This window comes from Sinohyriopsis cumingii, chromosome 7 (assembly GCF_028554795.1).
Source record: "Sinohyriopsis cumingii isolate HCF-2022 chromosome 7, ASM2855479v2, whole genome shotgun sequence".
NCBI classification, from domain to species: Eukaryota; Metazoa; Mollusca; class Bivalvia; order Unionida; family Unionidae; genus Sinohyriopsis; species Sinohyriopsis cumingii.
This window is the reverse complement of record NC_142967.1, coordinates 61,466,302-61,752,134: the sequence shown is the minus strand read 5'-3', so window position 1 is coordinate 61,752,134 and position 285,833 is coordinate 61,466,302. Positions and strand designations below refer to the sequence as shown.

Below are 285,833 nucleotides of genomic sequence, written 5' to 3'. Positions count from 1 at the left end.
GATAGCCCGTTTCTTATGGAGAGTTTATTAATCTATATGATCATATATACTTGGCAAAATATCTGGAATGAAATCTCAACAAACAAGCTTTCAAACACCCAACCTACTACTGGAGAGCGTTATCATACGGAGGAGGATCTGAATATGGGGATACCCTGTAATCTATGGGACTTTTATGTTAAATATGGGAGGTTGTACCCTGGGGTCTATGTGAGTTTAACATGGGTGGGATACTCAAGGATCGACGGGAATTTAACATAGGGAATGTATGGCGACAATATATTGGGATTGTATAGGGACAAGGGGAATTTAACATAGTGACAAGGGATTGGGACTGTTTAGGGTCTATGGAAATCCCAGTCAAAAAGTTCGTGAAGCTGTTTAGGGTCTATGGGAAATTTAACATGGGGCAAAACCTTGGAGTTATACAGGGTCAATGGAAGTCCCAGTGAAAAGGGTGTCCCGACACTATGGGGTCTATGGTAATTTAACATGGTTGGGCATGTATAAGGACAATGGGAATTTAACATGGAAATGGCACCTGAGAAATTGAACATGGGTGACTTTATGGTATTTATAGGATCAAAACTATTTATAGGGTGAAATGCATTTATAAGGACAAAGGTTGATAGGGACAAACATAGACATACAGAAACAAACAAATACACATTCAAACCAAAAAATGGAACAGACAGAAAAGAGGACATAAATGTTCTAAAGAAAGACTCACAGATATAATAGAGACTCGAAAAACAAAAGTCTGTTGTATGGGTATAAAACATTTGTTCAAGTATATACATGGGCTGTCTGGCCTGTGCTTTGGTCTAAGCACTATCCATTTAATACATAAACATTTGGACATGAAACGAACCTATTACGAGTTATTTAGTTCTTGGTTCTAGTAAACTACTTTTGAGAGTGTGGAAGCTGTTGTTTTCCTGACTCGCGATCCTACTCGAAGTCTAGCATTTTCACCAGCAACATTCATCAATGTCCCAAGGGTATTGTGTTCCATCGGTCTTGAGTAATACCTTGAAATAAGCACGGATATTCATTTTTAAGTCGCTGTGTTTCACGAGTTTCCAAGTACGGTATAAAAGAATGAATAAAAGTGAACCGTTTACTGGAAGCAGAACACGCTCATGCACCTGATGATTGATACATTGTATCAAAGGTTAGTATGACGCGTTCTCTCTCTCTCTCTCTCTCTTAATTTTATGTTTCTTGGATGTAGACCTATTTATTATTTTTTATTTAATTTTGGTGTTGGCTACATTAGAATTTTTAAAATCTAAATTTGGACGAGAACTATATCTAGCCATCTCTCTCTCTCTCTCTCTCTCTCTCTCTCTCTCTCTATTCACGTTCCATAACGATAGCTGAACATTTTTTCACACATCGCTTCATCGCCACTTCATGGTGTTGTGCTTTTTCTGAATATTTAAATGTAACTGTTCTGGACTCATCTCGAGTAAACCGTTGAAAAAGTCAAAGTTTTGACGCAGTCAAAATTCGTTGTCATTTTTAATTCGACGTAGACAAAAATAGTTCTTCGAACGCGGGCGCGTTATAAGCATATAATGAAGCGGTGAATATTTTTACTTAACTCCGGTCAATACCACTGGGTATTGACCTGTAGCAACAATGTTAAACTAATGGGACTATTGATGAAGTATATCATTATTCGACGAATAAATCTGCTGACGTTATAAATGCCCTGTGTGAGAAATATCGCGTTGGAGCGTTTATTTCGCGACGAGTAAATACGATTTATCTTGTTAATCTCAGCGTGCTCCAGTAGAATGTCGTCAAACACGATAATCGTATGCTCGCTGTAGTCTAGCTCGCGCACTGGAATGACATTATTAGGCTCGCTAATAACAAAAGTGTCATCGTCGGCAACAACTGCGCTGTTTTTGAAAATGGATCCGCCATTTTTTACAGCCAGATTTGTAAGCTCATCGTTGTGTTCGGCAAGTAGCACGTATTTATCCTGCTGTGGACTTACTGTGATTATTGTGAATCAGGTTCATCAACAAATATGTTTTGCCAGATCCTATTCGGCCAAAAATAAGATAATGGCAATTTGGCGGGTTTTTATTATGCTAATGCCGCAGAACGTATCAAAGTTAATTATTGATGAAGAGTTGCTTCCTCTGTTATACTAGGAATTCATACTAAATTTTATGTCGCACTAGAGTATACGATGAGTTAGTTTACAAAATTTGGAACTTACATTGGAGTGTCGATGGCGTTTCATCACAGCCAAATGAACTTGCCAATTACGTCAACAACAACAACAAAAAACAGGCGACTCATTGGCCGGTAATCTTAACACGCAGAACTTTAAAAATAACTGGGCTGTCAAGTAATTGCACAGCCTCAGTGGATTACTCGCAGGCGTCTACCGTTGGCATGATAATAAGCTAGCTTGGATCTTAGGTAGAAAAAGCCGGCGACACGCTGACAGGCGACCTTAAAATAAGCGAACATAAGATAATAAATCTTGACATAACGTATACGCTTCCAAGTGGAAATCCAATACAGGCAGCATGTTTACATCAGCTAAATACCCTAAAATTACTAAGGGGAGTAAAACCGGCGACACAATCAGCGGCCAGCTTATGTTTACAAACGGCGCTAAAATAACTGATCTTCCTACCAATTACTCGTCGTTGTCAACTGACGCTATTTTAGTCAGCTTGACGTGGCGTTGTCAAGCAACGTCCCAAGAGGTGGCGTTACGATGCAGGGCAGCAACAGCATAGGCAACTCGTATATGATAACCAAGACTTATCACATAGTAGGTATAGTTTTCCTATGGTATGTGCAGTTTCATATTTGTGATATTTCCACATGTTAAAATATCATTCTGTGATTCTGATTGGTCCAAAAAAGGCCATGAAATTATTGTGCAGTATCCTCTTTACTCATTGGCTGATATCGTGGGAAAACGTTTTTAACCCCGCCTTCTTGAATGTTTGGTTTTGAATGAACATTTTTGGCGGCCATTTTTGAACTAGACTAGCGAAAGGAAATTGAGGAAAAATTACCTCCGCTGTCTGAATATGGATATGTTACCCTAACAGGGGTTTGTTATGTCATGTATAACAATATCATAATGAGAAACATGGTGTAAAACTACAAGACATGTACAGCAATATGAACTAAAACTAAGGATATTGCTTATTTGATGGCGGGGTGGGGAGAGGGAGCGGTATATCTGTAACATATATATAGAATCAACCCTATATACAAGCGTGGTTTAAACGTTAACTTACAGAAGTAAATAAACTCACCTCTGTTCACAGAAGAATTTGGACATATATGGGTTTCCTAACTGACAGAACTTTATCCACCCACAGCATCTTTACGCAGTATATATGGGATGCTAATCCGACTCAAAAAGAAATTTGTTTATGTCTTCTGTACAGTCTTTTGTTCCAGTCAAATACTGTAAATAACCGGTCACAAACGCATTGCAGTAAATGTGGGAATTTCTGCATCCAGTAATCCTATTTCACATAAAAATCGCAACAATGTAACGTTTAGTTCTGCAAGTGACATTTAGGGTGAACATGTACTCAAGGCCTACAGTTTACCGTATCAATGTGGCATCACATCGCATTAATCATTCTGTTTTGAAAAATGATTTTGTCGTTATAAAATGTTCTGTTTATTCGGATTGAAGCTTTTTCTTTTGATTTATAGTTTATAAAAATGTACAATCTACTTTTACTAGTTCAACTTTGTTTGGGACTATATTTTATGCACAACAAATGAAAAGTGCACCGTCTGAAACAAAAACTATGTGATAAAAAGAATCTCAAATGGGTAATGATTTAATATTAAATTTATGAAACTCGTTGAATAATGTCCAGCTTTTGTTCGCCAAGGCTCGCAAAAGTTGGACATTATTCAACTCGTGTTATAAATTCAATATTAAATCGTAAACCATTTGAGATCCTCTATTTAATATCGGGTCAATAGCGCTGAGCGACGACAGCAACGATACTCCAGTGAAGCTGAGAAAAGACAATATTGTTAATAATGACAGGGACACAATGTCAGGCGCACTTGATATGATCGCCAACAATATTACATCAAAATTACCTCCGACAGGTGTAAACGATCTCACAAATAACGTAAATGTTGATGCTGCTGCATCAACAACAGCGGCAACAAACGCAGTATCAGCTGCGGTTACAGCAGCGGCAAACATGGCGGTGTTAAGCAAGCGAGTAAACAACAAACTGGGGGTTTATTCCACATTTAGTTGACGCTGTCAATAACAACCTTGGTTTCGTGGCGACGGCCTCATCGTCGTATCTCAGCAACCCGCCAAATCAGGCTTTCTGTTGCAACAGCATTGATACCTACCACAGGTGGAGCTGAGTAGACGGCAATCGGAGTAAACACAGATTTCGGGATAAAGATCCAGCTGCCTGTAGCAATCTCAGCATGGACATTTCAGATGCGTTGAAGATTATCAGGGGTAGAGCGATTATACAGTTGGCGATTCGAGGGTCCGACTGATAACACAATGTTTAGATCGCTGTACAACGCTGTTGAAATTTGTATAGGATCAACACTACGAGAGTTTACCATCAGCGTAAGTGAAACGTACTCGAAGTAGAAATGGTTCATACTTTACTGTACTAACGACGAGGGTGTCAATCCCGGGTTAACCACGTATCAGATTTTCTCACTCAACTATTTAATGTAATTTTAATACGTAATGGCAAGCGTAGTGTAGGTCGCCAAAGATTTTTACAAGTCGGCTAAAATGAATCCGATGGTTCTGCCGGCCGACCCAAAGCAGGCTGACCAATTCAAACAAAAAGAATAGGCTGTCGACAACATTATAAGGTATAAGCCGCTGCACCATGCATCTGCGAAAACAGAAAAGAGTGCAATTTTGTTTCAGTGTCAGCTATGCCCGCTGAGCAATTTAGAAAGATTTGGGGGGACTATGACACTGTTGTAAAATATTGCTCGCGAAAAACGCAGCGTGAGATGGAACAAACTATCGAGCGTATACTGCACAACACATTTTTGTATTTTAGTAGGGAAAACGTGTTAATGTTGGAGCGCAGTAATTTGATCAAATTGCGAGGTCACTGTAATGTTAAGGAGGAACGTGAGGCTCAAAGAATAGCTTTATATTGCGTGGACATGATGGCAAGAGAGAAAAGAACATTTCTTGATAGGCACGTTCAGCTTCGTGAACAATTTGAAAAAATGAGACTAGTTAAGGAAGTTGATGTCGAAACGGTGCTGCGAGTAGCAAGAGGAATACCAGATGCTCAGGCGCTAGTAACTGCCTACGGCGTCCTCGTTGAAAGCTTTGACAGCAGCCCGAACTTTTCCTTATTGTAAATCAACGCTGCTGTTGACACAGTTGAAAAAACTGAGCGCCAACCAGTAGGGCCTGAAGGAGGTCGCCTGTACAAAGAAATTGCTGCCTTAAAAGAAGAAGATAAACGATAGTAACAACAAAGTACGCAAACTCTTCAAAAAACAAACACAGAATAAGATCTAAGGCGTACAGAACGATAGCCGAGCAAATACGGACAAATAAAAAATTCGAAAACATAAAGAGACATCATCGCGGGGTACTACGTAATACATACCGATCAAGCAAGCGCAGAACAAAATACCGGGTTAAGTTTTTGGTTGAGTGAAGAGGGTGTTAAACAAATCAGGCCAATAAACTACGTGTTGGTGTAATATCTCATTTACTACTACCACAATACGGAATATCCAGCTGATGAGGTGATAGGTATAATATCAGCAGCTGTGGATTTTATCAACGAAAACAGAGCAGAGCTAGCAGACTTAGCAAATGCTTACGACGAAATAGCAAAAACCAATAATTCTTATAATGTTCCTTTAGATCGTCGTGATGTTAATGTTGAAGCTTTTAATAAGAAACTAAAGGATCATTTTAACCGTGATGTCTATGGTTTTATGCCCAGACGCCGAAGCGGAAATAAAAATTAAGGATCCATGTGGTGATGACGGGCCTATGGTTGTCAAATTACAAAAAAGGTAAATTTATAAAGGCAGTAAAATAAAATGAAGCAGAGAAAACTAACGAAGGGTGTAATTGACTAGTCATTTATCAAACAATATTCCAGAGCGCGATTTCAAGGAGATGATTTCTACTACTACCATAAAAAAGCCTACAGCACGAATAAGGCTTACAGGTACTATGGAAGGATACTGCGGCTGATAGCTTATCTTCCTATGGCGTTACCGGCATGCGGTGTGGTATCAGCAGGTGGGACTGATAATCCTTTTCTTCTGATTATTTCCGATGTTGGTATTGCTCTTATTGCCGCAGGAAAATAAACTGAGCCATATGACGAAAATAAAAAGGCAGCCTGCTTATTGGTGCTGTCGGCGTACAATAAGATTTTAAATCAGCTTCGAACTTATCTGCGAGGCGAGCATTATAATTTGCTGGATTTAATCCAGGAGTTTAGAGTTAAAGACGATATGCTGACAGTTTAGTCGATAAGAAAAAGTTCGCTTCAGAATACAACGACTTTAAGGACAAGCCAAAAATTAAGAGCTATCCAACATCTCCAAGTCTGACAGGCAAATTTGCTGAAAAGGAAATCATTATTCCAGTACGAGTATGACAATTTTATATCAAAACAAAGTATAATGGACAGCGAAATAACTATTGATGACACATCAGAACTTTTTTTTAAGTTATTATACGGTGGCATGCTTATCAGTAAAATTCGTCGATGAAAAGTGTGGAGCTTTATCTAGGCGAGAAAACTAAAGCTTACTCTATTTATGTCAGAAAAATCAGATTATTTTGACTTCCTCAACGAGTGAACAGAAACGTTATCGGATATCATTGACAACTTTTTCTGATCCTGTATCTCACAGTAAATACTCTAAGATCAATATTGATAGTACTACTGCAGAATGCAGAAGAAAAAAAATATCCTAATTATTCCACGATCGATGTTTATTTCGCTGGTCAAGGCTGGAATGTTAATAAGCGGACAATTAAGATTATACATCTCTTTGCACATGATGGGGTCAGCTATCTTATTGCTAAAGCTGTTCGCCTTAGGGCTAAGCCAAAGAATGTTGAGTTGGAGATTTAATATTTTTTTTTAAAATAATGGCATCCGACGATAAATATGTTAATATACACGATCATAGTTTTTTGTATTTTATGCTCACACTACATTGCAGTTAAATCTATTGCAGATGCTGGTCGAATAAAGTAGTGTAGCGACCGTAAAACACTAACACCATCGTATTTAGAAAAAAACACGAAGCTACTGTTTTGTAGATATGTACGCGATATGTCCAATATGCAAAAAAATAAACGCGCTAGGGTAGTAAATGGCGATAAGATTTTGTATTAATATAGTCGGCGGAAATTTAGTATCAACACATCAATATAACGCAGTAGTAGGACAAACTGGGGCATCCCCAAAGATTTAGCTATGTGTAAAGGCTAGGTTGTAAATCAACATGGCCCTCGCCACTTCGGGCCAAGGGTGGTTTTTGTAACCTGACACTATATTTGGTTCAAGGTGGGGGTAGGTCCTCTTGACCTCTTGCCAGGATCCCCACATTGTCCTACTACTTCTACCACCCAACCGCCTAAAGCGCTTAAATTCAACCACCAAAACGAAGGGCAGCCTTTGGGTTATCATATGCTCAGTGCAGCAGCCACAGCGGGCAGTTGGCTGACACACTTAACGCTTTGGTCGTCGTCGCCCTGCTAGATCACCTCGACATACTGATGGCAAAAGAGCCGCCCGGCCAGTGTACGTTTAAATCGCCCCACAATGTCCTGCGCCCGATTAAGGTCGCCCTCACCAAAGCAAATGCGAACCTTCTGTGCAACCAATAGCCACGACACTTCGCTCATAAATGTCCGCTTAGAGTCGATGTGCATCGACTGGGCCACTTGAGCATAATGGGGTGTCCCGCAGGCCTTCAATAAGGTAAGCTCGTCACTGATTTTTTTTCAACGGTTTGATTAAAAACCGCGCATGATTAGTCCCTATGGCCAGACCGCTTTCGCGTGATGCTGATTGACTGCTTGGGCAACGGCAAGGACAAAATGGCCAAGAACGAAATCCAAACAAAAGCGCAGATGGTACAGTCTGTCCTATCAATTCACCAGGCGACAAAAAACGGCGCTGATCGCTCAAACGCCATGGACGCGCAGGAAGCAAAGTGAGGCCGAGCTGCAGTTATACCGTGAGATGCTACCAAAGGGCGTCTCGGCGTCCATATCGCGGCATAGCGTTCGCATGGCAAAATACGGATTCAATCAGGATCAAGACAGAATGGTGACGGACAGGTCGGACTGCAAAGATCCTACCTTTTTCAGCTACTTGTATTCATCAAAATCAAGACTTCCAGCCGGTTAGGCAAAATATCGGTATTTCATCCCACTCGACATTAGATACGCCGGCACGTCATATGAGGCCACCGACACGAAGATAGGCTCTGTTTTAATAAATCTTGGCTCAAATTTATTTTCCGTTATTTGTCAACGTTAAGCTTTCCAGCTGGTTGGCTGAGATCATATGTGACGTGATGCAAGACCTGTCTTTTGCATTTATTTTATTTATTTTTCACAAAGGAGCAAGAGTACCGTGAATACCACATTATACGACCGCGCTGTGTTTTAAAATGCTCTCTGCAGTAAAGTCAATAACTACATTTTTTGTGCCACTTTTCTTTGTTCAAAGTGACCTTGACGTTTGATCTTCTGCCCCTAAAAAAAAACTTATTCCTTATTTTAATTGCAAGCCATTCAAACGTTTGATCTGGGTCTGTGACTTCGAACTAACGCTTTGGTGCAGAAGCCATTTTTTATCTTTCAATTACAACGACAGTGACATTGGATTTTTTACTACACATTGAATGGACTTCTTCCTTAACCCAAGTGCTACCCATCTACAACGTTTGGCTGAGGTTTGTGATTAAAAACTTGTATTATTGAGCAGTTGCAATTCTATGCTTTCAGAAAGTGGTCTTGAGCTTTGTCCCCAAATTAATGTTTCGCCACCCAAAGTGGAAGCCATCCAGAACGTCTGGAATCGTGGATGACGCAGACCTAAGTAATTGTGTGGAAGTCATTTTCTTTTCTTTCAGTCATGGTAATACTTTGAACTTTGACCTTTTGAACCCGAGATAATCAGGTTCTTCCTTAACCACAATTGCAAGCTTCAAAAAAGTTTAGTAACTGTTACGATGATAAAGAACTTATTATGAGGCCACCATTTTTCTGTCTTGCGTTATAGTGACATTGACCTTGAAACCTTTTGAGCACAAACTCAATGGGGTTCTTCTTTACTCTAATTGCAAGCTATCAACAACGTTTAGACACTGTAGATGATGAAGAACTTGAGTCACTGTGTGGAAACCATTTACTTCTTACAGTCAGAATGACCTTGACCTTTGCAGATTTTTAGCCTTAAATCATGGGATTCTTCCTTACTTGAAGTGTGCCCCTTCGACAAGGTTTGGTAACTGGTGATAGTGGACAACTAGAGTTATTTTTCAGAAACCAGATTGGTGAAACCAGATGGATTGAGAGACATAACGATGAACACCATTACAGCATCATACGCTCCATAATGGCGGGCGTATTACAATGTATTAACCTTTAAAACACAATAAATGTTGCATCCATTTTGCTTTCAGAAGTCACAAATATCAAAGTATTCAGCTGAAAACATATTTATTTTTATATGACAACGTTGTAGTCACTTGACGAGTTTCTTTTGTAAATTCCAGCAAATATTATTTCATGAACAAAACTCAAAGTAAAGATTTTTACAACTAAATACAAGACATCAAATATTTACATAAAGATTGATCGTCTGCAAAACAAGAGAAAATGTACATGTATACTATAAATCGAAACAAAGAAAAGAAGAAAAAAATTGAAGAAAAAACAGCTAATAGTTCACTTCATTATTTGATAAATCTCAAACGTGAATTGTCATTTATCCTTGTGATAAATATTATATGTATAAAACTTGTATTAAAATGAAATATATTAAAAAAGGATCATCTACAAATGACATGTAAACATCTCTTGCTCACGGTCATGCAATGAAATGAGAATTGGTGAATGTATTCTTGAGGCGGGCGGTGGAAATTGTGTTGCATTAGTGGTAGGGATCATATATGCCAATTAGAAAATACTTTTATTTACAACTGCCATATCTGAGGCATTTTCACGAGATATTAAAATGTGTAAGGTGAAACCACTCCACTAATGAAGCAAAGCTTCTCGTGGGTCGATAGTTCTTCCCAGGGTTTTCCAGGGTTCTTCCTCCACCAGTTATACTGGCCGCCATGTATAGCCTATCTTGTGCTGAAAAATGGATTTAAACCCTACAACAACAACAACAATTTGAAGCAGAGGGAACTCACGTCTGAGGAAGAAAGCTTTCTCACATATACACGTCTCGAACTCAGGCGGACAATGTGTACGTGATCTGTAAATGCGAGCGCTTTAGACCATTTGTCCTCCCGGGGCCCCTCCTTATGAAAAAAGAGAAATACTAAGTCATAATCGTTCTCACCACAGTATAACTATTTACTGTTGGTTTGTCGACTTTTGCACTATTCGTTTCTCACCGTTATATACTTGCTTGTGGACTTCCCTTTGCCACTAATACCAACAAACCATATTATTTGGTAGTTGATGCAAATTTTGATAATCGTGTCAATGCACATTAAATGAGAAATTGTAGTGTAAATTTAATTATAATGGACGAAAGGACAGAACAGTTATTAGAAATTCTACCTATCGCCATGGTGTTCAAAGTATTTGCAGAGAATAACTTTCATACATATTCAGTATAACATACGAAATCTTTTAGCATATCTCTTCGGTTCGAGTATTTAATAGATTCTTGTTAATGTATCATTCATTAAAACTTATATGAAAACTGAATAGGATGAATAGGAAATAAAACAACTGTGCAATGTTAAGTGGAATCCAAATTAAGTGGACTAACCTATAGATAAAGTCGACATAGCACTTTTACCTTGAAATTGATGTAACAGAATTATAAAATCATTCTTGTTACATTTCTTAGTTGAAACTGCCTTGAACAACCTTATGAAAATCTTCTTGACAGAAAATAAATCAAGATTGTCAAGCAAAGGTCACACCAATCTGAGTAAGAATTGTTTGTACAAGGTCTTTTAGCACGTACGCGCAATCATGGATATATAGTGCCGATCTAACACATAGAGTTCTCAACATAAGAAAAATTTCGAAAATAAATTAGGAACCTAACTTCTTTTAAATATATATGAATATGTAAGGCAAAGATCTTAATAGGCTTGTAAAAATATCAAGGTTAAAAATTGCTAAAATCTGATGAAATGCAATCCCTTAGAAATAAAATGAAATACGGTATCTTACAAGATAAAATAGAAAAGGTAAATTATAAAAGGTATCTTTAAAACACCTCCTCTGCGATTTCGTTCTATAAAAAATGAGACCACCCTCCATTGCTAGTCGATATGTTTAAAATTTGTTGGTGGAGTTTTCATTTCACATATTTTTCCTTGTATAAATAAACGTATAGACTGATAAATTCTCCATATGGGATCAGAAATTGGAGATCACATCGAAGCCATATTTTCATTTACCTGTTCTCATAGCCTTTAATACTGATGTAACAATTGCCAACAATACTTATGCTTTGTCCAGGAAAAAAATTAAAACAAAGTATACAAACAGTAACAAGTATGACTCTTGAAACCAGATAGAATTAGTAATAGACAATTCATATTATAACGTATTCGCCTGCTCATTGTAAGGATAATAAAGGAAAGTAATCGAACGGTGTTAAAAGCAATGCAATGTTTTAGCCATTAAGTATCTTTAAAAGATGCATATTTCATTATAAAAACCATCTACCTTCTGAATATAACTGCTTTCACTGATTCTGCCACGCATTAGGGCGTAGTAAATTGATCTAAAAATGGTATGCATATCCGATTTTGTTTTTAAAACAAGTTCAAATATGCAGTGTAGTACGTATAAGTATAGTATAAGTCATATAAGTCACGTGGACGTTCAGAATCGACCATTTCAATAATGTGGTGATTCTTTTAGAATTTTATTGAACATACATTTTAATAGCAATTATTCACTTTTTGTGGATCCACATACATCCACATTCCATTTGCAAGATTATTATTCACACGCCTCAAGAAATACATACGTGCAAAATCAATGTTAAATTTGGTGAATATTTTTGGGCGAGGTCAACCTAAAGGTTTGATCAAGTACAAACCGGAATGAATGTCGCGCGCAGTGATCTCACAAGGAGTGTAGCGCGTGTTGAAAACGAATTTGTACAACCCTGTTATTCGTTATGATAGACCTGACGTTTTCTTTTCTTTACCTAGTTTAATAACTAGCCAGAGTAGTAAAAGTCCACAGCGATCAATAATTTTCGTCTGGAAGGTTTTTGATGTCATTTAAGGTGCAAAGCATTCAACAATTAGAATTAAATTTGTCTAAACTATTTTGGTCTCACATTTTGAAACAACAATTAATATTTAATTTAATTTGAATAAATGGGCCTATATGACCATACTGACATACATTTTAAATTCTTGAGTCTGCCTCCGCTCCATTATGAATTGTACTGCACCCTCTATCTTCGAAAGTATTTATCTGGTACAGCCAAAATCTAGCTAACGACTGTTTTATAACTTCATACCTTACAAATTTTAAAGCAAAGCTTGTTCTGTCAGTGCAAACTTTTGCAATTTGGAAAAATAACGTCAACGGCAAGCTCGGTGTTATGGAAACGATATTTCAGTAAACGGAGCAGCCTAGTGTGCAATGTTAAGTTCATGGTTATCACTGAATTCAACTGCATTAAACTGGAATGTGCGGTCTATAGTTTAAAAAAATATGATGAAGTCTGTATTCTACTTGCATTACATTTTATGATTCAGAGACCTTGTTGACTGTAGTTTTATCCCTTTTATTTTCATTTTACCCGTTAGGTACAGTCTCTTATTGTCATCTACGCAAGCATTCGCGTCGTAACTACGCACTTTACGATGTATTTTAGGCTGCTCCGTCTACTAAAACAATAACGCATAACAAATAAATCATTTCTTCAACACTGCACTCGCCATTAATATTTGCAGAGATTTTCGACAACGGGATAAGGTTTGGTACAGGTGAAATGAATGAATTAAATAATCATCAGTTAGACTGTAACTGTGCCTGGTATATACTGTAGCGGAAATCATTCGGCTCCATTACCCTAAGTCTTGCTATCTCAGGTATTTTAGTATAGGTATTTATATCGGAGTGATACCCCTATGTATATGTCTGATGACAGGCGCTCCAGTGTGTGATAAATTTCTACCCACGCGGGATACTGTCGTATTCATGGATTCTTATTGCCGATTGGTCGCCAACTTGATCGTCGACTGGTCTGTCTTCCGGATCGCAGACTGATTCTTATAGATCGACGACGGAGTCGTCTCTTCGGGATCGCCGACCAGGTTGTAAGCATCGTCCACTGAGTTGTGGTCGCATCTGTCCCTCAGGATTGACAGAGAGAGACGAATAGGAACGATATAATGAGAACAGAGATCTTCAGTTACTATCTGTATTCTTGCAAGGTAGTGATAACAAGATTCCCGTCCTTCTTGAAAAAGCCTTGTAGGACCTCTATTCTGGTCTACGAATGACCTAATTCTTATCCTTTTGAAATTCCCTGGTCTTGCCTTTTCCTGTTCAGCAAACTACGGCCAAACGTGCCTACTCCGGCTGAGTGATTTATACTGCTTCACTTGAAACGAATATCTTCACACCATATTGCATCATACCTCGTCACCATTGCAACCGCATCTGGCCCATATATATATATATATATATATATATATATATATATATATATATATATATATATATATATATAAATAAACAGGCGGAATCACATGACCCAAAACTACGACGCTAGATGGTGCTACAAATACAAAACCCGCTAACATTTTAAATCAAAGCATAAACTTTAACGAAACGAAAATTACTGTCCATGTGGCTCCTCATTACAATACATTCGAAGACAGGATGTAATGTAAGGTTCATAATGGACTGGACGCAAACTTTATAGTTGTTACATAACAGCGATTAATTGTAGTAATGTCACATATAACACCAGATAATATTTTCGTTTGATTCAGTACATATAAAGTCGTACAGTGCACGTAAACTATAATCGCATATTATTTACATAGCAGGTACAGTCTGTTTCTTAACAATGGGTCTAGGGCTTCTTCACTGTACGACGTCCAAATTCAAAATATAAGCCCGCTGATTACAGACGTTTGCAATGTTCTGTTGTATTAGTATAATTAAGTAGGTGGGAGTCTTGAAAGCTACATTATCACAAGAAAGCGAGTTAAAAATCTTGAAATAAAGGCATGACACGATTCTGTATATCTTCAAATGTACGCGAACCACCTCGCTTGGCTAGCGGAAATGAATGCTTGCTAAATACATAAACCCACAGGATTTCTTGTACAAAAGAAAAAACATTTACATGAAATCATCATTACCGTTACAAAATGATAAGTACATACCATAATGAGATTAAATGCGCTTACCACTGGATCCCACAGTATTCTTACAGAATGGCACACATATAATTATGCAAGATCAAGAGTTATTGTTCGTTCCAAGCAAACCCATTCCGTAAGAAACGGAACTTATCACCCAGCTCTGGGTAAAGATTTATAATTTGTTCGTCCACTATTGGGAGTCTAATTCGTTCCAAGCAAAACCATTCCGTAAGAAACGGTACTTATCACCTAGTTCACGATAAAGATTTATAATTTGTTCGTCCACTATTGGGAGTCTAACCCTGATCACCTTCCCTGCACATACCAACCACCATACCTTCTCAATTATACCAACATCCCCCAAACGTAGTGGAATCAAGTCGTATCAAGGTATTCACGAGTAGCAGATACACTCGTTAGACGACAGAACAGTTCCTACAGATGTGTGTTGAATGGATAAAAATTTGTACTAGTTCATTGTAGCTATAATTGTTTCAACTGAGTGTGACAAACGATAAAATATACCAATGCAAAGCATGTGGTTTTTGGTTCTACAGAGCTGGATCATATTTTGTAAGTCATTTATATTCATGGTTTCCTTATCTGGCAAAACCTCAACTCAAAATCAGGATAAGAACTGTTGAAATCGTGTGCCAATCTAATAAGCTCAAACTTGGCAATATGTGATTTAATTGAAACTGTTGGCACAAAATGCTTCTGTAGTGTGTGAAATAGTAGATCAGCTTGTCTATCTGAGAATCCTACGACCTTAAAAATCTTGAATAGTTCCTTAGTGTTGCGGTCCAGAAATTTCCTTTCAACGCTGAATCCGTTATCTTTCTCAGCAAGAATAGCATGTGATTTTAATGACTCGCACAACACATCGACCATCTTTTGTCTTTCCTGGGACTTTACCTTAAGAGCTTCATAGAAATCTTTCTTCTGTACTAAACGTTGTTCATGCGATACCAATTCGTTAAATGGTTTTCCTCCTTTTGTATCATCAAGGAAGGCATATACATATACAATCTTCCTCTTTAAAAACAAGTCCAAGAACTCCTCTTTGGAACACTTCCGTTTTTCCAAGTCCTCCTTCAGTTTTAACCTTGTTTGATCCTTTTCTTTGTAGTTTATTATTTGTTCGTACCATTTGCCGAGGATAATTTCCATTTGGTTTGTTTCCCTTGCTTTGCTTATCAAACTAGCAGATATTCGTATCTGTGAGACGGCATCTCTGGTTTTCTGTCCAACACCTTCCTTCACGTGATAAAGATAAATTTTATCTTTTGTGATCTTCAAAATATCAAACAGTTCTACATTTTCTACCAACATTTTGTCTCCATGCAGAAATGTCGGAAATTTATTGTCAGGATCAACACCCAAATCTTTATTCAATGAGTTATTTGGGTTTGCTTCAAGAAACTGATTTAAGAGTATATAATACATTTGGTTGTACTTTGCTTCATCTCTCGACGTGAGGCATTTCAAGCAGAGTTTAGATTCAACTTCTCCTATAACTTTAGGTAACTGGCTCTTTACCGCAGACACGTCGATTTTTCTCCTCTTTTCTCTTCGACTAGTACTGTGCCTTTTCCCTTTATGTACTGAATTGCCATCATCATCGTCGTGGTGGTCAACACCATCACCGTCATTTGATTGTGTATATTCATTTTCTCCAACTAGATCATAAGAGGCAGGAAGCGAGCGTTCATTTTCTGCCTCAGTGACGGCGCCATTATTTCCAGCCGAAAGACTCTCTCTCATTTCTTCATCGTCTTGCAACGAGAGTAATTGCCCATGCCCTGATTTCCGATAACTTGTGAGAAAAATATCTTTAATCTTTGTTCTATCCTCCTCAGACAAATCTTTCTGTAACACATCTTTGCAGAATGTAATGCAGCGATCGGCATTAATTCGTTCGTCTGAATACTTTTCACTGCACCAAGGTAATGGCAGATAACCTTCATCTTTCTCCAAGAGAAGCTTCTCTTTAACCAGTTTAAAGAACGAGTGGTCCATTCTTCGAATATATTCAACATCTACTTTAAACCAATCCTTGCCAATGTGGAAGTAATATTTCCTTTTATAAAGAACATGCCCATGGATGTAGTTAATAAATTTGTCCGATCGCCATTTCCCCTTTGATTTATACCTAATCTGTAAGGAGGACCAATCTCGGTGCTCTTCAACCAATGCATCAAACATATCTGAAATATCTGGTCGACCTTCCCATGCTTTTATCTCGACATTACCATGCTTTGTCTTCAACGACAGCTGAACTTCTTCACATTTAACCCATTCTTCATAGTTTTTATGGCATACAAAGAATCCGTTCAGGTTAACTTTACTCGCCTCCAAAAAATATCTTTGGAGATGGTGGTCCAATTTCGTTCTGAGATCACTGCTTTTCACTGGTTTAACATAGTTTAAAAACTCAAATTCTTCTGCTTCTTTATAATCGTTGGACAGACGTACATGCAATAGCTCCTTCAGAAGACAAAGCATGTCGCCTAGAAAGAAGGATTTCACAATTTTCAAGCTAACCCTTGTCACTTTAATCGACGAACGTAAACTTGAAAGAAAAGCTAAACCTAAATCAGGCAAAGCTTTGATTTGGGCCTGGAATCCTTCGACGATAAAGAAACTATCGTTGGCAACAGTGGGAAGATGTGAGCCCCTTCTATCCTTATGAAACAACTTGTCAATGCGTATTGTTTGGCCATCCAGAAATCTGCATTTCAACTGAGCTACACTCTTTGGGTCAAGAATTTTTTGGGAAACAGAATAGGCAAATGTTGCATCGACATATGGTAGTACTTTGCGATATCCCGTACCTGTGCAAATGGCAAAAGCACCCTTCCAAGTCTCGTCGCAGTTCACAGCTATAAGAATAAATATTTCTCTTGTGTAAGTTTTTACGTAGTCGTCATTGTTTCTAATATAGCTTTTCATGACATGAACCAAATTACACTTTGACTCTTTTGCTATGGTAAAGAGTTGTACATCAAATCCATATTCATGCGGGTTCCAATTTAATTCAATCTCTTCAAATTTTTCATTTAAATACTTTTTCAGTTTTTGTAATCGGTCCCATCTAAGCCTGTATATACTAGTGGAACAAAGTTTTATCTCTTTTTCCTTCAAATCTTTAGTCGATGCTTCGCCAGCCGTTGTTGAAAACAATTTTTCTTTTGCCTCTGAACAAGTGACCTCACCTAGTTCTGACATTTGTCTGTCGTAACATTAACCTCTGCCTTTAAACTTCATTAAATTTAACCACATTCTGTAAGCATTTCTATCACTACGTCAACTATACAAAATACATTTTTTACCAAAGTAATTTCGATCTTTCTTTTGCATTCGTTCGCTAAGTGCGTCTTTTCCCGCAATAAATTTACTTATCCTTTTCCTTTTTGGTCTTTTCCTTCAGCTACAAAGAAAAAAGGTATATTTACTAGACATAGTGTTACATGTATATTTATTGTATATATTGTTACAGGTAAAAACAAAATCATACAATCAATGATATGCTACAAATATATAGGTTTATCACGTAATTGAATTGTCTTATAACCCAGTACGTATTTAATCAACAAATATTGGAAATCATCCATGAAATGAAATGATGAATGGAGACAGATACTCGTTTCAAATGGGGTTTTTTCGTTGCTTTTATTAGAATTAACCCGGCAGATTTCTTCAGAGAACATTTTAAGTATCAATTATTTCAAAGGAAATGTTTCGATCGACGATGTTATTAAAGTTATTGAAGTTAATGTAACACCTGGTGCACCATTAAACAATTATGAAAAGGAAAACTGGTATTCAAAGGACGAAGGGAAAGGTTGATCCGATAAAAAGATAAAGAAACGCTATCCCTAAATGTTTCATGTTTACAACCATACATGTATATATGCATGTAATTCTCTATCTCTCTCTCTCTCTCGATATATATATATATATATATATATATATATATATATATATATATATATATATATATATATAAGGTAAATGCATGCATATTCAATAAATGTATTGTTACATGTATAATCAAAATATTCCATGATTGATATTCTTCAAAGATATATGTCCTCAAATTGTGCCAAATTTCAAAAGGTTGATCATGTAATAGCGTTGCCTCGTAACCCAGAATGTCTTTAATCAGCAAAGATTGCAAATCATGGATGAAATGATGAATGGAGACAGATACTCGTTGAAAATATTTCTTTTCTTTTAGTTTCCTTTCCAACAATTAAGCAGGCATATTTATTCAGTTGTTATTTCAAATATCAATTTATTCAAACGAAATATTTTGATGCTTGATATAACTGAATGTTTTATAAGTTAATGCATCCACTGTGCACATCATTAAACAATTATAAAATGGAATGTCGGTATTCAAAAACGCGAACGGCTAGGTTCATCTAACAAAACGATAAAGAATATATTAGAAGCTTAGATACCTAAAAAATGATAGGATAAAAGCAAAAGCCGTCGGAAGAGTTCCCACCACTATCCTGCACCCACTGGACCCAAATATAACATACGAAAGCTATCCCATAATGTTTCATTTGTAACACATGTTGGGGTGCTATCTCAAAGCGCATTACCTATTGGAAAGTTGGGATTCGCCTGAACCACTCGGTGTACTTCCGGGCCTAGCAAACTAAAACGACCTTACATCTAGACTTACCCGCATGAATTAAATACTAATATTTATTATCTTCTTTGAAATTTCTAGTATAACATTTGTCACATATTTATGTCGTTGACAGACGAGACGAAGCTAGTATCATCGTGACAGGGGTTTGAGATTTCCTATTCCCAATCCCTAAACCCCTTCACATGACTTTTCCCCACTGAGGATTTTTGCTCACGCGTGCCTTTGTTGGTTCTAAACCGTGTGAACACCGCAAGCAAAGTTAGCGCGAGAAACCTTAGTGAGCTCGTAAGCCGATCAATATACGCTGGCAAAAATTTACTCTACTTTTATTGTATCAGTTACCGATGTTGGGTCGCCAGCGCTCCGCTTCCGTGTTTGTAAGCGAAAACGTCGGTGGTTTGTAAGCCATATCGATACTGAATGTTACCGACATGACCTCGTGTACAAAGCATCAAATTATATCCGTCAACGTGAAGACGTCGAGTTCATCCATGATATGAATGCAATTGATACGACATTCGGGGAATAAATCGCCAATGGATCAGAAAACATGGCTAAAGCTGCACTTGGCGGTTCTTAAGATCCGTTCTTGGCCATGAGTGGCGAAGCCCCCCTCCCCCACCAGCACTTCACTCTTTGGAGTCAAATCATACTATAAAAAATATGATTTACAAGCAGACTATGCCCGTGATATACCACAGTCAGCGTGGGTAATGGAAAGGTGAAACTGCCATTAAAATTTACCGAACGTGGCAATAGTTACTCACGGGGTAGCTTAAGAGTTGTTTGCCAAACAAACGTTTGTTGCAGATTTACCTACCCACACCAAGGAAAATTTCCTGTTGATGATTTGATGCGAAAACGCCCAACGAAGTTCATCAAGCTGAACATTTGTTTCTTCCACATGACTGGGTACGCGGATGCGAACGCGGACTTTAAAATACATATAAATATGCACTAACCGTCATAAATACTAGGAATCTGAATCGTTGACGTCCGCGATTCAACCTGTGTGGCATACGCGTTCAAACATATATATGCGCGCGGATCGCTAGCATGGCCGTTGCTGCTGAAGGTGGACCGGGGCAAAGAATTTCTTGTAGTTGTTGCTTTGTGGTTGACGAAACATCATGTGCTGTTTCGTCGTAGACATGTCATCATACATTGCGAGCAAGTCATTCTGGAACGATTCAAACGTACACTTTCGGAACGATTATTAGGGCATCAGTACGCTCAAGAACTGTCGATTCAAAATCGGTCTAGCCAGCTGATGACACTGCTTCGGTCGCTCATGGCGGCGTTGAATAATGAAACAAAATGCGTGAACCAACTACAGCGTGCACAAGCGATTCAGCAGAAAACTCAAGAGAAATATCAAAATTATTTCTCTTGGAAAATCCACTAATTCACAAATTAGCATAAATGAACTTTTTATCATTATGCCAGCAGCTTATTTTATTTTTCCAATGGCAAGTCAATTATAACAGAAAAGTTGGGTCAGATTTCAATGCAATTCAATTATGACAAACGTTTAGTCAGGGTTCAAAGTACAGTACTAAGTTATTGTGTGTAACTCTAAATAGACAGATGTTGAATATGAGGAGGTATTTTATCGCGATATGAACTCATTTGTGGAACAGGGATTGAATACATAATTGTCTGAACTAGTTTGATATTAATCTAGTTCAGGAAGGTCACTTATATATTCAATGTATCATTAAAGTAACTGGTTTAACTGCACTTGAATATACAATAACACGCGCCTTAACATAAATTTTAAATTATCGAGAACACGTGATAAAATGCACAGCTTTTAATAAACTTTGCCTGAGTAATGGAGAATGGCTAAAGTTTAAGCTACCTAAGGACAGTCTGAATATTACAAATATGATTACATCATTTTCTTTTATAGTGCTTTTAGTGTGAATCGCTTCATGTCAAATATAAGAGAAAAATGAGTCAAAAATTGTAAAACCGATGTACTTATTGCTTATTCGACATTTCAAATCAAAGAGAGAAAAATGAACGCAAAGTTAATTTTTTGAAAATTTATGCAATATAGCCCCTGTAAGTTGTGAAATCAATTTACGCATGACTTAATAAAATTACTACACTGTACAACGATAAAAACTAATTTATCCAGTGTTTAAATGCCATACATAAAACAACAAAAATAACTAGTTATCACAAGTACAAACAAATGTCATCAAATCACCAATAATATGTACTTTACTTGTACGAATAAGTGTCAACTTTTTCCCTATACGTGGCCTATTCGACACACCGTACAATCCAATATATACATGAATAATGTCATATTCACCGTTTTTAAACATGTTGCGCTCTACTTAGTTTAACATTCACGATTAGTGACAATCGTGACATCAAAAAGAACTGAATGAAGCACCATCCTGTAAAGTATACCTCACATGTTCAGTTTGTAATTTTGTTAGAATGTATATTTTTCTGAATTTGATTCACTTTCTTCTTGTTCTCAAGTAGTGCCTTCTCACACACTAGTGGAAACGTATACCGCAACTAGAATAGTTCTAATACTTCTCATCAAATTCAGTACACATCCCATTTATGCATATATATAAGGTCTATTTAGGATTAAAGAAACTAATAGCAAGTACTTTTCTTTAGCTTTAGATGGGTATTAGGGGCCCCGAGTGGCCGAGTGGTCTAAAGCGCTCTTCGTTACGGATCACTGCCATCTCACCTCTGTCTGCGGCGGTTCGAGTCTAAGATTCAGCCAATGTGGGCATGTGAGAAAGCCTGCCAGTAGCTTCTCGTGGGTCGGTGGTTCTTTCCGGGGTTTTCCGGGTTCTTCCTCCACCATTAATACTGGCCGCCATGTATAGCCTATCGTGCTGAAAAATGGCGTTAAACCCCACAACAACAACAACAACAACAGATGGGTATTAAGCACGAAAGACTGATGAAACCTGAAGATAAAAATTTTGGCGGATTAATATTTAGAGAAGTACATACGGTGATAGATGAGATGAAACGAAGAAAATGTAAACAATCAAATAAGTCGTTTTATAGTATGTATTTCAGGAATGTTTCGCAATTCTCTTTGATATGATCAGTACCGAATACAACCTTACTTTCAATATGGGTTACAGGTATGTGTGTAATACGACTGTCAATCAAGGGACCTGGTTAACTGGCTGAAGACCAATATGGCAGCCCCCATTACCTGGCATCGTGATGTTTGCCACGTGCATTGTGCGGAAGGCTCAATGTATCTGAAATATATAACGCTCGTTGCATCTTGATTTGTCTTCATGAAACAATATATTACAATGTAAAAACTCAATACTATTTCAATGCCTGAATTCTACTGCGCGCAAAATACAGTATAAAAAGTGTCTATTTTAGCTCATATAAATACATTCTACGTAGAACAGATTACCCCTGAACATTTAAATGACAGTCACCACACCCACCCGGTCGTTAAGCCAATTCGTATAACCCTTAAGAACAAATGGCTGATGATGCCAGAAGATATAAACTTTGGCGTTATCAATATTTATAGAACTGCATGCGGTGAAAGAAGAGATGAAAAAGATGTAAAATGAAAACAAGCAAATTGGTCATTTTATAATACGTATTCCATGAATGTTTCTGAGCTCTCTTCGCTATTATCTGTACCGACCACAACCGTACTTTCAATATGGAAAGTTTGACAGCCATCAGTTACAAGTATGCGTGTAATATGACTGCCAGTAAAGGGACCGGGTTAAACAGAAGAAGACCAATATGACAGCCCCATTACATGCTGTCGTGGTGTTTGCTACGTAAATTGTACGCAAGGCTCAATGTATACGAAAAATGCAAAGCTCGATACATCTAGTTCATGCAATAAGACAATTACAATGCAATAGCTCAAGACTATCTCAATGCCGTGATCTACTGTGTAAAATGCAATATCAAATTGCCTATTTTAGCTTGTATACATTAACTGCAAAATAGATTGTCCCTGAACAGTTTCTTAAATTAGTCATTTACAAACTGTCACTTATTAGGTAATATACGTAATATTTGGCTATACCACACCCACCCACAATGTTGATTATATTCGTATTGCCAATATCCCTTAACTGTAGTACGTACCTGAACCTACCGGTTTACTTGCACGATCGGGTTGTTGTTGTTGTTGTGGGTTTAACCCATTTTTCAGCACACGATAAGCTATTTATGGCGTCAAGTATTACTGGACGAGAATTGAAGAACCCGGGAAAACCCTGTAAGAAACACCGACCCACGGAACGCTACTGGCAAGCTTTCTCAAATACCTACATTGGCTGAACCCAAGACTAGCCCAGGCGGACAGAGGTAAGATGACAATGATCGGTAAAGGCGAACGCTTAGGTCATCAGCCACCCGCCCTCCCAATTGGTGGATTGAATTATTATAAAATTAAAACCATTAAACGTCAGATTTTCGGAAAACTTCGCTTATTATTATACCTATCTACAGATTCGGCGGCCTAATTGTTAAAGCGTCCGCCACGGATGCGGTAGGTCGCGGATTTGAACCCCAGCAAGTCTGGGATGGTTGACCTGGTGTCAGGATAATGAGACTGGGTAGGACATGATGCTACTTGTCTGCGGCATGATGCCCCAGTGCTAGACGTCACTGTAAACTGCCAAACTGCAGACATCGTAGCTATATCACTGAATTATTTTTTTTAAAGCTACGTAAAAGAAAAAAAATCCAAATCCGAATAAGCATCAGTTATTTTGCTATTTATAGCTCATGCACGTCGTGTGCCTTACGGTCTGAGAGCAACGTTTAAAAATCATGCCAGGGGAAGGTCAGAGAAAACTGAATCTCTCTCTCTCTCTCTCTCTCTCTCTCTCTCTCTCTCTATATATATATATATATATATATATATATATATATATATATATATATATATATATATGTGTGTGTGTGTGTGTGTGTGTGTTAACAAATTCCTTTACAAAGCAAACTATCGAAAACATGTAAGACTTTTCCATAAAAAAGCAAATCGTTTGACTGTGACTAACATACAAGGGGACTGAAAACATCCTACCATGCCCACTAGATATCACCCGTTCTCTATTGTTATGCAGATTATGCTATTGATGGTACATTTTTTCTCCTGTTTTCTGTCAATGAACATAACAACAACGTATCCGTCTGTTAATAAAAAAAAAAACTATAATAATGCATAGGTGTACATGGACAGCTATGCAAAAGTTTTAGAAAAATAGGTTAAAATATGATTTTTAAATTTGTATAAAAAATTTGCATTATGGCTTTTTGCAAACAACTTTGCAAAACTGTATACAAGATACATTTTTAAAAAATTGCTTTTAAATTATCCGTTCTCGGTACAATGAAAAATGCATCACTACTACTTTTAATTCAATAATGGATTTTATTTCAAAATGTTGCAACATGACAATTGAAAATCAATGATTAAATGAAAAATTATAAATCTTCTCACTGACATTATCTTGGTCACTATCATAAAATTGCAACAAAGGAAAAATATATTAGAATGGAAGGGATGGGTTAGGAGGACTGGAGGAGGAGTGATACTGGTATCAACAAAATATTTAATCTTGATTTTAAAAAAGGAATGGTATAAATAATATAAATTTATTTCTCAGCAGAATATCATTACAGCTAAATTCAAATTGTCGCCCTGGTAAGCACAGATGGGTTTCTAGCCTGTTGGCAAATTCACCATTGCTACATCTTTGCTCTTACTGCTTAAAGGAGACCAGAAACCAATGGAAATATAGAATAATAATAAAAGTACTATAGAAGAAAACCTTATTCTGAAGTATCATCTGCGACTGTAATGCCAATATTTAAATATTGGCCTATCTTCTAGGAGCTGAATTTCCGTGACCTCGTATGCAAAATTTCCGCGCCTATTCGGTTACTTTCGGGATGTGACGTCATAGTAGCGACTCCAGCAACCCAAGTGGGAGTTGCCAGAGTAAAAGACAATACCGTTTTGCGTTGCTTACGGATGTAATAGAACATTAAGAAAAGCCTGTGAACATATTTTTTTTTCTTTTCCGAAAGATAAAGGCATCATGAAAGAATGGGTACATTATTACAAACGAGTCGATTTCAAAGCAACACCATACAGTACTATGTGCACGTTACATTTCTCAAAGGAATGTTACGAGAGGGATCATGAAAAAATAGCAGCTCAAAGATACGCAAATGCTAGGCCTAGACTAAAAGTTGGCGCTGTTCCAGACATACCTTTGAACATTTTAAATCCTGGGAAAAGCGTTAAACGTGTGAGTTACGAAAATGGGCAGAAGGACGAGTAAGTGACCACAAAATGCAACAATCAATCCACATATCTTTTATCTGAAACAGCAGTGCTAAAAACAAATCTGATAGCCCGACACCCTGGGCCCCTTCTGGTTTTAGTTCCGGCCCATCCTGTATTCAAAGTGAGGTGCCCGTCAGGCTTGTCGAAACAAAAAGTGTTTGCCTGAGGAAACTTTGATCGCGCTGGTGAAATGAGTAAATGTATTTTCAAGATGTTGACATACATGCCTTAACACGGCACAATCTAAATCAAATCACCACTGTCGTAGGTGAAATTTAGATTTGATTTTAATCAAATCGAAGCTTTGCTAAAAATAAGATTCTAAACCTGTCGTGTTTCAAGAAAACACAATTTTCAGTAATCTTATAAAAATTAAATTTTAAAAAAAATGCATTGTATACATGTAGTATGCATAAACGGTAATCTGTATTAATTGGAACTGATATAAAACTATTCCTTGGGCAGTTTAAAAAGGAGCGATTAAAAAAAAAGGTCAAAGTTTCACATTAACTGTCTGACAATAGAACGGGGGAGGGACTATTGACCCCCCCCCCCTTGCCCCAATGTGCGACCGCCCATTTGACTTGCCTTTTCTCGCTGTGATACGCCTTATTATTCCCCCATGACAAGCCCCTTTTTGCATACTCTGGTCAGTTCTGGCTAAATTGCAAAATAGCTAAAGTTTTGATTTAAGTACGCAAACAATAAAGCCTGTGTGACTAATGAACAGTATCCTTTTCCTTACATTGATCTTGTGAAAAGGACTGCCCTTCGGACATACTTCCAAGAAACCATGTTCGACAGTGTGTGTATGTATAAGCACCAGCAACTGATTACCAAATAAACGATGCCTATTTTGTTGTTACTTACGATGCCATGGACTTCATTTTAACAGTTCAAATCTGCAGTCACAAGTTACCGTACATCTGGCAACTGTTTTTCTCAAGTTTTATGCCCCACCTTATTTTCTTAGGTTTAAGTCTTAATGCATGTAACACTGTTTGCTGATTAAAATATTTATTCAGAATTAGTTCTTTCGGGCCACATATACTGCATGGTATATTTTGTTTTATTCCTTGTAATTTAATCATGGTAATTAAACTTTTCATATACGGTAGAGGAATGTCAGGTGTTAACTGGCCGAGTTTCTTTGGCGGAAATGGAGATGCGATTTTGTTTGCAGAGAAAATTTCAACGTGATCATTCATGTAAGCTAATTGGTGACAATTTTATTCTTTTAATTATTTTCTTTTACTATAGTACTGTTGTAGTTGTTTAAAAAATCTGAAATTTACTTGAATAATGTTTAATCTTCACGTTCTATTTACTGAAGAAGAAAAAAAAAAAAGAAAAAAACTGTTGTATGATATTAATTATTTCGTCCAGTGCCGGGTTTAGACGTGTGTGCGTGTGATTTGAATTTTTAACGTAGCTTTAACAATTTTTCAGTCATATCGCTACGATGTCAGCAGTGTGGCAGTTTAGACTATGGATGCATACCTTATATTTAAAAATGGTTTGGGGTTGGGTTTTTTCTTCTGACAAATGAAAATTGACAGACATAATGTAATAATCGGGACTTCGCTGCGCAAAATTGAGAGATATTACGAGATCGGGATGTAGATGAGGAAATACCCCCAAAATCGGGAGGTTTTTCTCCCGGCTTGAGAGTTGACAGGTATGAACTGTCCGGGCTTGTGGAATTTCATTCAGGACTTTAGTTTATTTAAGTCACCAGCCCGGGGCCTGTGCCTAACAAATTTCTTTTAGTACTTATCAGTACAGTACATAAACTATTATATCAGACTGCAGATTCAACTTTTGAATGTGCAACCCACATGTGGTCTCCTGTCTGCCTCGTTCGCCAATGTTTATGTTTGTATTCGAGGACTCGCTAGTATAGCGTCACGGTACCACGTGATCTGTCGTCTCATTAAAACTCGGAAAAACTCGGCAATTTACGGAATCGTGGTATCTTCCACGCAATATAATCACTACCCGCTTACGATATCTCATTTATAAACATTGCAGTCGAATTAAAATCTGTAGAGAATTACATACGTAAAAGGAAAATTTTGATTTCTAGTCTCCTTTAAACGACAACTGGGAACCTCATTTGCATTGCAGAGTGAATCATGAATGAGAGAGATCTGGAAAGTTGGGTGACGTTTTAAAATCACATTGTCATATACTGCCCCTGCATTTCATATGTGCACTTTTGTAACAAAACTAAAATAATTTCTTTAATATCAATGTTCAAAAAAGGGATACAATTTCATATTATATATTTACAAGGCTTATGTATACCGATTTTTCAAACCTGATACAATACACACTATCCTTATCGGTCTGTTTTACCATAGTACATGGGCGTACGCAGAATTATTTTTTTTGGGGGGGGGGAGGACGAACATGAAATGGTTAGCTATTAAGTTTTACGGATGTAAGCCAAAACATGTTTAGAGGTGAAATCCGAGAAGGGAAGGGATGCCATAGTAGAGGACTTATTGTAATTTTATTGTCGTAATGTCAAAATAGGAACAATACTTTTATTATCGTAATGTCAAAGTAGGAAAAAGGTTTTACTTTAACCACACTTCTTACGTTAAAGAGATTTTTTAAGAAACAAAAGGAAGAAACATTTATGTTTACTCACCTATTTGTTGATAAATTATAAACAGGCTGAACTGTATCATTCTGCTTTTCTGCCTAAATGATCCATGCCCTATCCACGGTGTCATTATTCCATGTTATTGTCACCACTCACACGATAGATATGTAACACTTTTGCACATTTCTGCCTTACATATTTTATACTGCATTTAAATGCTACGTGTCATAAAATTATAGCTGATCCATCTGTAGGAAACACATTTACTGCAAACTTACCAATGCTAGCATAGAACGTCTCGCCGGTTCATACCACGTGTTGTAAGCAGTGGCATAAGGATACTTGATTCGTCATTTATCATAGTACCATTTTTTTTTCTCCAAAAGGACACTTATATTAAGGTTTGGTGAAATAAACATACCTTCTAATCCATCTTTAGGATGAGTGTCATACACTGTCATAGAGAGCAGTGTTAGAATGCCAATTTAAATATGGTAGGGCCATGTACTACAGTACATTTAAGAGAGATAACTCTGCTGGAATTTGAAACGGTGGGAATGCTCCAGTCACAACGGATACATTAGCAGGAATCGAGGTATTAATACTGCTCCCTTTATAAACCTAAGGAAACATCGTGATATTCAAAATTCAGCTACTTTAAATGTATGAATACTCATGATCAAACCTATATTTATCAGTATAGACATATCCTCTGTATAGAAAACCATACGAGCCGCGACATTTTCTGTATGAATGAGTGAGTGATTTGGATATTTAACGTAGTTCTTTTTAAAATTCAGCCATACCGCTATGATGTCTGCAGTGTTGAAGTTTATACTGATGTCTATCACTGGGGAATCATGCCGCAGACATGTAGCATTATGTCCCACCAAGTCTTATTATCCTGACACCAGGCCGACAAGTCCTAACACTAACCTCCTAATGCTTAGTGCCTATTGAGGTAGCTGTTAGTACCATTTTTTATATAAGTCTTTGGTATGACTCAGCCGAGGTTCAAACCCGCGACCTCCCGTATCCGAGGCGGAAGATCTAACCACTGGAGCGGTCTGCGCCATATTCTGGATCTACAGTTGTATAAAATATCATAAAAATACAAAACATATTACATATTTGAATTAATATAAAATATTATCTAGATATGAATTAACATAATCTCACGTGTTGCCAAGTGACTCAACGTATTTTAACCCAGTCAGAAGATGCAACCCTTATATAATGCACCAGTCACAACTATTTTTGTAGTTTATTTATGAAGACAACGTTCTCTTCACTTTTTACCCATCCACCCCCAACTCGCCCACCACTCGGTGTTGTTCATTTGGTACCGTTATACTTGCTGGGACAATCTTGGAGGATTGGGATCAGTCTAGTAGTTGCATCGACCCAGAAATGCATCATTGCATATAGACACGTCTACTGAACCTATTACTGCATCTGCATGTATTAACACATACATTACAATGCATATATAGGAAAAATACGGGAAAGTACCATGGAATTTAAAAACAAATTGTTTGCTAAATTGCGATATCGTGTCAAATTTTTCCGCGTATGCAGTTTGCGTATGCAGAATACTTTGCTGACTTAAAGTGTAAATTCAGTTCTTTCTTAAAATGAGACATATCTGGTTATTCATTATTAAATCTACAGTAATACATATACGATTTCAACTGTAATATAAATAAGTTAATCACATCACCAGATTTTTTTCATGTGTCATGCCAAGCAGAAATTCCCTCTACACTCACTCTGTATCTACTTTATGAACCTGGTCAAGACTAATCTGTTTTTGGACATTCCCATAGAAGCTGTGCTAAAACGTAAACAGTTTTTGGACATTCCCATAGAAGCTGTGCTAAAACGTAAACAGTTTTTGGACATTCCCATAGAAGCTGTGCTAAAACGTAAACAGTTTTTGGACATTCCCATAGAAGCTGTGCTAAAACGTAAACAGTTTTTGGACATTCCCATAGAAGCTGTGCTAAAACGTAAACAGTTTTTGGACATTCCCATAGAAGCTGTGCTAAAACGTAAACAGTTTTTGGACATTCCCATAGAAGCTGTGCTAAAACGTAAACAGTTTTTGGACATTCTCATAGAAGCTGTGCTAAAACGTAAACAGTTTTTGGACATTCTCATAGAAGCTGTGCTAAAACGTAAACAGTTTTTGGACATTCCCATAGAAGCTGTGCTAAAACGTAAACAGTTTTTGGACATTCTCATAGAAGCTGTGCTAAAACGTAAACAGTTTTTGCACAGAGAGAGCACAGATTACTTAAAAATGTTCAAAAATTCGTCTTAGAAAATTATTTTTTACCAAATTTATGTGTACAATCATTGCTTGAAACCATTTAAGTTTAGGAATTCTGACTACCTTGTGATGCAAAATGAAAAAAACTTCTTCCAATCATTCTCTTTAAATTGTCAAATTATGTTCCATTATGCAATTGAAGCTAACTCATGATTATTGTAAATGATTGTTTTGGTAAATTCTTGTACAGCCCTTTTTATCCAATATTATATTTCATGATAGATGGGAGCATACAATGGTATTGTATGTTAGAATTGACACTTACATCAAATTTACTTCTGTAGATTTTGAATGTACCTAAAAGCCAGTAAAATTCAAGGAAATTTACATGAAATCCAAACGTATTACCAAACTAATTAAGATTGATCCACAAACCATCTTCAGTTACAAAGTTATACCTATAGAAGATTCCTTTTTCAATCCAGTATTTGTACATTACAGTAGAATTTCAAATAATGCTATTAGGATGCATCTATATTTGTGTTTGAAGTTCTTCTTTGTTTTCAAATAGTAATCTTGTAGTAGAATTTTATGTAAGCTGAAAATACAGCTGTCCAAAGTACATTCAGCATTCCTAAGAAAAGCTTTTCCAAACAGAAATTTTTTTCTATGTTGTGGAGAAGAGCAAACAAATGGGGGGGGGGGGGGCTGGGTAATTTATTCTTGTTTCTTATTGTTGTCGTTTGGTTGGGTTGGGGGGGGTGTTTTTCATTTGGGCTCAAGAGAGTAACCATTTTTGATCCATACTATTTTAATAGAATCAACAAACATTGATATCAGCCATCTTAAGGAGGTCATCACGATAGTCTTTCATAATTACCTTTCTTTTAATTACATGTCCTGTCCCACTTGAAAAAAACCTATTAAAGAGAGAATACAGTTCCTGAAGTGCATAATGGGTCGGGGTTGGGGGCAGGTAAACTCATTAGCAGATGAGTAAGTTTTGATGATGCGAAACTTTTAATAACTGTAATTTTACCAAAACAGGGGTGCGTGGCCTGGGCCTGACGTCCCGCTTGCCAAAGGAAAGTGAAGCGTCTCTCATAGCCTCTCCTTCCCAGGTGTAGTGATCGCCGCAGGACCACTGTCTCGCTCTGCGGGGCAGGAGGTTACTTGCTTATGGCGTCTCCTACACTATTGTGTCCACAGCAGCACCTTCACGCGGTGCCCCCTGTTTTAACAGAGCCTGCTGTGTGGCGCGACCGAGTACCCGGCGGTATAACTGGGTGGGCAGACTGGGCTCATTAGCCTTGGCAGGCAACCAGTCTAAGAGAAGGGAAACTCTGACCCCAAACCCGGGCAGATGAAGCTCGTTAGCCTTGTCAGGCAGTTCATCTAGGAGAAGGAAACTCTGATTCAAAACCAACCAAGTCCCATCCATTGGATTATGGCTCCACTGCCTTGTGGATATCTTCGGGAGAAGGAAAGGCTACGGGAGTAAACCCAGACAGAAAATCAGGAGTGGAGCCCCTAAGGCGGCTGGTGGTCGACTACGGCCTCCTTCCGGCAGCTCCTGCATCCAAACTGGTGCCAAATGTCATGCTCAGCATTCCTTTGGACCCCACCAGCAAGGACGAGAGGGGGATCCTGACGTCTGGGCAGCCCAGGATCTCCATACTCCACGCCCAGGCTTGCGCCCTGGAAAGGACACTCCAGTCTCGCTACTGAGTGAGGAAACAACACGGAAGCTGACAGTTTACGGGTTATAAGTCCCACCCGATTGGCGTAGGGAAGGGGCGCCACGGGTCAGCTTTGACGGTGGGAGGGATCATCGTGTCCCACTGGCCAACTATCGCCCGCCTCAAGCCGGGCAGCCCCCGGTCAATAAGGTGTTGACCCGCCATCGTCTGCCTGCTCCAGTGGGTGTCTGGAGCTCAGTGTGTTGTTCAGCATGACAAGCAGACGGTAATTCCACACCAGACAAAAGAAACAAGAAACCAATAAAGAAGACTCCAGCTCTTCGATTTGCAAGCTGGAATGTGCGCACCATGTGTACAGGTTTCTCCGACGACCTCAGAGAAGTAGACGACACCAGAAAGACGGCCATCATCGACAGAGAACTCACCAGACTAAATATCAGCATAGCTGCCCTCCAGGAAACCAGGCTCGCCTCTAGTGGCTCCCTCAGAGAGGAAAACTACACCATCTTCTGGAAGGGTCGAGAACCTGAGGAGCCCCGTCAGCACGGAGTGGGCTTTGCCATCAAAAACAATCTCTTGGCCTCGGTTGAACCTCCCACAGGGGGCACTGAGCGTCTCTTGTCCATCCGCCTCACCACTGCTTCAGGTCCTGTCAACATCATCAGTGTCTACGCCCCAACCCTCACGTCATCAGAAGACGTGAAGGATCAGTTCTATGGGCAGCTGGACGAACAGATCAAAGGATGCCCCAAAAATGAACCACTATTCCTCCTCGGCGACTTTAATGCCAGAGTAGGTGCGGACCACGAGTCATGGCCTACCTGCCTCGGATATCATGGCACTGGAAAGACCAACGAATACGGCCAGAGACTGCTGGAGCTATGCACCTACCATGGCCTGTGCATCACAAACACCTTCTTCAAGTGTAAGCCACAACACAAAGTGTCATGGAAACACCCCAGATCTCATCACTGGCACCAACTCGACTTGGTCATCACCAGGCGCTCTGCCCTTAACAGCGTCCTCTCCACCAGAACCTACCACAGTGCAGACTGTGACTCCGACCATGCCCTTGTGAGCAGCAGAGTGCGACTACAGCCACACACGCTACACCGCTCAAAACCAAAATGACGTCCTCGCATAAACACTGCGCAGATGTCAGTCCCTGCCAAGGTGGAGGAGTATGTGTCTGCCCTGAACAAGGCTCTCCAGGACCTGCCTGAGTACGACGCTACAGCCAAGTGGAACGCCATGAAGGGTACCATCTACAGTACAGCTATGTCAACGTTTGGCAAGAAGGAACGACCCAGCCAGGACTGGTTCAATGCACACCTATCAAGGATGGAACCACAAATCGAGGAGAAACGAAAAGCCTTCATAGCTTACAAAAAATGCCCTAATGAACGGACGCTTGCTGCTCTCAGAAGTGCCCGAAGTAACACCCAACGCATTGCTAGACATTGTGCGAACGAGTACTGGCAACAACTGTGTGAAGGGATCCAGCGCAGTGCCGAGTCCGGACACATCCAAGGTATGTACAGTGGCATCAAGAAGGCTTTAGGCCCTACAGTGAAAGGGGTCGCTCCCCTGAAATCCCTGACGGGAGAGAAGATCACAGACCGTGGGCAACAGATGGCCAGATGGTTGGAGCACTACTCAGAACTATACTCCCGAGAAACGTCAGTCACTGATGCAGCCCTCAGCAGCATAAAGAATCTGCCCACCATGGAAGAGCTCGACAAAGTGCCAACCTTAGAGGAGCTCAGCAAAGCAATCGACTGCCTTCCAAACGACAAAGCACCAGGTAGTGACAGCATCCCGCCCGAAGCTATCAAATGTGGAAAACCAGCATTGATTAAACCACTGCACGAGCTACTTTGCCGCTGCTGGGAGGAAGGAGTAGTCCCCCAAGACATGCGTGATGCGACAATTGTGACCCTTTACAAAAACAAGGGCGACCGCAGTGACTGTAATAATTACAGAGGGATCTCGCTCTTGAGTATTGTTGGTAAAGTGTACGCCCGCATCATGCTCAACAGGCTGCAGTTGCTGGCATACCGTGTGTACCCGGAATCACAGTGCGGCTTCAGAGCAGGCAGGTCGACGACAGACATGATCTTCTCCCTACGACAACTCCAAGAGAAGAGCAGAGAGCAAGGTCAACCACTCTACATGATGTTCATCGACCTCACCAAGGCCTTTGACTTGGTCAGCAGGAAGGGCCTTTTTGAACTTCTGAGTAAGATCGGTTGCCCCCCAAAACTCCTCAGCATGATAATCTCTTTCCATGCAGATATGAAGGGAACAGTCCTGTATGATGGATCCTCCTCAACCTCCTTCCCAATTAACAGTGGTGTGAAGCAGGGCTGCGTGCTGGCACCAACACTTTTTGGGATCTTCTTCTCCCTGCTCCTGTCCTACGCCTTCGACACGTCCACGGATGGCATATATCTACACACCAGGTCCGACGGGAGGCTGTTCAACCTGGCACGACTGCGCTCAAAGACAAAAGTGAGAGCTGTGCTCATCAGGGAGATGCTTTTTGCAGATGACGCAACTCTTGTGGCCCACACCGAGGAAGCCCTCCAGAGACTGGGAGACCGTTTTGCTGTTGCCTGCACGCAGTTTGGTCTCACCATCAGTTTGGAAAAAACAAATGTCAGCGTGCAAGATACCACCATTGTACCTTCAATCAAAATCAACGGTGTCACCCTGGAAGCAGTCAACAACTTTACCTACCTAGGGTCAACCATCAGCAACACTCTCTCGATTGATATGGAGCTGGACAGAAGGCTTGGAAAGGCAAATACCATCATGGCTCGATTAACGAAGAGGGTGTGGGAAAACAACGCGCTGACAGAGCACACCAAGGTCCGAGTCTACCAGGCCAGAGTTCTGAGCACCCTTCTATATGGAAGTGAGACCTGGAGTACCTACATGAGGCAAGAACGCCGGCTCAACTCCTTCCATATACGGTGCCTAAAACGCATCCTGAAAATCAGCTGGCAAGATCGTGTTCCACACAGCGAGATCCTGCAGCGTGCAAGTACCCCCAGCATGTACTCCCTGCTAATTAAACGCCGCCTTCGATGGCTGGGTCACGTCCGACGCATGGAGGATGGAAGGCTGCCAAAGGACATCTTATATGGACAGCTGGCCACTGGCATGAGAAGAGTCGGACGCCCCTCACTTCGTTTCAAAGATGTGTGCAAGAGGGACATGAAGGCATGCAACATTTCACCCGATGGCTGGGAAGAGCTGGCCGAGGACCGAGGCACCTGGAGACTGATGGTAAACAATGGCATATCAGTCGCTGATGCGAGGAGAGGCCAGTTGGCGGCAGAGAAACGTAAGAGAAAGAAGAACGCAGCAGCAACCACAGTAATGCAGACTTCCCAGTATGTCTGCACCAACTGCAGTAGGGACTGTCACTCACGTATAGGCCTGCACAGCCACAGCAGACGATGCCAACAGAGACAGACAACACCCCAAGGGCGCTATTCGCATGGTCTTTCGAGACCGAGTCGCCAATGATGATGATACCAAAACAGGTAAGTGGTTTAATGACTGCTGTACAATTAAAATTTTAATTTCCCTGATTTTGTTATCATAGTTTCATTTAACCGTATTATTTAACTCTGTTTGGAAAACTGTATGCCAAGATTAATACATTCAGATGTATCCCAATCTAAACGGTATTCTAAGCAAAATTTACCTCTTCTACTTCCAGAACCGACTGCTTTTGTTTTTTTTTTTTTTTGCATATTTATGCTAAGGCCTGAAAATTTAAAATATTGATGAATGAAAAATCGTGCTGTTCTCAGCGACTTTTTAGAGTCACCAAGAGTGAGTGCAGTGTCATCTGCATACTGTATAATACTGTATAATAAAATATTCCATATGATTTATTTCTATTCCTTTAACATTTGGATTCTTTTAAATCACGTGGGCTAATATCTCTCTACACATACAAGGAAACTACAAGGAGAGGGGATCGCCTTGTCTGCAGTCCTTCCTAATGTCAGATCCCGATGAACATTGTCCATTTATAATAATTTATAATAATTCGTGATTTAATATTTTTTGTAAAACAGCTTTATCCAATATATGAAGTCTCCTCCGAAATTTTAAATGTCTAGTACTTTATCAATGAAAGACCATGCAACAGAATCAGATGCATTTTCAAAGTCAGCTATGGTAAAAGTTCCAAGTATATTATATTTTTTGTATTTAAAAAAAAATGAGATCATATACGGTACGAATATTTCCCCTATATATCTTCCCTCGGTGAACCAGTTTGATCATTATTTATAATTGCTGGAAGAAGCTGCTTTGTCTATTTGTAACACATGTTGATGTAATTTTGTAACCTACATTAAATAACGAGATAGGTTTCCAGATCTTAAAATTCTGTTTTGGTTGGCCCCTTTCTGGAAGTTAAGTTATTACACCATCCATTTCAGTGGAAGATGCTTGCCCACAATCATACGAACAATAATTACCATTACATAAAATGGAGTAATATGTTTCTATAAGAACTTGAAAGCGTAACAGAAAGCACATCTGATCCTGCTTGTTGTTTTATTTGGCATGCATTTCAGGCTGCAGTTCAAATAACAGAGAGGGTCATTCAAAGATTCTTTCTGTGCAATATCTTGCTTACTGGATAAGAACAAAGCTTCTGATAATATAATTTTGATTCTTTCACATTTTCTAAGTGATTAACGGTATATGTTCCATTCAGTTCTAATAGATTAGGTATCATTATACTTATGTAGTTTCTATTTTCCACGTTGCATAAATTTGTTCATACCGTTCTAATTCTTCAATACATTTAGCCGTTGATCTTCTTCTCACATCTTATATTTTCCCTATGAATTTCTACCAGTAATTCTTTTTGTTCTCTAAAATTTGAAATTTATTAGTTACATTAGTTTGTTCCAAATAATTTATTTCATTAATAGGCTGTCCATTCTTTAAAGTATGAGCAAGAGATGGGTTTCCAGCTAATTTCCAAATGTATCATTCTTTTTTTTAATAAATGATCATTTATGGCAACAACTACATCTGAAGCTGGATTTTGCTCAAAATTCGATATTTGATTTGAGCAAATATATTCCTTTTTACAATGATGACTTGCATATTAACACGGGAAATGGAATCCAGATCATTTAATAATGAGTTATTGAATTTCCAAAACATTTTTGTTTTTATCAGTTTTTCTAAAAACAGTTATGTACCGCTGTAAAAAGAAAATTCTGAAAATGGAAAAAAGCCCTCCCTGGCTTGCTTAATTGTTTTACTTTTACTGCAAGTGTATCTTTTTGTAATAATATTTCTCCTTTGCAAAATGTCCGCCAAACTATGTTCCCTACAAATAAGAAGAATCACCTATCTTGTCACGTAATTGTTCAGAATATTATAAACTCAGGTATCAATTTCTAGATCCATTACTAAATTTAAATCGTAGTCAATAATCACTGCTAAAGGCTATTGTATCGTTCTTGATTTCTGAATAGAACTATGGATTGCCACGGTTCTTAAGGTATATATTACTCAGAGTAAATCTATAATTTTGTGTTCATATATCTTGGATTGTTTTATTACCAGAATGGTGTTTCTATGGATATTATCTGATACAGTCGAGATAACTTGGAGATTTTGTAATGTATATTAAAGGATATCATTACTTTATAATCTTCTTGGCAATTAGTTAAAAACGGAGGCTAATATGAACGTGGTTTAATCCCTTTTTGGGAAATTTCACTTCATTGCAACTTGCATGAGTGTGGCCTGGCATAGCAAATGAAGAAAACTTCCTATGTGCACATGTACATATTTGTACAACCACAATTTGCCTATTTCAATATCGGTTGTCTGTCTTTTAATGCTCTCCAGTTAACAAAGTAGTTCCCAAGATGAAACCTATATAGGTTCCGTTCGGTTCTTCGGCAGTTCTTTGTCTTAACACAAAGCAATAAGAAGGCGCTCTTTTTATTCTTTCTCCTTCGCCCGCCGTTTTTTATTTTATATTAAATTTGTTACCACGTGATTTCCAAGACCCCGCTCACCTACACAATGAACGGAAATAACGTAGCTGATTATGTTGTCACGTGATGTTTCCGGAGTCGTTCATGACTTTGGAGTTTCTAATAATGAGAGAGAGAGAGAGACAGAGAGAGACACTGAGAGACAGAGAGAGACACAGAGAGAGATTAACATTAGAAAATTAACATTATACTGTAGTGAGTGAGATAGATCGGGGATGGTAAAAGACAATAATGAATAAAGTAGGGCACCATTTTTGGTCTTTTATTTAACAGCATTATAGGAGAAGGAGAAATGAACATTTGGTTACCCTACTGAAAACAAGTATAAATTCTGTTCGAAATGTTCGCTGGCATTTTTTTAATTTATCATTTTTTTATATATAAAAAAGTAGTGATATATTAAATCTTGAATGACTGCAGTAACATTAGTTGTATTCCCACCCCACCCACCCCAGTTTGAGATGTTTTGCTGAACACGCCTTGCGACTACAAACAAAGAACAGTAATAAAATCTGAGTTGTTATGTCGGTAGTGTTAAATCAACTGACTGAAAATAGGGCAATCATTGTCACAATTTTACTGATCCCCAAACGGATGTTTTGGCTCCGGAATGCGAGTGATGAATAGGACGGGTTATACTCAAGTTAATTGTACACTGTAGAACTAACTATTTGGGATTTTGTTTTAGTTGTTGTTTGTTTTCTTGTTTTGTTATTTGTTTTGTTTTGGGTTTTATTGGGGGGGGGGTTCTTTCTCGGAAAACGGTAAATCTAATATTAGTAATTTTCTTCGTTATACAATGCAGTGCCAAAAAAGGACTACCCGTACATAAGACTAAGGTATCTGACATGTACAACCACACATAAACTCAACTGAGATTACAAAATATCAGAGCACTTACGTTTCGTATGGTATATTTCCCTTATGAAATTTGAAAACCACGCATCTCATTTAAAATACCACATCGATGGGGAAAATCCACTTTATATGTAAAATATCACACCATTAAATTGGAGACAGTCGAAGCTATTGTAGTACTAAATATTATTAGCCAATGACATCACATATAATCGGTGATGAAGTGTTTTCTTCTAGGCTCAGGACAGGCAATGTGGCAAAAAATGCCTATGATTGAGCTTTTTATGACTGCAGTGCAGACAGATTATAGTGAATTAGCAATCATTTTAACAATTAATGCACTTGAATTAAGAAAGAAGACATTTGATTTTGGTCAAACAATTTCCAAAGTTAAGGTCCCTTTACTGAATGAAGAAAAATCAGTATATGCATAATAACTTTATTTCTAGATCTCGGACCTTGACCAAAGTTTATGAAGGGCTGTGCAAACCCTGTGGACGGTGTGGAAGGGTCGACTGATTTTGAGGTAAAGCCATCAAAGATGTCAAGGACCAAGTAGCTCCCAGAAAAATAGATTTTGTAAAATAATTTGCATTCTATAATAATTCCATTGACTAACCTTTATGGATGGCTTGCACTTACATTCATGCATTACCGTTGTATTCTGGGATTCAGAGGTCAGAGGTCACAGACATGGTAAGCCTTTTGCGACAAATATGTTTTCAGCACAGCAAGTTTAGTTGAAGATCGCATACCTTGACCAAAGATCAATGTGACAGAGATCAACCATGCTCTAGTAGTTCCGACAAAGAGGATTTTAAACACTAGGTGGGCACTATAATGTACCATTTATGGTATCGATGTGTGTAGTGAATGCATTCGTTCTTGCTTAATAAAGTCCAATATGGCACTGAGGTTGCATGATGAAGTTTGAAATTCTTCGCTGCTCGTGTGCTCATTTTATAGTACGTGATTATTAGTCTGATACAAGTACCTTTAGAAGCTGAGAAAGGCCCGGGCCGCTTTGAGAGTTTGAGGCCCTTGGGCCCTAGTTATATTGAAATTTGGAATGCCAAAACAAGCCCATATAATTTACTTTATCACATAGTAGGTATAGTTTTCCTAAAGTATGTGCAGTTTCATATTTTTGATATTACCACACGTTAAAATATCACTTTACCTGGTTCTGATTGGTCCAAATAAGCCCATGAAATTATTCTGCAGTATTCTCTTTACTGATTGGCTGCGATCGTGGGAAAACTTTTGTAACCCTGCCTTCTGGAAGCTTTCGTTTTCAATGAACATTTTTGACCTGCATGTTTCGAATCGACTCGCGAAAGGGAATTGTGAAACAGTGGTCTCGTCTGTTTTAATATAGCGAATTTACCCCCAGCAGGGGTTTGTTATGTCATGTATAACATATCATAACATGAAAAATGGATAAAACAACAAGAGAAAAACAATAACAACAACAAGCAGAACTACTGATATTGTTTGTGTGTGGTGGGGGTTGAGGGAGGCGGTATATTTGTAGCATGGAATCCACCCTATGTACAAGCGTTGTTTAAATGTTAACTTTACAGAAGTAAATAAATTCACCTTTGTTCACAGAATTGTATCCAACCACTGCATATTTACGCGTAAATATGTGATGCAATTCCGACTCAAAATGGTATTCGTCTACGTATTCTGTAGTCTGCTGTTCCAAGTCAAATACTGCAAATATCCGGTCACAAATACATAACAGCAAATATGGGAATGTATGCATCCAGTTAACCTTCTTTCGTATGAATATTGCAACAATGTAATGTTTAGTTTTGAAAGTGACATGTTAGGTTAAGTAACCATGGATCGTCCTCTACAGTCCTCCCTCTCCCCCACCCCCCTTCCAATTGGGCCTGGTCTGATTGTTATGTATATTTGATTTAATTTATATTTGATTTTATTTAATTATTTATTTGTTACTTTTAATTTTTTAATTCCATTACATGTTATAGTAATATAATTTGGTTTACTGGAATTTGACATCTTCCAGAAATTAGTTTGACCCGACTGTTTTTTCGTAAACACCTCTTATTTGAACGTTGTTTCTTAATGCTGACCTAGTTTATTCATTCTTAATGTGTGATTATCAGAGTGTGATTATCAGAGTGAAATCGAGGCTGTGCTGGGAGTACATGGTGTAAAGCTTCTATCTGGTTCTAGACAGTGATCACGTGACCCTCATACGGAAATCTGTTTTGCGTCTTAAATTAGTGTATAACCTTTTTCTGTAGAGAATTTAGAGTTATGCTTTTAAACACATCGACGTCAAGGTGGTGTTTTTCTGTTGTGACCAGTTGAAGTTAAATTTTGAATTTTCTTCAAATTATTTGGATTCTAAGAGATTGGGGGTTTTTTCCCCTGTGAATATTTAAGTGCTCATACAGAATTCCTGGACAAAAACATTTATTGAAATTTTATTCGGAATTCAAAACTGGAATATGATTGTCTGTGGTTCAACTAAGAATTGTAGACACAACAGTACTATATTGGCTATAGTATACGTCATCGCCTTCCATTTTGGATTTTCGTGGGGACTAGAACTCGTTAGAACATTTTATTATTAGGACTTCTAATTTTTCATTCTTTAATTATTTTTGGATTCGATTCATAAAATCGTAAGTTCTCTTTCTTATTTTTATCTTGTTTTTCTTGGGTTAAAATTATTTGTTAAATTTTACAAAGCTTGTTGTCTTCACTTTTTTCTTGTTACTGTTTATGAGAGCCTAAACACGTAACATGATATACAATTTAAAATAATGCCTGAAATTTAAAAATTGACAGAACCATGTATTATTAATTTTTTTAAGTAAAATGGGCAAGGAAAGATTGGAACATATCAATACTATAGAAGATTGCCGCTTCCGATATGCAAAGAAATGGACTTAAATACACATCAACATTGCTGTAAATAATATTTGTGCACTAAAAGATGGGAATAGACTGTATTCATTAATTCAAATCACAATGAAATAAAACAAACCATTGATTACTAAGCAACAGCGACAAGGTAATATCCGCCATGGGTGATAGCGACAAGGAGACAAAATTTCATCATACGAGTATATATATTAGAGTGGAGCAAACTATCAGATTTTAAAACATAATTAGCTGCAGACTCTGAGATGATTGAATTAAGCTCAAAATTATCATTATGAGGTGCATTTCTATAGAACACATACACGGACAAACAGTTGGTATGATTTTGTTTTGAAAGACTTTAAAGAACCACAAAGTACTTTAAAATTTAAACCATTTACCAATTCATCCTCCCAGCCGTTAAAGGGCATACAGAACTAATTGTATGGAAAAACGGGAACCAATCTGGAAATGGGTGGACATAAAATAGAGTATATATGGGTTTGGTTGGACAGGATTGGTTGATAATGAAAAAGAAACTTTTGAGAGTTTATCCTAGTAGTAACTTTAAAAAATAGAGAGACTGTTTTATTGATGGAATTTCAGTCCTTTAACAATCATGAATTTGGAACACTCATTACTGAAATTAGCACCCGATTCTTTGGTGCGGTATTCAAAGCACATGTTTCAAACACATGTAGGTCCAGAAATGCCGCGGCTCATATCAATTTCTCTACACAGAGGCTGTCATCCAGGTTTCATCTATACTGATAAATATAGGTTTGATCATGAGCACACAGAAATGTAATGTAATTGTGGTATTTCCATAGGATTACTATGGGAACTGAATTAGTACCGTGAGTCCTAAACGTGATCAGAAGTTAAAGAGAGCTTTTGCTGTCTGCTCGTGTCACGTGTATCACTAATTTCGGCCCCTTCTTCACACGAATTTATCCGTTTTTGTTGGTAAAAACATTACATATAGTTTGAAAATTATTTAATCGTTGAGTGTGATCGAGATGTTTAAGGCGCTGGCTGATCTGTCTCAAGTGCTAGACATGGAATTAGACAATAAAGAGGAGTTCGACTTCATAGACCACGTTGTGGCTGTAAACAAAAACAGTAAACTAAAGTCTGCTTTAGATGGATGTCTCGAAAAAGTCCTAAAAACAGCAAAGAAGATCTAAAGGGTTTCTTTCTATGCCCTGAACATTACAAAAATAGCATATATGTGAAAACGTTCAGTTGCATCAGCAAAAAAGAAAGGAAGAAATACCCTTGAAAAAATTAAGTCATCCCCCAGATATACTGAAGGTACCTTATTTGCTGAAAGACAAAGTAATTTCAAATATCAGGATGAGGTACATCAGGATGAGGTACAAAATAGACGAATATTGGTGTCGCTGTGAAAAGGTCTTCAAATGTTTTCAAGGGCGCGTACTTCATGAGCGGGAATACTATTTTCATAGGGGAAAAAGATGGAACACTATGCATGTAGACTATGTCAGAAAGATGGATGAAGGATTCTTTCAGCTACTGAAGGACAAGCTTTAATGTAAGCTGAGTGACGGCACTTTATCAATACCTTGGTTTAGTCAGAAGGAAGTCAGACTTATAAAGAAAGCTTACGTTGATCAATACATCCAGTTTTGCTAGAACCTGCGTGGTACAAAGTTATCAGTCTTGCAAACAAGAACAAATGATCAGAGAAACGTTTCCTTTAGATGCTTTGTTTGTAGACCAAAACACAACCATCTCTCGACAAAAATAATTTTGTAGCTGGGTCCTGGAGCTAGCAGATGAACTTCCAGAGTTACGTCAAGTGATAACTCGAATGAAGAAGAGGACCTGTCATGTTCTGGTGATATAGCAGATGAAAGAACTGTTACGAATTATGAAAATGATAATCGTCAGATTCATTCGAAAATTAAAAAAATGCACTACAAGCATGGGAACTCCAAGAGTTACACAAAGTGAAAACTCAAATAAAGAACAAGAACTATCAGGTTCTGATAATATATCTGATGAAAGAACTACTACGGATGATGAAAATGACAATAATGGACAGAGTAGTTGGAACGGAAAGAAATCTCAACGAGCAAAGGAAAGAAAAGAATGAGCGGCAGCTTATATATATATATATATATATATATATATATATATATATATATATATATATATCTGATTCACCCAAGAAAAAACAAAAACTTTTGTCCAGTGTTGAAGAAGACGTGGAATGCAAGCTTTATGCAAAATGTTTCATAGAAATAGATGAAGACAATAGTCTACTACATTTACCTCAACCAGCTGTACTTAAGTATCCGGAATGAGATTTATGTACTGATCTAGGTGTAGATCCAGAATGTAAATTTGCTTCGAGGCAAATAAAACATTGGAACTATTCGATAGTTTCAAAATTACAAGAGATAAATTGTATCTATATCATGTGAAGCCAAAGTTTTGTCAGAAAACGAGAGTGTTTGCAAGAAATAAAACAATATTTCAGGAATGGTTTGACACTGCCATAAATTACCCGCGTAAAGACGAGACAAGAATCAAGTTTAGTCAGCACTTAAAGAACGTGGAAGACAAACGTTTATTGATCTCATCATGGAGAAAAAGATTGTCTATGTATATGCACTTTCAGATGAAGCCAAGAAAAGAAAATCGATTACCTACGTAGTTTTCAATGGCCAATTACTGATGCTTTAAAATAGACATAAATGCGATGTACTTGGTGTCAAACAAGTTAATGATAAGGTTGAGTGTTTGTGTAATGTCTTAATATCCGATCAAATTATTAATACTAGTAGTAGAATGTTCAAAGTGGAGAAAGATTTTCGTAATCTTTCAAAGTAGGAACACTTCCAGATTCCATGTCAAAAAGTTTTTCCATTTTCTGACAACCGTTTTACTTAGGTCCTGCATAGGAAAGTTTGAACTTCTAAGGTTGGACCATGGCTTTAAAGCTCGTTATCCCCAGTTTGAGTTATTATTTTGCTAAATAAAGAAACCTTTGGATAAAAACCTCATAAATGGAAAACGTTGTGCCTGGTGACATCTCAGAGTACTCATATCAATCTAATGCGTCTACAAACTGGGCAGGGGCCCCGAATGGCCGAGTGGTCTAAAGCGCTCTTCGTTACGGATCACTGCCATCTCACCTCTGTCGAGTCTAAGATCCAGCCAATGTGGGCATGTGAGAAAGCTTGCAGTAGCTTCTCGTGGGTCGGTGGTTCTTTCCGGGGTTTTCCGGGTTCTTCCTCCACCATTAATACTGGCCGCCATGTATAGCCTATCGTGCTGAAAAATGGCGTTAAACCCCACAACAACAACAACAAACTGGGCATAGCTGTACTGTTTTTGTCGCATCATTGTACATGTACGCTGACAATAAGAGCATCATTCCTATTTATACCAAAGCCTCCCTTTCACCACATCGTATACTTGGGAGTCGGGCTTTGGTAACGTTTGCTGTTGGACTTTCTTATGAAAACATTACCGTTATGCTAGTTAGTTTGAATATCTATCATAGCTTCCTGATCATGAAATTGTGTTTATAGTCTCGAAAACTGCATTTAATGTCTCGAAATTCTGAACTTTGTAATAAATTCAAAATAATAGCAGCCTTGAATTACATCATTGCTGTTGTTTGCCTGAACAGTATTTGAAAAATTCAAAATGAATTATCGATCAGGATTCGTAGGATTTTAGTAAAGTCAAGAATTAACTCTTTGTGCGTGCGTGTGTGCGTGCGTGTGTGTGTGTGTGTGTGTGTGTGTGTGTGTGTGTGTGTGTGTGTGTGATTGCTCAGTGGTTAGTGAACCGGATTCGTGGCCAAAAAGGTGTGGGATCGAATCCTACCAACGGTTCAACCCTAGTCGGCTAATGTGATGCGTTTTGGGACAAGTCACTTTATTCCAATCGCATCAGTACTAAATAGCCCAATTGTATTGCTATCCCATAAAACACCAAACCAAACCAGTTTATTTATACGATAGTAAGACCGTGAATTTCGAACAAAATATACTGAAACAAGTGTCATCAAAACAGCCAAGGAAATATGTCTACCTCGCACATCGGATTCATTTACTTATATTAATTCTTCACCTTTGCTACTGAAGGCAATACGTTATTACAAATTTTGGATTAAATGTTTCTACATGCAAAACGGAAAACAGCTTAGTTTCACATGTTCTGTTTTAATCACGGAAAACTATACTATACCGGAGTTGACCGAATTTCGGATATCCTGTTTACTATGAGTGATTCCAGATGAAATGTTATCTTGTCTTTCTCTTCGATCGTGTTGTGTGCCGGGGAGACGTTCAATGCAAATACATGCTGCAGTAAATGTGTTTCTCCAGCTGGGTCAGATATAATTATGTGACGCTGGATTTAAAAGTAGTCTATACAAATGTGGGACATGTATCTACTTCAAATTGTTATATATCTAACGTACTGGGCATAACTATGACATGGAATATGCATTATGTGAACAGGACGAACTTTAAGCAGTTCAGACATTTATCAACAAAGAGGTGAGCACACATAAAGATTCAATTTGTTTGTGTTAAAATGGTTCCTGAAACATAAGAAGGTAGGTTGAAATAAAACCTTGTCTGAAGTTTTGAAATTATGACAGTGAAGTTAAAAACGCCGTCTGGAAAAATCTTCTCGTAAAGAGGCTGTGTCAAGGCCTAGCGAAAATCGGTATACACAAACCTTGTAAAGTTTTCATTTGAAATGGTATGTCTTTTTGGAACATTGATATTAAAGTAATTATCTCATTTGGTTCAAAAAGTGTTTAATACGATAGTCAAAAGCAGGGAAAGTTTATACCACAGGGATTAGAAATCCCAGATATAACCTCTTCAATTTTGAAATGCAACTGAGGTCCCCAGCTGCCTGTTCATCAGTAAGATCAAATAGGTGTAAGTGGTGAATTTGAAAACAGGCTAGACACCTACCTGTGCTTTCTAACAGTTTGAAGTTACCTGTAGCAGTGTCCTGTTGGAAAATGAATTATTCTGTTACATCTTTCATTTATGAAATCTAGATGAAACGTGTCACTGCAAAAGGAATAAGAATCATCTTGTTGTTGAACATCTCTTCAAGGTAGTAACCCACAAATCGATTTGCGTACAGATATATGCGGGCAACCAATAAAAACACTACTTACAAATATGAAACTGGAAAGTAAATATATATATATATATATATATATATATATATATATATATATATATATATATATATATATATATATGTATACATATATATATATATATGCTTTTGAATTTACCGTTTCTGGCATCTATAGCTCTTAAAGGGCAAGAAGACCACCATGCTTTCTCCGAAATATAGAATATATTTGAATAACATCATCACTTATGAACAATGTGTACGAATGTATTATTTGGCTTCAATAAGACTTAAAGTTTTAGATTCAATTAATCTGACTCTCTTTTCCTTAGAACCAAATAATTTCTAATTTATTATTTTTTGGAATAATAAACAACCAGTTAGATCAAAAGAAGATCCCGATCTTGAGTCAACACATTCAATAAAATTACAAGACAGGAATATAAACAGATGTTAGTTCGTGTCCATGAAAAATAGAGATTCAATAGACACAAATCTGAAATAAAGATGCAGTACAAAAAATGGTGTCGTCTTCTTCGAGACGTCAATACCTTACGTATGCTTTGCAGTTTTCCCCATCGCGGTATTTAACACTTTGAAACAGGTCTTTCCATAAATAATTTTAGTTAATTGTGTGTGTCCGAAACACCAAATAACAATAAAATGTCAGTTTGTGAGTCGGTTTGACAAATCATTCTGTAGCAAACTGAAGCATAAACCATAGCTAACGTTATCCACAAAATTCCATCAAACATTGAATACATTTAGATCAATTGTTTGTACTCACAAACTTTAACGAAATACTTTATTATTGTGAAAGAAAAATTCAAAATGGGCAAACCTGTACAAAAATGTTTGGCTTTTCATAAAGGCATGTATGACAGATGCCGGACTCGGTAGAATGTTCCTCAGGAAATCAGGAGGGCCTGCTTTTCTTATACGAATAAAATTGGATTTAACCGGGGCTCGCGTACAGGGACGTCGGGGGGGGGGGGGGCATTTTCCTGAATTTACATGTGCTGTAATATTGCTGTAGCCTATATACGAAAATTAACAAGCCCGTCAAGTCCCCCCCCCCCCGAAAAAATTGAAATTACGTCCCTGCTATTACTATCTCTCTAATCTGTTATTCAGCCTGAGCCAGCGCGTTGATATTTGCATGAATCAAGTTTGCCCCCCCCCCCGGAAAAAAGTTGAAATGACGTCCCCACTAACGTATATGGTTTACAGGTTGTAAAGATGGGTCTTTTTGTTGGTCTTAATGCCGTTTTTCAGCATATAATAGGCTATACAAGGCGGCCAGCATATTTAGTTAGCGAAGAACTCGAGGGTTTCTCCGGTAAGAACCACTGATCCACGGTACTCTACTGGGAAGCTTTCTCACATACCCACATTGGCTGAATTGAGACTGGAACCTACACGGATAGATGCGAAATGTCAGTGATCTATATAGGCGAGCGCCTTTGACCACTCGGTCACTCGAGGTGCATACATTGTTTTCAGATTAATAATGGGTAAAGGATACCTCTGTGGGTTTTTGTAATTTTCTAAACTGCCCTGGTGACTCATATATCCGTTAAACAAGGAAATCAGATCCTCAAATGTACCGCTAGAACCATATGAGAAAGAAAGGATAGAAAGAAATTAAATCACTGCCCAATGCCCCTACGTAGTCATAGCATCTAAACAACTTTTGCTTTATATGAAAAATGGCAAGACAAGTCATTTTACAAAGAAATAGTATGAAAGTCTTTCTATAAAGTGTGTTTGAATACCTCCAACATGTGAAAGTACAAACTCTGTTTCAGGTGTGTGGACTGTTAACAATAAATTCATATACTTATATAGCTGATCCATACACATATAAGACATGAATCTTTCCGAAATGAAGAACTGTCTTATCTATATTAGGGACAATCCATTTAATTTTCCCGGGAGTTGGGTGGGGAAGATTTTTAAAACTTTCCGCCACCCATATAATCTGAAGAAAATATTCTTCCGCTAAATTTTATAAAATGTATTTATTATATCCATTATAAACGTTGCAAAGAAAGTAATTTTCTTGAGATTAACGAAAATAAATAATCTCGTTCGGAGAAAAAAAAAATTCCAGCTCCTAACGATCCAAACAAATTCAGTGGTCAGTCGCTTATTTGAAGAAATTTCTTGCGGTAACTCTCATTCATTTTTCAACCATAAATGTTTTCAAAATTTTTTAAAAAGTTTGTACTTGCTAAATAAATAAATGACAAATCCTGTGCCATAATAGTTTTAAAAGCCTTGTGAATGAGTAAAGGATAACTTATATCAGACTGAGAAGTATAATAAAAAATTTCCTGAGAGAACATAGTGAAAAATTCATATAAAACAATATATTATCACCATCAAACTCTACGTTTCGAACAAAATTCAACATGTTCTGAGGAAACAGTAATGGAAAACACAGAATATCAAATTATATCCGTTGAGAACTCTGTGAAAATCTAAAATAAATACAGCAAAGATGAAGCCATCAAAATGGATTTTGAAAAAGAACTACATTTTCAAAGGAATCAGCCATGTAAAACAATATATTATATGGTTCCCTCGGAGAATTCTGTGAAATACTCATGTCAAGCTGCCTATATTGCATATAAAAATTCCACTTTGCAAAAATTGGCTTTATTTCTGGTGAACCTCGTCCAGAGTGCATACCTACCTGTCACCACTCACAGTGGAACATCTTTTTAAATGCATTGATTCCTATCTCACTGAGACATTAGGGTATTTTTTATATGAACTCGATAACGGACTATTTTGATCGTGTATAGCCAGACATAATCTTGGACGTTTTGTGGTAATGTAATTTATATAACAATTGTTGACCCTAAATTGTAAGGATTTTATATTCATTTTTCACCTTCATCTTTTATTGTATATGCATTTTACAGAATTACTTAATCTTTATCTTGTGTCTTTGATCATTAATCTTATGGGACTTTTCATGTTTTTGTTTCTTTTATAATGTTTGTCTTCCTAAACGTTTTGCAATTTACCTTTTCTTTTATAAAACACAACCTTCAGTCTGCACTGAATAGCCAGGATTGTGATGTCGGCTTGTCGCTAACACACACACACACACACGCGCGCATACATACATACATACATACATACATACGTTTTGGATAAATCTACGAACTGGGGTATATTACGAATTATTTAATACTTGTTTTCTTGTTTAAATTTTAGACTATTTTACATGATAACATGTAATGATTTCAAATAGTCGCCTGTTATCGGAAATGGTTTACAGTTATAGAAATATGTGTGACTTAGATGCTGGTATTTGTCAAAGCGAAAACTACTATTTGAACTACAATTGCATGTATGTACCAATTATCATTTGATAGGCTTTTAGTTCGGTTATATATCAACCAAGTAATGTAATCACAGTTTAATTATTCAAGTAAAATTATTTTACATGGCTATGCATAAAATGTTATAAGCCGATACAGTTATAATCTTTATTTACGTGTTCGTGTTGTGTAATAATCAAGGTTCAAAGGTTATGAGCCCTTAACCTAGAAAATATTCAAGACAGAGTGATGTTCTCGCTTATACAGTCACATGTACTGTGTCTAATGTAATCGTAAAATCATTATTTGTTGTAGAACTGATCGCTCAACGACAAGAAGATTGCTTTATGTCTTCAAAATTAAATGTATGATCACTGGAGCATGCAGGTCCGTCCGCACATGTCTCCCATACTAAACCGTTGGTATCCTTGTTTCTCTGACCTACTCTACAACAAGGATCACATTACGCCAACAATAAACGGTCGAGTGTGCGCAACAATGTATTGTGAATAAACGTAACATTTTTTAATTTTATGTTAAACAATTTGCATTTAACTTCTCTACATTGTAATTTCAGTCATATAAAAAGTAACTTCCAATTATAAGATTTGCATTTCTTAAAATTCTTCGATTAAAAATTTCAATTATTAGTTCAGAATGTCTTATTTCAAATGATTATTCACGGCTTATGTTATCTTTATGGTAAGTAAAGCAAAACTGATACAACCATATTAGGAGGTACCTATTTTATTTCTGAACGTAATTTAATTTTTGACGTGATCAATAACTGTATCTAACTAAGGACTTCAATACATATTTTATTTTCTTCCTGGCAAAAAGGTTACATGGCAAAATTTTAAATGTCCTTACTGCTTGTACGCTCATTTTGTACCAACTTAGCAATAGTCTGAGAGACAGTTTAAAATAATGCTCAGAATTATAAAACAGAGCAATGTTCTTTCATTTTTGCAGGAACAAATGAACCGTGACGATTCAAATATACCAGTAGGATGGACGATTCCTTGTTCCAAGATATGAAGAACGAGATTTAGAAACACGTCCCAATTACTATCTCTCTCTCATCGACGTTTTCTCAATAAGATTCTGGCTCTCTAAAACCATAGAAACGTCTTTATTCACGAAGGTACACCACAATGACGTGATACAAGGGACACTAACCGACAACGGCAAGATTAGTGTGTCACGGTTGGTTGGTTTTAACGGTACTTTTAACACATTATTGGCTGTATCATGTCGAAAAAATGGAAACTAAGTGCCTTTCTCAAGGACACGCAGAGGCGGCCAACCCAGGCCAATATGGATGATAAAAAGAATGAAAAGAAAAGAAAATTTCGTCCTACAAGTATATACAAAATAGATTGGAGTAAAGTACCAGATTTTCAAACGTACTTAGCTGGTAATTTTGAGGATATTAAATTAAACCGGGAAAAGGATAGCTATGAATTTGAGATACGATTCTATTCAAGGCAGACAGAATCAAGTAGTTGGCTTGTTAGTGTCATGGGCTACTTCATAGAAGACAGAGACGAGTATATTAAAACTTATACCAAAGATCTATTTATTCTCACCGCCGTGAATAAGAATCAGAAACTAAAAAGCGCTTTTGCTATCTGTACGGGTCAGGTGTATCGCAAAATACTGCCGTACGTTGATATGAGTTTCTCTTTTTCTGCTGGTAAGAAAATTTGTAATCCCAAAAAGGTAAGGCAAACAAGATCGAGATTTCTTCACGGCAGTACAGTATACACTGACAAATCGTTCCATGCCGATAGAAAGGGTCGAAATCTACCTTCTATCACAAGTGACATTTTCTTTTCTATCGACGAATTCCAGGCCCAGGTTGCTAATCGTCTTAAAGGTGATTTATTTTCGCAAATAAAATCCGCGTCAATTGTGGTAAAAAGACATAGTCTCAAAATTATGAAATCTATTTGTCTAAACGACATTTTTAAAGTTTTGGCTGATCTTTCTTGTGTGTATGACAAGGGATTGTGTGATAAGAAAGATTTCGACTTCCTAAACCAAGTCGTGCAAGTAAAAGACAGAAAACAGAAAAGGAAATAGATGAGTATCTTGAAAAGTATTTAAGCAACAGTAGAGAAGATGATCTAGAAGGTTTCTTTCTATGCCCAGAAAACTACGAAGAATGGTAAAAATGCGAAAAGGTTCGCTTGTATGAGCAAAAGCGTAAAGAAAACAAAACCTTGCACGAATGGTTTGATCCACCATCCATATTAAACGTAGTTGAGTTGCTTCAAAATAAAAGTATTCCCAATATCAGGATGAGCTATAAAATAAGCGGACACTGGCGTTTTGGTGGAAAGATATTGAATTCCATTCAAGGACACGTGCTTCGTAATAGGAAATACTACTTTCATTTAGGAAAAGAGTGGTACACTGTTCATGTCGAATACATCAGAAAGATGGAAAAAGAATTCTTTCTGCTACTGAAGGACAAGCTTATAACGAAGCTACAAGATGGCACATTACCATTACCATGGTGCAATGAGAGCGACAACAGACTTACACAGAAAGATCACGTTGACCAATACATCCAGTTTTGCAAAGGAGTGCTACGTAAAAAGTTATTAGTTGAGCAATTACAAGAGATTAGACAAACGTTTCCGTCAGGAACTGTCATGTCCGCATATCAAAACACCACCACTACAGACAGAAAGAGCGTAACAAATGTTACATCTAACTTGGGATTTGAAACCAGCAGAGGACCGTCAACTGATGACAATAATGGTTACTGTAGTTCAGAAGGAAATACATCCACTACAAGCACAGGAAAAAAGAGAAGAAATGTCGGCACAGATATGCCTGCTTCTCCAGCAAAAAAAATAAAACTAATGTCCAGTATAGAAGAAAAAGTGGAATACAAGCTTTATGCAGAATGTTTCAAGGAAACAGATGAAAACGAGTACAACGAAGCCTACTACCTTTTGCTCAACCAACTTTTTCACAAGAATCCAAACTGTGATTTAAGCACACATCTACGTGTAGATTCAGAAAGCAAATTTCCAACCTTTCTGCTTGGAGACAGAATCCTGGTTCAAAATCACACAGTGGAATTATTCGATCTTTTGAAAATTACAAAAAGTAAATTGTATCTCTACCATGTAAAGGCAACATTTGGTCAGATGACAAGAGATGCTGTTTCTCAAATACGCGACTCGGCAAGCCTCTTATATAAAGCAGTGTTGGGAAGAGATAAAAAAATTCTTGGGGAATGGTATGATACTGTGGTAAATTATCATCAGACCAAGAAGATAAAAATTAAACTTAGACGTGACATGATGGAGTGTGACAGACGAGACTTTATAAATCTCTTCCTGGAGAAAAAGATTGTTTATGTATACGCTTTCCTAGAGGGGTCCAAGCAAAGGAAATCATTTGCTGATTTAGTTTCCAATGGCCAACGGTTGTTGCTTACAAAGAATCATATACGTCACGCACTTGGTGTGGAAAAAGGAAAGGAAATGGTAAAGGCACTGTGTGATCTCTTGAAATCCAATCACATTATTTCTGATACAGATGGCGGATTCAAAGTAGAAAAGGAATTTGAGAATTATAAAAGAAAGGATCTCTTGCAGATCCTACGTCATAGAGATAAATTCTTCGAAGAACGGTTTGAGTCAATTTTCGAGACTCTTCAGAAGCATTTTGTGCCAACTGTTTTAATTAGATCCCACATCGCAAAGTTTGAACTCCTACGATTGGCTCATGACTTTAAAAATGAATTTCCGCTGTTTGAGTTGAAGTTGTGCCAAATAAAGAAACCTTGGGAAGAAATTACTTTATAAATAAACAATATTATTTCCAGTGAAATCACCTAACATAAAAAGAAGACTGTGTCCATATTAACACATTTACAAGTATCTACATCGTTGAACTATGTAATCAAAGCATCCCTTACAATGTATATTGACTAGTTGGGCTGTGTGGATGTGTGGCACTGGAGTTTGTTCTGTCAAACACTTGTTTCCTGTTAGTTAGTTTGAATCTTTAGTGCAGTTTTATTCTCATTATATCTACATATTCATCTAAGGTGTAGAAACCATGAACTTACTCACAAATTCGAAATTTCGTCTTGGTCCTTGTTTTTCGTCTAATTAACCATATAAAATTCATTCCATGAGATGGTCATGCAAGTAACAGATAGCAATGTGTTTAAAGAAATGAACTTGATACATATAAAACAAAACTGGAGAGCACTGAAAAGTTATTACGTTGAGGCTTCCATTAGTACGTATTTTACACCTAAACAAATGTGTGTGCTGTCTAACTTCAGTTTATTGGCATCCTTGTTAGACCGGTTGAGTTTTGGGTCCCAGATTGGATACTATATCTATGTAAATAGATAGTTTTCTTGTAAACTGTATAATATATCCTTGCATTGCGGACCTCTTTTAGGGAAATCAAACTTGACAGGATATTTCTTTTTAAAAACTGGACAATCAATCTCTTAGAAAGTATTTCAAACTACATTTCTCAAGGAGCAGGGAAGAGGGACGGCCAAAATATGATGATCATGATGTTCAAATGGTGGCAATTTGGACTTGACATTTATATTCCATTACTGTCTAACCAACACGTGCTAATATTTTTCACAATGCATTTGCCTTGCTTTTGTAAATATAAAAGGGTTGGGAAGTGGTCACTTGAGTACAATAGGTACATACTGAATCATGCCGACGCATCGTTTTGTGAATGTGCTAGTATGTTTTCCAGCATAAGTAGTCACCTCTGCTTCCCCTATTTAACCATCTATATTAAATATGATGAGTATCAAGCATACGGGTTTTCCGCTTAATTTAGACATAATAACACATTCAGCTGCGTTAGGAATAGATGAGACAACTGCAATTTAGTATTAGCAAAGTATCTCCAAACCTTTTTAAAGGTATGGTGGTAAAGCTGTCTAAACCTTTTTAAAGGTATGGTGGTAAAGCTGTCGAAACCATTTTAAAGGTATGGTGGTAATGCTGTCGAAACCATTTTAAAGGTATGGTGGTAAAGCTGTCGAAACCATTTTAAAGGTATGGTGGTAAAGTTGTCGAAACCATTTTAAAGGTATGGTGGTAATGCTGTCGAAACCATTTTAAAGGTATGGTGGTAATGCTGTCGAAACCATTTTAAAGGTATGGTGGTAAAGCTGTCGAAACCTTTTTAAAGGTATGGTGGTAAAGCTGTCGAAACCATTTTAAAGGTATGGTGGTAATGCTGTCGAAACCATTTTAAAGGTATGGTGGTAAAGCTGTCGAAACCATTTTAAAGGTATGGTGGTAAAGTTGTCTAAACCTTTTTAAAGGTATGGTGGTAATGCTGTCGAAACCATTTTAAAGGTATGGTGATAAAGCTGTCTAAACTCTTGGAAATATAATGTTGAAACTACTAAATGGTGACACTTGTAGTTTGGACCACCATCTTCAAAACTTTAATAAGTATGACGAAACGCACCAAAACAAAGATGTTTGCACATTTAAAACGGTATTTAATAGGGACCATCTCCTGATGTACCACAATGACTCAATCCAATGTTTTTGAATGTTGTTCACAATAATGCCAAACAACGTCAATATCTTGAGTTCACTGAGTAATATGTAATTCCAATGAATGACGTAAATAAATAATTCCTCTCCAATTATATCTGAACACAGATTGGTCTTAAAAAAACAGGAATTAATTATTTGTTTATCAAGCATATATATACATGTGTGTGTGTATATATATATATATATATATATATATATATATATATATATATATATATATATATTCACTCGACCTATATGTGAGAAGTTCCCAAGTTTTTTTCTAGAACATTCTAAGCTAAAAAAAATCCATTTTATAACCTACAATCGACCTCATAAAAATGAGTTATGTAAATATGTTGTTTACAACTGACCATTATCCGAAGGTACCATCTACATTCACGGACAAAAGTTAAGCAACAGAAAGAGATAACTTTAAGGTCAGTGAGAAGACTCCTCAAATAAATAAAAAAGTTGTAGGTATATGTACCCCTCACAATGAACCCTTTCAAACGAAATTACTTTAACTGTACTTCAACTGGTGTGACGCTTAAGCACAACTCTATTTTATGACTTCTAAAATGTAGTTTTATGTTTAGAGTTCGATAATATGAATGCTACTTCTTCAAAGTTGGCCACAAGTTCAATAAATTTAAGATTTTTCATATAAATTTGCCTGAAATCCGAAACCCATGGTGATACTAATTTTTTCGATACAGTTTAAAATTTTCTTCTTAGCTCACCTGGCCATAATGTTAAAAGTCATCGTACATCCGCAGTTAGCAATTATTTTGTTGTTGTTTTTTTATTATAAGGAAAATATACCATAGAAATTGTCAGTGCCTTGATATTTAAAGTAGGAATAAAATCCTCTCTCTCTCCGTCGTAACCGTAATGTAAATTCTCTCTCTCTCTCTCTCTCACACACACACAGACACACACACTTAAGTTTCTTATAAAATGATTTAGATTGAACTTATAATAGCCTCTCTTTCCGTTTTAAGATACATCTCCGAAAATTTGGCTTTAGTAACAATGATTACGAGAAATGATACTTAGTTCTGAAAATCTTTTTCAAAATCTTACATCCCTAAAAAAAAAAATTGAAGAAAACTATTTTTCTTCAGTTGGTAAATTCATGGATTATATCAAATCTTGTATGATTGTACTCGTGCATGTCAGATGTCTTAGCTTTGTCTATGCGTAGTCCTATTTTGGCACTGCAGTGTGTCATGAGAAGCTTTTCGTATATTAGATTGCCATTTTTCGAAGATAAACAACAACAAAAATAAATAAAACACTCATCTTTACAGCGTACGAATAATTGTGTATGACCCGTCCTATTCTGCACTCTCGTTGCAATGCCAAACGTACGTTCAGAGAAAAAATTAAGCAAAAATGTGACAGTGTATGCCCTATTTAAAGCCGATAGAACAAATGTTCTCTTGTCTATGGTTTAGGGACTTCTGTACAAAACATTTGTATCCACAAGGCAAAACATGGTATGTTTTAAATTGGAAAAGGGGGAGTGGGAATATAGCAAATGTTACTGCAATCTCTCGACAATAAATATAACACTACGTTTTCAAAACTGGCGAATGAAAATATTGCCAATGGATATTTCTAACATAGAATTTACCTTTGTCTGCAGAAATTCATAAAATGGTGTAACCTAATATTCCTTGTCCTATATTGCCGCCGCAAAATAATAGAACCAAACAATAAATGGCGTCCTACTTTTCTGTCTTGTATCAGGCCCTCCCTCTCTCTCTCTCTCTCTTTCTCTCTCTCTCCGCTATAACGTTAGTTCTCTGTCGCTCATTTGCGGTGTAATGTTAATTCTCTCTCTCTCTCTCTCTCCCTCTCTCTCAACAGTCATTCACTACAGAGTAGCGATTTCATACTTTATGTATGTCAAAATGCTTTGCTAAACCGATCGTCGCCCGAAACATAAACAAAATTACATACGAGTAAAACCACCAATTTTCCGGAACCCTTGATTCCAAAGCCTTGCCACATTAACAGTTTTGTCAGACCAACCGAGGTCACGCATCGCCAATATAATGCAGTTTCATCTGCATTGTACACCTGCTCAGGACTAAGGTGCTCATCAACTACAAGCTTCTGAAATTCGTCCACATACTCGGCAGCTCCTTCGTGGTCTGCAGACCGTTTTTTTCCCACACACTTTATGCATGGAAATTCTTAACGTTTCTTGAACCTTTGAAACCATCCTTCACTATAGTCACACTCTTGTCCATTACCATCCTGCCCTACAAGTCCACTCCATCACTCCGACGTTGTCGAAACCATTCCATCATCACTCGGTCGTGCTCAGTACTCTTACCATATTTCATATTTTTTCTAATGTTCATTCGCTTCTTGGAATCACTGTCTGAATAGAATTTCAATAGTTGATGAACCAATGCCATATGTGTCTCAGCTTTCTCACGGAAACACCATGGTCCAGTGTTTTCAACAGTTCTACTTTATCTTGCATCGATATTGACTGGTGTTTACGCTTGACACCACCAGTGACACTTACATCTTTCTTAGAAGCCATAGCTAGGGTTAAATGTAAGTAAAATAAGCTAAGAATCGCACAAAATACAAGTATCACCACCAACAACTGCAGTGTAAACCAAGTGAGTGTGCGCACAGTAAACTAATTTGTCGGTGTCGGGAATTTCAAGTGCCCTCTCGTAATTTTGTCCCGAGAGGGCGGAAAGAAAGAGTTTGTAACGTTATATAAATGTCAAGGCCGTTCCTACACCTTACCAAACGAGTTCTTTCTTCCGATTCGGAACAATGCACTTATGTGGTTTTGTATTTATTACATATCCCTTTTTATTCACATATTCTATTACTTTAATTTAATCTATACTTAAAAAAAATACATAGGCACTTTGGCGTTTTATGAAAGATATTGTACAACTCTGATGTTCTTAACCGGGGCTAGAAATAGATATGTCTTGTTCAGCTGCAACATCTGTCTGTCCGCATTGCAGATATGGATGTACTATTTAGCTTTTCATTTTAACAAATGTTGTATGGAATATATGAATGGATTTAATCTGCAGTCGCAGGAAAGTTGATTTTTCCCTTACTTCTTAAATGGAATATAGGTTTTGGGACAGTAGGTGACCCTTTTTCTTACATTCTATTTACTGACAAAACACTCTACTGCAACGCAAACTTCAGGGCAATTTTCACAGACTAGCATTAATTAAATAAATTAAATTTTATACAGAAAGCTCATTAATTCACAGTATATTAAAACTTTTCCATTTTTATTAATTTTTATTTAATGCAAAAAATTAGTGATGCATTGAACTTAAAGTAATTTAATCAAATATTTTTAAGAAATCGAAGATATCGGTCTCTTTCAACATGCGGACTAGATTATTAATATTAATTTCGATATGTTTTAACAAGAAATCCTGAACAATATTGCAATATTGTTATGTTTTCATCTCTTTTTTTTCTAACTGAACAGTCGCTAGAATTCAAGATGTCAGTTACCTTCATGTGACCCAATGAAAAATCTCCATAACATTGTAACGACATGTAATTCTTCTAAATTTGCGTCACAATCAAAGCAAGCTGTTGCTTTGTGATAAGTCTAGGTTGCAAATGTTTGGGTTTTTTTTATTTCGCACACAATATTCTTGTAAATGAAGCTGAAATGGATTCTTATTAAGTTTGGTATTTAATGCGATTTACATTGTGGAATGTCACCTGGGAATTCAACATGCAGTAAAGTTGTCTCCAAACGTGGGGCATTTCTAACCATGCCTGACAGGACTCCATGGGTGTTTCTAACTTTGTCTGGACTTAAAGAAAAGGTCAATACTTGATTTCAATGACAAAGTATTTGCTCTCTCTCTCTCTCTCTCTCTCTCTTCAGACACACACACACACACACGCACACACGCTTGTTGTCACTTTACACACCAGCTTCATCTGAGAACTCGTTGTCAAACGTCCTTTGTCCTTCTCAACTAACTCATTTCTCGGCCTAGATACCATGAAATGTAAATCAATTTCTCATCGCAACATACGGTATTCTCCCATTATCCTCTGCGGCAAAAGCAGCCACTTCCACCCAATAAGACTTAATTTCTTCAAATTACAAACGTGACTTTTTTATCAATTTAAAATATATAGCAATAAATCATTCTCCTTATTTTAGAAGTGGACTATTATTGAATATTTCAAGTCGTAAAAGTTCGGTGTGCGATACGAAATCACAGACTGAACATCTGTATCGAACGTTAGATCAGCCATGTAAGACTGAATGGGTGTGTAATAAAGCAGCACTTTCACACTTCATGAATAGTGAAGCCCCAATGCCGCGGTTTATCATAAATTTCACCATTCTTCCAATCGAACTTAAGTTTGGAAGGATGGAGATTATTTCTTTAAAAAGGTTGACATCAACAGTTCTTTGAAATAATCAAAATGCTAGGTTTAAATGACGTTCATATATTCAGTTTAGAATTAGAGACATAACTCCTTAATTCAGTATACGAAGTCGCTCATAATTCTGTTCTTTGTCGGGTATGCTCCAAAGATAGTGACGTGATACATTCGACAAATTCCGTTAGAGACTGATATAGGAAAAATAACATTCGCAAGTGGCGCACAATTTGGTTAGAGAGTGAATGAAGAGAGGCAGGCCTGCTTGTTTAAAGCGGATCTGAGAAGAAAAGGCTTGTATTAAATACAAGTAAGACTCCGTTGAATATTGGTGATCAACTGTGGCATGTTGAAACGCGAAATTGGGCTGAGGACAATCGAACACAGCCTGGTGTTGACTACTGATGTTTACAACGGCGACGTCATCAAATCTAGTGTTCCAGCTTTTGACTGAAATACGTTGACTCACGGATGTCGCCGATCAACATCTGATTAATTGGTATGCGTGTGGAAAAATGGCATGGTTTCTCAGTTCGAGGGAGAAATTACATGGCTCATAATGTGATGAAACGTCAACGTCATCTTATCTTAATGGATCCCAACGATGGTTAGGACCAATATCTTTCAGGATTCAGTATTATTCAGATGATTTGGCATATACGACATTTTGCACGTAACAGCGGCATTGGAGCTTTAAAGGGGACCAACATGCAAAACTGAAATTCGCGCAAACTTCATAAATAATTTTCTATATGTATAAGGTTCATTTTCTGAAAATTTGTACCTTTTATTCTTACTCGTTACGAAGAAATTTATGAAAAACCGATCTTCTTTCCCGATCCGTCTTGAATAGAACAAAGCGCTTCCCTCCCCCTGTAAAAATAGCGGGTGTGACTTCATTTGAGACACTGTGTAAACAATGGCATTGTTGATAATGAATTATGGAGAACTCGCCCTGGTTGTTAAGGCTTTATTTATTGTTGTTTTTCTTCAACTAAATAACTTATTAAATCTATAAAATTTACAACTTTTCAACTTTTCCATTTGATCAGCTCCGCTTCTGTACTTAAAGAAAAGAAGTGGTATCTATCCCTTTTGCTCTGCTCTTCAAATCATTAAATGCATTTTAATTGGAAAAATAGAGCGGGTGTAAGCATGATGTGACATCTGCAATTTTATACATGAAAGGGCTCCAACCTAATAACTAAAGTTATCCTGAGACGACTTTATGACATGGACTTCTATAACCCGAAATCGACTGAATTCTTGCCGTCATTAGTCCAAAGGGTTATAATATTATCTCTCTAACTGAACAATTTAATCTGATTTTTCATTGAGATTTGCTAAACATTGACGAATGGTACTTGAACTCGATAAAAACCATCACTGACGCCTACTCAGGAAATCCGGTCGCTATTGAGTTCAACATCATGGCTAATGCACAGAATTCGGACAGTTTCTGAAAGCTATCATGTACTACGCCCATTATTTAGTTTATTTCTTCTTTTTTGTCAATGTTCGTAATTTATTATTTCTCAGTAAAACAAACTATTTAATGTTGAACGAGAAGTTTAAAAAATATTTCACTACTAAATTATCGATGCAAAATAAACATGATTACGTTATTTTATTATAAATAACAATACCATGATCACGCGTACTAACGGGATTTTGTTACTTTAAATGCATATTTGAACTGTTCAACGTACTTGGGATATAATGAGAAGATCATCTTTAAAAACAAATTTAAATGCCACATTTAAATCCTGGACTAAACTGAATAACATTTCACATGGTCCGAATCAGCTTGGAAGTTTGGAGAATCAGCCAGATATATGGGCCGAATTTGTACCGAATCAGCCTGGTCCGAGTTTGAGAGTAATTACCACATTAATTAATGTTACTGTAATAGATTTATCAATCAAGAAAGTTAACAGTAACATTTGTTTAAAAAATTGTATCGTGGTGTTCCGGTGTGTGTAGTTATAAGAAATCTAATGAGTTTATATGAACACACAGACTTTCAATTATAAGTGATTTATTTTTCTGTTATCGACATTACACAGTCAAGATGAATGCAGAATGGGAAGGCGGGGTTTATTATATAAAGGGTGGAAAACAGTATTGAACGTAAGTGTGGAAGAAAAATGCATATTCATCCGATGCAGTTACATACAAAATCAAACGTGCTTAATAAATTGATGTTGGAAACATTGAATGAAAAAGCGTAAACATTTCTTTAAAGTTATTTTATTTGGTAGATAATTTCTTACTTTTCAAAGATGGGGAAAAAAGAGTAAAATAATTGAGGAACGTTCCAAAACTGCTATTATTCACGCAATTTAGAGCTGCGCATTGAATCATCTTGTTTCTACTTGACACTTCGCTGCACAAATTGAATGCAACTCTTATATGTTAATCGTCTCAAATGACGTCACATCCTGTTTGTATGGACGGGAGCTAACAAATTCGGGGCAGGTTCTTTCCGTTTGATCTCAGAATACAGGACAATATTTTGTATGAAATGTTTGTGCAAATACAATAGATGCAAATAAAAAAATAGTCGGGATAGATTATATACACAAACTACTAAATATCCTTCTATTTACAATAAAATTGTGCAGGTCGGGGTTTTTGTCCCCTTTAAGCTGTCTGAGTGAGAGGAAAGAAAATTGTCAATTTCAAACCGCGAACCGATAATATTACAGTTCAATCTTTAGCGTTACGTGGAAAAAAAAAATTACATTATTATGTGCTCATTTTTTTTCTCCGATAGCTTTACATTGTCGGAATTGTGCAGTATGTTTACACACATCACGGCTTCATATTGCACGACACGTGTGGCTAAAATTAATATCGTGTATTAGGAACTACTTTGGTTCTAGACAATGTACGCTTGTGTAACAGGCTTTAGCTTTTGGTTGACTATATTTGTTTGTGCATAAACTAAACCAGATGTTCGTCCATTTGAAGGTAGACATGATAAAGTTACCAATGTGGACTTTCAAACAAGCAAAGCGAATGATATTCGCAATGCCGCAACAAATGTGAGAGTCGCAGTATCGAAAATACCATTCTGATCATTTAAACAGTTAATGAGGAGAAATGTTCCTAGCTTTTCGCAAATAGAATGGTTCAGACTATGACCAGTGTTCTTTAGGGTCTAGAAAATATCATAGAAAAGCATATTGAGGAAAATGGCTATGGCATATCTATCAGATTAGTACCATTTTACAAGTTAGTCAAAAATGCTAAATTCAAGGAAAAATAGACATGAAGGTTTTGGTAGAAAACTAAGGATCTCGGAGCCTGTAAGCCAAGACGACGAAGGGGTCTTATTTCCGCTAGCTGTCACACAGTAGCTGTTTTGCAAATTTCACACAGTAGTTGTTTTGCAAATTTCCCCGTTTAAGCTTTTGGATACAATGTTTTTGGATGTTTGGATGTAGGCTAGCACACAGAAGTCACACAGGTCATGTACCTAGCTGGGGTCTCTCCAACAGACAGCATACAAGTGACGGGGCATAAACATGTCTTCTTTAGCTGGTAATAAGAATGTCAATAAAGATATTTACATTTTTTCATCCTGAATTTCCGCCAAATGTACTTTTTTAGTTATATCCAAAAATCCTAATTACATGACCCATGTCACTTGTTCCAAAACTTGATTCACATTGCAAAAACTGTACTGTAATTTCGACTATATTTACAACAGAAATCACATTCTCAATTTCAGTTGAAACAGTTAATATGTTTCGCACATTATGATTCCAAACAAACAATGACAGAATAGAAACAGAGGAGCGGTTGATTCAAGGCCAGTCCACGGCTCAAATCATAAGTTCATTGTATAGAATTTACTCGGCTATTTAAAAATAATCGAGTCCATCACAAGTAGAAAAGCAAAATTGAGTTGGATCAACAGAGAAACAAAATCCATCCATTCCAGACCAACTGGAAAAGTTGTTTCAATGCTTATTCATTTACAATATGACTCTAAATTTCAATTTTATGTAGACCAAAACAAGATGTTTTTAAAATTAATGTCGATCGCGCAACGAAGTTCAAAGGTCGCTAAAGTGCTATGTGCGCATTAATAGCGTTACTGTGTAATAACGGATCTACGGTTGTGCATCTATTTTGGAATACAGCATAAATTAAATTACTTTCTTTCTCGTACTGTGTTCTTCTTATTATTAAGCCTTTGGTAGAAGAAAAATATGAGTATATAATAAAAAGGCTACTGCATTTGTATGGAAAAATATAAACTCTTTTCGGACTAATACTTCAATCAAAAGGTCGTGCAGTATTACTCAGAAAAACTCGTCAATATTGTCCCATACAAATGCAGTAATCTAAAAGTAACACAAAAAAAATCTTTAGCTTCATAATACATGGTAATGGCTTGCACTGACTTGGGAGAAAACAAAACTATTTTAAAAAGTCAGTCAAAATAGACGATTCTTTTGGCTAATGTTACGACTTTATGGTTTTAACCTAAGTAACAGAAGGGGGAAAAAAACGAAAACCAACAAGTTTTGTAAAAATTCTGCCAATAATTTATTTCCCTAAAATACAAAGTGAAAATTTAAAAGGAACTTACAGGGCTCCGTTGGCCTAAGTGGTTACAACGTCCGCCTAGGATGCGGGGGGTCGCGGGTTCGAACCCAGGCAGAGTCATACCAAAGGTTTATAAGAATGTTTCTAACAGTTGCCTCGTTTGGTACTCAGCATTAGGGGATCAGTATTAGAACTGGACGACCTGCTGTCAAGATATTGTGACCGTGTAGGACATGATGCTATATGTTTGCTGCATGATACCCCAGTGCTAGACATCACTATAAACTGTCACAATGCAGACATCGCAACGACATGACCGAAAATGTCAAAGCTACGTTAAAATAACCAAAAACACACAAACACACAGTATTGTGAGTCGTGAATAGTCCAAAAATTTATATCACAAGTCCAGAAGTATACAATGTTCCAAATAAATTCCATTGGCGTTCCGATTGAATTCGAATATTGAATTTGCTGATGTGCTAGTAGTCTAGAATATGCTAATGTGCCAACAGTCTTGATGTATTACAATGATATAATCCAAAATGTCATTGAATGAATTCACAATAATTTAAAAAGTCAAAGCACTTTGTAATTCCATGAATAATTTAAATAAATAAATGTAATTCTCTCAACTGAACACAACTATAATTGATAAAGACTGATGTTAAGATTAGGAATAATAATTCTGAAGTTAACAACTTTATATACCTCCCCAACAGACCTAGGTCGCAATAACCACTCTCTGAAGAAGAAAAAAATCCGTCCATGTTAAAGGAATTTCCCATCAAATTCATACACAAAGTCAGGTCTGTTTCCATAAATTTACAGACAAGATTTAGCTATGGAGTATGTATATTGTCAACAAAATACAAGACATTAGTCAGGTAGGCCCAAACTCCTACTCCCAACTGCAGACAAACCTCAATCACAGAAAACATATTAAATATTCAACGATATATATATATATATATATATATATATATATATATATATATATATATATATATATATATATATATATATATATATATATATATATATATATATATATATATATATATATATTGGAAACTGATGAATGATACAAAAATTGTCAATAAATATTTATAGCAGAGAATGTACCATTGTCTTCAGAAACTCATAAAGAAGATAACCTAATGTAATTCTCCTTGTCCCAGAATACCGCAAAATAATATAAAAAGGTGTCCCCTCTCTCTCTCTCTCATGTAATGTTAATTTCCAGTATCTGCCTATAGCGTAATGTGTATTCCATCACTCAAAATCTCTCTCGCTATGATTATATAATAACAATAATAATAATAATAATAATCATCATCATCATCATCATCATCATCTTTGTATGGTCTGTAGCCACCTTTTCTTAAGAAACTGTTAAAAGGTTATCCTCTCTATTTGAACCAAGCCAAAGGTTTTGGAACACTTTTTGCTGCATTTATTTGACAATATTTCATTGTATGCACTCTTTGCTCACAGTAGCTAATGATGATGTTCATGTGGCTAAGTCGGTCAGTAAGAAACGACCTTTGCGTTGAACAGTAAACTTTAGCCACTACCGCTTTTAGAACGTAAATTTGTTGAAATTAATGTTTATTATTGTGATGCTAATTTCTGTGCACCGTGCTCGCAGTACAAGGTCAATAAAGTCCACGAGCCCGGATAAGGTCAATAGAAAAGTGGTTTTGTGAACATTACAGTTATCTATAGTTTTTAACTCAGAAACGGTTAGAGCGTCAGCCTTGGATGCGGTAGGTCGCGGGTCCGAAACCCGGCAGAGTCATACCAAAGACTTATAAAAATGGTACTAACAACCGCCTCGCATGGTGTTCAGCATTAAGAGGTTAATATTAGGAATTGTCGACCTGGTGTCAGGATAATGTGACTGGTTGGGACGTCGTGTTACATGTCTGCGGCATGATGTCCCAGTGCTAGAAATCGTTATAAACTGCCACACTGCAGACATCATAGCGATATGACTGAAACTTGTTTTAAAGCTACGTTAAAAATCCAAATTACACACACAGTTCGCATCGACGGCAAATGACACTGTACTAAATGACTGGAGCGCTGATCTTACCCTAGAACGTTGTCAACCTTGAATCATTGCCAAGTTTGGTATGTGTTTATACCTTAATGTCTATTTTTAAAACCGAAACTTAAAACTCTTTACTCCTCTCTTAACTGTGATTGTATAATATGTCTGTGTGAGGGTTTTAGTAATGTGCCTATAAACAGTCCTACCCATTTTGTTGGAGTTCAGGTGTATTTATTTGGGTTGTAATCAAAAAGATGATCCTGGATTTTTGGGGGGGTTGGATACTAATCAAAACGTGGGTGCTGGTTAGCGTGTTTGGTGTGTTGGAATTGTAACAAAAAAAGCGAAAGGTGGATAGTGTATATGGTATGTTGGTTTGTAATTAAAGCAAAGAATTTTAACATTACATTTCTCGTACGTCCCCATAAGATTTTCATCATCGAAACTGCCTATAAAAATCACAAAGTTAACATTACAATTTCCCTTGTCCCTATTAGACAACTCCCATATTGCACATGGACAAAATGAGGTCAAGCACTTCCAACAATGTTACCGTGTACCCCTAACCAAAGCGTCGCTCCTATGTTAACCTACGGGTACCTTTATTATTATCATCTGAGGCCCAATCGGAACATACAACAATTCCTTTTTATCCTTATCAATTTTAAAAGCTAATCGACATGCGGCAAGCATTGGCTCATGGCCTGCTCATAAAGATAGCTGGGATCTGAGTACGCGATAGATGACCTTCACCTTGTAACATTTTGTAAAACATAAAATTGATATGCCCATTGAAGAACTTCCTTTGAGAAACTCTTCTGATTAGAAATCGATTAGCTCTTGCACGTTGTCAAGCTTTTCGGTTTCGAGAACAAGTAGTTCTTTCATGTAGGGTGCAGTCCTACAATGCCTAAATAGAAGTGATCGGTCCTGAAAAACACCTGAATTTTTTCAGTTTCAGTTTTCAGTCTAAAATAAACCGGACGTTCTGTAAATCCTTTATTACAGAACCTCATTTATAACTGTACAAAATGTAAGAGTATGGGAAAATACATGTACGTGTTATGTTCATTCATTTGAATGTGGACGTGCTAATTATAGCAAACATACTGGTGTGTGTGGAGGTATAAAACGTAATTATATGTATCAAATCGTAATGATTACGTCAACAATGTAGTGTTTAGTAACTTTGTATCTGTTGTTGCCATTACCTACAGAGCGCGAACTGTATTATATTAATACTTAGAGAAAACAGGAACGTGTCGTAGTTTGACTCGAAGCGGCTCTTCCACCATTTGTTCATCATTTTCATTACCACACTCGTAACTCACGACACGATGTGGTTTCACCTCAGCTACAAAACTAAAGGAAGTCATGGACAATTAGTCATCTCGGACGGAAACCATGTAGAAAATCAAAAGACGATGATAGAGGAACTAATACTTTATGTACCGTACAGTACCTAGTGGCATAGACATCCATCAGCTAAACTTAACGTTATTTCACTACGCAGACACATGATCTGTTTCTAAAATACGTCAAAAATTGGAATGAGTAAACGTTTTCCATAAAATTAAAATAATAATAATAATAATAATGACGACTTTGTATAGCGCCTAATCTTTAGAAGCTCTAAGCGCTTTACAACATTTGACAACACCTAAACAAAATATATAAAAAAAAACTTACATAAACTTATGTGACGTTTCTGAGAAATCTGTACATGCCTTTCACTTGCTGTTTATTCCCTGCCAACTGGTTCGGAGTAAACCGAAAGTAAGTGTATTACAGGGCAACACCTACAGAACCAAAAGATGACATCATACCTGTTCTTACATAAAAAGTGTATCACCTTTAAATTTTTTGAATGTGAATGATAAGACAGTCTACTCGTTGGTTCATTTTGTCTCTGACCAGATGAGTCTGTACATGATAAGATTTCATAGCCTAAAATGCATCATGTTAATGAGCGAAAAAAGTCATGAAGAAAATTGCTACTAATTTTATTTCGCTTCTGAAAGAAAAGGAAGAGGGTATCTAAATTTTTCAGTAGGTACCACGGGAATATTTCAAGAGTAAAGTGGAGACGTTGTATTCTCGTGACAATACAATATAAAATGTTTCCATTTAGGAGTAAGATGATTTCTTTATATCTACTCAAAAAACGTAGATTTTCTTATTATTATGTATATTTAAAGGCAAAAACCCATCGATTTGCATGTTTTATTTCGCGCTGTTATGTGGCAATGAGATTAACATCTGCGTTATTAAATCGATAAAAAGAAGCTTGTAAATTTTACAATAATTTTGGGACAACGACTTCTTACAAATTTAGCTTGTAATTACTTCAAATTGTGAATTCAGTTAAAAACAATTACTGTATTCGTGCGAAAATGAAGATATTTTTATTTTTAATTTTATTCACACTTTTTCATGCGCGGATAGATATTGTTGGGGTGGGGTAATGGAAAACATCATAGAGCGGTTGCATCTGACATATTTCAGACGTCAATACGTCAATCGTTTTCAAAAACGATTGCTATGCGGGTTAAAATTACAACTTTAAAAATTGTAATCACTGCATTTTTTCTAAATAAAATGTATACTGTTTGTCATATATACAATATTGTATGCATGACACATAGCAAGTTCATTAAGCTTCCATTGTTCATTTAGAAAACTAATTACAAAAAAGTTAATACTTGAAATCTGATTTTTGCTGTTTGGAGTTCGTTTTTAGGTATTTCCAGATGTCACTTCACTGATTGCATATATATGCAATAGAGAGTCCTCATCGAACACATTTTAAGGTCTGTACAACCTGGTATGGAAGGAGGGAGAGAGAGAGAGCAAGAGAGGGAGATGGAGAATTAGCAAAAGAATAAGAAAAATTATATAAGCCAAAAATGAAAATGCAGGTTTGAATAACATACATAAGGCCATATGAATTTCCTAAATAGGAAAAATGTAGTCAAAAACGTGATATCGGCACTGTCGCGACAAAAGTGGTATCGTTAATGTGTCGATATCATTTATCTCTCAGTAATAGATTTCAGTATCTCACTGTGAGATGTATAATAATGTGTTTTATTAACCGTATTGATTTATTTCATGGTTTAATTTTTCTAAGACGACACGCAAATTGCTTGTGTCTAGAACACTCATCTATCCACAAATCTTCTACGCTTTTATACCCAATAGCAATGCCGGTTACGCCAAGGTCGGAACAGCGACGTCGTCACGCGACCAAACTATGCCGCCCCTAACGGTCAACCAAAGATCAAAGTGAAGTATGTCTGTGGTCAGAGCATTGCCATAAGTCACCTGAAAAAGATGGGCGTGTCATTACTGCAGAGTAAGAGAAAACTAAGAAAATCCACATTGACGTTGAAATTAGTAACTCCAATTTGCCTAAATTAGTCAGGAAACAGTAATATTTATTATTGAAATGTATAATTAACATAGCAGATATCATTTGAATAAAATTTTCTTCAATAATTTTATTCAGGATCAGTTCATTATCTGAATATCTATTATTTGGATTCTTGTCAGAATATGTTAAAACCATCATTACGTTGCCATCTTTAACATGTTTTTAATGTACGGAGCGTGTTTTACTATTTTATTTTATTGAAGGATGAAAGTCGCATGGTGTGTACGTTTGTTTATGTGGGTGGCAGTGGCGTAGCAAGAAATATGCCGCGCCACCACCCACCCGGCAAAATGCTTAATGCCCACTAATGCATCGGAACTCTGAACCCCCAATGGGCACACCTTGATCCCACCCCACCCACCCCAAGCCCCGCTCGCACCGCAGTTGCTATGATTGCTTCATCAATTTCTGCGACACTGCAAGAAAATTAGTGCATGTGCGAAGGCAATCAATGTGTTTGACGAGGAGTTTAAGTCTCACTGGACAGTTTATCTGGTGAATTTTCATCCAACAATGACCTATTGCAGAAAAATGAGAATAATTTTACACTGGAGATACAAATAAAAACAAACTAATGATTTTTGTAGAAAGAATACATGTGAGATTTTGGCTGCAACAATCAGGTTAATTCCTGATGCATCTGGTGGTTTTTATACTGAACCAACACTGCCACCAACCCCTAAATTTTGCATTCATTTTTGACAGAAAATAGCTATTTTGAATATTTTCCTGTGATAAAGCAGATAAAAGAATCAGTACGTGCCTTATGCATGAATCAAGTTCACTAGTACTATAACAAATTAGCATACTTTTCATCACCCCTCAACCATCTAGATTTTTAGATAGGGACTTCTGTAGCAGACACACGTAAATGCGTAAGCCATGTCGGCTGCTCATTTGCAGCCCAAGTTATGCATTTGATCTCCAATGCTCATCTAACTGTGACAGGCAGTCACCAACAAGCCAACCCATTTCCAAAACCTAACTCAAAGTAAATCTCAACCACATTACAGATTTAGCTTATGTGTGAATTTATAAATGCTAGGCTTGTCATAATTAGGCTCATGCTTTCTACCTTTAAAATTAGGGTGTCAAATTATTAAACTATCCAGTGAGACCTTAGCAGTTTCGAAATTATAAGAGTTGTTTCCCTTTGTCCACATATATATTACGTATAGTACATGAGAACTTAGAAGTGAATTAATAATGGTGCGCTTTGGACCTGGTCGAATGGAACATTTTCTAGTTCGAGATATCTATTATTTCGTTTTCTAAAGTTTTAAAATAATATTGTGAATTACCACCTTTTGTTTTGAAGAAAAATCTATTTTAGTAATAGTTTATATCTTATATTCAAGAAATCACTTAACATGTTCATCAATAAATACTTTTGGAGTTTAATACATATGATGATACCGAGATGATATTTTAATTTACTGGTATGCCTTTAAACACTATGTAACTAATAAACATCTTGTTTTATTATGAACGCTACTTGTATTACACTATGTAACTAGTAAACATCTTGTTTTATTATGAACGCTACTTGTATTACACTATGTAACTAGTAAACATCTTGTTTTATTATGAATGCTACTTGTATTACACTATGTAACTAGTAAACATCTTGTTTTATTATGAATGCTACTTGTATTACACTATGTAACTAGTAAACATCTTGTTTTATTATGAACGCTACTTGCATTACACTATGTAACTAGTAGACATCTTGTTTTATTATGAATGCTACTTGTATTACACTATGTAACTAGTAAACATCTTGTTTTATTATGAACGCTACTTGTATTGTTCATTAATAAATGTAAGAGTATCGAATATAGTTAAAAATATTGTGAGATCCACACGATGATACTGGTGGTTTCTTCCAGTCTAGCTCTATGTGTGTGTGTGTGTGTGTGTGTGTGTGTGTGTGTGTGTGTGTAAAAATATTGAATTCATAGTACATAAAACATTGTGGGTGGGGTGTCAATAAATTAACATTGGATATTAATATCCAATGTTGAAGGTTACCATTGATAAAATGCATGGACCGAATAAAGATTCTCTTGTTTGTTGTGGAGTTTTTTATTATTGTTTTTCGGGGGGGGGGGGGAGGCGGGGATTGGGGTTATTTGGAAGTGTTAACGATGATAGTGATGATTTACAAAACTAATATGGTATTGATAGAGGGTATTTTAATCCTGTAATGGATAATTATAATAATGCTAACAATACCAAAACAAGAGATAACGTTCTAGATGCGTGTCATACGTTTATTCTGATTGACAATTTGATAGAGCTTAATATAGCTGTAAATAGATGAACCTGAAAGAAACCAAATCCAGTAAAACAAGGCAGGTTATGATTGTTATTACTGAAAATGTCTTTTCTAGCATGAAAGAGGCTAATATTGAGCCAAATTATTGACCACAATTCATTTATTAATATTTTGCCTATAAATATAAATTTCATGGAGGAAAATACATTTTGGAAATTTAACAATTCTAAGATATATACACAGTTAGTTTTTTTTAAATAAAATCTATTTTAAAAGCAAAGGACAGATAAATAATTCAGCCCCAAAATATGCACCATCTATAAACCAACGTAGAGATTAAATTACATAAATCATCAATTCATTTATTTTCTCGCTTCAAAGATAAGGAAACAGTCTTAAGAATGAACAGAGAAATGAACAAGACATTCCGAAACAAGGCACAGCTAGGAAAATGTGAAGGAGAAAGAAGAACGATTGAAACGACAACGAAAAATGTTCCATTATGTGTGTGTGATTTGGATTTTTAACGTAGCTTTTAAAAAATATTCAGTCATATCGCTACGATGTCTGCAGTGTAGCAGTTTATAGTGATTTCTAGCACTGGGGCATCATGCCGCAGACACGTAGCATGATGTCCCACCCAGTCACATTATCCTGACACCAGGCCAACCAGTCCTAACACTGACCTCTTAATGCTGAGGGCCAAGCGAGGTGGCTGTTAGTACCATTTTGTGAGTCTTTGGTATGACTCGGCGGCCGGGGTTCGAACCCACGATCTCCCGCTTCCGAGGCGGACACTCTAACACTAGGTCACCGGCGCGGTGAAAAATGTTTCAAAGCTTATTAAACAACACATCCTAGTGTCTGAAGACTTCCCATAAACAGTACGTCGGAAACGAGCAGCTCTCCGTTCTTCCTTCATTCAGGCTCTCGGGGCTGGTAACACCAGTCTTCTTGAAAAATAACAAACTGGTGAGAAATAGAACTGAATATGTGTTTGATGTTGCACTGCAGGATATTGTTGGTAAAACAATAAATAGAGGTCTGACCGAGGCGAATATTAGTATGTTATACATAACGTACAGGGGATTAGTGAAATTAAGTTCTTTATCTGGAATATTTCAAGTTTAACAAGAAAACTGTCTAGTTTACAGTCTAATACGGATTGTAGTGATTCGATCAGTTTCATTCTTAATTGTTATATTTTTGCACTGGTTAAGGTTTTGTCTCATGATAAAATCGATATAAATGGTTTTTCGAGCTACACAAATGTCAGAGATAAAGAACTTAGCAAAACGTTGTTTTCAAGGTATTACTAGGTAAAAGAACATGTTAAGCACCACTCAGATACCTATCAACTTGAGAGTAGATCATTGGCGTACGAAGGGCATTCAGAATTATAGAGCAATTAACTTTTACCAATTCTCAATAAAATATTTACTTCAACTTTCAATGAAAGACTCTATCTCGGTCAAAGAAAAAAGATATTCTCAGTGAATAAAGAACTGGTTTTAAAAGCGGGTATTCCGGTGTAGTTAATATACTTACCCTAAATATACTTACCCTAAGCACCATGATAAGTAAATGTCTGAGGAAACAATTTGGTAAGTTTTATGCTAAATTATGAATAAGCGTTTGACCGTATAGATTGAAGCTTACCTTATCATCAATGAGTGAATGAAAATATTAGCAGTAAAATACAAATGTACTTATTATACTGAAAGCAATATGTGCAAATGTCAAGGCTCGTATGAAAACGCCAAAATGGCTTAACAGAAACAATTAACTGACCTGCTGGGGTAAGACAAAGTTGTGTTTTATCACCTACATTATTTTCATTATTTTTAGATGACTGAAATACACACATTCTGACCAGAACAGATGTGTAACCTTGGAATCTGCTCGGTTGTTTAGAGTTATATGCAGATGACTTATTGTTTTTGTTGTTGTTGTGGTCTGGTTGTTTTTTTTTTTTGGGGGGGGGTGTTTCTTTTTGTCGAAACTGCCATTCAGATTCAAAGAATGTTAAATAAACCAACACTACTGCAGCATCTGGAAACTAAAGATGAACATTGGGTAAAAAAAACTTAATTTATCGAAAAGAGGAGGATATAAAATGTGGTATTGTGTCGGTAGCCTTATTATAAATAGTATAGTCTGAAGGCATGACTTGATCGTTTTGGTAAAGTGTCAACAAAAACTCTATCCTAAATATTTTATACTAAAATAATACCAATTTGTAATTATGGGTCAGACGTTTGGGTTTTTGCAAACCAAATCACACTGAAGTTGTACATAAGTCATTTTGCATCGATATTGTTTGCATTATGAAACACACTCCAAACGATTCTATGTATGAGTTAAGTAGAATGGTAATGCAAGTAGTAAGATATAGTGTAATTATTAAGTAATGGTTCAAATTATTCAAGATTACTGATGATAGGTTCACAAAACAAAGCTATAATCCACGCTTAAAATGGACCGAACACTATGATTGTTGGGTAAATAAAGATACGAATCTACTGTTTTCTTACGGAATGGGAAAGGTTTGGGTTAGTCAACGGGTAGGTGACGAGAACCTCTTTTTCATTATAATTATTTTTCTACAATAACAAAATGGAGATTTGAATTCAGTGGATAGATTACGATTCTGTAATAAGATTACAAACGAATTATCAATACAATATAGAGTTTAAACTCTTCGCACAGTGTTCGCTTATTATGTATGTTCAGAAATGCATCTTTTCCAATAATGGTAAGTATACGGTAGGTACGTTTAAAAATATCCCCCATGGTGAACACTGTGCCAGTTTTGCACAGATTTAGAAGATGAGTTTCACGTTGCTGTTAAATGTCCCATGTATGATAATATGATAAATGCCTAAGTACCTTCATGCGTTCGTTATAATGCAGATCACGTGGCGTTTTATTCAGCGAATCAGATTTAATATTAATATCCTTAATAATTTTGCTCTTTATCTAGAATCTATAAAAGTTAAAGATTCAGTGCGATAATCCTATAATTCTTATGTTTCGTAGTTGTACCAAAGTTTTTTCATACATGTATGTTATCTGGGCTGGAGGCCGATACTACAAGATGAATAAAAGAATAAAGTCGATTTCATGCGAATTTCATGTTTAAAGGGCCGAACTTCTCGACTGTAGGAAAAACGAGTTAGTACGAGTTATGATATGTTCTAGAGTCATATGGAAATAGGAACGGAAAAGGGTCTGACATTAGTTTTGCAAATTAAAAATCGTAATTATATACGTGAATATATGCTTATATTAAAGCGAGAGGATGACACGGGAATATTCGCCCCAACGGAGATTATACAGGAAACAAAATCATTTTATGAACAATATGAAGATACACCCAAATTAACTGATTTTGTAAAAGACTGTATAGAAGAAAGAATTTCTTTAAACGAAACAGCAAAACATTTGTAGCTACCTTCAACTTAAAAATTCCAAGCTCAGATAGACTTTCAATTAAATTTTACCAATTATTTCTGGAAAGAGTTGGAATACTTTCTTATTAGATCAAAAATATTTTGATATAGTACTGGCGAACTATCATCAATACAGAGAGATAGACTGATTACATGTATGCCAAAAGCATAAACGGTACACCAGCTAAATAATAATAATAAATAATAAATGCTGTCATTTGATTGTCGAAATATTAAATGATGTTTTTGTACTGTAGAAATAGTAAATGGTGTCATTTGATTGTCAAAATACTAAATGCTGTTTTTTGACTGTCGGAACACTAAATGCTCGTCTTTTGACTGTTGAGAAAATAAACGCTGTATTTCGAATGTCGAAACACTAAATGTTCGTCTTTTGACTAAATAGTTTGAGACTATTTGATGCTCCTGACAGTCACTATAGAAACGTGCTTATATAAAGAAAAATGTCTTATTCTTAGAGTTTTAAGAAAAATATTGTCTGCTAGATTTGATTTTATCTATATTTGACAAATTAAGGCACACACCCACCCACCCACCCCCATTCTGTCCTCAATAATTAGACACTAAAATATGAGCTATAACTGCCACTGAAATTGCGATAATACGGTTGTATCGGTGAATGTGTAATTATAGAATAGTGGCACGACCTGTTAGCACAGACGTATTGAAATACAGACACACACAAAAAATCATTATTTGTACATATGTAGGGAACCAGAAATAGATATTATCGATTCTGCCTTGACTTCATGATATATTGTTCATTGTTCTTTAACAGTAGACTAGTTAATTTGGAAGGTGAAAGAATCGCCTTTATTTAAAAGAACGCTTACATCTATTTAAATAAATAAATACTACATACGCATCATTTTTCCTAGACTTGTTTATAGTATATCCCGCTCTGTGGTCAATTGCATGGTCTAAAACCTAATAATAGCACAAGGAATAATGGCCGAATCTTTCACCGAACATCATTTTGACACGTTTCCCTTGCACATTAGTGTTAATGTTTTAGTCCATGTTTAAAGTTTTCAAATGAAAAACGGTTGCAAAATCTTAAAGCTGTTACGATTTGAATTTGCATAGTGGCAGACGGTTTGTCACGGACACATCGCCTGAATCTGAAAAGCATTGGGTAGCCTGTAATTAACGTGATGCCTCACACCTTTGCCAGTGACAGTAATGGTCGGTGGTCCATACATAGGTATTGGCACGTGTTAGGGTTTGAGTGACATACAGTAGTAGAAATAGAAGCGTAGCTCTCTCTCTCTCTCTCTCTCTCATGTCATAGCTTTGGATTTTATCTTTTAACACGAGCAGATTGTTTTTAATCAGGCATACAGAGCCTTGTATGAATGTGTACAGAGAGATATGTGTACAGAGAGAGAGAGAGAGAGAGAGAGAGAGAGAGAGAGAGAGATAGAGAGAGAGAGAGATGAGTACAGAGAGAGATGTGTACAGAGAGAGACAAATGTGTACAGAGACAGATGTGTACAGAGAGAGAGACAGAGATGTATACAGAGACAGAGATGTGTACAGAGAGAGATGTGTACAGAAAGAGAGAGACAGAGATGTGTACAGGGAGGGGGGCACAGTATAGGTTTCTGAACTAATGAAAAATAGTTCTGATAAGAGGGAAGGCTAATGCCACTTCTGGTTAAAATTCTAACGGATCTGAACGAGCCCCATCGCGTGAGGCTTTACTGTCAATCGATTATGCTCGAATCTATCAAAAATCTGTCTCCGTTTAGTGATACATCACGTGATGCTTTACTGTCAATGTATTATGCTCGAATCTATCAACAAATCTCTCTCTCCATTTAGAAATCCATCAGAAGCAAGTAATTTCAATATTCTGCTACAAAAGGAAACCAGAATATAGTTTTGTAAGAAGATATAAAATTCCATTATAGACAAATCAGGCTCAACTATATTTAGATCTCACTTAATTTTACCTACGGTATAGCTGGCTCGGTTTAATATCATTTATGCAGAATCTGCCCCTGCTAACGTAACGATATCAGTGACTTACTACAGCGTGTGTGTGTGTGTGTGTGTGTGTGTGTGTTATTAGACCTGGAATATGTCGTTAATAGTGGTCTGATGAGCATTCTTAACTGTCCCTTATCAAATATCGCGTAACTGTCCTTAACAAATATCACAAACTTTTTCAGACGGCCCTGTTAATACATGTACGTCAGCAAACCGCGGGAAGGTTAACTTTTGTTGTTGATTCCAAGCTCAGAAACAGGTCCGGACAAGATCTGCAGCCCAGGTATAATAAAGTAGGCGAGTCGATAGGTCTTAGCAATGTACGAGTCCCATTGCTCACAAGGGATAGTTTATCGTTATGAGTGAGGCGTGAAAGCAAAAAGCGGAAAGGTTTTGTTTTTTATTCACGTGTAAAGCTGGAAAGAATTACAGGACAGTATACATTTCCAGTCGTTATTCCACGGACGACTTCATTTCCGGGATTTTTAACCCTGAAATGCAAGAAGGGAATTAAATGACACATTGAAATGTTTATTTCTTATCACGTTACCTGTACTTCGGGTAACGGACGATGAGCGTTCAATAGACACTAGTCTAAAGAGATATTTGAGTGTTGAATGTTTATCTATCTGCTTGTATGCAAAAGGACCGCAGTAAACTTAATCTGGTGACAAGGAATATCAATACATTTCTGTTTGCATGAGCCTGATAGTATCGAAATTATTTTAAACCTGTATGAAGGAATTTTACGACTAAGATCAAGAGAAACAGTGCTGAAGAAATATAAGTGGTCTAATCACACGTGGACTTATTAAAGAGAGAGTTTTTGAAAATGGATTTCTCAAAATTTCGACAAACGGGTGAATTGTCCGATATCACCGTTACAGTGAACGGAACGGAATTTAAACTTCACAAATTTCCTTTATACGCAAAGTCCGATTTCTTCTGCAGTCTTGCGAAGAACCCTGCGACAGACAGTTCTAGGATTGAATTAAAAGACTTTCCAGGTGGCGCTGACATCTTCAGTCAAGTAGCTGACTTCTGCTACAGCATGAAACTGGAAATAACTAAAACAAATGTCGTGGGCCTGCGTTGTGCAGCGGAAACCCTTCAAATGATAGGCTCCGGAAACCTAGCGGAAGTAACTGACAAGTGCTTCCATGACACAATTACATCGGCGAAAATGAGTCGGTCCACGTCTGCAGTAGCTTCGCTTTTGCTCTCATGTGTACCAGTAGGCCAGGTTGCTGAAAAGACTAATATGATAAGTTTATGTTCAGACGCGTTGGTAGAATGTTGGCTGAAACCGCCCACCAAATTTAGTATGCCATCAACTCCAGTGCATCATGGAAATGATAAAGCAGACGACAAAACAATGAAAATTTTGGTAAATCTTCCCGTGGACTGGTTTGTGAAAATTATAATCCTCGCCAGAGATAAGAGTGTGAAGTTGTCTCAGATTGCAGAGATGGTCATGAGATACGTCACAAATTTCCTTGACAGGGAAGAAGGAATAGACAAAGGTGGTCAAGTGGTTGACCAAAAGAAAGCTGATTCAAGCGACACCAGAAAGGGTGCGCGTACTGCACACGAATTTGAAGCATTAAAGGAATCGAAATTAAATGCTAAATCTAAGAAAAAGACAGATACTGGCAAAATATTGGACACTATTTTGTTGGAACTGCCAGAGGGAACATTCACGGAAGAAACTCTCACCACAGAGTGGATAACAAGGGTTTTGAAATTTGCTACGCTTCATGGTTGTAATTGCAGACGCATTCTTGTAAAGACAGCAGGTGATATGCTTTACAAACTCTCTCCTGAGGAACTTTGTATTGTCTCCCCTTCTGTGCTCCATGACATCCTTGTAGAGTCTACTTCAAACAATAATGAGCAAGGACAGAAAGCTTGCCGGCTTGTGGAGGTATATCTCACAGTGATGGCTCGAAAGGGAGTGCTCACAGCAGAGACCTACAGTGCTCTAATTTCGTCTTCTCCATCTGAACACTGGAAGTCCCACGATTCTCTGTATGGAGTACTGGAGTACGTCATCACTTCAGGTAATTTGCATCCTCATTTTATTAATATGTCTTTCAGGATCAAATACTAAAGTCGTTTCGATGTTTATCAATGTCCGTATAAAAATTATAAAACACAGAAGAAATTTTAAGTATTCTGAGGTTAAAGCTAACTGGAAGCTATACTACTTGGTGTGAAAAGATCTATTGATAGCTGTGGTTTACTTGTCAGTAGTAAAGGGGGATACATTAGCGACAATGGGAATTAGCATTACAGACCCCCCTGGGACAGATTAGCGACAAGGGAAATTTAACATGGAGAAAAATCGTGGGTCAGATTAGCGACAAGGGAAATTAACATGGGAATAAATCGTGGGTCACTCTAGCGACAAGGGGAATTTAACATGGAACTATAGTGTGGGTCTGTCTAGCGACAAGGGGAAATTAACATGGGAATAGGGGACTGTATAGCGTCAAAGGAATTTAAACAGGGTGGGTCTGTCTAGCGACAAGGGGAAATTAACATGGGGAATATAGTTTGGGCTTTTGGGATTTTTTTTTTAAATTTAAATTTAAATTTAAATTTAAAAAAAGGGGTAGGCAATGGAAAGGCTATCTCTTTTCGAGAAATATGGGGGCCCTGAAAAGGGCCTTTGGATTTATGTTAATATGCCCTTAACATAAAGGGCATCTGTGGCATCTTCTTGTCCTCAAGCTGCGTCTTACAGCAGGGCCATACATCAGAGTCCTCTTGAGGCAACCTTGTCTCTCTATGTAGACTCTTCGTATCCACAAACTGCTGGTGGTCCTGTGGACAACGGTCCACTTGGATCGGACATACATGAGCATGTCCGTCCTGAACATCATTGAAGACACGAAGGTGGAAGATTCAACGTCAGTCCACATCTTGCGGCTACGAGAATAGCTGAGTGAGTGATTGCACTGAACTGCGCTTATTTATAGGTACAGGTAGGATTGAAACGGATTGAGTTCATTCACCAATCCAAACACGCGTTACAAAATTCAGTCAGCCCGCATCCAATCCGAAGAGAGCAGTCTGTGACGTCACGTAGTCTATATAGATTTGCTAGCGCTTGTGTGCAGTCAATCTATGCGACAGTGATTCAACATGACGGAAACTCAGAAAACGATCCATTGGGGTGCACCAGCAGGGGAGACTGCCCAAGGGAACCCGGACTTACTTTCAGAAGAGGTACATTGGGATTTTGTGGATTTTCTTACCTCGCAAGAATTTGTTCCGGAACCTTCGTTACCATCTTCATTACCGCAAGTGGAGAATTTTAGACAGAGACAGAAAGAAGAATTGGAGAAATTTATGCAACGACAAAAGGAAGCGGAACAAGCTTTTCTCCTACAGCAACAGCAACAGCAACAAGAAGAGGTAAGAAAAAAACAACAGCAACAACAGCAAGAAGAAGTAGCAGCAAAGAAACAAGAGGGTGAAAATCAAACGGCTACGGTACTGTTGGACATTTTAGCGGAGTTAAGAAGTCTGAAACAAATGTATCAGACTTCTTTATCACGACCGAAGAGAATACGACCTTCCCGAGCTAAACACGCCAACCCTGTGACTAAGCCTATCGTACCACCCTTAGTGATTTCAACCCAATCATCAGAAGTAGGCCTTGGCCGTGGCAAAGGCTTAAGGCAGTTAAAGTTGATTGGTTAAACTTACCCCTACACCAAAATAAAAAGGCCCTTTTCAGGGCCACCCACATTTCTCGAAAAGAAATACAATTTCAATTTGCCAATCACTCAAAAATAAACCCCACCCATTTTACCTTATAGTACGTGTCTGTGTATGAGTGCGTGAGTGTAGCTTCTTATTTTAAAATCAAAACTCAAAGACACTTACCTTATATCATTCATGTATTCTTTTATCCATTTTTTTACAATCCAATTCACAATTCACCACAGAACACTTTAATTAAAAGTTCATTGACTTCTTCTTTCTCCTTGTTTAGTCTCTCTGTTTTTTGAATTTCTTCACTGTTTTTCCTCATTTTCTTCCCTTCTTCTTTTCTTCTCCTGTTTCTTTGCTTCTTTTAAATAGAATTGTCTTCTTTCTTCCTCTTCTTCCTCTGAAGAATCCCTCTCTTCTTTTGAAGAATCTCTCTCTTCTTCTGAAGAATCCTTCTTTTCTTCTGACTCCTCTTGTTTCTTTTTTGGGCAATCTGGAGACCAATGTCCTTTTTCTTGACAATAATAACAGGTATCTTGACTTTTGTTTTTTTTAGCCCCTGTTTTTTTTTCTTTTTTGACGGTCTGGACACTCTGAAGACCAATGCCCTTTCTTCTGACAGATATAGCAAGTATCTTGACTTTTATCTCGAAAGGAAGGAGAGTAGTCCGTCGGCTGGTCTGAAGAGAATTTTCTAATGACCCCTCGCAAAGCTCTGACGAAACGTTCCATCTGGGTAGTCTCTTCCATCGTTGTGCTCGGCTTGAGAGTGAAATGAATAGTGAAAGGACAAGACACACACCCTTTTTATATACGCTGGTTTGCCAAGACTATAAATTAGTCTATGGTGTTTAAACTTGAGTCATTTGACGTTTTGCACTCAAGATGAAACGATCCCATTCATTCGAGAAGAAAGAAGAAGAAGAAGAAAGTAAGAGGCAGAAACGTGATCTATCTCCTCGTACCAGGGCTGAAATCTTGGCACAAATTCATGCCAGTGATTTTGAAGAGGACATGAGTGAACCAGAATCCGAACCCTCTAAACCAAGTTCACCACCCTTAGTCAACCCTGAAAAGTACTATTCCATTCGAGAGACGGAAAAGCGCTCCTCTAGAAAATTTAGAACCACGGCTTACACCTACACGGTGAAGTTTAAAGATTTCAAGGCCGACGTACCCTTGGAGAAAGCAGAAGGGTTTATCACCGAGATGTGGGATTCTTTGCTCACCGCACTCAAGCGACAATGTCAAGCCAAAGAAGACGATCGCTTGACACTATCGATAGATCACGACGGTTTGAAATCCCCTGTTTGGATCGAGTTTAGCAGACCCGCAGAACTGACCCCTTCCAAAGTCATGGACAAGATTCAACACGTACAACAATCTAATGACCAGTTTGACATCACCGATGGTAAATCCACACTGAAAATGGCCCACGTCTCTCCTCCTCAAGGAACTGGATGCAAAAAGATGTTATTGGTGGACGACCTTCGCAACACCAAAAAGAGTCTCGTCCGAATTAACAACCCTCAAGACCAGATGTGTTTAGCCCGTGCCATCGTGGTGGGACGAACCTATGCCAACAAGAACGACACGGTAGAATGGAAAAGAACCTGGAAAACTATTCAACGATGCGATCGAGCCAAACAACGAAATGAAGCAGAACTCCTGTTGCAACAAGCCGGACTGTCCAAAGACACACCCTGTGGCATTCCTGAGATGCAAAAATTGCAAGATGCCCTAGCTCCACGCTACACCTTGAAAGTTCACCCTCAAGAAATGCGCGGGTCTCTGTTGTTTCGAGGCTAAGACTTTAAGGACGGAAAATACATTCATGTCTATCATCACGATGACCATTTCGATACCATTACCAGTATCACTGGATTCCTGGGATACGGTTATTACTGTGAGAAATGTGACCATGGTTATAACAATCGAGAGCAACACGTGCATTGTGGATTGAAATGTTCAGGATGTTTGGCCTCTTCACCCTGTCTGAGCGAAGAACCAGTGCCTTGTTCAACTTGTCTGCGCACATTTGTCAGCCCTACCTGTTACCAACAACATCTGAAAACGCAAGGTTCACAGAAGAAATGTGCTTGTCAACTCCTGAGATTGTGCTCTACGTGTGAACAAGTCATACGTACCAATAATACCAAGGCACACGTATGTTCAGGAAAGAAAAAATGTCACATTTGTCACCACATCGTGGACTTGGAACACCAATGCTACGTGCAAAAATACCAACCCCCACCAGAGAAAGAGGACGGTCACAAGAAGAAAGGCAATTTCATCTTTTTCGATTTCGAATGCATGCAAGAGACTGGCATTCACATTCCTAATTTCTGCGTGGCTCATCGAGCGTGCGAGAAGTGTATTCAAGAACCTATCTTCAGTCATTGCCCTCACTGCAGCAAGATTCCTGGAGGACGTGAAAAAATCTTTCGGGGACCAAACACGTTAGCCGATTTTGCCCAATGGGTCTTAGACCCCATCGACAAGACGTGGAGCCAAGAGGACATCGAACGTTACGGAGATTGTCATCGTCATGCCACGGTGATGGCTCACAATTTCTCCGGATACGATGGACAGTTTCTTCTCAGATACTATACGGAACAAGGCACCGAACGTCCTAAAGTGACTTTGAACGGAGCCAAAATCATTTTCATGCAAGTGGGACAAGTACAGTTTAAAGATTCGATGAGTTACTTGGCCATGCCTTTGAGCCGAATGCCTAAAACGTTTGGAATGACAGAAATGGCTAAAGGGTACTTTCCACACTTTTTCAATACGGAAGCCAATCAACACGCCGTTCTACCCCATTTGCCTGAGGCTCACTATTACGACCCCGACAACATGCGTACCGAACAACGAGAAGCTTTCTACGCTTGGTACCAGGCTCACGCCTCGGACCCTTTCGACTTTCAGGAAGAAATGCTAAAGTATTGTCGTTCCGACGTGGACATTTTACGGCGTTGCTGTGGAAAATTTCGAGAACTGTTCATGGAACACGGAGGGGTCGATCCTTTGAAAGAAGCTTGCACCATTGCCAAAGCGTGTTCCTTAGTGTACCGCCAACGATTCATGCCTGAAAACACCGTGGCTGTCATCAGTCCTCAAACGACCCACTATGTCAAGCGTCAATACTCGGTCAAAGCCCTACGTTGGTTACATTACTTGTGCGACAAGGAAGACAAATGGATTCAGCATGCCCGCAACGGAGGAGGCGAAAAGACCATCGGAACGTATTCGGTCGATGGCTGGGACTTAGAAAACCCCAAGATCGTGTACGAGTTTAACGGTTGCTTATTTCACGGATGTCCCGTCTGCTACCCTGACCGTGACACTAAAAATCAGTTTTTGCAACGAACCATGGAAGACTTGTACCAGGACACTTGTCAGCGACGCCTAAAGTTAGAACAGCAAGGATACCAAGTGGTGGAAATGTGGGAACACGAGTACGATCACCGTTTGAAAACCGATCCCGAGTTTAAACGCCTCGTGGAAAGTTACCAGTTCATGGACCCGCTGAACCCGAGGGATAGTTTGTACGGAGGAAGGACCAATGCCACCTGTTTGCTGTACCAAGCCAACGAAGAGAAAGGAGAAGAAATCAAATACTTGGACGTGTGTTCGCTGTATCCCTACGTGTGCAAATATTGTCGCTTTCCTGTAGGGCACCCGCAATTGTTGACGGAACACATCGACCTGAAAAACATTCGACAATACGAAGGCTTGATCAAGTGCAAAGTTTTGCCTCCCACGAACCTATACCATCCCGTCTTACCTCACCATTGTCAAGGCAAACTGATGTTTCCCTTGTGCCGTACTTGTGCCGAAACGTGCAACCAGGACCAACCTTGCCATCACAGCCAGGAAGAACGTGCCTTGACGGGAACCTGGGTCAGCGTGGAATTATTCAAAGCTCTGGACATGGGATACCAACTGTTAGAAGTGTACGAAATTTGCCACTTTCCCAAGACACAACAGTACCACAAGGGTGACCCTACTCAGAAAGGCATTTTCGCCGACTACGTGGATGCCTTTTTGAAACTGAAGCAAGAAGCCAGCGGCTATCCTTCCTGGTGTCACACTCCCGAAGACCAAATACAATTCAAAGAGAAATACTATGCACAAGAAGGCATCTCTTTAGACCACATCGAAAAAAACGAAGGCAGGCGATCGTTTGCCAAAGTGATGTTAAATTGCTTGTGGGGTAAAATGGCACAACGACCGTGTTTACCCAAGACGGAATATTTGACAGAACCTTCCCGCTACTTCCAGATGATTCACGACAAAACCAAATACATGAAACACGTGGACGTCGTTCGAGAGGATTTGATCTTGGTCAATTACGAAGAAGATCCGGACTTTGTACAAGACGACCCTTTTGGAAATGTCATCATTGCGGCTTACGTGACAGCTCATGCTCGCTTAAAATTGTACGAAGCTTTAGAACTGTTAGAAGAACGCGTCCTGTACTTTGACACGGACAGTTGCATTTACATCCATCACCCGATTCAACAGCACCCTGACATCGAAGGAGACCGTTTAGGAGCCTGGACAGACGAGCATCCCGACGACAAGATTCTAAGTTTCGTCAGTGGCGGTCCCAAAAATTACGGCTACGAATACCGGGACAAACAAGGAGAAGTGCACACGATGTGCAAAGTGAAAGGACTGACTCTGAATCATCGTACCAGTCGAGTGGTCAACTTTGGGGTATTGAAAGAAGCCTTGCAATCGGGAGAGGATGGAAACTTTAAAGTGACCACCTATCAACCAAACAAGATTGTACGTTTACCCACTCACCACATCGTCAGTCGACCCTTGGAAAAAGTCTATCAAATTGTATACCAGAAGCGAGTGCGACTTCCCAATCACTTCACCTTACCGTACGGTCACGTCGGTATTGGTCTGTATATGAAAAGGAACCCTAGGCAAGATCGATAGTTCATTGTTCATTGAAGTAACTTACCATGTCGTTGACGAAGAAGAAACCAGATTGGTTAGGAGTCAAATGTTGGACATCACCGAGACCAGGGTTTTGAGGCTTGGACACAAGAGGTGGCTCAGTATGCACGAGAGTTATTCAAGGAAAAAGTTACTTTTCAACCTGTGTTAGTGACGGTGCCAGAAGAACCCGTCACCCAGGACAGGACTGTCGTGGACAGGCCTGAAAGACCCTTTCGGGAGGACACTTGTGTGACCTTACCCCTACTGTAGAACTGGTTAGAACTTTACCCAAAACATGTTGTACAGACACTTGTGTTTATTCCACGTTCATGGTTATCATGTGCCTTTTATTCTTGTACTTAAGCCTTTGGCTTTTATGCATTTTTGTCTTTCGTATTCATGTTTGAAAAAAAAATTCAATAAACGTATTCTGAAAAAGTATATAAACTCTTGTCTTGTTTGTTTTTTTCGTGTCACAAGTGACATTTCTCACACCATGGCTACCTCTGCTGTCTCTGCTCCCTCTTCCTCTACTGTCAAAGTCATCGACGAACACTTAGATCGTGCCAGTTGGGAGGCTTTGTATCTTCGCCATCCCTTTAACATGCTCATTGCTGGACCTAGCGGTTCAGGCAAAACCGAATTCGTCAAACGTTTGATCGAACATAAACATCATTTGATCGATCTACCCCCTCAACGAATCGTGTGGTGTTACAAAGAGTGGCAATCGGCGTACAGCCTCTTGCGAGAAAGTCAAGGCGATTCCATCGTGTTTGTGGAAGGCATTCCTAAAGAAGACGACGGCATCGTCTCTGACTCCCGTCTAACCCATTTGGTCATTTTCGACGACATGTTAGGAGAAGACGAAGAAGAAATTAAACTGTGGTTCACGCGCAAAGGGCATCACCGTAATGCCAGTGTCGTTTACATCACCCAAAATTTGTTTCAACAAAGTAAAGCCCATCGCACCATCAGTCTCAATGCGCATTACGTGGTCTTGTTTAAAAGCCCTCGAGATAAATCGCAAGTGCAAGTCTTAGCCAAACAGTTAGGAACGCCTTGGCTGACTCAGGCGTACGACGATGCCACTCAAACACCTCACGCCTATTTACTCGTCGATTTGAAACCTACGACCCCCGAGGATTTGCGATTTCGTACCCACTTGTTTCACCACTGGTGCCAAGACGGAGGGCCTGTCCTGTACACGTCTCCGTCCTCGACTTCATTTCACTCCCCATAAAAAAATCTATAAAAACCTCAGACCCTTTTTCGTCTGTCTCACTCTCAGTGCGAACATGACGTCCCTTCAGTCGCATCTTCCCGTCAAATTGATTCGTGCCTTGTATGGCATCAGTCGAGAAAAAGATCCACAAACACGAGCTCGTGTCTTAGAAGCTAGTCTCAAAGAAGTCTTACGATGGTTCACGGTGACGGCACGTCAATTACTCCAAGGAATCATTCAGATTCCTCATCAAACCCAACGCTTTTTCGATCGAAACAAAGTTGCTTTGGTCCAACTGGCCGATCCCCGCATCGACACTCAAACCAAAAAACAAATCATTTTGAAACCTGGAGGGAGCGGTACTCTAGGAGGGGTCATCATTCGCTCACTTTTAAGATGGGATCCTAATGCCCCCTAAGTTATCCCCAAGACAAAAGTCCAAGGAAGCCCCAAGAAGAAAAAGAAAAAGACCAGGTCCCCAAGAAGAATAACTTCTCCAGTGGCAGGACCCTCCTCTGACCAGACACCACCACCCCGGAAAAAGAAAAGAAGCCCCCAGAAAAAGAAACAGAGAAAAAGTCCCCAGAAAAAGAAAAGTCCACAGAAGAAAACTAGTCGCAAGAGAGGCACCTCGGCCAGGACGCAACCTTACACTCGCAAACCACGACCTGCCACAGCGGTGACTGCGTCTCCGGCATCCTCACGTTTGTCCACTTCTCCGTTAATGACACCAGGAACTGAAGAGTACTTGGAGACGTTGATCACACCAAGAACTTCTCCGTTGATGACCCCCAAAAGAACTTCCCCAGTGGCAGGACCCTCCCATTTAGCGGCAGTGGCTGCTGCTCACAAAGTACCTTCTCCCAAAATCAAAGTCCATGAAAGATCGGGCATGTTACAAAGTTTACTGGATTTGTCCAAACAAGAACTTGCTCGATTTAGTCCGTTGCGTACCCCTGCACGACGTGTCATGCCTGTCCTCAAACTAATACGACGTCAAGACAATCAGTGGCGACGCGTTCCAGTATAAAAAAGACCTGTGACCAAGTCGGATATCAGTGTTTTTTGGTGCTCCTGAAGACTCAAAGATGTCACCCTCCAGAAAACCCCAAGGAAAGAAAAGGAAAGGATTGCCACCACGTTTAGCCAAACATGGGGACATGTTATCTGTCCTGTCCAAAGCTTCTCCACCCCTACGAAAAAAACTCATTCAAACGGCCTCCAAAGAGGTCATCGATACCGTGTGCGAATGTTGTTTGAACGTTTTGAAAGGCACGATCCCTTTGTCCAAACACCAGAAACAATGCTTAAGCAAGCATCGTCACGTTCTTCGCCAAATGGTTCGAAAGAAAATTCCCATTCGTCAAAAAAAGAAGATGTTAGTGCAACGTGGAGGTATTTTACCTCTCTTGTTAGGCCCCATACTGAAAGGAGTCTTGGGAACCATGTTGGGAGGACTAGTGGGAGCAAGATAAAAAGGCCTCGGAAGTTCCAAGATCTCAGAATCGACCCCTGACAACCCCATGGAAGGACGAAAACTAGCTTTAGTACCTTACAAACGATGGATGGAATACCATCGGTGGCAAGAACAACACACCCCGCATTTACCTCCCAATCCCCATTTGAGCGAGATGTCCCAGTTACAACACGAATTGCAGTCCTTGATGGATCGCCAAGATTTGTCCGAAACAGAAAAATCGCAAAAGTACGGTCAACTCTTGCAACGACTGCAACTCTTTCACCAGAAAGCTTTAGACGAAACAGCTCTACCCACTCTGAAAGATTTTAAGACCTTGATGAAAAGTCCAGCACCATCACCAGTACCAGTACCAGTACCAGTACCACCAGTACCCGTGACCAAGACAGAAATAGGAGAAGAAGAGGAAGGGTTTCAAACTCCACCAGAAAAAGTACGCAAGTTAACAACACCACCTACCTCCAGAATTGGATGGATTAAAAAGATGATGGCCACCCCTTCTTCCTCACAAGAGAAAAAGAAAGTGAAGACAGAAGTGAAGACAGAAGTGAAACAAGAACCGATATCCCCCGCTCAGACATCCTTCTCCTCTTCGACACCTATTGCTGGCCGCACACGCAAAGCATTACAATCCAAGAAAATACCCCAAGAGAAAAAGAGTAGCATCCTCCAAGAGTGGGTGTCTTATTAACACACCAACCAACACAAAAAAATGGAAAAAGTCTTAGCCAGCATTTACTACGATCCCTCCCATCCTGCAGGTTACGCAGGAGTTCAAAAATTGTATCGTGCTGCCAAAACGCGACTGAAAAGTCTCCGTTTACCTCAAGTGCAACGATGGTTACAAGAACAAGCTACCTACACTTTACACAAACCCATTCGACGCAAGTTTGCCAGAAGTCGCACCCGAGTGGAAGGCATCGATCATCAATGGCAAGCCGATTTAGCCGACGTCTCTCATTTGGCCAGCTACAATCGTGGCTACAAATATTTGTTTTGTGTCATCGACGTCTTCTCCAAATTTGCCTGGGTCGTGCCCTTGACTTCCAAATCGAGCAGCGAGTTAGTGCGAGCCCTGCAACGGGTGTTGAAACAAAGCGGTCGTCACCCTCTTCGATGGCAAACGGACAAAGGCACCGAATTTCTGAACCAAGCTTTCCAAAAAGAATTAAAGAAACGTGACATTCATTTTTTTACCACCGAGAATCCCGAAACCAAAGCCAGCATCGTGGAACGTTTTCAACGCACTTTGAAAGAACGCATGTGGAAATATTTTACGCATCACCACACTCTGAAGTACATCGACATCTTACCGCACCTGGTGCAAGCGTACAACCAATCTTACCATCGAAGCATCGGACGTGCCCCGCAAGACGTGACTCCCGACAACGAAGTGCTGGTGTTTGAGCGCCTGTTTGGTACGTCCCCGACGAGGGCTGTCCCCAAGAAAAGTGGAGAGTTGGCCGTAGGAGATTGGGTGCGCATTGGCAAAACCAAACGCACTTTCGACAAAGGTTACTTACCTAACTGGACGACCGAATTGTTTCGCGTCACTGGACGAGTGCATGGCCGTCATCCTGCCGTCTATAAATTGGAAGACATGAACGGAGAAGTGCTCAAAGGAACGTTCTATTTGCCCGAGTTACAACGTGTCACCAAAAAAGAAGACGACGTGTACGACATCGAAAGCATTCTCGAACGCAGAACCCGTAAAGTGGGCAAACGACGTGTCAAAGAAGTCAAAGTACGTTGGAAAGGATATCCACCCAGTTTCGATTCTTGGATCGACGCTTCGCAAGTCATCGACTATAAAAAGAAGTGACCATCATGCCCTTTCACACAGCAGACGCAGCTACGTCGACCACTCCTCCTTCACCATGTTCTTCTGTGCAAGATTTACAAAAACAACCCTTGTGGGTGTGGTGTGGAGAACGTGTGCCTAAAACGCAAATCGTCTTTTTCTGCCAAATCTTCGTGGTGTATTGTGTCATCGGGGCAGCCATTGCCAATTTGAGTTTGCAACAAGGAGACAAACAATTGTGGACCATTTTATTGAGCAGTTGCATCGGTTACCTGCTTCCTAATCCCTCTCTGAAATTCACCTCGAACGGGAACCCCGGGAACCTTGTGTCCAGTGCCAGTGCCAGTCACCACTTCAATCACAACCAGAACCCCATTTTGGGCGGAGACACGCCTCTGACGTCCACTAACCCCTCGGACAGCCACAGAACTCTGGAATTATGAGTCACCAAAACCAATTTTACTTAACCTTACCCAGTGACAGTTCCATGGAGGTGTTTCCCAAGAACACGTTGTGCTGTTACACGGCCAAATTACCTCAAGCCATCCAGTTAGATCACGAAGCCCATTGGGAAGTGGCTTTAGTAGAAATGATTCACCCGACCCAAGTCCTCAATGTCCTTCCCAATCAAAATTTTTTTGATGTGGAAGTTCATGACGAGCAAATGCAACAGTGGATGGATAGCAATGTCAAATATGACAAGAAAACCCGTACACAAAAGTACACCACCTATCACTTGTTCATTCCCCCAGGCTATTATTTTAGTGGTCAACATTTGGTCAGCACCATAACCTCCAGGTTTAATGTCGTGTTTCTGAAAGCTTTGGAGCATGTCAACAAAAATGTCACCATGGAGTACCACAAAGCAGCTCGTCGCTTCTTGATGAAATTTGAACGGAGTAAAATCCTGTCCATTTTATTTTGTCCTGAATTGTATGACATGTTGGGCGGAGACATGGACATGAGAAAGACCATGATCAAGAAAAACGAATTACCCATCGTTTACGACAACGAGTCTTTTAGCAAGTTATTTCGTGCCCCGGTAGAACTGAACCAAGGACTGAATTTGATGTTCGTGTATTCCGATGTGGTGGAGTACAACGTGGTGGGACACACCTCCGTACCGTTACTGCGTGTCATTCCTTTCAAAGTGGATTCTGCCACGAACACTGACGAGGAAGGTGGAAACACTTACCACGTCCACCGCGAATTTGTCCATCCTCACTATTTGCCTGTCAGTAAGTCGTATTTGGACACGGTCAACATTGCTATAAAAGGAGATCTGGGACAAAATATTCCATTCACCAAAGGAAAAGTCACGGTGAAACTCCATTTTCGAAAACGGTTCTCTCACGACTCTTAAGTCATGTATCCAGTGTACCGAGGGGTTGCTCGACAGCGAGGACACGGTTTAGGAGACATGTTAAAATCGGCCTTTCGTTCGGTGGCCCCGGTGTTGAAACCGATGGTGACACGCGGATTGCACGCCTTGAAAGATGTGGCACTGACGCAAGGCAAAGAATTTCTCCAAAATGTCATCATCGACAAACAAAACCCTAAAGAAGCCTTCATGAGGGCAGGCAAAAATGTCTTGCTGCAAACGGGAAAAGACATTTTAGGCCAACGAGAAACACCTATAAATGCCCTGCACGCTACCGAGTCAGGCATTCAGCAAGGACAAGGCAGAAAGAGACGACGAAGAAAACACCCTTTCACCAGACTTCAAGCGAGAAAGGCCAAGAAAAGAAGAACCGTTCGAGACTTAGACGTTTTCGATTATTGAGAAAAGAGACAAAAAAAAATGATGCACCGAGAATCTTGCGCTTGTTCCAAGACGGAACTGGATCTGTTTGCCATGCCCCCCACGATGATGACGATGCAAGAATCCCAGTGGGTGGAATTTCACCCCGTCTCCTCACTGACCGATTCCGCTCCCATCGAGTTTGAAATCAAAGGACAGCCCGAAGATTACATCGATCTGAATAGCAGTTACTTGTACCTGAAAGTCAAAATTCTAGATAAGACTGGAGGTGCTATAGACGATGAAGCAGTAGCTCCCGTCAACAATTTCATGCATTCCTTGTTCAGTGGAGTGGACTTGTACTTGAATAACAAACTGGTCAGTAGCAGCATGGATACTTACCCTTATCGTGCCTACCTGGAAAATCTCTTGACGTACGGAATAGATGCCAAGAACACTCATCTCAATGCCTGTGTGGTATGGGAAGCTGACGAACCTACCAAGTTTGAAATATTGGAAACTGATGAAAAGAAAGACAACAATGATGGATTTGTAGAACGAAGAAAGAGAATCACGGGAGCCGACACAAGTTTAGAACTGATGGATCGTTTGCATTTGGACATGTGGTTGCAAGAAAAGTATTTGCTGAACGGGGTGGCTGTCCGCCTGAGACTGAATCGTAGCAGTGCCGCTTTCCATTTGATGGCTGATAGTGACGGTTACAAAACCAAAATCCTAGAAGCCAGACTCTACGTACGCCGTGTGGAAGTGTTACCTAAAGTGGGAAACGACATCAGTCAGACGTTGAGCAGAACGACTGCCAAGTATCCCATACGACGCGTGGAAGTGAAAACCTTCACCATTCCCAAGGGACAGCGATCCATGATCGAAGATCATCTGTTCCAAGGACAGTTACCCAAACGTTTGATCGTTGGTATCGTCGAGAATACAGCCTTCAACGGAGCTGCCGAAAAAAATCCTTTCTACTTTCAACACTTTGGCGTGTCCAAAATCGAAGTCAGTCGCGATGGCAAGACCTTGTGTACCCGACCTTTCGAACCTGACTTTACCAAGAATTACTTGAGATCGTACTTGTCCCTGTACGAAGGCACCGGACAGTTAGGAACCAATACCAGTCACGGTATTACGTACGAGGATTATGCAGGAGGCTACGCTTTGTGGGCTTTCGATTTCACTCCAGACCAAGGCAGCGACGAGGGACATTTCCACCCTATAAAATCCGGCCAGATTCGTGTGGAAATTCAGTTTAAAGACCGAGACCCTGATGAAACGGTGAACGTCATCCTGTATGCAGAATTCGATAATACCATAGAAATCAACAGTTTGAGAGAAGTCATCCTAGATTACTAGAAACCATGGAAGACTGTTATCCCTCTTTACCTAGTGGAGAAACGTTTAGTGTTGGATTATTGTTAAAAAATGTTAGAGTTCTTGTTGTTTAGTGTTAAGTGATTTTTGAATAAAAAAATGTTGTGTTTTGAAAAAAATTGTTTGATGTTATATTGTTGGATTATTGTTAAAAATGTTAGAGTTGTTGTTTAGTGTTAAGTGATTTTTGAATAAAAAATGTTGTGTTTTGAAAAAAATGCCTTTGTCTTTTGTTTAGCTATAAGAATGTTGGATTGATGCTCTTTCATTTCTTACTATCCCTCTCATGACACTCACTAAACGTTGCGACTCAAAAACCGTATGGGGGATGTTTTCCTTCACGTCCGCGCTTTGACTTTAAGAACCGGGTTGTTTCCAGTCTAACCATCCATTGTCGACTCATCCTCCTAAGAAGATGTGCTCCAAGCTAGCTAAACTCAACGAAGCCTACGTAAATTTGCATAGGGTCAGACACAGTCTGATACCGAAGCCAGAAGAAATAGAGAATGTGAGAATGTTAAAAATCACTGAAGACCTGATAGAAGAGCTCTTCAGAGAAGAAATGAACAGGGAAAAAGAAGAATGGACAGAGAAGTACAGACTTCAGAGACAGCAGCAACAACAACAACAACAAGAGCAGCAGCAGCAGCAACCTGAACCTGACAGAGGCTTTGTCGATTGCCGTATCGACACCAAAGAGTTCTTCTTTTCTTTCCGAAGAAGACGACCTATCGCCAGAAAGTCTATCCTCAGAGGCCATCGCATTCTTAGAAACTAAAAAAAGAATGCCATAGCAAACAAAAAAAAAACAGCCCTTTTCAGGGCTACCCCAATACTCTAGAAAAGAAATAACGATCGATTTGCCAATGTGTGTAGGTAGAATAGTGTGAAAATAAACACTAACTCTTTTTTAAAAAATGTGAGGGTATGTGTTTGTGTGTTAGTAAGTGCTTAAGTAAGTTGGTATGAATAGTAGATTAAAATCATGTTTTTTTTTTGGTGTTTGAGGTGTATATTTGGAGTTAGATTGAATTGCTTTGCGTATGTGGATAGTCTAATGAAGTGATTTATAAAAAAATTTTAAAATAGTGATGGGTAGCATAAAAAAGTGAGTGAGTGTTTCTTTTAGGTCCGCGCGTTGTTGTTTTTGGTCATGATGTAGGTAACATCAATTTTATGTTTTTTAGGGGGATGTTTTCCTTCACGTCCGCGCTTTCACTATAAATTGAAACTCGCTGGGCAGTCTAGCTACCCTTGTTGATTGATCAACACCAAAAATGAACACGAGACTGTCTAAACTGTTGGAACTTCATGTGCATCTGGAATATGCCAGGCGCCTGTTGAATGAACTGGCCGCGGAAGCCATTGTGGAGGAGGGAAGGATAAGAGAGGAGGAGGAAAGAAGAAAAAAAGAAGAGGAGGAGAGAAGATATAAAGAAGAAGAAGAGGAAAGAAGATACAAAGAGGAGGAGAGAAGAAAAAAAGAAGAGGAGGAGGAGGAGAAGGAAAAGAAGAGAAGAAGAATAAATTTCAGAATCCCAGAGAGCGAAAATTGGGATTCTGAAGCGACATATCCTGCCTCTGCTCTCTCCCCCAAAAAAGTAAAAAGTAACTGGGGGATAAGATGTGTATGTGGCGCCAGGCCTGGAAGGTGCCACCATTAACCAGGTGTCCATGAAGTTCCAAAAAAACAGCCCTTTTCAGGGCTACCCAATACTCTAGAAAAGAAATAACGATCGATTTGCCAATGTGTAGGTAGAGTAGTGTGAATATAAACACTAACTCTTTTCTAAGATAGTGTGAAGGTATGTGTTTGTGTGTTGGTGCTTGTAAGAGCTCAGGTATGTTTGTGTGAATAGTAGATTATGGGTTTCTTTATTGTTTCTTAGCGTATGTGGAGAGTATAGTTTGGGTTTTGTAAGCGCTCACGTACGATTGTGAGGATAGTAGATTATGGATTTTGTTTATTGTTTCTTAGCGTATGTGTTTGTGTGTTTGTGTTTGTGTGTTTGTGTTTGTACCCGCTCACGTAAGATTGTGTGGATAGTAGATTATGGATTTGTTTATTGTTTCTTAGCGTATGTGTTTGTGTGTTTGTGTTTGTGTGTTTGTGTTTGTACCCGCTCACGTACGATTGTGTGGATAGTAGATTATGGATTTTGTTTATTGTTTCTTAGCGTATGTGGAGAGTATAGTTTGGGTTTTGTAACCGCTCACGTACGATTGTGAGGATAGTAGATTATGGATTTTGTTTATTGTTTCTTAGCGTATGTGTTTGTGTGTTTGTGTTTGTGTGTTTGTGTTTGTACCCGCTCACGTACGATTGTGTGGATAGTAGATTATGGATTTGTTTATTGTTTCTTAGCGTATGTGGAGAGTATAGTTTGGGTTTTATTATATGAAATGAAAAAGTAGGGGATGTTTTCCTTCACGTCCGCGCGTTGTTTGGTCATGATCTAGGTAAGATCAATTTTACGTTTTAGGGGGATGTTTTCCTTCACGTACGCGCTTTAAGTATAAGAACCCACAGTATTCGTCGTTCAAACCATTCTGCAAAGAATAAAAAAAGAAGATGGCTTCTAACCAAATGGACAAAATACAAACATTACAAGACGTTTTAGACAACTTAGGAATGATGGAGCAGATGTTGATAAGACTGGTTGAAGACCATTATTCCTATAGTCCCCATCGTGTAAAGATGGAAATTAATAACTTAAAAAAGGTAAAGGACAAGATTAGTGGTGTCATGAAAGAGATAAAGGAGGAGAAGGAGGATGAAGAGGAAAGAATAAGAATAAGCAAATGGAACGAAAAGATTGAAAAAGAAGAAGAAAATGAGAAGAGGAAGAAAGAAGAGGAGGAAGAGAAGAAGAAAGAAGAGCAGGAGAAAAAGAAAGAGAAGAAGAGAAAGGGTGTTGGAGATAAAATAAGAACTTGGTGGAGAAAAAGAAGAAATTAGAAGCAGAAGAAGAAGAAGAAAACCCAAAGGCCCTTTTCAGGGCCAGCCATATTTCTCGAAAAGAGATAGCCTTTCCATTGCCTACCCCTTTTTTAAATTTAAATTTAAATTTAAATTTAAAAAAAAAATCCCAAAAGCCCAAACTCTATTCCCCATGTTAATTTCCCCTTGTCGCTAGACAGACCCACCCTGTTTAAATTCCTTTGACGCTATACAGTCCCCTATTCCCATGTTAATTTCCTCTTGTCGCTAGACAGACCCACACTATAGTTCCATGTTAAATTCCCCTTGTCGCTAGAGTGACCCACGATTTATTCCCATGTTAATTTCCCTTGTCGCTAATCTGACCCACGATTTTTCTCCATGTTAAATTTCCCTTGTCGCTAATCTGTCCCAGGGGGGTCTGTAATGCTAATTCCCATTGTCGCTAATGTATCCCCCTTTACTACTCTTGTCGAAAAGGAAAAGTGGATCATAATACTGAAAGAATCATCAAATGCCAAAGACTCAGTTTGGAAATCTACATTGAAAACATTACAAATCCACAGCTGATCTCACAAGTCAGAGAATAAAATCAACTCTTGTAATCTGGAGAAAAATCTTTATTTATATATGGTACACGTGTCCCGTATTTACACTGTCTAATCACGTGAACATCATATTAATAACAAAATGCCGTAACTTCACTTACTTAAAGTGAAATTAGAATTGTATATACTTTAGGATTATTGTTGAGCAGTACCATCATGTCGGCCAATACTGCGCGTCGGGTAATTCTGCGCAACGATACGTCATTTCTCTAAACATTTGATCACGTGTTATTTTGGGTCAAAAATCCACTTTGTATCAAGAAAGAACGATAAGAAAAGTGATATTCATAAAATGTACAAGAAATATCCCACATTTCGATTCGAAATGCACATGAAAATGTGATTTTTAAATGTCAAAATGAAGACCCGTTCCATGACCTTCTTGAACCTGTAACCCAGAAAATCCTATTTGCTCTGTATCTTTTAGAATCATACAAATAAATAACTTATTTAAAAAATGGAAATGTTTGCCTTAAAAGAAATCTGCATCTTAATCCAAGTTTCCAATATTGCATAAAGTTGTTCCACATGTACAAAACCGTCTGCTACCCAACGTGGCAACTTGCCGCTAGAATGGAATTCTCAAGAAATTGCACTGCGTATAGTCTCTTTCTAAATTCTTTAGTAATTTTTCTCCATAAACAAGACGTAAACACATTACATCCTATTCACTGTTGTTTCTCTTCCACATACTAGCTCATTTTTTCTAAAATGTTGAACGTTACTAAAAAAATTTATAAGATCGGTTTAGTTTGCTTAATATCTCTTGCCATTTATTGACATTGTTTCGTTGAATTTAGTAAACCTAGCTATAAACCTGACCTACTTATTACTCGAATGAACTGCTGACAGAAACAGTCCAAAGTAACGTTGCTCTAGCCCGATTGATCAGCATTACATCTTTTCAGAGCTGTGTGGGGAATAGGCTGACATATCGCGAGTCACGAAAACACCGGGGTGGTATCCCGTGCACCCAAAATTTATATTATTTTGAACAGAATATTCTGGAGACAATTGCCTCTTTTCAAATGGTAAGCATTGCAGTATTTTATTTTCGTCAATCGGTCGCATTCAGTATGTGTTTTGCATCATTATTGGTGACGGAAACCTTAGGTGCGCAGAAATGCCCAACTTCATTGTATGTCTCTTTAAAAGTTCTCGAATTTCAGCGATATCAGGAGTCGAAATATGGTTTCTAATTTTTGGAGTTTCGTGCGCGACTTGATTTTCTTTGCTCAGAAGGTTTAGTTGACAATTGAGCCCATTCTTTTCTATTAATGTTTTACATAACAAGAACTACGAAAGAGCAAATAAAGGTAGATATGCTAGACAAATTCCACCCTCGGGTTAAAAGGCTAGAAAAACTCCACCCTCGGGTTAAAAAGGCTAGAAAAACTATACCCTTGGGTTAAAAAGGGTAGAAAAACTACACCCTTGGGTTAAAAGGGCTAAAACAACTCCACCCTCGGGTTAAAAGGGCTAGAAAACTCCACCCTCGGGTTAAAAAGGCAATAAAAACTCCATTCTCGGGTTAAAAAGGCTAGAAAAATGAAACACTCTGTTCAACAGTTTTCGTATGACACGAAGCATTTGCTGAGTGTCAGACGCACAAGTACGGGTCCGAGGGTGGGATTCTCCTTTACAACACCGATGTATAATGAAACATTCAGTTTAGTAGATTCCTGATGTTGGTATGCCTGCTGACGCTGTAACTACTGACAAATTAAAAATTAAAGAGTTTGTAATAAATACATGCCCCTTCGCACCATCAAAGTAAACAGAAGTAATTTTACACCCGAAAGGGAAAATGTTGTGGAATCAATACACACGTAGTTGTTTACCAGGCCAGCGTGATTTTATGTCTTGCATCGCATTTTATCACGCCAAAATCTCGACTGTTTTAAAACCTACGCCAGTAGAGCTGGGTGCCACGAAAAATAAAATTCTGAATAGACTGCGATAAGTACAACGGTGTACCGCGATTATATTATGGACCAATAATTCAATGCTTTGAGGCAGCAGGGGCCATGACACTTTTTGTAACAACAAAATAACTCAATATTGTACGTTTAAAACTTAAGATAAAAGAAAAGAAAATATGTCAGCTGAAAAGAAAATTGCAGCTCCACTTCATCCAACCTCGAAAATTAAGTGGTTAATACCTATAGTATATGAATTTACTGTGTATGTTAATTGTTTGTACGAGTTGTAATTTAAAAACTAACTAAAGTACGACGATCAAGCTTACACTACAGCTTAGGGGTCTCAAACACGCGGCCCGGGGGCCGCATACGTCCCGCCATACCGTATCGTGTAGCGCGCAAAATGATTGGAGTCGCAAGGTGTCATGAGAGATAAAGGTGATGCGGCCATTGGGTCATCGAAAATGTCCTCATGCGGCCCCCATGGTGGTTTGAGTTTGAGTTCCCTGCTATAGCTGACACATTTTGAAATGCGTCTTGCTGACATAAGAGAGTTTGTTGATAAAAACAGAAATACACCGAAACCTATAATTTACTAGCATTACTATTGACTTAATAAGCAGGGACGCTTTGAGTGGGAAGCCAACACCTGGGTAGGATATTCATGATGGTGGTCAGTAAACACAAAATTCAACAAACGATAAAATATTCAATGGACTTGAGAAATTATGTAAAATTCAGTCACTGTTTTGTTCTTTAATCCGTTTTGGCCACCACGTTGACATACGTGGAACGAGTCAAACATACGTGGCACGAGTCAAACATACGATTAATTAAATGATCATAAGTAGAATTATATCTGTAATATTCAAAATTAGTGACAAATACAACTGTTTTGTAAAAAGCAAAAATTCAAAATTTGAATTACCGTTAAATTCGTAACAAGATTACTGGGAATTTTCGTACATTCCTTACTGACGACAAATACTTAAGTACCAGTACACTGAAAAATTTCCCAGTCGGAGCAGTTGATATTCATATTCTGAACTACTTTTATTCATATGGAACAATATGACGGTGTAAGAAGACAAAGTCACAATCAGAATAATCTCGTCCTTTGCTGTTGTAACATACATATATGTTGCGCATTTAGCCAGAGGCGAATCACCAAACACATCAAACTGGTGTGCATTCTTACAACTACCTCCGATATTATTTCATGACATGACGGAAATGGGCGAGCGATATTCCGATCGCAAAAGTACCGTGGTATGTACCACCGGATATAAATATCGCGGTAAACCGGTAATACCGGGCACCTCTATAGGAACAGGGTACTAATGATCAGGGGCGGAGTTAGGAGTACGCAGGGCCTAGTGCCGACCATGACCGCGCGGGGCCAGAGTATCGGTATCTCGATTGGTCAGAGCTTTGTTACCATCATCATCACTTTTATAGTTGTCAGTCTTCGTTGCACTGTCCACACATGCAACGCTAGAATCCAGAACAAAATCAAAATCCTCTTGCTGTTTAACTACCTCTTTTGGAAAGTACTTATCCAATGCTCCTTTTTGAGTTTTATCAAATTCTTCTCTTAACTTGCGTTTCTTAGCTTTTGCTGCACCTGATTCATACTTGCGAAATCTATCTCGGTTCCTTCCACTCATGGCGTCGACGGCGAAATGGCGAAACCACTTTGAACCACTATTAATAAATGTTGCCGCGCACACCACTATTAAGACACTAGTTGAATGCAGTGTTTCAAGTAGCAGACTGAACTAAATTGATGTGGTATCTATAGGCTATCCGGGTACCTGGACAGGAATTACCATAGACTAGAGATAGACGAGACATGTCCGCCTAGCCCAACGGCTCCCGCGCAACCATGCGAAAATTTAAAAAACTGAAATCCAAGTTATCGGACAGTCGTTGCCCGCTCGTGGCGTTGAGAAAATGGCTGCATATGTCTGCATCTGTGCTGCCACCTGTTAATTGCGTTCGCAACTTTGCAAGCATTACGTGCGGCCTGTATCAGCGTTTCCAATTTACCGGAGAATATAGTTTGACAAACTCATAAGGACTACTGTGGGGTTTGGTAGGGTTGGGGTGGTGTGCTCCCAATATATTATTTAAATTACTATGGAAGTCCCACCCATGATCGATGTTGTAGGAAGTGAAATTAGCGATAGAGAGAGGTAAAGCTCCTAGCCCCCTGCCAGCAATGCCGACAGTTAAATTATTGAGAAAACAAAGTTGAAATTCAAAAGAATAACAATTTAATACAATTCAATATTCAAATGATAATAATTTCCCAAACACTCTTCTCCCTCTCGACCAAGTGATTGCCTATTGCATCCTGTAATTTATAGTGTGAGATCGCTTTTCCACCTGTCCTTGTTTTCTACTCATCTGTATCTCTCTTATCCCGCCAATTCCTTCTCTCGTTCCGACTTCTCTCCTAACTCCTTCTCCTTGACTGCTCCAATTTCTCCTCATCGACTCATTTTCCTCCTCCTCCTCCTTGACTCTGCTATCCGACTATCCTTCGATTCCCAATCGACTTCACCACTAGTCACTATTCCGTCTCTCTCCTAAAGACTCGGGACTAACCACACGGGAAGTCTGTCCCTTAAAAGCTTCCTTTACGAAGCTCTCTTTTCCTTAGAATTTCCTAAGTTTTCCCGCCAATTCACAAATGGCTTCTCGGAGTTATTGCTACAACTTCTCAGCACGATGTTTCACAATGACTGGGGGTTTCTAGTCTACCGTATTCAGTTAAATTCGGGTTGAAATGGTGACCACACCCTCTCTCAACTCCGATTGGATATCCATTCTACCCTGTTCTGTTCAACTTAGCAGACAATGCCCCGGCCGTCTGTCAACGTGGTGAGATTTACGATACCAATAAGGGTCCTTTGTTCTTGAACAAAGCTTTCAACGTCCTCTTGTGATATTTGACACCCAACAGGCTGGGCTCTCGTAACAATTCCGAACAGGACCACTATAGCCGTGGGGTCTAACATATACACATGGCTTCTAACCAATTCCTTTGTTCTTGACTTACGTAATCGCGGCCAGGCAACGTGACAACGACCTAAGGCATGAAGCGCGTGGCCCCTCAAGAGCGGGGCCTGGGGCGGTCGCCCCACTTGCCACCCCCAAACGCCGTTTATGCTAAGGATATGGAAAAACATAAAATAGAGTATATATGGGTTTGGCTGACCAGGATTTGTTAATAATGTAAGTTTTGTTTTAGGAAAAAGAATCTTTTGAGAGCTTATTCTAGTTGTAAGTGAAAACAAAACAGAGACACTGTTTTATTGACGGAATTTCAGTCCTTTAACAGTCTTGAGTTTGGAACACTCATTACTAAAATTAGCACCTGACTCTTTGGTGCGGAATTGAAAGCACGCGTTTCATACACATGCAGGACCAGAAAATGCCGTGGCTCGCATCCTTTCCTGTACACAGAAGCTGACAGCCAGGTTTCGTCTATACTGATAAATACAGGTTTGATCATGAGCACTAAAAAATTTGAAGTTATTGATTTTGTAATATCATGGCGTTTGCATAGGTTTACTATGGGAACTGAATTAGTACCGTGAGTCCTATACACAAGGGATGCGATGAATATGTATATGCATGGTGTAAACAATTAGAAAGCAGTCGCAGTTTTGGCCGTATATTTCCTAGAGTGACACCACACATCAACCATGCAGATACAATCATTGCAGGCTGCATTTTCTTTTAACCTCCATCGTTGAACAAGTGCAAAACTTTCATACTTTCACCCATCATATTCAGCGCCAAATGTGAAGCTACAACTTGTCACTGATTTATTAAATAATCGGTTGACAGGGATTTAACTAGATAACCGTCTTTGCTATTGGCTTGCCAACTTTAGACCGAGTACAAGCAAAAAAGCTGTACAAATAACTTGGTCGTCGGTGCAAAACATCCTGCTTATGGGACAGTCATTTCTGTAGCTGTATATTTTTTGTAAATGTGTTGGAATTCATTATTAATGTGAAAGAATGCTTTGGTGATGATTTTTTTTTTGTGCCAGTTTTTGTTCACTATTATTGTGGTAGATGCATCAGTCACGTGATTTCCTATCGTTCTGCTCTGGAAAATACATCATGCGTGCGTTGGTTGGTCTGTTCTGATGAAAATGAAATGGTTATTTTGAGCTTAATCATCGATTACATTGCATGCACATCCAAGCAATACAATAATGTCTCTGTCTACCGTGGAAAGTACTTTCTCAAAGGTATATTAATAAATGTATTACTTTAAACAATATATATATATATATATATATATATATATATATATATATATATATATATATATATATATATATATATATATATAAAATCCAGATTTGTTCAACTGATGTTACAAATCAGTTATCAAGAAATAGGACACAAGCGCAAAGCATTATTTTATCTCTCTCTCTCCCCTACAAAGAAAACCGAACTAAATTAACAATATGTTATATGTATTATATATACAAAGGCTTGTCGGAAGCTTGAAAGCTGTATTTCACTCTAAAAATATCTAAACTTGATAAAAGGGCACGACATGATTTTGCGGCTCTCACAGTTTAATAGTAGTATGGAAAACATTTGAACCAAGAGGTACACCGAGTCAAGAAAACAATGAATCTGAGCCGGAATCTAAAATGCCGGCCAGACGAAATAGCACTTTTCTAAGGTGGAGTGTTTTTAAATATGTTTCTGTCACGCACTCGTATTAGGATTTTAACAAACAAGCGATGAGGTCACCGTGAGTCATGCAACCGTACACAGACAAGTTTTGTTGATTCGAATGGTGGAAAAGCAAAGTTTTGAGAACACGTACTATTACTGACCACGTGTAGCGATAAGACAAGCCAAGATCGTCCTGTACTTAATTTGTATTTATGTCGTTTATCGACAGTTACTGAGATGAACACCGAGAGTCCGACATGAAACCTTGTCTTTTAAAGGTGTAATAAACCAAATCAATAATCAATACAATCTTCGGCACACGTCATGCTTACAACTGACCAATCTCCAGAGCAGTTACAACGCCTACTCATCAGCTAACTGTGCCATACAAATTTGTTTCGCTGGACTTTTACAGTAGAATGAACTAGTATGAGCGCTAAGTGTATACTGCGCATTTGATAAAAGTGGTTAAAATTTTGTCCATTATGATATGTCCATTTAAATTTGTATATGTTATAGGTCAAGCCGGTTAGGTGACGGACCAGAATACCAGTCAATCTTACCATTGTGCCTGTGATGACTTCACGCATACTACCTTCTCTAATGATTGTACTGGTCATCAGCCGGGTATCTGCACGTGTGTGACATTGACATGCAGCGAGATGTTAATTTAGGGAAAAGTTGGTTTTGTGATCAAAGCCCGAGCGATACTAAGTGTAAATAATTCCACGACACGATGGTTTATTTCCGATTTAAAAAAAAAAATCTTAAAGCCAAACTGGACGATTGAGCTGGATTCCAGCGTTTAGGATCATCGTTGTGTTAGGCACTACAAATACCTCGCTCGTAATATTATTTAAAACTCAGTTTGGGGAAGGAATGCAGCTGTGAGTCATGAGTGCTATGGTAAATTAAAATAATGTTCGCAATAATGTTCGCAAGAAATAACAGTACTCTGCAACACCTCCGCTAAGTAAGCGCCTCTGCTGTCTGGTGATTTCATATGCACTTTTGAACATTATCCCTACACTGGCCAGCTCGGCGGATACGTAATGTTGAGAGTCAGACAAAGTAGTTGCAAACACTTGACCCCTTTACGTTTATTTTGTTCTTCTGATTTTCTAAGGTCAATGTACTATATACCTTTGGGTGCAATTTGAAGTTACTAAAATTCTTTGCGAAAACGTATTTTTATAAAACGTAAAATTCTCCATGCTCATTGCAGCATTAGCTCGTCAAATCTTCAGTGTCGGGAGGTGCATACTTTTCACGCGTTGTCAAACCCTTGATTTTCGGAGTTGTGAGGAATATACTTTGTTTTTTTAATCTATCTATTTATTAACTTGTTAGCTGGGGTGAGAAGACTGGAAACAATTATGGAAGTTTTAAATTCCGTAAAATATAGAGAGGTAACATTGTAAAAACAATGATAAAGTAGAAATAAACAGCGCCAACTCTATTTCACTTGTTTTTGAACGTGCTACATCATTAGTGATATTGTTCCACCAAAAACAGAAATATTTCGCAATTGAAATATGTTTTGGTTGTACTAATTAAGTAGTCAAATATGACTGTCCATAGCTTTGTTGAAGCATTTTTTGACAGTTATATTCTTTCAGTAACTTATGCGTCTTTTTCTCAAACTAATGACGCTCCCTATATCATTAATACGCCTATATGTCAGGTGTACAATATCTAAGTCATATTAGGCAGACTTTCCGAAAGACCTGACTAGTTCCAGGTGAATTTATAACGATTACATCTTTAAACACGTGATGTAGTAATGTTGTCAACACAAATTACATGTGCAAAAAAATGTAAATTTATAAAATGTTTCGTTTTGACGCTAAGCTTGTCGTCTGTCGTCCTACTTCCAAAGTCTAATTTTATCTGCACACACACACACACACACACACACACACACACAGAGCCGGCAGTGTGTTAAAAAAATTCACAATGATGTATATTTACCATCCATTGGTCTGGAGAAGACTAGCACGTAAGAGACACAAGACATGTTTGTGTAACTAAGTATGAACAATTTCCATTCAAGTAAATAATAGGGGAAGTATTTGTATTGCCACCCTGGCTCGACTTATATGTACTGACCTTTTGGACGGTAAACTGAAAGGAAGACATAAATAAATGACAGAATTCCCCATGTGCACAAACGCAGACAGCGCCTACTTTACTTTCAGTTTGGTGCGTATGAAGCCAATATGCACACGGAAAAGTTAATATTGTAAATATAAAAGGCAAAACACACCGCCCACATATTTTATGGGTGCGTTTCCTATTACTCTTTTCAATATATATATATATATATATATATATATATATATATATATATATATATATATATATATATATATATATATATATATATATATATATAAATGACGATATAATTTCTTTTCTTTCTCATATATGCCTGTAGAATTAACTCTCTGAAATAATGATGTGTATGTGTCCATACATTACATTCAAATCTGTTTCGTTCAGCCTACTCCATTACTATACAAATTTATTATATACCTAATCATGAAATATAGACTTATTGGCGAGATAATTTTCGTATTTTTTTCCTCATGCCTCTAGTTTCGCGTATGGAAAATGTATCCTTATATTTTCACATATGAAAAATGTATCCTTATATTTTCACAGGTGAAAATATACGATTTCCCATCATGCCATGCGATGTTTGATTGGGTGTGCCTACATAGGTTGTACCGGCAAAAAAAAAAAACGAGTACTTTGTGAGCTAAAACAAATAAATAGAAACTACCTTGCATCTGAGACATGGAAATTAATCTTAAAAAAAGAAATTTGTCCAGACGCCGTTCGCGTCTCTCAAAAGTTATTTCCCTTCACTTCCTTGACAATAATGACAAATCCGCTGTTGTGCATTGACGAATCGGACTTTGTTTTCAGACAGGGTCAAATAGTTTACACATGACAAAAATGTAATTTACTTTGACACATCAGTTCAGACAAATCCTTCCGCTTTCTTAAGTCATGTATATTAAAATCTCCTGTTTTTGGTACCACACGATGAAATATATCCGGTATTAATGTAGGAAAAGAAAAAATCCTTTCTATATGCGATTTTTAGGCGTGGGAACCGACTGATGACCATTTGTAGTGTTTCCCCCATCTTAAGTTCAGATTTGTTGGATGGCAACTTCATGTTTTGATTTTACATGTATTTTTTTTTTCTCGAATAGATGAATGTCTTTGACGCGTACGAAAGAAAGAAAAAACTAACATCTTTTCAAAAAGGCAGGATATAGATGAGAAGGAATATAAAAATAAAACAACTAAAATAAAAGAGAACTAGTTCAACCCCGAAACATGTCTACCTTTGTTGGCAATTTTAAATGACTCAGTACGTGTTCGTGTTACATTCATTTTTATACTCACCTAAATAAGGTATAAAATAACTGAGGCAAAATGTTCACATCAACAGAAATGCTACATCTAAGAACTGTTATAATTTTTATCATCGTTACGGTTATGTTGTTTACAAAAGACTTGAAACTTAACATGAAATCCCCACATTTCCAATGCTTGCTTTCCAATATGAATTCACGTTAAACATTTAATTGTAGCGCCTAATTATTGAAATATTGACAGACTGTAAAACTATGGTATTTTGCATACGAGATGGCCACCCACCATTGTAAAAGATACCGTATATGCTGTGTATAAAGTTAAATTTCGAGTACAGTGTTCAAAATATTATCTTTGATTTACCGTTAGTGCTAGCTTATAAAGTCGGGTTCAACCGCAAACAACATATACCCTGATATGCCGTCGCAAAAATAATGTGCGCAGGCAGATTATGATTTGTGTAGTTTGTTCTGTTGGGTACTCCCGAGATACTGCATAGACCTAGATCTGCCGGTGCATTATGCAATTTACAGCTGGCTCCGACCTAGGCAGTTAAGAAACCAACAATACATGTACATTGTATTTGGTTACATTAAAATTTACGAGTGCGTCATTGGCCGTTGGCTTCGCGCTAACATCAACAAATCTAATCGCATAAACAATCAAGTGTACGTTTAAAATCTAATTAATTCATTAATTTCTTAACTTTCAAACCTTTCACTACAATACGGGATTACCTATTGGGCGGGTGCCTTGGATCAGCTGTCTTTTAATTTATAAATTTCCAAATTTATATTAATAATTAAATGTTTATATTTTTTTTGGAGAAAAATATATATTGTGTAAATAAAGTACCATTACGATAAAAACAAATTGCATGGTAAGGAAAACATAACGATACGATATTGTTTTTCATATTTTTTAAAACCAGTTTTCTAGTGCCGCCACTTAATGGTTTTAAAGAATGTTAGTGAGTTGGGTAACTAATGCAATGGTACAAGCACTTTTGTTGCTAAAGGATGTGATCTTTGTACAGTAACTGTATTTCTATTCAGTCGACACGTGTAAAGCCACACGCACAAACCAAAAATGCATATATTTTGTATATATATATATATATATATATATATATATATATATATATATATATATATATATATATATATATTAATAGTTGGCATTTTTCCAGTCTTATTCAAATCGAGATAACCTACTTAGCGGAGATCTGACCAACACCGATGCAAGATTATTTTCCGTTAGACTGACCAATCAAATTAGAGCTTTCACATTCCTGTAAGTGTTAAACTTATTCAGAATACTAACATATCATTTCCAACGATAACTCCTCATAACATGAAATGCAGCCCTTTACCTGATAAGTTACAAAAACTAATTGGACTGTAAATTCTAAAGGTTGACAGAACTTGAACCTTTATCGGTGTCTGTCAGATCTACTTACTAGAGTTAGATCTCAATTTGAGTCAGATTGATTTTCCTCACTGGCGACAGCAATGCCTGTTAGGCTTTAAAATTGCACGTCATTTGGACAATGTTGACATAGCATAACATACAAGCAAGTGATTTAGAGTGCGCCTAAACCTTAATATTTTTGCCGATTGGTGATTCGTGGAAGTTCTGTGTCACTAATATGCTAACATTAAATATTTGACAAAATGAAATTATGCATATCCCTTTTGTTCGTCCAATAACTGTAAAGTCCTTCAAGACTTTCATAACTGTATAGTCCCTCAAGATTTTGATAACATGTTTGAGATGAATGCTTTGGCCTTCGTGTTCCTCTCAGTTATGGTCGACAGGTATACATGTATTTACTCCGGAGAACAGCTGATTCATTGACTTGCGCCCAGTTGTGTATTCAACAAATCATTGTATACAATAGATACACATACCCATTCATTCATTCAAAAGATACATTGTTGACCTAGTCCTTTGCCTTGAATTATCTTATTTCATTGGATGTATTTATTTCTTTTAAACAGTATCTTTAACTCAGTCCAAGGTTACATGAATTTGATATACCCGATCACTGGAAATTGGAGCTTCGTGCTACCTGCCGATATTGTACTGAAGTCTTTGTGCTGCGTATTAACCGACACATATTTATTACGATCACGCTATACGTTTACGGCCTTGTTTCAAAACCTAGATAGGCAAAACGAAGACCAGCGAGTTTTTAATTTTCATTTTTGGTCATCGTGAACAAATCTGATATTTCGGAGGACGACATTTTGACCGATGGTGATAATTTTATTACTTTCAGTTACAATGATTTTAAGTATGTTTTGTAAAGTAGGAAACATCAGGAATATGGCCTATGCACAGATTTCATTCAAGAAACTAGAAATTTGATATCAGTCTGTTTTGTGTTGTTTTGGGAGATTCATGGGGTCTCTAGACTGAGCTTGTGAGAATATTCAGTCTAAGAACTGGTACACCCAAACTGTATTTGTTTAGTTACAAACGCACGATCTCTCTCTCTCTCTCTCTCTCTCGATCTCTCTCTCTCTCATCAAGAATGGAACAGGGAAGGCTATTAGTCGTCACCGGAATCGACCATCTCGCATAAGAAAAGCCTGAATTCGTCGATGTCATCTTCACCATTTCGTGACAGATATGCCTTCCTACGTCCAATCACCTTAACAAAACACTTAAAGGTAACCTTCCAGACAACACCCTTCCCGTCACTATGCACGTTTGTTCATTATACACCAAACATCTCACTCGAGGTGGGAATCAAAACCTACAAGGAAGAAAAAAATGGGGGTGGGGCAAGTGGTATCAACATACCCATCAGAGAAACTTATTTTGATTGGGAGGATACCCAGGATTAATTTTTGCAGGGGAGGGGAGTACGAATTTCATGCTACGCTACTGTAACAAACGAAGCTAGATTCCTCGTTAGCAGCAGAAACAACCCCTTTGTAGTTAGTTACTTCCCAGTTTCCCCAGACTTAAAACAGATCATTCGGAAGCACTGAAACTAGAATGAATCTTCTGAACCTCTGAAGGGAGGAAATTCATAACTTCTCTTACTGTATACCTAGAAATCTCAAGGACGATCTGGTGCGTGTCATCCTGACCTAGGACAGAACTATATATGCAGGCACATACATTTGCAAAGACAGTTACTGTCTCATCCACAAGCATATGTATTGAGACCAAATCTGTCTCATCCGCAAGTATATGTACGAGGCCAAATCTGTCTCATCCGCAAGCATATCGACGAGACCAAATCGTTTCTAAGTTCGGTTACAAGAGTTAGCTTTACTATCAGTCACAGGTTAGGATGTCAATCCAGAACTGTAATCCATCTCCTGACATGCAAAATCCGTGCGTTTAGTATCTTGGCGACACCGCTGATTTTAGAAATTGTAAGAATGATCACAAAAGTCAAATTAAGCTGCTACCGACTGATCCATGGTGGACCAACATAGAACACACATGTGAAGTGCCATATCAGACGCTGTAACTGTGAACTTAATGCGAGTTTAATCTAAATATAAAAGCTAACCTTCCCGATGCAATATTGTCAAAATTTCTAACGGACACCTTTGCAACAATATTTTCCTAAGTAAATATTCCTGAACTCTTTACATGATTTCTTTGTCATCATCATCGTCGTCGTCTTCTTCTTCTTCTTCTTGTACATCTTCTTTTCAGTATCTTGCTACAACGTTCTCGCGACACATTTCCCATACTACATCCTTTCCTGATCATATGTTTTCGGGTAATTATGGTTTAGTACATATTGTAAAATCTGCTCATAGATGGCGTTGATTTTCGCAACGTATGGTTTCATCCTTTGTTTTCAGCCCTGTTTGGTTTGATGCGTTTATCGTCATTTTTCAGAACTTGATAGGCTATGCATGGCGGCAAGTATAATTGGCAGAGGTATAACCCGGGGAAGAACCACTAGCCCAAGTGGTTGCTACTGGCAAGCTTTCTCGCATACCCATGTTGACCGAGCCGAAACGCGAACCCACATGTCAAAGCGAGCACCTTAGACAAATAGGGCAGCATGGAATTAGCTAGTACTAATATTAGTACCCTTACTCCTACCTAGTTTACAGGGTATTAACATGAGCATATGTCATTCACAACCGGCGCTCTTTTAGCCTAATGTCAACATTTTGAACATATTACTGGAACATAATCCAATAAATTGAGTAGTCCTCTTATTTAATACCGGAAGTATCGATAATCATTGTAGAAATAGTTGCAAAATCTCGTTTACCTTTTTTATCCGATATTTTCGTTGAGATCGTCCGCCATATTAGTTCAAATAATGATTACTTCCATTCTCAGCCTCATTTGTTGGGTGCCATATAAGGACATTGAGGCCTTGCTTTGAAACGTAAACAAATTGTAGTAAAAATTTGGCATGGTTTGAGTCAGAAATTCTGCTCATTAAAAGTAAATACAGTTTATCGGCAACTTTGAAATTCCACCAAGAAGCCATTATTCGCCACTTGATTGATAATAACATAGCGTAGAATATCTAAATATGGTCTGGCAAGCCTTGCATAGAAAAGGGGTCAGGGCGAGAGTCTCGCGTTATCTGTCATGGCGGACAAGGTGAGGTTAGTAACCATTCCAATTTATTTTATCGTGTAAGGGATTAATAAATTCAAAATAAGCCAAACTTCTTTCACAACATGATTATACTTATGAAGTAGATTTCTACACTGTTTGTTTTTCTGATTTCAGTGATGTTTATTTTTTGGGGTTTTTTTTGTTCCATTACATGATATGGGATCAGTTCGTAGCCTCAATCACAACAAATCAAGTTGAGGCTACGACATCGTAGCTAGGAATTAGGTCAGAGCTATTCCCTACGATAAACAAGCAGTTACACAAATAAACCCATCTTTGTTTATTATAGATATAAAAGAAATTATGAGCCAATAACTAAAAAATAAACATATAGCTTACTCATTTTAGGACCGTTTTTCATCAATTTTTTCCGGGGGGGGGGGGGGTCTTTATTATTGAATCTCTGTTTGAATACTACTCCACTCCTTTCATTCAAACATGTAGAAATTCGGATTTACAGTCGTCCTTTGTATTGAATGTTTGTTTTATTCATGTAACTTGTTTCTTCCCCTGACGAAGAGCTTGATTTCTTCCGAACGCTGTAAAAGGGTTTTCTTACTGCGCCGTTGTCAAGCAAGCACGTGTGTGTGTGTGTGTGTGTGTGTGTGTTCCTGAAAGAGAAAATTACAAGCAAATTATATGTAGCTGGTTTATCCAACTGACGAAGAGCAAGGGCTAGTAGTATAACCTCTGGTATACCGCCCATTTCCTAAAACCAATGATATTTAGGACATGATATTTAGGACATGACATAGAGTGGTAAGTTTGATGCATGACCATAAAAGCATTTTAAGTTCACATTATTGTCTAACTTTTCCAAAAGTGCACAATCGAAAGCCTCTAAATGACAGTGGTTTCTTCTTTTTTTTAAAAATATTCATACGATATGCGAAGGAACCCCCGTGTGTTGTTTGGTAATTATTTTCTATTTAAGAATCGGTATTTCTTCCTCCAAAAAGTGTCCAAAAATATGAAGAAAAATGACATATTTCGTGTTTAGTCAGTTTCTTTTGGTGGTTTTGGATCTGTTTTAAATAAATTCGGAGATCAATTTTTCGAAATATTAGTATCCGTATCTTTTGTTCTCTTTGGTGCGGCAATGAATCCGAAAATACTATAAAACACATTTTAATTTAAATAATTTGATTGGATACACAAAATCAACAGAAATATCAAGACATCACACTGAGAAACGTTGCCTAATGAAAGGTAGTTACCAAGTTTTCACGCTAATTTCTACTACTTAAACATATTCTTTTCAATTTAATGGGGTGTCTTTTTGGAACCGTAGGTTGCAAATGCCTATCTAAAATACCACCACCTCCAATTTTCCCACCCCCGTGTATTATAACTCATCTATTGAGTAATCCGTATTACATCGTACTGATACACTTATTAGGAGACAACATCGATGATCTCGTGCCGGTTTTAAGTTTTGCAATGGCTAGTTGACACTTTCGTTCTCTCCAATCCACTTCACAGATTACTTGGTGTAAACTTCTGTCTAAGCAATATCTGTGCATAAAGTTTACATTATTATTAATGGACCACCTGCATAGATAAAACACTATACTTATAAATGACATTAATACGTTGAGGGTACGTGCAATCCTTGAACGGCCTCCAGATAAAATACATGTAAATATCGATTTATAGTGTTCGGATTCCACGCTATGTTTCATCAAATTATAATTAATGTTTCTGTTGCATTATATATACCAGTGTCTCTATTGTCATGTCCTATTGCTAAGCTCGATCGGTCTGATAAATTATGTTTATCCACGATTTGATAGCGAATTAAAATGTCAGATGGAAAAATATATATTTATAGACTGTACAAGAGTTCAAATCCATAGCGTGTTTACCTATATAGGCACACCTGGGTTACTAATGAGCTTGCCGCGTCGTGTAAATTTGTAAGCAGCTCGGGTGACACACTGTTCCATAACATGGGTAAAAGCAAATATTTCTCATCAAGGAACAATGATTGTAAACAAAATGTAAATTGAAAATTTCACTGAGTAACGAACACCAATCTAATAAAGTTTTATTCTTGACTGATCTGAGCGATGTGTACAAGTGCACCTCAAAATTGCCGCGTAATATATTTTGAATATCTATCGAGCTGACTATCCCATTTCTGTGCCAGTAACACAAGTATTTACATTGGTGCAGAAATAGCGCGTGTTTTTAAAAAGCCCATGGTTTTCAAGATCATTCGTTCCACATAATGAAGGGCAACGAAGAAAGATGTAAAACTTAATGCACGAAATTTACATGGCAGATCCGTCTGAACCCTTGACCTCTCCATCAAACCGTGATCTAATAACTGAGCAATAAATAGATAAATCTTGGTCTCCTACAAAATTCATATACATAGTAGCCGCATTCGTTTATGTTGTAGGGCAAACATAATGTACTGGGGCAAATCGGTAATTAATTTTGTAATTGTTGGTGAAAGGGTACATTTTGCTATTATCTGGTCGAAGAGTTTATATTTATGGATCAGTGCAAGAAGAGAGTATTCGGTATACGTCGCGAGGCGGTAGTGTTTACATTAAAATATTCACGCTGGTCGTCCCTTTCCCTAATATTTAAGGACAAATGAAATAACTGTACAGTGTGCTCCAAACCTTCACTGCATTTGCATGGCAACTGCACAGAAATTTTTACATTTAATGTATGGTCAGAGAATATACCTAATATACATATAGCAGCCACTTTATCGGCTTTCCATAATAAGACCCCCTCCCCGCAGATAACGACGGATTAATGACGATAGCAATATATATAATACTATAGTTGAGATCTTGCAAATGTTCTTTTTCAGTGGACACCAAACAACATTTCAGATGCGTCCAGATAACAGAACACACTCACGAAGGATTTTGTTTTTAGCCCATATTGTGTATGGCCTATTGTTTGCTTGTTTTGTTTTTTAAATTTATATCTATCTTATCCTGTGATGATTGGTATTCATTCGTTTCATTATGATTCCCAGTGGCAATAATTATTGTAATGAATGCTTTATATTTACTTTACAGAAAAGGACAAATTAACCGCAGAACAACGTCAAGGTTTGATAGATACGATCAACTTCAGCCTTCTAGGGGAGGAAACCCTTAGAAGGGCATTTGAAGGGCAAATTGTGCCTCCCACTTGCGTTGCTAAGGGTGCTCTTGCACTCTGCTCGAGATTAAGGACGGAGCTTGAGTCGGCTAAAAGCACCGTTTGTAAACAGGAGGAGGAGCTTCAGCGCTTGAGGAGGAGTAGACAGGTCACGCCCAACGTAACGTCTACCCCGATACGAGATTCCAAAGATTCAAGTAAGTTTATGATCGTCTACACTTATCTACACTTTAGTGATAGTGCTTATCGTCTATTTAACGCCCATTATCGTAAAATTTCATCTCTCGATAACATATCGTTATTAATTAGGATTGCAACAAGAATGAATTTCCATTGGGGGAAGAGACAGATTTTAGAAAGGAAGAGTCTGTTTCCTAGATAGGATTACTTTTTGCACTCTCGATCAACCAGTTACAGGCCAGATTGGGACATATTAGTAAGGAGATGGAGTATACACTGGCGGCTCGATGGATGACGAAGAGGCTGCAGCAGACTTCATTAGTGAAATTCACATCATAATATATTGCCCTGAAACATATCGAAATCAAACATATTTTAACTCCATCATATTGTCCAATTCACCATCAGTACTTCAGTCACTATACAAGAAGTAGTTGGAAACCCATTACTGAACAATATTCTCATCAACATACCGACCTGTGTACCTCTTACAGCATTGTTAGTTTCCCAGCCATGTAGCTATTAAAGGCAATGCAAAAGCAGACCGCCTAGCTAAAATAGCCCTCTCTCTACAAGCATCTGATTTTAAATACCAGTGATTTTAAACTTCATATAAAATGTAAGTGGCAAGCATCGTGGAATGATGATGTGAATAACAAATTCCTTCTGATGAAAAACCTAGTCCTACATGTAAGACCTCGAAGCTGATATTTATGTTTTTGGCTACACTAAAACATAAATAACATGTGATACGTCTTACATGTAGGACTAATGAAACACCAACCTTAGGCGAATCCGCGAATGATCTACTTTTTACAGAACCATCGGTATGGACGAGGTGGTCGTTGCAAAATTAGAATTAGTCATATTTATATAACCCACTTATACATATTAATGGACGAAGACCCACCTGAGTGCGTTGCTTGCAGTGAACCCTTCACTGTGAAGCACATTATGATGGATTGTTTCGATCTCCAACCCACACACGATCGTTACTACAATGTTCAGCACATTAAGGAACTAACTACTCGATACGGTAAATGTGTCTTATATTTTTAATTTCTTGAAGGAAGCTAACATTTTCTTTTACAAAAATTAGCGTGCGTGCATTCCTATTTCTTTTGAGTATTTTAACTAACATTCGTACAGTTAATCATCCCAATTTATTTTTTATTATCTTGTTACTCTTTACAAAGAACATTTACATTTCCCGTTGATTGGGAACCTGATATATTCCACCATATCGTGTTACTCAATTTTTATCGCTCTCTAATAAACGTTTTTCATTATCATTTTCATGATATTGCCTTTTTGTGGCGCTATATAGCCTTATAGTGTCACGCTTATGACCTTGACAAGATCACGTGATCTGTCTTTATATTAAATCAAGCTTTTCAGTGAAAACTTGTGGTGTATCGGATCGAGATTGAAATAGTTGTGTGAAATGGATGAAATTAAGGATTTAATTATAGTAATTTTGCCAAACAGAGTAATTTTTGGAGATGAGATAGTTTGCCGTTTGTCAATTATGTCAGCTCATTCCAGCTGTTCGTAACAAACACTGGCTTAAACAATTAGGCCATCTTGATACTATTATCATTAATGCCAATCAGGGCCGTCTCAAATTTGTGCTGAAAAAATAAAACGCGCACAGCAACCTCCAAATTGAAGCCCACTGGCTTAGCGCTCCTTATGGTTGCAAGTTAGGTCCGCTCCTTACGACGACCCTATTGTTTTAGTTGTGTGGATTCTATATACTGATATATGTGCGTGTGTGTGTGTGATCTGAATTTTTAACGTAGCTTTAACAATTTTTCAGTCATATCGCTACGATGTCTGTAGTGTGACAGTTTATAGTGATGTCTAGCATTGGGGCATCATGCCACAGACACGTAGCATTATGTCCCACCCAGTTACATTATCCTGACACCAGGCCGACCAGTCCTAATACTAACTTCTTAATGCTGAGCGCCAAGCGAGGCAGCTGTTAGTACCATTTTTGTAAGTCTTTGGTATGACTCTGCCGGGGATTGAACCCACGACCTACCGCATCCGAGGCGGACGCTCTAACCACTAGGCCACCGGAGCGGTCTACAGTATCATTCCTTTGAAGTAACTCCGACTCGCTATATATGTGTCAAGTACTTCGGTTGAGTTTTTGTAAAATGAGGAGGCGAAACTTCGTTGTCAGATACCACTCACGAGGAAAGCTCCTCTTTGTTCGATTTTCGCGCTTTTCTTATTCTTTCAAGAATATTCTTACATTTATTTATTATTATTTTTTCGTTTTTTTGTTGTTTTCTGTGCATTTTATTCCATTCTGCTAGATTATATTTCCACTATTCATGACCAGATGGCGAAAGGTCCAAATAACCAGGTTTACTTAGGGGACCAAAAATTTCATTTTCGGGGATTGGAGGGTTGGAATTTTTTTTAAATGCAAATTTAATTGTGATTGGAAGTATATATAAAAAAATATCCCCTGTTGTATGCATTCTATTATATAAAAAAAATGTATTTCGTTTTAAGGTAAAACAAAAAAAATATATCCTTGCTCCCAACACAAATTCCAAGCACCACCCCACCCTACCCCTCAACCGGAAAATTTAACATTCTTATATGTGCATATCTTAAAGTGAGATCACCAAATATTCATTTCTGTTTTTCAGGTTTTTCTGATGTACCTGTGCGAGACAGGAGTTCACCGCCAATACTTCTAGAAACCGATGATATTCATTCGCCCAGGACGCAAGATATTTTGGTGGCCGCCAGAAATAAGCTGTCCAATTCAGCTGCCTCGGCCACCTCAGTGTACAATACCTTTCGACCTGTTACTGCCGACAGTGACCAAAGTTTTGACGATGATTTTGATTATCGATACGAACGAAACTACCGTTCCCTTGACAACACCAGAACCAAACCAAGAAGTTATAGAAACTCGTACCTTTATTCACACAGAACGTAAAACAGTTATTGGTCCTCAACTATATTTTGACCTACTTTTACTAACACGGATGAGTTAATAATACGGATGAGTTAATAACACGGATGAGTTAATATCAAGAAGGATATTGACGCCGATTGGTTGTGGAGACCAAAATGGAAGCTTACGGTGTTTAAGTGTTGCTACATGTGTTAAGTAAGCTTTCCTTAACCTTTAGATTTCAACTGACCACATTACGAGCTTCCGATTGTGCCAAAATAGCGATTTGATAAAACGTTTGTTTACATAGATCAGCAAGAGCGACGAATTCATCCATGTACCGCCTAACTACTCGGTAGCATTCGTATATAAATTGTACAGAAGCCATCTCAAACCGAGGTCAATTCACGAGTCTATACATCTCTGCTAGTCAAGGATTTGACGTGTTAACCCCATCTACACCTTGGCGGATCAATCAGATATTTCGGTGCTTGAGTCTGTGAATTTAATTTTATGTGGTGGCAAGCCATCACATCAAATCAAAATCAGGTTGTTCAAAAATTTGAACACTGTTCCTACAAAATCGAGACAAGGGGAACACACATTTGGAATGGACTCATAAACTTGCAATTTTCCACTGGTGGTCCGTATTTTTACAAATAAATCCTTTTCCTCAAATACACTTGTAATGATTTTTCTCCTTTATATAATCAAACTTTTGTTGATAAATTTACAAAGAATCCATTTGAAATCAAATGCCTCCACCATTTTCGGCCGACGTACAATGCACCACAGTTACATGCTATTTATTGACTAGTTGGCATTACATACTAAGGAAGACAACTCACTGTCACTAGAACAAAGCACTAAAATAATCTGAACGATCCGTCAAGGTGTAGATCGGGTTAACACAACATCAAAACCTTGGCTAGAGAAGTTGGAATTCATATTAACCAGTCGAATTTTTATAACATTATCTTGTCGCAAATCAGTGTCTGTTCTTGTGTCTTTTACGTAACTCGGCTGGAAATATAGTTTTTTTAGTTCCTTCTTTATTCATTGCCATCAATATTCAATATTTGGCGAAAATCAAATTGTTATTCCTCCCACGCTTGCCAAATTTGTTTAAATAAGATTTTTGTATGGGTTAGATTGAGATAAATTAGTATGTATGTATTGGGTTTAATGACGCATCAAAACAACCCTTCCTATATACAGTGCCCGTTAAAGATTTAATAATAAAATATAAAATCAAAAATGCATAAAACTGTAGGAAGAAAATATATAGTCATTTATCATAAAATGTAGCGATTTTACAAATGTTGTAAAAAAAAGTGTGATGGTTAACAATTTATAAAGCTGCATGGAAGATAACCCCTTTCAAATAGAGGGGATATATTAGAAAATACACATAATAACAATAATTGTAAAGAAAATTGTATAAAATCAGTTGATACGACTGAAACTCGGAATCTGATCATCTCACATTTCTAAGCATGGTAATAATCTTTTCTCAGGCAGCTACGGTGACTTTAAAGGCTTTTGTTTTAATATTTAAATTAAAGCCATGTACTGGGTGTGGGAGGGATGAGCAAAGTTTTGGATTTTGTTTCTTGCTGTTCAGTTTTAGCCAGAGTGATGGTCAAATGTACAAATAACACATCTGACACCAGAAGGGTACTCGCATAAAAGACGATTCGTTCAAAGCAATAAATTGTTATAGACCTGCTGATTAGGTAAATAAATTTTGATTTGAATAAAGCTATTTATAAAAAAAAAGTAAAAAGTAGTTCTTTAAAAGATATAAACGTACTTACTAAAGGTTTGTACAGAATATGGGCCTATTTAAAATTACATTTTTCAAGTAATTATAACTGAAATATCGAATTGAAGTAGTCACGCATGGCAAAAACCCATGTCTGAATGTAAATTTCATGGTGATGCACAAATTATATATGAGATCTTGCAAACACAACAAATATTCCCGTCCTAGTCAACCCATTTCCCCGCTGAGGGTTAACCTACAGTAGTGAGGGGTGTACTCTCAGTCACTATACAAGAATAAAGCTGGGATAAACTTCTCCCTTAAGAATCGCGGGCGCGCCCGGGGAGCCTGTAGCATTAACCTAGAGCAGTGGCTCCCAACATTTTGGCCTTGGACCCCTGGGGGAACCGTGGATTAGTCCAAGGATATGTGTGTATTTTCTCAGTTAACGTAGCTTAAAAGTACAAATAATATCGCGTGGAGTGAGCGACATTTTTTAGAAGGTGTCCTCGTTCTTGAAACTATTGGGAACCACTGACCTAAAGTAATGGTTCTCATACTTTTGCACCCGCGGACCACTTTCGTGTATTCTGTGTATGATTAATATATTACGTACAGCAAGCCCGGGACCCATAGTTTGGGAACCTGTGGCCTAGAGGAGTGACAAATTAAATACAGTAGCATTTAGATAACTCCAACGTCAATCACTCAAATACTTGGCATTAGTCGAATGACTTCCTTTCTCGGTGAAAAAATACATGATGAACCTAGTTTGAGTTTAAAATTCTCACAGGGCTAAGGGCTCGATTTTGTTTATACCGAAACGGAGCCAGTAATTCAAGTGAAGTGAAGTATCTGATTGACTTTTTCTTTACTTATCGAAATAATACCTTATTTACAGAATGTTTGAACGGTTTACGTCGGAAATAATCTTGATGCTGTTGATGTACTCATTTTTTTTTTTAATGATGCATTGTAATTGGTGGGTAGTGGTAGCTGCAATCAAAAGATGGATTTTCACGATAGAGTAGTTTTATAATAATGGGAGACTACTACGATTGAATGCTGTGAAACCCTCAATGTAGTTATGATATTTTCATAGAGAATGATTTTCATGTTCATGTTTTTGAAAAAGAAAACTCGTAAATATATTTATTGACTGTGATATACTTAGGTAGCTTTGTATTTACAAATGTAGTTGAAAAAAATAACTAATTTACGAATTGACATTACAAATGATATGTGAATTCATTTTTTCTTCTTTCTAACGTTTCTTTATATCTTATACCCAGAGACAGAAAAAAAGAGAGAGTTAAGCCAACTGTCAGGCATTATATAAGAGTCTAGGAATTTTTGTTTTTATTTTAATAAAGTATAACACAATTTAAAGTATCTTCATATGAACGACCACTTACAGTAATAATAAAAAACGTTTGAAATAATATCAGAGAGTATTATTGGCTTACGGTAGACAATTATTTTAAAAAAACAAGTGTGTAAATTACATTACTATCCCGGACATTGTAGGTATACGTATGCCTCTCTCTCTCTCTCTCTCTCTCTCTCTCTCCGCTCCGGTGGTCTAGTGGTTGGAGCGTCCATCTCGGAAGCGGGAGGTTGTGGGTTCGATCCCGGCCGAGTCATACCAAAGACTTACAAAAATGGTACTAACAGCTGCCTTGCTTGGCGCTCAGCATTAAGAGATTAGTGTTAGGACTGGTCGGCCTGGTATCAGGATAATGTGACTTGGTGGGACATCATGCTACATGTCTGCGTCATGATGCCCCAGTGCTGGACATCATTATAAACTGCCACACTGCATATATCGTAGCGATATGACTGAAGAATTGTTAAAGCTACGTTAAAAATCATAAGCACATACTCTCTTTCTCTCTCTCTCTCTCTCTCTCTCTCTCTCTCTCTCTCTCTCTCTCTCTTTGGTCAAATCCCTCGTCTTCACAGACCACTCTCATTTCATCTCTGTGTTGGTTAGAGTCCTAGCTCGTTCAATGTGGATATGTGAGAAAGCTTTCCTGTGTGACGGTTGTTTTATTTTCCGGGTTCCTCCGGAGTTCTCACCCAACCAAATATATTGGCATCATGTATCATGTTCTGAAATATGACATTTGTCCCCACAAAACCAAACACATATTCGTCTGTCTGTCAGTCTATCTGTCTATTGTGATTTAATGATCTAAAAGGGCAGTCTAAATATATGTTAGGAAACGGACATAACAACATCAATCATGATCATGGGTTGACTTGTATAAAAGTTGTGCTTGATAATTCAGATCCAAATTCGACCGAATGAGGAATTTTAAGCTCATTTAAAATGTGTCTTGAACAAACACAAAAATATTTGTATTACAAAACGAATTATCTTCAAAATAAAGATATAGAAGAAGAATAAATCATCATGTGAAAGGTTCTTGCACTTGTCTTCTCCTCTATAATGTTCCGACAAAATGATCAAGACTTTCTTGATGCATATTCAGTCTCCATAATAGATGGTCATATCAACCTGATGTTTTCATGAATAGACTTCCGATGACTTGTAAATGATACTAAACGAAAATGGTGCTGATCTGACATCCACCATGGTAGTCATGGTGGACATCTTTAAAATTTGTATCGCCACTTCTCCTGAATGAATGATTACATCGACATGGCTTTTACTAAAATACCTTTTTAGGACATGTAAGTAACGTATACGTGACAAAGAAGGATCGGTCATCTTTTTTTTTTCTCTCCATTTTTAAATTCCTTATAGGATACGAAAACATGCAAATTATAAATTTTTATACCAGTTCTATTTCATTCAAGTTATTAAAAGGCGCATATATTTGTGTTTCAAAATTAAAATAAAATATAATTTGTTTTCAAAAAATTACTGAATCAGTAAAAATATGAAAACAATTAGTGAACGGCACGACCGAAGTACAACAGTACATTGTGTCATTGTTTTGTACACAGCAAGGCTACAGTGTATTGTATTCAACAGTTTTCACAAAGATTATAAGTAGTGAAGGGGGGCTCTTTACGGTCAATGGGAATTAGCATTACAAGACCCCTTGGGCAAGATTACCGTCAAGGGAAAATTAACATGGAGAAAAATCGTGGGTAAGATTACCGTCAAGGGAAATTAACATGGAGAAAGAAAAAATCGTGGGGCACTTTAGCGTCAAAGGAAATTAAACAGGGTGGGCCTTTATAGCGTCAAGGGCTTTCACTAAAGTGGGCCTTTATAGCGTCAAGGGAAATTGAACATGGGATTTTTTTTATATTTTTTTAAAAAAAAAATAAAAAAGGGGTAGGCAATGGAAAGACTATCTCTTTTCGAGAAATATGGGGCCCTGAAAAGGGCCTTTGGGTTTTCTTCTTCTAATTTCTTCTTTTTCTCCACCAAGTTCTTATTTTATCTCCTACACATCTTCTTCCCTTTCTTTTTTTTCTTCTCCTCCTCTTCTTTCTTCTTCTCTTCCTCCTCATCTTTCTTCCTCGTTTCATTTTCTTCTTCTTTTTCAATTTTTTCGTTCCATTTGCGTATTCTTATTCTTTCCTCTTCATCCTCCTTCTCCTCCTTTATCTCTTTCATGACACCACTAATCTTGTCCTTTGCTTTTCTTAAGTTATTAATTTCCATCTTTACACGATGGGGACTATAGGAATAATGGTCTTCAACGAGTCTTATTAGCATCTGTTCCATTATTCCTAAGTTGTCTAAAACGTCTTGCAAGGTTTGTAATTTGTCCATTTGGTTTGACGCCATCTTCTTTTTATTCTTTGCAGAATGGTTTGAACAACGAACACTGTGGGTTCTTATAGTGAAAGCGCGGACGTGAAGGAAAACATCCCCTAAAACATAAAATGGATCTTACCTAGTACATGACCAAACAACGCGCTGACGTGAAGGAAAACATCCCCCTACTTTTTCATTTCATATAATATAACCCAAACTATACTCTCCACATTTGCTAAGAAACAATAAAGAAACCCATAATCTACTATTCTCACAAACATACCTTTACTCTTACAAACACAAACACACAAACACATACTCTCACATTTTTTAAAAAAGAGTTAGTGTTTATATACACACTACTCTACCTACGCACATTGGCAAATCGATCGTTATTTCTTTTCTAGAGTATTGGGTAGCCCTGAAAAGGGCTGTTGGTTTGTTTTTTTTTTTAACTCCTGATGCACCTATCTAATGGTTGCACCGTCCTGGCCTGGCGCCACACACGCATCTTCTTCCCCAGTCTTCTTTCACCTTTCTTCTGGGGAGCGCAGAGGGAGGATGATTCGCTTCAACACCCCAATCCTCCGTCTCGGGAATATTGAACGACATCCTCTCTTCTCTTTTCTTTTCCTCTTCTTCCCTCTCTCTTCTCTCCTCCTCTTCTTTCTTCATTCTTGCTTCTTCTACGATAGCCTCCGCTGATAGTTCGTTTACTATGCGCCTGGCATATTCCAGGTGCATCTGGAGTTCTAACAGTTTCACTATTCTGCTATTCATTCTTCTGGCTGTGTTGATCAATCAACAAGGGTAGCTAGACTGCCCAGTGAGTTTCAATTTATAGTGAAAGCGCGGACGTGATGGAAAACATCCCCCTAATAACATAAAATTGATCTTACCTAGATCATGACCCAAAACAACGCGCGGACCTAAAAGAAACACTCACTCACTTTTTTATGCTACCCATCACTATTGTAAAATTTTTATCAATCACTTCAATAGACTATCCACATACGCAAAGCAATCCAATCTAACCCAAAATATACACCTCTAACAGCCAAAAAAACAAACATCATTTTAATCTACTATCCATACCAACTTACTTAACCACTTACTAACACAAACACACAAACACATACACTTCCACTATTAATAAAGAGTTAGTGTTTATTTTCACACTACTCTACCTACACATTGGCAAATCGATAGTTATTTCTTTTCTAGAGTATTGGGTAGCCCTGAAAAGGGCTGTTTTTTTGTTTGCTATGGCATTCTTTTTTTAGTTTCTAAGAATGCGATGTCCTCTGAGGATAGACTTTCTGGCGATAGGTCTGCTTCTTCGAAAAGAGAAGAAGAACTCTTTAGTGTCGATACGGCAATCGACAAAGCCTCTGTCAGCTTCAGGTTGCTGCTGCTGTTGCTGCTGTCTCTGAAGTCTGTACTTCTCTGTCCATTCTTCTTTTTCCCTGTTCATTTCTTCTCTGAAGAGCTCTTCTATCAGGTCTTCAGTGATTTTTAACATTCTCACATTCTCTATTTCTTCTGGCTTCGGTATCAGACTGTGTCTGACCCTATGCAAATTCACGTAGGCTTCGTTGAGTTTAGCTAGTTTGGAGCACATCTTCGTAGGAGGATGAGTCGACAATGGATGGTCAGACTGGAAACAACCCCGGTTCTTAAAGTCAAAGCGCGGACGTGAAGGAAAACATCCCCCACGGTTTTCGAGCCGCAACGTTCAGTGAGTGTCATGAGAGGGATAGTAAGAAATGAAAGAGCATCAATTCAACATTCTTATAGCTAAACAAACCACAAAGGCATTTTTTTCAAAACACAACATTTTTTATTCAAAAATCACTTAACACTAAACAACAACAACTCTAACATTTTTTAACAATAATCCAACACTATAACATCAAACAATTTTTTCAAATCACAAACATTTTTTTCTCAATAGACAATCTACTTTAAACAGGGCTGACAACGTTGTGAATGAAATTGTGATTTCCACTGTTGGAAATCATTAGGCCATTGATGGACACTACGTTTCCTAGCTTGAGACAAAAGATAAGCATAATGGTCACAAAACCATCGATCTACTTTCACATCGTTTCTAGCAGAAGAACGAGGATCAAAATGAGTCACTAAATGTTCTAAGGAATAGCCCAGGCTGCGATGATGCAGAAAATACACACAGTACTGTCCACACACCAAGGAATCTGTGCCTTGTAATTTCACATTATTGAATCGGGTGGTCTGAGCATTTCTTCTCATAAAGTCAATGATATCGTCTTCCAAAGGGGGCAATCCGTACGAATCGAAATATTCCACACATCCTTCTTGAGGAAAGTAAACGGCTACCCAGTGGGTTCCTGGGAGATGACTGTCGTCCGTGTTGATCACGTAAGCTTGATGGTCTTTAGGTTTGCGATGAGGGAGTTCATCTTTAGCACAGACGACAGGATTCCAAGAAGACGTATACGAACTGTGGTTCAAAAGGTAATAAAGTTCCCAGGTATCCATTTGTGTGGTTTTCTTCTTCTTCTTCTTCTTCACAGGTAATAATAAATCGTCAATTCGATCCTGACTTTTTGCTTGAAAATGTCTGACGAATAAACGGTTATTCGTTCTGTTTCCTCACTCTGATTCAGGAGAGCTTCGATACGATGGATCTCTTGAGTGGTTAATGGTGGACAAGAATGTTCACGCAAGTCTTTATACCACTGGTGCAACACGTCTTTGTTCGAGATAAGACTCCAAGCTTCGTCCAGATACTCGTCCAATTTTTCTTCTTGACTTAACATCAGGCATTTATCGTGTTGAATTTGACTGGGATGATCGTTTTGACATCCATAACAATTTTTCTTGATCAATTCCGTCATTTTGTCGACCAAGTGTTTGGCAAAACAGGAGACTAAATGCGCTTCTTGTTCTGGCCATCGGGACTTCATCATGATCACTTCTTCTTCTTTTTCCACGGTCTCCTTACATTCCATGTCCAAAGTTTCTCCACTAGGTAAAGAGGGATAACAGTCTTCCATGGCTTCTAGTAATCTAGAATGACTTCTCTCAAACTATTGATTTCTATGGTATTATCAAATTCGGCATACAGGATGACGTTCACCGTTACATCAGGGTCTCGGTTTGCAAACTGAATTTCCACACGAATTTGGCCGGATTTTATAGGGTGGAAATGTCCCTCGTCGCTGCCTTGGTCTGGAGTGAAATCGAAAGCCCACAAAGCATAACCTCCTGCGTAATCCTCGTACGTAATGCCGTGACTGGTGTTGGTTCCTAACTGGCCGGTAGCTTCGTACAGGGACAAGTACGATCTCAAGTAATTCTTCTTCTCAAAGTCAGGTTCGAAAGGTCGGGTACACAAGGTCTTGCCATCGCGACTAACTTCGATCTTGGACACGCCAAAGTGTTGAAAGTAGAAAGGATTTTTTTCGACAGCTCCGTTGAAGGCTGTATTCTCGACGATACCAACGATTAAACGTTTGGGTAGCTGTCCTTGGAACAGATGATCTTCAATCATGGATCGCTGTCCCTTGGGAATGGTGAACGTTTTCACTTCCACGCGTCGTATGGGATACTTGGCGGTCGTTCTGCTCAACGTCTGACTGATGTCGTTTCCCACTTTAGGTAACACTTCCACACGGCGTACGAAGAGCCTGGCTTCCTCGATGACAGTTTTGCAAACAGTAGTACCTATCAAATGGAAAGCGGCACTGCTGCGATTCAGTCTCAGGCGAACATTCACCCCGTTTAGCAAATATTTCTCTTGCAACCACATGTCCAGATGTAAACGATCCATCAGTTCTAAACTTTGTCCGTTTTTGATTTTGTCTCTTCGTTCTACAAATCCGTCATTGTTTGGTGTTTTGCTTGCATCAGTTTCGAATCTTTCAAACTGGCCTGCTTCGTCAGCTTCCCATAGCACACAGGCATTGACATGAGTGTTCTTGGCATCTATTCCGTACGTCAAGAGATTTTCCAGGTACGCTCGATAAGGGTAAGTATCCATGCTGCTGCTGACCAGTTTGTTGTTCAAGTACAAGTCCACTCCGCTAAACAAGGAATGCATGAAATTGTTGACGGGAGCTATTACCTCATCGCCATCTAGGGTCGAATTGTCCTCATCGACAACTTTGACTTTCAAGTACAAGTAACTGCTATTCAGATCGATGTAATCTTCGGGCTGTCCTTTGATTTCAAACTCGATGGGAGCTGAGGCTGTCAATAAGGAGACGGGGTGAAATTCCACCCACTGGGATTCTTGCATGGTCATCATGGTGGGGGGCATGGCAAACAGATCCAGTTCTGTCTTGGAACAGGCGCATGGCTCTCGGTGCATCATTTTTTTGTTCTGTTCTTTCTCAATAATCGAAAACGTCTCAGTCTCGAACGGTTCTTCTTTTCTTGGCCTTTCTCGCTTGAAGTCTGGTGAAAGGGTGTTTTCTTCGTCGTCTCTTTCTGCCTTGTCCTTGCTGAATGCCTGACTCGGTAGCGTGCAGGGCATTTATAGGTGTGTCTCGTCGGCCTAAAATGTCTTTGCCCGTTTGCAGCAAGACATTTTTGCCTGCCCTCATGAAGGCTTCTTTAGGGTTTTGTTTGTCGATGATAACATTTTGGAGAAATTCTTTGCCTTGTGTCAGTGCCGCATCTTTCAAGGCGTGCAATCCGCGTGTCACCATCGGTTTCAACACCGGAGCCACCGAACGAAAGGCCGATTTTAACATGTCTCCTAAACCGTGTCCTCGCTGTCGAGCAACCCCTCGGTACACTGGATACATGACTTACTTACGAGTCGTGAGAAAACCGTTTTCGAAAATGGAGTTTCACCGTGACTTTTCCTTTGGTGAATGGAATATTTTGTCCCAAATCTCCTTTTATAGTAATGTTGACCGTGTCCAAATACGACTTGCTGACAGGCAAACAGTGAGGATGGACAAATTCGCGGTGGACGTGGTAAGTGTTTCCACCTTCCTCGTCAGCGTTTGCGGCAGAATCCACTTTGAAAGGAATGACACGCAGTAACGGCACGGAGGTGTGTCCCACCACGTTGTATTCCACCACATCAGAGTACACAAACATCAAATTCAGTCCTTGGTTCAGTTCTACCGGGGTACGAAAATACTTGGCAAAAGAATCGTTGTCGTAAATGACTGGTAATTCGGGTTGTGTTTTTTGTTCTACTTTCTTCCTCAGCTCCATGTCACCGCCCAATATGTCAAACAATTCAGGACAAAATAAGAAAGACATGATTTTGGGCCCCTCAGGAAATTTTATCAGGAAGCGACGAGCTGTTTTGTGGTACTCCAGGGTGACACTTTTTTTGACACTTTCCAAAGCTTTCAGAAACACACCATTAAACCTGGTGGCTATGGTGTTGACCAAATGTTGACCACTAAAATAATAGCCTGGGGGAATGAACAAGTGATAGGTGGTCCACTTTAGATTTGGTGTACGGGTTTTCTTGTCATATTTGCTATGGGTATCCATCCACTGTTGCATTTGCTCGTCATGAACTTCCACATCAAATTTATTTTGATTGGGAAGGACATTGAGGACTTGGGTCGGGTGAATCATTTCTACTAAAGCAACTTCCCAATGGGCTTCGTGATCTAACTGGATGGCCTGAGGTAATTTAGCCGTGTAACAGCACAACGTGTTGTGGGGAAACACCTCCATGGAACTGTCACTGGGTAAGGTTAAGTAAAATTGGTTTTCGTGACTCATAATTCCAGAGTTCTGTGGCTGTCCGAGGGGATATTACTGGACGTCAGAGGCGTGTCTCCGTCTAGAATGGGGTTCTGGTTGTGGTTGGAGTGGTGACTGGCACTGGCACTGGACACAACGTTCCCGTTCGAGGAGAATTTCAGGGAGGGATTGGGAAGCAGGTAACCGATGCAACTGCTCAATAAAATGGTCCACAATTGTTTGTCTCCTTGTTGCAAACTCAAATTGGCAATGGCTGCCCCGATGACACAATACACCACGAAGATTTGGCAGAAAAAGACGATTTGCGTTTTAGGCGCACGTTCTCCACACCACACCCACAAGGGTTGTTTTTGTAAATCTTGCACAGAAGAACTAGGTGAAGAAGGAGTGGTCGACGTAGCTGCGTCTGTTGTGTGAAAGGTCATGATGGTCACTTCTTTTTATAGTCGATGACTTGCGAAGCGTCGATCCAAGAATCGAAACTGGGTGGATATCCTTTCCAACGTACTTTGACTTCTTTGACACGTCGTTTGCCCACTTTACGGGTTCTGCGTTCGAGAATGCTTTCGATGTCGTACACGTCGTCTTCTTTTTTGGTGACACGTTGTAACTCGGGCAAATAAAACGTTCCTTTGAGCACTTCTCCGTTCATGTCTTCCAATTTATAGACGGTAGGATGACGGCCATGCACTCGTCCAGTGACACGAAACAATTCGGTCGTCCAGTTAGGTAAGTAACCTTTGTCGAAAGTGCGTTTGGTTTTGCCAATGCGCACCCAATCTCCTACGGCCAACTCTTCACTTTTCTTGGGGACAGCCCTCGTCGGGGACGTACCGAACAGACGCTCAAACACCAACACTTCGTTCTCGGGAGTCACGTCTTGCGGGGCACGTCCGATGCTTCGATGGTAAGATTGGTTGTACGCTTGCACCAGGTGCGGTAAGATGTCGATGTACTTCAGAGTGTGGTGATGCGTAAAATATTTCCACATGCGTTCTTTCAAAGTGCGTTGAAAACGTTCCACGATGCTGGCTTTGGTTTCGGGATTCTCGGTGGTAAAAAAATGAATGTCACGTTTCTTTAATTCTTTTTGGAAAGCTTGGTTCAGAAATTCGGTACCTTTGTCCGTTTGCCATCGAAGAGGGTGACGACCGCTTTGTTTCAACACCCGTTGTAAGGCTCGCACTAACTCGCTGCTCGATTTGGAAGTCAAGGGCACGACCCAGGCAAATTTGGAAAAGACGTCGATGACACAAAACAAATATTTGTAGCCACGATTGTAGCTGACCAAATGAGAGACATCGGCTAAATGGGCTTGCCATTGATGATCGATGCCTTCCACTCGGGTGCGACTTCTGGCAAACTTGCGTCGAATGGGTTTGTGTAAAGTGTAGGTAGCTTGTTCTTGTAACCATCGTTGTACTTGAGGTAAACGGAGACTTTTCAGTCGAGTTTTGGCAGCACGATACAATTTTTGAACTCCTGCGTAACCTGCAGGATGCGAGGGATCGTAGTAAATGCTGGCTAAGACTTTTTCCATTTTTTGTGTTTGTGTGTTAATAAGGCACCCACTCTTGGAAGAGGCTACTCTTTTTCTCTTGGGGTATTTTCTTGGATTGCAATGCTTTGCGTGTGCGGCCAGCAATAGGTGTCGAAGAGGAGAAGGATGTCTGTGCGGGGGATATCGGTTCTTGTTTCACTTCTGTCTTCACTTCTGTCTTCACTTTCTTTTTCTCTTGTGAGGAAGAAGGGGTGGCCATCATCTTTTTAATCCATCCAATTCTGGAGGTAGGTGGTGTTGTTAACTTGCGTACTTTTTCTGGTGGAGTTTGAAACCCTTCCTCTTCTTCTCCTTTTTCTGTCTTGGTCACGGGTACTGGTGGTACTGGTACTGGTACTGGTACTGGTGATGGTGCTGGACTTTTCATCAAGGTCTTAAAATCTTTCAGAGTGGGTAGAGCTGTTTCGTCTAAAGCTTTCTGGTGAAAGAGTTGCAGTCGTTGCAAGAGTTGGCCGTACTTTTGCGATTTTTCTGTTTCGGACAAATCTTGGCGATCCATCAAGGACTGCAATTCGTGTTGTAACTGGGACATCTCGCTCAAATGGGGATTGGGAGGTAAATGCGGGGTGCGTTGTTCTTGCCACCGATGGTATTCCATCCATCGTTTGTAAGGCACTAAAGCTAGTTTTCGTCCTTCCATAGGGTTGTCAGGGGTCAATTCTGAGATCTTGGGACTTCCGAGGGCCTTTTTATCTTGCTCCCACCAGTCCTCCCAACATGGTTCCCAAGACTCCTTTCAGTATGGGGCCTAACAAGAGAGGCAAAATGCCTCCACGTTGCACTAACATCTTTTTTTGACGAATGGGAATTTTCTTTCGAACCATTTGGCGAAGAACGTGACGATGTTTGCTTAAGCATTGTTTCTGGTGTTTGGACAAAGGGATCGTGCCTTTCAAAACGTTCAAACAACATTCGCACACGGTATCGATGACCTCTTTGGAGGCCGTTTGAATGAGTTTTTTTCGTAGGGGTGGAGAAGCTTTGGACAGGACAGATAACAGGTCCCCGTGTTTGGCTAAACGTGGTGGCAGTCCTTTCCTTTTCTTTCCTTGGGGTTTTCTGGAGGGTGACATCTTTGAGTCTTCAGGAGCACCTAAAAACACTGATACCCTACTCGGTCACAGGCCTTTTTTATACTGGAACGCGTCGCCACTGATTGTCTTTACGGCGTATCAGTTTGAGGACAGGCATGACACGTCGTGCAGGGGTACGTAACGGACTAAATCGAGCCAGTTCTTGCTTGGACAAATCCAGTAAACTTTGTAACATGCCCGATCTTTCATGGACTTTGATTTTGGGAGAAGGTACTTTGTGAGCAGCAGCCACTGCCACTAAATTGGAGGGTCCTGCCACTGGGGAAGTTCTTTTGGGGGTCATCAACGGAGAAGTTCTTGGTGTGATCAACGTCTCCAAGTACTCTTCAGTTCCTGGTGACATCAACGGAGAAGTGGATAAACGTGAGGCTGCCGGAGACGCAGTTACCGCTGTGGCAGTTCGTGGTTTGCGAGTGTAAGGTTGTGTCCTGGCCGAAGTGCCTCTCTTGCGACTAGTTTTCTTCTGTGGACTTTTCTTTTTCTGAGGACTTTTTCTCTGTTTCTTTTTCTGGGGGCTTCTTTTCTTTTTCCGGGGTGGTGGTGTCTGGTAAGAGGAGGGTCCTGCCACTGGAGAAGTTATTCTTCTTGGGGACCTGGTCTTTTTCTTTTTCTTCTTGGGGCATCGTTGGACTTTTGTCTTGGGGATAACTTTGGGGGCATTAGGATCCCATCTTAAGAGTGAGCGAATGATGACCCCTCCTAAAGTACCGCTCCCTCCAGGTTTCAAAATGATTTGTTTTTTGGTTTGAGTGTCGATGTGGGGATCAGCCAGTTGGACCAAAGCGACTTTGTTTCGATCGAAAAAGCGTTTGGTTTGATGAGGAATCTGAATGATTCCTTGGAGTAATTGATGTGCCGTCACCGTGAACCATCGTAAGACTTCTTTGAGACTAGCTTCTAAGACACGAGCTCGTGTTTGTGGATCTTTTTCTCGACTGATGCCATACAAGGCACGAATCAATTTGACGGGAAGATGCGACTGAAGGGACGTCATGTTCACACTGTGTGAGGCAAACGAGAAAGGGTCTGAGGTTTTTATAGATTTTTTTATGTGGAGTGAAATGAAGTCGAGGACGGAGACGTGTACAGGACAGGCCCTCCGTCTTGGCACCAGTGGTGAAACAAGTGGGTACGAAATCGCAAATCCTCGGGAGTCGTAGGTTTCAAATCGACGAGTAAATAGGCGTGTGGCGTTTGAGTGGCATCGTCGTACACCTGAGTCAGCCAAGGCGTTCCTAACTGTTTGGCTAAGACTTGCACTTGCGATTTATCTCGAGGGCTTTTAAACAAGACCACGTAATGCGCATTGAGACTGATGGTGCGATGGGCTTTACTTTGTTGAAACAAATTTTGGGTGATGTAAATGACACTGGCATTACGGTGATGCCCTTTGCGCGTGAACCACAGTTTAATTTCTTCTTCGTCTTCTCCTAACATGTCGTCGAAAATGACCAAATGGGTTTGACGGGAGTCAGAGACGATGCCGTCGTCTTCTTTAGGAATGCCTTCCACAAACACGATGGAATCGCCTTGACTTTCTCGCAAGAGGTTGTACGCCGATTGCCACTCTTTGTAACACCACACGATCCGTTGAGGTGGTCGATCGATCAAATGATGTTTATGTTCGATCAAACGTTTGACGAATTCGGTTTTGCCTGAACCGCTAGGTCCAGCAATGAGCATGTTAAAGGGATGGCGAAGATACAAAGCCTCCCAACTGGCATGATCTAAGTGTTCGTCGATGACTTTGACAGTAGAGGAAGAGGGAGTAGAGACAGCAGAGGTAGCCATGGTGTGAGAAATGTCACTTGTGACACGAAAACAAACAAGACAAGAGTTTATATACTTTTTCAGAACACGTTTATTGAATGTTTCAAATATGAACACGAAAGACAAAAATACATAAAAGCCAAAGGCTTAAGTACAAGGATAAAAGGCACATGATAACTATGAACGTGGAATAAACACAAGTGTCTGTACAACATGTTTTGGGTAATGTTCTAACCAGTTCTATAGTAGGGGGTAAGGTCACACAAGTGTCCTCCCGAAAGGGTCTTTCAGGTCTGTCCACGACAGTCCTGTCCTGGGTGACGGGTTCTTCTGGCACCGTCACTAACACGGGTTGAAAAGTAACTTTTTTCCTTGAACAACTCTCGTGCATACTGGGCCTCAAAACCCCATTCTTTCCAGGCACGGACATCTGTCCAATGGGGATGTAAGTCACAAGCTACACACACATCGTCATACACGTCTTGGGTAGCTAAAAGTTAACGAATCTTTTTTTCCTGTTGAGGTCGAGAAGTATCCAGATGAAACCGCAAGGCTTTGAGCAAAAGGAGTTTTTCGTGACCATTTAAGGCCATTGAGGTGGTAAGTACTGATCGTAAAGAGTCCACAAAGAATCGGCTGGTAAACGAAATCCCAGAAAACAAGTCACTAAGACACACACCACTTGTCGTCCCAAATTGAATGGATACAGTTCTTGTAATAATTCATGGTAATGATCCACGGTTTGAATATGGTCATTGAGTTCCTTCCACGGAATCTGTTCAATGACATGTGACATAAACCGTGGCATGGCAGCCTGTTTTTATATTCTCTTTTTTTCGGATGCAATACACGTACTTTCTAGCCAGAGATCTTCGTTCTCCAGTAGGGAATCTAAATCTTGCATACTGTAACCGAAACGTCAGAGTTCGTTTAGAAGTTTCCTCTTCCGCTAAGTAGATTCCACGTAACAAATGTTGGTAATCCTTTAACTTGTCTTCCTCAATGCGTTGCACTAGGTGAATCTCGAAGTAACCATAATCATGAACATGTCGGTCATTAGCGACCTCAAAGTTTTGAACAATGTCTGACCATTGAAAGAATTTCTGACGAATCAGTTCTCTTATACCATTCAGGTACCAGTGGTTAAAGATCTGGTGACGTATCGGATGCAATTGTTCTTTACGTTTCACTTGTATTTTGACCAGCTCTCAGTAAATCCTTTCTCTCAACTCCACAGGCAAAGCACGAATGTTCTCTTGTAAAGTATTCATGAATAGGTCAGTCCGTACAATTCACAAAAGTAATCCACATAGTAAGTAATTTCTGACCACTGCCATTCAGGGTAACGTCCAAGAATGTCACTGAACTCTTTTGATGTAAACGGTCTAAAGAGATACAATAGGAGGAATGCACCCTTGACCCAAAGAAATCTAACACACTGGTTGACTTTTTTCACTTTCCTCTTACGAATTTCTCGACACAAAAGTTCTACAGTGACCCATTGAGATTTCACTCTGGCAAACCCCTGCCAAACTTCCTTGTAAATCTTCTCTTGTAGTTCTTTAGGTAATGATTCAATATCGTTTTTGAAATGAAGTTTAAATACTGGTCTGGGTGATGTCCAACATTTGACTCCTAACCAATCTGGTTTCTTCTTCGTCAACGACATGGTAAGTTACTTCAATGTCTCGGTCCCACTAAGGGTAAGTAATGACAATTCGGTGACCATCGAGCATGTTCTACGTAGGCCGAATCTTGCGGTTCCCAGTGGTGAAGTGACACACCGCAACTGAAGCACTTGACTTTATCTCCTTCGCCCAAGTAGAACAATCCGGCTCTGGCTAATTCTTCGGGGGTCGGTCCTCCCAGATACTTAGGCCATTTTCCTTTGAACGATTGAAGACGATTTTCAAAGTCGCAGTATTCCGACAAACGCACAGGAAACGAATATTCGTCTTTCACAGGTTCGTTTCGATGAGGGTTGAGTGACATGGGTAGGAGTTTGCTCAGGGCTGGATGACATCCGTAGGGGGGTAGACGTGAAGGTGAACATTCCCCTTTAAAACGAAACCCAGTAAAATGTCCAAGAGGACGAGTGGCATCGCTTTCGCATCCCTCAGGTTTGACACGCACAGCATCACTTTCCATGATAAGGGCAGTGAGAACAAAGTTCCCATGATGCTTTACGGCATCGCTCAGGTCACAAGGTACAGCATCGTATCCATCGCAAGGCTCACAATCGCACTCGTCTGCAAACTCCGTTGCGCAATTACAATGGTAACCACATGGACAATCGCAGTTTCCTTCCGGACATTTTCCGTCGCAATGCATGGGTCTTATCCATCCAGTATTAGTCACACTAGAGGAAGATACAACTTTTTTACAATCCCCAAACTGGAACGATGTCTCTTTCAAAGTATTCATCTTGTTCGCTCGGTCTTGGTAGTCACAATGAACTATCGATCTTGACCATAGCCCCTTTTTATACTAGTCGCAATGCAGTCTCCAGCTTGTACATCTTTCCTTTTTTACGTTTTTTATGTCCTGTTCTGGAAGGTACCGTCTCTAAGGTACCGTCAACATTGTACCGTAGTGTGATGGGTGGAAAGGCCATAGAAAGGTAAGGGCAATGCGGAGACCATCGAGTATGCTCCAGAATAACTGAATCTTTATAGATACATAGATCCATTCGTAACTTCAGTCCGCAAGCGAAACACTGTACCTCGTATCCCAATCCTGACTCAGGTCCCAAGTAGACAAATCCTGTTCTAGCTAAAACATGCGAAGAAGGTAATCCTTCCCTCTCCGTAGGCCATTTCTGAAACGTGTCCAATCGACGTGCACAATCACAATAGTCAGGTAAGAAGACTGGAAAATGGTAGGGTTTGAACTTGGAGTTCTCATCGGGTTTCTCACTCGATTCTTGCTGTGGCGAAGTCATCTTTCTGGTGGGTGACTATCCTCTTACAACCAATGTTTTATACCAACGTGTTCATACGGTAAGGTGAAATGATTGGGAAGTCGCACTCGCTTCTGGTACACGATTTGATAGACTTTGTCCAAGGGTCGACTGACGATGTGGTGAGTGGGTAAACGTACAATCTTGTTCGGTTGATAGGTGGTCACTTTAAAGTTTCCATCCTCTCCCGATTGCAAGGCTTCTTTCAATACCCCAAAGTTGACCACTCGACTGGTACGATAATTCAGAGTCAGTCCTTTCACTTTGCACGTCGTGTGCACTTCTCCTTGTTTGTCCCGGTATTCGTAGCCGTAATTTTTGGGACCGCCACTGACGAAACTTAGAATCTTGTCGTCGGGATGCTCGTCTGTCCAGGCTCCTAAACGGTCTCCTTCGATGTCAGGGTGATGTTGAATCGGGTGATGGATGTAAATGCAACTGTCCGTGTCAAAGTACAGGACACGTTCCCCTAACAGTTCTAAAGCTTCGTACAATTTTAAGCGAGCATGAGCTGTCACGTAAGCCGCAATGATGACATTTCCAAAAGGGTCGTCTTGTACAAAGTCCAGATCTTCTTCGTAATTGACCAAGATCAAATTCTCTCGAACGACGTCCACGTGTTTCATGTATTTGGTTTTGTCGTGAATCATCTGGAAGTAGCGGGAAGGTTCTGTCAAATATTCCGTCTTGGGTAAACACGGTCGTTGTGCCATTTTACCCCACAAGCAATTTAACATCACTTTGGCAAACGATCGCCTGCCTTCGTTTTTCTCGATGTGGTCTAAAGTGATGCCTTCTTGTTCGTAGTATTTCTCTTTGAATTTTATTTGGTCTTCGGGAGTGTGACACCAGGAAGGATAGCCTCTGGCTTCTTCCTTCAGTTTCAAAAAGGCATCCACGTAGTCGGCGAAAATGCCTTTCTGAGTAGGGTCACCCTTGCGGTATTGTTGTGTCTTGGGAAAGTGGCAAATTTCGTACACTTCTAACAGTTGGTATCCCATGTCCAGAGCTTTGAACAATTCTACGCTGACCCAGGTTCCCGTCAAGGCCCGTTCTTCCTGGCTGTGCTGACAAGGTTGGTCTTGGTTGCACGTTTCGGCACAAGTACGGCACAAGGGAAACATCAGTTTGCCTTGACAATGGTGAGGTAAGACGGGATGGTATAGGTTCGTGGGAGGCAAAACTTTGCACTTGATCAAGCCTTCGTATTGTCGAATGTTTTTCAGGTCGATGTGTTCCGTCAGCAATTGCGGGTGCCCTACAGGAAAGCGACAATATTTGCACACGTAGGGATACAGCGAACACACGTCCAAGTATTTGATTTCTTCTCCTTTCTCTTCGTCGGCTTGGTACAGCAAACAGGTGGCATTGGTCCTTCCTCCGTACAAACTATCCCTCGGGTTCAGCGGGTCCATGAACTGGTAACTTTCCACGAGGCGTTTAAACTCGGGATCGGTTTTCATACGGTGATCGTACTCGTGTTCCCACATTTCCACCACTTGGTATCCTTGCTGTTCTAACTTTAGGCGTCGCTGACAAGTGTCCTGGTACAAGTCTTCCATGGTTCGTTGCAAAAACTGATTTTTGGTGCCACGGTCAGGGTAACAGACGGGACATCCGTGAAATAAGCAACCGTTAAACTCGTACACGATCTTGGGGTTTTCTAAGTCCTAGCCATCGACCGAATACGTTCCGATGGTCTTTTCACCCCCTCCGTTGCGGGCATGCTGAATCCACTTGTCTTCCTTGTCGCACAAGTAATGTAACCAACGTAGGGCTTTGACCGAGTATTGACGTTTGACATAGTGGGTCGTTTGAGGACTGATGACAGCCACGGTGTTTTCAGGCATGAATCGTTGTCGATACACTAAGGAACACGCTTTGGCAATGGTGCAAGCTTCTTTCAAAGGATCGACACCTCCGTGTTCCATGAACAGTTCTCGAAATTTTCCACAGCAACGCCGTAAAATGTCCACGTCGGAACGACAATACTTTAGCATTTCTTCCTGAAAGTCGAAAGGGTCTGAGGCGTGAGCCTGGTACCAAGCGTAGAAAGCTTCTCGTTGTTCGGTACGCATGTTGTCGGGGTCGTAATAGTGAGCCTCAGGTAAATGGGGTAGAACGGCAAGTTGATTGGCTTCCGTATTGAAAAAGTGTGGAAAGTACCCTTTAGCCATTTCTGTCATTCCAAACGTTTTAGGCATTCGACTCAAAGGCATGGCCAAATAGCTCATCGAATCTTTAAACTGTACTTGTCCCACTTGCATGAAAATGATTTTGGCTCCGTTCAAAGTCACTTTAGGACGCTCGGTGCCTTGTTCCGTATAGTACCTCAAAAGAAACTGTCCATCGTAACCGGAGAAATTGTGAGCCATCACCGTGGCATGACGATGACAATCTCCGTAACGTTCGATGTCCTCTTGGCTCCACGTCTTGTCGACGGGGACTAAGACCCACTGGGCAAAATCGGCTAACGTGTTCGGCCCCCGAAAGATTTTTTCACGCCCTCCGGGAATCTTGCTGCAGTGAGGGCAATGACTGAAGATAGGTTCTTGAATGCACTTCTCGCACGCTCGATGAGCCACGCAGAAATTAGGAATGTGAATGCCAGTCTCTTGCATGCATTCGAAATCGAGAAAGATGAAATTGCCTTTCTTCTTGTGACCGTCCTCTTTCTCTGGTGGGGGTTGGTATTTTTGCACGTAACATTGGTGTTCCAAGTCCACGATGTCGTGACAAATGTGACATTTTTTCTTTCCTGAACATACGTGTGCCTTGGTATTATTGGTACGTATGACTTGTTCACACGTAGAGCACAATCTCAGCAGTTGAGAAGCGCATTTCTTCTGTGAACCTTGCGTCTTCAAATGTTGTTGGTAACAGGTAGGGCTGACAAACGTGCGCAGACAAGTTGAACAAGGCACTGGTTCTTCGCTCAGACAGGGTGAAGAGGCCAAACATCCTGTGCATTTCGATCCACAATGCTTGTGTTGCTCTCGATTGTTATAACCATGGTCACATTTCTCACAGTAATAACTGTATCCCAGGAATCCAGTGATAGTGGTAATCGTATCGAAATGGTCATCGTGATAATAGACATGAATGTATTTTCCGTCCTTAAAGTCTTGCCCTCGAAACAATAGAGGTCCGCGCACTTCTTGAGGGTGCACTTTCAAGGTGTATCGTGGAGCTAGGACATCTTGTAATTTTTGCATCTCATGAATGCCACAGGGTGTGTCTTTGGACAGGCCAGCTTGTTGCAACAGGAGTTCTGCTTCGTTTCGTTGTTTGGCTCGGTCCGATTGTTGAATAGTGTTCCAGGTTCTTTTCCATTCTGCCGTGTCGTTCTTGTTGGCATAGGTTCGTCCCACCACGATGGCACGGGCTAAACACATCTGGTCATGAGGGTTGCGAATTCGGACGAGACTCTTTTTGGTGTTGCGAAGGTCGTCCACCAATAACATCTTTTTGCGTCCAGTCCCTTGAGGAGGAGAGACGTGGGTCATGTCCAGTGTGGCTTTACCATCGGTGATGTCAAACTGGTCATTAGATTGTTGCACGTGTTGAATCTTGTCCATGACTTTGGAAGCAGTCAATTCTGCAGGGGTGCTAAACTCGATCCTAACAGGGGATTTCAAACCGACGTGTTGTATGGAAAGTCTCAAGCGATCGTCTTCTTTGGGTTGACATTGTCGCTTGAGTGCAGTGAGCAAAGAATCCCACACACCAGTGATGAACACTTCTGCTTTCTCTAACGGCACTTCAGCCTTGAAATCTTTAAACTTCACCGTGTATTTGTAAGCCGTGGTTCTAAATTTTCTAGAGGAGCGCTTTTCCGTCTCTCGAATGGAATAGTAATTTTCAGGGTTGACTAAGGGTGGTGAACTTGGTTTAGAGGGTTCGGATTCTGGTTCACTCATGTCCTCTTCAAAATCACTGGCATGAATTTGTGCCAAGATTTCAGCCCTGGTACGAGGCGATAGATCACGTTTCTGCCTCTTACTTTCTTCTTCTTCTTTCTTCTCGAATGAATTAGATCGTTTCATCTTGAAAGCAAAAAGTCAAATGACTCAAGTTCAAACACCATGAGCTACTTTATAGTCATAGCAGACCAGCGTATATAAAAGGGTGTGTGTCTTGTCCTTTCACTATTCATTTCACTCTCAAGCCGAGCACAACGATGGAAGAGACTAACCAGATGGAACGTTTCGTCAGAGCTTTGCGAGGGGTCATTAGGAAATTCTCTTCAGACCAGCCTACGGACTACTCTCCTTCCTTTCGAGATAAAAGTCAAGATACTTGCTATATCTGTCAGAAGAAAGGGCATTGGTCTTCAGAGTGTCCAGACCGTCAAAAAAGAACAAAAACAGGGGATAAAAAAGACAAAAGTCAAGATACCTGTTATTATTGTAAAGAAAAAGGACATTGGTCTCCAGATTGCCCAAAAAAGAAACAAGAGGAGTCAGAAGAAAAGAGGGAATCTTCAGAAGAAGAGAGGGATTCTTCGGAAGAAAAGAGGGATTCTTCAGAGGAAGAAAGAAGACAATTCTATTTACAAGAGGCAAAGAAACCGGAGAAGAAGAAAAGAAGAAGGGAAGAAAATGAGGAAAAGACGGTGAAGAAATTTAAAAAACAGAGAGACTAAACAAGGAGAAAGAAGAAGTCAATGAACTTTTTATTAAAGTGTTGTGTTGTGAATTGGATTGTAAAAAAAATGGATAAAAGAATAAATGAATGATATAAGGTAAGTGTCTTTGAGTTTTGATTTTAAAATAAGAACGTACACTCACGCACTCATACACAGACACGTACTATAAGGGTAAAATGGGTGGGTTTTTTTTGAGTTATTGGCAAATTGAAATTGTATTTCTTTTCGAGAAATGTGGGTGGCCCTGAAAAGGGCCTTTTTCTTCATGGTGAAGGGGTGAGTTTAAGCAATCAACTTTAACTGCCTTAAGCCTTTGCCACGGCCAAGGCCTACTTCTGGACTGCGTAATGTTGATGATGATAATGATTGGGTTGAAATCACTAAGGGTGGTACGGTAGGCTTAGTCACAGGGTTGACGTGTTTAGCTCGGGAAGGTCGTATTCTCTTCGGTCGTAATAAAGAAGTCTGATACATTTGTTTCAGACTTCTTAACTCCGCTAAAATGTCCAACAGTACCGTGACCGTTTGATTTTCACCCTCTTGTTTCTTTGTTGCTACTTCTTCTTGCTGTTGCTGCTGTTGTTTTTTTTCTTACCTCTTCTTCTTGCTGTTGCTGTAGGAGAAAAGCTTGTTCCGCTTCCTTTTGTCGTTGTATAAATTTCTCCAATTCTTCTTTCTGTCTCTGTCTAAAATTCTCCACTTGCGGTAATGAAGAAGGTAACGCAGGTTCCGGAACAAATTCTTGCGAGGAGAGAAAATCCACAAAATCCCAATTCACCTCTTCTGAAAGTAAGTCCGGGTTCCCTTGGGCAGTCTCCCCTGTTGGTGCAGCCCAATGGATCGTTTTCTGAGTTTCCGTCATGTTGAATCACTGTCGCATAGATTGACTGCACACAAGCGCTAGCGAATCTATATAGACCAACAGACGTCACAGACTGCTCTCTTCGGATTGGATGCGGGCTGACTGAATTTTGTAACGCGTGTTCGGATTGGTGAATGAACTCAATCCGTTTCAATCCTTCCTGTACCTATAAATAAGCGCCGTTCACTGCATTGATTCACCTGTTCTCGTTGCTTCAAGATGTGGACTACAGTTGAGTCATCCACCCTTGTGTCTTCCATGATGTTTCGGACATACTTGCTCATGTATGTCCGATCGAAGTGGACCGTTGTCCACAGGACAAACACCAGCCTGTGGATACGTAGGATCTACGTCGAAAGACATACTTGCTCATGTATGTCCGATCGAAGTGGACCGTTGTCCACAGGACAAACACCAGCCTGTGGATACGTAGGATCTACGTCGAAAGACAAGGATGCCTGAAAAGAGTGCTGATGTACGGACCAACAGTAAGACGCAGCCTAAGGACAAGAAGAAGACCAATGCGGTGCCATTTATGTTTATGAATACATTAACATAAACCCAAAGGCCCTTTTCAGGGCCAGCCATATTTCTCGAAAAGAGATAGTCTTTCCATTGCCTACCCCTTTTTTATTTATTTTTTTTAAAAAATATAAAAAAAATCCCATGTTCAATTTCCCTTGACGCTATAAAGGCCCACTTTAGTGAAAGCCCTTGACGCTATAAAGGCCCACCCTGTTTAATTTCCTTTGACGCTAAAGTGCCCCACGATTTTTTCTTTCTCCATGTTAATTTCCCTTGACGGTAATCTTACCCACGATTTTCTCCATGTTAATTTTCCCTTGACGGTAATCTTGCCCAAGGGGTCTTGTAATGCTAATTCCCATTGACCGTAAAGTGCCCCCCTTCACTACTATTATATCAGTATTTCATGAGTTTAATCTGAAGGAAACGGTGTTGTTATCAAGAAAGTATGGTATTTATTCAAAGTTTCCGTGGAGTTAAAAGCCAGCTGCGTTTCAAAATTTCAAAAAAGAGAAAGGATTTTTATTTCATGCATCAAACAAGATATAGTACAACGTATAAACTACTGCGTTTTCATAATAGTAACACGAAGATCATCCCTGAGAGCAAGATGTCTCAAATATCTCAGAGAATCATGTAGAAATATATAAATATTATCGTTAATAAAAACTGCCGATCTGATAATCAAATGGACACTGTTGCGGCCATTTCGAAGATATTTTATTGTTATTTCTCCCAAATCGATGGTCATATCAAAGTTGGCACTAGACTAAAGGGTGTATTATGATTTGTGCATGGTTCAAAATGACAACTGCGCTGATCCGACATCCAGCACGGCTGTTATTTAAGTCCTCTTGACAATGTTGTTTTTGCTACACCTCCGGAATTTATGGCAGATCTATATGTGGTTTTCTATGAAATACATCTTCTGAGGTGTAATTGGGGATAAAAGAAAACTGTAGATATGACCTAGCAATATGTCCGTCACAGAAGTTTTCAGGAAAACCTTGCTCCTACTACTACTCCTGAACGGATGAACTTATCGAAATGGGATTTAACTAAGGCGCTTCTTGCAATATATGATTGGGACCGTATTAAAACGATACTGATATAATCTCCAAAATAGTCGCCTTGAAAAATTGTCTTATGGCTACTTCTCCTGAATTAATGCTTGTAGGGACGTGAGCTTTTCATTATAAACCTATACAGCCTGCGTCCCTGAATGAAACTGGCTCTGATCTGACCTATAACATGTCAATCATAACTGACATCAAAAACAAAATCTTGTTATCACCATCCCTCTTCAAAGGGGCCCCGAGTAGCCGAGTAGTCTCCGTTACAGATCACTGCCATCTCACCTCTGTCTGCGTCGGTTCGAGTCTCAGATTCAGCCAATGTGGGTATGTGAGAAAGCTTGCCAGTAGCTTCTCGTGGGTCGGTGTTTCTTTCCCGGGGGGTTCCCCTGGTTCTTTCTCCACCATTAATAATGGCCGCTATGTATCGTGTGCTGAAAAATGGCGCTAAACCCCACAACAACCAACCAACCCCTCTTCAAAAATGGCGGCAGTAACATTGTGGTTTTCACCAAAACACTTCTCGCAATATTGTATTGGTCCTGAACGAAAACGATGCAGATCTGATCAACGCGCTGATGTGAACAGGTTTGAAAACTAAACCTTCTTACCCTTGGTGTTGTGTTAATGCTCACCGCTTGCAGTTTTGTACTTATTATGTGAAGCTGCGATGTTTTTCAGCATTTAGACATTTAAAAAAAAAAGAAGAAAGAAAGGGAATGCTCATGAATTCCCACCCAATTTATTTTCGGACAATGCCGTGTCAGTCCCTCAGAGGGACTCCTATATTCTATTGATCTGACATTTGCATTAAACAGTATCAGTAAACCAATGTTTCGATATGTATTTCTTAATTGCTAAAGTGTATAACAAATTTCCTTGGAACATACCTTTGTAGTATAGACTTTAAAATTCACACGTTTATTTCTTTTCTCAACTATTTTTTTTCGGAAGGCACATGGTAGCATTTAAGTTAGAATTTCATCTCAAGATATAAGGAAAAGTATATAAGGGACAAACTCGGACGGTGGGCTCCTTTTTTCAACTCTTCCTGTTGCAAAATCTGTTTGCGTCATCTGTTATTATTATATAGAACTAGGTCGACGAAAATAAGTTAAAATTCAGTTAATAAAATTGCTAATAATTTGAAGTTGATATTCATTCTATATATTATGAAAACGGGTGGATCAAAAATATAGAGGGGAGGGTCGGGAGGGTGCGTAAACAAGTAAGCGGAGGGACTGTGGGATGGAACCCCGGATGTGGGACCAGATGGCGACGCCCTCAGAAATCCCTGCATTTCAACCGTTTCCAGGGTATAACTCTAATAACTTGACCGTAAATATAACTTACTTTATGAAACGGATGGGGTTGTGGGTCAGCTATTCGGTATCAGCCAGCAATAAAACGACCTTCATGTAAAACATGGTGAAACAATTTCTCACATCCCAAAGACAATTTTTTCCACATAAAATGTAAAGAATGATTGTTTGTAAATTACTAAAATATATAATTGATTTCCAGTTAGTTTGTTTTTTATATTCCCAAACCATTTTACAAAAAGTCATTAAACAAACAGATCTTTGAATTTGTCAATCACTTTCTTAAAATGATAAACAAAAAGGCCCCACGATTTAAACTTTTGTCTAAAAGAAATGCTTATGTTTGTTGATTTCATTTTTTTTTAAAAATGTTTCCCGTAATTTTTGCATATTGGGTTGCTAAATTATTCTCAAATGCGTCATTTATTGTTTATTTGAAGATTCGCTTGTATTTTGATTTTTCAAGACTCCACAATTGCAACCACTATCTTCGAAAAAATGAGTATTCATATTTTGTTCCACAAATACTGTTGCTGGCTCACGTTTATGCTCTTAATTCTAAATTAATCAATACAACAATCCTGATGTTTGGATCGTTATCATTAAATTATGTTTAAAACTGACAGGTACACATGTTATGGCCTTTTTAAGATACTGTTCTAAGTCTCAACCCAATTTATTGCAAAAAAATTTTAATAACAAAGAAAATTATTTCTATCTTAATTCTATATATCAAAAATTGTAAACACTCCTTTTCTTAGTCCAGTCATGAACTGTAATATTGTATCATTATCGTGAAAAGTTTATTGTGAAAGTTAAATTCTTGAAAAATTGTTGGTCTAATTACTGTAGTAAGAAAGAGCCTTGGAGATTTGACAACTTTCTATGTATATCCATCCGAATGCGACTTATGTTATTCAGTTGAGTATCAGCGATCAAGATTTATGTTTTAAGAATATGTCCTCATATTTTCAATAAGACATTTTTAAAAGTTAGCAGGTTTTAACTTTTGTAAACCAGTTGATCCTTTGAGATTACCGCGGTGTCACATGAACATAATACACTGGGATTAATTTAAGGGACACAATCATCATACCGATAGAGTTACTATTCGTAGTTTATGAACGACGGGAAGATTTGAAAAGTAACCAATCAGCAAATCGCTTATATGCGGCTTTTTCAAAATGCAGTTGAACAACACAGTTATTGAAAGTGTATAAATATTTAACTTTTTGCACAGTATAAAAGAAATAAAACAATGGCAACACCTAGGTAAGTGAAATACAGTATTTATTCGATGTAATTCAGTAGTTAAAGGCGCTCAGAAATCACAGACAGACCTTGTGGCTGGTTAATATTTACAGGACCGATTGCCGTCTGTGGGAGGGGGGGGGAGAACAAATGAGTCATATTTGATGGTTTATATTATCGTTGATCACTTAAGTTTAGGTGGTTAAAAATCATATTATTCCTATATCTCAGTTTAAAACTTGCAATGGAATATAAAGAAACCCAAACAAACCATGGTATCCTCCTACTGTTCTGCACCTTGATTTAGACAGAACTAAATAATGCGCCATGTTTTCGATTACAAGCACAATGGTTGTCACTCAAATATGTAGAACACACACATACACAAAGTACCCCCCACCCCCGATCAGCGGTCCCCAGCTTTTTTTAAGACCAGAATTCCTTGGCACAGGCGTGTTTGTCTTCAAAAGTACCCCTCAAGAAATACCACCCTTCTAACGCGACCAGCGGCCAGCATATTTGTGTAAAAATGTAAAATATACACCTCACAAGCGACCTCATTTGTTTTAATAGGTGTCAGGAACCAATAATAAATTCATACAGTAAAGTAAGTAATTTTATTATCATTCCTGATGTATGTTTCCTGGTGTCAGGTTTTTGTTACTAAAAGAAGTGTTCGCTAAAGTACATGTAACACTAAAGTGAATATTATATACTATTCTGTCAGGCATTTCTGTGCACCTAAGGTTTTTGTCTCCAATATTGAAGCAAAACACATACTGAATTCAACCGATTGACGAAAATGAAATACTGCATTGATTACCATTTGGAAAGTGGCAATTGTAACCAGAATATTCTGTTCAAAATAATATACCACTCCTGTGTTTTCATGACTCGCAACATGTCGGCCTATTCTGCACACAGCTTTGAAAATATGTAATGTTTATCCATCTGGCTATAGAAATTAAATACATTACTTTGGAGTGTTTCTGTCAGCAGTCCAGTCGAGTAATTAGGTCAGGTTTATAGCTAGTTTTACCAAATTCAGTGTAAGTGCCAATGAATGGCAAGAGATATTAAGCAAACTAAACAGATCTTGTAAAACACAATTAGTGAAGTTCATCATTTTCACAATTAAAGTATGATCATTCTTTCTTGATACAAAATGGATTTTTGACCCAAAATAACATGTGATCCAATGTTTACAGAAATGACGTATCGTTGCGCAGAATTACCCGACGTGCAGAATTGGCCAACATGGTGATATTTATCGTAGTCCTACTGTGTAAGACATTGACCTAGTCCTACAATGTAAGACCTCGACCCTGATATTTATGTTTTGGACGTCGAGGTCTTACTGTAAAAATAACGACGCTGTGTAGTGTGTTCCAATGTCTATTAACATCAGAACGATAGGTAAAATTTTCAGGAATTTCTCACACACTTGGCAGCCAATAACAACACTTTTCTACAAATTAGTTTTAATGTTTTAGTCAGACTTTACTAACTCTGGTGTCTTTTTACTAGTAAATTCAAATTCCCACAGAAGCAAATGGACATGTTTTTAAGGTCTGTTTGCCTACATTTCAGTTGGCTGGAATGTGATGGAAGCTGGGAATACAGAAATCGATTAAATGGATGATAAAAAAAAATCTTGAACTAGATGAAGCTATCTAAACACTTCAATATATTTTATTCGTTTTGTTACAGAATTATACTTAAACATAACCTGATTTCGGCATTCCCAGCTTCCATTGCTTTCCATTGAAGTGAAAGAAAATGATGTATGTGGCAACATATTCAATGCTTGAATAAAAAGGACCTTTAATAGGGATCCTGTATATGGTCTTGAATTGTTGGATTTTTCACTTGTTAACTTTTTATGTCTTTATAATCAATCCATGTTAATCAATATAGTGCAAATCTAAGTAGAATTAAATCATAGAAAAAGGGTGCAATTTGTACCTGTTATGCAATTAACTTTGTTTGTGTGTTCAACTAAGAATAAGATTTTAAAAATTAACTTTTATTATGGAAATTTTATTTTTGTCATTAGTAAGTTCTAATTTATATATTCAAGTGGGGATGACTAAACATGTAATAAATTTATTTTTTAGTAAGCTTAAAGGTGGGACTTATAGGCTGGGGTATGGGACATCCAAGTTTCAATCTTTGATGTCCAGGACTTCAAGAAATGAAACACGAATGGAACCCCAATAGATAACTATGGAGTATTCCCTAAAAGATTTAACTACTCAAATGACTGTACATCTTGGGACATGAAAAAAATTATGATTTTTTTGTTTTTGTCCCAAGATTTATGTGCATTAAAACAAATAGCATTTTCAATGTCCCAACATTTACAGACTTAAAAAAAAATGTCTAGACAAAACTGGCAAGATATGACATACAGCAGTGGCCAGTGATTGTTCATTTACTACATCAAGAAACTGTTGTAAACTACTGTGATTGTATTTGTTATTATTTTGCATGTGCATATTTTCCAATTTTTTGAAATAAAAAAAAGTAAATAAAAACTTCATTAATACACGGGATGCTGTAGAGTTTACTCTGCAACCGGTATCATAATATAGTATTCAGACCAGTACTTAACAATGGAAATGGTATATCCTTTTTTTTTCCCCAAAAATACTAGATGCAGATTTCTGCTTTATTCGTTGATTTTACCAAATCTTGTTCTTCCATATCAAATTTTTAAAAGACATCAGTTACTATTTTATTTATATTGACCCATGCGCTCAAGAGTTACCGTTTTTTCTCCAGAGATACGTGTGATCCAACAACGTGATGTAAATCATAGGAAATGACACACATCTTTAATTATACAAGTTGTATAACCAGCATACAGTACTTAACTGATCATCACTGATATATTTTTAGTTTTGTGTTTCGGCTTACTGTAACACAAATTCATAACTTTAAACACAGTATTCATTCCACCTTTGATTTTGGACAGCTGGTTGTCTCAGCATTTCCTGTTGTTAATAATTGGCAGATTTGTCTTTTGTTTTCTGACAGGAGACCATGGTAATTGTTTGATCCATGAAGCTGGCATGTGATTTTTGTCTGGCAGCAATGTCGGTAACCATTTGTTCTGCAACATTACTCCACACAAATTAACTGCTGGAAAACCTAAAGTGGGTTGAGCTTGATGAGATGCCCTGCATAAAAATAATAGCAGTACTAAATTATTTGGTTCCAAAATTATCTTTAGCTGACTAACCATAATGTCAATATCATTGTCAATCAATTAAGGTATGAACACTTGCTCGGTTGAGTATCACGATTACTGTGGCCGAGTAAACATGTTCTCCATCTGAGCGTTTAAGGTATTTCAATTATTTTCAAAACATTTCTGAAAATTAATCATATTTTGAGGTATAATTTAAGTTTAGCTCATTTGTGCTTATAATTAAAATCCATGGGATGTAATTTGTTTGGTGCAAGTCAAAATCTTCAATGTTCATGCGGTGACAATGGGATGTAAACATGCTATAACTATATGCAAGCTTTGAACTAAACACTATTGTTGTTCGCTCTTGTCATACTGGGAACAGTTTTAACAAGTTAGGTATTTGCATTTTCAAGGCAAAATAATACATAATTACATGTGCATTGATACAATATTCAAATGCAATAATGCATAAACAAACAATAAAAAACTGAAGACAAAAGGGATAGGTTACTGTTGTAAAAGCTTATAGCAACCTGCTAATGCTCAGCTCTTGTCATCAATCAAATTATACCCATTTGAATTGGATAGAAATAAAAAGGAAACAGATGAAAAATAAATATGTTTATTGACTTTTCAACCAAATTATATAAATTTATAACATTCCTATGTAACAATTCCTGTTGATAGTCCCTTAACAACTATGGTCACCATTTCTTTAATTTCCTTACAATCAAGAAATACATTGTTCGATTAGTGGGGAAAAAATGTTGAAGTTGTCCCAAGACTGATAGTGCATGAAAAAATTACTTTTTTTGTCCCAACATTTATAGGTCATAAAAAATTACTTTTGAAAATAACTTAGGGTGACCGAAGTCCAAAGATTTACAGTAATTACGGAAATGTTTGTCAAAGGCATATTGTCTCATTTCGGTCTGTTTGCATGTTAAATATTGGATACATTCATTAATTGCTTCATAGTTTTGTCTCAAACCTTCTTTGATGATAGAACATTTGGTTATGAGGCTGAGAAAGCTTAGAAAGTTGTCTAAGAGCCCCCGCCATGTCAGAAAGTTGGGTAATTTCCTGATGCTGAATTTAAAACAGAAACTTATACTTCTAATAGGTTTAGTTTGTATGGAAGTAGTGTAATCATAAATTTCAGCTATGTAATATGTGTGGCCATTGTTAAACAAAACTATCCTTTGACGTCACAGTCACTAATGCTGGCTGGCGGCAGCCATGATAGTACAGTACTTTCATGCACTTTATTTAGCATAAATACAAAATATTGCCCATACTGGTGTAGAGGTTATGTAAAACATTTCCCGCATACTGCTTTTAATAACATAAAAAAATGCAACATGGATTATTCTTTTATGGGCTAAATGCTGTTATATGTAACTGGGTGTTTTTGTTGTCTTTTTTGTAGTCTGAGTGATATTTGTATTCATCTCTGGAGATCAGGCATTATCCCAATGGAGTCTGAAGGAAACCATGTTGCATGATTAAATTGATGCAGTAAGCCAGTAGATTCCAAGTAATTTTAAGTAATTAGACTCAAATTCAACAAATTAACCTAAATCAAGATGCATACCTGCACATTGTACGTTTTTGGCTATATGTATGTGAGGAAAATACATTTAGGTAGCATGTGCATGTATAATTTTTGTCAAAATCTGTGCTCAAGTTTTGAGAGAGAACAATTATGATGATTAGAAATTAATTATTTACTTTCGGGGAGAGCTGGGCAGAGTTTCACTGGGATCATTTTTTCAATATTTCTTGAATAAATTGATAAATTTGGTGATGTGGCATGATTTTGAAATGTAACTTTTTTTCTTCTGATAGTAAAGAACAACTAAAAACTGAATTGACAAGCTGTTTAGACTTGGCCTTGAATAAGCTTCATCAGATCTGGAATGTACTTGGACTTTGTGATGCCCAAAGACGTGACAGGACCAACACCGTGTTACACCATCTGCGAAATCTGCTGGACGAGATGGTTAATGAAGAAGAGACTTTGAAGGACCAGATTCTACGAAACATCAAAGAATACACAAGGGAGATGGAAGCACTCTGTCAAGAGTTAGCAGTACCTGAATTTGAGGTATTATTTTGCATCTTGTTCTGGCCAAGAAATCTTTTCAGGAATGTCACTTCCTTAGTCTTTTCTGTATTGGCATATATGGAGATATAATATGTATAATAATTCAAACATCTGTGACAGTTTCATCATTCACAGCAGTGTTAGAATTTGGAACGGTTGCAATGTTTACAAAATTGGTAAACATAAAGGAGCATACATGTAGCTGTCAGTGTCATTGACACAGGAACTACCATACCTCTTCCAATTTAGTGTTATGTTTCCACATCTCTGCTTTTGAGGACAGTTTATTATGATTTCCTGTTACTTCTTAAAGTGACCACTCAGGTGGCTTAAATGGTTAGAACAGCTGCCTTTGATGCAGGAGGTCACAGGTTCCAATCCCATCAGTCATACCAAAGACTCAAAATGGTACTAGCAGCTGCCACTCTATGTGCTCAGCATTAAGAGGTTAATTTTAAGACTGGTCAGCCTGGTGTCAGGATAATGTGACTGGGTGGGACATGATGCTCCATGTCTGCGGCATAATGCCCCAGTGCCAGACATCACTATAAACTGCCACATTGCAGACATCATAGCGATATGACTGAAAAATTGTTAAAGCTATGTTAAATATCCAAATCTCACACACACACACACACTTCATAAAGTATGTATGTATAAATTTGTCATGGCTAATATAAAGCAAAAGTTGACATCAGGTTGGCTTATTGATAATGCTGATTTTAAAAAAATTAAACAGTATTATTTACCTTTTAAACATGTTTGTTTCCAGAACATTTGATTAGTAACATTTTTAAATTTATGGAAGGCAGTTTCAAATTTTGTAAGCCATTGCATAGTTTCTTATTGTAGAGCCCATGCACATGTCCAGGCAGTATATCCATTAACAACTTTTTTCCATTGCTCACGTGTGTGTGTGTGTATATATATATATATATATATATATATATATATATATATATATATATATATATATATATATATATTTTTAGTATTGGTCATCATAATCTTAGGGATTTTGTAATGAAATTTTCAGATATAAGAAAGATATGTCTTAAAAACTGAATCTTGTCAGAATAAGATTGCTAATTGCAAATTGAATGCAGTAGACATTAAAACTGTTAGCTCTTTAGTAGTCTTATAGGTAGATAGGGAACAAAGGTCAAGTTTCTAATTATTCAGTTATGTGGTGTTGTTTCAGTTGTAAACCCTGTACATGTTTAGCCAGTTTGGTAAACATAGCATACCATGTACTTTGGCTTAGTTACATGAGGCCAGAAAAATTAATGTGTATATCTGGTTTAATTCTTAAAAAAATATTTGGGTCAGTCAGAAGGTTTTATTTTTATTTTAACTCATTTCTTCTCCTGTCTATTTTTACAAAAGGTCAATGACCATTGCATAACCTAAATTTATTCCTTTGAGAAAAGACATTGTTAGTATTGCTCAAGTACATGATGTTATATATTAAATAGATATGTGCTTTGAACACAATTATTTAAATATATTCCTTTTTGTCTTTATTACTTGCTGTAATTTTGAAGCTAAGACAGTGAACAGCGTGCTAAGGTATAATTAATGAATCATGCTTTCTAGCTAATGACATAAGGTGCTTTAAAATATTGAGAAAATAGCAAGTGTCTTAATGAGCAGGGTATCTTCTAATACTGAAACAAAGCCTGGTCTTGGCACAACATTTAGAAATCCTGTTGTCAGAAAAAAGTGAAGTGATAATGAAACAGTGAGAACATTTGATAAACTACTGGGTTTTTAAAATGGTCGTATTTGACCTGCATCAACATATATTGTTATTTTATATATGCTACATGCATCCAAATTATGTTCGAACATACTTATTGCTGAAAATACAAATATTACTACGCTGGAAATACAACTATTACTACTGTAGTTATCAAATATCACCTTCTTGATGGTTTGTCATCAGATTCTGCATGACAGAGAAATTGGTAGAAAATATGGATTAGCACTATTGTATAGATCTTAGATCCTTTGACCAACAAAAATTTCTTTCCAGTTCACTACAGTGAAAAGCATTAATAAAACAGGAGGAGGTTTACCATACTTAACTTTGTATGTTACAGTACTAGACATTGGCCTACTGTTTCTCCCAATAGTTTTAGTGCCACTGAATAAACTAAAAACAGTTCAGTAAAAGCAGTCATTGCATGCTGTTTGCTAAATGTGGTTAGCTAGAAATTTACTGCAAGTTTTGTCAGACAAACTCAGATAAGTAATTGTATAGGAAGTTTATATCTGACTATCATATAACATTGTGTTGTTTTCTTGAATAAAATTAGCTAATGCAACTGCAGTTCATGTTTGGAGGGAAAGATGAGTTTTAATAAGTATTATTCCAACCGATTTCACAACTAAATGTATTTTCAAACATGAAACCATATATATATATATATATATATATATATATATATATATATATATATATATATATATATATATATATATACACATACATACATACATACATACAGACATACATATTGGTATGTGAGAAAGCTTGCCAGTAGCTCCTCGTGGGTCAGTGGTTCTTTCCGGGGTTTTCCCGGGTTCTTCCTCCACCATTAATACTGGCCGCCATGTATAGCTTATCGTGTGCTGAAAAATGGCGTTAAACCCTACAACAACAACATACATATTGTGTTTCTGAATTGAATAAGCAACACTTAACCTATACAGTTTTATATGCATAGTAAGGTTTTGTCATAATAACACATTGTTGTTTTTTTACAGCTGAAAAAGAGCTCTGCTATACTACAGCAAGAGAAGGATCTGCGAGCTAAATTAGATTCCTTAAAGAAAGAGAAGCAGGAGCGATTGCGTACACTGAAGAAGTTAAAGGATCAAGACCAGACCTTGTGTGATGTGATGAGCACAACTCCGTACTACATTCCCACAGGCTGTACACCAACCTCAGAACAGCTGCAAGCCCTGGAAAAGCATGTCAACAGTCTCACAGCAGAAAAGGTTAATTTTTAATTTATAGCAGGGCTGGACAAATCTATTTCCTTGCATTTTTTTCTATGAGTGGGGAAAATATCAGTTCGTAAAATTCTGTTTTTGTTGTCGTTTTCAGTATGAGTTGTATTCTCTAGGATTTTGGAATAAAAATTAACTATACTAAATTTATGTCAGTTTTGGATGTAAGTTTTTGTTTATCATTTTTTTTTAAATAGCTGAAAAACCCTACCAGTGTAGCTGAATTGTTTTTGTTTATAACTGAAGTCAGATTTATTCACATGTTCAGGTTTGTATTTTTTGGACTATGAAAGATTCATTAAAAGAACTTACCAGGGACAACCATTTCATTTTTTAAAGATAGATAGGTTAATATGTGACACAAAGTGTTCTAAAAAAATATACACTTACCTAAATAGAGTCAATGCTGGACAAAAATTTTGGGCAGTGTTTTCTTCCTTGCGTGACTAGATCAACGTCATGGGAAAATTTGGAGAAGTGAATGTAGATTGGTGAGAATTTAGAATGCTTACAGCAGTCACTTGAAACAGCTGTTTTAATAAAAATGTATGTTAAGGAAGAATTAACTTGATTTTGCCATCACGAGAGATCGAAAGATCAGTAAAAGATGAAAATTATTTCTGCACAAAATTTTTCATGTATATGCTTAGAGGACTGTTCAAAATAGGGTGGGTGTGTAATGTGCCATTCACTGTAATCTTGTTTCGAAATGTAAGGAGGGATTTCAACAAAAAAAATTAAAGTGCTGGAATAACCCCTGGTTGGTTTCAGTTCATGTTTTTGTATTTTTAAGATTTGCCTAAATGGAGTTCTTTTTGTATTTACAGCTTGTTTTCACTGAAAGCAATCAGCACATTAAATTTGCTGTTTGTAATAATCTTCCACATCTTATGTTTCCTCTTAAAAACTTGATTCTGTTTTCTTTCCTGCCAAATATATCAAAAATACTTTGTAAAAAGATCTATATGTGTTCATGTTTCATTGGTCTTGTTTGTAGGAAAAGCGTTTCAAAGAATTTGTCTCAACAAAGCAGAAGATTGTTGACCTGTTCATGGAAATGGACCGCAATCCAGACACAGATTTTGAGAGGGAAGTTCTTTGTGAGGAGGATCAATGCTTTATTCTCTCCTCTGAGAACATGACAGCCATCAAAGTTCTTCTTGCAGAGGTAATTTTCATTGAAATACATAGAAGATAAATATTTAAGATATAACGGAATAATGTTTAAGATATAATGACAAATTTGGTATTTGCTTTAAAGATTAGTGAGCATTGTCCATAGTTATTTTATATAAAAAAGTTGTATAGGGGCTCCACGAGTTGCAACACACATTGCACGATTTTTACTTATTCAGGTTTCAGTGTTATAATTCTAATGACAGCAGAAGAAAATATTTCCTGTAGCTATATATTTGTATTTATCTACTAGCAAAAATAGTGCAGATACTCAACAATGAGTAAGATTAATGTATTGGCACCTCTTTCATAAAACTTTACCTGATTCCAAAGCTTTCATACTTTGAGTAAATGTTTATGATGGAGGGGCCCATATTAAAACTTACACCTTAAGTTCAGCAAGTCCAATTCTAGAATGTAAGACATTTTGATATCATTGCAGACCATAATAATTCTGAATATTAGATCCTATATTCTCTTGCTTTTGATACTTTTGACCTAGTTTTTCTAAGATAGAAATACAGCTTTTAGGAAGTCCTTGCATTTTCCTTGCTGATAAAACAAGATTTCTTTCAGGAGAAATCATGTAATTATGAGTTAAGCTTAATCCTTGATGTATGTTGAGTGTTTGGTAAAATATTAATTGTTACACACCATGTCATGAGAGACATTTTTTAAAATCTCATTTTGAGGGGGAAAATGTCTGAAGTCTTTGAACACCCAAAGTTCTCAGGCACCCTTCATATCTTCAATGGCCTGATTTGTATTTAAAACATGAAAGTTTCAAGTGAAATGTTTAGGACATTCCCAAGTTTAATCATGTACATGGTTGGGGATGTCATAATTATCATCACAATGGCAATTGTATTTAAAAGTGAGAGGTCATTGACATTAATAGTACTTAGAAATAATATAAAAAAGGACAGGTCCAAAATAAAAAAAATATCCTTAAAATGAAAAATAAGTCATCTAACAAATTGTCACCATGTCTATGGCATCATAACTGTTGTGTGCCAAAATCATAACAATTTATGCCAATGTTTTTGGCTTGAGATCTTTTGTCACCTTTAGTGGAAATGAATGTTAATGTAATTCATGTTAAAAGTTGTAAAAAGAAATCACAGATTGATTTTTCTTAAAGTTTTTTTCATTTATCTAAATCAGTTTTGGTGTCAGAATATTATTTCTCAGATTCTTATAAAATGTTGATAGAAACTGAAAAAAAGCCATAGTTATTTAGGACACCAATACATGACAGCATTACATAGTAGACAAAACACATTGTTGTGAGAATGGCAGACAAGTGTCAGGTAGGTTTTTTTTTTTACTGCAGTTACATCTGTCAAAATATATGTTTCTGTATTTTTCAAGACAGAGGGAAAAATAGTCTTTTTAGTCATAAATTGATGAAGGATTTAAATTTCTTAGCATTTTGACTGAAATTCTTTTGAAACAGGTTGAGTTTTCTAATGACTTTCAAGCAATGTATACTTTCCATCTACTGTTCTGGATGTTTGTGACCAATGTAACATATTCATTAGATTTTTAAATGTCATTTCCATTCTTTTGTACTGGTGTGAGGACGATTTTGTAACAGTTATTCTTTAAAAAAGAAGAGGAAATATTTGTCATGTTTAGTCTTTATCATATAGTCTGTACACTTTGCTTATAGTTTGTGCAGTTTCATGTATAACATATAATATGAAAAATGGCAAAACCCCAAGTGATGAACAATAACAAGTAAAACTATATGTATTGCTTAGATGATAACGAAGGTGGGGATGGATGGACAGTATATCTGTAGCATGGTATCCACCCTATATACAAGCTTTTTTTAAATGTGAACTTACTGAAGTAAATAAACTCACCTTTGTTCACAGAAGAATGTAGACATAAACTGGTCTCCCCAACTGACAGAACATTATCCAACCACAGCATATTTACTTGGTAAATTTGTGATGCAAGTCCAAATCAAAAGATATTTGTTTACACCTTCGGTACAATCTAATGTTCCAAATCAAATACTGAAAATATTCAGTCACAAATACATTACAGTAAATATGTGTATTTCTGCGTCCAGTAATCTTTTCACAAAAATATCTCAGCAATGTAATGTTTAGTTGTGATGTGGAAAATTTCAACATAAACACTGTCACTATGTTGTGTAAGCCAACTGAAACTGGTACTGTTCACCATATCAAACAATGTGACATAACACACATTGGACATTTTGTGTTGACAAATGTTTTGTCTTTTGTAAAATGTTCTGTTTATTTGGATGGACGCTTTTTCTTTGATTTATAGTTATCGAAAATGTATAATATATGTTTACTATAATTTCAACTTTGTTTGGAACAATATTTTACTCACACAAAAAGAGATAGTGTCTGTCAGAATGAGCAAAATTGTTTGTTCTTCTTTCTAAATAATTTCTACTGAAATAAAACTATGTGATAAAACAAATCTCAGATGAGTAATGGTTTAGTATTAAATTTATGAAACTCATTAAATAATGTCCAGCTTTTGTGAGCCAAGGCTGGACATTATTCAACTCAATTCATAAATTCAGTATTTAATCATTACCCATTTGAGATCCTCTATGTATGATTAAAACATGTTAATTTTGAATTAGTGTCATGTATGCCATTTAAACTGTTCAAAGTTTGTGTTTTCTTTTTTTTCCTGTCTATATCAGATTTTTAAAACTAAATAACATTCTTATGCATTGGTTTTGTGCTGATTTTAGCTTAAAAAAACACGTTACACTAACTGCCATTAAACACTTACATTGCAACTAAGCCGACAACCAGAAATCTTTAATCTATTCATTGTTAGAGACATTGTTTTAAAATATATAATTTCCATCTAACAGTTTTTCCACCTTTTGTAATTTTAGCCATTACTAGCGCTAATAGAGACATGGATGGACATACACTAATGGAAAGCTGCATGCATTTTTTTAAAGATTTTATTATTGGTGCACAGGGTTAAGATGTGGGAGACATGGGTAAAAAAGTATTGCAGGAAACAGATGAGCCTGTTTTCATTGTGTAATATTGAGGGTGTAACAAAGACACCACTTAGTCTTCACATGATCACAAAGTAACACCAAGCACCCTCATAACACTAAAATTGAAGACCGGTGACAAGCACCAATCCCACAGTAGAATCTGATACTTGATTTTAGATTCATTCTTAAGATGATTTGGCATTATAATGCAAACTTTTTATCACTGCTACAAGTATATAGAAGTTAAACATTGTATTTCCTAGCAGTCTTCAACTATATGACTATCCGTATATATTCGATAAGCATGGGAAACTACCCTATTATATTTTTTAGAAACTTTATGTTTAATGTATAAAAAGCATGTTCATCAGATTATTGACCAGTGATCATTAAACATAGATCATGTATGCTGAATTTAGGTGTCTGAAACAGAATTGGTTGCATGAAAAAATAGTATCTATGCTATGGCAAAAGGTCCCATTGCACTAGGGCTGCCTGGCTAAATAGTTTTTTTTTTATTAACTGAAAACACAATGACTAAGAGATAAGTGTAAGATAATGTAATACCATATGCATTTACAGTTCACATAATGTTGATCTTACCCAAACCCAGTACAGTTTATATGCAAAGCTGTAGGAGGGGTGAAATGATGCACCTGTGCCGTGTATTGATACAATTCACTATACACAACCTATGATACATTATCAACACATATATCAACTTCATGGACTTTCCTTCTGTCAGTGGTAGTTTCTGCCCTTTTCTGTATGTTGACATAATGGTTGTATTTCCAGTATGCAGATTAGAAACACACATAAACTTAGTATCTATTTATACCCCATTCTCATCCACAACAGGATAACAAAAATACTTCCAGTTCAGACTACAAGTACTTGTCAGTGATTTTAATTCAACTTTTGAGGTCATTTCAGGCATTTGATCATGTGCAGTATTCAACTTGGTACCATGCCCTTTGTTTTACACTGCATTAATGCTTTAAAAACATTTTATTATTGATTTCATGTCTGCACTTTAACTTGGAAGACATTATGCTATTATCTTCAAAATAGATGAAACATTGCAATTTCTTTGTGCAAAAAACATCTCATCTGGAACAAATCTAGGTATGGCAGTGGGGATGAATGCTAAAAAGATCTATTACATTGTGCTTCCTGCAGATGCAAAACTACTGCCATAGCCACAGGCACTTGTTTTTGTTAATGAAGAAGGAAAACTCACATAAACAGAGACTATTACTTTAGAAGAAAGTCGATTATTCTACTCGACAACATCAGGGAGTGGGGAGGGGGGCTTTCAGAACAATTTCATGTAGAAAAGACTAGAATATAAAATGTTGTGCTGAAAAGACTAAACAACGTCATAACTGATAAGGAGATTATTCAGGGAAAATGGAAAGAGAATTATGTATGTACCAAGATTTAAATGACATTTTTGAATGGTTTTGCAATGCACATGACAACAATACCTGCTCACATATCACGCTTATCTCTAGTACTAATATTAGTACCCTTACTCGTACCTCGTGGACAGGGTACTAACATGAGCATATACATGTTAATGGAGCAAGCCGGGTGTGAATCACACCTGGCACTCTTTTAGCCTAATAATAACACTTTAAACACATTCCTTGCATATAATCCAATAAATAGAGTAGTCCTCTTATTTAATACCGGAAGTATCGAAAATCATTGTAGAAATAGTTGTAAAATCTCGTTTACTTTTTTCAGCCGATATTTTCGTTTAGATCGTCCGCCATGTTATTTCAAATAATGATAACTTCCGTTCTCAGCCTCGTTTGTTTGTGTGCCATATTAGGACATTGACGCCTTATTTGGAAATGTAAACAAATCGTAGTAAAAATTTGGCGCCTTTTGGGTCAGAAAATCTGCGCATTAAAGTAAATACGGTTTATCGGCAACTTTGAAATTCAACCAAGAAGCGATTATTTGCACTTGATTGATAATAATATAGCGTAGAATATCCAAAATATATTCTGGCAAGCCTTACGTAGAAAAGGGGTCACGGCAAGAGTCTCGCGTTGTCTGTCATGGTGGACAGGATAAGGTTAGAATAACCATGCCAATTTATTTTATCATGTAAGGGCTTAATAAAGTCAAAATAAGCCAAACTTCTTTCACAACATGATTATACTTATGTAGTTGATTTCTACACTGTTTGTTTTTCTGACTTTAGTGACGATTTTTTTGGCTCCATTACATGATATGGGATCAGTTCGTAGCCTCAACCACAACAAATCAAGTTGAGGCTACGACATCGTAGCTAGCTTATCTCAAGAATAAGAATTATTGCATATTCAGTTGAAATAAGTCTATTCTTAAGACAAGAAGAACCTTTTAATAATTAATGTTGCTTTTAAGCGAAGATATTAGACGCTTTGAATTATGTAGTTTTCTTATTGCGTATATTACATATGCATCTCACCAAAAATTTACTCGCCCTCTGGAAAGGCCACCTGTCTGATAAGTCCACTTTCCCAGTGCAGAAGGGATGGCCTTATATGATGGGGACCACTGTAATTTATCAGTGTTTTGTTTGTATTCTGGTTCTAATCCATATGGATTTTGTCCATTTATACCAAAGAATTGTGACCAGGTTTGTAGCAAAAATAAATTTACATTTTTTATACAGTGAACTGTAATTATACACACATATTACACTTTTTGTGCCCATGTTATTTTTTTTTATCACTCAACACTTTTGATACATAATTCTCAATATATTTGAGTCATGGTATAGAACAGTGTTTTGTCAAGTCAAGACTTAAATTTCAGTCTATCAGATCACACATATATTAAACTACTCAAATTTAAATCCAAACTTGGCTTTTGTTGTTGAAATCCAAAAGAGATTTAATAAGGACATATTCAACATATGGTAAAGAAACATTCTTGTGACAGGAATTGTTAACAAATTATACTTGGTATGCTTATCATTTGTTCATTGCAATTTTAGGAAATGCGGTACTGGTAATAATTGACCATGTTCTTAAACCTTTTTTATTTTACCAAAAGACATCTTCATTTATATATGTGTATTTTGTTAAATTTGAATATTTTTCAGTACCTCATATAGAAAACATTGCTTTTATCACTGTTTATATCCATTGTTAGGTTGTTTCTTGTTCTGGTTCATTGTTTCTTGAATTCAAAAATGCGTCAAGGTGTGATCAGACTTTATGAAGTTTGCTTGAGATACACATAGCACCTGCTTACCATGCACTGCATGTGTAAACAATGATGGTTGTCCATTTTGTTGCCTCTGACCTGACAAGGTATGAACTTGGCAAAAAGTCACTGTGCCAGGAAGAAGGAACCTGCTTCTTCCTTTTTGGTTTCTGCAAGACCCCCTCCATTCCCATGATGGTTCCATGGCATTGCCAACTCCCATTAAGGGTTTAGAAATTGCTCCCTCCCATAAGGTTGGGATCATTGACACTTAAATGCATGTTGTCAGTTCCCATAATGGAGGTATCCAAGGCATTTGCTGGTGGACATGTCGTCATCATCCAGGAGTGAGTCCTGCCTTCAAGAATCAGTGGAAGTGCAGTCTTTGTCTAACTCAGGTAAACCTATTTTAAGTCAAGGAGATCATGATTGCAGGAGTCAAGTTTCCTAAACAGAGACTCCTCAATAATATCCACATAGATTGACCAGTCGCTGAATACTGGGCTATCTTAATCATTCTTGGATGATGTCATGAAAGCTGCATTCAGATGGTCTCACTGCACCTTCCTTTTTCCCCTTCAATCATGTGTCACACCAGAGTGAAGGCATTAATGCAATAGGCCCACTTATATCAGCCCAGCAAATTGTCATGCCATTTTCCAGTCTGTGGTGGAGCATGTTAATGATAAGTTTGCTTTGACAACTTTTCATTGGCAATCAACCTCCCACCAGGCTGGCAAATTCAGCAACTCCATAATGGCAGGCAGTGTGTTACTGCTATTAAACTGTAGATTATTGTTGTTGGTGGTGGTGAGGTAATGATTGTTGTTGGCAGGGGTGGGGGTCAACCAATTATATTATGTAATATTCACCTGATATTATTGCCCTTTCAGTCTTGGTCAAAGTCAGAGAGGGACAATATTCTATGTGACAAAAGTTGACTAAGATACCATACTATGAATAATGGTTTTTTTTCTTCTCATTCTAGACCTCTGTTATTAATTAAAGGAGGGATTAGCACCAGGAAAAGATTAGCAATGCAATGATAGCAGTTCTTAAAAATAATATCTTCAAAATTTGTCCAAAGTTTTACACGCAGACAAATAACATCAGTGAATCATGAATTGTACAAAGATAGCACCAGTTCCTTCATTGTTTAAATCCTTGTATTTTAGGCAGAGAGAAGTAAGCATGAGATGGAGAAAAGAGTGAAGGACTTGTGGGATCGCATTCATGTTTTATGGGAGAGACTCTCAATTCCACAGGAAGAAACCACAGCTTTTTCAAAGGGAAAAGAAGGATACAAAACCAGTGTATTAAAGGCTGTAAGCATTTCCGTATTAATGAAAATGTTACATTGACTTTCATGATTTAAATGCAAGTTGTTTTAAAATTTAGGACTATTGTAGAATATTTCTGGCCTCTGTTTCACCAACAGAATATTTGTCTGCAAGAAGAGCTTTGTCTTTTTTTAACTTAATTTAGTATGAAGCATTAATTGCTAGTTGACTGAAACAGGCTACTAAAGAGTAAGAAAACTGTCCATTGATTCTTATAGTCTAGTAAATCAAACCTGTATTGGTATATTGGTTCATTTGGAATATGATCTTGCCTATTCATAAAACCATCCAGTTATTTCAGACAGACACATAAGTGCATTTACCATTCATTTCTAGACACTGGTTTTCTTGCAAGAATTAAGACTTTCTTTTTAAATTCCATGTCTACAGCTGAAGGAGGAGGTGGAGAGATGTGAGAAGCTGAAGTTTAACAACATGCAGAAGTTTGTGGAAGGGATGAGGAAGGAATTAGTGTCTTGGTGGGACAAGTGTTTTTACAGTGAGGTCCAAAGGGAATATTTCAAACCAATGAAAGACGGTGAGTATTTATCAGTGATCATGGAGGTCACTTACCCTGAAGTCCGTCTGTATACTACTGCTCCTCTTACAGCATGTATATCCATGGATCCAAAGACACTGCTTAGATTTTGTTCTATATTTGCTTGTTTTTTCTGCCTCACCATTGGTAGGGGGATATAATGTTACTCCTGTCCTTCTGTTTGTCTGTCCATTCTTGAGAACTTGGTTGAGTTTTGTGGTCATGTTGTTTCAAGCACTTGTGGCTTATCATCATACATGCCAACCATTAAGCTTTTGGTGTAATCATTATGCTTTTTTCCCCACTAAGTTATGCCTTACGCATAAATGTATTTGGATTACACGTTTTCTATATAACCCCCTCCCAAAAAATTAATAATTTGTTTTCTCATTTGTATTATCATCCCATTAATCCCACAGACCGTATTCTAGAAAAGACGGATTGTATGTAACTATGACATAAGAGTATGCTTGTCTTTAGACTTGCATGCACTTTCATAACAATATTATGTTCTATTTACGACAGCTGCCATATTTCCAAGAAACATGCTGGTTTCTACTTTCCTCTTTTGACCTCAGTTTCTATTTATAGCAGCTGTATGGCTTAGGAGAGAACAGGCTGGTTTCCTAACTGTTAATCTTTGCTTGCAGATTCTTTGTTCTAATTCATATCTGGTACAGAACCAGTTTGTAGGTATTTGGCACTAAAAGTCAAATCAGATTTTTTTCTAATCGATGCTTGTGTTAGAGCATAAATATTTTTCAAATAATTTCACAGATGGATTAGGAAAAGACATAAAAACCAATTCAGAAATGAATACATGAATTACACAATACAGTGTTCTATTCTAGGGCAGCTTCATGCCCCTTGCAGGCTGTGTGGAAAGGATTTTAATGTTGGTAATAGTGGTAAAACAAAGGAACCTTGACTTAGCTTGTTTTACTTTGTTTTACTAACTCCAGTACTAAGGTAACTTCTTTTTTACAGCAGAACTAAATTGTGGACATGAATTTTATAAATGCAGAGGCATTATCTACTTAGTTCTTAATAGAACACAGACTGCTCCTAGCGGTAGAAGGCTTCATTGATCCTTTGTTCAAAAGGATGTTTCCTGATTCTGAAATTACAGAAAATATACATATGCAAGAACAAAATCATCTAATATTGTTAGGTGTTTAGCAGATGATAAATCACAGAAAATTTCAGAAAATTGGACCATTTAGAATTGCAATAGACAGGAGTAGTGATTATGACAAAAAGTTGTACCCATTCTGTGCAAGAGACTTTGACAACGAAAAGGGCAAAGCCAGAGTGCTCTTCTTTCATTACCAGAATTACCAGTAGATTCAAGTGGAGAAAACATTTTTTTATTTGCTTGATAATGCTTTGAATAAACATAAGTTGGCAAAACTGTATGGGGTTTTCAGCTGATACTGCATCAGTGATGACTGGAATTCATAAAGGAGTTGCTTTCTATATCTTGAAAAATGACTCCATCATTGTGCATATCAGGTTATCTCTGTCATATGATGCGCCATGCTGCAGTAAAGGTTGATGATACATTGGGAGAACTCCTGAAGTCACAAGTTGGCACTCTACCTGACAGTGTACTTCATGCGGACAGAGTTGATTTTTTTTCCATCTTATTTCCCAGCTAAAAGACCCAATAACTGGAAGATATAAATTTCCTCTTCTTTGTCAGGTTATTAAAGGAATATTGGTCCTTTACCATTCTAATGCTGACTGTGAGAGATTGTGCAGTATTGTTAACAAAAATAAAACCGAATTAGATCAGGATTTGTAACCCAGAACTTAATGCTCTACTGGTGTGCAAAACATTCATAGTCTCAGCTGGTACAAAGTGTTTTGAAGTGCAATATGAGTGTCTGTTGCTTTTTAAAGCTCAAAGTGTTATATATGAAAACTTGAATTAGTAATTGATGTTAAAACTCCAGAGGGATAAAGAAATCATTTTGTACACATGTTCATTGAATTTTTATCATGTTATATGTGGATTACTCTTTTTCTGCTCGGATTACTCTTTTTGTCCACTTTGAATACATTTTTTTCTCACCAGGGGTTGGCATTGTTCCATGGTTACATTTTTATTTTTTACTTCATTATAATTCTTGGCTTGAGAGAAAAATATTTATTTTATGCTTAGCCATGAATTACTGGATTTTTTTAGAGAAATAGTATCAATAATTCACTGGAGTGAAAAATGATTTACACAGCCCATCAATAGCCGTCGATAACATTATGGCCAAGAAATTATGAAACTAAATATGGTCAAGTGGTACACCTGGCTGCCTTGTCTTATGAATGACCCAAGTTATAACCCAGCACTGTGCAAATGCTTTTTTTTTCTTCATTTTTTAAAGTGTTGTTTTACCTTTAACAGGGAAGGAAACTTATGTTGTTACCTATATTTTCTGTGCAGATGTACACAAAACACAGCAGAACATGAGTGGTAAACCATTGACATTATTGCACAGAATACAGTAAGAAATATGCTACTTCAATCTGTTATACATATTGCTAGGGATGAGCATAAAACAAAAAGAAAATTTTCTTGCTCCAAGTAAATAATATATTTCATATTGTGGGTGGAAACCTTAAGTATTTTCACGCATCTAATGAAACTTATCCATTATTCACTAGGAGCAAGTGAATATCCTATCTATCATTTAGATTCACTTCATTAAATATTATATTTTTTTATATGTGCACTTGAGTATGATACATCTTTGTTGAAAGATACCAAAGTATTACATTACATAGCATTGTAAAGTGGCCTCAGTCAGTCTGATTAAAATCAGATCTCCGCTGTTCTGCATGAAGATCTGATGACGACCACACGGGTTATGTTCTTGTGACCTTTGAATTGGCCAATGGAAATGCAGCTATAAAAAATCTGAAGTGATTGAAATCATTCGGTACACTTTCATGTTCTTCATCCACAGTGCTAAGTCTCCATATGTGAAGATATAAGACTTCATCAGCTTGGCTGATATAATTAGTGATTATGGTAATGACATTGGTTGATAGAACATGACCCTAAGTAGTCACTGTCAGATCTTCATGTATAACAGTCAAGACCTGATTTTAATCAGATTGTGACCTCAATTGGAGTGTAGATGACATTTATGACTCCTATGAACAACATTATAAAAATGGAGAACTGTTGTCACTTGCCTCTGGTCCATTCAGGAGCATCTCTTGCATATGTAACACATTTTGTGTGTGGGCGTGTACTTGCAAAGACCTCAAACCCATGACTTGCATGGTAGATCAGTCAATACAGAACAGAGGAGAACATGGAACAGGTACAGCTGGAGCAGTATGTCTTAGATTGGATTTGTTAATGAGTAAGTAACTGGGAACATTAAAGCAATTAGCACCCCTTTTTTTTACCTGTACTTAATGCAGCCAGGCTGCAAACTATGACTGTTTTATCATAGTTTTCTTAGTGCATTCAAACTTCCATTCCTTTGTCTGAAGATATTGTGCTCAAGTTTGACATGGTTCCCCAAGATTTGACCCTTGCAACTAATGCAACCAGGAGAAGTAATAAAAAAAACCTTTGAATGTACTGTTATTTCAGTCCCCTTTTGTTGCTATAGGTTTAAATAAATACATATTTAAATATAGGTAAAATAGATCATAGTCTTGTTTAATGATAGGTAATCTTAGGGCTTTTCCAGGAACAATGAGGAATGCACCCATATTTAATTTTATATGCATGATGCGGGTAATTCAAAATTATTTTAAATTTAAATTTAAATTTAAATTTTTTTCCCTCAAAAATACAAGATCTGTCTTTAGGAAAATGATGTGTTTACAATAGTTAGATGGAAATATTTCATGATCAGTCAAATTTTTTTTATAGAAATTATCTTTAAAATGGACAAGACTATTTTCATTATATTTTTTTTAATTTACGTTGGCAGAAATTTTGGCACATATCACTAAATTTCATTAAAACTCGGGAACTATGGCATAACTTTCAAAATTCTGATAGCAATTAATGAAGGGTTTTGGGAAAATTCCATTTCAAAGCGAGTTTTCGTTCATTAAGATCTTTTTTTATGTTGAACTGTATTAAAGGTGTTACTGAAAGCAAATTTTTTAAAATTTTGATTTGATATAATAGTTTAAGTAGTTTTGGATTATTTATCAAGTTGACATATTGTGGAAAAAAACATGCTGATGGTCTGTTAACTAGAATCACTTGTTTTATCTCATTTCTTTGATTATATGGGGTGCTTACTTCATTAGGGGGGCCCCAAGTGGTCAAAAGCGCTCTCTGTTACGGATCACTGCCATCTCACCTCTGTCTGCGTGGGTTCGAGTCTAGGATTTGGCCAATGTGGGTATGTGAGAAAGCTTGCCAGTAGTTTCTCATGGGTCAGTGGTTCTTCCTGCGGTTTTCCTGGGTTCTTCCTCCACCATTAATACTGGCTGCCATGCATAGCCTATCATGTGCTGAAAAATGGCATTAAACCCCACAACAACAACAACAACTTCATTAGGGGCATGACAGAAAGGGATTAAAGAAATGCATTTGAAGTCTTCAGTTGGCAGGTCATGCATAGGTCTTGGATTACAATTGGATTAAATCCTGACCAAGAGGCATTGCAGTTTTAATTGTAGTGTGCTTGTGCTAAATTATACATCAAGGGCAATTAATTTAGCAAATGCAACATCAGAGTAAAACAATTAAGAGCCACCTGAAAATTTAAATTGAAATATTCATTGAATTTGAACTAGATCTATCTAATATATTTTTGGCCTCTGGTCTACAGAATTATTCTCTGATTAATTTTAAATGCAAATTTTCTGTTTTCTTTCACAGACAACTACACAGAAGAATTACTGGAATTGCATGAGAAAGAAGTCAACAAAATGAAGGAGTACTATGAAAAATATTCCAGTATGTTGCAGAAAGTAGAGAGAAGAGAAAAACTATTTACAGATATGGTGGAATTTGAGGTATTCAGTTTTGGTTTTTAATGTGTTTTTTTTTCTTCCACTACTTGACTGCATATTAAATCATGGCTCCATGACTGGGCTTTTCCTAATTAACTGAGGTTCGGCACAGACATGACAGCTATAGAAAAAATAAGTTAAATTTTCCAATATTATTCATTGAATTTTCAAACATGGTCTTATATTTTATGTGTTACCTCATCTCTACTGTTATTAAACTTTACATGCCTCCAACTCATACTTTACAATATTATGACCAGTCAAAACACATATCAGCACATTTCATGCAGACTTTGGAGTAACACATTTACTTTTTGAGTGAAGGTTTACAATTGTGGATTCAAATAATGGTGTGATGTGGTTTTTGATGTGAATAAAAATGGAGAACCCAGAGCACACTGATGACCTTGATGGGTAGCTAGTGCTCATATCAGGTTAAAATCCCAGACTGCAGTTGCATTTAGTAACACTATTGTTGGGAAATGCTAGGTTTAGAATAATGCTATGAAGATTGCAAATGAGAGTGCTAATAAAGAGTGGTTTATAATGAAGAGCATCATTTAATAGCAGATCAGATTCAGTAATTTTTGTTTTACAGATTGTTCCTAGCAAATAGCATAGACCCAAATCTGCATGTGAGTTAATACGATGATATCTAGGTCTGTGCAGTTGGAACTGAGTTGTACACTAATAAATATTTTATATAAAATGGTTCTGTTTTTACCTTTTACACAAGATTTAAAAAAGAAATCACACAGTGTGCTTGAGGATGATCAGAAAAGAAAATAAGTTGTACTAATTCACTAAATAGGGACAGAACAATTTACCTAGCAAATTTTGTTTGCCTTAGTGTTTTTTTATTATAATTCTTTTTTAAATATGCATGCACTTAAATGAGTATTAACTCATTAACCCCTGAGCCAGACAGCTACGCATTCCCCTACAGCATACTTGAAATGATATCACCTATAGCAGTATTAGCCTTAGCGGTTCCTGTATCCCTGAGACTTGCTCACAGCACCTGGCTTGTAGATTTTTAAAGAAGCGACCACATGCAATAAATTTGTTATTTTTTATTTACATTCCTTTAATTAAGCTGAAATTTGGCACGGCGGTTCTCAGTAAAACTGCTTACATAATGGTATAAATTTCATGCTACATGCAGAAATAAAACTGTGCATAAAGGTTAAAATAAATGATTTACATACCAATTTGCTTCTCTTGCCATGAATAATCCATAAAAGCCATTATTAATTCACTCTAAATAATTAACACCATCAACACAAGAAATAATTCTCTTTTCAGGGTCCATAGAGGACCTTGAAAAATGAATTATTGCTTCAGGGCCTTGAAAACAGCTTGAAAATTCAAAATATTGTCTGGGTACCCTAAAAAGCTGTACAATCTTATTTTTTTAACTTCTGATTGTACGAAGCCTGGATGTACCATTGGTTTAAATTTGAATCATTCACTTCAGCGTGGCTGTTTGTCGATTCCAACTTCTGTGACTAGATGAAGAAAAATATAAAGTTTTGATTATGATATCTTTCTTTGAGAGCTTTGAAAAATGCAAATTATGCCAGAAGGATATTGATTTGTGTGCAATGGGAGAGAGTGCTGCATGGTTACATGCAGCTGGAAAAAAAACAAGCTCTTATAATAGCACCTAATACAGGCAAAACAGGAAGCCTTCAGCATGAAATCATTTTTGATGAAAGAGGTATGTCTGTAAACACAGCAATTCAAGTTTTAAAATATAAAAATGTATATAGTCTTAATTAAGAAATTTGTTTAATCCGGTTGTATTTTGAGATTGAGTGGAAATAGGACAGATGATATTTGCAATGAAAACAATAAATAAAATATAGAATACAGCTAAGCTGAGAGAAATATTAATATATCTAATATAAAATAGTTTGAAATATCCATACGCTGTTTTTAAATAAGCGATAATATAAACAAAATCTCTGTACTTTTTTTTGTTTATTTGGATGAGTGGAAGAAAGGAAGGTACTGAAAAAGACATTCAGACAGTGACAGCTGCTGCTGATGACTATATATTGGAAGCAAAGATCCATAGGAAAATTTCCTTTATCTGACATCAAAATAATTTGAGAAGTGAAAAGGACAAAATTGCTGAACTTGGAGCTCTTGAAAAACAGCTTGATGACAAGCTACAAGAACTGAAAAATTCACTCTAAAATATTTTGGACTTTGTAAATAGTGTAGTGTAGACAGAGTAAAATGAACTTTGTTCAGTGACTACATTATTCTATTGCCCAGATGTAGATGTTTAATATTAATGGGAAAGATATCAATGATCATTCTATCAACTTCATGTTTTATTTTGTTTGCTTTTTTAAAATAAATTTGCAAGAGATGTTCCTGGTATGGAAAAATAGTAAGTATTAGCTTGTGTTTACATACAGTTTCATTTATGTATCCTTTAAAATCAATGTAATAATGCACCTTAAAAGACACGATTTTGAACCTTGAAAAAACCTTGAAAATTTTGAGATAAATATGCTAGTAACCCTGTATTTTATGTGCACAGAAATTCCAATTGTCATCTCTTTGCAAACTTAACCTCATGTGAATACTCCAGCAGAATCTGTCAAGTAAAAGTGTACTTCCAGTGGCTGATTCTCATCACTTTCCATCATTTTCAGATCTATATATTTCCACGATTTCAGCCACTATCAAAGTCAAATTGTTTTTCCTTTGTTCAGCAATGTTCACTCTGTGTAAGCTAAAATTTTATTGGTTAAACTGCCTGCATAATTAGAAAATGGTTTGAAATCAACCAATGGTTTGCGTCGATTTCACTTGTGCAGGATACAAGCCTAGACTTATACTGCCACAAGCTAGGTAAACTAAGCCACATTATTATGGCACTCGGAAGATGAGGGAGGTATAGTACGAGTTATTGTGGTGGCAGGGGTTAATGAGTTAAGAAAATCAGATACAGGTTATGATATTTGAAGTCATGATGTTTGTAATGTTAATCATGTTTTAAACTTTTAACTATTATTTTTCAGAGGAAAGCCAGTGATCCAAATAGATTTTTCAATGATCGTGGTGGAAAATTTTTGCAAGAAGAGAAAGCAAGGAAGAAGATAACAAAAGAATTACCCAAGGTTGGTCATGAATAAGATTATGATATAGTTAATATGGAGTAACCTTTTTGTAGAATTTGGTTCGAGCTAAATCTAGATAAATATGGCAGAGTGAGAGGTACTTTAGGTTTCAAATAAATTTTGTGATCCAAATTCACAGATTTTAAATTGCTGTTAGTACTGCACTGTGTAGTCATAACTTGTTTCAGCAGGTTTCCTGATCCTCACTGGAAAGCTGCCATTGTAACTGATGCCCATTTCCAACCACAGTTGGCATGTGACTCTGGTTATATATTACTGCAACAAAAAAGTCCCAGGTTGACCTTGAGAACTAGGTGTAAAAGCCAGGATGTAATTGCCATATATACTTGCTTACAAGTTGAATTGAACTGCAAACTGCACAGATCCATTAAGTAAGACACAGGCAGATATGGGTCTATGCCATTTGTTTTTTACTGATCAGTAGAACAAACATCCTTGACCCTGGTCTTCCAGTGCATTATATGACAGCAGATAAGAGTCTATGTTATTTGTGGACTTATAAGCAAGTATATATGATAACTGCTGCAGAATCTTATATAAACTGATAAATTGTAAAAATTAATATGCCAACTGTAAGCATCAATGTAAAATGTCTCCTAATAGGCTTGGAAATAAGAGAGAATGCATAATGTTATTGATAGATGGGAGTGGGGTTCTCAGTAAATGGGCTATCTAAGAACTTTTTAATGTGAAATTCACAGGGACTCTCAGATATCAAGATTCTGTTATCATATTTCAACTCCTTTCTTCTTTCTCATCCTTATTTACATCCATTCAGATCAGAGTAATCCAAAGTATTTGTGAAATTGTTTGAGTAACATGTCAGCCAAGTTGATCAGTCATGCTGTCTTTGAATACAGTAATTTTCACTTCTGTTCACTCTATCATCAGTATCCATATATAAGGCTATGGGTATTATTCTGATGAAGGTGAAAACTAAACAAATTCCCAAAAATAATTTTTAACTTACTGATGGTCTGACGTATTCAAGTTAGAAAAAAGGTGTAAAAGGTTTTGAGATTTAACAAACTGCATAGACCCCTGAGTTATTGAGAGTCATGTATTCACTTACTGAACATGAAAAGACAAATTCAAATATAGATATGAAATTTGCCCATGTACCCATTATTGAAACTTGGGACATTACTCCAGGAGCCACAGATGTTGGGGTGGGAGAGCTTGAAGATAAGTTTTACGAAAACTCTAATGAAGCTTATGATTTCTTTTGAAATTCAATATCTACTGCTTAATTATTTTAAAAGAATCTCTGGGAATTGAAAATGAGCAAGCTGGGGATTATTTGCAGAAAAAATATTTATTTTGTATATTCATTTATAAATTAAGTCCAATTGTAAACTGCACTTGACAGCAGAATTTTGTGATCCATATATTAGACGTGATCAGTAAGCAATGGAAAAGTTCCTTGCTTCTAATAAATGCCATAGATACTTGCTCATTAGTTGAGTACAAATGCTTGCAACATAGACCCTGAACTGCTGTCACATAATGCACTGTCAGATCAGGGTCTGTGTACATCTACTGATTGGTCCAAAGAAACTGCATAGAGACTAAAATCTGCCAGCACATTATGCACTGGCAGATCTGGGTCACTGCAGTTTGTAGTTGGATCCAACTTCTGTATATACTCATGTACATGTATAAGCCAAACAATTTAGGAAAAAATGAAAACCCTGGAAAGGGCCGGGGGGGGGGGGGGGGGGGGGGCTCAGCTTATCTGTGGCCCAAGGTCTAAACTTGAAAATTTGTAAGTTTCCTTTTTCTTGTCCCGAGATTTGGACATTATGGTATAATGTCTAAATCTTGGGACATGAAAAAATAATTTTTTCCGTGTCCTAAGAATTGTATGCATGTAAAAAAAAAAAAACCATCAGTGTCACAACACTTACTAAACTGTTATAAACTATTATGATTTTGTTATTATTTTGAATGTACATATTTTTATGATTTCTCCAACATGAAATTGAATAAAAGTAAATAAAAGACTTCATAATTCATGGCCTGGTTCAAGATTAGCTGGGAGACCAGGCTGTGCTATAATGAACAGTACTTACACAGTGCAAATTGTGCTTAGCTTGATTTAAATCCTTTATTTCCTAACATATTAGATACAGATTTTACTTTATTCATTGGTTCCACCAAAATTTCATTCTTCCAGATAACATTTCAGCTAATTGTTAATAGCTTGTTTTGTTTACTTTGATCAACGCTGTCTGGAGTTATTCCTTTTGCAGTGATATAACTGATCCTACAAACTGAGGTAATCTCTAGAAAAAGTACACGTTTATGCAAGGCATATAACCAGCATATATTTACATAACAGTTACATGTTCATGAAAGAATAGTAAAAATTAAGTCTAAAATTCTTAATATAGATTCACAAAGATCATCATCAATCTATTTTTATTTTGTGTTTTGGTTAAACAAAATCATAATTTTCCACACATTGGAAAGCTGGTTGTGTCGGTGTTGCCTTTGTTTAAAATTGGCAGATTTTTCTTTTGTTTTCCAACAGCAGTACAGGCCAGTTAATTGCTAAAACTCTGAAATTGGCTTGGGTTAAGAGGGAATTTTGACAGGCAACTATATAAATATTTTGATGTGTTATTGCCTTTTACTTACTGGTGCATTGATACATTAAGTCTGTGGCAATAAACACATCAACCAAACGATAATTAACTTGAGTCAAAAGGGAGAAGTAGTGTAACAGCAACCCACGAATACCCAATTCTTGTACCATTAAGTTATATGCAAATCTGAATTAGGCAGAAACGAGAAGAAAACAGAAAAATACATTTCTTCACTTTTCAAATAAATTATATTGACTTCTAACATTTTTATGTAATAATATTCATACATACCAAGCCTGACAGAGGTATGCACATAATTTTTGCTATTATAAGTTTACCTATATAAATGTATTTAGAACTTATAGCATGCATCTTGTGATGTTTTCTTGGACTTTTGAGTCGGCTTAAGTCCTTTTTGCTTTCCTAATTGAAGATTTACGTTTACATTTTGGGTGACTTGGTCACCGACTTTGCCTGGCAGCATGAGTACTGATTTTGTAATACCTGGCTTATCAACATTCAGTTATTATTTGTTTACAGCCAGTGACTGATATTAAATTCCAAGTGATTCATATTAAATTGTACTATGACTATTTGAAAAGAGAACCTGTCATTTGAAAAGAGAACCTGTCAGACTTTGGGGCAAAATTATTCTCTGCATTATTACAAAAGCTGTACTCATCATTCAAGCTTACAGGCATGCTAGTACCTGTGTAGCTGAGGGGCCAAATTGATTCCACTGTCTGCCGCTCACCTCTGAGATGTGGGTTTGATTTGCACCAGTTTAAAGCCCCAAACATAACCTTCCAAGTATAAATTGACTGTGAAACCCAATACAGAAAGGAACTTATCAGTGAATAAAACATATTTCAGCAGTATGTATTTAATGAATGCCATATTATGCATTATTATATTGTTATTAAATGCATGAGAATTTGTTTATTTTCTTTCTTATAATAGGGATTGAGTTCATCAGCAACATGAAAACCCTTTTTTTAATACAGAAGTGTCAGTGAAGAAAAATATGAAGTTAAAACTACATTGCAGAAAGTAACATCATCTCATTTTGAATATCCATTTTGCTTTAGTTATCCATTATTTTCATATATTAACTTATATTTGTGGGTTTTTAAATAAAAAGTATTTTAAATACAGTATTTCCTCATTTTAATATCAGTTATGGTGATTGGATGTTGTGGTGCCTCAAAAATGATTACAAATTTGGTGTTGGTACACTCACAAAGGATGGCAGTTCCTGCTTCCCACCCACCCTCACCTTCAGCTTTTTCCTTGAAATAGCCCTTACTGTGTTGTTTATCCCTCCCCCAACTCTCACTTTGGCATGGATTTTTGGTACTGCTGAAGAGAACAATTCTAAGGCTAATTTATATATATTGTTTCTGAAATGTTTAGATGGAGGCTGAACTCAGGGAGGAAGTTGCAGCCTGGGAAAAGGAGCATGGAGAAATAGTTCTTATTTATGGCAAACGTGTGGTTGCTTACTTGGAACAGAGCTGGATCAATTATAATGAAAGAAAAGTCAGAGAGAAAGAGGAAAGGGTAGGTCATAATCTTAGGGTATGTAATTCTGTAATTGTAGTAAATGAAATGATCATATGTTTATCCAATATTTTGGGGGAATCAGCATCTTAGATTTACTCTAACCAGTTCTTACTGTCCATTACGGATCACTGCCATCTCACCTCTGTCTGCGTTGGATCAAGTCTCAGATTCGGCTAATGTGGGTATGTGAGAAAGCTTGCCAGTAGCTTCTCATGGATCAGTGTTTCTTTCCGGGGTTTTCCTGGGTTCTTCCTCCATCATTAATACTGGCCGCCATGTATAACCTATCGTGTGCTGAAAAATGGCGTTAAACCCTACAACAACAACAACATTTTGAGAAAATTTGCATTTGGTACTTAACAGACAGTAAGAATTTAAGTAAAATCCTCGAATTTTAATTGGGGTGTGTGTGTGTATGTATATATATATATATTGTTAACTACATGAACCTATAAATGTAGATGCTCTCTCTCTCTCTCTCTCTCTGTATATATATGTATATATACACACACACACAATGTTATCTACTCATGCATTAAATATGCAGACTTTTCCAATTTGATGTGGACTGCTCTGTTGGCCTAGTGGTTAGAGCGTCCGCCTCCGAAGCGGGAGGTCATTGGTTTGTACCCCGGCCGAGTCATACCAAAGACTTTAAAAAAAATGGTACTAACAGCTGCCTTGCTAGGTGCTCAACATTAAGAGGTTAGTGTTAGGACTTGTTGGCCTGGTGTCAGGATAATGTGACAGGGTGGGACATGATGCTACATGTCTGCGGCATGATGCCCCAGTGCTAGACATCACTATAAATTGCCACACTGCAGACATCGTAGTGATATGACTAAAAAATTGTTAAGGCTACTTTAAAAATCATAATCACACACACCAATTTGATGCACAAAAATAGTCGCGGGTATGTAAATTGACAAACCCAAATGTTAGGTTTTATGCATTGACAAAGACAAAGGATCTGTCCAAAAAAAATCGCCAGTAGATAAATTGACAAACCCAATATTATGTTTTGTTGATTTAAACAAAATTAAGGTTTGGTCTAACTACTTAAATGGCTAGATTATAACTCTCAAACGGAAAACACGCGCTCTGGGAATTGACTTTAGTCACATTATATAACTAATATTTTCTTTGTGTATTTAAACAATGTAATTATGTTTTAAAAACTCCTGAAAACTGATCATTGGCTAGAATAAGACTCATAGGTTTGGATTTTGACGCATTGTTTTTTGCCTTGATGAGTCAAATGACTTACATGAAGCCATTTGTAGATAAAAATATATATATATATATATATATATATATATATATATATATATATATATATATATATATTAAAAGTAAAGATTCATGTAACTGACAATTTAAGGATTACTTTCCTACCAGTATTCATATATCAAGCCCTGTATTCATGCAGCTTTGCAATATTAGGGCACACTCTAACTCATTACTCAACTCTTATCTCTACCAAATGAAAGTATTTGATTAATTTCATAAAATATTTACACCAAATCTATCCAGTTTTAAAAACCTTTTGTACATAAATCATTTGTGTTATTAAAATAGTTTTTGCTTAATTTGAGTATGTATTTCAAAGTTTGGTAGTTTCATGGATACCTGGCCAGATGATGCTGAATGGGGTGACAGAGATTAGCATGTTGAACTTGTGGACAAAATGTTGCTGGTTCGATTCCTACCATTGGATCAACCCAGGTCAGCTACTATTGTGTGTCTTTGTACAAGGCATTTTACTAGTTGCCTTGGCACTAAATAGCCTTCGTGAGCTGCTGTACCTTGAAACACCAAACCAAGCCAGAAAACATAAATTATATTATTCATATTTCTCATATTTCGTGATATTTTGGTTGTGAAAGTTGTTTAGTTTTTTGACACTATTTCATGTTTTTGAGCATGATGTGGTCGTTTCTAAGTCATTTTTAAAGTAATTATGTCACAGAAACCTATTTTCCTTGTGGTTGTGACTTGTTTGTTATTAAACCTGAGTTATGTTTTATGCTCAGATTTTATTTTCAGATTCGTGCAAGAAATAAAATGGTGGAGGAAGAAGTGATATATGGAAGTAAACCATCAACCCCAGCAAAAAGACGATTGATTCAAACAACACCCAGCAAAACACCTAAAATTAGAAAGGTGGGTCTGACAAAGACATTGATTTTAATCTTCCTACATGTATGTTCATTCATCTAGGAGATCATTAGCATGAGATTCACAGTAAAGATACATGTTAAACCTTCATACCTCTACATTCATAAGACACTAGATGATGAGCTTTGCATCACCTTTCTTTACCTGTGAATATGTGTTGTACCTGTGAATATGTGTTGTACCTGTGAATATTTGTTTTCTAATTTCTTTATGTCAACATTGATACCTTGTTGGACTGGACCTAAGATTATAAAAACATTTCTACACCCACAATTCAGACTGAATTCAAAATTCTAATGTTTGCTACTTTTTGTGGGATACCAATGTATGTAAATGTTTTGATCCATGAATTTAATAACCCAATGGACAGTGGTTTATCTTCGGAAATGGTGGCACTCCATTCCAAAGTTTCTGGTAATGGATGTACCCTCTTCCCAGTCTATGAAATTAGACACCATTGAAAATAATATACTTTGCAAAACCAAGAAAATGAATTCCCTCGAAAGTAAATTAATATACATTATTTGCTTATCAAATGTGAAGGTTTGAGTTGCGTTATTGTTTGAGTTAGGAACATTCAGTATCATTGGGACTGATCAGACTGATTTCTAGGTCTGATGCATTTGCAAATTTGAGAGGGATTGGACTGATCAAACAAAAACAGGAGAACTGAAACTTTTGGAATCAGTTTTGTCATTGAGATGTTTCAGTGACTTTGTGCAAAACAAAAAATTGGGGGTTTTGAGGGGACATGATACAAGCTGCATAATAATTAAATGATATTTGTGGTACAGATCTGTTCAAATAATGCTTATCAAGAAATTTAGATATTTACGTAGCTTAAGATAAATTAATGATACGCCTTTAAAAATAGAAATAGTTATTTCAAGCATATCAGTGGTATGACTTTTGGATGATACATGGGATTCAGTAGACTTTTGTCCTGGATTAGACATCAGTGCAATATTTCATCCTTTTGTCACATCCAGAATTCAGAAAAACTTGCATAGATTATTGGAATATAAAATTAAGTAACAATATACATACATAATGTAAGTAGTTATATATATATATATATATATATATATATATATATATATATATATATATATATATATATATATATATATATATATGGATGGGGGCACCGACTGGTCTAAAGCGCTCACTGTTCCGGATCACTGCCATCGCACCGCTGTCTGCGTGGGTTCGAGTCTCAGGCTTGGCTAACGTTGGTACGTGAGAAATTTGCCAGTAGCTTCTCGTGGTTTGGTGGTTCTTCCTGCGGTTTTCCATGGTTCTTAATCCATTTGTTATACTGGCTGCCATGTATAGCCTATCTTGTGCTGAAAAATGTCGTTAAAAACTATATTATATATATATATATATAATCTTTCTGTAAAAACCCAGATCTGCCATTGCCTAATGTATCAGCATGTCTCAGTCTGAAATTTGTTACGAGTATTATGAACAAACAACTAGAAGTGCACGGTATTAAGTGTTTACCATGGTATATTTTGGTGGTGGTACTTATCACAGTACTTTTTCACTATAAAAGTATGTCACTAGTTTAAACGAATAAGAAATCATGTTGTGACTTTAATTATATTAACAATATGTTTTCATTATTCATCACAAAATAATTTTTACAATTATCTCTTTTCACAAAGCAGTTGTATCTGTAACAAATTAATGGTGAATATTAGTAATATTGACCTTGACTGAATTCACTAGAATTCCACATTAATCTTTAGTCCAAGGATATTATTGAGCACTTTGTAATTCCAGTGAATAATAATTAGAATAAATAAATGCACCTAAATTAAAAGCTGAACACAACAATAAGACTAAATCTGTTTTTGGCGTTATAGCAAGAATGAGTAATATTTCAAGTAAATAACATTGATATAAAAAGCTGAGACACAATAATAGAGTCAGGATGTATGTCAGTCTTCGCTCGAAAACATTCAGAGTTGTCAAAAAGTTAAGGAATTTCAAAGGGACAAACTGATGTTCTAGACTCAGATTCAAACAAACATGTTTATCTCCATTAATAATGATCTCAATATTCATTCTATAGTCATAGAGAAATCTTAGCTATGTGTTATGTTGTTTACAAAACAAATGTCACAGGTCAGATCAATCATTAACTTGGTTGTGGACAATAGTCAATTACAAGATACAGATGTAAATAACATATAATCATGGAAAAAAGTTAAACAAACAAAGCAAATTAAATGTATATAACAATTTTCAAGGAGTATTATTGTGCTGTTTTCTGTGTTTTATTCTAGCTGGATAATAGTGACGGTTTGGAAATAAAAGTAGAGTTGAAATACAAGGTATTGACTCGTGTTCATCTTCTCTGCAACCATTTGGAGTTTGATAATACTAATAACTCTCTTCCAGATTTAAAACTGGAAATGTGAACCCTTTTCTTTACACACATTTATGCACGCATCTTTCATTAGTTTTCCACCGGAAAAAGTGCATGACATTTTCTATAAATAGTAATTTGTATAGCATTTCTGGAGAATAGTTTACTCTGTTGTTATTTATATAAATTCATTTCTTTACATCATTCTGTATAGCCGGTTTTAAGGCTGTCAGCTAAGGACCCACTGTACTCAGAATGTTGATATCAGATTGGTTACTTCTTAGTAAACAAACCGCTTATATTAGACTTTTTTGGTTGAGTCCTAGTTTAAGCATGAGCATGCCTTTGGAACCTGGTATGCTTCCAGTTGAAAATAAGTCTTAGGTCTAGATTTGAGACATTTGATTGCCAATTATATTTAGTCAAACTTAAATTTCAGCAAAGGAAACTGCTATATTCTGGACTGAAATTTAGGTCAAGACTCAAGTTCTGTTGGTAAAATTCAGGTTTCATAAACATTACTAAAATATGGCAACAGAGCAGTTAAAATAGGTTTTATTTTTCTCAAGCTATTTTGTAGGATCATGTTATAAATACAGAAAGCAGATTTTTAAAATTATTTTTCCTTCACAAATGATGATCAATGCAGTTTACAACAAATTTCTGTAATGTCAAAAGAAATAATATCCCATTTTAGTGTCATTATCCAAGAAAATCTGCTTATTTCATTATTCCCTTGCTGAGAACATAGCCTTTATAATTTTTCACTTTAATGAATTGAGAAAAGAGACAGTAAAATGTTATTACAAAGTTGGCCAGATCTTTTAAATCAGTATATTTGCAGGCATTTTAATTTGCCCTTACTGCATGGAGAAATATCAATTTTTGTTTTGAAATGAATATCATGGCTACTTCATTGATATCAAAAATGGGGAATAAAGAAGCACATGACAACGTTTGGGGAAAAATATTTATTTATTTTAATATTTCATTTGAATATGATTATATGCAATGATTGTAAGGGATGCTAACAAGTGCATGTAATCATATTCATCAAACACTTAATCAAACTTGTATTCATCAAAATCTCATGTAGATTCCACAGTTGGAGGTAGGCTCATGGCTTTGACCACAATTGTGACTTTTTCTATTCATTTTCCACATCCCATTGTGCTAATAACAAATCACAACTATTCTTGTGTACTTTTACCTGTGGCATTTCAGTCAAACTAAGCAAAATGTTTTCCATGATTATTGTCTGTTACCAGTTGTATATTGTACATGTAAGTGTCTGCTAGCCTTTCAGATTTCATCTGTTTTATACTGAAGTCTCAACCATCACAGCAGTACTGCATAATTTATAGAGCTATCATATGATAATTTGTTGGGTTTTTTCTTCAGCCATTTGTTTATTAGCATCTGTAGTCCTATCTTCACTGACGGAATGCTATTGTTCCTCAGGATTGTGTACAGTTGGGTGCACATGTAAAGAAATTGAACAGTTATGGTCCTTTTTTTCATGGTGATTGAATTGTGTATCAAACAGATGTTTCCACTAATTCCAAATAAGAAAAAGCAAGTGTCTTCTTGACTTGGATTATCCAAATCAGTCAGAAGCAGATAATCATAACTAAATCAACAGTCTTTGTTGGAATACGTGGGGTTAGATCAGGGTTTTCAATAGACTCCTACTCTTATGTTTTGACACTTGAAATTTAAATATGACCCATTTTTTACGTACGGAAATTCCAATCTATGCATCTTTTTGACGCATGTAGAGTTAACAATTCACTGATATCACGCTTAGGTGCAACTGAATTAGGTTGGATAGTTTTTATATTACGTTTGAAGTTTATGACAGAGGAATAGGAAACAATTATGACATGAGTGGACTCACTTTTGATCCTTTATTAGCATTGGTATGTGTGCACATCAAATTATAATCACTTGGTCGGAACTAGAGCAAATGGTGGTTCATGAAGCCGGTTATTGAGGTAAATGGACCAGCTTGAATTGTTTTATTGGCAATTGACTTCAGAATGTTTAAAAATTCGGAACCATTTATGACTTCACTGGATTCATTTCTGATAAATATTGGCGTTTCTTTCATTGTTCTTAAATTATAATCAGTTAGACAAAACGGAAAATTAAAGAATCTCACAATGCCAGTTTTCATCGTGAGATTGTGTTTTATTGGCAATTAATTTGCTTAAATCGGCAAAAGGTTTAAAACCCTTGAAATACGTACTTAAGGAATAAAAGCAAAAACTACGGAAAAACGATTGTTGCCAACAAATCCCGATAGCTGGTTCATCCGTATTTAATTCAATCCGGGTTTCATATTAAATTTAGTGGAATTTTTCAGAGAACCAGGCTAACTTTACAGTAATACCTCAGACGCTTTAAACTGCACATTTTATTCTTGCGAAGCATCTGCATGATCAGACTGTTGATTATAAAAAAATTTAAAATGGTGTCCAGCATGGAATACATGTTGGAGATGAAACGGTAATTAAGCCTCTTAAAAAGTGTTAATAATCAGCACAGAAGAATAAAAAGGAATATTCTGGTTTTTGTGAATAAAAGATGGTAGGGAGACAACTATGTGTATTGAACATTATGTGTCAGTTTGAGTATGATTTGTGGCAGGATATATGATTGTCATGTGAAATGACAGAAAAAAATCCAAGATTTAAGTCAAGCTGATAAATGGCAACAAGCCGTTGAACTAAATAGGATTTTGGAATTGAAGTTTGTGCAACTGTACTAGTGGGTAAATCATGTACTTTACAAACTTTTCAGTTGAATATAATGTTGACCGTCGCTATTTGTTTCAAATAACAAACTTTTAAAGACATAACCAGTTTTACAATAACAATTAATGATCATTTGTTACACCTTACTGAAAACTGTTCAAACTTATGGAAGAAATCAACTGAGACAGTCTCTTCAGGGTTGGCATATCTGCATACATCTGAACTTTAAAATCACAGTGGCACAAAGTATATTTTCTTGTCTGTCTCAGTCTCGGAAACGATCTGCCAGTGATGAATTTTCTGACCCTCAGACTCCAAAGAAACAAAGATAGTGTCAGCTCTGAGGAGGAGGAGAAGGAGAGTCAATCTCTGCAGTTTGTAGAAAATTTAAGGACAAGTGGAAAAATGAACTGACAATTCTGTGATGTACATTATTGATATTTGAATAATATATAACCTTCTTAGTGTATGGGTATATTTTTGCATATAAAATGATGTGAGCATTTGATAATAGAATATGTTGAGAAGTTGAAAATATAATAAAGTATAAAATAATCCTCTGTATGTTTCATATCCAAAAGATACACACAGTAATACATGGAAACAGAAACGCTTTTACAAAAATCAGATTTTGTGTTTCTGACAAAATAAGTCACAAGTATTTCTCATTATTCTGTACAAGACAAGAAATCTTACACATCATTTGTTTCCACCAGTAACAAGGAATCACAGCTATGGGCTAATGACTTTCCAAAAGAACTGACTCTCAAGATTTCAGTTTTGACTGAACATAATCCAAAATCTTAATAGATAAACTTCTACTGAATCTTGCTTCAACGAATGCAGATAACCAATTTTGTTTTGTTTTTTAGTTTGGTCTGCCTTGAAGTTTGCATTACTGTCTGACTTGTCAACTCTTCAGAATGTTTGCATGTACATGAACAAAAATTATCTCAGTGATTATTATTTCATACTAACATCTGCTCACTACATGCATGCTATGTTTTTTTACTTTAAAGTTGTTTTTATTTTTACTTTCATACTAACATAGAAAAGTTTGTTTTAACTGTAGTGTAAAAATGTATGCAATAGGTTGGTTAAGAATGGACAACTCATGTTTAGATGCAGCCATTAACATAAACAATAATAATATCATTACAGTACTACCCATTTATCTTGACATTCTCTGGACCAAGGTAATATTGTCAACATAAGTGGATGTCTAGATTGGAGGGTGGGGGCTGAGAAAAAAAATCATATTTTGCATACAAGTGAAATTTGTAAGAAGAGATATGTTAGTAAGTTGGACTTAAACTGAGAGAAATAAACACTTAACAATTCACTGTGCTATTCATTGTGCCCACTAGTACATGGCTGTATAGTTGTTTACATACTTCAGGTACATGTGCTTAAATTGGCCTTGATTTTGGTCTGCTGTGACAACTGTCATCTCAAAGAGGCTACCAGCAGGGTGAGGTGAGGCTATTCATAGGGAAATGAAAACGTGTCAGCAAGTGAACACTTTTAACAAGCATCTTTGCGAGATGTCCCACATTAACTTGAGGGCCATATATTTAGGTTTAAAAGATTGGAATTTAATTTTGTTTTATGCTGTCATTGGTAGCCACTGTAAGCAAAAAGTTACTTTTCGTGCAAAAAGGACATTTTTAAGAACATATTTCAATACTTTGGAAAATGCAACAATTGATCAGATTCCATTCCATTTATTCTAGCTTGGTGCTGACTTCCTTTGCTGAAGGGTGCATTGCTTTTATTGAAGATTGTGGCCAAGTTGCTTTGATGAAGGGCATATGTGTTATTCAAGTTGCAGCAATTATGGAGGACCAAACAAATGCCCGTTTGTTATTGTGGCAGCAACATCAAATAATTGTAGAGTACAGCAACATCAAATAATTGTAGAGTAAATTAAGTTTGTGATCTAGGAACCAGAACTTTGTGTTTTCATTGACAAAGGTGGCATGTCGTAAAATCTAAAAGATTGAATGCAAGATAATGTTGCAGTTTTGTTTTTATCCTTTTACAGAAAAAGGTCAGCATGACTAATCCAGGCTTTTGTGGTATGATATGGTTGGTGTAATTTGCACTACTTTCATGTTGTTTTTGGCATGTTAACCTTTTACTGGGTTACATTACAGGCAAAAATAACTTGTACCAAGTAGAAACAGGTTCTGTGATTATACCTGTGTTATATGGAGGTTTGTATTATACTTATGCATCCTATAGCAGTGAATCATTGTATTGTGATTTGTGTATCAATAGTTTGATTTCTCTGTGAACTAGAACAGTGTCTCCAACTTTGCACAAATACCTGCATGGGACATTATAGTAGAGTTTAACCAGATAATAGAATATAGTACAGAGATCAAAGGTCAACCAGTCTCTGTGAGAGAAAACGTATGTGTAAAAATATGCTGAATAACTCATTTATCTTTTCACCGAGGCTGATGAATGGACTACATACTGATTTAGACATAAAGTTAATGGTTTGAAAGGATTATTAGCCCTGACAAAAGTTAAAATGGCATGTATATGGTGACTTCATTTGAGATGAATGTTTAAAATTAGCAGTTACATTATTTATCACTACACCTTCAAACATTTCTGGCAAAAACTTGAAGAATTCTTAAATATTAATATTGAAATTCATCCATTTATACTTTGTATTATTGTTATTTTTGCAGATTAATGATACTTCAAAGACGCCAGCCTCCTGCAGTAAGATACAGCACAGCTCCGTTTTTCATTCACCCTATGGCAAGACCCCTATGTCAGCCAGTAAAGTTCTGTCATCCAGTAAGGTGGTAAGTGTCAGTGTCAGAGTATGCATTAATTTTCAATGTGTCTTTTGGTAATGTGGTACATGTTATAGTCATGGCAGACACTGATGATCATTTCTGCTGATTGGTGATTTGGTACATGTAACTTTTTCAGGGCAACCGTGGATGATCAGTTTTGTCTGTTGGTAAAGTAGTAAGGAATTAAGTGACATACTCAGGGCAGCGACTGATACTCAGTGTTGCCTGCTAGTAAGGTGGTACATTGCAGTGACATACTCAGGGCAGCGACTGATACTCAGTGTTGCCTGCTAGTAAGGTGGTACACTGCAGTGTCTTACTCAGGGCAGGGACTGATACTCAGTGTTACCTGCTAGTAAGGTGGTACATTGCAGTGACATACTCAGGGCAGGGACTGATACTCAGTGTTGCCTGCTAGTAAGGTGATACACTGCAGTGTCTTACTCAGGGCAGGGACTGATACTCATTGTTGCCTGCTAGTAAGGTGGTACATTGTAGTGTCTTACTCGGGGCAGGGACTCAAGTTTTGCCTGCTAGTAAGGTTGTGCATATCAGCGTGTCTGGGCATCCATTAATATCACTTTTCTGTCATTAAGGTGGTATATACCCTGATGGTAATTTTACTAAATATCTATTTCAGTTGCACTTCCTTAGAATTTAAAATGCATTAAAATTCATTTGCATTCTTTATGTGTTTCGCATTTTTGCTATTATTTTCTCAGTTTTCTGTGTGGTTTCAGAAATGCATTTGTCACATCCATTCATTGTTTCCATTCATTTTTCTTCATTTGGAGCAAAATGGAAATGCATTTACAGAGATAGGGTTTTCCAGTTTTGATTCTTAAAGCGAAACAATTATTGCTTTTACATGTTGTCTTATTCAAAGTGGTTTAATAAAATAGCAAATGCATTAAGTACAAAGACAGTATTGATTTTACTATAAATAACAAATAATGACAGCTGTAAAATTTTTGTGCAAATATAATTGTAGAATATTTATCAGAATTTTTTCTTTTTGTTTCTCTCATTTTTTTCAAATAAAAGTTCTAGAGATACAAGCACCAGTGATGATATTATCATATCAAAATAAGTTTTATGTTTGCCTTGACAAAAATAATGCCATGCCATGTAAGGAGTGAAAAACTGTCAGTCATTGTAAAAAATCTCATTACTGATTATTATGCAAAAGGGCTTTTGATATGAAATTTAGCAGCAGGCTGAAAATAACAAACTTTTCAAATCATTTAATTCTATGTATTAACATTTCATTCCATTATCATTGGTTAGAAATCATTATGTGTTTTCCATGTGTACTCTTGGTTTTCTTCTAAATGCAATCATTTCATATACATTCATTCTGCATTTCATTTGGGTTCATTCAGCATTCTTTTTTCGATTTGCTGATAGATTTACCCATTTCGGGTCTGTCCATGTCACAATGTCAAGGCAGGCACTGATAGTTTGGTTGGGTTTCTTGATGAAATACTGATACTATGTGTCACCATGAGGAAAATCATTACTCTTCTCCAGTTACTATATTACTGTCCAGATTGCAAGGAAATTTCGCATATGGTTTGATGTTGTATATGTTTGTTCAGCCATCTGGTATCAGCTCTAGTAATAATCTCAAAGAAATTTATTTAAATGCAAACTCCAGCATAGAGAAATCACTGAACCATGAAATATATTTTACAGTAAGCTAGTTTTCACTGTTGGCCATAGTACTTTTCATGACACTATTAGATACAGAGTTATTTGACTCTATTGGGAGTAATGCCTGTGAAAATGACTTCATGCAAAGGTTAACTAAAATTACTGGAGTAGATTGATCTGTAGGTGATAATGACCTGATTTGCTCAGAAAATTATGCTCCACATGACACATCTAAAGATCAACTTCTGTGACTATGAATAATAGTGTCTGAGAAAGTGACATAAATGCAAATTCTAACCAGTGTTTTAGTCACACAGATGGATGGACAGATCATCGGGCCATAGCTGGAATGGTATTGTGGTCCATGCACTGAATTTCTATTATTTGTTGCATAATTGCAAGATTCTCCCATACCCCCATTATGCAAGCAACTGCTTCAAGAATGGGATATGTCATGCAAAATAAATATACAAATATAGTAAATTCAAATGTTCTTATCAGTTGCTTCATAACGTACCAGTCTCCTTTCTGTAAGCCAAGACAAATCAGCACATTTTCATTTAAAACATGAAATTCCCCAAAGATTAGCTATTGTGCATGTAATTGGAGACAGGTATTGAAATTGCTACTACATGGCTGGAAAATACTTGCTAATTGTCATTCTTAGCACATTTCTAATGTTATAGCTCTTTATATGAAGCAAATAAGAGATTTTTTTCTTAGAATACTGATAGCGTGGATGCAAGGTCCACAACGTACCTCAGAAACCTCGAAAATCTAAAATTTAATTTTGACCTTAAAAAGCTTTTTAAAAAAGCCTTGCAAAAACTGAATGAAATCTGTATTCAAAAAACAAAACCCAAAAATTTGAAACATTGGTGAATGATTCTACTCTGACTGCACACAAAAAATACTATTTTTGCAGTTTTCTTTAGGCTAGCCTATCAGAATTGCGAATTATGCAAGTTAAAGGCTTCCTGTAATTTTATTCCATCATTCATTTGATAGATACATAACGGTATATTGTTGTCAACATTTTTAGAAAGAGTAACAGCTGTACTATTTTTAAGATATTTTTGAAAGTATCAACTGATGAACCTTGCCTGAAATTGTTTTGAAATAAGTGAGTCACGCATGTAATCCAAACCAGAAGATGCATTGCCAACATGGTGGAAGTAATACATATAATTGGTGACATCATTCTAAAGGCTTAAAGAAATATGGAATATCACATTTTTTAGCTTATAGTACTAAAATACCTGTTGCTGATGATAGACTGCTAATCTCCAAACTTTTGATCAGCTCCAGGCATAATATTTTAGGGTTTATGGGGGGGGGGGGGGCGGTATATATATGTAATAATGAGACCCTGGTAAATCAAAAAAGGTAATATTACTCCTCAAGAATACATAATTCAAAAATCCATTAGCATAGCTGGTAGCAATAGTTAAACTCATTTACAACTTAGTTCAGCTTTAAAAATTGGAGTAGGCACAATCATTCGAAAGCAACAGTTACATATTTTTATGCGCAGAGCAAATATAATGTGTGCAAGGGATAAAGTAGAGGAAATCAATGCTCTTGAAAAGTATCTGAATGAGAAGATTTAAGAGCTTAAAAATTCCACGTAAAGAAAATGTATTGGTCCTAGGATAAGATATTGTTTATAGTGTACAATGTATTATGTATTAACTGTGTATAAAATTGCAGGCCTAAATATGACGTTGGCAAAATGTTCAAATTTCTTTAATTTGTTATTTTGCTTGGAAGTGTGCAGGACTTTTTGGTGTAAATTTCTTAGCATTTTCAGCTATTTGTTTTTAATTATTTATTGATTTTCATTTTATCTTTAATTTCATTTTATTTAGAAACTCAAAAGCATACTTTATCGAACTTTTAATCAATGTGATGATCACCATCAAGATAATCTTGTAAGTGCTTTATGTCTTGAACCTCAAAAAATGTAAAACCTTGAAAAACACTAAAATATACCTCAGATTTTAAAATTTAATTTTACTTCTGTCCCTGTGGAGGATATAAATATTGCTGCCTAGTTCCAAGTTGCAACAGCTGAAAATGCTCTGCTTAAACTTGAAACGATTGAGGTGGAGGCTATGTGGTAGAGGACATGAAGATGATGAACCTACTGAAGATTGTCCTAGCAAAAGACACAAGTATGATCCAAAATTTCAATTAGCATGGACCAAAAATTATGCTGTAGCATGAGAAAAGAAAGTAGACTATTTACCAAGAATTATTAAACACCAAATTAGGAAAACTATCCCCTAGTGGTGCAAAATTTAGAGTTAAACAATCCCGTGGGTTCAAAATAGAGTGTGTGTGTGTGTATACATACATACATACATACATACATACATACATACATACATACATACATACATACATACATACATACATACATACATACATACATACATACATACATACATACATACATACATACATACATATATATATATATATATATATATATATACTTTAGTATCAAAATTGGCAGTCAGATCAAAAGTTTGGGGGTCTCTGAATGCACAAATGAGGGTAAAGGGATACATTGGAAAACTATAAAAAAAAAACACCTCACCCACCATCTATAAAGTAACCTGTTACTAAACTTGTATTTAACAAGAATGGTTACAGCATTCCCACTACTTCAGGGATGGAGGGTTCTTGAACCCACTGCCTTGGTGAGAGCTCAATATAGCAGTTACTTTGACATCCATGTCTAACCATACCCTTATTTATCCTAAATGTTAAAGTTTTTGTTTTTTTAATTTGCCTTCAGAATTAAAGCTTGGGGCAAGGCTCAGCATGCAAGCCATGACTAGTTTCTTTTTGTTTTCTTCAGAATCCAGGCACAAGGCAGAGACGGAGATCCAATCGATTGGCACGGAAGGTGCTAGGCGAACGGAACATTGGTACGAATGAGTCTGTGTTCAGCCATACAGCTATCACCGGAAGCTTAGGGGATGGCCAAAGTGGTGGGGAAGTGTCACTAGCTTCCATGGGCTCCTACCAAGAATTCTCAGTGTGTTAATGTCTAGTATAATTATGCTTTCTATTTTTCTGTGCCTTCCTGCCTGATCACTAGTTTGGTTTCATTTCAGTAATACCCACCTTATTTGAAAACCCTTGCTAACCAAAACTTAACAGGCACTTGAGTTTTTCTAGTTCTAGATATTGTCACTTCAAAATGGCCTACGGTTATATATATAAAGTGAGTGTCGTCCAGTTCTCACAGCAAATTTTAAATTGTAAAAAGATTAGATGATACACGGTATTATTTCAAATAAACACACATCCAGTAATTATCAAGTTTAACTCCTTCTCTGCTAGAGGTACAGTATTGAATTTGGGGTTTACGATCGAAATTTACATGAAAGGACTATTAATATTGTATAAAATTATGGTAAGCTACCATACAATGTTGCCACACCATTCTGAAATATGTTGACTTTATTTAGTCAAGTAATAGTTTCCGATTTACTTCCCTTAAGCAATACCCAAACAACCTCTGAGTCTTTTCTCAGACAGTAACAGACCTGCCAACTCTTATCAATTAACTATAAGTCTTAATAATGAATGACTTAAAATATGAACTTGTAGAAAAATAGTAAATAATTTGAAAATATGATTGTCCAGGTTTAATTATGATCCTGGTTTTCATGTTAGTCTAAAGCACTCACCATTATGGATCACTGCCATCTCACTTCTATGTGGGTTTGAGCCTCTGGTTCAGCCAATGTGGGTATGTGAGAAAGCTTGCCAGTAGCTTCTCGTGGGTTAGTGTTTCTTTCTGGGGGTTTTCCAAGGTTCTCCCTCCACCATTTATACTGGCCACCATGTAAAGCCTATCTTGTGCTGAAAAATGGTGTTAAACCCTAAAACAACAACCCAAAACAGTAAATTTAATTGGAAAAATAAAATAATTTATCACTCTCTAAATGAGAGTCCATTTGCCTGTTACATGCATGGAAAATCAAAATGACTTATTTTCTGCTTGAGTCACAGAGCTAGTTGACAATACAGTCACTATTCAACTATTCTTCAATATCAGTCCTTGTACAGTGCAAACTACTGAACAGAAATGTCACATATCAGTCACAACTCATGGTGTTTGAAAAATCATTCATTGGTGCATTTGCTTAATTTGCGTTCTTTTGGAGATTCAAATGCTTTAATGAAAATAAGATAATCTTAAGTGATCTACACCTACTTAATTTTTCACACACCCTCTCTTCCTTTGGAGAAAGCAATTCCAGGTTATGGGTTCGTGATGTCTACCCCAAGTTTTTTTATTTAACCTTAAAACATACTGTCCAAAGACTGTCTGGCATCAACTGTGAGATTAATGTTTGTGTTTAAGGTCATTTCTCAGCCATTTTAGATTTAGTGATTTGATTTTGTATGTACATCTTAAAAACTAGGTAACCAAGACTTATTTCTTGGTAGGATGTATTAGATTTGCTTTGTCATCCACTTAGATGTCCATTCTCTATGTGTGGGCTAGATTTATCTAACGGTTTTCTGTATTAAAATAAGAATTACTGTGTCATCAGCCCATCAATTTTATTTCAATACACCTGTTTAGACCAAACTTGTTGTGTTAATGCATCATGGGATGGAGGTGTGTCACAATCCTAAATTTGGTTGCTGTGACCTATTTTCCATTTTTCCAAATATATTGTGTGTATCTCTTGGGATTAATGTGTGTGGAATACCACAACTGGGCCACTGTGACCTATTTTAGAGGATTGTTTAAATAAGTCCACTTTTGTATTGTTAAACATTTAGTATGCAGCTCAAAATGACTTAAACATTTCATTATGACATCATTATCATTATCATATTTGATGAAGGTATATTGTAGTGCTGTGAACACTGGAACATGAAGTGATATGGTTGCAGCTTCCACCTCTTAGTAAATAATGAAGCTGAAGAGTTCTTCTATAGTTTTAATAATCACTATAATAACAGTCCTGTAAAGAAAAATGATGAAGTCAACAAAAAGTATGCAAGACCATTTGAAATCTTAAGTGATTATAACCTGCCATAAATCAGCCACATAGTTGTTCTAATGTTGTCTCAGTAACTGTAGCCTCCATCAATTGAGAAAATATATCCCTTGGAATAACCTTGTGACCCCCATGAGTCTATGGGACACAGGATGGGAACCACTGGTTTAAGGCATAAACCTTTGCTGGTCACTGACAACTGACCTCTGTAGAGATGCTGCCAGGGCAGAGAAATCATACCAAATTTGTACAAAATCACACACTTTGATTGCAGTGGTGTGTGAGAACTCCAACCTATTAGTTTACAGTCAGGCATATAAAATGTACTTTGTGCAGAATCCTTTTTTTTTTTTTGTTAACTGTCAATCATTAAAGTGCTTCTCACAAAATAAGTCACACAGCCAGTGCGGTATAGTAGGTCTTATCACAACATCTGTCTCTTTTCAAGTTGGTATCTGTTTACACATAAGGGTTCTTTGACTTTACAAGAATGGTCATTAAACTAAATTTGATTGGCATGTTGGGTCCTGAAACAAGCACTTAGCAATAGTTTGAATCTTGTATCTAGGAAGTTTTACAAATGCTATGGCATTGATGGACTTGAAACCCAAATATGGCATTTATGGAACAGATAAGAAATCTGGCATAGGCAGCAAAGCACTGATTAAGAAAATGAAACCTAGGAGCTGTGTACATAATGACCATAAAAAACAGTTTCCCAACTTGTTCAAGCTGGCTAAGCTAGTTATGTTTATGCCCCTTCAGACAGCAGGTTTTGAAAGGAAGATCTCAGCACAAAACAGTTCATACACAGATAAGGAACAGATGAAGCTCATAAACAATCAGCAAGGAACAGATTAAGCTCTGACATAAACAATCAGCAAGGAACAGATTAAGCTCAGACATAAACAATCAGCATGGAACAGATTAAGCTCTGACATAAACAATCAGCAAGGAACAGATTAAGCTCAGACATAAACAATCAGCAAGAAACAGATTAAGCTCAGACATAAACAATCAGCAGGGAACAGATTAAGCTCATAAACAATCAGCAAGGAACAGATTAAGCTCTGACAAACAATCAGCAAGGAACAGATTAAGCTCATAAACAATCAGCAAGGAACAGATTAAGCTCTGACAAACAATCAGCAAGGAACAGATTAAGCTCATAAACAATCAGCAAGGAACAGATTAAGCTATGACATAAACAATCAGCAAGGAACAGATTAAGCCCATAAACAATCAGCAGATTAATAGAGACAAATAGAGGTGACATCTTTAAAAGATTTTGACTTCAGTATCACTCTAAAAGAGTGGAGCAGCTAGAGATAGATATTGAAGTGTTAGGTAAATATTGAACTATTACTCCCCTCATATTTTAGTGACAAGGGGGGAACTCCCCACATTAGATAAAATCTCAGCAGCATCTGTGCCTCTGACTGCATGGGTTCAGTCTCAGTGTGTCTAATGTGGGTATATGAGAAAGCTTGCCCATAGCTTCCCATGGGTTGGTGGTTCTTCACGTGGGGTTCTTCCAGATTTTTCCTCCACCAAATATACAGGCTGCCAGGTTTTGCCTATCATGTGCTGATAAATGGCATTAAACACTCAAAACCAAACTGTACACCACTATGTAATGATTGATATTGAAGATGTACATTCATCCATTAGAAGTGCAAGAAAATGCTGCAAATTCACACAATTTGTAAGAGAGTTTGAATTGCTTGGTCCCTTAGCTTTGTAAAATTATACTTTTATTAAAAATTAAAAATTCTACTGTTTCACAAGCAGTCATTCTTAATGGTGTGAATTCTCTTTTTTATGGGGTATGATTTTTTAAAATTCGTTAAACCAAAGTTTTTACGCTCTTATGAACGATGATTCTCCAGTTGCAACAAAAATATTCACAATACATTTAACAACCTGATAACAATTTGAGTTTTTGCAAAACCACCTTCATTGAAATCCAGGAAAATGAATAAATTCAAAGTAATCTTTGTATTGTGCACAAAAGTTGAGGGTATATTGACTGTTGAAAATCCATGTCACTGTCATTGATATCCAGAAAAATGAATGAATCCACATTAAATCTGTCTTATGCCACAAAAGCAGAGCATATTTTCACTTGAAAATCTGTCAGTCATTGATATCAAGGAGACTATATGATTTCAAAGTTATTATGTCTCACACTACAGAAGCTGAAGGCATCTTCACTATTGAAAATCTGTGTCACTGACATTGGGAACAGCTGTTTTTTCTTCATTGGCTGTTTATCATAAGCAGTAGCAGCAATCAAAGCTTATTTGAGTAGCTTTCTTTTTTAATTAAAACAAAATAGGCAGTGGGTTTTTTAAGTAGAAATTGTGAGTATTTTTAAAGTAGAAATTGTGACTATTTTTAAAGTAGAAATTGTGAATATTTTTAAAGTAGAAATTGTGAGCCTTTTGTGCTGCTCAGCAGTCGTATTGAGTGATCAATAGAGATAAACACTTTTTGTGGAGATTATGTAAGAATGAAAAAGATGACATTAGGCCAATTTTGGGTGACTTTACTAAAGCACTTTGCATCATCCTGAAGATTTTGTATAGTTAGGACTGACTAAATCATAAACTTGGTAGCAGTTGTGGAACCACCCTTGGACTAACTTAAACTTTTGACTTTTAAGTTGAAGAATATATTGAGTTTGAACCATCTCACACTTCTAAACAAGCTTCACATGCAGTAGGCCAGATGTATTTAGCATGCCAGTCTTTGCTGCATGTTGGAAATGAATCACATGTATACATAACAATACAATTATTTATGGACCAGTCACATTTTTGCCCAATTTTTTTCTCATATGATCTTAAATGCCAATTCAGAAGGGTCCACTTGAATTGATCAGCATAATTATTTTTCAAAAATGATTTTTTTTTTTGTAATAAAGAAAAATAAATTAAAAATCATTGTTTAAATTCCTATGATTAGACTTTAATTGAGAAGTGAAAATGCTTGGGGTTATATAATCAATATTCTTCAGCAGAAAGTCACATGAATTAATGTTCGATTTTTTGACATCTGCTTGTAGGCTGGTGTCGAGACAAGCAAAATGTCATCCCGCCTTGAACCCCAGCCTCCTTCAAGCAATACACTGTGAGGCTGCCACAATGTCTGTGTAAGCAAACATGCTCATTACTTGATGCTTCATGCACAAACTGATGCAGCATGCTGATAAATTGTTTCAAATTTATTCACTGAAGGTTTGACATGTTGGTTTTTATTCAGTGACTGTTTTAACTAAATTCCTGCTATGCACAGGTTGATTAATGCTTCATACAGACAACTATTATTGGATTTGAAAATTTTGGCCATCTGTGGTATAAATGACAGCAATTTTCATGAAGCTTGTTGTTATGGGCAAAAAGCTAATCTAATGTTAATAGTACCTGAATATTTCTTTCTTTATTTGCAAAAAAAAGTGTGCTGACATTTCTTTACCAAAGAAATGTTGAATATTGTTTTATTTGTAAAGCCAGGTCTGTATCCACCATGTGTCAAACCTAGTACAGTTTTTGCTTGTCTCGTCACAGTGATAAAATAATCAAATTTCCACTGGTTATCTACCTTGTTATGCATGCTTGCATGTGTCTAATTTATTTCACTATGATATTTCTCATGTAAAAGAAAACTGGTTTATGGTGCATTGAGTAAGAATATTTGATGGGAGAAATGTTTTCTTCAGAATTGAACCTAATAACTGTTACTTTATAATCATAATATTTGAAATCTCATAACAGCAGAAACATTTTCACAGATTTTTCCCCAAGGTAGTGGCAGTTCTTTTAATTGTTACATGATAGACTGTACTCAAACATTGGAATTTAATGTTGCATGTATACGTGGAGTACTGTGTGTTTAAAGGTCAAATATTTAGAGAAGTTCCACAAAGTAAATTTTTCATGCTTTTTGTAGAACATTGTGTGCATATTAACTATGCAGTTCTCTGGTAAACTTAATTTGAACCAAATTCCACATATTTATTGTTGTTGAAAAATAAGTATCATAGGATAAAGAAATTCGAACTGTACATACCTATTTAGGTCTTTTTCTGTGACATTGAAACTGGATGAGTACATTCTGTTTGGACATTACTACTCACTATGAGTAAACGCAGTGTTTGTCTTGTGTTCAGTACATTTTGTAAGGCATTCATAGGATGGTCTCCAACCAGGTCAGTCAATGTCTAGGTTGAAGAAAAATGAGAAGAAGAAACAATAGGTTTGATGAACGTTGTTTATGCAGGCAGGTGTCCTCTATATACATGTATCATCTAAGACAAGTTTATATGCGTGTTGTCAAAATCCATTTTGTACTTTGTCAAACTATATATATTTTGAAAAAATTTATGATTGCTTTTCTTCTAAAAATTGTATTCAGTATGTTGAAGAAATCCCAGTAGTACCATACATGCCAACCATTACGCTTTTTTTCACTTAATTATGCCTTATGCTTAAATGTGTTCAGATTACTCTTTTTTTGGTATATCCCCCTCCCAAAAAATTTAATTTGTTTTCTCATTTTTATTAGCATCCCATTAATCTTTCAAACCGTATCTAAAAAAGATGGCTTCTTTGTAACTAGGACATAAGAGAACGCATGTCCCCACTTTCCTAACAGTATTATGTTCTATTTATAGCAGCTGCCCTATTTACAAGACACTTGCTGGTTTCTACTTTCAAACCTTTGACCTCAGTTTCTATTTATAGCAGCTGTATGGCTTAGGAGAGAACAGACTGGTTTTCTAATTTTTAATCTTTGCTCGCAGATTGTTTGTTCTAATTCATTTCTCGTACAGAAACAGTCTGTAGGTATTTGGCGCTAAAAGTCATCAGATTCTAGTTGTTGCATTTGTTAGAGCAAAAATGTTTTTCAAATAATTTCACAGACGAAAAATCGATTCAGAGATGAATACATGAATTACACAATACAGCGTTCCATACTAGGGCAGCTTCACACACATTGCAGGCTGTGTGGAAATGATTTAAATATTGGTCATGGTGGTAAAATAAAGAAACGTTGAATTAGCTCGTTTTACTAATTCCATACTAAGGTAACATTTTTTATTTATAGCAGAACTAAAATATGGACATGAATTTTATAAATGTAGAGACATTATTTACCGAGTTCCTAATAGAACACGGACTTCTCTTGCAGTAGAAGACTATGTTGGTCCTTTGTTTAAACAGATGTTTCCTGATTCCAAAATTGCAGAAAATATGCATTTGCAAGAAAAAAACCATCTAATATTGTTAGATGTTTAGCAGAAGATAATTCACTTAAAACTGCAGAAGCCATGAAAATTGGGCCGTTTAGTATTGCAGTGGACAGGAGCAGTGATTATGATGACAAAAAGTTGTAGCCAGTCTGTGTAAGAGACTTTAACAACGAAAAGGGCAAAGTCAGAGTGCTCTTCTTTCATTACCAGAATTAACAGTTGATTCCACTGGAAAAACATTTTTTATTTGCTTAATAATGCTTTGAATAAACATGTTGGCAAACTGTATGGAGTTTTCAGCCGACAATACATCAGTGATGACTGGAATTCATAAAGGAGTTGCATTCTACATTTTGAAAAATGTCTCTATCAGTGTACATATCAGGTTGTCCTTGTCATATGATGCACCCTGCAGATATATTAGGAGAACTCCTAAAGTATCAAGTCAGAATTCTACCTGACAATGTATTTAATGTGGACAGAGTTGATGTGCAATGGCACCTTATTTCCCAGCTAAAAGATCCAATAACTGGAAGATATATATTTCCTCTTCTTTGTCAGGTTATGATAGGAATATTGGTTCTTTACCATTCTAATGCTGACTGTGAGAGATTGTTCAGTATTGTTAACAAAAACAAAACTGAATTCAGATCCAGGCTCTGTAACCCAGCACTTAGTATTGGTGTGAAAACATGCATAGTGTCAGCTGGTACAAAGTGTTTTCAAATGTAATAAGAGAGACTGTCGCTTTTTAAAGCTCAAAGTGCTATATATGAAAATTTGAAGCAGTAATTGATGTTAAAAGACCATAGGATTAAATAAATCATTCTGTACACATGCTCATTGAATTTTATTATGCTACATGTGGATTACTCTTTTTCTGCTCAGATTACTCTTTTTGTCCACTTGGATTACACTTTTTCCTTGTCAGGGGTTGGCATGTATGTTGTACGAATTACCCATTTTAAAAGCTACAGAAGTTTACAGAATATAACGCTTTGGAAAGGAACAATATTTAAATTTCCCTCATGCATTTCCCAGACAGATTGTGCGCAGATAGTGTCAGTTGAAATTGCCAAAATCACTCTTTCAGTTTCATATTATCTGGTCATATTTAGCCCAATTTTGTTTATAAAACCAAAGCCACTTCAGAGGTTCCAACTTTCTGTATAGTTTGAGCAAAATAACTTGAGTTCAGTGTCTTTTATCTCTGCAAAATTTTGTGAATGGCTTGCATTGAAGATGGGGAAGAAACCTATTGATTTTGGATTCAATAGGTCAAGTATCTAGCTAGTGAAAGCGGGTTTTACTTGACAGATATATAATAACTACATTTTCCACGTGCTGAGTGTATGATGTACCTTATCTAGCTAGTGAAAGCGGGTTTTACTTAACAGATATATAATAACTACATTTTCCACGTGCTGAGTGTATGATGTACCTTATCTAGCTAGTGAAAGCGGGTTTTACTTAACAGATATATAATAACTACATTTTCCACGTGCTGAGTGTATGATGTACCTTATCTAGCTAGTGAAAGCGGGTTTTACTTAAACAGATATATAATAACTACATTTTCCAGGTGCTGAGTGTATGATGTACCTTATCTAGCTAGTGAAAGCGGGTTTTACTTAACAGATATATAATAACTACATTTTCCACGTGCTGAATGTATGATGTACCTTATCTAGCTAGTGAAAGCGGGTTTTACTTAACAGATATATAATAACTACATTTTCCAGGTGCTGAGTGTATGATGTACCTTATCTAGCTAATGAAAGCGGGTTTTACTTAACAGATATATAATAACTACATTTTCCAGGTGCTGAGTGTATGATGTACCTTATCTAGCTAGTGAAAGTGGGTTTTACTTAACAGATATATAATAACTACATTTTCCAGGTGCTGAGTGTATGATGTACCTTATCTAGCTAGTGAAAGCGGGTTTTACTTAACAGATATATAATAACTACATTTTCCACATGCTGAGTGTATGATGTACCTTTTACAGTACAGTTATTGGCTGGCATATGACAAACAGTTCTTTTGGTTTTCAAATCAGAGGATGAATTCAACAGAGTACATGTTTAAAAATACTATTGTGACAAATGCATGGGTACTTGGAAAGCGTAATGTGGTTTTTTTTAGATACAAAACAATAGGTAGACCTTAATTCTTATTTCTTTATGTGTTCAGTTAGTCTTGTGTTATCCATCTGTTGTTTTCATTCTCACAACTTTGTTATTATACTTAATTGTATCAACAGTTTGTAGTTAAAAACAAATGCGATTCTTTGATTATAAAAAGTTGACAGGGATTTAATTGGATTTATACTGTTTAAATGATTGTATCCACAGTGTTAGATATTTATTTTACACTGTCCACACCCAGCATAATAAATGGTAAAACCTCCCTTGTTGATAATGTAAGCATTATGTTGTGCAAGGTGTTCTGTCGCCCATTTAAGCCACAGTGATGCTAATTCACTGTTTTTCAGGAGGTACCAGTTTTTTCTGGAATCTGGGTTGCATGCCATAAAATGGTCCTTCAGTATAAGCAATAGGAAGGACACTTAATCCGCTGATTTAAAAACAAAGATTTTTTCCCCACAAAACAATTCAGATTACTGGATTCACACTATTTGTCTTTAAAGATATTGTTTGATAATAAATAAAAATAAAATGTGAACCAGAATTCTAAAGGTTGACAGAACAGGGGCCTTTTTTGGTGTCTGTCAGATCTAGGCATTATAAGTAGATCTTGATTCATCCAACTATAGCCGTGTTATATGGCAACAGCTAAATGGAGATTAATGAAAAACAAATCTGTAATTTTTAGAGTTGGTCAAATTTTTGTCATGGAAATGGTCTGTGATATTAAACTGCTGCTTTTATTTGCTCAAGACTCAAAAAATGTAGAACAGTAAAAGGTAGATGGTATACAAATATGGTGTAAAAGATTGATGGCATAAAAATATTGCATTAAAGATTTATGGTACTGCATAAAAATATGGTCTTAAAGATTGATGGTACAGTAAAACCTGTTATGAGAGACCACCCTTTCTGCCAACAAAAAGCAGTCTCAAGACAGGTGGTCTCTCAGCAGATTTGTTCAAAAAGACCCGTTTCCAAGGTCTAGTTTCAGAACAATTTCAAGAAAAATAACCACAATCGCTGTACATATATTCTGTTCTTAATTAATGTTCTTGCTAAAATATTGTATGCATTCATCTAAAAAAAATTATATAGCAATAAAGATATACTTCTATCATTAAACAAGAAATCATTTTAACATTTGAAGATTACATATTTTAGCATATGAAATCATTTCTGAATTACTTGTTTTCCATTATAACAACCTAAATTTGTTTTACCGATGTTTAAACTGCTTTTTTTCACGTGGTCTGCTCTTTTTCACTTCTTTCAGTTACAATAATTATTTTCTCCAGCCTTAAAATTTCTCCCTTTTTAGTTGGAGGTTCGTCCATTGTTATTAAGGTTCTAGGTATTAAAATTATTAGTGCTCAATTGTAATATCGAACATAAAGACTGTTTTGACTGGGCTGTGGGAAAATATGAAAAATCTATACATGTGCATTGCAAATCTAACAGTTAATGAAAAAAAAAGAAACAGACATCTCATCCAGAGACAGAACCATTTACTCAGAGACAAAAGTCAACGGCTTCATTCAAAGATGACATACAGGGATTACCTCTATAAGTAAAGTGCCCAACCCAGTCACACCAGCTTGAATAGATGGCAGCTTTGTGAGTGGGATGTAATCACTTAACATCCGGGGAGTGGGGTGGGGATACATCAAACGTTACAAGTCTTGAACACTGTCAATCGAATCCTGCAAATGATTCTCTCTTGCTGGTTTAATAGAAAATGACCTTATTATCCAAGCAATACGAATTAACTCTAAAGACAAACAATATACACGACCACTACGTCAAATTTGGCACTACAACAGTATTTCATGACAGGTACATTAGCCTGGTTTATGGACTGCAGCATCTACCACCGGTAGCAACAATCTTTTTAAATTCCTTTTATGTTTTTTTTTTTATCAGAACATCGGTAGCCAGCCTATTTTTTTAAAAAATTTAGAACGGTATGAGTGGTCGTTTTTACGAGGATTAAATAAAGATCGGTGGACTTTATCCTCATTTTTATGATGGGGTCGTTCATAGCAGTGCCAAAATGCATATTTTGCCAAGACATCGCGGTCCCTGGTCAGCAGGTGGTCGCTCATAACAACATTTATTTAACAAAATCAATCCTAACATTATGATTGTGGTTGGAAATGACAGGTGGTCGCTCATAGCAGTTTTTACTGTACCACATAAAAATATGGTATTAATGATTGATGGAATAAAACTATGGTATAAACGTCTGATGGTTACAGATATGGTATAATAGATTGATGGTGTACAAATATGGAATGAAGGTATAAAAAAAGTGCACAGATTTTTATTCAAACTATCCATTTCTTTTTCAGTCTGGTCTCAATTCAGAGGCTCGCCAATATTGCCGAAGCAGCATACTCCCACATGCAAGCCCCGGACGAAAAGTGTAGTAAAAACTGTATAAATTGACAACAGACAACCAATCCATGTGCATATATATCCGTATATACATGAAAGTCCTTGCTATAGACCAGTTATTCCTCTTGCCTGAAGTTCCAGAGGTTGTACTCTACTGTTATTGACAGTGACTTTTAATTATGCTACTATCTGGCGAATTTTCTTCATTGCAAAGGACCAGCTTTCGATTTTAGCCTTGCTTGTGAATAGTCTCACTTATCTGCTGGTGACAGTCATTTCAAACATTAAGATTCCATGTTACAAGTTTTTGAATGTCATACATCAGTTGCTGTATTCAACTAAAATATTGATATTATATTACTACTGTATATACCTAAAGTTTGTATCCTGTCTTGCCTGCAACAGTAGCACTGGCAGCTGGAGCATCAAGATTATGTGTTCATTTTTTTTAAATATTGCATTCACATATCTACCACATCATTTTCTGTATTGAACAGGAACTTGGGTTATATTATTTGTACTTTGAGCTGCACTGACCTCTAATCATCATCATGCATTTTCTGATCAAACGAATGCCAAATTTTGGACCCCTATGACAAATTTAAGTATAGAATACTTTATAATCAGGAACACTCTATTACAATAAGCATTTTGTATTGGACATATCCTGTGTGCTATAGTGAGGTGCCTGTGTAGTAGAAAAGTTTCCTGCTCACTTGTACAAGCTGAAAGTGTTGTCATCACAACATTCAATCTTGTTTTTATTCTAGATAGAAATCTGTACATACAGTATTAGTACCTGTGTAATGTGTGACTAACTAAGAACAGAATGGACCCAGATCTACTGAGGCATAAGACAATGGAAGATATAAGTCATTGCTGTTAACTTGTCTGGTAGTCACGAAAGTGTTTGAGCACAAAATTTTAACCATGCTGAAAGTTCATAAATTGTTATATTCAGTAGCTTCATTCTGAGAAAGGTCAGAATCACAACAATTATGGAATCTTTTAATTGTTTGTATTATAATGTAGGTCACATTTCAGAGTGATATTGAGCAACTCTTAAGCAGATTTTTAATTTTGGAGTTTTTAGTATGGGTTCAGTTTTTGTGCTCAGACACCTTCATGTCTGCGGCCCATGTAGGCTGAACTGTATACGTACCATCTGTACTTGCTTATAGTCAAGTCCAAGTGGAAACTTTACAGACCTGGATCTGTTGCATGATGTGCCAGCAGGTCTTGGTCTATACAGTTAGAAGTAATCAATAGAGCAAACAACAAAGATTTTGATCTGCTGGTGCATTATGTGATTGCATATTAGGGTCTTTGTTGTTCGCAATTGGACTCCACTTGTAAGCAAATATATATGGTATGTAGATACACTGTGGTAAAACATCCATTATTTGGAACCATCTGAAGATGTCCAAATACTCAGTTGTCTAGATAGCTATCAAAGTTATCAAGAATCAGAGTTACAATTAAATGCAAAGAAGCAGGTATCACATTTTTGCTACCTACTTTTTAATCCAGTTGCAAAATAGCTTACGATCTGTTACAAATCTTTTACTTGACACTTCAAGACCAGCTGCATTAAGACCTTTCTAATATTCATATGATTTCGTTCACTTGGATGGAGTATGGTATCTGCTATTACTTGTTGGCAAAAAGGCACTGAATTAAACCTGCATTCATCTGATGTGTATCTCATGGTTACAATTCAGACAAAACCATTCTCAATGAAATATGATTATCTTTGTGATCATTGTGACGGCACTTGCTAGAAAACTCCAGGACTTTCTGAAAATATATATCAACATTCATTTTGATGTAAACATTTGCAATAATTTACCTTTAACCTGGTCAGAAGAAAGATGAAATATAAAATTCAGTCTGTGCATCACTGGCAATATTCTCTTCAGTCTTCTTGGTAGCAAAAAGTTGCTGTTGGATTTTTCCCCAGGTAGTAAAAAAAAAACATCAAACGGATCAAATTTACTACTTGCTGCTGTATCTTTCAAACACTGAAGAATATGTCATGTATTTGGGGAACACTTGTAATGATCAAAAAGTTTAGAGAAATGGCATCAGTATAATTTACATTTTACTGCATGTTAATTTCAGACCTTTCTGTACAGTCAATCTTTCCAAATATTTTACATGTTTAATGATATCAAGAAAACTGTTCACTGTCAAGTGAATTACATGTTACTGTTTTAAAACTTTGTTAGGCAAATGCACAGGGCTTTATAAGCACTTAACAGTGTCTCATGACCTGTACTGAAAACTTCATGTAAATTATATTTTGACTCATCTACTTATTAACTTCTCACATCTATATATTAGTAACATACAAATATACACGTAGACATGCGCTTACACAAAGACCTGCACCTCATTTACCTGTTCTCTTTCGTAGAGATGCTGATAAATTTGTCTTTCTTGAAATGTCATGTGTTTGTATTTATTATTTTAAACTGCCCCTGTTTATTAATTATCACAGCATTTATTAATTTTGCCACTTGCTGTATGTATTTGCTTATAAGTCAAATCCATCTGCAAACTGGACACAGATCTGCTGTCGCATAATGCAATTGCAGATCAAGGTTTATGCATTTTGTTGGTAGTAATCAGTAGTACAAACAAGATAGACCCTGATTTGCTGGCACATTATGTGACAGTGGTTCAGGGTCTGTGTTGTTTGCAGTTCGTATAGACTATTAAACATTATATACTGTATTTGATTACACATGGATTAAGCCATGAATGTAAATAGTAAAGAGCTCACCTTTAACAGGTAAAGCCCTGTATTCTGGAAATCTTGGAGCTACAGACTTAGAGTCTTGGCACCTCACATTCTAAATCTTTCATCTGAATAACAACAACATTACAGTCCCATCCATAATCCTGTTCTAGGACTATCGCTTTTATACCCATCTTTATAATCATATCCATTTATCTGAGTCAGGATAATCTCGGCAATTAGAACAGCAACGTTTTGTATTGTATTGGACAAGACTGTATTTTTAAGGATTTTACTGACTTGAGATTTTTATTTGGATTAGATGCAAAGTTTTGTGTTCCGAGTTTCAAGAATACAGAGCTAAATCTTTACTGTTTGTTTTGATTGACTGTGATTAGCTTCTATGCAGTATGTTCATGGTCAAAACTGTAGGGTTATGTTGTATTATACTACAAAATACATGTAAATTATACCATTATGTTTTATTTTATTTCATGTTTACTTTTATTAATTTGCTACAGACCATAAAGTTTGTATAGCATTTACACAAAAAAAATAGAAATTAATAGGTATTCTACAAAGAAACTAAATATAATTCCACCTAAATAGCAACGGGCATTTTGTTTTTATTATTATTATTATGATTATTATTATTATTATTATTATTATTATTATTACTGCTATACTTTTGATATTAGTAGCAAATGTCATATCAGAGTAGTTTTGTTCTTTTGACTAGCTTTACATTACTTTTCCCTTGGTTATATTGAAATTAAAACTGGCAGCATGGGCACATCATGGAATGAAGATGGCACACATCACACATCAAAGCTGTGCCACCATTACTAACTTTTTTCACAGTGTATTCTGCAGTGCACAAAAACAAATTGAGTTCTGACATCAGTGCCAACACCTTTTAAGTTATAGCTACTGAGTTTTTAACACGAGTCCTTCTATCAATGAAAGTCTGTCATGCACCAAACTTTTTATTTAAAAAAACTTACTACTAGTATCCGATTAGCCTTTCTTATTGACTTGTGCCAAAGAAACAGTTTCTCATGAGGTCCTGTTCATGATTATTTCTAAATCTTTTTTTTCCCCCAAATTTTACAAGACAAGAGGGCAAAAGTTACAATATGATGGAAACTAATCTCATTTGTGTACAGTGTTCATAAGTATAACAGGACAGTTGTTTGAAATTAATATTTTGTGATGTAAATTTTGTGTAAAAAGAATTTGATTAATAATAAGATAACCGAACAACCAAAGCACATTTTTTTTATTATTAGGATTGATAGTTTGACTTAACTGATTTTATTATTCATTTGGGTTGCCAAGAATTAAAAAAATCCATGTGCCTGACTGGCTATTTTGCCTATGGCCATTGTTTATACAGACATTGTGGCTATGATTATTGTTATATCATATTATGAATATGGTTATGATGACTATGGTTATTTCAATTTTAAGAAAGATGTTTAGGCTTTTTTTAAATCAGAAATTTGGTGAAAATAAGAGACATTAATAGCTTCATTATCTTTATATTGCCAAATTATTCGGGTGTAGTTGTTACCTCTTTACGATTATTTCAGTCAGAATGGAACATTATTGATCAAATTGGAAATTTACTTCTGTGTACCTATTTTTAAAAAAATGTGTCAATACACAGGGTATGGCATTATTTGATAGAATTTTTGATGTAACGAGTTTTGCCGACATGTGTTTAAGACATTTTTTAATTTTTTAAAATATAAAACAGTACATATCAAGCAAAAGTAAGAATTAATTCAATATTTGATATAACCAAATTAAACCATTGATATTAAAAACATCAGATAAATAGACATCTTGTACCATAGCTAACTTTTAAATAAATTTAATTAAATGGGTTGAATAATTTTGATCTTAGGTCACAGGTGACTTAAATTCTTGAACAGATGTAAGAATGTTTATTACACAATAAAATGGAAGGATTTTATTCCACAAATAAATGGCTTTCATGCACATTTAGATGGCTTGAGTATTACCTACCCCGATCACCTTTTGTCATGTTGAGGTGTTATTACAAGTGTGTAATATGCTATAAGATGATATGAATATAGTAATTTAAATGACACATGTAATTAACACACATATTCAGTGAAGGTTCAGTCTTGAAGTACGTTCAGAACCATATATTCTGACTTATCAGTCTGGTCCAACAGCAGACAACATTGACCTTGATCCATATTGCCTCATGTTCTGGCAGATTAGAGTCTATGTTTGTTCTACTGATTACTCATAACAAACTGTATAGACCCAGATATTTTGGTGCATTATGTCATGGATGATCTAGGTCTGTGTGGTTTGCATTTGGACCCAAATATTTAGCAAGTATATATGATATATTATTTCCTATTCATGACACTATATCCAAGCACTGGCTGGATTCATTTGCAGTTGGATAAACTAGTATGTACTGTTACTTAAGCACAGAATGATTTATGTATAGCACAGGGCCATTAATAATAACACATTTTAATATTTGCTAGACATATTAGTAATTGATCCATTTGAAACAACATTGGAAATTATGTTATATGTTATTCAGTTAAGCTTTAAGCTTAAGCTATTCAAAAAGCACAATTTTGATTAAAGCACATAAAATTTGATGGCATTGTAAGTAACACTGAATATTGACAATAAATGACTATTGATAATACATATTGACAATAAATGACTATTGACAATACATATTGACAATAAATGACTATTGATAATGCATATTGACATTAAATGACTATTGATGATACATATTGACAATAAATGACTATTGATAATGCATATTGACATTAAATGACTATTGATGATACATATTGACATTAAATGACTATTGATAATACCTGCTGATAGTAAATTATACATAGCTATTAAAAATGTTAGCCACTGGAATTTGAATGTTCAAAATTTTGACTTCAGTATTTGAGTGTAATTTTTAAAATTAAAAATAAGAAACCATTTTATTTAAAATATTTCTTTTTTTAAAACTAATTATAAATAATAAATATGGTCTCAAATTGACTTTAGTTATTTTACAAATCTCAGTTACTATAGAAGCATGGTTTGTTGAAAAATAAAATCATTGATGAAAAATAAAATCATTGATGTCATAATGCTGAAGATGTTCATATGTAAAGAATATAGAAAATTAGTATGTATTAAATATCTTGCCATCTACACATGAAACGTTTTGAGGTGTAACAATTCAATCATTGGTAACACAGTATTTACTTCTACCAGTACATGTATTGGCTGTAGTGATTACAATGCGCTATATCAAGATCAATAACATAGCACACCACAATATATATAAACTGAACTCTCTTTCCGAAACTTAAAAAAGAATTATCAGTAATCACAGGATTTAATCAATACTAAATGATGATGGTCCCCCATCCCCTCATTCCAAACTGATGTGTATGATGCCTATATTGACTTTCATCTGTTCATCTTGAAATGGGTCAACAAAGGTTGTGGAGATATTGGTCCCATATCCTTTTCAGTCGCTGCTAGAGTTGCAGGTGCATTGACTGTTGTTAAGAAGTAACAACCCAGTTCCTGGTCCTTGTGTCTGTTGCAAATCTATAAAAGTGGCAGGAAGGAAATGGATGAGTGTCCTTGTTTATTTGAATCATTTGGCACTCTGTTCAGTCGGTTTGTCAGTTTAGCTACATATTCTGCCCAAGCAGTTCCTGAGCTGATCATGCCTGGCTGTTACTGTGGCCTGTTGAATCATTTGGTGATCTGTTCAGTCGGTCTGTCAGTTTAGCTTCATATTCTACCCAAGCAGTTCCTGAGCTGATCATGCAGCTAGCCATCCAGCACAATCTCAGACCATCTATTCTGGCAAGAGAAGCCATGGCACTTGCCCATTTACTTATTCAATGGCAAGTGAATTGTTCTTGGTGTATCCATTGTGGAGATACTGTGCCACACACATTGACGATGGCACCACCTCTATCCTGTTGCCAGTGATTGCTGATGACAGCCAGTTAACATGCTTTGACCCAAAATGGAATGTAGTCTTTGCTTTAGTGCAGATGTAGAAGAAATTTACTTTCACACAAACCTGTTAAATTAACAGTTTTGATGAAATATGTTGTCAAAAGGGAGCATAGGTTATACTCACTGAGCTATACTGACATTGTGATTTTAAGGAAAGGCATGTTCCTGCAAGATACCTGTTCTGTGTGGAAAGCAAGTTGTCATGCATACATTGATGTGATGTGAGAATATAAAGCAGTCGGTCATAGAGATAGAAGTGCATGTGTGTGTGCACTTCTCCATAAGGCCCCACCAAGCATTTTGGATATGTTACGAGTCTTTGCTCTTAAAATAAGTAACAGAAAACAGTGAAAAGCAACAAGCTTTGTAAAATTCAACAAATAATTTATTTCCCTTGATTACAAAGTGAAAATGAAATGAGAAGAACTTACCGTATTGCAAATTAAATCCCAAAATAATCGAAATATTACGAACACAATTCATAATAATTTCAAGTCCTTTGTCGAATCACGGTAATTTAATTCCAGGCTTGAATTCACTATAAATTCCAGTGAATACCTCTGCCCAACAATTTTATCAGAGCACTTTTGCATCGAATACACTAAGGAAATTCCAAAACCTAGACCTAGACCCAAATAAACATATTTAGTTCAGTTAATAATAATTCTGATTTTAAACCCATACACAAAGAGAATAATTTAGCTATGTATTAGTTTGTTTACAGAAAAGAATTCAGGTAGAGCAAAATTGAACATGGTCAAGTCCAACATACACTGTTACATCATAATAGCTTGTAATGGTGAAGCAAAAAAAACAATGCAAATTAAATATACATTACGGCCAGTGGAGGGAAAATTGGAAATGTTAGCAGTGAAGCAAAAAGTTGGAACAGTCAATTGTGGCAAAGTTTATTGTATGTATCGATGACTTGTGGACGGAATTTTTTTTAAATTCGTGGAGCCAAACAGGAAGGATATTTGGACCAGGAAAAAATTGACATGGGTGAGTTCCCAAGATAGTGTAATGATAGAACTGTATCTTTAAGAAAGCAGAATAGCAGGACTTTATTACCAGGTAGTTTATTTTGTTTCATTTATCATCACTAGAGGTAGTGTAGTTAGTATGTGTGACTGTTTGCATCATTAGTGAAATGTAATATTATTAGTGTATTTTTCGTTGTTTGTCTTCCTCTCATGAGTGACTATCGCCTATTCCAAATATTCACTCTCCCCTAACTTAAGTATTTGGCTGAATGTAGGGGAGTTCATGACGTTTACCTTGTTTTGCCAATATCCAAGCGGATGCCAGTCCTATAAGGTAAAGGCTTTGGTAGATTTGGAAGATGAGGACAAATAGCCCTCTTTTCATCTACTGGCAAAGAAAAAGAAAACAGCTGACTGCCTGAAAAGATCCGGAACTCGGGTAGCTCCAAGGATGTCTTGTCTGAAAGCATGCTACCAAAGTTCCCATCATGCTCTTATAGCATACACTTTGATATAGGATCCATCTACCCACCTTGGATAAAAAGAAAGAGGTGGCCAACATGACAAGGGGTCATCCATTTAGTACGTACGCAAAAATTTGGCAAAGCTTGACCCCTCCCTGGACACATGCGTACTTTTTTACATTCCCCACCTGCATAAGTCCGCTTGACGCCCGCCCCCCCCTCCCCGACTTCTATAGAACGGCCTATATTTAATCCACGCAGAAACCATAAAGGATCAGTAATATTGACGTGTTTAATAAAGTAGATAGTCCACCGACGTTGAATGCCTGGCTGCATCAGAGAAATAAGATGCGTAACTTTTAAGTTTGTCTAGTGTCCGCTAAAATTCAAACGCCGACTAAACCCAGTCGAACAGGTTACGTATTAGACAAATTATTATCGAGGTTTCACCACCCACCCACCCCCGTTTCCTGTGCGTACGTACATTATCAGTAGACACGCACCCTTCCGCAAGCGTATGCATTTGGGTGAACCCTCCTCACCCTCCATGTGTACGTGCTAAATGGACGGCCCCCAGCTCTCCTGTTTTGTAAGGTGGATTGGATAGTTTTCCATGCCACTCCACGCTAGCTCTGGTATTCATGGGAATCTTACCAAAATGATCAACAGGGCCACGCACCAGTCAGTGGCTAATGCCCTGACGACTTTGGCATATTTGGATGAGTTAGACAATATGTCTGTCTCCGCTCATCTTTACTGAATTCACATCATTCTTGGCTCTCGGCTCTACACGCCATTACTGTTAGGCATTTTAATAGAGATCAAACATATTCCCGGCAGACTAAATGTCATAACCAACTCACAGTATGTAAGGAATTAGAGCCTTCAAACAGTGGTGTTCATCCCTCGGACATTTAGAGGATCTGTTCTTTGCCGGTGATTCACTCGTTGTGACAAGGAGGAATCACAAACTATCCTCTTTCGAAGCATGGGTCGTTGATACGTTATCAGGCAGTTTGTGGCTGCCTCTTCCTCCTCCCTCCCCCACCATTCAGTTCTGTACTGATAGTAATAGAGAATAAGAAGGGTCAGAACTTCGTGGTATTTCTGATCACCCCATTCTAGTGGGATTTGTCCTGCATGAACGATGGCTTCGATCTCATATTCGGGCCCCATGAAAATCGCAGCAAAGACCCCATCCTGGCATGGTAGCAAGTGTTTCAGCCTTGCATATACGGGCTTCTCTTCAGGCCTGGTTCTTGACTGGACAGCCTTGAATAGAAAGGAATTTAAACTGGGGGCACAATTTCATGAGCTTAAAGGACTTGCACGGTACGTTATGGTAGTACCGGGACTGGCGTAAGGTCAACAGCATCGTCGCTATGACTACCTTTGTCATGAAACTGCATTATATTGAGATAAAAGAAAACAAAAATCATGCTTCCAGAGAAAATGCAAGGCGCCACACCCTCACCCCCATTAAATGGTCGGGCCCTAACTACTTTATACTACCGCCCCATGATCTCTGACACGTTCAGATATCGTTGTAGAGCTCATAGTAGCCACAAGGATGCATTAGACGTTCTAGCCAATTTCGACTTGAGTTGGCCAAACCTTTCAGACTGTTTCCTCAATCGAATCTTTCTCGGGCCTTAACATAGCTCAACTCAGATCCGTTGTAATATTTCGTCAAATCTTCACTGAAGCAGCCATCATACAAAATATTGTTTTCTGATGGCTCTAGCTTACGAACGCAAGGTTGTATGTCATTTCAGTGAACGCGTACTATTTCCATTTCAGATCGGATGGATCCATAGTCCCAGTGTTACAACACAACGGGGCTTCGTAGCTAACAAATAGATTGCTGTCAGCGGACAATCAGAGTGGTCATCTGCTCCTTCTCAGTAGATACATCCAGAGAGGTGAGGATGTAATACATAGTCCGTGCTCACAAGCACTAAAACGATCTGAAAATCTGATATGCCTAATGAAGATTTCAGCTCATATGATTAGAGTGGTTTATTTTTGCAAGCCTCGCAATGGATCGTGGTTTAGCACATTCGCTGGATTCCTCCATAGTTGTTTGATCGATAAGGTAAAGGCATTCGTTTTTTTATGCCCGTATTGTGTTGTCAAGTGTAAAATGTCCATCGTGTTATGCTGTCCTCATGTTAGGAGAGTGTCTTGGCTTCTCATGTGGAATCCTGCCATTCTTTTTTTTTTTTTTTTTTTTGGAAGGATACCCGCATTAAGATCCTCCTGTTGCCTGTTTACATATGCTCATAATGTTACTGCGGTCGGTGAATGTATCACATTACTTTTAAACTGTCTCAGTTGGGATCATTCTCATTGATGTATCGCTTAAGTTAAACACACAAAAAAATCCGGTTGTTGGGTAGGAACCTAGCGGTGATAAGGATAGGTAATGGGTATATGTTTCTTCCTATTGTCTGTGTTTTTTTATAAACGGGAATGACAACATTTTCGCCTTTTCGCGATTAATAGATTCGAGAGGTAGCGGAATTTATTTCGTTAATGTGATCGTAGAAAGATAAATGAATTAGCCACATACTCACGCACGAACACCCTCATTTAAAGCAGTTCTAAAACTCACAGGACAAAATAAAGGGATAAACAATGAAACCCTCACTGCCAAACTCAAAGACAGTGGTACCCCCATAAATAGGGCGTATAAACTCAAAAATCATTTAGGACAGGAACACAAGCACTCAAGGCAGGAAACTAAAAACCATCATTAAAGAAGTATGTAGAAATAGGAAACCACCCAAAACAAAAGGCAGTGAACAAAAATTCATAAATAGAATACTCACGGGCAAAACCAAGCTGGCTAACAGCTTCGGACAGTACATAGGACCACAACCACATAACCCTAACTGCTACCACTGCAGGGTCCCAGAAGACATAGAGCATATTTTTAACAACTGCCATACACTTGAAAAAGAAAGGGCTAAGTTTAAAGTTAAACAGCATAAAATTGGATCCCCTACAACATACCCAGAATTCTTGATGAACACAAACCCCAATATTAATCTAACATTCAAAAATATCATAAGTTTTATACACGAATCCAATCTACTCAAAAAAATCTAAGAAAGTAAATCAAAGACCAGTTAAAAATATAACAAATCACTGTTTGGGAATTATGACGGCCGGCTCGGTCTCGTGGGTTCACAGACTGACACAGCCGTTCATAGCCCGAATAATAAAAACCAGTTAAGGACGAATATTACAAAATCACTGTTTGGGAATTATGACGGCCTGCTAGGTCTCGTAGGTTCACAAACTGACACAGCCGTTCATACCCCGAATAATAAAAACCAATTAAGGCCACAAAAAATTAAAATAGGAAAATAGGAATTAATTAAAACAGGACTCCATAATAACATAAAAACAACCATAAAAACAAGTTTTCATTCCAAACCAATAAGATAGGGAATCAAAATAAATAAGGAATTGATGAATAAAAAAAAAAAAAAAAATACTCCTAACCATCTCCTTGTCTCTTAAACAACATCTGGCTGAACTTTTAAATCAAGCTTCCACAGCTATTTCTACTAACATACTCAGCCAAATCCAGGCAATGTTGGCAGACGACACTGAAGAATTTGAAACTTCCACGCTGGCAGCGGCCCTGGAAGTATCATCATCCAGCGGCGATGAAGCTGATGAACCTGCACCACCTAAACAGAGTGGAAAAAAGGAAGGCTCTGTCTACCGGAATATCGGACTGGGAAAGGCAATTGATGATATCAAAAAAGCGGGCCACTTCGTCAATGCCACAAGACCGGGTGTCCTAATGTGACCTCATCGCTGCCGACCAATCGTGGCGGGAGTCACATACTGCTTGGTTTGACACCTGGGGCATTTCAATCCAACTAAGAAACACGAGTGTGTGGTGTGACTATTCCCACTCATGTCTATTAGCCTTTCAGTCAGGTTGTTAAGGACTAGTTAGTCCTACACCTGAGTGGCTAAATTAAAAAGTACTCTTTGAGTACATAAAAGCCTGGGGGATGAGGCTCCTTTTCCTTCCCCCAGGAGTAATTAAAAATCACGCAGTGCGTGAATAAAAAAGTGGTACATGTTCAAAAGAACGAAAACCACTATAATCCAACTAACTAACTAACTAACTTAAAACGCGCGGACGTGAAGGAAAACATCCCCTACTTTTCTCATTTCATATGATCTACTATCCACATTCGTGAAGCATCAATAAACAAACCCCTAATCTACTATTTACACACGCAAAGTATTAAAATGAAACCCAAAATCTACTATCCACACAAACCTACGTCAGCGCTTACAAACACAAACACAAACACTATAAAAAAAAGAGTCAGTGTTTATATTCACACTACTCTACATACACACATTGGCAAATGGATTGTTATTTCTTTTCTAGAGTATTGGGTAGCCCCGAAAAGGGCTGTTTGTTTTTTTGAACTCCAGTGACACCTGGTTAATGATGGCACCTTCCAGGCCTGGCACCACACACACATCTTCTTCCCCAGTCTCCTTTTACCTTTTTTCTTGGAAGTGCAGAGGCGGGATAAGTGGCTTCAGAATCCCAATTTTCTGTCTCTGGGATTCTGAAATTTCTTCTCTCCTTTTCCTCCTCTTCTTTTTTTCTTCTTTCCTCCTCCTCTTTCATCCTTCCCTCTTCGACAATGGCCTCCGCGGTCAGTTCATTTAACAGGCGCCTGGCATATTCCAGGTGCATCTTGAGTTCTAGAAGCTTTACAATTCTGGTATTCATTGTTTTGTTAACGAATGAACAGGGTAGCTAGACTGCCCAGCGAGTTTCAATTTATAGTGAAAGCGCCGACGTGATGGAAAACATCCCATTAAAACAAAATTGATATTACCTAGATCAGTACCAAACAAACGCGCGGACCTAAAAGAAGCACTCACTCACTTTTTTATACTACCCATTACTAATTTAAAAATTTTTATTAATCACTTCAATATACTATTCACATACGCAAAAGCAATTCAATCAAACCCGAAATCTACTCTCCCCACATGTCAAACAGCAAAAAAACAAAAAAAAACATGATCTTAATCTACTATCCACACCAACGTACGTGAGCACTTACAAACACACAATCATATAAACAAACACATATCCTCACACTATAAAAAAGAGCTAGTGTTTATATTCACATTACTCTACATACACACATTGGCAAATGGATTGTTATTTCTTTTCTAGAGTATTAGGTAGCCCTGAAAAGGGCTGTTTTTTTTTGTTTGCTATGGCAATCTTTTAGTTGCTAAGAATGGGACGTCCTCTGACGATAGACTTTCTGACGATAGGTCTGCTTCTTCGGAAAGAGAAGAAGAGCTCTTTGGTGTCGATACGACAATCGACAAAGCCTCTGTCAGGTTCAGGTTGCTGCTGCTGCTGCTGCTGTTGTTGTTGCTGTTGCTGCTGTCTCTGAAGTCTGTACTTCTCTGTCCATTCTTCTTTTTCCCTGTTCACTTCTTCTCTGAAGAGCTCTTCTATCAGGTCTTCAGTGACTTTTAGCATTCTCACATTCTCTATCTCTTCTGGCTTCGGTATCAGACTGTGTCTAACCCTATGCAAATTCACGTAGGCTTCGTTTAACTTAGCTAGTTTGGAGCACATCTTCGTAGGAGGATGAGTCGACAATGGATGGTTAGACTGGAAACTACCCCGGTTCTTAATGTCAAAGCGCGGACGTGAAGGAAAACATCCCTTCACGGTTTACGAGCCGAACCGTTCAATGAGTGTCATGAGAGGGATAGTAAGAAATCAAAGAGCATGAATCAACATTCTTATAGCCAAACAAAAGACAAAGGCATTTTTTCTTCAAAGCACAACATTTTTTATTCAAAATCACTTAACACTAACAAACAACTATAACATTTTTAATAATAATTCAACAATATAACATCAAACATTTTTTTTCTTCAAATGACAAACATTTTTTCAATTAACACTCTACTTTAAACAGGGCTGACAACGTTGTGAATGAAATTGTGATTTCCACTGTTGGAAGTCATTAGGCCATTGATGGACACTACGTTTCCTAGCTTGAGACAAAAGATAAGCATAATGGTCACAAAACCATCGATCTACTTTCACATCGTTTCTTGAAGAAGAACGAGGATCAAAATGAGTCACTAAATGTTCTAAGGAATAGCCCACGCTGCGATGATGCAGAAAATACACACAGTACTGTCCACACACCAAGGAATCTGTGCCTTGTAATTTCACATTATTGCATCGGGTGGTCTGAGCATTTCTTCTCATAAAGTCGATGATATCGTCTTCCAAAGGAGGCAATCCGTACGAATCGAAATATTCCACACATCCTTCTTGAGGAAAGTAGACGGCTACCCAGTGGGTTCCTGGGAGATGACTGTCGTCCGTGTTGATCACATAAGCTAGATGGTTTTGACGTTTGCGATGAGGGAGTTCATCTTTAGCACAGACGACAGGATTCCAAGAAGCCGTATACGAACTGTGGTTCAAAAGGTAATAAAGTTCCCAGGTATCCATGTTTTGTGTGGTTTTTTTTCTTCTTCACAGGTAATAATAAGTCATCAATTCGATCCTGACTTTTTGCTTGAAAATGTCTGACAAATAACCGTTTCTTCGTTTCGTCTCCTCACTCTGATTCAGGAGAGCTTCGATACGATGGATCTCTTGAGTGGTTAATGGTGGACAAGAATGTTCACGCAAGTCTTTATACCACTGATGCAACACGACTTCGTCCGAGATGAGACTCCAAGCTTCGTCCAGATACTCGTCCAATTTTTCTTCTTGACTCAGCACCAGGCATTTATCGTGTTGAATTTGACTGGGATGATCGTTTTGACATCCATAGCAATTTTTCTTGATCAATTCCGCCATTTTTTCGACCAAGTGTTTGGCAAAACAGGAGACTAAATGGGCTTCTTGTTCTGGCCATCTCGACTTCATCATGATCACTTCTTCGTCTTTGTCTTGGGGTTCTCCTTCCTGAGGATCTTCACATTCTATGTCCAAAGTTTCTCCACTAGGTAAAGAGGGATAACAGTCTTCCATGGCTTCTAATAATCTAGAATGACTTCTCTCAAACTGTTGATTTCTATCGTATTATCGAATTCTGCATACAGGATGACGTTCAACGTTGGATCAGCAGGGTCACGGTTTGCAAACTGAATTTCCACACGAATCTGGCCGGATTTTATAGGGTGGAAATGTCCCTCGTCGCTGCCTTGGTCTGGAGTGAAATCAAAACCCCACAAAGCATAGCCTCCTGCATAATCCTCGTACGTAATGCCATGACTGGTGTTGGTTCCTAACTGTCCCGTGGCTTCGTACAGGGACAAGTACGATCTCAAGTAATTGTTCTGGGTAAAGTTAGGCTCAAAGGGTCGGGTACACAAGGCCTTGCCGTCGCGACTGACTTCGATCTTGGACACGCCAGAGTGTCGAAACTCGAAAGGATTTTCGCTGTGAAGTCCATTGAAAGCTGAATTCCTGACGATACCAACGATCAAACGTTTGGGTAACTGTCCTTGGAACAGATGATCTTCGATCATGGATCGCTGTCCAACAGGAATGGTGAACGTTTTCACTTCCACTCGTCGGATTGGATATTTGGCGGTGGTTCTGCTCAACGTCTGACTGACGTCGTTTCCCACTTTGGATAACACTTCCACACGTCGTACGTAGAACCTGGCTTCTTGGATGACAGTTTTGTATTCGTTGTTATGGGCCATCAAATGGAAAGTAGCAGTGCTACGATTCAGTCTCAGGCGGATATCCACGCCGTTCAGCAAATACTTTTCTTGTAACCACATGTCCAAATGCAAACGATCCATCAGTTCTAAACTTCGCCCTTGCAGAATTTTATTTCTACGTGTGTTAAACCCCACATTGTGAGCATTCCCTTCTTCTGTCAGGGCTGTGTCGTTAAACGTGTTTGCACCGGCCGTGTCAGGTTTCCATAACACGCAAGCATCCAGATGAGTATTCTTGGCTTCTTTTCCGTACGTAAAGAGATTTTCCAGGTAGGCACGATATGGGTAAGTATCCATGCTGCTGCTGACCAGTTTGTTATTCAAGTACAAGTCCACTTCGCTGAACAAGGAATGCATGAAATTGTTGACGGGCGCTACCCTATCATTGGTTCCAGGATTGGTGTTGTCCGTTTTGATCACTTTGACTTTCAAATACAGGTAACTGCTATTCAGATCGATGTAATCTTCGGGCTGACCTTTGATGTCAAACTCGATGGGAGCAGAATCCGTCAAAGAGGAGACGGGATGAAATTCCACCCACTGGGATTCTTGCATCGTCATCATGGTGGGGGGCATGGCAAACAGATCTAGTTCCGACTTGGAACAAGCGCAAGACTCTCGGTGCATCATTTTTTTCTCTGTGTCTCAATATTTTAATAATCGAAAACGTCTAAGTCTCGAACGGTTCTTCTTTTCTTTGTTTTTCTAGCTTTAGAAGTGTGAAGTCTGGTGAAAGGGTGTTTTCTTCGTCGTCTCTTTCTGCCTTGTCCTTGCTGAATGCCTGACTCGGTAGCGTGCAGGGCATTTATAGGTGTTTCTCGTCGGCCCAAAAGGTCTTTACCCGTTTGCAACAAGACATTTTTGCCTGCCCTCATGAAGGCTTCTTTAGGGTTTTGTTTGTCGATGATGACATTTTGGAGAAATTCTTTGCCTTGTGTCAGTGCCGCATCTTTCAAGGGGTGCAATCCGCGTATCACCATCGGTTTCAACACCGGAGCCACCGAACGAAAAGCCGATTTTAACATATCTCCTAAACCGTGTCCTCGCTTTCGAGCAACCCCTCGGTACACTGGATACATGACTTACGAGTCGTGAGAGAACCGTTTTCGAAAATGGAGTTTCACCGTGACTTTTCCTTTGGTGAATGGAATATTTTGTCCCAGATCTCCTTTTATAGCAATGTTGACCGTGTCCAAAAAACACTTGCTGACAGGCAAATAGTGAGGATGTACAAATTCGCGGTGAACGTGGTAAGTGTTTCCACCTTCCTCGTCAGCGTTCGTGGCAGAATCCACTTTGAAAGGAATGACACGCAGTAACGGCACAGAGGTGTGTCCCACCACGTTGTACTCCACCACATCGGAGTACACAAACATCAAATTCAGTCCTTGGTTCACTTCTACCGGGGCACGAAATAACTTGCTAAAAGACTCTTTGTCGTAAATGATTGGTAATTCGGTTTTCTTGATCATGTCCATTCTCATGTTCATGTCTCCGCCCAACATGTCAAACAATTCAGGACAAAATAAAATGGACACGATTTTACTCCCGTCAAATTTCATCAAGAAGCGACGAGCTGTTTTGTGGTATTCCAGGGTGACACTTTTTTTGACACTTTCCAAAGCTTTCAGAAACACGACATTAAATTTGGAGGTAATGGTGCTGACCAAATGTTGACCACTAAAATAATAGCCTGGGGGAACGATCAACTGGTAGGTCCACTTTTGAGTTTTGTCATTATAGGTTTTATTGTCATATTTGACATGGGTATTCATGTACTGTTGCATTTGCTCGTCATGAACTTCCACCGTAAAAAATTTTGATTGGGAAGGACATTGAGGACTTGGGTCGGGTGAATGATTTCCACTAAAGCCACTTCCCAATGGGCTTCGTGATCTAATGGGACGGCCTGAGGTAATTTGGCCGTGTAACAGCACAACGTGTTCTTGGGAAACACCTCCATGGAACTGTCACTAGGTAAGGTTAAGTAAAATTGGTTTTGGTGACTCATAATTCCAGAGTTCTGTGGCTGTCCGAGGGGTTACTGGACGTCAGAGGCGTGTCTCCGCCCAAAATGGGGTTGTTGTTGTTGTGGTTGGAGTGGTGACTGGCACTGACACTGGACACTAGGTTCCCGTGGTTCCCGTTCGAGGTGAATTTCAGGGAGGGATTGGGAAGCAGGTAACCGATACAACTGCTCAATAAAATGGTCCACAATTGTTTGTCTCCTTGTTGCAAACTTAAATTGGCAATGGCTGCCCCGATGACACAATACACCACGAAGATTTGGCAGAAAAAGACGATTTGCGTTTTAGGCACACGTTCTCCACACCACACCCACAAGGGTTGTTTTTGGAAATCTTGCAGAGAAGAACTAGGTGAAGGAGTGGTCGACGTAGCTGCGTCTGTGTGAAAGGGCATGATGGTCACTTCTTTTTATAGTCGATGACTTGCGAAGCGTCGATCCAAGAATCAAAAATGGGTGGATATCCTTTCCAACGTACTTTGACTTCTTTGACACGTCGTTTGTCCACTTTACGGGTTCTGCGTTCGAGAATGCTTTCGATGTCGTACACGTCGTCTTCTTTTTTGGTGACACGTTGTAACTCGGGCAAATAAAACGTTCCTTTGAGCACTTCTCCGTTCATGTCTTCCAATTTATAGACGGCAGGATGACGGCCATACACTCGTCCAGTGACACGAAACAATTCGGTCGTCCAGTTAGGTAAGTAACCTTTGACGAAAGTGCGTTTGGTTTTGCCAATGCGCACCCAATCTCCTACGGTCAACACTCCACTTTTCTTGGGGACAGCCCTCGTCGGGGACCTACAAAACAGGCGCTAAAACACCGGCACTTCGTTGTCGGGAGTCACTTCTTGCGGGGCACGTCCGATGCTTCGATGGTAAGATTGGTTGTACGCTTGTACCAGGTGCGGTAAGATGTCGATGTACTTCAGAGTGTGGTGATGCGTAAAATTTTTCCACATGCGTTCTTTCAAAGTGCGTTGAAAACGTTCCACGATGCTGGCTTTGGTTTCGGGATTCTCGGTGGTAAAAAAATGAATGTCACGTTTCTTTAATTCCTTTTGGAAAGCTTGGTTCAGAAATTCGGTGCCTTTGTCCGTTTGCCATCGAAGAGGGTGACGACCGCTTTGTTTCAACACCCGTTGCAGGGCTCACACTAACTCGCTGCTCGATTTGGAAGTCAAGGGCATGACCCAGGCAAATTTGGTAAAGACGTCGATGACACAAAACAAATATTTGTAGCCACGATTGTAGCTGGCCAAATGAGAGACATCGGCTAAATCGGCTTGCCATTGATGATCGATGCCTTCCACTCGGGTGCGACTTCTGGAAAACTTGCGTCGAATGGGTTTGTGTAAAGTGTAGGTAGCTTGTTCTTTTAACCATCGTTGCACTTGAGGTAAACGGAGACTTTTCAGTCGAGTTTTGGCAGCACGATACAATTTTTGAACTCCTGCGTAACCTGCAGGATGGGAGGGATCGTAGTAAATGCTGGCTAAGACTTTTTCCATTTTTGTGTTTGTTTGTGTGTTAATAAGTTACCCACTCTTCGGTGATGCTACATTGGGTGGGACGAAAGGGTGGTTTAGAAACGGATTTACGTGTCCGACGGGCTACGGGAGTAGAAGTCGAAGGTAGTGGTGGTGGAGGTGGCAATGGAATGGCTTTGGTCTTCTTTTCTTTTTTCACTTCTGGTTTCCCTTCTTTCTTTTTCACTTCTGTCGAAGGAGGAGTGGACATCATCTTTTTAACCCAAGCTTTCATTTCTTCTCGTTGGGGTGTGGGGGACGGGGTCAACAAGGATGCTGCAATCTTACTCGAAATGGGAGCTGCTGACGGTGTTTGAAACACTTCTCGCATCTCTTCTTCCTCAGGTCTTCGTGGGGTAGCATCTCTGGTGACCCCTGGGGATGGTAGTAGTGGTGGTGGTGGTAGTGATGATGGTGCTGGACTTTTCATCAAGGTCTTAAAATCTTTCGGAGTGGGTAGAGCTGTTTCGTCTAAAGCTTTCTGGTGAAAGAGTTGCAGTCGTCGCAAGAGTTGACCGTACTTTTGCGATTTTTCTGTTTCGGATAAATCTTGGCGATCCATCAAGGACTGCAATTCGTGTTGTAACTGGGACATCTCGCTCAAATTGGGATTGGGAGGTAAATGCAGGGTGCGTTGTTCTTGCCAACGATGGTATTCCATCCATCGTTTGTAAGGCACTAAAGCTAGTTTTCGTCCTTCCATGGGGTTGTCAGGGGTCGATTCGGAGATCTTGGGACTTCCGAGGGCCTTTTTATCTTGCTCCCACCAGTCCTCCCAACATGGTTCCAAGACTCCTTTCCGTAAGGGACCTAACAAGAGGGGTAAAATGCCTCCACGTTGGACCAACTTCATCTTCTTTTGACGAATGGGAATTTTCTTTTGAACCATTTGGCAAAGAACGTGACGATGTTTGCCTAAGCATTGTTTCTGGTGTTTGGACAAAGGGATCGTACCTTTCAAGACGTTCAAACAGCATTCGCACACGGTATCGATGACCTCTTTGGAGGCTGATTGAATGAGTTTTTTTCGTAGGGGTGGAGAAGCTTTGGACGGGACAGATAACATGTCCCCATGTTTGACCAAACGAGGAGGCAGTTCTTTTCTTTTCTTTCCTTGGGGCTGTTTAGAAGAGGGGTGTTGTCTGGAGGGTGACATCTTTGAGTCTTCAGCACCAAAAACACTGATACCCCGACTTGGTCACAGTTCTTTTATATACTGGAACGCGTCGCCACTGATTGTCTTTACGTCGTATCAACTTCAGGACAGGCATGACACGTCGTGCAGGGGTACGCAACGGACTAAATCGAGCCAGTTCTTGCTTGGACAAATCCAGTAAACTTTGTAACATGCCCGATCTTTCTTGGACTTTGATTTTGGGAGAAGATACTTTGTGAGCAGCAGCCACTGCCACTAAATTGGAGGGTCCTGCCACTGGGGAAGTTCTTGGGGTCATCAACGGAGAAGTTCTTGGTGTGATCAACGTCTCCAAGTACTCTTCAGTTCTTGGTGTCATCAACGGAGAAGTGGATGAACGTGAGGCTGCCGCAGACGCAGTCACCGCCGTGGCAGGTCGTGGTTTGCGAGTGTAAGGTTGCGTCCTGGCCGAAGTGCCTCTCTTGCGACTAGTTTTCTTCTGTGCGTTTTTCTTTTTCTGGGGACGTTTTCTCTGTTTCTTTTTCTGGGGGCTTCTTTTCTTTATCCGGGGTGGTGTCTGGTAAGAGGAGGGTCCCGCCACTGGAGAAGTTCTCCTTGGGGATCTGGTCTTTTTCTTCTTCTTGGAGCTTCGTTTGACTTTTTTCTTGGGGAGAAGTTTGGGGGCATTAGGATCCCATCTTAAGAGAGAGCGAATGATGACCCCTCCTAGAGTACCGCTCCCTCCAGCTTTCAAAATGATTTGTTTTTTGCTTTGGGTGTCGATTCGGGGATCGGCCAGTTGGGTCAAAGCGACTTTGTTTCGATCAAAAAAGCATTTGGTTTGATGAGGAATCTGAATGATTCCTTGGAGTAATTGACGTGCCGTCACCGTGAACCATCGTAAAACTTCTTTGAGACTAGCTTCTAAGACACGAGCTCGTATTTGTGGATTTTTTTATCGACTGATGCCATACAAGGCACGAATCAATTTGACGGGAAGGTGCGACTGAAGGGACGTCATGTTGACGTTGTATGAGACAGACGAAAAGGGTCTGAGGTTTTTATAGATTTTTTTTTTTGGGGGGGAGTGAAATTAAGTCGAGGACGGAGACGTGTACAGGACAGGCCCTCCGTCTTGGCACCAGTGGTGAAACAAGTGGGTACGAAATCGCAAATCATCGGGGGTCGTAGGTTTCAAATCGACGAGTAAATAGGTGTGTGGAGTTTGAGTACGCCTGAGTCAGCCAAGGCGTTCCTAACTGTTTGGCTAAGACTTGCACTTGCGATTTATCTCGAGGGCTTTTAAACAAGACCACGTAATGTGCATTGAGACTGATGGTGCGATGGGCTTTACTTTGTTGAAACAAATTTTGGGTGATGTAAACGACACTGGCATTACGGCGATGCCCTTTGCGCGTGAACCACAGTTTAATTTCTTCTTCGTCTTCTCCTAACATGTCGTCGAAAATGACCAAATGGGTTTGACGGGAGTCAGAGACGATAACGTCGTCTTCTTTAGGAATGCCTTCCACAAACACGATGGAATCGCCTTGACTTTCTCGCAAGAGGCTGTACGCCGATTGCCACTCTTTGTAACACCACACGATCCGCTGAGGTGGCCGATCGATCAAATGATGTTTATGTTCGATCAAAAGTTTGACGAATTCGGTTTTGCCTGAACCGCTAGGTCCAGCAATGAGCATGTTAAAGGGATGGCGAAGATACAAAGCCTCCCAACTGGCACGATCTAAGTGTTCGTCGATGACTTTGACAGTAGAGGAAGAGGGAGCAGAGACAGCAGAGGTAGCCATAGTGTTAGGAATGTCACTTGTGACACGAAAACAAACAAGACAAGAGTTTATATACTTTTTTCAGGACACGTTTATTGAATGTTTTAAACATGAATACGAAAGACAAAAATACGTAAAAGCCAAAGGCTAAAGTACAAGGATAAAAGGCACATGATAACCATGAAAGTGGAATAAACACAAGTGTCTGTACAACATGTTTTGGGTAATGTTCTGACCATTTCTATAGAGGTTAAGGTCACACAAGTGTCCTCCCGAAAGGGTCTTTCAGGCCTGTCCACGACAGTCCTGTCCTGGGTGACGGGTTCTTCTGGCACCGTCACTAACACTGGTTGAAAAGTAACTTTTTTCCTTGAACAACTCTCGTGCATACTGGGCCACTTCTTGGGTCCAAGCCTCAAAATCCCATTCTTTCCAGGCACGGACATCTGTCCAATGGGGGTGTAAGTCACAAGCTACACACACATCGTCATACACGTCTTCGGTAGCTAAAAGTTGACGAATCTTTTTTTCCCGTAGAGGTCGAGAAGTATCCAGATGAAAACGCAAGGCTTTGAGCAAAAGGAGTCTTTCGTGACCATTTAAGGCCATGGGGGTGTGGTAAGTACTGATCGTAAAGATTCCACAAGGAGTCGGCTGGTAAACGAAATCCTAGAAAACAAGTCACTAAGACACACACCACTGGTCGACCCAAATTGAATGGATACAGTTCTTGTAATAATCGATGGTAATGATCCACGATTTGAATATGGTCATTGAGTTCCTTCCACGGAATCTGTTCAATAACATGTGACATAATCCGTGGCATGGCAGCCTGATTTTATAGTCTCTTTGTTTCGGAAGCAGTAAAGATAATTTCTAACTAGACATCTTCGTTCTCCAGTAGGGAATCTCAATCTTTCATACTGTAACCGAAACGTCAGAGTTTGTCTAGATGTTTCGTCTTCCGCTAAGCAGATTCCACGTAAAATATGTTGGTAATCCTTTAACTCGTCTTCCTCAATACGTTGCAATAGGTGAATCTCGAAGTAACCAAAATTACGAACGTTTAGTTCATTCACTAACTGAAAGTGTTCAACAAGGTCTGACCACTGAAACAATTTCTGACGAATCAGTCCTCTTATACCATTCAGGTACCAGTGGTTAAAGATCTGGTGACGTAAAGGATGCAATTGTTCTTTACGTTTGACTTGTATTTTCACCAGCTCTCGGTAAATCCTTTCTCTCAACTCCTTAGGCAAGCCCAAAATGTTCTCTTGTAAAGTATCCATAAGTATATACACTGTTTTGGGAATCCTTGGGTGGTGGCCAATAGCCTCGTTTACCTTTGTGCCTAATGTAATATCCACTCATAATCAGTCTTCTTGTACTTTGGAACAGAGCATAATTTAAGAACGGTCGAATAACTTTGCGTTTGCGTTTCACTTGTATTTTGATCAGTTCTCGGTAAATGCGTTCTCTCAACTCCACAGACAAAGCACGAATGTTCTCTAGCAAAGTATCCATGAATAGGTCATACTAAATCCTCTTTGGTCTGACACAAGAAATGTACTCTTTGCACAAACATGGTTTTACTTCAGTGTCGAATTTAAATCGTTTAGTCACTAATTTACACATTACAATTCGTTCAGAAGTTTCCTCTTTCACTAAGTTGACATTGTGTTCAAGATGTTGGTAATTCGTTAACTCTTCCTGTGGAATTCGATGCAGTAAGTTTACAATGATGTAGTAGATAGAATCGTCCATAACAAACCAATCCTTTTTAAAACTAGGGGATCGTTGATCAATGTCTGTCCAATGGAACACTTTCAATTGAATCAGTCCTTGTATAGCCTGAAGGTACCAGTGGTTCAAACACCGGTGACGTAACGGATGCAATTGTTCTTTACGTTTCACTTGTATTTTGACCAGCTCTCGGTAAATGCGTTCTCTCAACTCCACAGGCAAGCCCAAAATGTTCTCTTGTAAAGTATCCATAAGTATATACACTGTTTTGGGAATCCTTGGGTGGTGGCCAATAGCCTCGTTTACCTTTGTGGTTGATGTAATATCCACTCATAATCAGTCTTCTTATACTTTGGAACAGAGCATAATTTAAAAACGGATGAATATCTTTGCGTTTGCGTTTCACTTGTATTTTGATCAGTTCTCGGTAAATGCGTTCTCTCAACTCCACAGGCAAAGCACGAATGTTCTCTAGCAAAGTATCCATGAATAGGTCAGTCCGTACAATTCACAATCTTCTTCTAGAGCAAAAGTAGTCCACATAGTAATTTCTGACCACTGCCATTCAGGGTAACGTCCAAGAATCTCACTGAACTCTTTTGATGTAAACGGTCTAGAGTGATATAATAGGACGAATGCACACTTGACCCAGAGAAATCTAACACACTGGTTGACTTTTTTCACTTTCCTCTTGTGAATTTCTCGGCACAAAAGTTCTACAGTCACCCATTGAGATTTCACTCTGGCAAACCCCTACCAAACGTCTTTGTAAATCTTCTCTTGCAGTTCTTTAGGTAATGATTCAATATCGTTTTTGAAATGAAGTTTAAATACTGGTCTAGGTGATGTCCAACATTTCACTTCTAACCAATCCGGTTTCTTCTTCGTCAACGACATGGTAAGTTACTTCAATGTCTCGGTCCCACTAAGGTTAAGTAATGACAATTCGGTGACCATCGAGCATGTTCTACGTAGGCCGAATCTTGCGGTTCCCAGTGGTGAAGTGACACACCGCAACTGAAGCACTTGACTTTATCTCCTTCGCCCAAGTAGAACAATCCGGCTCTGGCTAATTCTTCGGGGGTCGGTCCTCCCAGATACTTAGGCCATTTTCCTTTGAACGATTGAAGACGATTTTCAAAGTCGCAGTATTCCGACAAACGCACAGGAAACGAATATTCGTCTTTCACAGGTTCGTTTCGATGAGAATTGGGTGACATGGACAGGAGTTTGCTCAGAACTGGATGACATCCGTAGGGGGGTAGACGTGAAGGTGAACATCCACCTTTAAAACGAAACCCAGTAAAATGTTTAAGAGGACGAGTGGCATCGCTTTCGCATCCCTCAGGTTTGACACGCACAGCATCCCTTTCCATGATAGGGGTAGTGAGAACAAAGTTCCCATGATGCTTTACGGCATCGCTAAGGTCACAAGGTACAGCATCGTACCCATCGCAAGGCTCACAATCGCATTCCACTTCCGAAGCCCCACACTTGAATTGTGCCTGTCTAAACTTGTTTTGTGTTTCTCTGAAAGTATTCATCTTGTTCGCTCGGTCTTGGTAGTCCCAATGAACTTTCGATCTTGACCATAGCCCCTTTTTATACTAGTCGCAATGCAGTCTCAAGCTTGTACATCGTTCCTTTTTTATGTTTTTTTATGTCTTGTTTTGGAAGGTACCATCTCTAAGGTACTTTCATCATTGTACCGTAATGTCATGGGTGGAAAGGCCATAGAAAGGTAAGGGCAGTGCGGAAACCATCGAGTATGTTCCAGAATAGCTGAATCTTTATAGATACATAGATCCATTCGTAACTTCAGTCCGCAAGCGAAACACTGTACTTCGTATCCCAATCCAGACTCGGGTCCCAAGTAGACAAATCCTGTTCTAGCTAAATATGCGAAGAAGGTAATCCTTTCCTATCCGTAGGCCATGCTTGAAACGTGTCCAATCGACGGGCACAATCACAATAGTCAGGCAAGAAAACCGGAAAATGGTAGGTTTTGAACTTGGAGTTCTCATCGGGTTTCTCACTCGATTCTTGCTGTGGCGAAGTCATCCTTCTGGTGGGTGGCTATCCGCTTACAACCAAAGTTTTATACCAACATGTCCATACGGCAAAGTGAAATGATTGGGAAGTCGCACTCGCTTCTGGTACACGATTTGAAAGACTTTTTCCAAGGATCGACTGACGATGTGGTGAGTGGGTAAACGTACAATCTTGTTCGGTTGATAGGTGGTCACTTTAAAATGTTCATCCTCTCCGGATTGCAAGGCTTCTTTCAATACCCCAAAGTTGACCACACGACTGGTACGATAATTCAGAGTCAATCCTTTCACTTTGCACGTCGTGTGCACTTCTCTTTGTGGGTCCCGGTATTCGTAGCCGTAATTTTTGGGACCGCCACTGACGAAACTTAGAATCTTGTCGTCGGGATGCTCGTCTGTCCAGACTCCTAAACGGTCTCCTTCGATGTCAGGGTGCTGTTGACTCGGGTGATGGATGTAAATGCAACTGTACATGTCAAAGTACAGGACGCGTTCCCCTAACAGTTCTAAAGCTTCGTACAATTTTAAGCGAGCATGAGCTGTCACGTAAGCCGCAATGATGACATTTCCAAAAGGGTCGTCTTGTACAAAGTCCAGATCTTCTTCGTAATTGACCAAGATCAAATCCTCACGAACGACGTCCACGTGTTTCATGAATTTGGTTTTGTCGTGAATCATCTGGAAGTAGCGGGAAGGTTCGGTCAAATACTCCCTCTTGGGTAAACACGATCGTTGTGCCATTTTACCCCACAAGCAATTTAACATCACTTTGGCAAACGATCGCCTGCCTTCGTTTTTCTCGATGTGGTCTAAAGAGATGCCTTCTTGTTCATAGTATTTCTCTTTGAATTTTATTTGGTCTTCGGGAGTGTGACACCAGGAAGGATAGCCGCTGGCTTCTTGCTTCAGTTTCAAAAAGGCATCCACGTAGTCGGCGAAACTGCCTTTCTGACTGGGGTCACCCTTGTGGTATTGTTGTGTCTTGGGAAAGTGACAAATTTCGTACACTTCTAACAGTTGGTATCCCATGTCCAGAGCTTTGAACAATTCTATGCTGACCCAGGTTCCCGTCAAGGCCCGTTCTTCCTGGGTGTGCTGACAAGGTTGGTCTTGGTTGCACGTTTCGGCACAAGTACGGCACAAAGGAAACATCAGTTTGCCTTGGCAATGGTGAGGTAACACGGGATGGTACAAGTCCGTGGGAGGCAAAACTTTACACTTGATCAGACCTTCGTATTGTCGAATGTTTTTCAGGTCGATGTGTTCCGTGAACAATTGTGGATGCCCTGCAGGAAAGCGACAATATTTGCACACGTAGGGATACAGCAAGCACACGTCCAAGTATTTGATTTCTTCTCCTCTCTCTTCGTCGGCTTGGTACAGCAAACAGGTGGCAATGGTCCTTCCTCCGTACAAACTATCCCTCGGGTTCAGGATGTCCATGAACTGGTAACTTTCCACGAGGCGTTTAAACTCGGGATCGTTTTTCAAACGGTGATCATACTCGTGTTCCCACATTTCCACCACTTGGTATCCTTCCTGTTCTAACTTTAGGCGTCGCTGACAAGTGTCCTGGTACAAGTCTTCCATGGTTCGTTGTAAAAACTGATTGTTGGTGTCGCGGTCAGGGTAACAGACGGGACATCCGTGAAATAAGCAACCGTTAAACTCGTACACGATCTTGGGGTTTTCTAAGTCTCAGCCATCGACCGAATGCGTTCCGATGGTCTTTTCGCCTCCTCCGTTGCGGGCATGCTGAATCCATTTGTCTTCCTTGTCGCACAAGTAATGTAACCAGCGTAGGGCTTTGACCGAATATTGACGTTTGACATAGTGTGTCGTTTGAGGACTGATGACAGCCACGGTGTTTTCAGGCATGAATCGTTTCCTGTACACTAAGGAACACGCTTTGGCAATGGTGCAAGCTTCTTTCAAAGGATCGACCCCTCCGTGTTCCATGAAGAGTTCTCGAAATTTTCCACAGCAACGCCGTAAAATGTCCACGTCGGAACGACAATACTTTAGCATTTCTTCCTGAAAGTCGAAAGGGTCCGAGGCGTGAGCCTGATACCAAGCGTAGAAAGCTTCTCGTTGTTCGGTACGCATGTTGTCGGGGTCGTAATAATGAGCCTCAGGTAAATGGGGTAGAACGGCGTGTTGATTGGCTTCCGTATTGAAAAAGTGTGGAAAGTACCCTTTAGTCATTTCTGTCATTCCAAACGTTTTAGGCATTCGACTCAAAGGCATGGCCAAATAGCTCATCGAATCTTTAAACTGTACTTGTCCCACTTGCATGAAAATGATTTTGGCTCCGTTCAAAGTCACTCTAGGACGTTCGGTACCTTGTTCCGTATAGTATCTCAAAAGAAACTGTCCATCGTATCCGGAGAAATTGTGAGCCATCACTGTGGCATGACGATGACAATCTCCGTAACGTTCGATGTCCTCTTGGCTCCACGTCTTGTCGATGGGGTCTAAGACCCATTGGGCAAAATCGGCTAGCGTGTTCGGTCCTCGAAAAATTTTTTCACGTACTCCAGGAATCTTGCTGCAGTGAGGGCAATGACTGAAGATAGGTTCTTGAATGCACTTCTCGCACGCTCGATGAGCCACGCAGAAATTAGGAATGTGAATACCGGTCTCTTGCATGCATTCGAAATCAAAAAAGATGAAATTGCCTTTCTTCTTGTAACCGTCCTCTTTCTCTGGTGGGGGGTTGGTATTTTTGCACGTAGCATTGGTGTTCCAAGTCCACGATGTGGTGACAAATGTGACATTTTTTCTTTCCTGAACATACGTATGTCTTGGCATTATTGGTACGTAGGCCTTGTCCACACATAGGGCACAATCTCTGCAGTTGACAAGCACATTTCTGCTGTGAACCTTGCGTCTTCAGATGTTGTTGGTAACAGGCAGGGCTGACAAACGTGCGCAGACAAGCAGGACAATGTACTCTTTCTTGTCCTTCGCTCAGACAGGGTGGAGAGGCCAAACATCCTGAGCATTTCCATCCGCAATGTTTGTGTTGCTCTCGATTATTATAACCATAGTCACATTTCTCACAGTAATATTTGTATCCCAGGAATCCGGTGATAGTGGTAATGGTATCGAAATGGTCATCGTAATGATAAAGGTGAATGTATTTTCCATCCTTAAAGTCTTGGCCTCGAAACAACAGAGGCCCGCGCACTTCTTGAGGGTGCACTTTCAAGGTGTAGAATGGAGCTAGGACATCTTGCAATGTTTGCATTTCAGGAATACCGCAGGGTGTGTCTTTGGACAGGTCAGCTTGTTGTAACAGGAGTTCTGCTTCACTTCGTTGTTTGGCTCGGTTCGATTTTCGAATGTTCTCCCAGGCTCTTTTCCATTCTACCGTGTCGTTCTTGTTGGCATAGGTTCGTCCCACCACGATAGCCCTGGCTAAACACATCTGGTCTTGAGGGTTGTGAATTTGGACGAGGCTCTTTTTGGTGATGCGAAGGTCGTTCACCAGTAACACCTTATTGCGTTGTCCGGTCCCTTGAGGAGGAGAGACGTGGGTCATGTCGAGTGTGGCTTTTCCATCGGTGATGTCAAACTGGTCATTAGATTGTTGCACGTGTTGAATCTTGTCCATGACTTTGGAAGCAGTCAATTCTGCAGGGGTGCTAAACTCGATCCTAACAGGGGATTTCAAGCCGTCGTGTTGTATGGAAAGTCTCAAGCGATCGTCTTCTTTGGGTTGACATTGTCGCTTGAGTGCGGTGAGCAAAGAATCCCACACCCCAGTGATGAACCCTTCTGCTTTCTCTAACGGTACTTCAGCCTTGAAATCTTTAAACTTCACCGTGTATTTGTAAGCCGTGGTTCTAAATTTTCTAGATGAGCGCTTTTCCGTCTCTCGAATGGAATAGTACTTTTCAGGGTTGACTAAGGGTGGTGAACTTTGTTTAGAGGGTTCGGATTCTGGTTCACTCATGTCCTCTTCAAAATCACTGGCATGAATTTGTGCCAAGACTTCAGCCCTGGTACGAGGCGATAGATCACGTTTCTGCCTCTTACTTTCTTCTTCTTTCTTCTCGAATGAATAGGATCGTTTCATCTTGAGTGAGAAACGTCAAATGACTAAAGTTTAAACACCATGTGCTAATTTATAGTCATGGCAGACCAGCGTATATAAAAGGGTGTGTGTCTTGTCCTTTCACTATTCATTTCACTCTCTAACCGAGCACAACGATGGAAGAGACTAGCCAAATCGAACGTTTCATCAGAGCTTTGTGAGGGGTCATTAGAAAATTCCCAAAAAAGAAACAAGAGGAGTCAAAAGAAAAGAGGGATTCTTCAGAAGAAGAGAAGGATTCTTCAGAGGAAGAAAGCAGCCAGGTGAAGAAAAAGAAACAGGAGAAGAAAAGAAGAAGGGAAGAAAGTGAGGAGGAAGAAGAGGAAAAGACTGTGACGGTGAAGAAATTGTAAAAACAGAGAGAGTAAACAATGAGATAGAAGAAGTCTATGAACTTTTTAAAGTGTTATGTTGTGGATTGTGAATTGGATTGTAACTATTGAGAAAAGAATACATTAATTATATAAGGTAAGTGTCTTTGAGTTTTGATTTTAAAATAAGAAGCTACACTCACGCACTCATATACACGTACTAAAGGGGTAAAATGGTTTTTTTTTTGTTTTTTTTTTTTGAGTTATTGGCAATTGAAAGTGTATCTCTTTTCGAGAGACGTGGGTAGCCCTTAAAAGGGCCTTTTTTGGTGTAGGGGTGAGTTTAAGCAATCAACTTTAACTGCCTTAAGCCTTTGCCACGGCCAAGGCCTACTTCTGGACTGCGTACTGTTGATGATGATGATGATTTGGTTGAAATCACTAAGGGTGGTACGGTAGGCTTAGTCACAGGGTTGACGTGTTTAGCTCGGGAAGGTCGTATTCTCTTCGGTCGTAATAAAGAAGTCTGATACATTTGTTTCAGACTTCTTAACTCCGCTAAAATGTCCAACAGTACCGTGACCGTTTGATTTTCACCCTCTTGTTTCTTTGCTGCTACTTCTTCTTCTTGTTTTTTTCTTACCTCTTCTTCTTGCTGCTGTTGCTGTAGGAGAAAAGCTTGTTCCGCTTCCTTTTGTCGTTGTATAAATTTCTCCAATTCTTCTTTCTGTCTCTGTCTAAAATTCTCCACGTGCGGTAATGAAGAAGGTGACGAAGGTTCCGGAACAAATTCTTGCGAGGTAAGAAAATCCACAAAATCCCAATTTACCTCTTCTGAAAGTAATTCCGGGTTCCCTTGGACGGTCTCCACTGCTGGTGCACCCCAATGAATCGTCTTCTGAGTTTCCGTCATGTTGAATCACTGTCGGATAGATTGACTGCACACAGGCGCTAGCGAATCTATATAGACCACGTGACGTCACAGACTGCTCTCTTCGGATTGGATGCGGGCTGACTGAATTTTGTAACGCGTGTTTGGATTGGTCAATGAACTCAATCCTTCCTCTACCTATAAATAAGCGCAGTTCACTGAATTGATTCTCCTGTTCTCGTTGCCTCAAGATGTGGACCACAGTCGAATCATCCACCCTTGTGTCTTGAATGATGTTTAGGACGGACATGCTAATGTATGTCCGATCCAAGTGGACAGTTGTCCACAAGTCAGACACCAGTCTGTGGATACGAAGAGTCCATGTGGAAAGACAAGGTTGCTTCAAGAGGACTCTGATTTATGGCCCTACACTAAGACGCTTCTTGAGGACAAGAAGATGCCGCAGATGCCCTTTATGTTAAGGGCATATTAACATAAATCCAAAGGCCCTTTTCAGGGCCACCCACGTCTCTCGAAAAGAGATTGACTTTCCATTGCCTACCCCTTTTTTATATTTTATTTTTTTAATTTTTAAAAACATAAAAAATCCCATGTTCAATTGCCTTTGTCCCTAGAATGGATATTATTTTCTCCCATGTTTCAATTGCCTTTGTCCCTAGAATGGATATTTCTTTTCTCCCATGTTAAATTCCCTTGTCCCCAGAGTGGATGCCTTTTTTTCCCATGTTAAATTTACGTAGTCCCCAGAGTGGATATTGCCTTTTTAACATGGAACTCCCCTAGTCCCTAGACCGTCCCACCTTACTACTGATAATTTACTAAAATGTCCATTTTATTTTTCAAATACACGACCCAATAATAATACGTTAGAATATCCAATGCCTCGCAAATGCAGCCGTTCTAAGTAAAAAAAAGTCATACTTTACGTATTTATTCTCCTGTGTGCTGCCATCAGATCGTACAGTTAACCTTGTATCTATCTGTTCCGTGTGTTGTGACCGAGCAATCGTATTTAGTATAGACCTTTATTCCGCTCTATGGTTAGCGCGCCGGACTCACTACCGAATGTGTGTAGGTTCGAATCATACCATAGGATCAATCCACATTGGTTACAGTGTCGAGTCAATTCGGCTAGACACTTTGCTCCAATTGCCAAGGCATTAAATAATCAACTGGTGGTGATGTACCTTAAAGCACCAAACCAATCCATCATTCCGCACGAGCACACACCATTGATTTATTTTCCACCATATATTAATTATATGTGTCATTCAGCCAATCAGATATTGCCTTTTTATAGGTTACATATACTAAGAATAGACAACAATGAGGGGAAAAATTCATCAAAAGCAGAAGTTACATGAGAACAAAATTACAGAAAACTAGAATTAGCCACGAGAAGAAATTGTAATACTGATGGATAATTTTCGGAATTTTCGTTGTCTGTTGTTACTGATGGTTTACATAACATTACCTATAACAAAAGACACAGAAAAGAATTTGAAAAACTTTGATATAAGCATCATATAACAGGGATTTTTCAACCATACTGGACAGACGCTGATTTGTGATCATATATATATATATATATATATATATATATATATATATATATATATATATATATATATATATATATATATATATCTATATATATATAAACTCCTGCTTTTTATGAGAGGCAATCAACAGCATAAAAGAAATGTCAACAATCGTCTTGCTTCTCCTTAATTATTGGTCTTGCATTGGGGTATTGATCAGATGTCAGACAAATGAGCAATCTCAATCCGCTGGTGCATTTTTCATCGAATGTGTTTAAGGTTTGATTTTATTATGCGGAATTCGCAAGTAATTAATGTGATGATATTAGTGTAACAAAAGGTTATTGACAAAACACCCAATATTGGAAAGCAAATCAAATGTATACCAATTATGCATGAGCATTTTATGTATGCCTGTTGCATGAAAATTTTTATACTTATTGATACTGAGAACAATGTTGCCAAGTTACAGCATAACCGAAGAAACAAAACTAAAATCAGTCGGGAAAGTATTGTTATCGAATCTCAACAAGACATGCACTGAAACGGTTCTCACTACTCTCGGTGATTACTTGTACCTGTATGCTTTAAGGGGCTACCTAGCAGCTTAGCGCTAGCATAATCTGTTAACTGTGTCGTTTAGTCACTTCTAGCAATAAAAATATATAAACAGTGTCTACTTTCCTAAATGGTATTGGTACCTTTTTGGATAGAGGGATTGGATCCAAATTAAAAACTTCTCTCTGTCATCATGACCCATTACTTGTTATTATTTCTCTTTCCAGGCTACCAGGTAAACACCTCAGACTATTTACATGATCAAAGCCAACGCTAAAAATTACCGTTTCCAAACGTGGACGGATTCTCGGCTTCGTTTATTTATTTTTCGACTCTCTGTTTACCATGTGTAGTAAATAATACCACTTCAAAAGGCTTCCTTGTCACCTCAGATTTCTGGTTTCGAAGACATGCTCAGAAGTCCACCTTTACTGTCACCAACAATGTTCAGGGAAGATCTGTACTTCCGCACATCCTCTGAAGAAGTCGCCTCGGCTTCCGCCACTAAAGCTGCGTCCTCCTTCACTATCAATGGCCACATCAAATTCGCTCATTCGTCATCCAACAAAGACCAGCCTTCATTAAAACAGCAACTATAGTCTGGCCAAAACACTTGTTGCAATGTTTTGAAAGCATCAACAGGCCTTGTAGCAATGACGCATCGAGTTTAAATTCAGTTGGCTATTTATAAAGAATACATACACACCGGTTTTCGAGTCTCAGCCATCAGCAGAAATATTAAAGGCCTGGTAATATTTAAGCCATCCTCTACATATACAGATTGGAAACCTTTTCTAAAATTTTAACATCTATGTAATGTAGTGAATTTTGAAGACATAGTTATAAAGGCCTAATAGAGAGAATTACTCTAGCCTCGATGTGTTATAAACGTTAATTCTGATTGGCTAAGCTTGGGGGGGGGGGGTCCCAGCCGAAATTCAATGTTTTAAGTAATTTAACTCGTGAAATTAGTAACAGTTTATGTGGTTAGCCAAGGTATTTTTAGCTCCGGTAAATAAAGGTTTCTCATTAAATTATCCAAGGGACAGGTGTCTGGAAGTTGAGGGACACGGACTTAAAGGAAAGAGAGATTTGGCTTCATAGAAAGAAAGCGAGTCAACGAAAACACGCATAAAATATGTTCATAGATATAAGTAATTATTTGCTGCATGTATTCGTTTTAAATTCATTCATCAATTCGCCTTGAGTTTGGACATTAATTGGTTACATTAATTTGTCTTGAGTGTTATATTACTCGTGCATTCTAAGAATGTCTCACAATTTTCCGTGATATGAATTTGCTAGAATTTACTCCTTTGTATGTAATAGGAATTTATGCTGAGATTGTGTGAATTTATAGGTTTTAAATTATATGAATCATGCAGGTACTAAATTGATTTTACTATGTCTGGAAATGTTATGCCAATGAATTGCTAGTTAGCAGGTAATGTAGTTAGGATAAGACGTAACGTCCATTAATTCATTCATGTAATTAAATCTGGATTCTTTTCAATAGAATATAGGCGCATGCCGACCGACACAGTCCAGTTAGTGATTAATAGCACTCAGGAACATAATACGGCCTATTGGATATAGGTTATGTCATAGTCCATATAGGAATGCGGCTAACCCTAGGGAAGACAGTAATTTCATAGTAACAGTGTTGTGTATCAGTGTAATTTTGCGAACTGAACCATATTAGCCTTAGTTCTGCTGAATTGTAATAAAGTGATATATGATGTAATAAGAGAAGGGATTACTGTTCGATCACAGAACTACAAAAGCCTGACAAATATTTACTTTGCATTATGTATAATATGGGGTAACAGCTCCATAAGTGCACCGTGTAATGGGAAAGAGAACAGACGACCAAGATATGGCTGATGCCCCGAAGAGGCTGGAGATGAGGAAAACGAATACGCCAACTCTGACCAACGTTGACTTTCAGAGGACCTTAAGCAACCAAAGTATGCAAACATGCTAAGCCAAATGAGTTTGATACATTTTCACATGTGAAATATAGGAGTGAAAAAATATAGAAATTATTTCGCCGGTAAGTCTCTATTTGACACTTAGGTATATAATAATTTATAGCATTAAATACCCACGAAACACAAAAGATATTAATTTACATGTACGTCCCTTTGTCGAGATCTTTTTATCATCAGAGACAAGTGACAGCTGTTCAGTTTTCAAGATAGGAATATATTTACCAAACAACTGTAAATGTGTGTTATAATTGTCTACCTCTTGTTATCTATAATACTCTTATTATATCTACTTACTATATAGGTAAATCTTTTGAAAGCTAGAGTTATTTGCCCTAAAACAAGCCACGATCATTTTGCATTTTTACACCACAATAAATATTTGCAAATCTCAACTGTGAAGCCTTACATGTTCACAATGGGAAAAAATAACCACGTTTTAATTCTGAGAAGATAATTAGAGAAACATTGCTAGTGGTTGCTGATATCTATGTACAGCAGCTTATCAAAAAGGTAAGTTTGTTTTATCAGACAATGACTTGTTTTAGGGTGTTCTTTTTTTCAGATTATATTCTGTCCAATCAGACTGATAATCATGCAGGCTAGTGTGTTGTTTCCATTGACAAAGTATTCCATGGATGGCTTTGGTACAAGCTATGAAGTCAGTCAAGCAAAGTTACAACAAACAACAGCCAACCAAGTAAAACAACCCTCCACCTTATTCATATCAAAGTGTGAATTCATTTTACAAGGGTGTGTGTGTGAAAAAAAAGAAGCAATTGTAATATTCATCTTGCTTTACTGCAACTATTATTCGCTGGCATTATGAGCATGATTTTCATACTTGGCTTCAATTTGTACTTCGCTTATTTGTCTATCATATGAACTATTTATGGCTGGTTATCCTGGGCCACATTTCCAGCCATTAGATTTTTAATTTTATTACTTAAAGGTCACTGGCCACCTTTATTGTACAAACGTGTGATATTATTATAGTCATTAAAAAAAAACTTATTTGTTATGTATGCACACCATAAAAATGTTTAATTAGACTTAAACATCTGCTTTTTATTGAAAAAGGTATCCCGCAAATTTCTGTAAACAATCGGTATTTTTTGCGTGCCAAAAACGGATATGACATACATTTATCCCTTCTATTCAACCTAGCCATTCAAGTGTGTAATTTCACCATTTAAATGTCTGTGATATATCTTACAAACGTGCTTTTGTACAGCAAATATGGTGCACTGTGTATCATATGGATGTGACCAAAAGAGTGATGATGGGACAAAAGGGTTATTTTTCCGAAAGATCCCGTTTACCATGGGGAAAAAGTGGATTGAAGCTGTGGGATCGAATAGGGCAAGGGAGGGGAAAGTTGTACCATTTATGCCAGATTATAGTCAATTCGTCCCAAAGACAAGTTATGCCGGATTATTGATCATTTTCAGATACTATTTTTAGCTGGCCAAACCTATCTCATAGCCATATACAGTGCAGTCATGCGCATATGACGTAGGGCAACTTGAGTGATCTACTTCTAACATGAATAGAACATGTCATTATAGATCGCTGCAGATAGTAGTAAACAATTAAACAGTACGTTTTCATCAAGTATTGTTTAACAATAAATGAGTATCTATTGCTTTATGTCACTGTATCACGACTCTCATCTTAACTCCGCCCTCTTATGACTGCATGGTAATGAAAAATCCGAAAATAAACAAGTTAACTTGTCTAATTAGCAACAAACAATGAACATCATAGGTGGCAAATCACATAGTACGCAGATTTCTCAAAGATTTGCCATTTAGCTAATAAATTAAATGGAATAAATGTGAATCCCAAATCTGCTTATGATTCATTGGATTGGCTAAAGAATTTGCTCTCTCTCCTTAGTTTGCGAACTCTTTGAACAAATATGGATAATAATAATGAGTTAACTCATCCTGTGATACGTTTGCAACGGCCAGTTGCTACATTAATATCAGCTATGTGTAACTCGTATGGCTTCTCGGATTGGGATCTGATTACACTGGCATTGATAATGCTGTGTTCACCTGTATGCATCCATCCACTATGAAATTAATTATATGCAACAAATAGATTTGTAACTCATGTTTTTGCGAGTATATAGTCTTGAAGAGTCATCTAAATACATGTAAATTTGTACAAATTGGAATTCTGGTCACATAGGAAAATCGTCCACCCTCCCCTTTCCTTTCAGAAATATAACATCCAACTTTGTAAGTCCTATCCGGGACCGCAGACAGGGTAGGACAAATTACGGAAGACCACAACAGTCAGGGGGTCCACCGTTGATTCAATTTGTGATTCATTTGGGGTCTTCTAGGGGGGATGCTTTTGTGGTCATATCTACTTTTCTCTTTTAGGCAGATTACTTAACTATTCACTCATGATTTTTAAACACTATTTCTGTGATGGGTGTAGAGATGTCAAACCTTTACAAATTTGTTTGAAACTTTCTTCACGAACATACACTATGTTAATGACAATCGCTTAAAAGTTGCCCCATGTTGATTGCGCATGCGTTAAATATTGGAGTGGAAAAACCCAAATTCAACTTGCTGAAAAAGATCTATAGCCAATTTGGCCCAAAGACAATTTTCGGCTCAAGACAACCTGGCCCAAAGTGGTCCAAAATTAAGACACTTCGGCCCAAATTAACAATAGTCTGAACAAGTTCTTTTTCTTCAAACAACAATTGGATACTATGTAATATATATATATATATATATATATATATATATATATATATATATATATATATAGGACAAAATGTTTTTGACAATTTTGTAAGGTTGTAAAATAGAATAGGTTTAAGGAAAAAATTGAAAATTTAAACAAAACTATCTTGATAATCATACTTCATAATGTATATGAGAAAACACATATCTTGCTTAATCTAATTAAAAAATATTTATATACATTTATTTTTTTGCCAAAAAATATATGCATCTGCATATCGGCATACTTAATTTAAGTCTTCTGGTCAAATTATCAATATCGATTCATTAAACAATAATACTTAACAGGCAATATTCTACAGAATATGTATACATGAGAAGCGTACATAACAAATATATTTAATTTTAGGGTTCAGGTTGTAACACTGCTGCATATAAAACACACTAGATTGCACTTAGAGAGAGAGAGAGAAAATAAGGCTGAGCATTTTGTCAGTGTTTAGTTGCTGCAATATGAAGCTCTGACCAGTTAATTTTGTTTGCTTTTATTTTTCAAGTTGATGACCTAGTGTGTGCGTGCATAAACTGAATCTTGTCATTACTAGTCAATATCGTCAATCATATTATCATATCCATTATTCCATACAAATAAGAAAGGAAATAAGTTTGTAACTTGCATTGTTATCATTTATTCTCTCTTTTTTCATCGTGCAAAATTTATTAAAGAAAAAAAATGACCACGCACTCTGTATATTCAGCAGATGCCGGCTGGCGTATGTATCTTTACTGTAACGTGTATTGCTTATGTCAGATAACAAAATCACAAATGAGATGGGAATATCACCCGATTGCTTGAAGGCACCAGCCTTTCACACACGATGCACTATAAGGTGCAAAATTACCAGACTATTGTATATAGGTTAACTATTCAGTGGTACCTAGCAAATAAAAATCATTATTTTAAAATACATTCACTGCGAGTGCAAATGATAATCTTATCGATATCAAATCAAAATTGGTAGCATAACTTCAGTGCCTAAGTATTTTTATGTCATGTCTGGGGGGATTGTTCATCATAAAATAATTATTTTTGTCCAATATTTGATGCATCAGACAATGGATACTAATTGAAGATAATTTTACTTTACAAGCACTTAGATCCTGCTTATTACATTATTCAATGAAATGCACCAAAACTTTAATTATTCAATGAAATGCACTGAAAACTAATATCCATCTTCTCATAAATGCACATGTAAATGAGAAGGAATAAATGGTATTTATGTTACTAAAAGAAATGGAAGGTTACAATTAGTTTTTACAATAAATAAAAAAATTCTCTGGATTCTGGAAAAATGAATAAAAAAATCTACAATTTCAATACATTTCTTGTTTGCATGACATCTTAAATTTTTCCAGCAACACATGAATGGAAGAGAAATGTAAATTTCATTGAAATCATTTACTTCTAAATTTATCAAAAATTTATCAGAACGTGTAGACTATTGTCAACTTCTTTACGCATAAATGAACTGTTCATTTTTATTATGAGATAATGTTTAACATTAGAATCTTGCAGCTATTCTATAAAAATTAATCACCTGTGATTTACCAAAGTTATCTCTCCAAAAATGTAGACTTGACTAGTCAACTTTGGGTGGCAGGGTTCTGTGTCCTAAATTGGCCTCTGACAAATTTCTTAAGGCTATGGTGTGACTTTTTCAGCTATTATTGTTTATTATTTAAAGATATGGATATATTTGTTAACTAGGTGTTTCGGGCATGTGTTGTTCTTGAAATTGATGTCAGGCATGTACACCTTCCATAGTTACTCTGCAGCATGTTGATAGTGAAATACCAATAGTCGGCTAGGAAGAAGAGATAGCCTCCCATAGCAGTTAACATGGGTTTGGGGGCAAGTAAAATCTCAAAAGCAGCTTGGATGATAACCGTTTTCAATTGCATCAGCCTGTTTAGTAGACACTGTTTTGCAGAACTGTCATAGAGGAAAAAGGCTCGAGTTTGCACTGTGAGCATCACAAAATTACCTTCAGACATGAAAATTCCAGGTAGAAATTTGGGGTTGGGGTGCATGAACTATGAACTGCCCTTGACTTCTTTGATCAAGTGAATAATATTGTTATGCTTTGTTTTAATATAGGTATCCAAAAACACTGACCTTTTTGACCTCACTTGTGGATTTGTTTTTTGTAATGATTTTTTATACTAGGCCACTGATTGCAGCATTAAATTTGTACATAAAAACTGGCTCCTGCAAAGTTCTTTACCAGTTTTGATGAATTGTTTTTATACTGTTCCATTTATTTTTATTATATTTAATAACTTAAGTGTCACTTTATGACTAGCCATTTATTAGGAATAGCAATAACAATGTTGGACAACATATTAGCAACATTTTCACTTATGGCCAATAAGAATTCCACAACAGCCCCTGTGATAACAATTCTGGCTCTCAAAGTGGTTCTATTTATTATAATTTAGGATCACCTGGTAAATGTGTGTGTAAAGTTTTATAGCAATCCTCCAAGTAGCAAAAAACAAACCTTTGCTAATGAATGAATAGACAATAGATGACAAAGCATCCCATATGCTCTCCAGGTCTACAACAAGTAGTGCTAAAAATCAATTGCATTTAATACAAGAAAACAGGATTTTATTCATGCAAGGAAAAGGTATAAACTAATATAGTATAAGGAAGGCATTTTGAAATAAAATACTGCAAATGGAAAAATGCTTACCTAGCTAAACACAAGAAGGAATAAGCAACTGCCTTTGATTTGACAAGGGAACTATATAATGTCATGTAGCTTTTTTTTAACTTGCAATATATTTTATGTGGTCTCAGGGTGTGTATTGTACCATACTCTTTGACCAGCTGTTGTACAAAGTAATTATTAACATAAAGTAAAGAAATTTAAATACATCTTTCATGCAAAAACTCTTCCTTGGAATAAATATATAATAAATACATGTATCAGTAAAATATATCTTTAATGCAAAAATCTCCTTTGGAATAAATATATAAGTATCAGTAAGTAGTAAAAATTTAATCACTATAGATGTATGCTTACAGTACATTATGCACAATATATTATGAAACAAGAATACCCATATGATTGGCATCGATGAATTTAAGACCTGAGCAATACAGTTATCAAAGTAGACCCTTTGGCAGCCATAATATAAGATCAGCATATTCATTTAGTACAAACTAGACATCACTGCAAAACTTCTGTTGAAACCCCATACCACTATGACCATCCCTTCAAAATAATTAGTGACAGTGTCTTCTTTTTTGTGGCAGCCATATTGGAAGTAGGCGTGTCATCATTTTCATTTAGAACTGGATATTATAAAAGTCCTTTGGTAAAAATCCCTTGTCCACCTAACCATCTGTTCTGGAGGAGTATCAATAACAAGATCTTCAAGATGACAACATGGTGGTCATACTGGATATAAGCTCTGCATTATTTTCATTCTGGACCAACTAGACACCCCAAGAAATCTTCTGGTAAAATCCACGTCAACATGACTTTCCACTTGAGGAGTAGATACAAGATTTCAAAATGGCCAACATGGCAGCCATATCTGAACCATTTTAATTCAAGACCAACTAGATATCATAATTAATCTTCATGTGAAAACTCCAAATATAACTTTTCATTTAGATTAGAAAAAGCTTCTGGTGAAAACCATATATTGAAAACCTTTCCATCCAAGACAAAAATTCCAGTAAGACCATAATGCATACCTGATTGGCAATTTTTTATGCCAGATCAACTAGTCACCATAAAAGTCCTTGAGTGAAATTCCCATACTGATGACCTATTTAGGAGGATTAGCAATAAGAAGGATTAATTTAAGACCAAGTAGACAAGATTTAATTTAGTGAAAACCCCTGACATTCAAATGACTATCCATTCAGGTGGGGTTACAAGGTGACTTTCAAGACAGTAGGTAAAGTAACAATCCCTGGCAACAGACCCACTGCATCATCTTATGTAAGAGTTACCTCTCTTGTGATCAGTGTCCATCATGAACAAGACTGTAGCTATAAATAAGAGTCATTCCAGTCATCTAACTATTTTTGTGGACAAAAGTCAGATTTAAAGAGGTTTAATGTGAAAGAACAAAATTCAGAAGGACCTCATAGATGTTGTCCATAATGATAAACCACTTTCACTATAATAGTGCTCTACCAAAATATTAGATTTCTTTGTGTAACACATATGCAAATGCAGACCAAAAAAATCTCAAGTTCCAAAACCTGATAAAGCTGACATATAATTCAAACATCAAAAAAATTTTTTAAAAATATTCTGATCAGCACATATAGATGCAATCCAACTCATTTTGTTAAGGCAAGCGGTCCTAGCATATGCATGTAATATTTTATGGAACAAAAAAGTTTAACAAGGTTTTGAAAAATTATTTTAAAATGCAAAAATTGTTAAACATTCCAGAAATGTCTATTAAGCATTATAATTATTCATACAAAAGAATACCCAATTTGATTTGTCTACATTAAGTGGTATATGCATGATCAACGTTATTACACTTAACAAGGGTGGAACAAAATCAAGAAGCCTGTTACAAACTGTGATTAGTGGAAATGTGACAATATTTGGTTCCAGCTTTTTGGGCATGTGTCATTACGGGTGGGATGAAGCAATTATATTTTTCCATATTTAATTCAAAACATTTTTTATACACATTTGATGGCTTCCCTCCCTCCACAAAAGACTAAGACAGGGTTCCTGCATTCTTTAAGCAATGCAATTCCACCAAATTTCAGAGTACCCAATATGTAAATATGAGACCTCAAATGTTTGTGTAACACACATAATGAACACCAAAAAAAAAAAAAAGATTTTATGGCTAGTTTTGGCCATGTGTCATCCTATCACAAAATATATTAACTTCTGCACAAAAGCAATAAAATTTAGATCTTCTGAGTGACTCGAGTACAATGAATTCAGATGGCAAGATCCCCAAATGAAGTTCCTGAGGAACCTACTCTAAGATCCATTTCCAAAGTTAGGTTGGTACAACCTTTTGTCTGCAAACAAAACTGCAATCAATGGGAAATAACTAAAATTTCATGACTTTTCCATAACTTGTGTGAGATGTAGATTTTTTAATGTAGCTTTAACAATTTTCTGGTCATATCACTATGATGTCTGCAGTGTGGCAGTTCAAAATATGTCCAGCACTGGGGCATAATGCCGCAGACATGTTGATGTAGCATCATGTCCCACCCAGTCACATTATCCTGACACCAAGCCGACCAGTCCTAACACTAACCTCTTAATGCTGAGTGCCTAGCGAGGCAGCTGTTAGTACCATTTTTAGAAGTCTTTGGTATGACTTGGCTGGGGTTCCAACCCACCACCTCCTGCATCCATGGTGGACCCTCTAACCACTAAGCCACCGGATCCACTTTGATTGACTTACTAAAATTTGAAAACTTTTCATGGCCCTTAAAATTTCTTTCTGCAATTTACAAACTTGCGCAGAATTTCAATGACTGCAGGAACCTTGCCAAGAATTAAAATATTATATAACAATTTATATTATAGTGCAAATGAAGCAATACTTTTTGTTTACAAAGAACTGAAGGTTTCCACCCCACCCACCTCCCTTGGGATCCAATGGTCGTTGCCATGCATAAAATCTAGCCTTTGGATTCGTTAGCCCGATTTTAATGTGTTCAGATTCAGATCCAGGTATATCCAATTTATCTGCTTCTGGACCGTTGTATTTTCATCACATGTGCCAAGATAACCGTGGGAAAATGCCTGTGAAAAAGAATTAAATGCATGCTGTATTTTCAAATATTCCTCATCTACAAATTATAACTGAAGTTATCTTATTTAGATATAAACGAGGTAACAAAAATATTGAGTACTTAAAATATATATTTATATCAAATTCAACATATTAACATTTTCATCCGTTAGTCTTTCTGATTCCATGCAATTTTCATAAAACCTAGACTATTCTTAAATTTCTTAAAACAAGAAATCATCTTTATTCATTTATACATTTTTCTATTTTCTGGCATGAATTACTATTTCAGACATGTTTTTATACTATTCAAGGCTGTGTCTGTGTACATCTATCAATTAGTTTCTGATAGTACCACAGCTCCCTTGTCACAGAATTCAAGTAATATACTACAAAGTTCTTTGAACATTTCATATTTTGCAAGTACAATAATGGGAGATGTGTGTGCAGGGGACAGATCTAATCACTTGCATCTCACCTGTCTGAGTAGGGTCAAATCTATGCATGACCAATAGCTTCCCATGGGTCAGTGGTTGTTTCTGGTATCTTCCACCACCAATTGTACTGGCTGCCATGTATGACTTGTCCAGTGCAAGAAAAAATAAAAAATGATTTGTGCAGCATCTGTAATTGGCATCATTTTGTATAGATTCCAGTATTTGCATTTACAATCATTTTCTTGTAATATAAAATGAAAATAGAAGTGCTGACAGGAAAGCATCTGGCAGATATAAACACTTTCAGTGAAAACAAAAAGTTTTCAAATGTGATCACATCCAAAAAATGCGCTTAGTGTGCAAGAAACACAAGAAAAAACAATGACCACCACACAAGCCATAGAGAATACGACATCCACATCATTAACTACCAACCAGACTTGATAAGAAGTCTTTTGGTGAAAGCCCCATGTATTTTTTTTAAAATTAGTTACAGGACATTTATTTAAGACCAAGTAGACATCTCAAGTCCTCTAGTGAAAACCCCACACGAGTATCCATAGACAAACAGTAGCAATAACATTTGTTTTATTTTAACTGTGGCCATATTGGTTGTCAGATAGGTATCAGTTTCAACTAGACACAATATGAAGTCTTTAGCGAAAGCCCCATGTTTGATATGAGCATCTGTTCAGAGCAGTAATAACATGTCCAACAGGCACCATTTTTATCAGGGATCAACTACACAAGACTTTCAGTGAAAACACCCATGTCAAAACAATTGGTATAAAAGGTGAGATAACATGATTTTTAAGATGGATTCCATGGCACCATTTTTATTTAGGACAAATGATAGCTCAAACAATAGCTTTAGTAAAATCCCTTCTTGTGACATCCAATCTGAAGAAGCACAATTCCAAGATGGCCAATGGCGGATGCCACGCTGAATTACAGATCAGTACTATTTTCAACTACAACCAACCGGATATAAAAGTATTCAAGTGAAAAGTTGATATCCCATCCAATCAGGAATAGCAAGAACACTTTGTTTAAGAGGGCCATCATAACAAGTCTTTTAGTGAAAACCCTACGTCAAAATGATACATTCATGCGATAGTAACAACTAGATTGTTGAGATGGCTGATGTGTTTGCCATACTGTACATCGGAACAGTGCCACATTATTCAGGACCAAGCAAAAATTACAAGAAGGTTTCAATGAAAACTCCATGGTAATATGACATCAGTTTAGAAGTAGTGATATGATTTTCTAAACAGACACATTCAAAGATGAGCACCACTTCATGTAACACCAACTTGATGTCACAAAAAGTCTTTCAATTTAAGAGCTGAAATGTTTTCTTGATGGCAACTGTGGCAGCCGTATTTGATGTCACATTGATACCATTTTCAGTTACCACCCAAGATATTTTTATAGCATCAGGGACCCATGTGATTACATCATAAAATGTCTTTCTAAACTTCCATTCATCATGAAATATTAGACATGTATATCGATGAAATATATTTACATAGTATTTTTCATAGTTATAACAAAATGTTTATGTCAAAATTTGCTTCTGCAAGATAAATAAATTGCACCATTACCTGGGTTTAATTATGAAACAAATCTTCTCTTGTCAAGGATCAATTATGTAAATATAACAACTTGTAGGCAAGATACTAATTCCATTCACAAAATTTTCATTGCATGTTCAAGACGATAAAATGAAAAACAACTATCACAACTTCCAATGCTGCCACTACTATGGCAACCAAGTAGATCTGAAATAAAATTTGACAAAATGTTATACATTACCATCCTGACCATCATTTTCCAGCCAGGGATTCGAAGAATTGTAATCAGCACTGAAAAACAACTATCACAACTTCCAATGCTGCCAGTACAATAGCAACCAAGTAGATCTGAAACAAAATTTGGCAAAATGTTATACATTACCATCCTGACCAGCAATTTCCAGTCAGGGATATGAAGAATTGGAATCACCATTTATGACACTTATCTCTTTCCGTCATACTCAGGCCAACCTGGGGACTGCCAGATGCTTGGTAATTTAAGGCTTTGTCCAAGGTGACGTCTCTTTATCTGAATGAGCATAAAGAATTGGCTTAAAAAATAACAAGTGCAACCTTCTGAGCCGACAACCGCAACATACAACTCCAACTCACATTTCCCACATGCAACCAACCAAATTGTTTCTTCCCATGTCGGTAAGTTTGTTTACCATGCCAATCTATACTCTTACAACCCACTAGGCCCCCTTTTCTGACAATTTACACTTAGTTTCGGTTGCAAACCATACCTTTTCATGCCTCACTAACAAACACAGCTGCTTACAAGCTTAACATACAAGGTCTCGTAACTGTTAATAGTAGAGAATGCATGTTACTGAACAGTCTTTACCTTCTTTCAGCCATGTTAACCTTCACCTCATTTTAGCCTGAAATCTATATGGTTCTGCTTTACCTCAAGTGCAAGCCATCCAAAGTTTGGCAAATGTAGATAGTGGATAACTAAAGTGTGCAACATCAAAACTTACCTATATTAACAAGGACGTGTGCAAGGCAAATCATTCAAACGCAAACAAGCAAGCACCCATACACATTCAGGCACACACATACAAATGGACAAAGAAGCATGCAATTGTTTTGTTTGGCAATTTGAAGTAGCATCTTTTCTAGATATTTGGGGGTCCTGAAGAGGACCCAGATAGGAAAGGAAGAAAACTGCATCAAAACAAGAGTAGATAGATTAACTGGCACATTGCGAAGATTCCTTTGAGGTACACAATCCAATGGTGAATTTCAATACTTCATGTGTTCAAAATGTCTGTACAAAGTTTGTAAATTAGAAACTCTGTTTTATCACATAACTTTCACAAAGCATCACACATCGCAGTCAACATGATCATCCATCTTTCCTTCACCAGTCATATATGGCTTGGTATGTCCCATTTTCCTTCCTGAATGGCAAGTGATTCTAAGCTTTCATGGATGTAGAGTTTCATGCTACACATATAATACACATAACCATTTTCTCTCTAAATGAGCTACATACCACATTAGTAAAGATTCAACATCATGAATTATACATATACCACAATAGTAAAGATTCAACATCATGAATTATACATATCTGTTAAAAATATAGTAATCATTGCTTTATCAATTTAAGCACATTAGAACTAATACTGATAAGAAAAGCCAATTTCCCATTCACTTGTGACATGTTCAATCTAGGAATTGTTTTTAAAGTTTAAATTTTACGTATCTACTGTACTTTGTACTGTTTATCTGAAAAATTACATTTTTGAAAACTGCAAATGTTGTTCTTGCAGACAACAATGGTTTCTGACTATCAACATTTGCATTTTTGTCCCTGAACAAATTTCAAAATAAATGTTAAAAAAATTAATTAAGAAATCTTTAATGTGAAAATACTACCAATATTACAAGCAAATCGACAAGGTTGATACATTAATGATACATTAATGATACAAAAATGTACCATGCTTGGAAATATTATGCACAATTTCATTGGGATCATTACTCATTCATACCAATATCATTCCCACGTCATAGACCAAATACACTATATAAACATCATAGACCAAATACACTATATAACAAAACAAATACATCTCCATTAAGGTAGAATGATTCCTGCAGAATTTAAATGTAAAATAAAAATCAAATCAAATGAATTAACACAGTCCACATTAAATCTATTTCACAATTCCAAGAATAATGCACTTCCACACAGCTCTAGACATAAATTTAATAAATTGCCACTGGCTTGGACCTAATTGCGTTTTTCTTCAAATTTTTAATGGCACATGTTGTAAGTTTCAATCTGACTATCCTGTTAAAACAAATCTCCAATTCAGTTCATACTATGTAGTTTCATATTTTCCAGCAATTTCATAGGTGATAAACAGATTTTCACATCGGAATTATATTGCATGCCATGAGATTTCTACAAAAAAATTAACACAGCTTTAAGCAACCAATGAAATCCCATGCATCTGAAACCAATCAAAAGTAAACCATTTCTGATAGACATTTAAAGATAAGGATAATGATTTTACTTTAGATTGTATCACGTAAAAGTAGAAAGAATGAACTAGTAACTGCTTTTAGCTGTCAACCAATTTCTAAAGTTATATAAAACTTAGCACACAAAAATAAAGTCATACAACAATTATTAGCATTCAGGGAGTAATTCTTTTATACTGGACTCAAATGGTTAATACAACCGTTCCTTCTAAGTGACCATTGTGAATATTATTTATCACTGATCTTTACTCAATTTTACATATTCTCCCATCAAATCCAACTTTTCGACCAGAAGATCAGTCACTTCAACCAAAACTATTAATCCAGCATGGACTCTATATACATATGTGGACTTTTTCAGTACTCCATACACAATATCAACATAAATAACAAAAATGGTTTGTACATACTACAAACTTCCATGTGGTGCACCAAATGAGCATGCACTTCAGTTCACAAAAAAAATGTCACCAAACATTTTTGTCCCTGAAATAACATCTTCACAGGCAAGGAATGGGAATCAAAGAAGACGCCACTTGAATCAAATTTATAATTCTAGATTTTGTAATGGTAAAATCAATAGTGCAACAACAGTTAAAATGCATTTTTGCATTTTCCAAGAAAGTATTTTCCAAACTGTATAAACCCCATTTTACATCTGAATTCTGATTACGGCTACAAGATTTTAAAATACAGGCCTGTCCTACATAATGATAAAAACAAAAGCATTGTCCTTATCCAGGCAGCTGAAAAGAGTTGTTTTATAAAAAAAAACACGAAGAAATAAAATTCAAAATTAACCTTTAGAAGCCATCCATTTTTTGCATATGCAGTCAAAACCAAGGGCATTCATCTTTAGATTCCCTCAAATATCCCAGACTAAATACAATCATTTATATACAATCTCTTCTAAATGAAGTCATAATACATTACATATATCAACTGACATTTTCTTGAAATCAGTATTCTCGAAGAAACTGAGAATCACATTCATGAAATTATCAACTGATTTTAAAGTACATATGTAAAATCATTAGCAACCTGTATACAAATGCATCATTAAAAACAGAGTTTCTTTCTAAAATATAAAAAATAAGAGTAAAAATATCTCTATTTACAAATAATTAGCCATTTTTGTACAGACTTGGCATATTGCACACAATTATGAACTGCAAGTATTTGCCATACATATTTAAATTGAATGTTCCCTCAAATTAATTTTGGCTACAAATGGAAAAAACATCACAAGATACCAGTAAATGAGTTTTAGGTAACATTGTAAAGACAATCATGTCTTCACTTGCACAGACCTGTGACTAATAGCTGTTGTGAAAACGATCATATAAAATAAATTATCTGTCAATAGTTAACTTAATGTCAAGGGTCATTAAAAAACGGTTTGCATCTTGAAACCAATCACATCCAGAAACCTGAAGAAATAATCATTATCAAATTAAGTAGACCAAATTTGCAGCCTTTAATTGGCAAGTGTGAAGACTTCTACATGTCTTGTTTTCAAATAAAGTTCAATGTTTTAATGTTGATTTCCAAATCTACAAAGTTATTTTACACATCAAACCAATCCTCCCAATCAAAACCCACCTATCCATTTTTGGGGGTTTTACTCAAGGAACAAGCTAAAAATCAATGTCATGCAAGTGTATGAAGACATGATGTCACATGGAAAGACAGAAGTCAGATAAATAGTTAAACATAAAGACATACTCGACCACAGGCCTTTGAAGTTCCATCAATAGTCAGAGAATGGCAGAATCAGATATACATAGAAGTTTGCACCATAATCTCTAATACCAGAAATGCAATACAAAAATTCGAAAATTATTCCATTCAAAATACTTGTATAAACCACACTTTGCCTAAAAGAATATTTGTCATTAATTACTAATGATGGTAGATGCACAGCAATCAAGGAAAATAAAGTCATCACAACATAAATGGATGGTGACTATGTCAAAATTCAAGGTCACAAAATAGTCACTTAAAAGATAAATTCTAAGTCTTTTTTTTAAATTATAAGCACAATAGTATTTATGTATTTTACTAATCGAGAAATTTGTTGCTGTAATGGAACAATTTTTAAAAAAAAGAACTGCTGTATTATTGTAAACTAAGTCACGTAAACAGCACAGTGATAATTTAGGTTCATACTATCATTTTCATATCACAGAAGAATGAAATGTGACCCAGACTATGGGAAAAAGTTGCACTTACAGTTTGTCCCGTTTCAGTTTGATTCACACAGATTTTTTCTTTCTGGATTACATGATGGTTGGACAATAGCATTCTTTTAAGGCAAGGAAAAATTTGTAACATTACTTTGAACATCATCAGGAAGAATGGATGAAATTTATATTGCACCGTAACAACCTAAGACTATGTTGCCAACCTTGCTACATAAATATTTTCTGCCCGTCTGATTTTCTGCTATATTCTTATCACAGTGAGAGAATTTCAAGAGCCTGTGGCTTGACACAATCCTAACACAACTCAAATTCAACAAAACTCATGAATAGTCCAATGAAATATGAATTATTACTGATTCATGAGAATTGTTTTACAAAAATATCGAATGCATTGGAATGATAAATGAACAACAAACACACAGGCTATGCCTGAACATGAACATTAAGTAACATCTTTAAATGAGATGACAAATTGTCACAACTGTTGGATACCACATTTTCTGAAACAACCCAATGGCTTGGGGGCTTTGGCAACACCGTTGGCGATGGTGGTTCGCTGAATTTTGCACCAGCATATGCAGTCCCCTGAGGTGAATTTGATCGTGAATCGACGATTTCCTGGTTAAGGTCAACCGATTTCATAACCGCTGACGGGCTTCGTCTATTTGCAGAACGAGGTCGTTTACATTTTTCTCCAAAGGTGCCGTTAAAATAGTCCGATTGCTTTGGTGATGGAGTTCCTCGGTCTCTCTGGAACCCATGTCTATGGGTTCTACCGCTACGCCGATTTTCCTTTGTTGAAATGTTCATGGCTTCCGTCCAAGTCATCGCAAAACAAAGGTCAACACCAGAATAGAAAACCGAATCTTCTGCCGTTTGAAACACAAATTAACACCTCTATCTTGCCCACCTCTCCTGTCCGTTATTTTAAAGTAGGAATTTGCTGCCTGTTTTCTTTTATAAAGTTTCTTGCGCCAAAACGAACTGCTTCAATCTTTTTAGACGCTTGTCTAATTCAAAACAAAGATGGCTTCCCAGTTGTTTTGTCAAAATTCACGTAGGGAATCTGATTTGTTGATAGTCTGTAGATTTTCTACCATGAAAATGTAAAAAATTTCGAATACAAATGTTTCTAACAGTAATATTTCAATAACAACACTGTTCAATCTTTCACCAAATTCGACCTTCCACTTCGAAATGTACGAAAAACACTGCGTCTCTTTTCCTCCTTTCCCTCTACATTACATACGGATTATAATAGAACTACCCAATCATAAGCTGGCTTTGTCATGTGACACATAAGGGCCAATCACAAAATCACCTTTGTTTAGGAACACCCAAACCAGTCTAATTTTAGGATATACGTCAAATCATTCCACCACTTATGTGACAAATGAAAACTTCTAAATTATAAATTGTAGGCGTGCCATTTTTTGTATACTAAAACTGTAACGATACCCGTCCCCCATTTTTGATCGCAAAATGAGGGATTTACTATTTAGTATTGAGAATACGGTGAAGCGGATGTGACATCGCAACTTAATTGGTGACGTTTTACTCATTTTCACTGGGACACGGATATCAATTATAACTAGTGCAAACTAAGTCGGTTTAGTTTTTTTTTTTCAGTTATATTAGTGGTGCTTCCTGGCATAGATTAAGGCATTATTAAAACGGAGTTAAAGGAAATTCGTTATTATAAGGTAAATCGTTATATACCAACATGTCTGGCATTCTTTACCCCACATTACATTCACGTGCATTTTATTTTTAATTGCAGCGGGTCAAATGTTATCGAAAGTGGCATGAAAGTTCACTATGACGCGGAACTATAAATACATGAAACGGTTATTTTTATAAAATGAAACTAAATTTGTTAATTTTGGCCACAGAGTCGGTAAACCTCCATAAAAGTGGGTAATTCCGACATCCACAAAATACATGGTGTGTATAAAACCTACACGACGAAAGACTAAAAGAGAGCGTGAGTAAAATATTTTATGAAACAATATTATTTTTTATACTGCAATTTATCAAGTCAATCCAAATAAAAATGTATCCTGTTTCACTCTTATAATTGGAGCCAAATTGGATCTTTTATTCCCACCTAGGTGACATTATTTTGATTCACGTATTTCCCATCTCCTCTAGCTAGCTACAGACGGGAATTTTAGTACGTTAAAACTACGTGACCTATCCCCAATTTCCAATTTTTATATATCTACATGGCATTTCTAATTTTTTCAGTCCGTAACAACGGTAAATTGTTAGCATCATAAATTGTTGCTAAAAGCACCGAATTCATTTTAAATACTTCGTGTGAAATGATTTTGGCCTCATTTAGGAAATCAAAGAACAAAACAGGACCATTTTTAAAAACAAGAACTATTTTGGGCTGAACAAATAATCTACACGAATATATTTAAATTCTTTTACTGCTTAATATTTTTCTTTTGCTTTGTTTCATTCATCAGTTCAAGTGCACCTGATTTAACTCTTTCTACCCTTATACATTTCAGGTTTATGAGTGGATTAAGAAACTCTGTCCTGAGATATCCTACCCTCATACTGCTTCACATGGGTAGCTGTGTATTACGATGACCAATATTACACTGGACAAGTGCTGGAAGTACACCAACCTGATCTGACAACTCGTACAGTTTTTGTCAGATGAAAACCAAAACCAAACATTTTAAATGGCCAGCTAGTGAGGACATTGCCAAGGTTAAGTCTTGTTTTGTGTTTGATTGGAACTTTAATGTATGGGTGCATAGAAACACCAGAATGCACCGAAACGCCAGAACACAGTAGAGTAGAAACACCGGAGTGCACATCAGTTATATCATATATACCATATCATATATTGGTGGTGTATGTATAATTCATATTTGTGACATTTAAAAGTAGTTATATAATAAATTAATATGTAATTTCTTTTCTGCAAGTGATGCAACATTAAACTAAAAAGAAGCTGGAAACTGTGCATTTTGGCGACAGTTCTTATAGTAACAAAATTTAATATTAACAGCGTGTAATGCAATTTATACATGAGGTTAATGCTTCAGCTCTTAATAATAAAAATTTCACAATTTTCAGCTATGGTATATATGATATTGCGTTCCAGTGTTTCTACTCTACTGCATTTCGGTACGTTCCAGTGTTTCTATGCACCGTTAATGTACAACCAGTTTCAATCAATGGTCGAACTTGGAAAGTTAAAAATGTTGGACACGTTGACCAGCAAAATACAGCAGAATAAAATTCTCAAGCTAAGACTTTGTTAAAGATGTTACTTTTCTGATTATTTTAAACCAAGCACTCTTTTATGACAGTTATAATTGTATCTACAGTTTGAAGTGTACATTTTATTTTCAAAACATTAGTCGTTGTGAAAGATTTTGATACTTTGTCAATGGTTCTTTCTTTGTAACCTATCTTTGGTTATCATAATTATATTTGCTTTATTGGTATGTATGCATTAAGGCTGTAATATGCTCCATTTTGGTGCAAAAACTATCAAAATCAGTTACTAATTGATGAAGTTGTAAACTTTTGAAAATTGTTGTTTTTGCCATTTTTGCCTCTTTTCAGATATTGCTTCTGCTTTAAAGCCTACTTTCATACTGATGTTGACACCCTTTGTATGTTCCATGAATTCTTTTTATAATACCCTGCATTTTGGTACAAGAATTATTAAAATCTGTTAATAAATATAAAAAAAAGTTGTGACCTTTTAAAAAATGTCATTTTCGCATTTTTTTCAGACATTCACATTTTTGCTTTTTTTTTCCTGATTTCTATGATCTGGTACAGCAAAAGTTTCATACCCATTGGCCCAGGAACATACTTTAATTTGCATTTAAATGTCATAGTCTTATTATAGCAAGGTTGCAAAGTCATGGAAAAGCTCAATTTCTGGCTTTTTTCAGTAAGACCACCCTTTATAGATTTACTGTTTTAGAGTGAACCTAATAAAAAGGATATTTTGTATATGACTGTAGTGCTTGCATTTCTTGAATAACAAGGAACTTGTCTATCTTTGCAGTAAATGCCACTTTTGCATAGCTTCAAATTATTTATTTTTATTCATCTCAAGTTGATAGTAATTGCATTTTCAGTGGGGATCGCAAATTTCTTAAGTCCCTCAAAAACTTTGAAAGGTCATATCTTGAAAAGTATTTGACTACTTTACATGATTTTATCAACATTTTTTTCTTCATATTAAGGTCTTAAGGATGGTAACAACAGCTTAGTGCTTTTAATTGTATTTGCTGACGTCCTAAAAGTGCTTAGAATACCTACTCTCAGTATAACTATTAACAAGACTTTCCCCTCATGCTTATTCATTTTTCACCATAATTCAAGGTCTTCATTCTTTGGCCTTACCCTTCATGTTACTTGCTAATTATATTTTAAAATTCTCTCTCTCACATAGATCTGTTTGACTGGATACAGCAGGCAGCATCTGATATCATGCCAGAACTATCTTTTTTAATCACATTAAAGATTACCATTATTGAAATTAGTATGGGGATACACAAACAGGGAGGTATAGTCAGACTATAGCCATCAAATCACAATTACTGGTACCCAATGGCCTAGTCCTACAATGTAAGACATAGCACATGTTTTTATTTTAGTGCTATGTCTTACTATCCAAACAGCATTGTGTAACCTGTTCCGATTTGACATCGGAATGAGTAGTCAGAGTTTCAGGAATATCTTACACACTTGTCCACCTATATCAACACTTTTCCACTAGTTTATGTGTAATTAATATACTTACTGTGCTGTCTTTGTCCTGGCGGAATAAAAATATAAAACTAGCAAATGGTTGCATTTTCATGTGCCATTGACATTCATTTGAATTTGTTGCAATGCAACAGTAGTCGAGGTATGCCAAAGTATGTTTAAGTAGGTTCATGTGGTGGATATGTTTCTTGAACGAAATGTTGTTGTTGTGGGGTTTAATGCCATTTTTCAGCACACGATAGGCTATGCATGGCGGCCAGTATTAATGGTGGAGGAAGAACCACCGACCCACGAGAAGCTATTGTGAATAAAATTAAATTGCTTACAGTTCTAATAGGCATAATATATTTGTATTCATTTTGTTAAAGAATAATATTTCAACTTAACCCAATTTAGACATTATCGGCTTTCATCGCTTTCCAGGCAAATGAAATGAAGGCCAATGAAACTTGAAAACATGTCCATTTCTTTTGTGAGAATTTAAATTTATTAAAGAAGAGACATCAGGGTAAATAAAGTCTGGCAAAAACATTATGACTTTACTTTGCAGAAAAGTGTTGTTATTGGTTGCCAGTTGTGTTTTCCTGAAAATTTGACTTTTCGTTACACTGTTAGTCAACATCAAAACACGCTACAAAGCACCGTTATTTAGACGGTAAGACCCATCACCACCCACCACCCCACCCCCCACCCCCGAACAAAAATATCGGGTGATGTGTCTTTTGTTGTTGGATTACCAATGGCCTAACATTGGTTACCAGAGTTTTTAACATGGACAACTACGAAAAGAAACAAACTGATGTACAGTAAATTGAGAAGTTCCCCACTAAACCACTACACAACACAACTGTTTGCTTTATCTATCGTCTTAAAATCAAAACTGCTACTAGGAGAACACCTTATATTACTGTACATTAAAAACTATTTCATCCCATCTACATCTGCAATAAAAGTCGTTTTACCGCAAAAAAATAAATATGTGGAAGCATAAATAGACGTTCTCAAGGAATACTTAATTTTGGTTCGTGCATTTTGATGCATCATGTGACCGAATCACAAGAAATTAATGTTTGTATTAAGACAGGGAAATCACTATGTATATCTAAACTTCAGTTATTTTTTAAGCGATTTTAAAAACTTTTAACAATTTCATTGATTTTCAAAACTTTAAATCAAACAAAATAAAACTGCAAAATAACATTATGAAAATTTAAAGAGGTTTTCCTTGAAGTGTAAAACCAAATTTTAGCTGGTAATATTAAAAATAAAAATTAGTAGATCTGTTTGTGCCTGCCCAGTAAATTGTCCTTTGTATTTGCATAGTACAATACAAATTTGTGTAAATTAAGAAGGATACCAAAGTAAGGTCAATCTGTTGGAAGCAAATTATTTTTGTTTTCCTTTTTAGAGTATTCATTTTGATTGAAAACTCTTGCTTTCTGCATTTACCCCCTCCCCCTTTCGCACATATGGGAAGTGGAAAGGAGACTTTTATCATCAATAAAAATAGTGCTGGGGTACAGTTCTCATATTATGACAAAAGCCCATGTTGTATAGAATTGGGAAACACAGTACAATATTGTCCTAAACATACAGTTGGAACATCCTTGGTGTTTTCCATCACATGTTATGATGCTAGAAATAATGAGTTTTTCAACTTGCATCTGAAAGAGGAGGATGTTTTGAAGGGGACACACCATTACCATTCTATATCCACAGTGTGTGTTATTATGATAAACCATTCTTTACAACTCTGAACTAGACAGACCAACAAGGAAGTACTTGTTTACTTTAAAGAACAAAAACATCCCCAAAATACTTGTATTTATTGTATGATGGTGGCTTTCTCATTAGTACTTTCCTGTGTACTAAATTCTGGTAATCCATGTCTTGGCTTGTGGGTTACCAGTAAACATGGATGGGCATTACCAATTGGAATATTTATTAATGACATCAGGCACTCATTGCTAATTCCAGTTGAACAGATCTGTATCACAGTGAGTGAGAGACTGTTTTCAAAATCGAATTATTTGGCAAGTAATATGGATGGTAGTCATTAGGTTTGTGTGTGATTTGGATTTTTATTAAACATAGCTTTAACAATTTTACAATTCTGTTTTTCATAACTTTATCATGTCTGCAGTGTGGCAGTTTATAACAATGTCTAGCACTGAGGTATCATGCCCAATCACATTATCCTGACATCATGCTGACCAGTCCTAACACTAACCTCTTAATGCTGAGTGACAAGTGAGGCAGCTACTAGTACCATTTTTAAAACTCTTTGATATGACTCAGCAGAGGTTCGAACAAAACAAATGCACTGATAAACTTTACTAAACTTGCTCGTTTTTTTGGGCCAGTAATCAGCGTGTGGTGCATTTGTCATGGTGAATGATTTTAATTTCTGATTAATGGGACTGCTAAAGTGTGGGTTATTCAGAGGTGACCTCTTATGTCAGGTGCTTTAATGAGAATGTATTATTACTGTGGCAGTTAAGAAATACAGTGGCTCTTTGTTGAATGGGATTGAAGTAAAAATTAAATAAGTCAAAAAAAAGTAGGAAATATTATATAAAAGCATCATATTTAATAACAACACTTAAACATTAAATCCATAAATTTAACTGAGATCTTTATATGCCCGAATTATAGTAAATCCATTAAATAATTGTGACTTATGGTATTCATACATTATAGTACATGGCCCAGTGTTGGCATATTTATAGTTTACCCCAACCCCCATAAACTATAACTGTATGACACCATGTCTAGAAAATGCCTTTTATAAATTTGGAGGGATGACAGGGTTTATTAGCATGCCTTTATACTACTGATCTAAGAACCCATACTAAAACAAACTCATGAGTTTGACAATACACCCTTAGTGGGCCCCCCACAAGTTATATAACATTTTTTATGGAAGAGCATGAGTCATGTCACCAATTCTGCTTGTATTATTTAAATTGTGAAGCAGACAAATTTTGCACATTGTGCTTTATATGATTTTATTATTGAAACACAGACAAGGGTTTGGAACTGGATATGGTATGAATGAATTTTGATAATTGAATTTATACATGCAAAGGAAATGTATAATTTGTATTACCCATAATAGAGTTATTCGTCAAATTTTTAATATTCATGGCTATGTCAACTTCCTAACAGTATATTTACATACATGTTTTTTAGATGTTATGTACGGTGAGCTCGATGAACAAAAATATTTATAAGGTGCATTATAGGCATACTTCATTAATAGGATGTGCCACTTACTGTATATGTTTATCACATCATCTTATAAGGGAACAGTTAAAAAAAAATAATTAAAGCTGTTAGGAAAACTGATTCAGAGTGAGGAAAATCTAGTTTTCATTGACAGTGACTTAAATGGCAAATTACTTTTTTGAACTTGATAGAGAATAAAATTAAATGACAGACATTAAGACTTTATTCTATTTATTGTGCCATCTGGTAAATGAACAGTGAAAGAAAACACCTAATTGAGGAAAGAAAGAAAGCCCCACTATCAAAATCCAGAGTATTGTTATCCATACTTTTGCAATATTTTGCAGGTATACCATATAAATTCCACTAAACTCATTCTAGCACAATATGTGTTCTAGAAAAGAAAGCATGCAGTATTTTCAGGAAAATTTAGGTTGGAAAATTTTGCACTTTCAAGTCAATTTTCCTTCTGTAGATAAAATAACAGTCACCCTGAGCATTGCAGAACATAGACAAATGATGAATATTGGGGTTTTGAAAAAGACAGCAGGATCATGGGAGCAGTACAGAATTATGGGTGACATGTATATTGACAGAGAGGGCAGCTGCAACGTTTATTCTGTATGAAACTGTATCCACAGGCATATATCACCTTCACTGCCCTCCACTCTGAAAAAAAACTGCAAACTCCTCAAAATATTCCCCAACCCTCTGGCCTGGTGCCCTAGCCGGTAGCATCCCAACCATTATGATGGCCCTATTGACAGATGATACGACATTAGAAAGCTGTAACCTAGATTTTAAAATGAAAAATAAGAGTTGATTATTAAAAATTTGAAAAATAACAATAAATGAGTATTCTTTCATTGATACCAGTGATATTGTAGAGTAGGAGACTCTAAGGCTATTGGCAGAAAAAATCTGGCATTAAAAGCAACTTTTCTACCAATGCTGTTTTCATCACCCAAGCCTACAACATTACTAGTATTGCACTCATGCGTTTAATATAATAACTAAAATACCAATTTATGAATGAGGATGCTCTAGCTTCCTCAGATGAATCACTTGTGTATATTCTAATTTTTTTTAAAGTTCTGTAACAAATTTGTGAAATATTAAGATGCAGTTTATTAAATGGTCAAACCATTTGTTTATGCACAGTTTATTAAATGGCTAAACCAGTTGTTTATGCACAGTTTATTAAATGGTTAAACCAGTTGTTTATGCACAGTTTATTAAATGGTTAAACCATTTGTTTATGCACAGTTTAAGTGGCTGAGATATGGAGTGGGAGAATCAAGGAAGGGTGAAAAGAGCCTTTAAAAATATAATTGACATTTGAATTTATGTTTCTGAAATTTTATTTTCCATCGGAAGCTTACCCTAAAGTACACAGTGAGTATTGAAATCGGCCACAGTGGAAGGTTCAGGACTGAAAAGCAGATGTAAAGAATATACAGGGAAAATAACTGTGTGGAAAGTCCTGTCAGTGGTACTTAATTGGTGGGGGGATACATGTCCCTGAAATATCACATTCTGAGCACACTATTGAAGTCACATACTGGAGAATTCACCCCACCCCTACAAGTATCAAAATTGCATACTCTGATATCTTTTTTAACTTAGATTTTAAAATTTTAAAATAAAAAAAATTAAAATGTTGAAGTTTTAAATGTGACAGTTTTGAATCAATTAAGTTGTATCAGTGTGAAGTAAAGTGACTTCTTTTCCATTTGTGGTCTTCATTCAGGGCCACTCCAATGGACTAGGTGGTTAGAGCATCCTCCTCAGGTGTTGGAGGTTTGAACCCTGGTTGAATCATATCAATGACTTATACAAATGGCACTAACAGCTGCCTCACTAGGCGCTCAGCTTTAAGAGGTTAGTGTTAGGACTGGTTGGCCTGATGTCAGGATAATGTGACTGGGTGGGACATGATGCTACATGTCTGCGGCATGATGCTTCAGTGCTAGACATTGTTATAAACTGCCACACTGTAGACATAGCAATGTGACTAAAAAAAATTTTAAACTGTTAAAAGCCTAAATCACACACATGTCTGCAGAATAAATGATGACATCGTTCTAATTGATCTGGTGTTGCATGTAATTTACAATTTGGATCTTATCATCAGCTATCCATTAGTAAAACATCTGCATACATGGCTTACCGTACAATATATCTAATTGCTTATAGTTGTAGGTATTCATTTGATTTAAAATAAGAAGATTCAGAAACATTTTCCAACAAAAGGAAACACAAACTGACATGAATACATAAAAAGAGGAGAATCATTTTACAACAAAAGGAGACATAAGATAAAATACATAAAGAGGAGAAACATTTTGCAACAAAAGGAGACATAAGATAAAATAAATAAAGAGGAGAAACATTTTACAAGGAGACTCACAAACTGACACAAATGAATAAAAAGAGCAGAAACTTTACCATATCTATTGACTTCTTACATACTGATAGCCCATTATATCGTCGTGTGCATAAATTTGTACCAACAGCAATTTACTAATACAGTATCAAGGACCTTTGCTTTTGGTACTTTGCTTTATGAGCAGAAGGAGATACAAATGTGAGACCAATAAGAGTCTTATAAAATACATGTCTGACCATTAGTACAAGAAGTTTACACTGAACTGTTTTTAATCTGAAAATATACCTTATCTACTGTAGAGTGTTGCAGTTCAGTTTTACAGTATAATATAACTAGATAATCGGTTACATTTTTTAAACTTAATCTTAAGTAACTAGAGAAGTGATTAAAATCAATTGCAATTTATGGCGAGCAAATCTTTATCGACTTTGCAGACATTTAAAAAAATCATGTGATTGCATTTTGTTATTTTGTCACTGATAATAATGCCTTACACAATCATGGAAAATGTAAACTGTTTTATATAATAAACATTAAGAATTTTGTGTGTGTGTGTGTGTGTGATTGGGGTTTTTAACATAGCTTTAATAGTTTTTCAGTCATATCGCTACGATGTCTGCAGTGTGGCAGTTTATAGTGATGTCCAGCAGTGGGGCATCATGTAGCATTATGTCCCACCCAATCACATTATCCTGACACCAGGAAGACCAGTCCTAACACTAACCTATTCATGCTGAGCGCCAAGCGAGGCAGCTGTTAGAACCATTTTTGTAAGTCTTTGGTAAGACTCAGCCGGGGATCGAACCCACAACCTCCCGCTTCCGAGACGGACGCTCTAACCACTAAGCCATCGGAGCAGTAAAGAATTCAAAAATGGTACTAACACCAGCTGCCTCGCTAGGCGCTCAGCATTAAGAGGTTAGTGTTAGGGCTGGTCGGCATAGTGACAAGATAATGTGACTGGTTGAAACGTGATGGCTACCTACATATCTACGGCAGACATCGTAGCAGTATGACTCAAAATCGTTAAAGTTCTGTTAAAAATCGAAATCACATGCAAACACACACATACACACCCACTCAAACAGTTACATGCTTGCTTATGAAAAAATGATGATAAAAATGATAATAAAGGCCAAAATTCTTAATTAGATGGACCAAGTTCATCATCGATCTCTTTTCATTTTTATGTTTTGTCTGAACAAAACCATTATTTTGTATAGAGATTGCACATATTGGAAAGCTGGTTGTTGCGGCGTGTCCTTTGTTTATAATTGAGTATACGTCTTTTGTTTTCCGATAGGAACCCAAGCCACTTAATCGTTAAAATCTTGAAATTGGCTTGGGGTATGAGCTAATTTGTCCGGCAGCTATACCACTACCTTGATGTGTAATTACCATTATGTAAGCATGTCACTAGCCAAAATGGAAGCGTTGAACCAAAACCTATTGTTGTTCGTTTTTGTCATAATGGGATCACATTTAAAAAGTCTGACATTTACCAACCCAGGGCAAAATAAAAACGTCATTTGTGTTGTATTGATACAAAATCCTAATGAAAGAATGCATAAACAAACAAAAATTAACTCGAGTCGAAAAGAGTGAGGTATTACAACAACATGCCATGCTCAATTCTTGTCGTCGTCCGGTCAAATTATGCACAAATCGGAATTACGCAGAAACAATTTCAAAACAGATTTTATTAAAGTGTAACATTTCCTTGTAATAATTATACATGTCAACCCCGAGCGAAATTTACGCGTAATATTTGCCTGATCAGTGTATACATAGAGTGGTGCTCGTGCCCTCTGGGTGTGCTCTAAACCGAAGAGGATTAACCGCCTGAGCTGTGTTCTGAGCTGCATTGTACAGATTCTCTCTGAAGGTACTTTTCAGATAATTTTTGTTTTAATTTCTCAAATTTTGTTTTTCCTGTCATTTTTGTTCAGTTTTCTATGTTGTTTTTTTATTGTTTCAAATTTTTACTTTTTTGTCTAATATTAGTTTCAATAGTGGTGTGAGACCAAAAATTTCATTAGTTGCAATTACGTGTTACTTTTATTTGAAAATTCCATTTTCTGTAGGTTGGACAAAGTCACTTAACCTACCTTATTTGAATTTTTTGTTTGCTTTACCATTGCTTTTTCTTTTTTTTTTTTTTTTTTTTTTGTTGCATGTAAGGCAGTAAGTACTAAACTAGCTAGAAACAGTGTGAAACCAACCATATCTAATCAGTAGACAGCGTGAGATATACTCAATACGTTCACCTATAAAATAGGAATGGCTTACTTGACGAAACCTAGTGGAATTAAGCTAAGTACATGTTTTAGGACACAAATTGAGGGGAGCGGGATAGCTCAAAGACTTGTTCTTATACTCCTTCTTGAGAAGTACAGTGTGTGTTGTTTTATCGTCTGAAAATGGCAAGGACAAAGCAGACTGAAAACCTTTGAAGCGAGGTAGAAAGGGACATTTGGTTTGTTCATACTAACATCTATTTATAATTTAGATATTTGCATTTACCAAAGCATTTCAATTACTCTGCACCGCTGCACATCATTAATCCCGGCTGGGATTATATGCGACAGTGCAGAGTGAGTTTGAATTCACTTAGTATTTGGAGCAACATTTTTGTTTGCACCTTATGTTAAATGTATTTTGCTTTATTGTAGTTTCACTATAAGATTTAGAGAAAAAGAAAAAGGGGTTGACAGGCTCTAAATCACACAATCAAATAGAGAAGTTTTTAATATCGCACTAATAGTATCGTGTAACCCACGCACATATTTCAAAACAAAAAAAAAAAAAAAACAAGGATAACAAAATGGATCCAGAAGGTCAAACTGAACCAGTCAGATCTAAGATCAGGCAGTATTTTTATACTGAGTATGAAGATAACAGGATGATAGTGAACCACCCGGCTGGGTGTCAAACCATAGACTTTGAAGGCGCCACCAACCCGCCACGACAAAGCGAAGTTTTGATGGCACTTCATCATATGGGGATGGACATAGGGAAGATTGACGCCCTACAAAACGGAGGACTCAATAAATTCGTGATCTATCCAAAAGGAGGAATACCGTTATTAAAAGAGGGAGAAATAAGTGTAAAGGGGATGACAGCCCAAGTTTACAAAGCAGCCCCCTTTATAAGAACCATGGAGCCACGATTGACGGAAATCAACGTGATGGGACTTCCCATGGAGGTGGATAGCCAAGAATTGGTGGATAAAATCAAAAAGAAGACGGGAGTGAGCGTGGTCACACACAAAATGGCGACTGTGTGGGGCTTCGCCCCAATCAAGTCAGGAAATAGACTTCTGTATGTCAGCAGAGAAGATGCCACGAAGATCCCGATCTTCTTCTATGTTTTGGGCTTCCGTCTGAAAACATGGTACAGGGGGAGCGAACAAGATCGAGTTTGCCCCCTGTGCCACCAAAAAGGACATGGACCTAGAGATTGTCAAGGGGGAATGGAGAGACCCAAAAATCAAGAAGAAACCTATGCCAGTAAAGCATCAGGACAAGGGCAGAAAACCGCACCCCTGCAGCCAAAACAACAACAACAACAACAACTACAAAAGCAACAGGAAGAGATCCTCAATCTGATAAGACAGGTTAGAGAGGAAAAAGAAAAAGAAAGAGAAGAGGAAATACAAGTACTACCCGAGCTAGAGATCACAAAAATAGAGGGGCACAAGACTTTGGAGTGGGAGAACTACCTGAGCCCAAACAAAACGGCAAAAGCGGGTGTACAAAATGAAGAAGAGATAACGACACAAAATAGATTTACCATCCTAGAGAACATACAACTAGGAGATAGCCCACAGACAGACACCCCTTTGACATCGACGCCCATGCCCAAGAGAAAGAGGGCGAAAAGGAACTCGGAAGCTATATCACCACAGGAGAAGGCAATACAACGTAAGAAAAATAAACAGGGAAAGAAAACTATAGAGGCCGAAATAGAGAAAATACAAGAAGAAGAAGACTCAGAACTGGAAAGCGAGGGAGATGATATGGGACGAAATGAATCGGAACTGGAAACGGAAAATGACACGGAAATGGAGAAAGAGAACGTAATTACAACAACAACAACAGAATCGATACAAACCTTGAACACAGAGTCAGAGAGTACAATCCAAACAACAGTGACAAGTGCAGGGGAAACACAAAATAGTACAAATACATCAGAGGGGGGTGGGGAAACCAGTGCCCCTCCTACGGACAGTTCACAAACAAGTTTATAACACAAGAATTATAATAATTTGTTAAATAATTTAGAATAATAAGGATAAAGCGACACCCTGGAAGAGACAAGAATGGAAGGAAAAAACTTTCAATTCTTGTCTATAAATATAAATGGTATAAATAGGTAAAAAAATTTTAAATTCCCTAAAGATCTAAATTATGATGTATTGTTAATACAAGAGACGCATAACGGTTTTAAAGACAATATAAAAATAATAATGGAAAGTTACCTAAATGGGATCTTATTAATTAGTGATTACGAACACACAGATGTTAAAGGAGGGGTGGCAGTTCTAATCAAAAATAAAAAAGGTTTGACATGGGAAAGAATAGAAGTAGATAAGGTTTTTAACGGTAGGATGATACATATTACAATAGAGGATGTGCATATATTTAATGTATACATGCCAGCAAATAGGGAACATAAAAAATTATTCTTAGAGAATTTAAATAAATATATAGAGAAATATGCAACAGGGAATATAATTATAGGGGGCGATTTTAACTGGGTGGGAGAAAATATAGATAGGGAGGGGGATCTAGCGCCAAACGATATTAGGATCAAACCGGATATGGACTTTTTTATCAAAAAATATAAATTAACGGATGTGTACCGAGTACAGAACTTATTAAGGAAAGAATATACTTATAATTATAAAATAAATAAAGGAAGCCGCTTAGACAAATTTTACTGTAACAACTATGATGAAAATGTATACAAAGAAACGAGTATCACAGATTTTAAAATATCCGGTCATAAACTTATTAATATGACTGTAATCTTTAAAAATAGAATAAAATGGGGGCATGGAAGATGGATGATAAATAATTCAATTTTAAAAGATACAGATTTTATACAAAGAGTAAAGAAAGAGATAGAAGATTTTAAGAATAAGGAATATGGTGATATAATATTAGAGTGGGAAAAACTTAAAGTCAAACTAAAAAAACTAGCGATTGAACACTGTAATCTAAAAAATAGGAAACTGAAAACAGAAAGAGAAGCGATCAGATACCAACTACAAAAAACAAATGCTAAGGATATAGAGACCAATTTAAAAAACAGATTGGAAGAAATAAATAAAATAGAAAGTAGGGGTAGAGAAATTAGGGCAGGGAAATTTACGGGGATATATAAAAAAGCAGAGGGATTATATAAAAGAGAAGAGAAAAGAATGGGGGGAGATAAATTTATGGAGAGGGTAAAAATCAACACAACAACAACAACAACAATAATAGAAAAACAGAAAGTTATGGATTATATTAAAAACTATTATGCAACACTGTATACGTCTCAAAAATTATCAGAGAATGAAATTGATGATTACTTACAAGATATACCATGTGAAAAAATTAATGATAATTTTAAACAAATATGTGATGACTTTATATCACAAGAAGAAATTCTAGAAAGTATAAATACAATGAATAAGGGAAAATCTCCAGGGGGAGATGGACTCTCTGCTGAATTCTATATGACATTTTGCAGAGAGCTGTTGCCCATTCTTGAATGGTTATATAACAATATATTTTTAAGAAATAATGAAATGTCGGAAACGATGAAAGAAGGGATCATCATTTTAATATATAAAGGCAAAGGGGATAGGGAAGAACTAAAAAATTGGAGGCCCATCTCCCTCCTTAATACGGATTACAAAATATTAAGTAGAATCCTAAGCAATAGGCTAAAAAAGGGGATAGGTGGAATAATAAATGTAAATCAAACGTGTGGGCCCAAAAATAGGGACATATAAAATAACATATTAAGCATAACTGCAATTATAGAACATGTACAAAATAAGGGACAGAAAGCTGCTATGGTACTTTTTGATCAAGAAAAAGCTTTTGATAGAATAGAGCATAACTATATACAAAAAGTCCTGGAAAAATTTGGCTTCGGAGAACCTTTCCGGAAATGGACAAAAATTCTATATAATAACATTACTTCAAGAGTTCAAAATAACGGAGCCATGACAGAACAATTTGACATTAAAAGATCGGTACGGCAAGGATGCCCACTATCAATGCTATTATACGTGATAGCAATTGAAATGCTCAGTATCAGTGTAAAACTAAACAAAGGAATTAAAGGTATAAATGTTCCAAATATCAAAGAGGAAGTGAAAATGTTACAACATGCAGATGATTGCACTAACTTTTTAGAGGACCCGAAATCCTTTGAGAACCTTATAAAGGAATATGAAAAATTTGGAAGAGCATCGGGGTCAAAAATAAATCATGATAAAACAGAAATTTTAGAGATAGGCAACTGGCGCGGTAGGCTTTCCAGCATACCAGCCCATATGTTTAAAGATACTGTTAAAGCACTTGGTGTGTACTTTGGCAAAAATGAAGAAAAGGAAAACTGTAAAAAAATGGAATGTGAGATAAAAAGAAATATCGATATCTGGGCACTTCTGCCGTTATGTTTAATGGAACGGGCACAGGTGGCCAAAACATATATGTATACAAATTTGAATTATATTATGAAGTCTACTAACATAAGTAACATAATTTTAAATAATATAGATAAACTTATAATTAAATATATATGGGATTTTAAATTACATTATGTTATAAAAGAAACATTATACAAGGCAAAAGAATCAGGGGGAATAGGGTTACCAAGCCCCATAATTTTAAAAGTTACCAATATATTAAATAGATTTAAACGACTGAGTGACGAACCTAAATTACTATGGGAGGGGATTTATATATATTGGTTTGGTTTTGTTTTGCGGAACAGGGAGGGAATATATAAAATAACAAATTAATGAAACTTTTAGAAACACCTAGAAAATTTAAGAGTATAAGAGATCTATTAATGAAATATAGGGACACAAAAGAATTTTGGGACCAGGACGAAAAACTCTCATATAAATGGATACGGAATGACATAACCAAAAATATACTAAGTAAAGTTGAACGAGAAAATTTATATGTGAACTGGAAAAAGGCATGGGGGCACTGGTCACAATTAGGATCTTTAAAAATACAAAGCCTCGCCTTCAAATACATGCATGATGCGTGGTTGACGGGAGAGGTTGCAGCGAGACGGCACATGGTCGGAGTACCGCCTAAATGTCCGCTGTGTAAAATAGGAATATACAATAAAAAACACGTTATGTTATGTTGTAAGGAAACAGAAGCTGATAGGAATAAAATAATTGATGAAATTAACTTAAAGAGTAAATTTAAACCACAATGTATATTATATCTTGATGGTGATTTTAGTAAAGCAACTTTATATAAAATTTCAAGTTTTATTGTTAATAATATTAAGAAATGTGGCCCAATTAAATTTTAACATAGGGAATACCTCAAGAGGGAAAGTACAGATAATGATGCCATGGGGCTATGTCACATGGCGCTACGCGAAGTGAACAGGCCCATGGCAGAATCTGGAAAGGAACCCCTCTTGTAAATAAATATATAAAAACTGAATCTCTATCCTTTCTATCACTAATATCTATAAAATTTTTTGGAATTGAAATTGAGTTTTAAACTTAAATTTAAATTTTAAAAACTTACCTAAAATTTAAATATTTTTTTTTTTTTTTCTTTTCTCCTCTACGATTGAAACAATTTTGAGATATTTCTAATTAAAAGATAGACCTGCTCCATGGGGGAGAAGCATAATAATTAAAAAAAATGTGAACCCTTCATGGAGCTCAGCCTAATCTAACCAAGAAAGGTGATTTATCACATACATAAGAATCAATAAGATTCAAAAAATAAGGGGATATCACCTTTCTTCAAAATTCAAAACGTATAAAAAGAACTTCCGTTATATAATAATACGGAATATAATAGGAAAACTCATGCACTACAAGAATTTGATCCAACAAGCTATCCCAACAAAAACACATTATAGCATACATAACCCACAGCACAAACATATAGCAAACATGGGATGTAGGAGACCCTAGCAAGGTCACAGAGGAAACGAAAAAGAGGAAGTTTAACCGAGAAGGATAATCAAAATCACTCTCGGAGATACTCCTCTATAGAAACACTAGGGATTGAATAAATACCCGAACTCCTAATTTCACGTCACAAAAACGATGAAATAATACACAACAACATATCTGGGGGAATACAAAAACACATAAATAATTTATGTAATTAGGAATGGGGGGGGCATCTGTCTGGTGCCCCCCCCCAAAAAAAAAAAAGACTTGTTGCATACCACCCCACAAAGATGTCAATTATTAGACTTGCGTGAAGGGACCCAGTGTCCAAGGCAATCAGAAATTCTGATGACATTGAAGACAAAAGGAGTAGACATCAATTGCATTGATGATCTACAAAATGGGGAGTAAATAAATACATAATTTACCCCAATGATTATGACACGTCAATACTGAAGGACAATGAACTAGAGGTCAAAGGTGTGAAGGCTATGATTTCAATGGCTACTACAATAACAAGATTGAGGCCAAAGTGATAGATTTATTTATCTTAGGCCTCCCTCTAGAAGTAAACACAAGCAAAGTAATAAACAAGATAGAGAACAAACTAAACACAAAAGTGAGGTTATCAAAAATGGCTACGGTCTGGGGATTTCAGAATGTAAAGACGGGGGTTAGGATCATCACAATTCTAAGAGAAGACGCCAAAAGAATCGCAGCCTATTTCTATGTCTTAGATTTTCTCCTTAAGACTTGGTACAGAGGCTGTGGCAAACGACTGTACTAATTAGTTTGCAGCAACAACCTATGCTTCAAAGGCCGGGGGGGGGGACTTGAATGTAGAAGAAAATGAAGAACTACAAAAACAGATAGGGAATCTCCTAACAGCCATACGACAAGAAACACCTAAAACAACCCAATTACCTCAAACAATTAGCAATGGCAAGATACAGAGACAAGCCTACAGAAAACACGGGAAAGTAATGCACAAGTACAAGAAAACGAAATGACGGAAGATGCCTCATTACAAAATATGGGATGGGAGAACTTAATCACTCCAAAATAAGACGGGGAGGGCGGAACATTCTCAAACTAAAAAGCAAGGAAATCTACTATAAAAAATCCTTACTACCTCCTTCAACACAATACAGGAGAAGAAGGAAGCAATTCAGTAGATTGTTGTTGTTGTTGTTGTTGTATGGTTTAACGTCATTTTTCAGCACGCGATAGGCTATACATGGCGGCCAGTATTAATGGTGAATTCAGTAGATATAGAAATAGCTACAAGTAGATGAGGGACAAATAGACCTAATGGGTCTGAAACCCCTTACTTCAACACCATTTAATCTGAAACCCCTCACCAGAGCACCAATCCCCCAAAACTGAGGATCAAAAAGACGAAAAAGGTAGAATCCACTTCTAGTTCATCCCTTGTGGAAGAAGACTCAGTTTTGGGAGAGGACCAAACCTCCACTACTGAAAATACACCAGAGAAAAAATACCGACTGTTAAAAAAGAAAATGAAGAAAATCGAACAAACTGGAACGGACAAAAATAAGTATAAAGGGGTTCGACAACCTGGTTGGAAGGAAGGAAAAATGGAGGGTACGAACTTCCGTATAGCTTCCGTAAATACAAATGGGATAAATTATGATAAAGTTAAGAACTTGATAAAACTAACTGAATACGATATAATATTTTTACAAAAAAACTCATAATAAACTAACCAAAGAAATGCCAAGCACGATAGAAAGAGAACTAAATGCGATTGTTATTACTAATGACTTTGTACAAGATGATGGGGGGGAGGGTAGCCGTAATAATTAAAAATAAAAGGAACTGGACGTGGGAAAGAAAGGACGAACGGATAGATTTTAGAGGAAGGATGATGCATATATTGATTGAGAAAACTCGTCTAATAAATATTTACGTTCCTGTGAAAAGGAACAAAAGAAGAGATTTTGAAGAAAACTTAGACAAATATTTAAACAATTTTTCTATGGATAATTTAATTATAGGAGGTGACTTTAACTGGGTGGGGGAAAGTATAGATAGAACGGGGGAGTTAACTCCAAACGACATCAAAATTAAAAAGGAGATGGAAAATTTAATATCTAAGAATAAACTAGTAGATTTGTATGGAAGACTAAATCTTTTAAGAACGGAATACACACATGAATATGGAGACAAAGCAAGCAGATTAGATAAATTTTTCGTGACAAATTACGAAAAAAAAAACAACACAAAAAGCGGAAATATTAAAATTTAAAAATCGGACCATAATATAATAATATTGGAAGTATTAATTAAAAATATGAGTCAATGGGGGAAACGGATATGGAATAATAACAATAAAAGAGTAAAAGAAAGAGTATATATATATATATATATATATATATATATATATATATATATATATATATATGACAAAGAAGAAGGAAGGAATTAATCAATATGGAAAAACAGATAATTAAATCGTAATTAGAACAAACTAATACAGAGGAAATAACAGAAATAATGAAACAAAAAAGGTTAAAAGAAATAGAAGAAGAGGAAAATAAAGGAAGGAGCATTAGAGCAGGAAAATGCACTCAATTCTATCTAAATAAAAAGCTGAAGGATTATACAAAAGGGAGGAAATATAAGGGGTGGGGTCTGGAAACGATAAAAGATAATAAAGAACTAACAGAAAAGAAGGACATTATGGAGTGTCCTGCAATATTACAAAGACCTATACACTACGCAACAAATTGATAACAATACCATAGATAGTTACCCAGAGAAAGTACAGTGCGAGATGATATCAACAGAACATAGGGATATATGTGGCGATCTCATCTCGACAGAAGAAATTAATACAACAATTAAACAATCAGCTAAAGGAAAAGCGCCAGGTGGAGATGGACTCACCGCGGAATTCTATGAAAGATTCGACGGTGAGTTATCGCCTATCCTAGAAATACTACACAACAATATTTTCTTAAAAAACGATACAATGACAAAAACTATGAGGGAGGGTATTATAACTATTATGTACAAAGGGAAGAGAGATAAAGAAGATCTTACAAATTGGAGACTCATCTCCCTCCTAAATCTGGATTACAATATTTTAAGTAGGATCTTAGCGAATTGAGTCAAAAAGGGAATATGGGAAATCGTAAATATAAATCAAACTTGTGGTGGAAAGGGTAGAGATATTCAAAACAACATTCTAAATATAAGAACAGTAATTAATTACATAAATGAAACAGGTCAGAAAGGTGTTACGGTACTTTTCGACCAAGAAAAAGCTTTCAATAGATTAGAACACAACTATACACAAAATGTTTTAGAAAAATTTGGTTTTGAAAAAAAAAATCAAAGGTAGACCGAAATCCTGTACAAAAAGATAACCTTAAAAAGTACATGTAAATGGCGCTATCACGAAAGAATTTGACCTACAAAGATCGGTGATGCAAGGCTGCCCACTGTTTATGCTATTATATGTAATAGCGATTGAAATCTTAAGCCATAGGATAAGAAACAAAAAAGAAAATGAAGGAATAAAAATCCCCAACTTACGGTATGAGTTCAAAATGCTCCAGCATACAGATGATTGCACCAACTTCATAAGAGATACCAGATCCTACCAATACCTAGTAGAAGAATTTTTAAAAATTTGGCAAAGCATCTGGATCTAAGATAAAACATGATAAAACAGAAATATTAAAAGTAGGCAACTGGTTGGGGTAACCACCCGGTACCCGCACCACACCTAGTGAAAAGAGACTAAAAGCACTAGGAGTCTACTTTGGGAAAAATGATGGTGAAGAAAACTATAAGAGTATGCTGAGGAAAATAAAGGAAAATATAAACATCTGGGCACCAAATGCCATTATGCATAATGGAGCGGGCCCAAGTGGCCAAAACATACTTCTACTCGAACATGAACTACATCATAAAATCAGTAGATATAGAAAATAAAGTATTGAATAACAAAGATAATGAAATAATAAACTATATATGGGGCTTTAAAACACTATATAATAAAGGAAACTGTGTATAGATCAAACGGAAGATGGGGGTTAGCACTACCAACCCCACTACTCCTAAATTGCGCAAATATGCTGAACAGATTCAAAATGATAAATGTAGAACCAAAGACTCCATGGGAAGCCCTATATACATATAGTGGTTTGGTTTTAGCCTACAAAAGAGACCAGATATATACAAAAACAATCAATTAATGAAAAAACTGGAGGTACCCATAAAATTTAGGAATATTAAAGATCTCATAATGAAATTTAGAGAAAAAAGGGATTTGTGAAATAAAAAGAAAGAGGAAACATATAACTGGATAAGGGAGGAAATCACTAAAAACATTAGATGTAAAATAGAACAAGAAAACTGGGCAGTTAATTGGCCAAGAGTGTGGGGGGACTGGTCCCAAATTAAATCACTAAAATTACAAAGCCTAATTTTTAAATACCTTCACAATGCATGGCTAACTGGGGATGTTGCATTATGGAGACATATGATAAAATCATACCAAATTGCCCTTTGTGCAAAAGAGCTTGTTTTACTAAAAACCATGTAATCACACAATGCGAAAAATAAAAGGAAAGACCAAAGAATACAATTAATTATAGAAATCTACAAAAGAGAACGGCACCGAAGGAATAACATGCTCTTCCTAGATGGAGATTTTGACAAAAGCACAGTTTTTAAGGCCATTGAATACATAATTGAGATCATGATATCATGCGGGCAAATAATACAAATAAACAAGTAGGCTTAATAAATCTAAGTATAACTTGTATCGATGGGGGTGAAACACCATGAGGGGCAGTGGCGTCGCTAGGGGGGTGCGGGGGGTGCGGACCGCACCGGGTGACACCAGCTCAGAGGGGTGACACCAAAATGAAAAACTGCAAATTTTACAGAGCACACACTGCTCGGTCTAGTCGGATTTCATAAGCGGATAACCGATCATAGTTAAATACATGACTAGCAGTGGCGTCGCTAGGGGGATGCGGGGGGTGCGAACTGCACCGGGTGACACCATCAGAGGGGGTGACACGAAAATGACATTACTAAGGATTCTGTATGGTCTGTTACGGAAGGAGGGCCATGGGGGTAACACCATGAGCTACCGCACTGGGTGACACCAACCCGAGTGACACCACTGATGAGGGGGGATGGGAGGGGGGTTTGGTTTGCTACCCATTAGGGGTGTGCTACTGCCAGTGTGCGGGCCAGAGCCTTCACCTCAACTCAGACATGTGTTCTCACTCTCTTTAAGCATCCAAATTATCAAATTAAGAGCACATTTAAATCCCGTAGGTAATATCTTAAATTTTAAAATTACTGAAATAAAGAAATGGAATGGGAGGGGGGATGAGAGGGGAGATTCGGTTTTGCTACACATCAGGGGTGTGCCACCGCCAGTGTGCTGGCTGGCGCCCTCACCTCAACCCTTAACCCGGACCTAAATTAAAATGTACCAAAGTTTTAGTAGGGTTAAGAAAAAGAAACCAAGGGATGGGACAGGGAATCTATGTTGGGGAAAGTTCGAGGCAGTGACGTCATGGGGCTATGTCACATGGCGCTACGCGAAGTGAACAGGCCCATCAAATAGTCTGGGAAAAACACCCCACCTAGAAAACTAGCAGACCATAGAGAAAAAAACAGGGGGATAGGCTAGTTGGCAACTAATAATCTTCTATACCTTCCCTATCTAACTATACAGCTCCCTTACTGTATAGTTCTTTCCTCCCTACGGAAATTTCTTTAAACCCTTTTGGATCTTTTGGTTAATAGGTTAAATAATAAAGAGGCGGCCAAACTCGAGTCGGGAGAAATACAATTAAAAAAATAAAGCATGGATCCCAACTCGAGCACAGTCGGCCTCATTCTAGAATTTAACTAATGCGAGGAACGACACATACCAACACGCATATAAACAATAGGTTTATTTTTTTAATGACAAACCTGTAGTACACCGTTCACTCGCCGGAATTAAAAATATGAATTAAAATTTTAAATATTTAAATTTTATCAAAATTATCAAATGGATCAGTGATATCCAAACACAAATATATATTAAGACAGCTGGGATGAATTCAAATAGTCGTGCTCTCCCTACACGAATACTATATAGCACACACACAATATAGCATATATACACATAGCACACAGTAGGAGACCTCTAGCCAAGGTCAACTAAGAACTCAGTGGAGGGATTTCGAGTAAGGTGATAGAAACCGAACTCGGATGAACAACCCTATAGATAATACTAGGACATAACAAATACCCCATCAAAAGTTAATTTTAACAAATTTTTTCATCAAAATTATTTTTAACAAATAAACAAAATACCATATGTATGATACAAAATAAAAGTATATATATCAAAAGCTTTAATGAGATTTATCTTACCGTTATGATTCAAACCAAGGAATAAAGATACATTAAATTAGCAGAAAAGGTATATTAATATTAGCAATAAATGTATATTAGCATCATCAATAAATGTATATTAACATCAGCTGTAACGGTATATTAACATTAGCAAATAAAGGTATATAACATCAGCAACACAGGTATATTAACATTAGCAATACAGGTATATTAACATTACCAGTAAAGGTATATTAACATCAGCAATACAAGTATATTAACATCAGCAATACAGGTATATTAACATTACCAATAAAGGTATATTAACATCAGCAATATAGGTATATTAACATCAGCAATACAGGTATATAACATTAGCAATACAGGTATATTAACATCAGCAATACAGGTATATTAACATTACCAATAAAGGTATATTAACATCAGCAATACAGGTATATTAACATTAGCAATAAAAGTGTATAACATTAGCAATAAAAGTGTATAACATTAGCAATAAAAGTGTATAACATTAGCAATAAAAGTGTATAACATTAGTAATAAAAGCATGCTTTATGATATTAATAAGCTTGACTATTAATGATCAACTTTATCTTTATTTACACTGGCTTAATGTCTTTTTTTTTATTTGTCCAAAGAGGCAAATGAATTACAATATTTGGTGTCAAGGTCAGCTGGTTCCTTTAAAATGGGAACAAACATGCTTAGAAATTGCTTCTTTTAAGTTATTATAGTCTAAGGTAAGTAGTTTGAGAGCTTTTCCACAGAGAAATGGAAGTTAAAGTATTGCAGGACTTAAGTTTTTTTGTGTGTAAAAACTGGAGTTATAACTACCATTTAAACATCTCTTTATAGCACCTTTTTCTTTTGACAAAAGACATGTCACTATATGGCAGTAGATGACTGTTGTATCTGACGTCCACACAAGACAAAGGCAATGTTTATTATAATTTTGACAAAGGGTAACACTGAAAATGTCCTAATTACATGCATATTTATTATATTTCCTTATACATCATTCGTGTCCATGTTCCAAACACACGTACATGCAAGCGCGTTAATACATGCTGTGGTCGTGAATGTAAAAACATGTTTGCCGAGTGGTGATTTCAAACTGACGAGATAGGTGATTTTTCTTTTTTTCTTCATGTGGAATTATACGAAACTCATGAGAGGAACATTTACATCTAGGAATATTTATTCCATGTTTAGTATGAAGTGAACAAAACAAATTACACAAGATGGTTTTTTTTTCTAAACCAATTAACTTTCTGTACAAGAGAATAATTAATATTTTTTCACTATTACATCACTGAGCATTTACACTTTAAATTACAAGTGAATAATACAGTACTTTACTTAAATGAATTGTTGTATCAAATAATAGGAACGGGTACTCGGCCCAGCCACGATGACCTGGCCAGGGTTTGCACTAGCTGGTGAAAACCTACCTGGCCGAATACCCGACAACATTTCCCTACCCATCCATTACTATCAAATACGGTCAGAAAATATGTAATCATCTACTAAAAACCAAGTTTTGAACTTTTTAAATTAAAATAGTAATTATATAAAGTGAACCAATCGAATCTTCATATCAGTTTTCATTGTTCTGTCAAAAATAGCGCTCGAGTTCTTGGATTGAATAAGGATACTATTTTCCACAGGTTCATTGTTCAATGTGTGTAGTCAGCATGAAATCAACAACACATTATATGACTGTTCCATGTTTAATAGTCCTCTACCTGGATAACTGAAATTTGTGTGTGGAAACCATTCTTATTCTTTCTGTGACGTTCACATTTGACCTCAAAGCATATGGGCTTTTTTCTTATCCCAATTGCAAGCTATCCACAATGTTTGCTCCAGATCTGTGATGCTGAACGAATGTTAATGTGCAGGAAACACTGACCTTTTAACGCCAAAAATCCAAAGGGTTTTTCTTTACCCCAAGTGCAACTCGTCTGGTGGAGAACTAAATTTATTATGCAATACCATTTTTCTTCTTTGATTCAAAGTGGCCTTGACCTTTTGATCCCAACATTGATAGGGCTCTTCCTTGCACCAAATACAAGCCATCACAAAGTTTGGTAACCGTAGATGGAGGACAACTCGAGTTATTGTTCAGAAATGAAAATTGTAGCGGACAAAATCATAACATAATACCCCCTCTCCCCTCTCAAAATGTCACAAAAGGTTTCATAGCATGAAATCCATTGTATAACATTTGCTTATAAAAATTTTGTTATTTAAATCTAGCCGATTGGACCCCTGCTCTATACCAGGAGAGGAAGCCTAAGATTAAGCCCCACCCACCCCTGATGCATAGCTACACATGTGCTAAGTTTAATTTGGTCTGGTGTTTTACAGCACAGCAACACAAGTGGGTCCTTCAATGCAGATACATTTGGAATAAAGTGTGCTCAAGGACATACCACTGTAGCTGACCCAGGTTTTCAGATGCAGGATTTAGACCCGCGCCCCTTTCGATCGTGACTCTAGCACGCTAACCACTGAGCCAAGTATCCACTGCCTATCCGTGTTTGCACAAATACCGTTCACTCAAATACACCTGAATTGGCTTCCCTCTGGTACATAGGCATAATTTCGATCTTAAACTTCCAAATAATCCTTTTTAGGTCAATTGCCCCCATGAGCAATTTTCCACTGCCGGTCCGTGATTGTACAAATACCTTTCATTCAGATAAATACATCTGTATTGGCTTCTCTCTGGTACGTAGTCATATTTTCGATATTAAGCTTAGAAAAATATCCTTTGGAAGTCATTCGCCTCCACCATTTTCGGCTGATCTACAATGCATCACTGGAATCAGGTCACAATTAGTACTTCCAGTTTAGTATCCATGAATGTAGTTCTAGTCTTTTTTTGGAACATTTTTTCCTCTCTGATTTTGGTGGTGATAGAAGAGTTTTATTTATGTACTTTTGGTAGGGATTTAAAGGTAATTGTTTATTCTTGAGAATATGAGCTCAGGATGTGGTTGTCCGTGTGTTTTTCGGCGACATTGCACAGTGAGCAATAAGGGCTTGGTGATGATCCGGAAGTGAAATCTGTGTTCTGTTTACATGCTGTTCTGTTGACAGTCCAGCATCTCAAAAAGAGCAGGTCAACCTTTGACAAGAACTTCACCATGAAGTCATCTTTGAAGGTATTTTAGATTAACATATGATTTGTATTGATTGTCACACAGTGGAAAGGTCAGTACTGAGAAACAAATGAAGAGAACATATCGTAAAATTAATTGTGTTCTATGGTCCGCTCTTACACGCTATTGGTTTATTGGCATTACATAATAAGGGAGGCAACTCATGAAATCCAACAGTCATCGCTTGGACAATGTACTGAAATATCTGCTCGATCGGCCAAGGTGTAGATAGGGTTAGTATCAGAACCTTGTTGCTGTTGTTGTTGTTGTAGGGTTTAACGCCATTTTTCAGCACACGATAGGCTATACGTGGCGGCCAGTATTAATGGTGGAGGAAGAACCCGGGAAATCCCCAGAAAGAACCACCGACCCACGAGAAGCTACTGGCAAGCTTTCTCACATATCCACACTGGCCGAATCCGAGACTCGAATAATAGCGAAGATGAATAATACTAGGTAGACATGGAAAGTAACACGTTTCACTGTTTTATTTCAAGGAGCACAGAGGGCAAGTGCAGAAGAAATTTATCAGTGACCTTGATCTTGAAGGTGAAACCTTGACTGTGATGCGCAAAATGTCATTAAGAAACAAATAAAAAGAAGAAGAAAAAAAAAACAATATCTCGGCTCAAAAGAAAATTCCAGTCCTTAGCGCACCCCCATGCTTGGTCCCTTATGTTCCATTATATGTAAATAGATTAAATTTATTCACGGAAAGTTCACACTTGGGATCGGACTCGAGCCTTAAAGAAAAAATTCCAGGTTTTTCTCAGTGGTTATCCAAGTTATTTAAACCAAACAGTGTATACCTTAGATATTGTATAAAAATAAAAAATAAAAAAAAATTAAAAAAAAATTACTTCCTTACATTTTCGTATATGATTGATAGGTGTAATTTGGGTTATAGAATTTACAGCTTGGCCTTACATCACATGTGCACCTCGCTTCAGACGTGCCCCTTTCCTAAGACTGCTAGCTCTGCTTGGTGTTACACTACCTGGTCTTTAAACGTAAATTGCTAAAAAGGAAACACTGGCCCATCGTGGAATCGTATAAAATGCTTTAAGTTATTCCTCCCGAGCAAACCAGTAGTAGCCTACCGGAGACCAAAAAGCCCTTAAAGACAGCCCAGTCAGGGCGAAGCTAACGCCAATCACTAACCAAGACCACCCTAGTAAATATGGCCCGTGTGGCAATAAAAGATACAAAACCTGTCAACATATGATAGAAACCAGCACATTTTCCAGCACAGCAACTAGCAAAATACTGAACATAAATGGTCCGAATAAAACGTGCAAAATAGAGAATGTAATTTATCTGATCACATGTAAGATCTGTAGCCTTCACTATGTCGGAGAAAATGAAATGTTATCCTGACACCAGACGGACCAATCCTAACTCTAACCTCTTAATGCTGAGCGCCAAGCGAGCCAGCTGTTTGTACCATTTTGATAAGTCTTTGGTATGACTCGGCCGAGAATAGAACGCACGACCTCCCGCATCCGATTCGGACGTTCTAACCACTAAGCTACCGGATTCGTTTAGTTGTTTTCTCTTAGTGGATAACACAGTAAGCATAAGTCAATTGGAATCGAAGAAAAATGTGAATTTTTTGACATTTGTGGAATGTGTGATACTGAAAAGGGCAAAACAGATAAGTCAATATTTGTTGTAAAAGAATGAACACTTGATAGGAGGAGAGCATTATCGTTTAAAGCAGGTACTACGCGACGCTAAAAAGAGATCCAACGTTTAAGAAAAGGGTCTCATACATTGTAAATAATGTTGATCAAACCTTGAGCAATGTTGCGCTGTTCGAATACCAAGGAATTCAACCAGTAACTTCACAATCGCATGGGAACGCGCAACTGGAAAATAAATTACGAGAACAAATCCCAAAACCATAGAAAAAACTAACGAAAATTTAACAAGCAGCAACCGAGAGAAATCATACGTTGCTTGAACAGCTATGACTCGGTGAAATGTGCACGTGAGGTTAGAGTTAGTAATAAGAAACAAGAACTATAATGTCAGGAAAAGAGGCCAAACCAACCACGCCAAACAACAAACAAATGTAGCAGTTTAGTTTGTAGGTGCTAGGAATATTAAATGAACACTCTTACGTACAAACTGTAATACACAGCAAATTACAAGTGCCGTCATTTATCTGCTACACTAAAGAACAAATCAATTATATTAAACAATTCTTGACCAACACAAAGACTCTACCGACTGGGATTGACCGAACATTCGGCCTTGGAAACTTTTATGTGACATTTTGGTGTACAAAAATCAGAGATGTTGCAAGGAAAAATAAAATACAAATGACCACCCTGTCTTTTTTGGGTCCTCTGCTTCTGCACATAGACGCGTCGTATAAAGGTACAAAGAATTCCTGAAACACGTGACGACATAACTTGATAGGGATGTGTAGACTATTGAAATGCGAATATCAGAAAATGTGGAATTCTGTACAGACAACCAAAAAGCTCTGACCAATGTTATCAAACACGTGTTTCCTTTTGCAAGACGATATCTGTGCACAAAACATCTAAAAGATAATATTAGGTTTTACCTACAAAATAAGGCAGGAATTAAAAAGGTGGAGCGCGATACAGTCCTGATATCTCTGGTTCGCAGAGAAGGTATCGTAGACGCCAATACTACCATTGAGTCTTAAAGCCCTCTAAAAAAACTTGAGCAATTAATAAAAGAAAAGTACAACAGCTTCAAACAGTACTATGTACATAATGTAAAGCCAAGACTTGACAAATTTGTGTTTTAACCGAATCGGTAGAATAATGAAAACAAACAATGGAACAATAACAATAAAGAGACTATCGCAAATATTGTAAAAATGTATGTTGAACGAATCTACCTGAATAATAACACAGCCTGGCGTTGAAAGACTGAAGAAGAAAAGAAAAAAAACTAACTCTTCCAAAATTTTCTCGTGGACTCAAAACATAGTCAAAATTCTAAGTTCATAACATGGCAAGATGGGAAATTTCAGTTAATAATAAAGCCAAAGGAACAGCACGCAATCCGGGACAGCGATT

At 37.3% G+C, this 285,833-nt stretch overlaps 3 protein-coding genes and 3 long non-coding RNA genes across 11 annotated transcripts; 4 read left to right on the top strand and 2 right to left on the bottom strand.

Annotated features, from left to right (window-relative positions):
• Positions 1 to 22,322: 22,322 nt before the first annotated feature.
• On the bottom strand, positions 22,323 to 28,516 carry LOC149795368 (uncharacterized). Its single transcript, XR_016422105.1, has 2 exons — positions 28,276 to 28,516; positions 22,323 to 22,536 (listed from the first exon to the last, which is right to left on the bottom strand). It is a non-coding gene; the product is annotated as an uncharacterized LOC149795368 (long non-coding RNA).
• A 17,816-nt stretch (positions 28,517 to 46,332) lies between these two features.
• On the top strand, positions 46,333 to 56,162 carry LOC149795367 (uncharacterized). Of its 2 annotated transcripts, XR_016422317.1 has the most exons (3): positions 46,333 to 46,552; positions 51,464 to 55,826; positions 55,861 to 56,162. XR_016422317.1 is itself a non-coding variant. In XM_089965141.1 (2 exons), the coding sequence occupies exon 2, from the start codon at positions 52,795 to 52,797 to the stop codon at positions 54,316 to 54,318; it is 1,524 nt and encodes a 507-aa protein (XP_089821267.1). In that variant the 5' UTR covers positions 46,333 to 46,552; positions 51,464 to 52,794; the 3' UTR covers positions 54,319 to 56,162. The 2 variants fall into 2 exon arrangements, 1 of the variants encoding a protein (XP_089821267.1); XM_089965141.1 differs by having other exon boundaries at positions 51,464 to 56,162.
• A 22,406-nt stretch (positions 56,163 to 78,568) lies between these two features.
• LOC149795366 (uncharacterized) lies at positions 78,569 to 122,197 on the top strand. Its single transcript, XM_089965140.1, has 3 exons — positions 78,569 to 80,320; positions 115,798 to 116,079; positions 118,732 to 122,197. Exons 1-3 carry the CDS (start codon positions 79,093 to 79,095, stop codon positions 119,025 to 119,027), a joined length of 1,806 nt encoding a protein of 601 aa, XP_089821266.1. The 5' UTR covers positions 78,569 to 79,092; the 3' UTR covers positions 119,028 to 122,197.
• Positions 122,198 to 147,190: 24,993 nt separating this feature from the next.
• On the top strand, positions 147,191 to 208,522 carry LOC149795365 (protein regulator of cytokinesis 1-like). 5 transcript variants are annotated; one of them, XM_089965139.1, is made up of 15 exons: positions 147,191 to 147,296; positions 152,320 to 152,578; positions 155,348 to 155,581; positions 156,591 to 156,761; positions 164,162 to 164,311; positions 164,717 to 164,864; positions 169,720 to 169,856; positions 172,892 to 172,990; positions 177,013 to 177,159; positions 179,209 to 179,325; positions 181,635 to 181,682; positions 187,176 to 187,295; positions 191,809 to 191,878; positions 197,043 to 197,129; positions 203,731 to 208,522. In XM_089965139.1, exons 1-14 carry the CDS (start codon positions 147,283 to 147,285, stop codon positions 197,078 to 197,080), a joined length of 1,752 nt encoding a protein of 583 aa, XP_089821265.1. In that variant the 5' UTR covers positions 147,191 to 147,282; the 3' UTR covers positions 197,081 to 197,129; positions 203,731 to 208,522. The 5 variants fall into 5 exon arrangements, with proteins under 5 accessions (XP_089821265.1, XP_089821262.1, XP_089821264.1 ...); XM_089965136.1 differs by having other exon boundaries at positions 191,809 to 191,988; XM_089965138.1 differs by lacking the exon at positions 197,043 to 197,129.
• A 36,626-nt stretch (positions 208,523 to 245,148) lies between these two features.
• On the bottom strand, positions 245,149 to 255,104 carry LOC149795364 (uncharacterized). The gene is made up of 3 exons (XR_016422316.1): positions 250,358 to 255,104; positions 248,440 to 248,542; positions 245,149 to 247,972 (listed from the first exon to the last, which is right to left on the bottom strand). It is a non-coding gene; the product is annotated as an uncharacterized LOC149795364 (long non-coding RNA).
• Positions 255,105 to 256,072: 968 nt separating this feature from the next.
• LOC149795363 (uncharacterized) lies at positions 256,073 to 258,419 on the top strand. The gene is made up of 2 exons (XR_016422315.1): positions 256,073 to 256,381; positions 257,198 to 258,419. It is a non-coding gene; the product is annotated as an uncharacterized LOC149795363 (long non-coding RNA).
• The last annotated feature ends 27,414 nt before the right edge of the window (positions 258,420 to 285,833 follow it).

Coding starts and splice junctions, on each gene's coding strand:
- LOC149795367 (XM_089965141.1), top strand. CDS start 52,795: ATGAGCTATAAAATAAGCGGACACTGGCGTTTTGGTGGAAAGATATTG.
- LOC149795366 (XM_089965140.1), top strand. CDS start 79,093: ATGGATTTCTCAAAATTTCGACAAACGGGTGAATTGTCCGATATCACC. Junction 80,321..115,797: donor GGAGTACGTCATCACTTCAG/GTAATTTGCATC, acceptor TTTACTTTACAG/AAAAGGACAAATTAACCGCA. Junction 116,080..118,731: donor ACGAGATTCCAAAGATTCAA/GTAAGTTTATGA, acceptor TCTGTTTTTCAG/GTTTTTCTGATGTACCTGTG.
- LOC149795365 (XM_089965135.1), top strand. Junction 172,991..177,012: donor TAACAAAAGAATTACCCAAG/GTTGGTCATGAA, acceptor TGAAATGTTTAG/ATGGAGGCTGAACTCAGGGA. Junction 191,989..203,730: donor GCTCCTACCAAGAATTCTCA/GTGTGTTAATGT, acceptor TTTCTTTTTCAG/TCTGGTCTCAATTCAGAGGC.